Source organism: Pieris brassicae, chromosome 9, assembly GCF_905147105.1.
Source record: "Pieris brassicae chromosome 9, ilPieBrab1.1, whole genome shotgun sequence".
Taxonomy (NCBI): Eukaryota; Metazoa; Arthropoda; class Insecta; order Lepidoptera; family Pieridae; genus Pieris; species Pieris brassicae.
Genome location: NC_059673.1, coordinates 1,631,012 through 1,919,369, shown reverse-complemented (window position 1 = coordinate 1,919,369; position 288,358 = coordinate 1,631,012). Strand labels below are relative to the sequence as shown.

General features: G+C 35.3%; 9 protein-coding genes, 1 long non-coding RNA gene and 2 other non-coding genes across 22 annotated transcripts; 4 read left to right on the top strand and 8 right to left on the bottom strand.

The window, feature by feature from the left end:
• Nucleotides 1-22,945: 22,945 nt before the first annotated feature.
• LOC123714168 (CCAAT/enhancer-binding protein) lies at nt 22,946-39,703 on the bottom strand. The gene is made up of 2 exons (XM_045668340.1): nt 38,711-39,703; nt 22,946-24,590 (listed from the first exon to the last, which is right to left on the bottom strand). Exon 1 carries the CDS (start codon nt 39,569-39,571, stop codon nt 38,717-38,719), a length of 855 nt encoding a protein of 284 aa, XP_045524296.1. The 5' UTR covers nt 39,572-39,703; the 3' UTR covers nt 22,946-24,590; nt 38,711-38,716.
• Nucleotides 39,704-63,707: 24,004 nt separating this feature from the next.
• On the bottom strand, nt 63,708-63,780 carry Trnav-aac. The gene has a single exon. It is a non-coding gene; the product is annotated as a tRNA-Val (tRNA).
• Nucleotides 63,781-64,608: 828 nt separating this feature from the next.
• LOC123714032 (beta-alanine transporter-like) lies at nt 64,609-84,912 on the bottom strand. 4 transcript variants are annotated; one of them, XM_045668046.1, is made up of 12 exons: nt 84,548-84,912; nt 77,523-77,707; nt 76,246-76,291; nt 73,988-74,098; nt 72,974-73,077; nt 72,180-72,373; nt 69,993-70,113; nt 69,110-69,245; nt 67,228-67,750; nt 66,161-66,292; nt 65,409-65,590; nt 64,609-65,046 (listed from the first exon to the last, which is right to left on the bottom strand). In XM_045668046.1, exons 1-12 carry the CDS (start codon nt 84,677-84,679, stop codon nt 64,870-64,872), a joined length of 2,043 nt encoding a protein of 680 aa, XP_045524002.1. In that variant the 5' UTR covers nt 84,680-84,912; the 3' UTR covers nt 64,609-64,869. The 4 variants fall into 4 exon arrangements, with proteins under 4 accessions (XP_045524002.1, XP_045524003.1, XP_045524004.1 ...); XM_045668047.1 differs by having other exon boundaries at nt 77,523-77,689; nt 84,548-84,907; XM_045668048.1 differs by lacking the exon at nt 84,548-84,912 and adding an exon at nt 77,768-78,086 and having other exon boundaries at nt 77,523-77,689.
• A 17,535-nt stretch (nt 84,913-102,447) lies between these two features.
• LOC123714391 lies at nt 102,448-104,837 on the top strand. Its single transcript, XM_045668631.1, has 2 exons — nt 102,448-102,583; nt 104,677-104,837. The coding sequence occupies exons 1-2, from the start codon at nt 102,448-102,450 to the stop codon at nt 104,835-104,837; spliced, it is 297 nt and encodes a 98-aa protein (XP_045524587.1).
• An 8,268-nt stretch (nt 104,838-113,105) lies between these two features.
• Nucleotides 113,106-129,197, bottom strand: LOC123714330 (facilitated trehalose transporter Tret1-like). Its single transcript, XM_045668552.1, has 9 exons — nt 129,129-129,197; nt 124,507-124,616; nt 122,970-123,089; nt 120,966-121,118; nt 116,214-116,381; nt 115,898-116,030; nt 115,195-115,424; nt 114,012-114,206; nt 113,106-113,565 (listed from the first exon to the last, which is right to left on the bottom strand). The coding sequence occupies exons 1-9, from the start codon at nt 129,187-129,189 to the stop codon at nt 113,299-113,301; spliced, it is 1,437 nt and encodes a 478-aa protein (XP_045524508.1). The 5' UTR covers nt 129,190-129,197; the 3' UTR covers nt 113,106-113,298.
• Nucleotides 129,198-138,789: 9,592 nt separating this feature from the next.
• LOC123714053 (facilitated trehalose transporter Tret1-like) lies at nt 138,790-161,661 on the bottom strand. 8 transcript variants are annotated; one of them, XM_045668116.1, is made up of 10 exons: nt 161,604-161,654; nt 148,860-148,933; nt 147,439-147,548; nt 144,929-145,048; nt 142,911-143,066; nt 142,409-142,576; nt 141,481-141,613; nt 140,305-140,537; nt 139,561-139,755; nt 138,790-139,357 (listed from the first exon to the last, which is right to left on the bottom strand). In XM_045668116.1, the coding sequence occupies exons 1-10, from the start codon at nt 161,615-161,617 to the stop codon at nt 139,136-139,138; spliced, it is 1,425 nt and encodes a 474-aa protein (XP_045524072.1). In that variant the 5' UTR covers nt 161,618-161,654; the 3' UTR covers nt 138,790-139,135. The 8 variants fall into 8 exon arrangements, with proteins under 8 accessions (XP_045524072.1, XP_045524079.1, XP_045524075.1 ...); XM_045668123.1 differs by lacking the exon at nt 161,604-161,654 and adding an exon at nt 154,623-154,692; XM_045668119.1 differs by lacking the exon at nt 161,604-161,654 and adding an exon at nt 150,944-150,972.
• A 2,121-nt stretch (nt 161,662-163,782) lies between these two features.
• LOC123714645 lies at nt 163,783-174,107 on the top strand. Its single transcript, XM_045669002.1, has 9 exons — nt 163,783-163,825; nt 164,645-164,738; nt 167,082-167,205; nt 167,874-167,959; nt 169,274-169,325; nt 169,839-170,035; nt 171,822-171,970; nt 172,821-172,952; nt 173,635-174,107. The coding sequence occupies exons 1-9, from the start codon at nt 163,790-163,792 to the stop codon at nt 173,788-173,790; spliced, it is 1,026 nt and encodes a 341-aa protein (XP_045524958.1). The 5' UTR covers nt 163,783-163,789; the 3' UTR covers nt 173,791-174,107.
• Nucleotides 174,108-174,801: 694 nt separating this feature from the next.
• LOC123714689 (facilitated trehalose transporter Tret1-like) lies at nt 174,802-185,623 on the bottom strand. The gene is made up of 9 exons (XM_045669056.1): nt 185,476-185,623; nt 182,798-182,907; nt 181,540-181,659; nt 180,515-180,670; nt 177,898-178,065; nt 177,454-177,586; nt 176,904-177,133; nt 176,393-176,587; nt 174,802-175,125 (listed from the first exon to the last, which is right to left on the bottom strand). Exons 1-9 carry the CDS (start codon nt 185,531-185,533, stop codon nt 174,865-174,867), a joined length of 1,431 nt encoding a protein of 476 aa, XP_045525012.1. The 5' UTR covers nt 185,534-185,623; the 3' UTR covers nt 174,802-174,864.
• Nucleotides 185,624-188,340: 2,717 nt separating this feature from the next.
• Nucleotides 188,341-190,616, top strand: LOC123714493. The gene is made up of 3 exons (XR_006754317.1): nt 188,341-188,568; nt 189,417-189,485; nt 190,442-190,616. It is a non-coding gene; the product is annotated as an uncharacterized LOC123714493 (long non-coding RNA).
• A 1,226-nt stretch (nt 190,617-191,842) lies between these two features.
• LOC123714658 (serine protease inhibitor dipetalogastin) lies at nt 191,843-255,055 on the bottom strand. Its single transcript, XM_045669020.1, has 12 exons — nt 254,936-255,055; nt 222,512-222,620; nt 202,269-202,409; nt 200,650-200,797; nt 199,694-199,855; nt 199,115-199,258; nt 197,411-197,575; nt 196,652-196,813; nt 195,769-195,894; nt 194,935-195,111; nt 193,340-193,498; nt 191,843-193,021 (listed from the first exon to the last, which is right to left on the bottom strand). The coding sequence occupies exons 2-12, from the start codon at nt 222,558-222,560 to the stop codon at nt 192,943-192,945; spliced, it is 1,512 nt and encodes a 503-aa protein (XP_045524976.1). The 5' UTR covers nt 222,561-222,620; nt 254,936-255,055; the 3' UTR covers nt 191,843-192,942.
• Trnai-uau lies at nt 224,600-224,691 on the top strand. The gene is given in 2 exon segments: nt 224,600-224,637; nt 224,656-224,691. It is a non-coding gene; the product is annotated as a tRNA-Ile (tRNA).
• Nucleotides 255,056-274,386: 19,331 nt separating the features above from the next.
• LOC123714189 (facilitated trehalose transporter Tret1-like) lies at nt 274,387-288,157 on the bottom strand. The gene is made up of 10 exons (XM_045668377.1): nt 288,061-288,157; nt 284,083-284,315; nt 283,425-283,578; nt 281,980-282,149; nt 281,577-281,697; nt 280,837-280,923; nt 278,973-279,031; nt 278,278-278,436; nt 276,378-276,560; nt 274,387-274,631 (listed from the first exon to the last, which is right to left on the bottom strand). The coding sequence occupies exons 1-10, from the start codon at nt 288,095-288,097 to the stop codon at nt 274,401-274,403; spliced, it is 1,434 nt and encodes a 477-aa protein (XP_045524333.1). The 5' UTR covers nt 288,098-288,157; the 3' UTR covers nt 274,387-274,400.
• Nucleotides 288,158-288,358: the final 201 nt, after the last annotated feature.

The following is a 288,358-nucleotide window of genomic DNA, read 5'->3' as shown; positions in this document are numbered from 1 at the left end:
TAAAAGGCTCGCTCTTGCGAGCCGTCTAGCAATCTGTCTATGGGCGGTATCAATTAATATGAGGTGAGCCTCCTGCCCTTTTGGCTCCTATTAAATAAAAATATGTCAGTCAGAAAACCAGGCTTTGACTACTTAATTTAGTTAGCCTAGTGGCTTCAGCGTGTGACTATTATCCCTGAGGTCGTAGGTTGAATCCCCGGCTGTGCACCAATGGACTTTCTATGTGCGCATTTAACATTCGCTCGAACGGTGAAGGAAAACATCGTTAGAAAAGTGGATTACCTTAGACTCAAAAAGTAGACAGCGTGTGTCAGGCACAGGAGGCTGATCACATCCTTGCATATTAAATTGACAAATGATCATGGAACAGATAGAGAAATCTGAGGCCCAGACCTAATACGGTTGTAGCGCCCCTGATTTATTTATATTAATTTATCGTGAGAAAAAACACAAGGTTCAAAATAACAGTCAAAAATCTAAACACATCGACGCACGCCCATGTTAAGTTCACAAATCAACAATTGTAGAGAAATGCCCTGAGGCTGTGCGCGGGCGCCGGTGAATTCCACTGTCGCTTTCCGAGCTTTCTTCCGGCGCAGCCTTGAAATTTTGGCGCAGAGTATCCGTGGAGCGTCATTCTCAATTTATTTTTTGTCATAATTGAAAAATATTATCGCTTATAAATTTCTTTATTTATTTACTAATTCAACGTTGAGTGAATGGGGGATTAGAAAACTGATCTATATGATATAATAATAATAATAATCTGCCTTAATATGATGTAATACTTACTTCTAGTTGTTTTTTCACGATTATAAAGGGTTCAACAGTAATTATCCGGAGCTGGTTATATTTGGTAGTGGACTTATCAATTTTAAAAAAAGCATTGTTATGGGCATATCTTGTACCTAACTACTACCTTTTGTTGGTTGTTATTATATGCTTAACAAAAATAGAATGTACATTATTTTTACCAAAATTGTCAATAATTTTAACCATAGAAAATATCCGAGGTAAGATTTTGTTATAAAATAATAAATATAAATAAAATAAATTAGTGGCGCTACAACCTTATCTGGCCTGGGCCTCAGATGTCTGTATCTGTTTCGCATTTAATTTGCAGTCAATCTTATAGACAAGTAGACTTTTCGGGTCCTTTCACCGTTCGAGCAAATGTTAATGGCGCACATATATATAACGTCTATTGGTGCACAGCCGGGGATGGAATCTACGAACTGAGGGATGAGAGTCGCAGTCTGTAGCCACTAGCAACACTCAAATTTAAAGGTGGTTAATTAAAAAATAACTAGAAAATGGTTTTTGACACAACTATCAAATACTTGATGTGCTCCATAGAACCCCTGTTCCAAACAGAGTGAATGAACCAAATGAGAGATGCACCGAACTGGTACTTTCACCGAGGTGAAGGCCCTGCAGGCCCTTACCCTCGGCCAATGCACTTCTGCATAGAAGAATAGGAATTATTTTGAACTCTTTTTGTGCTACGATATTTTGAATTTGGAATACTTGTAATTTGTTCTTTGAATTTTTCACAGAATAAAAAATTCTCAAAAATAATATTGTTGACTACATTAAAACCTTTTTGAGCATAGATTTTATTGTGAAATATTTATTAAATATGGACGTACACAAACCCTTTAGAGTTTGTGATTCCTTTATGGTTAAATAGGTAGTTGCGATACTGAACAAAACAATAATATTTATTTAATTGTACTTAACCACGACGATAATGTCGAAAAAAAATATAAATACATACGCAATACCGCTACTGTGAACTCACTCTGAGAACATATAAATATGCCGATGGTGTCGGACAGCATTCAGTCTTTGTTAACGGGGATCTGTTCAACAGAATGCTTCCGGTATCGCAAACAGCCTTGGCATTTGCCGTCACACATATCCCCTAGGTACAAAGAAACCAAGTTCCTGGAGAACACTTGCGTTGCTCACGACCCCTATCAAGATTTCAAGTAGGCCTACTGTAAGACTCCAAAGTTTTCGAGAACAGGATTTTGATTATGCAAAGGCATACATTTTTTTGTATGACTGAGGTTCCTAACACAGACACAGCGCACGCTTATTACTCTCAGCCACACTCTCAAATATAGTGTTTACACTCACACATTAAAATACATTCACGCGTACTTAAGGTCGTATACGACTTTTGTTTGATTAGTGTAACATTGAAACGACTTTTTCTTCAAAGAATTGTTTTAACTATTCTCCACGTACCCTGTAATTGTAATCTAGTGGACCCACTGCACTCCCAGTAGGGCATTGTAACTATTTTGTCACAACCATATTTCTGTCATGAGTTTAATTATTATTTAATAAAATACTACATAAGTTAAATTGAATCAATAGGGTTTAGTTTGACTTGCTTCAGTAATACTAGCTACTGTGTTCTGCGCTCCTAGTACATCTGACAAAATGTTATGAACAATATTTTTATAAATATTAATAATAATTAAATATGTTACAATGTGTGGGTGGATTGTTTATATTTTTTATATGTGTTTAACGCAAGTATATTATTATTATTTAGTATTTATTTTTCGTCAGCGTGCGACTCTCATCCCTGTGGTTGAAGGTTCGATTCCAGGGCGGGCGACTTTCTATGCGTGAATAACTCTCTCTCGTACGGTGGAGGAAAACATCGTGAGGACACCGCCATGCCATAGACCCGATGCACGATCAGCACAGAAGGCTGATCACCTACTAGCCTATGAGAAAAAATAAATATTGATCACGAAACAGATAAATCTGACGCCCTGACGTTTTCATAGAAATACGGTCAAATGAGCAAGAGGCTCTCACCTGTCAAGCGACACTGCCATCTCCCGAATGAGTTGCCGGCCATCTAATGCTTTAACTGTTTTTTGTACACAACTCTCTTCAGTCGGTTGCTCATGTCTGAGCGTCGTGGTCAGCAAGGAAACACTTGACACTCTGTATCCACCTGTCCAGCGCCAGTTTACAGTGTACAGTTTTGACGATGAGTCCTTCGCTTCATGGGCACTTCTGGTGAAAGGCCGTGTGATTTTCCTTATGTGTCTTGACGATGGGTTTCTCCAAGTTCTCATCGCCTCTGAGCATAAACAATTTAATTTTGGGAAGCCGGTCATTACCTTAGAAACTTTTGAAACATAAATTACGTAAAATATGTAGAAGAAAGTTGTTTAAAACAATAATTCTCCAGACCCTGAAATTTTGGCATTACATAACTGATTTGTCCAACAAAATTTTATGGAGTTATTACATAAACTAAATACTTTTCGTGTTATTTTGTTAACCGTAAGCCATAAACACTGTTTGGTTACATCGGCTACTTTATTTAAAAATACCGAAGGAGGGAAAGACTCCTCCACCCTCCTCACTTAGAGCGGTATTTTTTGTGTATAGCTCCACCATCCGGGGATCTAGATGAATGGTTGGACCAATGGTTTAGGTGTCAATAAAATCGGATTTGCAGCAGAAGCAATATTATTTATTGTCCAAATAACGGGACAACCTCTTCCAGTCGAGTTCTCCAATAAATAATTTGAGACCAAGTCTTTTTTGTGGGTGGCTCTCTCTTTTGTGGAGGCCTAATTATCGCCTAATTAATATCATAACAATTATATATAAAATCTTTATTAATTTTTACAATAACTTGTAAAGTATTTAAGCATGACACAAAATTTTGACTACTTTTAAATATAGTATTGTCTTTTGTTAACATAGCTTTTACACATTAAGAAAACACTTTTTAAACGGATTGAAGATATGTATTAGCCAGCCATAGCTAGTAATATATATATATATATTTATGTGTTTGCGCAAGATACATTGATTTATAATATTTGATTGAATACATAATTTTTAATATTCATTAAACAGTTAAGAAGGAATGCATGTTACGTCTAAAAATCTACGACTCGTAAGAAATTACTTCTAGTTATTTGAATAAGGAACCCATATCTCAAGACTATAGTTTATGGTCTACTTTTATAGTCCGAAAATCACAATTTATAATATGACTAGTAGAGATTGTAGCTTAATTGAATAATTGTGATTACATAATTATTTAATTGTATTTTGATCTGTATTCCGTTGTATTAAGGGTTATTGTAACACACTGAGTATTCGTGGGAGTGTTCCCACACTGAAACTAGAACTCCTAGACAATTATGAGCGCCTAGTACTTGACATTTACGAATATGTTGGCCTGGTATTCCATTTCTGTGTCTGTTCGGTGGTGGGACCAAAGTCTTTTTGTATCCGAAAATGTATCGAACTATCGTCACTATACATACATACTCCTTTTAAACAAATACTCCATCAATTAAATAGATTGGCATGACAGGGTGTTTAATATTTATTGTCTGTCTAGGGAATTCCAGGAAGGCGGACGGACACAGGAAATCCATTTATTTAATGCAAATAATAAGTAATTGCTCCCGTCAGCTCAAATTAAATGTAATATATTGATTTGTAGTCTTATGCCTGCAGGTTTTTTGTTTATGAAATCTATATATATATATTCATTTATATATATATATAAATGAATCCCTATTTCCCTTCCCGCGTGAACGGCTGGACCGATTTCGTTAATTATATTTGTTCTGTTTGTTATTGTCAGGAGAAGGTTCTAATTAAGAAAAGTGCGAGGAAAATTGGTAAATTTAAGATTACTTAACCACCTTAAAGTAATCCTGACTTTTGATACGGATAACAATTTTTCTGGGCTTTTGACACATTGCCAGAATGCGAGCAGCAATATCGTTAAAGAGGACGTAAGAAAAATGAAAACAAATGCTTTGATCGGAATTATTATATTGGTAATCCATATTCATAGTTAAGACAGGACGTCTATCGGATCCGCTAGTATAATATAAATTTACATTATTTTGGTCTTTTTTATATAATAACTTTATGCTTTTAAGTAAAATTTGGGGGGGGGGGTTGGGTGATTACACGCGAGAAAAATAAACAAAGACATCAAAAGGAAACAAAGGGATAGGCTAGTTAAATACAAAATATGTACATAAACATATGAATTACATCTTAATATTATTATTGATAGAAGATAAATACAGATAAAGCAAAAGTAAGGAAAGGAGGTGGGACCCAATATGACCGATATTGGGAACAAGAAAAGTTTACTTTGCTTACTTGTTGGATAACCCAAACATATTGGTAATTTATTATGTAATTTAAATTTGAAATTTAATTCGAGTTTCCTTTCTCTCTTTTCTTTCTTAGATCACCGAATGATGAATACAAAGTACCAGGTACGCATGACACGTACAAAGCTTTCATTTTCATAATCCCTTTGATTATGTGCGGGTCATCAAACGCCAAAATCCGTATTTACATTCTATTCTGCTCAGGCAGCCCCCCTCCGTGAACGAAGCGGACTGCACTTTCACTTTTCATTGTAGGGCAATCTGCTTACAGCAACACCATTGTGTATTGTACAAATTTTCAAATGAATTTGCACTTTCGCTCCTTAACATAGAGCATAAAATTCTTTGATATTTTTCATGCAAATGGAACTTTGTTGAATTAAGTTTTTGAAATGAAAACTGTCCGAAGTTTGAAATGTTTGGCATTAGATTTGAGAACTTATTTACTAGTAATAAAGTCTATAATTCTGTGAGGTGTTTTGGAGATTCTACGTTTGTATATAAATGGAATGGTCTTAGGTTGTTCCGCGGAGAGATTCGGAACCTTATGACGAATGTTATGAAATCTTTGACACGACTCTATGTATTGTTTTTGTGGTTAGAAATCGCAAGAAGTAAATCTAGAGCGAATTTGAAGGGATAATTGCCCATTGTATATATATACATATATTATAAATATTATAGCTATATTCAAACATTTAAAATAATATCGTTTTTATCATATTTTTGCGCCAGAGTTGCAGGAATGGTCGTGAAAATCAATTACTAATCATCTTATAATTAAAATTAATGTTTTTTTGTTATTTAAAATAAAATAAATAAATCAGTGTGCTATAACCATTTTAGGTCTGGGCCTCAGATTTCTGTATGTTTCATTATCATTTGTCATTTGGCAAGTAGTTGATCTGTGCCTGGCTCATGTCGACTTTTTTGAGTCTAAGGCAATCCGGTTTCCTTACGATGTTTTGCTTCACCGCGAATGTTAAATGCGCATGGAAACAAAGTCCATTGGTGCACAGCCGGGTATGGAACGTCAGGGATGAGAGTCGCACGGTGAAGCCACTAGGCCAAGTGCTAAGTGTTAGTTTTCGTAGTAGTGCAGTCTTTAGTTCTTTCTTAATGTTCATTGTAACTAATAAATTCATGATGGAGATGATAGAGCAAAAGCCAAATGGCATCTCCCTCTCCAAGGAACAGCTAAACTATACTTGACATACTTTTTCATACAGGCCGCAAACGGGCAGGATATTACCTGATGTTAAATTATGATGTCCTCTCACAGTGCTCGCAAGTGCGTTGCCGACCTTTTAAGAGTCTGCGTACCTATTTCGACACTTACGATGTTGTTGAGTCTGATACTTTGTTGTCATATGTCTGCTTCTTCTATGGAATAAATGTTTTATTTTGTTCAAAATATCAACCATTTTGAGGCGAGTAGCTCATCAGACATAAAGTGATTAAGACTCTGCTATCAATCTCTTATTTAAAATCTAAAATGTGATGAAACGCTCTAACGTAGTCTCGTCAAGCAGAAATTACACAATGTTTCACAATAAGTTTTACAGATTAATAATAATAATACCCACAACTGACAAGAAAAATCAGCTCTTGAGGACTATTTTAAAAGTAAGATGATGAAGAAGAATAATACCAAAACAGTTTCACGAATTTATCAAATTGTTCTCTCTCTGTCTCCATACAGTTTAGAGGACTGTGATTCTGTCACCTGATCGGTCCATCTGGTTGGTGAACGTGATCTTTTGCCTTCGGTGTTACGATCAGTTTCTCCGAGATCTCATAGCAGATGCCTTGAGATCCGTCTATATCATCCTTCAAAAACCATAAATATTCGATACGGCAAGAATAACCCGCAATCTTCTAGAAGATAACCCATATAAAAACTGTGTTTACTTGGCTTTGACCCAGTGCAACAGTGTACCAGGATTGTTTATTCAATCCTGAAACAAAGGGTAAACAGTTACCAAACATAAGGTGATAATGAAGAGCGTTAATTTCCAATATTTACAAGTTTTCTCTTGTTACTCGATATCCTAACTTCCTACACTATTACTCAGAACCCCGTGACGGGAAAAGTCCTCCCAGCTATTACCGTCCAAGGATTCTTGGATTCTAGGATCGAAGTTCTTTCTTCATTTGCTTTGCTTCTATAATTTTTATTCTTATTTTAGGGCGCTTTCTTCTCTTTCTTCCCCTTGGAATTATTGCAGATTAGCTGAATTAAATTTACGATTTTCTAAAGTACAACGAATACGCAATATTAAGTACACTATTATCAGAATTGCAATATTCTGCTATGTACCTTTTGTTGTACAGTATATTTTAGTTATTATTATTAAAGTTTTATTAATGAAACCATACAGAAATTGGTCAGTTACATATATGAGTATTAATTGTAAAAAAATAAGTTAGTGTCTTCCTATTTGTATGTTCACTTTTGGGCCTTCTCCAGATTTTTCCATTTCTCTTTTTTTATTTATATAATTTTCTCAATGCATTATTGAGATGTAATTGTCTTGTTTTGAATGATAGGGATCTTACGTTGAAAGAGCATATGTAATGGAGGGTGGTGATCGCTTTCCCCACGGGGACCAGCCACATTGGTGAGTATTTTGTTAATGTAATTGCTATTATTGTATTTAATCTTTGTTTTCCGGTATGGTGTGTTTATAGTATATTTTGACGCACGCATTTGAATACCATATAATCCCCATATAATCTAAAATACCTTATCTGTAAATTGCAGATGCCATCAAAAACAAAACTTGTAGTTCTTCCATCGAAAACAGTTAAGATCTATGTTGGTCAATTTATTCAGTCGGTAAGGACTTCTTACGGGCTAAGGACTTAAGGACTTAAGCCTCTCTGTCTGCTAGAAGTGCCTTAAAGTGTTGATGATCAGATTAGAGAGTGAGTGATGTACTTAAGAAATTTGTCTAGTTATATTCTTAAACTGGTTCAACTTAATTGAAATTTAATATATACCATGTCCCGAACTATGCAAGGGTAAAGGTTGATTCGGCCGTGCTGCTTTTTTGCAGATATTTTGTGGATACGAAAACGTTCTTTAATTTGAGGAGGGACATTACCGTATCGACAGGATGGACATCGAGTATTTGACTGTTACAAAACGTTTTGTATTAGAACCTCGTCATTTTAAATATTTCATTTTGACGGAGACAAATACAACAAAAATGGTCCAGTTCTCGAGTTGTAAGTCGAACAAAACCAACATTTTAATATATTAAGATGAATCAGAAAGTTTTGTATTTTTTAAATAAATTATTAACCCAAAATCGTGCAGGCAATATCAGAAACCGAAGATGTCCTACTTTTACAAGGATGACTCAATAAAAATCCGTTACGAAGAGCTGGCAACGTTCACACTGTAGTGTATCTTTATTAACTGCATTCTTAACAATTTAGTATTTCTTTAAAATATTAAATTGTAGTTTGTTTAATGTTTAGGACTGTTGGCTTAGTGGCTTAAGCGTGTGACTCTCATCTGAGGTCGTAGGTTCGATCCCCGGCTGTGCACCAATGGACTTTCTTTATATGTACGCATTTAACATTCTCTCGAATGGTGAAGAAAAATATCGTGAGGAAACCGGCTTGATTTAGACCCAAAAAGTCGACTGCGTGTGTCAGGCCCAGGAGGCTGATAATCTATTTGCCTATTATATTGACAAATGATCATGAAACATATTCAAAAATCTGAGGGCCAGACCTAAAAAGGTTGTAGTGCCACTGATTTATTTTTATTTTATTGTTTAATGTTTCATCTAATGTTTTATCATATATTGTACATTTTGATTATCAATGTAATGAGTTTTGTCTTTGTACATTGTGTAAGTGTTTTCTTTTACAATTTCAAAGTCAAAGTCAAAAATCATTTATTCATATACAACACAATGTACTCTTATGAACGTCAATTAAAAAGAAGTATACATTAAATGCTTCTAATTTTACATTTACTGCCAGTTCTCAAATCAAGAGCGTAGAACGAAAGAGAAGAACTGTCAATGAACTCCCCGCTTCCTCAAAACTTTTTTGTATTACACAACGTTTGTAAGGAGCTGCAACCATCACACCATGTTCCACATGACATCAGCAGGAGTGAAATAGGAGCACGCACTTACATTGTCGTGGGTACGTATGGTAGGTAGGTATGTAAGATTATTTATAAATAAATAAATTTACTGCTTACAGCGTAAATATACATAGTAATTATTATAAATACATATTGATAAATAGAAAATTTGAACAAATCTAATAAGTTTGGTCCCTGTGGCAATGTACCTTTATATCGCTGGATTGCAATTCGTTGAGGTTGGAAAGCACCAGGTCTGGGTTCACCGGTACTAAATACCGCGCGCCAACTTCAACGTAAATTAATTGTTAAACAGCTCAAAATCCACCCGATACAGTTTTGTAGAGTTACACCAATAATAATGTTTCTTGAGAAAGAATTTTTGATAAAACCACAACATAATTATGGTAAAATTAAATTCATCAAACATCCGTTGTTGATGAATGATGATGAATTACAGTTGTGTACCTACCTGGGCCACGTCTGGTGCCATGGACCTCCTTCAATGGATGAAAGGGGAAGCGGCGTCTTGGTAGAAGGAAAAATTTCATGGTAACGGTATTTTGAGTGTGTAAGAGTTGGTGCATCTAGCATACGCTTCAAAGAACTGATGGCCAACCTCCAGTAATGGACCAGTCACTTTTCGGGCGGCTACCGCGTTTACCATGGAGTTTCATCATGGAACCTAGAGGCAGAAATCGAAATTCTAACCGTATCATCTCGTTACGCAGATATATGGAACCTACTGAAGTATTTCCGAAACTATTCGTCTTAGTCTTCAGTAAAAGAGCGTACGGATCCTTAAAAAAACCAGTAACGGCGTACTTTACAGCCCTTTGGCATTGTGTCCGGTGTATCACTTAACATTATAGGTGAGCCTCCTGCCCGTTTGCCTCTCGTTACAGAATAAACAGATTCCTAAGCCACTCTCTTTACTTAAGTAGTTAACTGTTAATGATACGTAAATACACAGTCAAATTGTCATAGTATCTACCTAGTCAATTTTAAGTGGTTATAGAAAAATATAGTGTACGGTGTGATAGTCGGTCATTTTTATACGCGGAGCCGGATTCAGGATGCGTTCCTTTTGCTTTCATTTGCTCACTTTCCTCGAAGCTATTATTAATAATTTCGGATGACCGTGACACCGTTGACGTAAGTATAATAAAAAGTCATTTGGTGTCAAAATTAAAAAAAAACTTAGTAAGCAATGTTAAAAACTGTTTTTTTGTTGAAATAGCGTAGGTTGAATTTCCTTATGAAACGCTTATGATGATGGGGATGGCAACTTGCCTGATGATGATGATAGGCGATTGTCGTTACGCTGGCATTTGAATGACTTCCAAGGTATTACGTATACCATTTGTATTGTTCCAAGTTGGACGCAAAAAGCGTGATATACTTACTCCATTAACTCTGGTACCCAAAAAGTGTCTTGGCCTACAAAATGATACACTTCCACAACTCCCATTCTTACTGCTTCCGCTGCAGTTAGCAAAGCCCTGTTACATAAAAAACATCATATGCCTCTCAATACAGTGGGACCTGTATGGTTGCCTCCGTACATTTCGTGTAATTGAAACCTTTAATATAATGATTATATTTCTGTTAATTGTCAAGAAACCATGATGAATTTACACTTAAACTTTCGTCAAGAATCGGGCCTTTGTATCATTATGGTGTAGCTTATTGTTAAGCAGAAAATTATTAGTTCATTAATTATTTATTCATAGTTACTAATATGAATTAATTAGTTAATTCTATAGTTATTCTATCTTAATGTTTTTAACATAATCATCATATATTTAAGAAAAGATAGCTTGTAACAGATACTATAAATATAGCATTATGCTATGGTGATCTTTAATAAAAATTTAACTAGTGACCAAATTAAGTTTGGTCTTAGTATTACATAATATTGCAAAACGAATGTCGGTCAAGTGGTTTTGTAATAGAGAAAGGTTGCATAAGCCCGCGAGATGGGACTAGCGACCAAAGATTAATAAAACAGACCTACTTAGGTCCACTATTGGGAGGAGTTGGCACTGAGGTAGAAGATTTACTGTTCATTATCACTGGTATCGTGTTACTTTTAATTAACATCACACAATGATTAATAGGATAGACGTGCCTCGACTGCAATACCGACGTTGTTGTATGTAATTTTGATGTAGTTCTCTCTCTTCGTGGCAATCTGTATTGAGACGGCACTGAGGTAGGAGACTTACTACAGACAATAAACCCTGGTATTGTGTTACTTCTAATTAACCTCTCACAATGATTAATATAAGAGACCTGCCTCAATTGCAGTTCTCTCTCCTCGTCATAGAGAGTATTAAGAGGAGACGACGCTGTGGTAGGAGAATTACTACGGACAATTAACAATGTTATTGTGTAAACCATGATGAGTGGAAGTCTTCCACGGTCCGCTTCACAAGATACTTTCTTTTGCGAACTAGTGAGCTATGGAATCGACTCCCAGTGGTTGTTTTCCCTGAGAGGTACGACCTGAAAGTGTTTAAAGAAAGAGTATACTATGTCCAGCAATGCTGGGTGCTAAAATAGGCGCTGATTGGCTGCGACGACTGGCCTTTTTGTGCGTCCAATTGGGTCGTTTGCCCCCCTTTACTATAAAAAATAACTCAACCTGAGACGATTTGGCTCTCAGTTAAGTTTTTATATCGACCTCAAGGTTATGACATCTATCGCTATCGCTATAAAGTACAAAGCCTAAACATAATTTTGATTTCATATTAAAATTATTGAGAGTCTTCTTCTAGAGAAATCGATTCTTGCGTATCAATTTTTTCTTAATGTGCGCACGCGCAAGCACGACTAAAGAAAGCATGGCATGTATGCATATGGCTTTTTGTAATTTAGTTTAGTTTTATTATATCGAAGTGTTAACTTAATAATGGGCATTTGCAAGTTAAAGCTTTAACCGACGTGTGTCAGATTTTCGTGAACCGATATGTGGCCCACCTACGTGGCGCAAAGACCGACAGCGTGTGTCAGACACCCGTGGATCCACACTATGTCAGACATTTATGGCCCTCTTTCCGTCAAAGACCGACAATTGTCAGACATCCGTGAACCGACAATTGTGAGACATACGTGAACCGACAGTTTGTCAGACAACCATGAATTGACAGTGTGTCAGACATCTGTGACAGAAACAGAAATCTAATCCAAGGTTTGGGTGTGTATTGTGTGCTTTCGCTGTCGACAATAAATTATAAAATTATTACAAAACAAATTTCCATAATTACGGCGTATCAATTTCTTCAATTTCTCAAGATTACTATAAATATGATAACACACGTTTGTGTTATCATAACTGAACGTGGCTTTAATAATATCCAATTTATTAATTTCTATTGTTAGTTGAGACTAGTTTTGTTTTTTGACTTTAAACTTCACATTTTAGACAAAGGCCGGCAACGCACGTGCGACCTTTCTGGCGATTTGATTGTCCATGGGCAGCGGTATCACTAATAACATCAGATAAGCCTCCTGCCCGTTTGCCTCCTATTACATACAAATGTCTATTTTGTAAAAGTTTAATTACAGTTAAAACAATGCCGTGGTCTGGCCACCGCCACCACCACTTAAAATATATTTCATCTATATTTTTATTTCAAGCTTATGTAGTATATAATATAAATCAGTGGCGATGCAACCTTTTTAGGTCTGAGCCTCAGATTAATGATCTCTTGTTAATCTAATACGCAAGTAGGATTAGCCTCCTGTTTCTGACTCATGTTGACTTTTTGGGTTTGTTTCCTCACGACGATTTCCTTCACCGTACGAGCAGGTCTTAAATGCATACATAGAAAGTCCATAAGTGCACGTAAACCTACGACCTCAGGACTGAGAGTCACATACTAAAGCCACTAGGCCAACACTGTACCCAACAATTAACCGTAATCATTATTAAGCTTTGAGTGTTTTTATTTATTTCTTAAACTCTGAATAAGGTTAGTAAAAGGTAAGTAGGTACGGAAAAGTAGGTATGTAAAATCATATTTGAGCGAAACGAAGTTCGCAGAGCAGGGACTAATATTGGTAAAAGATGTTTTGGATACATTTCTTAGTAAATTCAAAAAAGGAACCAGGAACTACTAAAAAAACATGTTTAATCTGCATTTAGACTCAGCCTTCAGTAAGATTATTTTTAGCGCCACCTAACGGACTGTCGAATTAAATTTATAGATAATAAATGATATAACACATTTCACGAAAGCAGCTGTCTAAATAAGTTTTTTATTATTGTCTAACAGCTATGCAGGATTGTCAATAAAAAAAATTTGCTAAGCTTTCGCGTTTAACGTATCTATGTGAATAGTCTTTGGTAAGCAAAGAGGGGAGGAATGTAGGTTGCAGCGCCTTTGTCCCCTCCACAGACCACTCGATTTAGTTGAGAATTTATAAGAAAATTGACATTTAACTTGCTTAATTTATGTTTTTATAAACAAAACTGGAAGAGGCGTTTCTAAATTGTTCATGTAACATTTATTTAATTTTACCAATTTCTGTATAACACAAATATTTATTATCTTTCTAGTTATAAGACCCTGGTACATCTTTTGAAAACGAGGAATATAATTTATATTTAAATTGTACGTTCGTTCTCCTTTTAGTAGCCAACAAACAAACATATGGAACATTTGCTGTCTTTAGGTTTTTACATGGAATTTGCTTCATCCTTCTTCAGAGTCCAAGAAATAAATAAAAATATTCGAATTGGTCCAGTCGACGCTTATATTTTGTGTTTTTTTTTAGGGATTCAACGGGCAGCGTTATCGCTAAACTAGCGACCTCTTCCTGGTAAAGAAACGATAAATAAAAGGGTTTATTAGTAGTTCATTAAATATTATAAAAAAAAAAACAAAAGTAGCTATTACCAAACTTAATCTTAATCTTAACACGCCTTATTGACAAATAAATGATTCAAGTATTGTTTTGTTTATGTTTTAATTTTCACTAAGTAATCGACGACTAAAAAAATGTCGGAATAAGTTGCCTAACAAGCAAGAAGTTTGTATGTAGTTTATTTAGTTAATTATTATTTTATTTTACATTGGTTGCATCAGTTGTGTATATTATATAACGAACAGCATGTATTTTGTATATAAAATAAATAAATAACACCGAATGGAATGCAAGTTTTCCATAACAATGTACCAGGAGGTTATAAACGCTAGGTGGAATAAGGACAATCAATGTCTATCTCTTGTTATTTTATAAATTCCTAGTACACTCGGTCTTGGTAGCGGTGCAATTTTATTGTTTAAGAGATTTAAATCAGCCTCCTACGCCTAATCAGCCGTTGATTTGGGCTAAATCTGTGTCCATCTATCTATCTATCTATTCGTTTCTCTGATTCATGCGTTAATTGCGCACAAGAAGTATAATTAGCAAATCCAGAGATCGAACAGACGAACTTAGGTTTTGAAATTGAGAAATATGAGCGTACCCTTTAATCACATTAGATAGCAGCGCTAATGAATATATTCCTGATGCATGAAAAGCTAATTTCCCGCAGAGTTCGGGTGAACGATCTATCCCGCGCGCCCGCGCAGAGCATTTATTACCGAGTAAGGGCTTAGCCGACTGAGAAAAGGACACTTATGTTTTACAAAGAAAAATCATTTTTTTTTACAAAATATCTAATCTATAAATATCAAACTTTTTTATGTATGTACGCTATCGTAACTGACGTATACACATTATGAACATTAAAATATGATTTGAATGAAATTTCTGTATGGCAACTAGTAACGTTAAAATAAGAAATCAAAAAAAGAATTGTGGTTTTTTATGACAGTGTGTCGAACCTTTCGCGAAATATGGCCTAAAATCACAGGTTTCTATAACGAAATAAAAAAAATATCTATGGTAAAGATTATATAACAGCACACTAAAAAAGGGCCAGCCCTCCACGTGTCCCGCCTATCTCTGTGACCTAGTTACACACACATACACATAAGTATGTGCGCGTGGGCATTTTGATATGCATCTACGTGCATTCATTCCCAACGCGTCGATGTGTGCATCATTTAGAACTCTAAACATGTATAAGTATACATGTTTCTTTGTGTGAGTGGAATTTTGGTGAGCCCTACACACTACTTGTGTACGATGAAATTAAATTGTCATTGTATGCGTGGAATTTTTTGGAGATTTCCTACTTAGCGCATGTGTGCGTTGATGTCTAAAATGTGTGTTTCGTTATTTGCATACATGTGATTTTTTGTAAACATAGTTTTATCGTCTGTTATTTATCAAAGGAAATGCTTAGATAGCTTTATACCTTGGTAAAATATGACCTGTTATTGGCATGGTCAGAAGTTACACAGACTATATTACAAATATCAACCATGCCTCTGATATTGAATATTATGAAATAATTCTATGTCTCTCATATTTTTTATATTTATCAACTTTTAGGTTAAGGATATAGTAAACACTGTATGTTGTGTTGTATATAATAATATTAGGTTTCTTATATGGTATATACCGACTTCAAGTTTTCATCAACCGTTGTCTTCGCCGTATTCTGGGTATCTACTGGCCCGAGAAAATCTCCAATGACAAACTTTAGGAGAACTGCCGAAGGACCCCGATTAACCAGCAGACCAAGCGACGCAAGTGGAAATCCATAGGCAAAGAGATTCCACACTCCCCAAGGAGGCGCATGATTGGAACCCGCAAGGACAGCGGAGGCTTGGCCATCCCAAGCAAACCTGGCGTCATAGAATTGCAGATGAGGCTTACTGTGGACGCCCCGTCTAGGGTGACATGACAGGACAAGTAAAGTTATATGATAACAACGCACCTGTTTGCTTTAAATTAATGAATTCTTATTCGACCATTATTTCGTACTGTTTACTCGATTTGTCTAAAGTTTTTATAGGCCTCCCTGTTAATCTTTGTAATCTGTTTACCACAGACTATTCGCATATCGAGTGACAAATTCGCGCGCTATCAAATGTCAAACTTCAGATCGAATAAATGGTTTGACGGATGGTTGAACTAGATTATAACGACTAGACGTCAGACTAGACTGCGAGGTTTACGTAGCTCTTTTTTGCTTGGCCTTATTAACGCGATGAGTGTAAATAAGCGGAGTTTTCCTTATTCTATGAGGGAAATAAATTTTAAACCGATTAATAATAACAACACTGCAATTACGGCGTATAATGTCCATTTTATATAATATTTACAACAGCTTAAATAAATGTTAAGTAATGTAAATGTTCAGTTTAATATAGTGGCGGAGAGTTTATCGCTATATCTTCTCTTCCGTTCTACGCCGTTGATTTGAGAACTGGCAGTAAATGAAAAACTAGAAGCATTTCATATACATTTCTGTTTATGACTTACACTTACCTTGTTACCTATATTAATAAATTAGAATTTTGTAGTCTCTCTCTCAGCCTCTGGTTACAGCTGTTTCTGAATAAGGTGGATTGCAAAAAGCATATGTTGCTAGGCGCTTGCTTATGCCCAATGGCTGGACCAATTTGACTATTTTTTTATTTTTTCCTTAAATTCTGAAGAAGGTTTCAATGGGAAATTGATGAATTAAAAATAAATTTACGGAAATACCTAAAAACATTTGGTTTAATCCGGTGTGAGGTAGCGTAGCAAAATGCTCCATATTGGTATGTAGCAACTAAAAAGGTAGTAAGTAAAATCATACAAAGGCGAAACTAGGTTCACGGGGGCAGGATCGGTCACGAGGTCTGGTGACCTCGGCTGCCAGTCACAATGAGTTTTTCTAAACTTTCTGGTTCTCTGTGTGTTAGATGCCCAAAAAAACCCATGCGTAGGTAACAAAGTGCCGTGTTGTTCCTTTAATTGCTGGACCTTTAATCCGTAAGCCCTTACGGGTAAGCCCGTAAGACAGCAGCAAAGGGACAGTGAAGGAAGTACAGCGCCAACACGACCTTCAGAAATGGAGAGTGCGACTGAAGGAGTCATAGTCAAGAGAAGGAGGACAGTACCACGTTAAAACAAATGAATACCGTCTCGAAATATAATTGCAGTGAGAAATAACCCGGAAGCCTTGCAATCCAATTAAGGGATAAACAATGGATCGTGTTTTTCCGTGATTTGCGCACGCGATGGTGAATTTTTTCTTATTTTGCGTTCATTATTCGCCTCAGAAAATAAATAAATACAATACGAGAAAATTATAATTATTGATTGAATTGATATTGGTCCAACTTGAGCCATGGTATATAGTATTTTTAACTTAAAGGACAGGTATCGTAGCCCATGGTCACCCATAATAGTGGCATTGCTGACTTTTGAGGAAGGAGTGAAGTCTGGACTCTGTTTCTATTAATAAAGCCATTATAAAGGAGTATGGTCTTCTTTAAGTAATTGGATTGTATCTCCCAGGGAAGATCCCCCACCGGAGTTAATTTCATACATACCAAAAAAAAAACTAGTGAAGCGGACCATGGAAGAGCTTTAGGTGATCAGCCTCCTGTGCCTGACTCATATCAACTAATGGGTCGAAGGCGTGCCGGTTTCCTCACAATGATTCCTTCACCGTACGAGCTAGTGTTAATTGCGGACATGGAAAGAAAGTCCCTTGGTGCAAAGCCGGAGATCGAACCTTTGACCTCACAGATGAGAGTCGCATGCTGACGCCACTAGGCCAACACTGCTCTAATTAACTAGTTTTGCCATAAATACATAAAAACTTGTATTTATTTCAACTTTTTAATGATTTGAATTTGGAACACGTATTATTTTAAAAACTTCTTAAGATTTTACGCCATTTCACGTATTTTTTCGTGTTCATTATCAAATTTAAATATGAAATGGCGTGTTAAAGTGAAAAGGGATTGCAGTGATTGCCTTGCACAAAGTGGGTATGGAGCCGTCGGCCATATTCCAGACACTTCAGCTTGGTATCAGCCGTATTTTCATGTATCGTACAATCTTCACTTCGTCTTTCAAAGACCAGAAAAGGGGTCGCGTGCTGTTAAAACTACAAAGGCTGTTATGCTGTTAAAGCCAGATTTCGTCGAATCCCGATTAGGAAGCAAAAATCTCATGGCGAGAAATCAAGATTTCCGCTTGAACTCAGTCGCGTATTATAAAACAAGACCTGAAGCTCAGTGCTTATCGTTGATGTCCACACATGCCCTTAATCAAGCTTTACAATTAAACAGAGTGTATTGATCAAAACGCCTTCTGTCACGATACGCTGATGAAGACCACATAAATCTCCTTTACGGGTGAAAACATTTTTACGATTGAAGAACATTACAACAAGCAAAATGCTAAGTGAACACTCACAGGTCTAAAGAAGCTGCTCAAATGGTAAAAAAGGTACAATGTGGTCATCATCCTGTGTCAGTGATGATTTGGTGGGGTGTCTTTCTGGTGTGTTTGTATCAAGGAGTCACAAAAGTACGTTTTTGTGAAAAAAGAGTGAAAACTTCAGCTAAAGTGTATCAGGATACAGTCTTCTATTATGTTGTGAAACATCCCAGCAATAAACTTTTGAAAATATATCTTCGACTTTCCAGCACGATTCTGCACCTGGTCACAAGGCACAAACCCAAGCCTGGCTTGAAAGCAATATTCTGTACTTTATAAAAGCTGAAGATTGGCCCTCATCTAGCCCAGACCTCAAGCCATTTTGAATAGAACAACTCACCAGAACTTATAGCTGGACTAGGTATATTATATATATATATTATTAAGAGAAGAATATGAACAAAAATGAATAAATAAATGTATGCATGTACTAGTGTACACACGTAAGAAGTGAAACTTCTTTATGACCTTATTTAAAAAAAAATATCTTCTATATCCTTTACAGAAATTAGTTAAATAAAGTTAAATTAGATAAAAATTAACAAAAGGCTTTTATTATCACAGACATGAATACAAATAATACAATTATTTAATTTTACCTTATTACTACTAACATTATTACAGAATTTCATTAATTGTAATAGAATTATTACTATAATTGTTATCGTTATTATATATTTTTGTTATTAATGGCTTCGAATCACTTCGGATCAACCGTGGACATGAAAAAGATGGTGCGTAACGGAAAACTGTTGTTAAAAATGAAGTTTCATTTCAAAAACGTCAATAATTAGGGAAATTCATACGGAATTTCATATTTCTAAAATTCAGGGTTCTGGGAGGTTTAACATCGTATCTACTTCTTATATATTTAGGATTATATAGAAATATAATGTAGAATATTTTGAAGAAGACCAATCAGAACTAATTCGGGGTTCTTGGGAATGAATCAAGTCTAAATAATAAACTTACTTATAATTTTTTTATAGAACAAGGCAGAAGGTGTGCCTGATTAATACCGCCCATGGACACTTAATGCCAGAGGTCTCGCGATTGCGTTGCGGCCTTTCAAGAAAAACGTTTACCATGAAATACATATATGAAAGAGTAAACGTCAGAACGTATGAATGGATTTAGATGAAATTTTATTAGTGGACGAAGTCGCGTGCGTCGGAATTACAAATCCACTCGTATCTATGAGGGCCGATGTAGGGCTGCCCCACAAATCGCATCCCACTTTAGAAATTAGGTCGGTATAAATACACTGCACATGCACCGATTAGGGCTGTGCGAACTACTTTATTTAGAAAGTTTTATTTTAAGATATTCATATTTACTTACAAAATTATAAAATAACTAAAATTAAAAAAATTCAAGATTATAGGCCTGCAACGCACTTAAGTGTCCATGAGAGGTAACACTTAAAATCTGGTGAGCCTACAGCCCGTTTACCCTCATATTAAATAAAATGAATATGTTATATTTATAAAAATACCTACAAGTCCTAAGGGAGCGTTCAAGTATTACGTCACACAATTTTTGGGATATTCTTGACCCCCCACCCCCACCACAAATAAATAATATTCCGATAGATGAATGTAATCAATAAAAGAAGTAGTTAATCATTTGTTGTGTGTGTATTTGTTTTTTTTGCAACCCTATCAGCGGACATTATAGTTATAACGAGGAAACGAAAAGCAGCGTAATTTGAAATAATAAAAATCACTTCTCTCCTTCGGGATTTTTATCCTATCTATCGAAGATAGATACTCTTAATTCACACAATATCTTTGGATAGATATGAGAATCTATCTCCAGCTTAATAAAAAGAACAGTGTGATTTAGGTCAAAGCAGATGTATCCTCTCGAAAACATCTGGTACTCAAAAAGGTACATGAAGATTGAGGCCAAAAGTGACAGCCTACTATAATTCCAAATAAAAAACCCTGAGTCAGCAATGTACTGCCTTGACGTACACCAACGGTTGAAGACCCAAATCTCTTCTTGTTCGCTGCGAATCAGTTACCCACTGACTTGAACCCCACTCATTGTTTAGTATGTAATTCCTCCAGCTTTGGTGTTTTTGGTGTTCCAAGTGCACTCTTAGGGGTTCAAGTGCATAGCTATAGCTTTAAAGATTTAAGATTAAAGTTGGCAATATATAACCGTAGTATCGGCAACCCAGAGCTTTAGCTTTCCTCGCTCAACAAAGCAGGCAACGCACTTGCGAGCCTTCTGGCAATGTGTGTGTCCATGGGCGGCGGTGTCTTAACATCAGGTGAGCTTCCTGCCCGTTTGCCTCCTATTACATAAAAAAAACCAAATATCGCAATTCATCGTGGAAGCAGGTGGCACAGGGATCAATCATTAAATTTGTTTTAATTATTATTATGAAGGTTAAGAAAATTGTAAATTCTGTATATTTGTGTGCTGAATGCAAATATTTTATTAGGTGTAATGCCGTTATAAAAAATATATGAAAAATCAGTTTGAAAACGTTATTTTGTTAATCAGTTAAAACGATGGTCTGGCGTGATTAATCGGACACATAAATGTGTCAAAATAACCCAATCTGCGCTAACAGTTGTCCCACTTAACTGAGCTAGTTAAAAATAACCGGCATTCCGTCAACTTGCCAAGCGTTTAACCCTGGTTGCTTCGGGGTACTGACCTGATATTATATAGTAGCGATCTAACGTAAGACAAAAATATTTATACATTCTTCTTCTGTAAAACCATAGAATTTCTAGCATTTTGTTCTTCCTCCATTGTCGCTTGACGTTCTTTATTTCTCCTTCTCTATTTACAGGCACCATTTATTCATATAATATAATGACCAAATATGGTTATAGATGCTTAGGATTACCTAGACTCGCCGCCAGGTTCTGACGATGAAGTGTTCATAGTGAGAGTCTATTCATTCCGAAGAATCACTTTTGCTACGGAAATTTTTACTTTATATATCCTGTCATGTACCCAATATGTACTAGGGGAAACTATTGACCGGTAAAGGAAAACTCGGATAATACCAGCTGGACCAAATAATTGTATTTATACATTGCAATTTTCCCGAAGGATCACACTGCTCCACTTGCAACAGTTCTGACTTACCATCCAAACTCGTCGGTCATGGATACTTTAGACCTGCCCCTTCTAGTACGTCCTAGCTTTACTCCATGTCCAACGAGGCCTACGCACCCCGACTTCCTAACCCACGGTTGTCTTGTAAATCCTTCTTGTGAACCCGTTCTCATTCGTTCTACATTTTAAGAACAAGGGGAAAATGGAGGCTCACCTGATGTTATATCGCCATCCATACGGTACGCTCGAATTAGTTCGGAAATATTTCAGTGGGCAATTGGTTCCACATAGTGTTGGTGCGCGGCAGAAAGTGCCTGAACGCTCAGTTGTGGAACGACGAATGTTGAGGTGATACATGCCCTACCCACCTAAGCATTTCGTATTGCTCTCAGTACCTCCTCTATTAATCCACAATGCTCCCGTTAATATATTTGTATTATATATAGATGATCTACTTTGTGTTAACAGTGCCAACCCTTGACCGCTTGGCAGAAGTGCGCGTGATTCATTGCAAATTCACTCTGTCAGTGAACGATTTAATTAAATTATTATGTATATTTTCTAAAGTCTAATATTAATAATTTGTATTTGTAATATGTGCCTGGAGAGCGTTCAAAGCTCCAGCAACTCCAATTTTTTTTCTATTGTTCTTTACGACTTGTATGTACCCCATATAAAAAAGTTTGGACACCTAATTTTTTTTTTATACAGATAATAATGTGTGGTACTTAACTTGGATTAGGTTAGGTTAAGGGCCTCAAAGCCCAGCAGTCTTGCAGAGTGATGAAAATATGTAGAAAAAAATTATGAGCTTCTTTTAAGCAAGTGAAACAAACTTCAAGTGGACTAATTTCTGAACAGCGTAATCTATTAAGCATCTATTTTACTTAGATAATATATTTTAATATTTCTCTCTTTATAAAGAATAGCAAAACTATAAAATAAATTGCAAAACTTATTCCTTGAACTCTGAGGAAGGTTTTTATTGAGAGAAAAACCTAAAAACTAGTTTTCTCTTTCTGTAATTGTCAATGCGAATAGTCTCCATGGGGTAGCATAACAAAATGTTCCATATGTTTAGCTACTAATGAGGTAGGCTAAAAAATAATTTTACGTCGAAACGAAGTTTGCGAGCAGCTAGGTTATAAATAAAACCATGTTGTATATTAAATAAATTTATTTTAATTGCACCTATAACATCAATCGCAAATATTGTCAAACATTATCGAGGCCGTCAATATTTCTTAGAAAAAAGATTTCAAGCAAAAATATACAAAACAGAACAAGATGGAAAACAAGTCTTTGGCTCTGAAAAAAGAAAAAAAAACAAACGTAGCACCATTTCGATAAAAGATAGAATAAAAATAACAAATTGCGTCATTATCTGTGTAATTAAATAATATAAATAAAATTGATTTCAACCACAGACTACATTCACAACTGTCAAAGGTATCATGTATGGTTCCCACAGATAATGACGCACGGAAAATGCAAAGGGAGAAACTTTGTTTCTTAAAGGCCTTCTCACACAGCATACCAAAATATTCATTAAAAATAAAAACACGATCGTTTATAAAAATCTATATATACTTAAGTAGTGAAAATATATTCTTAAAAATCCTCTTAGTATATTTTTACAATGAATAAGAATATATAACTCGGGACGGATTTCTTTTACAACTATTTTTTATAAGTAGATTCGTTCACACACTAATTGTTCGAAGCACCATTAGTGCGTGGCGTAAAAACACGTTTTGAAAATAGCGTATGTCTATTCTAATATTTGTAGGATCAGTATGGTAACCATTTGTTTCAAAACCCGTTTATAAATCACCATTTCTTATATTATTTTCACCTTATTGGGATTAGACCAATGTATATAATAGCAGCCTCTAACTTATGTAATATGTACCAAACCCGTGATTTAAATATAGCGTTGATATTGAAGTCCATAGATAAAAACAAGCAAAACAGATTACATGTAAATTTGCAATAGAAAATAAACTATGCTCTGTGTAATGTGTCAACGCTTATATAAAACAATTTCTTGTACTTATCATCCGGGAGTGCCCAGACCGTGTTTTTATTAACCTACGCTAACTAAACGACATTTTAAAGGTACTGTTTAGGAATAAACTTTTTAGTAAACAACATAATATCTTACCCCAAAATTACTCTTACTGTATATTTACATTAAGTCACGTGAAAACGTCAAAATCTTCGATACAATGTCAGTCGTAAGCCGTCACATACAAAATTCACGACATAAATCGTAATTAGGATTTTATTAACAAAGACAAATTATATACAACAAATTTACATAATAATTACAATTATTCTAAGTAACTAATTACAGAAATGTACCAATGTTTGAGCGACGCTAGCGGCATCTAGTTTTTGACAGTCTTTATTCAATTTAAAAGACTGATTTGATGAAATTACTTATGTTTAAGGTTTTTAAGACCGTATTGGCAGTGATCTGTTGGGCTCAATACTATACATTTCGACAAATCTTTAGTTAAACAGAGTATATTGTCAAAATTTGGCAGTTTCAAGACGGTACAATACAGATTAAAAAAGTTAAAACTTTCAAAGTTTAATAATAATTATTGTCGTTTATATTTCTTATGTTCTTAGATATTATATACTTCAATCGGCGATACTTGATATTTGAGATCACTATCGTGTAAGGCCGATTCTCTGCATTTTATGAAAATATAATAAAAGTTTTTTTATGTATATATAGTATAAGCTTTAAGTTCAAAATGGAACGTCGTATTCACAAAATGCAGACAAAGTTAATCACAAAATAAATTTGCTAACTAAAACCTAATAACATCGTGTCACGGAGCCTCTCTGATTTCTTTAATCTGAAACAAAAAAGGATTTATTAATAAAAAATAATATTTATGGTTATTATTTACACAACAAGAATTATATATGTTTATACAAACATTCATTCGTTCTTTCAAAAAAATATATTTCTATAGCTAAACTAGAAACATACTGTATAGTTACTATATACAGTAATATCCCTAAACGGACGATAAGTAAAGAAAATAATTAGAGTCTCTCATACCAGAGTTATAGTTCTCACACATACATATAACGGAAGCTCCGCTAACTAAATTTATGTATAAAAAAATTGCCGAATATATAAAAATTACAGTCTACACCTATGGTTGATTGAGTCTCAAATAAATAAATTCACTCTGCGCCTATGAGTTGAAGAAAGTGTGTCAAAACCAAACGAATCATTGACAACCGGATACGACAAATAAGGATATTAAAGCTCGGATGTTCATGTAACTTATTTGAAAGTATCCATTCAAATTATGACTTTTTTGTTAATACATAAAAACTAACTATGAATTTCTATTGAAGCTTTTTTACACAATAACATAATAATAGCCTACGCGATCAAGCATCTGTGGCTGAAAATCTAGACAAAACTTACTACAGACGTAAGATTAATAATCAAAAACGTATTGGATGTTTTCGTTATTCTGAAAGCACTAAGCGATACGTCAACTTTCTACCTTCACACCACACCATCCTCAACTTGTTTCAGTGCATTAGGGATGTTGAGAGCCTTAACTGTTATCAACCGCGACTTCTCCTGCCATCTCTCCTCCCTACAATTTGGTTCTCTTCAATATGGCCAAAGTAGCTAGGCACCCGGTTCTAAATCACAGTAGACAGTGATTTAAGATCCTTCAATGGACTTATACATCAGTCCAAGGTATTGCCAAAAAAAATTACCTATAGTAAAGTTTTGATAGTGTGTGTTCGTGGTGACCAAAGCACACGGTACTACACATAAATGCAATAACAAATTCAAAATTATAGGCACTGATTCAACGCGGCAGTTGTACATATAATGATTTTGGTATGTTGAAAATTACATTTAGTCGTAAAAAAATATAAAACGAATGATATAATAAACACTGAGTAGTGAAATAGCTCAATATGACATCCTAAACCTTAAGCTGCCGAAGTATTTATCGAACTAACCATTCCATATCTATACCGGCCATTTATTTATATGTAACTGGCCAATTGTTTTTTTCAACTGATCATAATAACTTCTATATATTTAAATACAGCTCAAAAAATTTGTTCCCAAATGGTCAATGCAAATGCATACCTTTTCAAGAACATTCAAAACCTATTTTATAGGGCAAGCACAAACTGTGTTAGTAAGACAAGTTACATAACGCGGAAGAACTTTCACATTTGCGCAATAGTTGCATAAGCCCAGAGACTCAATGTTCATAGTTATGCAACAATTTTTGGCGGTTAAACTCAAATGCTATAGAAAGTGGGACGTGCGAAGCGGCTACTAGTTCAAGTTGATGTAATCACTTTGAAATTGGAATTTTGGGTCCGCATTTGGCGGTATTATGACTGTCAATGTCTAGTTTTGACATATGACACGATCTACAGATTATTACTTTCTTACACTCTGGTTCAGCACCACAAATATTTAGGTCCAATAAAATCTGTTTTAATGGTAACATTTTTAAAGTGTGCTTTTATATATACATTACTGGTAAAATTTGACAGCTATTGTTTGACAATTACAACTTTGTTTATGGTATGGTTGCTTGTACTAATGCAAAGTTTTGCAAAGTAGATGTCAGGTCCGAGGTTGTTCACCAAGTTGTAGGTTAGTTAACAAAAGAAAAAATCGTAAGGAGACATACAGTTACAGTAAAATAAAAGAATTATTGGAAACTAAATATACGGTTTTAATACCGAATAAACAGTTGTTAAGGAAATTACTTGTGTAAAACAGGCGGCAAATTATAAACGTCACTGATATAAATATTTCCTCCAATTTTATTCCCTTTGGAGAAGAGACTCTCGGGCCGCATAGTTGAAACGCACAGGCGCTAATTAAAGATTTAAGTTTACGCCTGGTACCGGTGACCTCCGAGCTGGTGTTTTTTTTCGCTCAACGAATAAATATCTCTATACAGTGAGGAAATGCTGCCAGCGTTAAAGGTTACAGGGACCAAAATTTTTTAAATTTATTTATTTTTCTATTTATCAATTTCAACTATGTAGGATAATAATTTTGTGTGTTGGAAACAAATAATATAGTAATTTGTTTTTATGTACTTATCAAAGCTTGTCTAATTAAATACATTTAGATAATGAGCACTAGTTTTATGGTGAGTGACATTTATCAAAATTTGGTGCAGCGGAGTGCATTGCCTTCTCACAGTGCATTGACCTTAATTCACTTATTTTTTATGGCGCTCTAGCGAACTTTGGGAGATTATTCGTTACGTTTGTGTTAGTATTTATTATTAGTACCTGATTTCATTATAAATATATTTTTATTTGCAGTATAATAATCACAAAAAATCATCATCATCAAATCAAAAAAGTAATATTGGAAATAATTGTTCTATCTCAACGAAACATTTATTTTCAAAATAATAGACGTTATACTAAGTTTACCAGTTATAGGCGGTTTTTATTGTCACGCTGTAACTGGAAAATAGCTAAAGCGACTTGGCTATGATCATGAAATATAATATGTATAATAATAAAAGTAGATAAATTAATTTTCCAATAATTACTTTTTAAGTTTTTTTTTAATGTACACAACATGAGTAAGACGGGTGTAAAGGACGTTACCGCTATTATACTAATAAATTGCGGCATAGATATCCTACTACTGAAATTATAGACCACGCGACTCTATGACAATTCTGTTTTCTATATATTTTAGAGTTTAATTCAGACTTACGCGATAATAATCAAACAAAAAGTGCATTACATCAGTGATGACATTGCACGCGGGATTAACGCGAGTGACGTAAGCACTAAATGTGGAACAAATAAAAAAAGAACGCCACACCTTCACACACACACGCGCGTAGTGAAAGTGCGTGCGCGCATCACACCGTGCGCATTCGGCGCATGTTCGGCGTGTTGATTGAACGTAATATTAGACATTTAACTTTTTGCTACAAAAACACATTTATATTCATATTTTTTATCATATTAACTAGCCCTGCCCTTTAGCCCTGGTACTCAATAAGATGTTCATGTACAGAAACCTGCGGCCAAGATCAAAAGCGTGATTTACGATAATGCTAATTAGAAAAGCATTAACGCTACAATCTTTAGCCCTGGGCGTCAGTTTTATCCTTCCGAAAACTAATCTAATACCCAAAAACATACATGTCAAAGATTATGAAAATACAGAAGACAGACAAAGATCCCGAGTGTAGTTTACTATGATGCCAGTTAAAAAACCTGCGCTTCCTTTTAGGTCTGGGCCTCATATCTTTTCGTAATCGTTTTTCTAATAAGCAAGCAAGTAATGAGTCTGTCTGTGCCTGACACGCCGACTTTTTAGGTCTAAATCATGTGTATGTATAGTCCAAGCACAGCCTTTCGAATCTTCTACCTGAGGAATGACACACAAAGTCGAACACACCACTAGGCCAGCACGGCCTTTATAAAGCCCGTTAAAATTATAAATATTTCCTATTAAATTATAAAACTTCCAAGGTGTCACAACATTGAGGAAAAGGCTTGTTCTTGTTGTTTTTAAGGCTTCGCGGCGGAATCACGTTGTAGCTAACGTGTATATTTGAATTTCCAAGTTGACTCCAATTTTCAATTATGGGTCTCCACATTCATCAAGTGATAGATTCCTCATATTAAGCCCGAAAACAGAAGTGGCAATGGGCGGGACATATAGAAAGATGCACAGATAATAGGACCAAGGGGAAATGGCAGAAGAGGGCGCCCGAAAAAGGTGGGTATCTGAAATAGAAGCAGCAGCAGGGGCGAATGGATAGATGCAGTTGGAAAGCTGGAAGAGGCCTGTACAAAGGATATCAAGAAAGTAAGAAGGAAGAACTATCGTAAGGTAGTTAGGATAAAGGATACAAAGGATATCAAGAAAATATATATATATATATATATAAATGTATTTATTAATATATATATATCAAATGCTTTTATTAATATTATTATTACATCCATGCCACACAAGGTTCCACCAGAGTTAGCAAGTATCGGTTCAAGTAAGTTTATTTGCTGACTGTATCTGTCCCTCTTCATCACAGCTTAGACATTTGATAAAACGGTATGAAAGTATTTTAGTCGAAATTGAACGTAAATATATATTACATTTTTTGTTACAGCTGAAAGCAGGTCATATTGCAAGATGTACTGACAAAAGATGGATAACTAAGACAACTGACAATATTAGTTGAATTATTATTATTAATTTGTTAGCCGTGGGAGTACGTAAGTATGAATAATTAGGAAGATTACGTCTTGATCACTATTATTGAACTTAGAATATTATTTATAAATTATAAATATTATTAATATTACTTTATTTATTTAAAGCCTTCCATCTTCCCTATACAATATCAAATGGCGGCGGTTAATTAGGCATTTCCTGGACAGGCCCTCCTATAGACCACACGCACATACCTTCAGGTGGGATTGTGAACAAACGTCTGTCCAGTTCTGTATTAAAAAAAAAACTCTCCCTATACATCGGGTTATGTAGGGCGCGTGCTGATAGCACTGACACAGTTACCGTATCGATAAACAAACAAACAAACATAGAGATATCGATTGAGAAGAACTCTGGTTATATTGATATCAGGAATCGCGGATATCGTGTAATCTTACAAAGTTTTTGCTAATTTAATAAATTTAGATACAATAATGTACACAGTTGTGTTGGCCTAGTGGCTTCCTCGTGCGACTGTCATCCCTGAGGTCGTAGGTTCGATCTCCGGCTGTGCACCAACGGACTTTCTTTCAATGTGCGTATTTAACATTCGCTCGAATGGGAGGAAGGTTTACCTTAAGACTCAAAAAGTCGACATGAGTCAGCCGCAGGAGCCTTGTCACCTATTTGCCTATTAAATTGTCAAATGCTCATGAAACAGATACAGAAATATGAGGCCCAGAACTAAAGAGGTTGAAGTATAATTGCTTTTTTTGTGTTTATCGCGTTCATACAGAAAGACGCGACCCGGGAACTTTTACTTTTATTCGTCTCTTTCGTCTCTTACTGGCAAATTAATGACAATGGAAAAAGGCAAACTTATTCCATTATTTGAAACATTTCATTTATTTAATATCTAATGAAACAGAGAAATACATTTTTATAAAGTAAGTCAGTCTTTGATAAAAAAAAGATTTTAGAGAAATTGCTCCAGGAGTTTACTTTTGTAATGTTACTTAAATTCTCGAATGGCGTCGAGGTGGGTCTGTTATGTATCACTTGTCAAAAACAAAGCTGTCATACGAGTCATAGTTCGCGTTATCTCGTCTTTGAGCCTTGTCTATGACTTTCTCTTTGGAGGCTACATATCAGTTATATGGCCCTAGTAGATTTCCGTAAAATTAAGTTTTAAAAGCTTTTATTTGAAGCTTTATCTAGTAATTGATACCCCCCTCTCTCCGCGGTGGACATAAAAAATAGCATTAAAATGTCAGTTATTGTATGAATCACTATCCGGTACTTTAGATACAGCGTACTTGAGATAACTGCACGCTGGGAAAATAGTTAAACTATATAGGGCTGTCAGTTTTCTAAGACCAATGTTTTCCTTGTTGACCTTGTTTTAGTATGAATAATAAAAGAGGACTTAACCCTAAAGTCTAAGTGTAAAAAGTGTAATTAAGCTTAGTCAAGGAAAACGTCTTGAGAAAATATGCATTTTTTTATATAACAGAGGGCAAACGGGCAGGAAGCTCACAGAATCTTAAGTGATACTGCTCATGGATACTCTGCCAAAAGGCCCGCAAGTGCGTTTCCGGGCTTTTAGGAATTGGTACCCTCTTTGACGGACCCTAAACCGTTGAATGCGATACGTGTCAAAGACTGTACGTTGCGTAAAAACAAAGTGTAAACTGTATATAACGATACTAAAGGGACTGTATTTTATGGCGTTATAGAGAGTTATCGTTAAGGAAGAGAAGTGGAGAAGAAAAATGAGAAAAGTACATTTCAGACTATTGTTAGTAGTTATGTACATTAAAAAAAATCTTATTTGAATGCTATTGCGTGTAGTCTGTTATTTTCGCCTGACGTATTTTTGCTGGACCAGTCATTTTGTTGTATTTTTTAAATATTTTATTCATATCTTGAGATATGAGGCATCTTGGTGATAAACCATGACTCCTACTTATTAGTCATTGTCAACAACAGTCTACGTGTGCAAGCAATCCCTATTTGTAAACAAAAGAACGAATTTCTTAGGAAGATCATATGCATGATGCTAACAGTCGAGATTATTGCTGGTTATAAGCGACAAAAAAACGTACACAGCTGCGCAGTTTTTACTAATTTTAGCAATTAAAAAGTACTTTATCACTCAATTGTTGTCGTTATTGAGAGTGTGTAATGCTTTGTAGAGTTATCATTGTATTGAAGACAGGATAAACCATCCCAAGCTAATTGATTTCGACGCCATACAGACGAAGTACAGGGAGTACGTCGTTAAATCGAGGGACGTTACATGGAGTTGTCACTGTGTTATTAGCCTCAGAAAAGACATCTTTGCCTCATTTATCAATAGAGTAACGATTCAGACGTCTGTGGAATGACAAAAAACACTATGAAACACTATAAACGATAAAATCATACAGATTTTGCGAATCACAATAGTTATTAATTTAGTTAAATTTGACTGACAATTTGATAAGAAACCGGAAGTATGATTGCCATGAGCGATATACTATTTTAAATAATTAGGGAATTCGTTCGATTCGATTAAATAGAGGATAAATTTAACTAGGATTTATAATAGGACAATTTTATTTTTGACGACCTAGCTCATTAAATTCTTTAGGGATGGGTTTTTTAGTAATAGAAATATGTAGATCAATAAGTATAGAAGCAGCTCAGAATAGATCAGTAGGAATAAAAGGGGCTGAAGAGAGATCGAGTGACGCTCAGAATAGATCAATATCATAATCTATAATACAAATAGATAAGAAAAACAATAGTAAAGCTGTATCAGCAAAGCACAGGACACAGAAGTATCGAGTACTAAGCTGAATCAAGGAGAAAATAATACATGTTTCAATAAGGGCACAGAACGAGTAGAACGACAAAACACTTATTAATTTGCTTATTTACAGTCCACATTATCTCTGTATATAGGCAGCGACTGCAACGGAAGGCCGGCAACGCACTCACGAGCCCATTAGTTATCCCCCGTTAGCCCGTTAGCCCCCGTTCGCCTGAGGTCGTAGGTTCAATTCCCGGCTGTGCACTAATAGACTTTCTGTCATATCTTACCTCTCGTAGAAAAAACCAGCATCATAATCAATTCCCGGCTGTGCACTAATAGACTTTCTGTCATATCTTACCTCTCGTAGAAAAAACCAGCATTATATATCAAATCCAAAAATCGACATCAAACAAAAATTATCAAAGAAATGCTTTCCGAGACGCCAAAGGGTTGTAGGTCGCCACTGAATTATTATTGTAAATCTTAAGTAAGAATCGTCTCGATGAATGAAAATATTCTTTGAAAATAACTCTTTTTGTCACGTTTCGCGGTCTATTGTAAGCGTAGGGCCAGCAACGTGATAACAACACGTGGTCACGTTACAAGCTTTTTTTAAAAGCGTTAATATTTTCATTTGTTTTATTTATAACTAAAACCTCAAACAACATCTTGTCAACCACTCCTATGCTGATAAAGAAAACATTATATTGTCAAATTTAATTATAAATTATGTTATGTAAAAATTACTGTCAGGTACAGTTTCAAATGGAAGGAAAGCTGCCCACGACACAGGGAATACTAGTGCACTTTATTTTACCTAAATAACCTGTTATTGTATATAATAAAGTTCTATCTTTCAATGTATATTCTGAATAATGTTCGCTGGTAATCGGCTTACACTTTAAATTACCTCAACGGTATTGTTAAAACAAAAATTAATTCTTGGCTAATTCTAGGCACTCCACTGAACTAAGTTTAATTGGCCCCTATTGACAAAAAGCGTACAATACTCGGCCGATTTCCCCAAAACTTTCCAACAGCCTACTCGACTCCTGCGCAGACGTTATGCAACACAGCGCCATACACAATTTTATTACTTGGGTTTAAACAGTTTAAAGATTAATTCTCTAAACTCAAAACTTATTAAAAATTGTTTTTAAATTTTATGAAATTGCTGCTTAAATGCAACGATTTCAAGGTTGTGTCGGAACTTGTATGGGGGCGGTGCATTGTTATTACATTAATTTAAAAAAAACCAATGTACTGTATTCTGAGGTAAGTAAAGTCCATGGAAAGTGAAAACCAAGCACGTGATTGATTCTAGCTGGTTCTTGCGTGGCGATCGTTTGACACACATTCCGTACAGGTTGCGAAACGGTGCGCGGGCGCTGTCTGGCACCGCGGTCATTTCTTGTAAGCCAGCGGAAAGGCGCTTTAATGAATCAGATACTATAAGTAGAGAATTTACTTAGAATACTTTTTAAATTTCCAAAAGCGAAGTTATTTTGAATATCTTACTAGCCGTGTGTATATATTATATATTATTTCCAGAAAACATTTTTTTTAGTTAAATTAAAATGGTCTATCTCCTATAATAAAAAATAGGGGTTGATCGTAAAGGGGTGACAATTAAGGGTTTTTTTTTATGATACAATGGTTGATCGTAGAGGGGTGACAATTAAGGGTTGTATGTATTTTTGTATGGTGTATCTATAATATTTTTTTTCTGGTCACCCCTTATCTTTTATTATCCCTTAGTGGTTTAAAAGATATATAGTAGCCGATTCTCAGACTTACTGAATATGCATTAACAAATTTATAAGGATCGGTCGAGCCGTTTCTGAGGAGTATGGGAACGAACATTGTGACACGTTATGTATATTGAGATTAGTGTTGATCTTTTTTTATAATTAATAAACAATTTAGTTGTATAACATTTATATATAATAATTTAATTAATACAAAATTACAATAATTTTAAAAAGTTTGGTCCCTATGTTGGGCAGCATTTCCTCGCTGTATTGCGATACTTATTCGTTGAGCGAGGAAAGCACTAGCTATAGAGTCACTGGTACTATTTATAGCTAACTTAAAGCTTTAATTAGTGCCTGTGCACAGTCTCTACTGCAAAGGAAGGAGGAGGAATTGAATTAATTAGAAACATATTTTCTCTATAACATTACGTATGTTATAGAGACTCTAAACACGGATTTAGCGCTGAAAATGGTATATAATAAAGCGATGGAAGTGCTGCGTTCTACGAATTTATTGCTTGGTTTGTTTGTTTAATTGCTGGAAAAGCATCACTGGCACTTTTTACGTCCATCAAGTGTTACAGATCAATGCCCCGTGAAGGTTCATTTCCTAACGATATAATTGCAGTATTTCATATGTTAGCTGTATTTTAGATACATAGTAATTTACTATATAATGTAAATACAGCGTGTTTGGACTCAAATTGCGGCTTAATCATAAAGTCTGTAACTTCTAAGAGATTACACGATTCGGAATTCAATTGTGTGTTTTTGTTTTCCAATGAATATGAAGAACAAAGACAAAAACGTTGGAGTTTTTTCAGGTTTTTGAGGCACAGAACACCGACAGTCGCGCGTTTATCAAATTTTAAGAAATTATATATTTTCTTTATTGCATACACTCATCCAAAACACAAAAGGTATATATATTCACGAAAAAAAGTGAAAGCTCCACGCATACCTACACAACTCACGCACACAATGACAAGAATTTGGCTGAATCATCAGTTGGCGGGTTAATTTCGAATAATCCAAAATCCTAGATTATTTATTTATTTATTGTTTTCGTATATACTTTTTGTAATATTATGTATTATATTATTATTATTATGTATATAAGTAGTTTTACTTTTCTTACTTGAAAAAACTTTTGACAAACAAAACAATATGGTTAGGTTGATTTCATATCATGTCAAGTACCAGGAACTTATAAGATCAAGTAGGTAATTCAATTCATTTATAAGCCTAAATATAACAAAAGGTTTTTTTTAATAATACACACCATACGTTTTATGAAAAGGTGACTCTGAGAAAACAATTTATAAATGTACTACTACTACTAGCTTTCATTATTAAAATGCCAGCAACATACAAATATTAATATCAAATTATATAATCGTAATATGCATTTACTGCAAACAATTGATTGAAATGCGATATCGAAGACGTGTCATATTTAAAAGGAAGTTTCAATTATGTTGAAAATATCTTATTATGTAAGCTTAATTAGGAATAAGTTACATACAACTATATTACATAGGGTTTATGACCAAACCCATTACATTTTATAATATAGTTTAATACCAGGCTGGATTTTTAAGTATATGACGTAATTTACCTACCTACTTGTTCTTATAAGATCCTGCTATTTGCTATGATATTTTAATATTGTTTTTTTTTAATATTCTATGTTCGAATATCTAGATTTTTAAATTTGATACTAAAAGTAAATAAACTTTCACTTATAAACCTTATTGAACAGAAGCCAAGCGAACTTTTACAGCAACTTATAATTAAACAAATTTCAAAGAAATGTGCGCTAAATCAATCAAAAATATCGAAATTACTTTTCCATCTGTAGATATGTTCGGAAACATATTTATTTTGCTGTTTAGTGCATACATTTACTATTTCCTACGTATTATTGTTTTTGATTACTATTCTCAAATTAATGACATCATTTGACAAATGAGGTGAAGCTTTTAACAGTTTGACTGAATCTATTAATGTTGGTACAGATAATAGATATTTTACCGTAAACCACATTTTTTAAGTATAAGCATACGTATTGCGAAATACAGCGAGTAAATTCTGCCACAAGGTATACTACGGGGATCAAACTTTTTCAATTTATTTAAATTTTCTTTATTTTTTAAATAAACTCATAACTCGGCTGTTAACTGAAGGAAGCCAGGGTAATTAGCCATTTTCAGCACTAGATCAAGGGCTTCCGGTTTCATGAGATTAATTTCTATACAACTTAGAAATCATTTAAGATGAGAGAATTTCAACCAAGGATACACGTTAAAAGTAATGTAGGCATATCAGCTGTATCTAGGACAGGCAGCGAAAATTTTTGACTCACGCAAGCTAATAAGCACCGTGTGTATAGAGCACACGGTTTATTTTTCATTGTGTAATGTGAAGCGAAAATGAAAGTTATATGCCGTTTTGCACGGACAAATTTCAATACGAAATTCACGATTCCTTTGCTTTGTGTGGTAGGTCGGATGTGAATATGGATTGAGTATATTTCGGACGAATTTCGGGTCATTCGAATATATTGGAGTAGAGCACAAACATAAGTTCTCCACAGCTGGTATCATTTTTGTGATTGTTTAGTTAAGCTGAATAAGGACAAATAAGATTCCTTAAGTAGTCTGATTAAGTCATATTAGGTTTTGATGTACAGGAACCATAGTAGGCAATTATTTTTACCTTTTTAGTAAGAAATTGGACGTGAAACGAGCGTCTTCTTTTCCTATTTAGATAGCTTTATTTTACTTTAATTTTCAAACTCTTATTAATTTTTTTATAGAGCGTGTGTCAAACTAGACATGCCCATGGACACTCGATCCCAGGTGGCTCCCGAGTTGCCTTTAAAAAATTGGCACGATTTTCTGTTCTAAGTCGAATTGGTTCGGAATTACAGTGAAAATTATATATAATCATATCATCGGATATCGAATTTATCAACTAAGCACAAATTTCACTTTACGTCAAATATTCCTGAAATTGTAAGCAAATACAAGAAATTTAAAACGAAAAATGGTGTCAAGTTAACAACGTGAATCGAGTCACGTTGCCTTTGCAAAAGTTCGGTGTTAAGTTAGTCACTTTTCCACGCGATTTAATCATTACAAAAAGGTCTAATTATAGAGATGTTTAGGTTAAAAATCAGAAACGAGAATTAGATTTTCACAAATTTATTGTATTTGGACAATTGACATTTTCTTTGGAATTTCAAAATTATTACATAATTCCGAAGAAATTTTGTATGACTATTTTTGTCGTTTTTACTTATATAATTTGATTCATTACTAATAGCTTTATTTTTACCTTTTTACCAGTTCCTAGATTCGACTCCTGACAAAAATTGCCAGACTTTTCACAATGCTTGTCTGTCCCGCGTTGCTTTTTATTTTTTCAGTTACGAGTTGAGTTAGTCACGCTATAATATTTATAATAAACATCTGATACGAACACGTGACCAAAACATTGGAACGTGAGGAAAAATGACTCAAGGTATTCTAAAAATACGGGGAATAAAAGGGTAGCTTCGGCCATTTTTTTACTGTCTTGGAAATACCCCCGAACGAAGCCGGGGTCCACGACATCTTTCAGAGACTGGGTGAGCAATACATACTGGGTGAGGTTACAGAGTCTTAAGAGTTGAATTAGAAACAATCCAAGAAATTCTGTGGCCAGGACCATGAGCGCCATTGGTCTTCTATACTATATAATACAGTTTATTAGTAAATTTCATGGTATTTACATACCAATACAACCTTTTTAGTGTTGAGCCTCAAATGATCACGGTAAAGATACTTAGATACCCGTGATCATTTTTACTAGGCAAGTCGACTATTTGGGTCCGGTTTCCATCCGGGTGATGAATGCGGACATAGAAAGTCCATTGTACAGCCGAGGATCGAACCTACGACCCCAGTGATGAGTCCCACGAAAAGTCTGCTCTGGTTGACTTTACTACTTATAAAAACTTAGTACCTGGGTGAACAGTTGTATGTAATCGTGGTCACGTAATACAATTTTGGGTCTGAGTGAGTTTTGTTGTCTTGTTTTCACCGTAGCTTGAATTTATTGCGCACTTTGTAAGTTAGCTAGAGTTCGATAACACTCCTTTAGGGTTAAAATCATATTCGATCGTAACTGATAAGACACTTGTTATGCATACCGTTTTTAAATAACAATTGTTTTTTTTATTAAAACTTATTTAGATTTTAAATTCGAGCTTTAAACCATGGTCAGCACTTTTTATATACATTAATAAAGACTAGATTATACGTGTTGTTTTGCCCTAATTAACAGTTTCTGATTTATTCTTAATTAATGATAATAAGTTCGTCCATTACTCATTGCGTTTAATTATTTCGTGTCATTTAGTCAAATTGTTGTAATTTGGTTATTATTACTTGGAAGTTTAATGTTACTTTTATTTAGACAGACTCAAACTCAAAATACTTTATTCATATAGGTTAACAAGTAAACTTATGAACGTCAAACGAAATGGTGTTAGATTGATTCTAAACTTACATTTATAACCCGTTCGCAAGTCAAGGGCGTAGGGCGGGCAAGAAGAACTGGGAAGAAACTCTCCGCAACCCTCTTTAATCGCTGATTTGTGTTAAATTGTGTTAATTATAATTAAATAAGGTTTTTATGCATAGAAATTGCTTGAACTGGACCAAATCAATCCCAAGGATTAGGAACATTAAATAATCAACATATTTTTGATTAATTTACGTTTAACGAGAGTTTTGATTTTATTTAGGGATAATTTCTCTACTTTTGCTTATTTGTAAAAATGCATACAATTTCCATATAAGGAGTGGTTTATCTTCTGGAGCCTAGTTGGGCCAAAGTTAAATCAAAATGGAATATTTGTCAAATGTTAATATTTGAATTCTATTTTAGAACGATAATATGTGTATACGCCATTTAGTAAGATTATTATATTGTATTAGATTTTTTTTTAAATTCAATAAATATGTTAACCCGAAAATAAAAATCCGAAAGCAAATTTAAATGTATTGTGTATTGATATATTTCAATACACGAATTTCATACAAATAAATATGTCGCAGTCATAAACATTGCATAACATCCCATAAAATCAAATCCTTTTCCGATTTACGACTTTCACACACATGCGTCCCGCACACATGCACACCTCACTCACACCGACACAACGCACACACTCACCTATGGTCAGAGCGTATGATCCGGCGCATGCGGCGCTCCTAGCTGCAGCATCGACCTGCACAGTTCCGTGATCTCTGGGTGATTCAGATTTATCAGATGAACGTACATTTGTTTGTGCAAACTTAACTCCCCGGTGACGGCTTCTAGCCTCTTTAACAAAGCATCTTTTTCCCTTAATAAGGTTTTAACTTTTTCTTCCACCTCTCTAGAACGCACTTTAGCCTTTTCACGTGATTTTCGCACTGCAATATTATTGCGTTCCCTTCGCCTTCTGTACTCATCTGTACCTTTATCTAACCCTTTTCCAGACGAGCGTCTTGGGGGTGGCGGTTTGTGCTTTAACAAAGGTGGTAGAAGCGGAGCTCCTAGTGGTGGTAATGGAGTAAATCCACCCCCATACGGCCCACTTACACCAACTGGCGGTTGAGGATTGTACTGTCCAGTGTACTGGGCACAAGTAACAGATCTTCTGAAATCGTGTGGTTCCGGGGGCTCCTCCTTAATTGGCGGTGCTTGTTCGTGTGAATTAGGTTGAACTGGGGCAGCGTATGACGCACCGGAATGCACCGGCTGCGGCATATATGCTAAGGTAGTGCGTGCGAAGGGCCTCTGTTGGGGTGATCGTCCTCCCGGAAGTATTTCCTGGAAGAGGGCCATCGTTTCCTCACCGCGGAACTGGTCCTCGATGAGGTGTTGTAGGTCCAAACTGATTTCCTGTTCATTGAGATCGGAGTCTAGGTGCCGGGGGTCTAAGTCTGGTGTTTGGTAGTTGGTACGTTTGTCGTCGTTAGTCTTCTTAAGGTCTGGTTGTGGCGGCGGCGGCGGTGCGCCGGCCGCGTCGTACATTTGCGGTGATTCCATACCGCCCGGGCCGATCGGCCCAGCGGTTCCGTTTCGAGTATCCACTTCAGAGCACTAAAGGATCACTAAAGCACATGCGGGTCGCGTGGCGTATCACTCGCGGTACCGGCTAGTACGTGTGTTCGCTCCGGCGTTCGGGCGCTGACTGAGCGCGCGCGCAAGGTTGTCCGGAAGGAAGCTGTAACTGAAAGTTTACAAGTAAAAGTTTAAGCGTCGCGCACACAGTCAAGCGTTGATTCATGATTTTTCATAAAGGTTTGATAGGCCTTAATTTTACGCGTCATTTTAATATCACGTCAGGAGTTTAAGAAGGATTTTTTACCTTAATTTCATGAACGGTGAGTTATAAAAAATTGCACACAAAAAATTACGTAAATAAAAAACCCAGTTTTAAATTAAAAAATTAAAAAAAATTATCTTCGTAGAAATGCTAATGAAGAATTATTAAAGGCTTATATTAAAAGAAAGTTGTGATTTTTAATTAAGAAAAATAATTTAGCGAAATTTCACGATAATTATACTTTACGATCAAGTTTATGAGCATAAACACAGTTAGTAGATAAGAAGTTAAAATTATTTATAAAAAATAAAATTCTTAAACATTTTACATTTGACGTTTTTATTTATCTAAATAAATATAATAACACAAATTATAAGAGATGCAATGCGGGCCTTAACGCTTACAAGCGATCTCTTCCAGGCGCCCCTAGTAAAGCATATAACATAAAAATACATTATTTAATAATGTGTGTAAAATCGAATTTTAAATTTCTTATTATTAAAAAAAATCTTTAAAATAATAATTAAAATACCTCCAATGACGAAATAATTACGTAAAATAATTCGATCGCTATCAATTCGATTGCACGTGTATTCGTGTTCCATCTCGATTCATCGATTACAAATAACGATGTGGATGATAACGAGTTCGTGCCGATAAAGATAGCTCTTATCGGTTCACCGTAGGGGTGTATGTTTTGATATCAGTCACTGAACGGGGATCTGCAATTTTTTGAACCGGGAACGACTTAAAAATGACGTCCCAAGCTCAGACTGCTGTATCATTTCTGTAATAGGCCAGTAAGTGTCTGGCACGCACGGGTGTGTCCTGTAGGAGGCAATGGCAAAGGCGGGCATGGTTCTATTGGTGATCTCAGGGCTAACAGGTCAAGCACTTTGGTCGGCAACATACCCGCGAGCCCTCTGGCATTTAGAGTGTCCATGGGGATTAGCATCAGGTTACGCCTGCTCGTACCCGTTTGCTTTTCTTTAAAAAAAATGTATGCCTATACTTTTGCACAAGTTCCAGTGCAGCAGTTCTTTATGGTCGGCAGGTCACTAACTAGTACTGCCCTCTATTGGAAGATTATGTAAACTAAAATATTTTTAATAGCAAAAAATATATTTCAAAACTGTATCAATTTAAATATCCCTTAACGCGGTCTATAGAGCAGTGTTGGCCTAGTGGCTTCAGCATACGACTCTCATCGCTAAGGTCGTAGGTTCGATCCCCGGCTGTGCACCAATGGATTTTCTTTCTATGTGCGCATTTAACATTAGCTCGAACGGTGAAGGAAAACATCGTGAGGAAACCGGCTTACCTTAGACACAAAAAGTCGACGGCGTTATTTTTAACGCAGTCTATAAAAAAGATTCGCGTTAGACGAAATTCCGTATCTGCACTTATGAAAACCTGTTTTAAAATGCCAATATTTTTACAACGCCATCTAGGTGAAAAAAACTGCACGAAAATCGATAAATATGCTTTGTTCACATTTTCTTTTAAATCATACATACGTGCAAAATGGCTATATAATGACCCAATTTAAGTTTCCGATGTCTAAGTGATATTTGATTCTTATATCTGGTACTTAAACCAATGAAATACTGGACACAATCATGTTTTATTAATTAAATTACAACGCGGTCTAAATATACTGTTTAAAGTAAAAAGTATAAGGTTTCTAAGTAACTTTTTCTCAATGAAGATCCGCTCTTTTTGATAGTTATGTTGATATCTTGCAGAGGAAGGAACCAATCTTACAATCTGACCAGCGACTGGCCTGAATTCCCCAGTGGAAGTTGTATATATCCTTAGTCGGAATAAATTTCTTAGCGCGTTTCAGAGTCGTCACGGTATCTGTAATAACAAATCTAGTGTTAAGTTTTTCATTATTTCCCTCTGAGCAGAGCTATACCTTCTGTGCCTGACACGCCGTCAACGTCTTGTGTCTTGTGTTGTCACGATGTTTTCCGTTAAAATTTCAATATCTAAGTTACCTAACTTGTCACCTACTAACTTAGATATTGAAAATTTAATTAAGTCTAACAAATGGCGTAATAAAATATTAATAAACGTCTTGTACTGTGTTGAAGCTTTTTCAAAGTGCAACCACGTCTTTGTCGATATTTTTGCTCTTGCTAATAATAATGTTTACTTACTTTATTCTTTTATTTTTATTGTACAGGATGCTTGATGTTAAGTTATGCCGTAGGTACACGTAAGTATATTGGAAAATATTGCGGAAAATATTCTTGATACAACAAGAACAAGGCGCCCTAAGAGAACTAAAGTTTTTAAGTTTCTAAAACTGTAGTGATTAGTGCAAGTCTCGGATACACGGACATATTGTCAAAACATTACAGAACACTTATACTTTTATTGAACATTACCTTAGTTTAAGCTATTCATTAGAGAAAATTAAGCCAACATAATATTACTTATTAGCCATAATTATTCGCTATTATAGTCTATTGTGAACTTTAAAAATAATGCAATTTATATTTTTTATACGTTATACTGCATATAGAATCTTTTGTTGGACCGTATATTTTTCTTGGTCTAAATGTAATAAAATCTCAAAACTGATGTTTTCATGCATTTTCATATTATATACTTTTTTTTAAATAGTTCTTTAATTTAATAGAATCCTAACCTAAACTTAAATAAAGAACTGGCAGTGGTGCTTTTAAGGTCTGGGCTTTTGATATCTGTATCTGTTTCATGACCAATCTTATTGGCAAGTAGGTGATCTCCTATGCCTGACTCATATCGACTTTTTGAGTCTAAAGCAAGCCGGTTTTCTCATGATGTTTTCCTTCACCGTTCGAATGTTAAATGCACACAGACAGAATGTCCATTGATGCTCGAACCTACGACCTCACGTATAAGAGTCGCACGCTGAAGCCACTAGAACACTTTTCATAAGTGAGGTGAACACTTATGAACAGCACTTGCGAGCCTTCTGGCAATGTGTGTGTCCATGGGCAGCAGTATCACTTAACATCAGGTGAGCGTCCTGCCCATTTGCCTCCTATTACATAAACATATTTTGATACGGAATCGCGTGTATAGTAGAAAATACTATATCGAAGTTTAGGATCCAATATTATTTGGCCAGGATCATTGCAGGACAGCAACTTCAAAGAGACTTTGACCATTTTTGTTTTGTTATTTGTTGTCTAGTCTTTTACTGCCATTCATAATTTGAATAAAAACATAGAAAAATATTTTTGGACTATTGGCTAGATTGATCGATTGTATCACGGGGATTATTAGCATGATGAATTCTTTGTTCTAGTAAACCGCTTATAGACGGTGAGACCTAGTAACCACCCGTGGTGGGGGTAGTGAGAGGGTATGATGCAACGCTCTTATTCAAAGGTGAACCTCATTTTGGCACGTTTGTCACAATAATAAAGCCTTTTTAAATGTAAAAAGAGGTAGAAAACTTAGGAGTTGGAAAGACCAAATTAAATAAACAGCAGGTTCGTGGCAAAAAGCGGCATGCAGAGAGGAATGGCTGGAGTTGGAGGAGGCCTTCGATAGGGCACACATAACATAAGAAGGAGATAGGAATATACATGTGTTTGAGTGTAAAAAAACAAAATGTGTGCGTGTACTAGTGTACACACGTATTATGACCTTATTTTCCGGAAAATGATCTACTAATTGCAACTTTACAGAAATTGCTTAAATAAAGTTTAACAAACGCTTTTATTATCATAGACATGAATACAAATAATACAATTATTTCATTTTAGCTTATTACAGAATTTCATTATAGAATTATTACTATCATTGTTATCGTTATTATATATTTTTGTTATTAATGGCTTTGAATCTCTTCGAATCAACCGTGGTAGGGCCAAGAAAAAGTGGGCGCGCAACGGAAAAATGTGACGCGTTACCGAAAAATGTGACGGTATATTTTTTAAGAAAACACTTTTTAAACGGATTGAAGGAAGATATGTATTATTTTTTTTCCAACGCCGATAAAGAAGATTCACTTCAAAAAGTTAAGGTATCAAAAAATTGCCTTAACTTCATAACCATAAGTCACCAGTTAACTTTAAACGTATTGGTTTAATCAAAAGTGCCTATATGAGTTGCGCATACGTTTCAATGAGTGGGTAAGTAGGCAAACGACAGCAGAAAGTTGTTGGTAACAGTGACGCAACGCCCGCGCCGCTAACCCAGTCACCGCAACCGACTGCGAACTAAAATGAGAAGAACTGTTTTCGTTATAACTGAGCGTTATAAGGCAGTCTTTGCCGCGTAATTACCACTATGTGGAACCGGCTACATGAACTATTTTCACTTAGGGTGCCAATACTTACCACGAGAATGTAAGTGCGTGCTCCTATTTCACCATGCCTCCTGCTGATAGAGGATCTTTGACAGTCTGAGAGAAATCTTTGTTTTTAATTTATTTTATTATTATTTATTACTTAAGACGTCATGTGGAACATGGTGTAATGGTTGCAGCTCCTTACAAACGTTGTGTAATAATAAAAAAAACCTTGGCGATTAAAAAGTGTGGCGGAGAGTTTACTGCCAGTTCATCTCTTCCGTTCTACGCCCTTGATTTGAGAACTGGCAGTACATGTAAAATTTGAAGCATTTAATGTATAGTGATAGTAGTTTTTTCGCCTTCATGTACCAATCAGTAGGCCGAGCGTTGGCAATAAAAATAAAATAAAGAACGCGACAATTTTGTCAATTAATGAGTTCACTGGTCAGTAGTCTATGCTTGGACTGATGAGGGATTGGATGAATCGGTGTTTGGTATACAGAATTGGATGCTTAGCGATTTAGAACATTGTGCAGAGAAGCATAGATAATTCCTGTTCTCTTTGTTCAGATAACGATATATCTCATCTTAACGTTGAAGTATCTGCCGATGCTAATAAATGGACTACCTATTTAGTCAAGATGCCTTAACAGTAGTGTATGTAGAAAGTCGAAAACTAAATTTGTATGAAAATGACAGTTCGTGTCGACAAATTTTCATACGAATTTAGTTTTCGAGCCCCTGATCCATCTTAGATAGCTTTAACCCGCAACAAGTTGAAGATTTATTTTTATATGCATTTGTCGGACGCCTGACAAGATGTTTATTGTCACATTAATAACACAATGGTTTTCAAATGTATCATGATTTAGACTATATTATTCAGCAAAATTAATAAATAACAAACTTTGTTCTGAAGTTTTATTTACTGACTTCTTAGGTAGGTGCTAGTGTATGTTTTTATAACTTAATAATAATAGATAAATCGTTTATTTGCAAAGAAAGTAATACATCCAGGTTGATTGTAAAACTGAAACTTTGACTGATATGTCAAAATAAGAAAGTTTTTATAAAGTTTGTTATTATGTCATTATCATAATTAATGACATTTTTCTATTTTTATATCGATATATAAAAATAGAATAGATTATGATAATGTCATAATAACAAACTTTATAAAAACTTTCTTATTTTGACATATCAGTACTCTTTGTATTAGCATATTGTGTGTTATAACATGATACATAATCCCGTTAAATGTTCCGTAAAAATTTAAATAAAATCCGTGAATCAGCCTTTCAACTTTGTAATGTTCGGCTCTCGAATCACGGGTCACCAATCTTCTAAGGGCGCATTTGATACTCGTTCGTACGGCGAATATGTTGAAAAACTGACATTACTCGGCTTTAGACTCAGTCGTCGGATTGTGCCAGAAAAAGGCACCTGCCTATTAAAAATAGAATAAGTAATCTCTGGCCTAGACCTAAAAGGTTGTAGCGTCTTTTTTGCTCAATGCTTAGTAGTCACCTCGCTGAAACGGGGCTGGAACTCTTGACAGGGTCTTCGTCGTCAAGTGGTAATAATAAATTTTGGTCTCCTTCACCACCTGTTATTTATTTATAAAGTGGAATCTTGATAACTCGAATGTCAAGAGGACGGCAAAAAATCGAGTTAACGAGTTTTTGACTTAACAAAAACTTCGAGATACATGTTTTGCTGAAATTTCGACTTACAGAGGGCGCGATTTCTAAATGTATTTTTCGATTTGTAAAGTCGAATTTGAATTTTGTAGAATATAGTTTTTCTTAAAGTATTCATTCATTGCAGGTGTACAATAATACAATACGAATATAACGAATAATAATTCGGGACTTCTAATATATTTTTTTATAAATTATTATTATTAATTTAGGGTATATTCCAAGTAAAATGTCATTATATATTACCAACTACGACTTACGGAGTCTCCTTTTTGAAATTCGAGTTATAGAGTATAAATATGTATCAATACATCGTTTGGAAATAACAGTTCGAGTTACAAATTTGAGATACAGCATATTTAAGCGTTCAGCGGAAGGGAATGCCAATTTTTTTAGACTTACTGAGTATTTCGATTTTTGACTTAACGACGTTCGAGTTATCGAGATTCCACTGTACTTATAATTTTGACCGTTTAGTTAAATTTACTAGGTAACAAATTTCAACCTCCGCTTACAAATTAATCATAGCGTTGTAGGAGTATCATAATATATTATGATGCATTCATGATGTCATTCGCCTGCACTATGATTTTTATATGGAATAAAAGTATAGAATTAAATATTATAATTGAATTCCAACTGTCCAATATATTTTTAATTACTTAAAGATAAATTTAAAAACGGTTTGATACAAGATAGACATAAAAGGTTAAAGTGGAAATGGGCCAGTCACAGTTCCCGCGTTTATAATGATAGATGGGTCAAAATACCTTTACTTAAATGTATCAGTGGGATGAAAAAAGAGATGATGCCCAGCAGAAACCGGGCATGATGGAATAAAAGGAACGGAGGATGGGAGATAAGGAAGAATATCCTGCCTGCACTCCGTTGAAGGTCGTTTACTAATTTTATAATAAACATAACATGGACTAAATGTCATCCTGATTATGTAGTACTCGATTTTTTTAACACTGTACACAGTATAGATTAAATGTATCTGAATAAATTATTTAACGACCTGAATATTATTATTATAAAGTGTACATTAACTGTATTCGCATCTATTTGATTAAATACAGCCTTGAAACGAAAATTTAAAGCCGTGTGAACTTTGACGTATTAAATTAATAACCAAAGCTACGCCTACATACACCTACGACACAAAAACATGCACCAGGACAGCATGAATCGGGCACAAGTGATTGCGTAACGAACTCTCACTTTCACGATTGAGGCCGAGTGGGCTCCATTAGTGTTATGCATACCTGGTACCTGGTGTTTATGTTATTTGTAAAGGTTAAATGGCGATTAACTACAACGGTTGGTTTAACTAACTAACCGTATGATGGATTTAAAATCGTTTATTTGGCGTTAAATGTAGCGAAGTATTCTCGGAATTAAAAGTGCAAACGGAACAGTGAAAGTATCCGCAGGAAAACCAATTTAATAAGATTATGAACAGCCCTACAGCTCACATGGGCAGTTCACGAAGCCCGTTATACAAATGGGAGCTGGTAAAAAACGGTAATCGAATGGACTGGCCCAAAAGGAAAGACCAAAAGAGCGAGATACCTATGAGATTAGCTGGTAAAAACATATTTGCTTAATAAATTTGTATTAATTGTTTTTTAATTGATTTATTAACACTTCGTTGCATTACAATATAAAAATTGAACATAATTAAATGAAAGGCGGCAACTGGCTTATCGCTTTCGAGCGATCTCTTTCAAGCAAAGTAGAAAAGAAATGTATGAAATTAGAGATAAGGTATGCAAGAAATGCAAAAGTACATATTACAAATAGTTATTAAGACAAAACTAAACAGGAACAAAGAACAAACTAAACTACAAAAGTCTACATGAAAAAATAAAAAGTGCTCATGAATCACAATAATTTAAGATTTTGTATATTTTATATATGTGTGTCACGTTATATATGAGAGCAATTTTTGATGAATTTTATAAATGATAGGAATTACTACTGATTTCGAATTACTCACACACAGAAACTTCCTTCACATTTGGCTCAAAACAATGTGTTTCAAATTGGTTCCATGTACGTCTCGTAGCAAAAACCACTAGTATTTTAATAAAGAATCCGGCGTATATCCGCATAAAAAATAACATTTTATGGATAGAAATAATAACAATAATTTATAATTAAACAAATTTTAAATGTTTGGTCCCTGTGGCGGTGTACCTTTACCGATACTTATACGTTGAGACAGGAAAGCACCAGCTCTGGGGTCACCGTTACTAACTACCAGGCGTCAACTTAAATCTTTAATTAGCGACTGTGCATTTGAACCCCACGACCCAAGAGTCTGAACTCCAAAGGGTTCAATAATATCTATGGATATATAGATAGTTGGTTATAAAAGAATGATTCTTTGTTTTGAAAAATAGGCAAATCAATATTAATGAAACCAAATTAAATGCATTTTCGACTTAATTAACTAACGGCCTGACCCAGCATCGTATCTATTAACTAAACAAATACATACAAGTTTGTACCATTTCTTCATGCATACAAATAAGACGGATTATAAAACATTGATAAACAAACATGTACAGTACTTCATTAATATTTTTTCGACGAATATTCACTCCACACAAAATTTTAATTTACATACAATTTTTGCAGTCTTGGCCTAGTAGTTTCAACTAGACTCTCATCCCTGTGGACGTAGCTTCGATCCCCAGCTTTGCACCAATAGATTGTCTATGCGCACTTAACATACGCTCGAACGGTGAAGCAAAACATAGTGAGCAAATCGGCTTGCCTTAGACCCAAAAAGTCGATATGAGTCAGGCACAGGAGGCTGATCACCTACTTGGCTATTAGATTGACAAACGATCATGAAACATATATAGAAATCTGAGAGAGAGTTTTAATAAATCGTCTGAATACGAAAAGGGAACTTCTGTATATAGATTAGACAGCTGGATAGTTCGCGCCTGACAACAGTATGAACATTATTCAAATATTAACTATGAATTAAAAAGTAGGTTAGAAAGTCAGACAAAAGACAAGTTTAGATTCAGAATACATATAGAATGCCCGAAAGAATTCATTACTACAACAAAGGACGGTAATATGCTACCAATTTATTGTGCATGCAAGCTATTAATTTCATAGATGAAAATTTATTAGGTAAGACAAACATATATATATATAACAAAAAAACAATTATACTAAATATCATCATCAATACACAGCCCCTTGTGGGCCTCCTCAAGTACACGTCGCCATCGCAATCTATCCAGAGCTTGGCGTTTCCAATTTCAAACCCCTATTGTTTCGAGGTCCTTCACAACTCCAACGTAGCCTCAGTCTACCGGATTTTCTCTTGCCACCGGGTTGTGAGTTCAGTAAGGACCTTGGGGTTCTGTCGTTCGCCATTCGGTGCACATGTCCCAGCCTTGAGCCTGTTGCACTTTATGAATTGGACGATGTTGGCGTCGTCTAGGATGTTATAAAGTTCCGTCGTCGTAAACAGGACCAAAGACTCTTCGAAGAATCTTCGGCTCTAAAATTAGGAGAGAAGTCTCGTCTTTCTTGCTAAGGGGCCAGGTTTCAGAACCATAAGTGAGCACTGGTCGCAGAAGAGTTTTGTACAGAACAAACTTGGTATTTTTCCTAAGAAGTCGTGATCGAAAATATCTACGAAGGCCAAAGTAGCAGCGATTTGCCATCATGATGCGTCTACTGATCTCTCGGCTGGGATTATTATCACTAGCCACCATTGAGCCTAAGTAAACAAACTCCTCTATACTACTAAATATAGCCAAATATATACAAAAAAGGTTCAAACATTTACGACAGGAAAAATCATTAAAAATTATTTAAAACATTACAACGAAGTAGTACCTAAATCGGATAAATGTTGTGCAATGGTGTGAAAGTGAGTGTGCGCATGTGTGCTCATGATGCAGTTGATTTGCGCTATTCTTAATACTCCTTTTAAGCATATTCTCTTAAACAAGCCATGTCTTTAATAGTGGTCGTTGTAGACCACACAAAATATTTGAAATATATGGCAAGCGGCCGGGTGGGAAGTCGTTGATCCCTTGGAAGATGGAACTGTCTTATGGGATGCTACTTGTGTGGACACGTCTGCGTTGGGGCACAAAGACGACGATGGGGCATTTTGTTCCCTTTGGAGAAGACTCTTGGGCCGTGGGGTTCAAGTGCGCAGGCGCTGATTAAAGATTTAGTTGACGACCGGTAGATTGTACCAGTGAACCCAGAGTTGGTGCTTTCCTCGTACTTTACTGTATATTTGATTGTTATGATTACTAATAAACATTGACACTGTCAAATTAAAAAGTATATGTACGTCATGAATATAAAAAAGATTAATAAATGTAAGCTGAATATCTAATTCAATAATAAATAGAATTCTCTTTTCTTGAAGGACGTTGAAATTGTTTGGAAATATGTCAGTGGGTAGCTGGTTCCACACAGTGGTGGTGCGCGGCAAAAATTGCCTTAAAACAAATGTGGGGAAACAAGGAGACGAACAATTAATATTTGTAAAGGAAGCAGTCTGCAGGAAAAGACCTATTTAGGCTTGTCCAGGCACATCAAACATATCAATAACTAACATTAATGGTAAATTATGAACTTAAATAATGAAAGTCGTTATTTCGCTATAGTCAGATTTATCATTGCGATTACAATCAGTCAAAATTCTCTTGCGTGGGTTCGGCCCACTTTCAGTTCCTACTGTGTCTACTCATACATATCGAATCTTTAAAACGTATATATGTATGATAGGATAAGTCCGTGGTTACCTGGCTCAGGTGTGGGTTTTAGTGAGTAGCTTAGAGTAGTCCCCATATAACTCTGCACACATGCATCGGATATGCAGCCCCACCCTAAAAACTAATGAATATGTCCTAAAAGAAAATCTGTTCAAGGACATTCTCCTGAATCACGATTTTCTCTAGGACATTCTCAAATACCTCAAAATGTTTTCCATTACAGTACGATATTCACTGCGAGGACTTTTCACACCGAGATTCGAACGCCTTAATATTGAATCGAAAAAAAAAACAATCACGCTACAACCTTTTTAGGTTCAGATTTTTGTTAATCTAATAGGCAAGTAGGTGATAAGCCTTCTGTGCCTGACTCATGTCGACTTTTTGGGTCTAAGGCAAGCCGATTTGCTCACTATGTTTGTCACCGTTCGAGCGAATGTTAAATGCACACATAGAAAGAAAGTCTAATGGCGCACAGCCAGTGATCGAACCTACGACCTCAGGGATGAGAGTCGCATGCTGAAACCGCTAGGCCAATACTGCTCTGAATCATTTTATAACTTGATTACGTTTAAGTATATAGACTATCGTGCTGAAATTTCATCGAAATCAGTAAAGCCGTTCACCGAAAAATCTTTTAATTAATCCCAAGGCCAGTAAGGTCAGTGATCCAGTGACCGATTTGTATTTACATACATATTGTGTGTTAATCTTGTGTGTTAATCTTGTGTTTTATATCAATTGTCTTTGAATTGTCATGAATACAGTCGTGTTATATTCTAATTAAATAAAAAAATATTTCCACAATACACTTAAAGTTCTAAAAACTCATTTCATTTATCAATATTACTAGCTACATCATTACTTTATAACCTACATGAAGCTGACATAGGTGGGGCATATACGAATGAGAATTTTTGAAGTACAAAGAAACATATCTAGGAAAATAAACCATGCCTTTCCGGGCTACATTATCTTACAATTTAATTAACAGATAAATTGTTTCTTGTAATACTTGGATAATTTTGCATGTCGATGGTACCTATCACGTTATCGATATGCACCTCAACGATTCTTAGGCACTATACATCTCCACCTGTAAGTGCGAGCGAGATAGAAAAATAAATAAGATTTATGACCCTAAGACTCAGTTCATAATGCGTCGACTATAATCTATATGAGACACTCCGAGAGTTGTGAGCTGCGATATAGCGGGCTGTGATTGTGAGGAAGTTGCATGGATCTGTTCTGGCGCCTTCTTTAGTTCTCATGTCATTTTCTCACGTGTATATCATTACCATATTTTCATAAGTATCTGATTGTCCTTTGCAGTGTGGTTTTCTTTTATAGAACAAGGGGCAATCGGGCAGGACACACTCAATGCCGGCCTCTCAAGAATTGGTACGTTCTTTTCTTGAAGGATGCTAAGTCGAATTGGTTTGGAAATACTTCAGTGGGCAGCTGGTTTCAAATAGAAGTGGTGTGCTGCAAACATTGCCTTGAAAAACGCTCAGTCGTGGAACGTCGGACGTCGAGGTGATACGAAAGGAAGTTTTTTTTTTATTTTTTATAAAATAGGGGGCAAACGGGCAGGAGGCTCACCTGATGTTAAGTGATACCGCCGCCCATGGACACTCTCAATGCCAGAGGGCTCGCGAGTGTGTTGCCGGTTTGTATTCTGCCTCGAAGTCCGATGATGAAACTCAGCAGCAAGTATTAATCCAAACAACTCCTCTGAACACTCTCCATGGTAAATGCGGTAGAAGATGCAGAGTGACCCTACATCTCTAGGCAACGCTAAAGGATCAAGCCGCTCAGAGAGGGATGGTCATCGACGATTCGAAGTGCTCTTCGTTGAATACGGTCAAGTGTAAGTGATGTTTTAGAGTAGAACTATATAATACTATATATCCTGCACGTCATAAATTCTCCGGGATTATAACGGATTTTACAGTACTTCTCCAGAGATGGATATTTGCGGAAGTGTGCCGATCTCGAACCAAATCCGCTGTTTTTTTTTCTGCTGAACAAAAATTGCTAGTGTTTTATCTTGTATTTTTTTCGTAACATTAATTGTCATACATTTAATATAAAAGAGTTTGTTACATATACCGTACTTTTAGTACTATACATAATGTTGTAAACTTTAATAAATAAATAAAAAACTATCAAAACCCTGTGGGACTTATTTGCTGTAAATCATTTGATACCACGATTATCCAGATCGGTACACGGACGAAGGATAATTGAAGTCCTCAAAATATCGACTATGATGAATCACATCGACTTCCGTCGTTCCACAACTGAGCGTTACTTAGGGCAATTTTTTCCGCGCACCACCACTATGTGGACCCACCTGTCCTCTGAAATATTTCCTGACCAATTCGACTTAGAGCCCTTCAAGAAACGTACCAATTGTCCAAAGGCCGGCAGGGCGCTTGCAAGCCTTCTGGCAGTGTGATTGTCCATGGGCGGCGGTATTACTTAACATCAGGTGAGCCTCCTGCCCGTTTGCCTTCGCGATCGCTTGCTCCCGTAATTGATACCAAATCTGACGCATTTATCATGGTGTTCAGAGGAGTTGTTCGGATTAACACCTGCAGCTGAGTTTCGTAATCGAACAGAATGCGATATCACATCAATACTACGATGTCCGTCGTTCCACAACTGAGCGTTTTAAGGCAGTTTTTCAGCTGCCCACTGAAGTATTTCTGAACCAATTCAACTAAGAAAAGTATTTTCTATAGCTTTTCTTGCGGTTATTTCAGTGGCATACATTTGTTTTGTCTACGCTTTATCTATTTTATCAAAAACTATTTTTCTAGCTATCAATATCTCCAAGATAATTCTATTACGCACACATACATTTTGACCTAAAATCGTAACTAAAAGATCCAAGCAGTGTTTTTAACTTTGATACCAGGGGCGGACTTATGACGTACTTATTTTTAATAATTATTTTTTCAAAGAACATGTGGATGAACAGTGTTGGCCTAGTGGCTTCAGCCTGCGAGTCTCATTCCTGAGAGGTGGTCGCCGCCCATGGACACTCTCGATGCCAGAGGCCTCGCGCGTTGGTAAAAATACAATATGTTGCCAAGCGCAAAAGTCGGATGGACCGATTCGAGTATTTATGTCATTCCTTGAACTCAGAGGAAGGGTTTGGAAAAAAAACTAAAAAGCACTTTTTTCTGTAATTGTGGCCGCTATGGGGTGGCAAATCAATGTTCCATATGTTGGTGTTTAGCTATTAAAAGGTAGGTTAAAAACATATTCAGTTGAAACGAAGTTCACAGGGGTAGCTGATTACAAATATAATTAGTAATTTACATTTTTTTTAAATGTAATTGCAGGCACACGGGCAAGAGGCTCACCTTCTCCGGCGTCGGGACATGACGACCCCATCGCCCACTGGTGAAATAACCTGTGACAGAGGTTATTTCACCAGTGCAGTCAGTCAACCCCCTTCCTAGTGGGAGTGCCATGCTGTTGCTTTCGGGCTTCAGCCAAACGGGCAGGCACGACCGGGGTAGTACCACTGTCTCACAGAAAACCGGCGTGAAGTGATGCAATAGGTTCATCTTATTGTACTCGCGTTTCGTGCGGTGAGTGAGACTCCCGTAGCCCATCAATTCCCCCCCCCCCAGAATATGAAGATGTAGTTTAAACAGAGATTACCCCAAGGGGGAAACCACACGTTTCCGCTGTGAAGAATCCCCCTCTGAGCGTCCATCATCGGAACAATCAGTATTCGGTGGTGGATGCACAGGCTGCCCTTCGTATTCTGGGGTGGGCAAAAACTGCGCAAAAAACTATAGGATTCGATCTCGGGGCAAACGGAAGAATTTACCGAAGGCATCCCCTTCCACGCTCTCAGTGGACTTTACCAATGTTAGGGGGCTCAACTCTAATCTTAACGCGGTTCACTTTCACCTCGAAACTGCGAAGCCGGCCTTATTCTTTCTTACTGAGACTCAGATATCCTCCCCGGCTGATACATCCTACCTCTCCTACCCGGGGTACAAATTGGAACATTCATTTGTGCCGCGGGCGGGAGTTTGCGTGTACGTCAGAGAGGATATCTGTTTTCGTTGCCTCGGGTCGCTTGAAGGAAGGGACCTATCTAGCCTCTGGCTGCGCGTAGACTGCGATGACCATCTGCGATTCTACGCATGCCTGTATAGGTCCCATAGCGGAAATATCGAAACTGACAGACTCATTGAGCACATCCAAATGGCTACAGATTCCCTGCTCGAAGGGGTTCCGGTTGGCGATTTTAACGCTCACCATGCCGATTGGCTCGGTTCGGAAATCACCGATCACGCGGGAAGATCCTTTCACGACTTTGCTTTAGGTTACGACCTGTCACAAATGATCCCTGCGATTACGCGAATACCAGATGTGGATGGTCATCAACCCTCTTTGTTGGACCTTCTGCTGACCTCACATCCGGAGACCTATCAAGTCTCTGTTGACCCGCCATTGGGTTCATCGGATCATTGTGTGGTCCGGAGTACTGTGCCTACTACGCGCCCTCCTCGGCCCCGTTTTTCGGGTTGTCGCCGTATTTGGCACTATCGGTCAGCAGATTGGGATGGGATGCGGTCTTTCTTTGCATCCTACCCTTGGGGGCCTATGTGCTTTTCGTCGGAAGCTCCAGATTCCGTCGCTGCCTCTGTCGCCGAAGTGGTTCTGCAGGGAATGGAACTCTTTATTCCATTTTCTGCGGCGCCGATCGGTGGCAAGTCACAGCCCTGGTTTAAGCGTTCTTGCAAGGCAGCATCGCGTTGAAAGCGAGAAGGCGATATCTCGTGATGCCAATACCAGCGAACATAAAAAAGCATATAACTCAGCCTCCAGGTCCTTCAAACGGGAAATAGCTAAAGCAAAGTCAGAGCACATCGTCAGATTTGGCGAGAGATTGGCCAAACTCCCTTCGGGGACTCGAGCCTTCTGGTCTCTCGCCAAAGCTGTACAAGGGAATTTTTGTCAGCCATCCATTCCACCGCTGCACAGGGAGGATGACTCGCTCGCCCACACTGCGAAGGAGAAGGCCGACCTCTTGGGCTGTCTCTTCGCGTCCAACTCGACTTTGAATGACCGAGGGGGATCACCCCCGACCGGATTTTGCAGTGTGATTATTCAATGCCGGAAATCACATTCCGGCAACGTGCTGTTCGCAAGGCAAGATAGTGATCTTCCTTGGACATTCATAAGTCGAGCGGGCCGGATGGTATCCCTCCAATTGTGCTGCGTACTTGTGCTCCTGAGTTGGCTCCGGTCCTGACACGCCTATTCCGGTACTTGTACTCGCTCGGTACTGTCCCGATGTGCTGGAAGACCGATTCGATACATCCGATCCCTAAAAAAGGCGATCGCTCTGATCCGTCCAACTATCGTCCAATAGCTATAACCTCCTTGTTCTCCAAAATAATGGAATCCATTATTAATGGCCAGCTCTTGAGGTATCTCTCTAGATAGGTGGCCCTCTGGCCACCAGCTGATTAGCGATTATCAGTACGGCTTTCGTCGTGGTCGTTCGGCTGGTGACCTTCTAGTATACCTTACACATAGATGGGCAGAGGCAATTGAGTCCAAGGGGGAGGCGCTAGCGGTTAGTTTGGACATAGCGAAATCCTTCGATCGGGTGTGGCAGAAAGCACTGCTCTCGAAGCTTCCAGCCTACGGGCTTCCCGAGAAATTATGCGACTGGATCTCCAGCTTTCTGGCCGATCGGAGCATCAAGGTCGTCATCGACGGAGCATGTTCCGACCTTAAACCCGTGAATGCTGGGGTCCCACAAGGCTGTGTTCTATCCCCGACCCTATTTCTTCTGCATATCAATGACATGTTGCAACTTAGCAACATTCATTGCTATGCGGACGACAGCACTGGGGATACTCTTTACACTGGCCGGGCAGGTATTTCTCGGGCAGTTGTCGATGAGTACCGGAACAAACTTGTGTCTGAAATCGAAACTCTACTACGTGGAGTCTCGGACTGGGGTAGACTAAACCTAGTCCAATTTAACCCCAAGAAGACACAAGTTTGCGCGTTTTCCGCGAAAAAAATACCCTTTGTCGCTACTCCTCTTTTCGAAAACACTCTTCTTGAAGCCACAGCCAGCATCGGAATACTTGGCATTGACATATCGAACGACGTTCAGTTTCGCGGTCATTTGGAGGGAAATGCTAAATTAGCCTCCAAAAAGCTTGGTGTGCTCAGCAAGGCGAGACGGTACTTCACCCCGGGCCACCGCTTGCAACTCTATAAAGCGCAAATACGGCCCCACATGGAATACTGTTCTCACCTCTGGGCGGGGGCTCCCCAGTACCAGCTCCTTCCACTTGACCGTATCCAACGAAGAGCGGTTCGAATCGTCGATGACCAATCCCTCTCCGAGCGGCTCGATCCTTTGGCGTTGCGTAGAGATGTGGGGTCACTCTGCATCTTCTACCGCATTTACCATGGAGAGTGTTCGGAGGAGTTGTTCGGATTAATACCTGCAGCTGAGTTTCATCATCGGACGTCGAGGCAGAATACAAAATTCCACCTGTATCACCTCGACGTCCGCCGTTCGATGACTGAGCGTTTTTCAAGGCAATTTTTGCCGCGCACCACCGCTTCTGTGGAACCAGCTGCCCACTGAAGTATTTCCGAACCAATTCGACTTAGGGTCCTTCAAGAAAAGAGCGTACAAATTCTTAAAAGGCCGGCAACGCACTCGCGAGCCCTCTGGCATTGAGAGTGTCCATGGGCGGCGGTATAACTTAACATCAGGTGAGCCTCCTGCCCGTTTGCCCCTATTTTATATAAAAAAAAGATCGGCCTTCTCTTTTGCAGTATGGGCCAGTGAGTCATCCTCCCTATGCAGTGGTGGAATAGAGGGCTGACAGAAATTCCTTTGGACAGCTTTGGCAAGAGACCAGAAGGCTCGAGTTCCCGAAGGAAGCTGGGCCAATTTCTCACCAAACCTGGCAATATGCTCTGACTTTGCCTTAGCGATTTCCCGTTTGAAAGACCTAGAGGTTGAATTGTATGCTTTTTTACGTTCGCCGATAGCCGCATCACAGGATGTCGCCGCTTCTGCCCAGGCTTTAAAGCATTCACGCTTACGGCGCAAAGCCTCTTTGCACGAACGCCTAAACCAAGGCTGGGACTTGCCACCGACCGGCACCGCAGAGAATGGAATAAAAAGTTCCATGCCCTGCAGGACCACATCAGCGACAGAGTCAGCGACGGCATCCGGAGTACTCAACGAAAAGCAAATGGGCCCCCAAGGGTAGGACGCAAAAAAGACCGCATCCCGTCCCAATCTGCTGACTTATAGTGCCACACACGGCGACAGCCCGCAAAGCTAGGCCGTAAAGGGCGCGTGAGCGGCACAATGACGGAGCAATGATCTGATGAACCCAATGGCGAGTCAACAGAGACTTGGTAGGTCTCCGGATGTGAAGTCAGCAGAAGGTCCAACAAAAAAGGTTTATGACCATCCACATCTGGTATTCGCGTAATCGCAGGGATCATTTGCGTGAATTCATAGGCTAAAGCAAAGTCGTGAAAGGATCTTCCCGCGTGATCGGTGGTTTCAGAGCCGAGCCGATTGGCATGGTGGGCGTTAAAATCGCCAAGTATCACGATTTCAGCGGTAGGAATCCTTTCGAGCCATTTGGATGTCCTCAATGAGTTGGTCAGTTTCGGTATTTCCGCTATGGGACCTATACAGGCATGCGTAGAATCGCGGATGGTCATCGCAGTCTACGCGCAGCCAGAGGTTAGATAGGTCCCTTCCTTCAAGCGTCCCGAGGCGACGAGAACATATATCCTCTCGGACGTACGCGCAAACTCCAGCCCGCGGCACAAATGAATGTTCCAATTTGTACCCCGGGTAGGAGAGGTAAGAAGTATCAGCCGGGGAGGAAATCTGAGTCTCGGTAAGAAAGAGCAAGGCCGGGTTCGCAGTCTCTAAATGATAGTGGACAGCGTGGATGTTGGAATTGAGCCCCCTAATATTTGTGAAATCCACGGCGAGTGTGGATGGGGTGCCTTTTTTGGATTGCTCCGTTTGCCCCGAGACCGATAATTTTTTTTTAAAGAGCGCAGAATTGCCCCCCCCCCCCCCCCCCAGAATACGAAGGGCAGCCTGTGCGTCCACCACCGGGTGCTGAGTGTGCCGGTGGTGGACGCCCAGAGGGGGATTCTCCACCGCAAGCGCGTGTGGTACCCCCCTGGGGTAGATTCTGATTCTTCTGCACCTTCATATTTCTTGTAGAGGGGGGGGATGGGCTCCGGGAATCTTTCTCACCGCACGAAACGCGAGTTCAAGAAGGCGAACCTTTTGTATCACTTTACGCCGGTTTTCTGAAAGACAGTGGTCCTGCCCCGGTCGTGCCTGCCCGTTTGGCTGAAGCCAGGAGGCAACAGCATAGCACTCCCACTAGGAAGGGATTGACTGATTGCGCTGGTGAAATAACCTCTGTCACAGGTTATTTCACCAGTGGGCGATGGGGTCGTCACGTCCCGACGCCAGAAAAAACAGAAACATTACTAGATTTGGTAAATAACGTTAGATTTTAATGTAATATATATTGTAAAACATAGCGTACATCTATTCCTTGTGATTCTTATTATTCTGCAACGCAAGTCTTCTGACAGTGTGTAAAGGTAACTGTCATTTAATATAATGTCACTTTAAACCACGATGCGTATCTCTAGAACGACGCCTGCAGAGCTCTAACAGCATGTTGGTGGTAATAGCGGTATCGCTGTATTGCCCTTACGTGAACTACATGTGCCTATATGGTAAAAAAGAACTGTTTTTGTGGACTCGTTGCGGTCATGTGCCGGGATACTTAAATCTTACCTCAATGGAACAAATTAACCAAAAAAAGACTTTTCTTTCCCTCGCTTTCTTTTTCCTCGTAAAAAGATACATTAGTCTTTTTTTGACGTTCGGGAAGTAAGGACCAATGTCGGTTGATATACTACTTAACAGATCTCTATCTGCAGTTAACTACTTGTCTACTTAAAGAACACTTCTAAAAGAACATGCAAACATAAAATCACACAAGAAAATCTTTTAAAATATGATCACAAATTTTATACATATTCATATCAATTATATTAGCGAGGGAAAAATTGAATAATAAAAGTAAAAATAGTAATCATTAAAATATTACATTTCTTAATTCTTAACACCAGAACAGATTATAAAATTAAAACAAAATAATATCCATTCGGCCTCCTTCATTTTTTTTCTTTCAGGCCTCTTTCATTTCACAAAAGAAATTCGAAATTTTAATTTCAAATTCGAACTTTAAATTAAAATTATCAGAGCTGGCCCTGTATCTTTCTATTAGTGGCAGGGCTCGCCCTATTTAAGAGATTTCAACATAGGGCCACACACACATGTACAATGCATGTGTGCGTTGATAATGTAGACGCGTGCCATTTTTAAATTATATAACTTGATTAACGTTTCTTGTTGTTATATTTTTTTATATTAATTCAAAATCGCCTTGGAGATTAAATTGCGTGTAATTCGGTTTGTTGCCCGGCGAAATCAAAACTCAAATAATGACTAAATATCCTAATTAGTAAATTAGGTTAGACTTTAATTACTTATTAGTCTTAATTTAGGCTAGATCGTAATGTTAAATGTCTTTATGTAATGCAATTAAATAAAATATATGTCGGCGCAATGGCGCTGGTATCAGCTGTCATTGTCATTATAATTTAACAACATCAAAGTCCATTAGTTCAAATCTGTTCTATGGTTTATTTGATTTTCCAATATTATCTACAAAGTATGTAGTAATTTCATAGTATATATGATTAATGTTGGAGCAATGGTGTTAAACCAGCGTTAGAACTAATTTGGACAATGGCAGCCTAAAGATTAAATTGCCTCGACTTTGAGACGTATGTCAAAAATTTATTGGATTTTCACAGTTGACGATTAATTTCATTTCTGAAACTCATCTTTAGACTTACGTACGTGTGCGTAAGTGATACTTGCAGCATGCAATGAAAATGATGATGATGGATAGAAGATAAGCGTTTGAAGCGAATGGAGAAAGAAAGCTATGGATAGAGATATTTGGAGAAAGCTAGAGGAGGCCTTTACGCCTGGAGGAGTTCCAATGGTACTGAAGAAATTAGAATATCACAAATAATGTGTATAACAAATATAAACTATCAATCGTAGCAATATTTTAAAAGTAATCAACTATATAATTAGCTAAAAATATTAACCCTTGGAGGGACCAGAGACAATGTTCCCTTTTATTAACTTAATAATAATTGTAACTTAAAAACCGGCTGAATACGAAACCCTGTGTCTAAACTCAGCTATTTTTTAACAACAATGTTTACACACGTTTTTTCTGATGAGAACTGGCGTGATTAGAAACTGAAAAAGCTGAAGACTCCAACACGAAAAACATTTGCTTCGCCCAACGCAATTTCTCCTTAGCCATCATCATAAAAACAAAAACATTCACAAACAATCTTAAGCTACATTTTCTCAACCTGTCTTACGCTGAAAAGGGAAAGATTTCTCCTTATGCAACAACTTATTACATACTTAATCCTAAACCTAAATTTATTTATATGTCAAATGGAAGAGACTAGCCCACCATACAAAGAATCCGTGCTGAGTGCAACAATGTTTTTAAAAATATTATTACGTCACTTTGACACTTATGAGCAGTGTTGGCCTAGTGGCTTTAGCGTGCGACACTCATCCCTGAGGTCGTAGGTTCGATCCCCCGCTGTGCACCAATGGATTTTATTTCTATGTGCGCATTTACCATTAGCTCGAACGGTGAAGGAAAACATCGTAAGGAAACCGGCTTGCCTTAGACCCAAAAAGTCGCCGGCGTGCATCAGGCACAGAAGGCTGATCACCTACTTGCCTATTCAATTTACAAATGTTTATGAAACTGATACAGAAATCTGAGGCCCAGATTTAAAAAGGTTGTAGCGCCATTGATTTATTTTATCTTATGGGTTGGAGTCAATCAAATTCTAACGGCTAACGTCTAACTCGACAAATAGTGTTTTGTCTAAAATGTCAAAATTTTCCTGCCTGGAATCAACGTTATTTATTGACAGACCGTATGATCAGAAATGACGAACAATTATATCGTAATTTTAAATAAATACAACCAATAAGAGCCATGAGAATTACTCACAATGATTACGCAACAGACAGTAATTCTAATTATCGTGTGATATGTCATAAGATTGCATTCTCTTGTGCTTTACCGACAGGTTTATTGTTCTTTCGCATTGACGATCCAATTTTTTATTGACATGTAATATATGTGTAGCGACATCTATAATCTATGCTTAAAAATCATGATGACGTCACACCTTAAAACACGTTAACGAAGTATTATTTATAATAATAAATCTTTTATTTGCCAAGATAGTGTAGCAGTGGTTAGATCGATCAATTAGAAATATCCACACAATCAGCCATATATAAATGGGCATGCAAATGTCATATCAATTTTTACAATGTCATATATAAGGATATAAAATAATGTCAAAGTTAAGTTATTTACAATTGGTGTCAAATCTTTGGTCCAAATACTCGACTACGATAAAGGTAGCTTGCCTTTAAAAATTTAATCACCTTTCTTAAGGTGATTAAATAGTTTTATAGCCATGGTGTAACAATTTTTTGAATACATCGTAGTTGAGCATGCAGGAACCCACAACTTTCCAACATTTCCAACTAAGCATAATATATATCTACAACTACTCGACTTTATCAACTCCTAGAACACATTCGTTAAAGACTTCCTTCATCAGGGAAGGCGTGGACCATTATTTCGTACTGCCAATTTTCATTCCATAAAAGAAACCATAACTAATGATGTCCAGTGGTTGGACTGATCGAAGATCCTTCTTCGATCTTCCTTTAGGTGGAACAGTACACCAATCCTCCTCAAGAGTAAGCGAGAGTATATTTCGTAGCAAAGGTCTCTGCTGAAAGATAAATATAACTCTAAGGGTGAGGTTCGATTATATTATATAAATGGTTGTCAAAAATTAATGGCATTTACCAATGGCATAACCAATAAATTTGCAATGTTTTATATTATGCAAGTGTAAACGATACTTAATTCAAGATGTGATTTTTTACTTATCTTCAAACGTGTCAGGTAAAATAAATATAACAAATACCAATGGAAAGCCAATAGAAAAACTTATTGGTAACCAGGGTAACAACGAAAGCACAACAAAAACGGCTGGAGGTATCGTGTTGGAAATTAGTCTCAAGGAGTTGATTCAAAACATAGCTTTATAGCAATCATAACAAATGTAGGTGATGGTTATGTCTAACATTAATATGTCTAAAGTTAACCAAGACCATCCAAAAGTGTTAAATATTCACGTTAAGAAAAATTGATGTTGAGTATTTTATAGTTCAAAACTTTATTTTAAGACTATTGTCGCCATCTTTTAATTGCCTTTCATAAACTACAAAAAATTAGTAATACAAATATATTTTTGTAGATGTCACTTATCACAAAAACAGTTTTACAATAGTGCTACTACTTGAAGGTAGATCACGCTTTTATATTACAAGGCTCCCTTAAGAGCATATTTCAAAATTAAAATAAAGTCAGGGCAAGATATTAAAGTAATATTAACAATAGAGTTACGTTTCTCTACTAGACAGCACGTTTTCTCGTGTATCAAGATTAACAGTAGATGCCATTTACTAGCTAAAAGTATTAGTAGTACTGCTATTTTGTGATAGGTGGAGCTATTAACACTTTATGCTAAAGATATAAGTTCCAAGTCCAAATCTAAAATAATATTAACTATATGGATAAGAAATTATGGGTGTATTAGTAATAATAAAAAATATTAAAGAAAATAATAATTTGTTTTAACGTAAACAAAAAAATATTTATGTTTACTAATCCCACAAATTGTATAGTTTCGATATAAATGTTTATGCTAGTAATGCCTATTATATATATAGAATAATTTTTAAAATATATTTAATCCTACTAAATTATATTGAACTTTAAGATTATTTGTAGTTTTAAATTTTAAAACAAAAATAACAAAACTTTGTTTCCGCCCGGGATCGAACCGGGGGCCTTCTGCGTGTTAGGCAGATGTGATAACCGCTACACCACGGAAACCGATATTAATTGGACCAAATTTTAAAATCATAATGTAACTACTATGAAATTCCCATAAATCAATTTATGTTTGTTTATATGAAAAACTTATTTCTTGGTTAAGTAAAAAATATTTTTTTATTTTGAACTAAATGAATGTTAAGTTAATATATACACAACTGTTTTGTTTTACCTTTTGGCAAGTAGGAGAAGTTTTATTTAATACTATGTATGTAAATTTTTGTTTAAGTGCATCTTTTTATTAATCTTAATATTTATAATTATTCTCTCAAACTGAAAATAACTTTATTCATATAGGTAACCAAGTATACCTATGAATGTTAAAAGAAAAGGTGTTCAATTTACATTTACTACCAGTTCGCAAGACGTCAAAGGTGTAAAATGGGCAAGATCCTCCTATAACGCGAAGATTTCTCATGTTATATTTCTGTAGTGAGAAATTTTAATGATTTGTCAAGTCCATAATTAGATAGTCGTTTGCACCTGTTTTAATTGTGTTGTTACAAAATTAAAATAAATAACTTATAAATTGAAATTAAACAATTTTTTAACTGGATTAAAGCTATTTGTATTATTATAAACTTATAATTATTTTACATAATTTTAAATTAGCTTTAAATAGCTTTAATCCAGATAAAAAATTGTTTCCTTTCAATGTGTAAAAGCTATGTTTACCAAAGACAAAACTTATAAATTTGTTGTCATAGTTTATGAACTGTTAAAAAAACGGTTTTAAAGAGAATACTCCTACCATGCGTTTTCCTATAAAGCGCTCCGGTCTACCACATCATAGGACGAGACTGTATACACCAAATAAAAAGCATTTAAACATTTTAATAAATTATTTTTTATAATAAAATTTTTGGATACCTTAATGTGACCAGTTCGACTAACAATTCTGTGAATCTCTATCGCTATTTAACGCATAGAACCACCTAGTATTTAATAATATTAGTATTTAAAATAACATAAGTAAAATGGCCTCTGCACACTAAAACTGGACCAGTGGCACTAAATCATTCAAGTAACTGTTAACTATTAATAAACAACTCTGATTGACATAATTTGACTGATTTAGTTTCAAAATCATCATTCCTCTTCTTGTACGCAGCTGAGTATCTTGAAGTCACTTCCAAAAAGCTCTCCATCACCCAGGGTTTGAGGTAATGGCTGGTTCAAGGTCTCAGGTAGAAATAGTGATGTGAAACCAGCGGCTATACTTAGTACACCAATGATGAGCAATGGTAAAGCCTTGAAGATCACTGCCTGAAAATTTAAAAAATTTTCCAAGTAGCCAAAAGACCATAACACATAATAAATATTAAATTTGCTTTATTATTATTTAAATCAATAAAAAAAAGAGAGGGCTCTCTAGAAAATTGAGGATAGAAGATATAGATGGGTTAGCAGGATGCAAACAGAGAAAGAAAGCTATGATAGAGAAATTTGGATAAAGGAAAAGGCCTATACCAGTGAAGGGGTTCTGATCAACGGTACTGAAGGAAATTAAGATAATGAATAAGATGAAAACAAAGTATATATCAAATTAAAATTTTTTTGTAAAGATTTGAAGTAAATAATTGCCTTCATTATTATTTTTATAAATTAATGAAATCTTTAGAACTTACCAAGTATACAATATACGGGCAGGCCAGTAGACCAACACCAGCAATGAAAGACGAGGCACCCATTGCTTGAGCTCTCAAAACAGTGGGCAAAAGCTCCCCAATTTGAACATAGAATACAGCAAAGCATGCCGCAGCAGATAGTCTACCCAGCATCGCAAGGGACACCGTTACCCATGGTAAATCTATAAAAAAACTTAGAGTCATAACTTCTTCAGATATAATACAAGTTATATCTTTCTCGGCTATCATTTGATTGAGATTCAAACTTTTAGGTACTAATACTATTTAATGAATGTTAGCATATATTTTGTATTTACATTACCCCACATTACAAAACAAAAACACCAAACATAAAAGTCCCCAAGTACATACCCTCGCTTGCTATATCATCACACATCATAGCCGAATTAGGTATCACGTATTTGTTAATTTGTATTGATATTTTCTTTTCGTAATTGTTTAAACTTTTTTGTATAAAGTATTATGTTTTCCATCTTTGTGTATATGATTAGCATAATTGATTCTGTTGTGTATTGTTATGGTAATTTATGTTAGCTGATTGATTTCGATATAAATAAATAAACCGAATCGGAAAATTTCTCTGTTAGAGAACTTGTCAACTTCAAATTGTTTATGAAGTGTCAACGTCAATTTGTTGTTTCATTCCAATGTATTTGATCTACGTTCTATGATCACACTTCTTCAAATCATATGTTGTATCTTTAATTAAATTAGAAGAAATAGAAATATACCTTCAGGAACTAATCCGCAGCAAACGCAAGCGATTCCTCCAATTGTAGCGAAACTAAAAAATACCCATCGTCTTCCATACCTTTCGATACAACGCCAAGCTATAAAATATGATGGTAGCTCTACTGCACCACCTGAAATTATTTAGTTTTATAAGATATGCTTAAATCATGAGTTTATTTATCATTACAATGAATGTATTTTATTTACATGAGAAACTTAATATGTATATACGAGCTTTTACACATTGAAAGAAAACCCTTTTTTTCAATTATATAAAATAATTATAATTTTATAATAATACGTAGCTTCAATCCGGTAAAAAGAGTTTTCTTTTAATACACGTCGCCATATATAAATATTTATTATTAACAAAAATACACTTCACCTCTACTGAAGTCTACATTTTAGATTCCCGAATACTACAGACGACTTGTTACTTTAAGATTGATTTTGGTTTTTGTCTAAATTCTTATTTTTACCTCGTAAAAGTCTTGTCAGTGGTTAGAGCAGTGGTGCCCTAGTGGCGAAGCGTGCTTCAGCGTGCGACTCTCATCCCTGAGGTCGTAGGTTCGATCCCAGCTGTGCACCAATGGACTTTCTATGTGCGCATTTAACATTCGCTCGAACGGTAAAGATAAACATCGCGAGGAAACCCGCTTGCCCTAGACCCAAAAAGTGGACGGCCTGTGTTAAGCACAGGAGGCTTATTCTAAACTTCCCTATTATATTGACAAATGATCACGAAATAGATAAAAATGTAATAAAAAGTTGTAGCGTTTTTGTTTATGTTATTTTTTCATTATTAAGAGTGTGGTCGCCCACTATACAAAAATGTCCTGATGTGGGGACCAGCGTCTGTAAAATAATGCAAATGCAGGGTTTAATTAATAAAATATGCATTACTTTATTTATTTAAGCAAGCAAGCCTATACGCACGGGCCCACTGATTTGGCAGACTTGAATAATGCTAGCGAAACAGTAAAAAATGATTCTAGCTCTAGTTTCAACGCAATAATAAATAATGAATAGTTATAATACTTTAAAAATCAGAACCTTCAGTACTCACCAATAAAAAATGCTAAGTAGTCATCAACACCCAAATTCGGAGTATTATAGCTTAAGCTATTATAAGCTACACCAACAGCTACCCAATTGAAGGTAAGAATCAAGAATTTCTTCCTTATATTCGGATATCTGAATATATCCAAAAGCGAGGCTTCACAATCCCCTTCGGAATTCTGATCGTCCATTTTCTCATCATGAGTCTCAAAATCGTCATCTTCTATACTTATTAGTCTGTTTACTATTTGTATAGATTTTCGTCTTAAAGTATGCATTTGTAATATTATGCTATTTTCATTATTTGATGTTTGAGATTCACTTCCGTCGTCATTTTTACTATCGTTGGTATTTAATAATGAATTTTCGTTTAGTTCTTCATTGATTTCGGCTATTCTTCTTAAATCTGGTTTGAATGATGGCATATTGCTAATTCTTCTTTCAATGTATTCATCTCGGAGTGATGTTCTTCTGATTTTCGGTATTCGACCGTTGGATAGTTCGAGATCATCTTCTTCTTTTATTGTTTTCTAAAATTAAAAGTTATATAGTTGACAGTGATAAAGCGTTTTATAAGGTTACACAAAATTTGCCCTATACTAACTTAAACGGTTATTGGATTTTTCGATTACGATGAATTTTGGTAATGAGGTACTAGATAAATTAATTAAATAAGATTGTAATAAATAAATTAAATGTTATTGCTTGTTGTGGGACTGTCCCAAAAATATGGTGAGGGGGTCGATGGCTGGCCATGCGTCATATTCGTAAACGGGTGCTACTTGGGGTGACTGGTCGTATTTGAATTCATGTATGCGGTGATGTTAGTTATTTCGACTATGTATTTGCGTGTTGTTCCCACGAGAATGTGAGAGCGTGCTCCTATTTCACCGCTCCTCCTGCTGATAGTGGAAAATCTTTGTTTTTAATTTATTGTATAATTATTAATTACTAGAGATGTCATGTAGAACATGGTGTAATTATTGCAGCTGACAAACATTGTGTAAAATAAAAAACTTGGCAATTAAAAAGATTGTCGAACAGTTTTTTGCCATTCTCTTTCGTTCTACGCTTAATTTAGAAAATAGCAGTAAATGTAAAATTAGAAGCATTTTATATGCAGGTATATCTTTGATAATATTCTTTTTGACGGTCATAAGTGTACATAGTGAATGAATGAATGAATGTTTAATTTGATTTGATAAATTAAAAAAAAAACAATTATTTGGGCTTCGCCTCTAAGTGTATGGTGTTTTGTACATGGCCTTTTCGCTTGATTCATACTGAGATTAGAGATGAGCAACTTCGCTATATCTTCGCTGTATGTTCAATTTAAATAGTTGGATTTTTATTTACTACTAGCTGACTCGTCAAACGCAGTTTTGCCATGTATATTATTTCCAGAAAACATGTTTTTGGTCAATAAAAATAACCTATCTACTATAATAATAAAAAAGGGGTAGATCTTAGAGGGGTTACATTGGATGTATGTATCCAAAAAAAAATTTTCATCACTTCCCCATCCATTCCCCAATCACTTAGGGGTTTAAAAGATAGATAGTGGCCGATTCTCAGACTTACTGAATATGCATAAAAAATTCATAAGCATCGGTTGAGCTGTTTCGGAGTAGTATGGGAACGACATTAGACAAGCTATTGTATATATTTTATTCATGCTCCAAGTGTTAATTACGCAACTCACGGCCTATCGACGTGTTATTCCATACCCAATATATGCTAATAGTTAGATTTGTGAAGTACGTCAGGAGGCAAAACGGTCAAACGAAGACTTCTCACGTACACTGTCTCAAGAAGTTTATGATTGTGTTTTAGAGATTTTTTTTAAATGCTAGTTTATAAATAAAACATAATCGTAGTAATGGTCTTACGTGTAACTCCAATAAGAAACCTCTAGGCAGAGTGATTCCGTTTCTCTTAGCAATTCTGATTAAGACCTTCTCAGCATCAGCGATTCTTCCTCTTCCAACCAACCATCTAGGTGATTCTGGCAGAATAAATACGTATCTGAAACATCAGTTTCATCTACTTTTTACGGCTTACACGAACCAACTTGAGAAGGGACTAATTTGCATTAATATAAAACAAAATTTTAGTAGGGTGTCTAATAAAATAAACTTAAAACCTGTACCTCCACATCTGGCACAGGCGTCGATGACAGGTGCTTAGTGTCGGAATTTATTTAATTTTCGCATTAGACATGTTAAAATGAGGAAAATCAGATACTTATGTAAATATGTTAAGGATTCGAGTCATTTACACGTGTGAGAATGACACGAGAACTTTAGAAGGCGCAGCACACAACTCACGAGGTGATTCTGTATTGAGGAAGTCGCATGTCTCCACCAAGCATCCGCGGATGTACAATGTAAATACGTAATTATGTAGGAATAAAGAAAATAATAATAATAGCAGATAATTAAAACAGCAAGGTCTGAAACGTCTTGAAAGGTCCCGCTCCGCGGTCGAAGTTGGTGAAAATGTCCAGAGTTATTTTTCATCACACTTAGAATTTCACTTTGTACCTATCACCTTAACATTGTAAACTAATTATAATATTATCGTAATGAATGTCGACGATTCAGTGGACGGAGTGTTTTCATATAAAAAGCTTTTACAATTTATTAGATAATTTTGAAAATTCAACGTTGCGAGTGTTTTAATCAGTGGAGGTCATTGTGAGACTTATGAGGAGCTTAAATCCGTTAAAGAATATTTAATAGTAATAATTAATTTTATTTTAAAATAACATACCCGAATAATAGTAGAAATGGTAGGCTCGTAGCTAGTGATAAGTAGAACCAGTCACGAAGTACAAACGCTAGAAGAGCAAGCAAGCACATACCACTTGCAAACAGCATGCCGACAACGATTCCTGAAAAACATAGGCTTTCATAAATAATATAAGAGAAAGATGCTAATCTTTCTCTTATATTATTTATAGAAGGCGCTCAAGAAGAAAAGATAAAACTTTATTATACATATATAATAAAAAAGACGATATTTATCTAAAAGGATTCACTGTGTCGTAGCCAATCTAAAACTACTGTTGCACCGTTTCAGCATAGGAGAGGTTGAGAAGATGTTGTTTTATAAAGAATAAAGTTTTGAATCGGTAGTAAAAGTTTTGTTTTTAAGAAATTGGTCAAGGAAAGGGCGTCTGAAAGAGAAAAAGCGTTGGGCGAAGAAAGCGAATTTTTTGGTAGCTTATATGTAGGTTTGCGTTGTGTGTTTGTTTTCACAATCTCCATTTGTATCTTTTTACACGGGGAAATGCTTTGGGCGCTACCGCGGCGCGACTGCTTAGTGCGGGAGGGTTATGTGGGACTCGCTATTGTGCATACCCACTAAAACCCCAAGCTGCCACCAAAAATCGCCTTAGGCGGGATGCCGTAACAGCAGACCCTTATCCGCTTCCCGACAGGTGATGCGGCGGTTGCGTCCGCCTCACCACGCCCATTGTTGGTTTGTGAAGACACTTTTTTTTTTTTTTTTTATAAAATAGGGGGCAAACGGGCAGGAGGCTCACCTGATGTTAAGTGATACCGCCGCCCATGGACACTCTCAATGCCAGAGGGCTCGCGAGTGCGTTGCCGGCCTTTTAAGAATTTGTACGCTCTTTTCTTGAAGGACCCTAAGTCGAATTGGTTCGGAAATACTTCAGTGGGCAGCTGGTTCCACATAGCGGTGGTGCGCGGCAAAAATTGCCTTGAGAAACGCTCAGTCGTGGAACGTCGGACGTCGAGGTGATACGGGTGGAATTGGTACTTGGTACTTGGTACAGATACTTGAAGTATCCTTTACAGACGATACGAAGCGATACGCTTTTATTTAAATAGCTAGGGGAGATCCAGTCCAGTACTTGCAGTGATGGAAGGAACCCCATCCCTTAAGTCTACAAATTTCCATTATCGATTGTCTATGTGTTAAAAGTTTTGTTTCATTGAACAATTTTGATGTTATGTAACGAAAAGGTTTCATATAGGATATTTTACGAAAGTGCGCAATTTTCAGTTGTGGCAGCCACTTTTTTCGTCAGTAACTTATTACAGAGCTTTTTAACTTTTGACAGTAATGTGAAGTGGTGCAGACCCAATTAGAGACTTACACAGGTTGTGCCTAATAAACCACATTAACCCCTTCCGTGGACTACATTGACCACATCATTATAAACTGACAAAATAGTTATTAAAAACAATAGAAGTTGAGTCGACTTTGTACTCACAAAGTATAAAGAGATTTCACTACCTTCAAAAGTTGAGAATATTTAGTTATTCAAAATCAAATACAGCAATTGATTCTATATACATAATCGTAATAATAAATATTATAAAATATTTTATATAATATAATTTCGTTTAAAGATGGATGGGTATATTGGTGAAAGTTTTTAGTTTCAGTTTTATAAATATATGTAAACTTATTCTTACATAGTATATTGAATTGTATGTCCTACAGTTTCAGCTATCTCTAATAATAATGTATATAATAATAATCTATTAGTAACTATCCCCAGTTGGCACTATTTTTAAGGTCATTAAGAAAATATACATATCAGAAAATTTTATGTTATGATTGAGTCAAGTGACCGAGGATATTGATTGTCGCTTTAGTTAATCGAAATTCTTCTTAAACTTTTAAGAATTTAATTTGTTTATTTATTATTTAATAGTTTTATAATTTGGACAAATAAAAGTTATATTATTACGACCAATCAGAGCAGAGCAAATGACTTGAGTGGGTTGAGTCCATCTTGACTTTTCTCGTACGGAGAACGCGGGACAGTTACTATTCAGAACATTGTAGTGATGAGACGTTAGATTATAGAGAGATAGAAGTTCTCGTTATAAACTGATGCCCACTAAAGCTAGCTGACCACGATGGCATCTGACATACTAATATTATGCAGTAAATTTTGAAATATGTTCATATACAACTTACCAGCATTTGTTCTTTGTGCTGGCGGCATTAATTCTAAAGCAAGTATGAATGGTAACTGGTATAACGCTGGAAAGAATAATCCACAGAATATCCTCAACACAACATAGATCCAGTAATTTCCAGGGAATGAAGTGGAGATTGATAGAGGCACTTGGAGAAGAATCATTAGCAGGATTGTGGGGCGTCTGCCATATCTGAAAAATTTAATAGTCTCTTGAGAAACCAGTGGTGCTACAACCCTTGGTGGCCTTTCGTGATATCTTTTTATCTTATAGGCAAGTGGATCAGCCCTTCGTCCTCGACAATTTGCACAGCCTGGGGTTCCAAGCAACCACTGCTGTGAGCCAGTGACGAGAGCGCTCTTGCCATTAGACTAACACTGTTCTTGTTTGTCTTTTAAGAAAAGAGCGTACAAATTTTAAAAAAAAAGTGAAAGATCTTTATATAGGGCAGTGTTGGCCTAGTGTTTTCAGCGTGTGCGACCACGACCTCAGCTGGATGAGAGTCATCAGTATGAGATCGTAGGTACGAACCCTGGCTGCACCTATGAACTTTCCGTCTCCATGCGCATTAACAGTCGCACGTACGTTGAACGAAAACATTGTGAGGAAACCTAGACCTACCTTAACCATAACTTGCATATTAGAAAAGCTGTATGATTTCGAAACAGATATTGTTTATTTTTACTTTATTTCAGAGCAGCGATCTTAGGCCTCTTTCAATAGAATTCTTGTATATAACTTAGTACAGTCGTTATGGACACATTAATGATATAAAGTATATAAAACTACTACCTGTCCGACATCCATCCAAAAAATAGATTTCCGAAGATAGATCCGACCCAAAATAAAGCATTGCTGGTGCGTGGTAACCAGTCAGCATCGCACACCAATAAGTACTGAAAATTTAAGACAATATATCAAGTGAAGTTTTAAATTGGATAGCCCAGTTTTGTTCGAGTAATCTAACATTAGTTTACTACTATATGTTAGTTAATAATGAAAAGCGCAAATGTTAGCAATCATCGCAAACTTGAAGCCAAAATGAGCCCATGACATTCTCGTTTCCAATAATGTCCAATAGGTCGACTACACTTAGATTGTTTACAGGTAACATCAGTGTCACTTACGAAGTAGCAGATTTTATGATTGTTTGTAATATCTGCAGCCTGTCTATCAAATAATGGAACAGTTACCTGATATATTTTTTGCAGCCTAAAGTTTTTTTTAAGATTACGTTTCTTCACCTACATTAACAAAAGATCAAGTTTGTTTGGGGCCGAATACCACATAGATTTTCTTTCTGATTTGTCTTGGACTTTCTTTCATAGGATATATTTATTAAAAAAACCGGAACGTGGCAACACATCGGAAGAAGACAAGATAACAGCAACCATTTGTAAGATGGTGAAACAATACAGTTTGTGGCATCGCTAAGGAGTTTCATATCTCGTTTAATAGACGAATAAAAAGACCTAAAAGGAAACTGTTACCGTGTTTACACCAGGTACAGCGTGATAATTCAGAACAAAATGGTAATATCTGAAGTAATATTTTTGACTGGAGCAAACGTTGGAACCTTTTAGGAAAATATCTGGAATGACAGTATAAGTATATATTACTTACAAACAATTTGTATTACGTATTAATAAGGGTATGAACTTTGTTTTTGGTTGGTTTGGTTTTGTTTTGAAACCTAATTTTTGGAAAAGATTTTGAATCAAGTCATCAGACATTTCCATCATCCAGAAATTAGAACCTGTTTAGAATTAGAATTAGAAATATGAACCTGGAGGACCCAGTCAGTACCTTGGTAACCAAAGTCCGTTTGTAAAGCTCTGTGCTGAAACTCCATTCGTTCTCGCATTTCTTTGCTTCATTGCTACGAACAGCTAGTATGCCTTCCGTTATAACTGAAGTCTGAAATTTGAAAAAATATTACTAAATTATTTATTTTTCACTGACAACAAATTAAAAAAATATAAACTCTAAAGTTTGCTGTCCCTTGGAAAGGGACATTTGCTTCATCGTCATCAAATTATAGGCCGCTGGTATACCCTAGAAACATCGTTGGAGAATAGAATTGGTATTGACTCTTGGGTTCAAGTCCACAAGCGCTAATTAAAGATTTACGTTGGCACCTGGTACTACTGGCGATCCCAGATCTGGTGCTTTTCTTGCTCAATGAATAAGTATATATTATAATACAGCGAAGAAATGCCAGCATTAAAGGTACATTGACATGGTGACCAATATTAGTTATTTATCAATATTTAGTTATACGTAGGTTTATTAATATATAATAATATTGTAAATTTATTAATATATAATATTGTAAATATTGTATATACTTTTTCGTTTATAATATTTTTTATAAATCTATATTTTTTGCTACTAATTTTTAATTAGTTCTATAAAAAAGTAAGAAAAAAAATATTCTACTGGCAATAACTTATAGTCCGTAAAAATATGTAATTTATGTATAAACTTTAGGATAATATAAATTATTCTTTTATTTATTTTACTAATATAGTAAAATTATAATATGTTACATTAGAAAACCACTGTGGTTTGTAAAACTGTAACCATAGCAATCAACCTTTGTTAAGGACGCAATAAGCATATAAAAGTAGTTTTGGCTATTTATATATCGTTAAGCTACATAATAACTAAAGTTATCTTTCATCTCTTTTTGACAAATCGTGCTTATGAAAGACCTCTGAATTTGGTGTATTGTGTTTATGGCGACCCCCGACAGAGCCTGTGTGGTAAACCTATCATGCGCGTCTTTCTTTACGCATCTTCATATTTTTACGTATTTATTTTATTATTTGTTTATTTTGACCGAATACAATGTTCATATACGTAGATTATATTTTCATGATTCGGTAATATCAGTTCAATTGAATTAAAGACAGATAAACAAAGTAAAATGAAACAGGACGTGTACAATAAGCGAATATACTTATAGATATTTCGCTAATGTAACAAAAATTATTTAGGTGGCTTCCACCTTTATCAGGGCTGTCTTAATCGAGGCCCTTGGGCACGCACATAATTTGGGGCCTATTTGGAAAGTAAAAAAGCTAATTATAATAAAAAAAACTGTACTAAGTATGACCATTTTTTAACAGATAATAATCAATTGTAATAAAATGAAGTATGATACCATAATGATATAAGTATGCTGCTACCTTTTTTTTCGGGGATACCCCCAGCCATAGACATTGTTGAAATGTGTGTTAGGCATTGTTTAAAGTGATTGAATGAGATCGCTTCCGAATACCTTCTGATAAGATTACTGGTTTGTGAAAAAAGTGTAATGTGCCCGAGAAAAATGTTTTGAGAATAAATGTGTGAGGGAAATTGTCGGTCCTTCGGGGCCCCCTGAGAACGGGTCCCTGGGCACGGGCTCCGTGTGCCCATGGACGGTATTGACCTTAATGTTTTGGCGCCTGTTTACGGGGCATACTTCGCATAGGGGCTGCGTGGCCCTGCCTCTGGAGGAGGAAGCGTTGGCCGAAGACAGTGCGTCTTTTGGGTAGCTTATATGTTTGTGTTGTATATGTGGTGTGATCAGAACCATCTATGTCTTGCTTGTCATTTTTATTCGTATTTTTAATACTTACGTAGAAATGAGCGAGCCACACAGCTCGCATGAGCAATGGCAGATGGACAAAGTGATAAGAAAGGAAAGGACCACCAGGAAAAGTAAAAAGTGATCGCATTCTTGCACGCAAACAACTTCGTTTTTGATGTTAAGTGATACTGAGGCAGTATCATAGAAACTTTCAATGCCAGTGGGCTCGCGAATGTGTTGCCGGCCTTTTAATAATTGGTACGCTCTTTTCTTGAAGATTAGGAGGCCCAAGATAGACAGAGACCGATCCAGTGGGAGGAGGCCTATACTCTGTAAGATTTTATTGGAAAAATAATATCAATTATAATTTATGTACGAAATTGTATGTGTGTGTATCTTTTGTAAATATTGATGATTGTTTCAAGGAATAAGTGATGCTTAATTATTATTATCAATTATATTATAAAATATAGTTCAAAACCCTTACAGATACGTTGAATTGAAAACTTTCGTTCGTGTTAACTTGCTGGGACCTGAAACAACATCTCAAAATTAATCAAGTACTACAATTAGATTCATAACTACTTTAATAGTATCTATGCCTTCCAGACAAAACAATTTTCCTCAAATCGAACCCTAAACTTCCGTAGTAGACTAACAAAACATTTATGAATAACCACTGGTTTTTAAACAAAAATATAACATTCCTTATTTACAGTATCCTAAAAATAAATTAACTGATTTTTGTTTATCGTTCTGTAATTAAGGCCAAAAAGTTCAAAACAATGTTTTGGTAATCTGCCAAATAACATTAATTGTGGAAATAATTGATTTTACTGATCATATGCTAATAAATAATCCAGACTTAGTAGTACTGTCTTAATTTGTATAGCAATATATCAGAAATTATCGTTTAACGTGACTCGTGGACACATTGAAAAACATCGGAATACATAGAAAAAAAAATCTAAAACGTTCATTGGTCCTTTTACAAATTCTAGCATTATAATGTCACATGGCAGAACAATGTTGGCCTAAGACTTCAGCGTGCGACAATTATCCTTGAGGTCGCAAGTACGATCCCCGGCTGTGCACCAATGGACTTTCTATGTGCGCATATAACATTCGCTCGAACGGTGAAGGGAAACTTCGTGAGGAAACTGAAAAATCGGAAAAATCGGTGGCGTGTAAGGCACAGGAGGCAGATCACCTACTTGCTTTGATTGACAAATGTCAATGTCATTGATGACATCATTAAACAGATGCAGAGATCTCAGGCTCGGCCCTACTTTATTTTGTAAAATGATACTTGAAGGATCTACACGACCTCCAGGTGTCCGATTGTCAAGCGCTTACAAAGAGTGCTTTCTCTAATTTCGGAGACCAAAGGTCATTTTGGGTTACAGTTAAGATTTCTACTTTTTATATACTGTAAGCTTCAATAAATAAAATAATAATATGTCAAACTTATTAGAAACATTAGAACTGTTGTAGTCTGAACGTCTTGTAATATTAATTATGTGATATATTTAGATTTATTAAAAGCAGGAATCACTATAATTGAAATCTTTCAATTAAACTCTGCCTGACAAATTGTGACAAACTCTGTTAAAAAGAGACAAATACATAAGTCAAAAAGGCGCAAATAGACTTATAAATTTGCGTAAATTGAGTTATTTGATAGTTAAAAAATGCAATGTATTAACCGTAAAAGTTAAACAATAAACTTATATAATAAATAAAACTAGAAAATATCTATTAAACCTTTCTAAATAGTCAAAGAACTGTCTCGAATCGACGCTGTGAGCTCTGCAGCTGTCAAAGATACCGTCCACTTCTGGTACGGTCAAGTTTCGGTAGAGCTCATCGTCCAGAAATCTCAACTCCGGAGGAGGAGCGCACCAGTGTCCAGGAGTCGCGTTTGTAAATACCTGTAATATATGATTGACCTTTGATTGACATTAAATATATTCTATATCTTTTTTTAAACTCAATGAAAATGCGCTTACGCAGGCCCTAGGTCCTGCTGCATGGCTAGCCATGGATGTCGAGCTTGTCGCGGGGACTGTGGGACTGGGTTTACACTCAAAGCTCTCTACTATTCAGAGGGGCTAGCGAGACCCCACCAACTAAAAAAACACCTCAAACCTTCACACGCCCTTAGATGGACCCTCGGGTTTCACCAGGCATTCTACTCTAGGATCTCAATCACGACCTTCGGTTCCGACTTCCGAGCTACTCGAGACTGAGACCCCAGTCTTGAACCTTCTTATATATTCTTAACCTAGCGTTAGTTGACTTGTCTGGCTGTCTAAGTCGTCTGCTTGGGCACATGATGTTAAATACTGTCTTATGTTGAAACGCATACAGAAGAAGATTATACCTTTATTATAGACCATATGGCTGTACCCCTACTATCCCTGAATGTACCAAAAAAATGATGGTGGGGTACTAAAAACAGAAACAAGATGGATCTCACAGTTGGCACATCGACTTGAAGTCTTGCGAGGGGTGCTAAGCAACCCAAATGTTCTCCAAGAACTCGGTTTCTTTGTACCTTGGGGATATGTGAGATGGCGAAGGCCAAGGTTATTTGCAATACCAAGGACCAGAGCTAGTGTGTTGCACAGATCCCCGAAAGAATAAACAAAAGACGATGCACTTACTAAATGCGGACACTATCGACATTTCTATATTTGCTTGCCAGCCCTGTGCCAGCAAAGTCGTAAATCACTATTACGACTGTTTTAATGTTTTCTCATTTGAGTTCCTTCGGTGATGTATTGTAACTGTATTTATTTACAGAATGCAGCCTAATAATCATAAAAGTTATTCTAGGCTATTCGTCAGTAAATACGTTTAAACAGTGAAACAATTGTGAACGCTATTGCTCTTCAGTCTAATTAGATAAATTATTGTAATGAAGTTTAACGCATTAACTATTAACATTAAATACATAACAAAAATGTTAAAATTGTCGAATAGGAAAAAAAATATTAATTTGATAGTAATAATCCCTTATTTTATTTTTCCCAGGCTTAGTACGATAAAAATCCTATATGTATTTCGTAAATAAATTAGTATTATTTATTTAATATAATTCATTAATAATTGGCTGCACATTAAGGCATAAGCAACGACTTATCGGTCTTCGTTTTAAAATAAAATAACTTTTAGACATGATATTTTTTTTTCAAAAGTACAAAAAAGGCTGGCAACACACTCGCGAGCCCACTGGCATTGAGAGTTTTCATGGGCGGCGGTATCACTTAACATCAGGCGAGCCTCCTGCCCGTTTGCCTTCTGTTCTATAAAAACAAAAAATATATATCGAAATATTGTATATACATTTTCAAATACTTAGGACCTCTGCATAGTAGCCTATCAGGCATGTGATAAGGCAGGTCTGTGGCCGAGAAGCTAGATAGCAGGGGAGTCTCAAATTCTGTTCCTAAAAAGGAACTTTATTTGTATAAAAGACTCCGGAAATTATCATGATATTTATGATCTCGTCGGAGCCTGCTACCCCTTGTGCTAATTGGAAGCTAGCGTCATAGTATTACTATCAAAATCGATCTTAGAATAACAACAAGTGTTATCTATTAACCATATTACTTTGTATGAAAATGCAAAATATTAATTAACATAAACCGGTCATGCACGTACTAGTTCAACTAATGTTATGCAAATTTTTATTCTACGCGCTCGAACCTGATTATATTTTCATGATTTATTAGCTATTTGACAATTTCCACGGTACAGGTTTAATAATAATAATAAGTACCGTTTTTCACTAAACAAATACATAAAAAATAAATAAATCACTGGCTCTACAACCTTTTTAGGTGTGGGCCTCAGATTTTACAGAAATCATGGTTCATGATCATTCGTCACTCTAATAGGCGAGAAGGTGATCGGCCTCCTGTGACACTCCGTCGACTTTGGGTCTAAGACAAGCCGGTTTTCTGACGATGTCATCTTTAGAGCGTATGTTAAATGCGCACATAGATAGAAAGTCCATTGGTCGCCGCGGATCGAATCTACGACCTCAAGGATGAGAGTCTCACGATGAAGCCACAAGGCCAACACCGCTCTTGCATGTCCCATGTACATGATTACATTACATACATTACATATACATAATTTTAACCTACGTGACATAATTTTGACATATATTTAAACTATATTTTTATAGCACACTACATATCAGCTGCCAGTTGGTCAGGTAGTCTTCCAACAAAGGCCACCCACCTCCTCCCTTGTTTCCACCCTCGTCTCCCCATCTCTTTATTTGACGGCTTCTTTCCAGCTCTCTGGAATACCATTCTATGCCGGCTTTCGTCATTTTTCTGTCTTCGACCTCATGATATGCCCAATTTGAGTCCATTTAACTTTCCTAATTTTCTTAATACATCCCATTCCTTACTTTTGTGGTCTTCCTGTCCCGCCTCCGTACGTTCAACATACTCCGTTCCAGGTCCAGTTGACGAACTGTAATTCCAGATTGTTTTTGCTAGTATATAGGTAGCTTACATGATTCTTTAAATAACTATAATATTATTAACAAATATAGCTATTCGTTACGCCTGTATTACATACGTCTCCGGTCTCGCGCGGGCAACCGTGACTCGTAATCCTTGGAGATATACCTAAACGTTCTTCATGAATCATTCTATGTTTATTTTTAAAGAACAGGGCAAAAGGGTGGGAGGCTCACCTGATGTAAAGTGATACCTCCGCCCATGGTCACTAAATGCCAGAGGCCTGGCGACTGCGTTGCCAGCCTTTTAGTAATTGGTACACTCTTTTCTTGAAGGACCCTAAGATGGTTCGGAAATACTTTAAGGGGCTGCTGCACCACATCGTGGTGGTAGCTGGTTTTTTCTTGAACTGCAAATCCGACACGAAGAATTTATTTTATATGTTAATAAATATATCACAAATTACATGGCTTTTAGGACCAACGGGAAGCAGGAGAAGAGGGCCCCAAAAAGGTTGATAGAAGAAATAGAAGCGGTTCTAGCGGTTCGCCGGAAGCGAAAGAAGAAAACAAAAGCAATGGACAAAGATATTTGGAAAAGGCTGGAGAAGGCCTTTACCCGTAAAGGGTTTCCGATCTATGGTACTAAACGATGCTAGGATATTAGGATAACAAGAAAAAAAATTGTATATAACAAATCTAAGCTATATTCTACTTTTGTTATCATTGAATATTAAACGGGATTTTATTATATTGGTGAAAGAATTTTCTATCGGTTCGTAAATCCAGATAGAACCCCTCTACAACAAATTTTAAGTCTTTATAATATTAATATAGATACACAAATGTACAGTATTTACAATATACTTATCTAACACAGTAATAATAGTAATTAAAAATTGATGAATAGAAAATTTAAACAAATTTATCTTTGATCCCTGTAGCAGTGTACCCTTAATGATGGAATTTCCTGGTGTATTACGATACGTATTCGTTGAGCGAGGAAAATATATTATACACTACAGGACCCGACAGACGTTGTCCCGTCTAACCAATGAATATTAATTTCGTATTGCTGTAACTAACTACAAAAATATATCAGAAACAAAGTGTATATTATTCTAATGCTTTATGATATACAACATTCTTCATTTGTTTTTCTTGCCGCATTCTGTCAATGTTATGTCAAACGCCATAAGGTTACATCAAGAAAGTTTCTTGAATTACAAAAGGGCTATGCACTGAAAAAACTAATTTGCTATCGTACCAAAAGTCAGGATTACTTAATATCCACTATATTAGTAAGTTAGTTAGTTAAGTATTCTTAAATATTCTAATTTACCGCGCACTTTTTTTTTATTTCATAAGAACCTTTTCATCACAATAACAAAACTTAACAAAAAAAAATCGCAAAATCGGTCCAGCCGTGACCAAGGGATATAGGGATTCATATTTATATAAATAGATTAGTAATTCGTGTAAGTATATTGTTTTATATTTATTTGTTTCCTCTAATTACATTTGGAGACACACTGATTTGCACACAGCTTATATGTGCCGAGCTTTGTTACGTCTTTTATTAAGAATTTAAGTTAAGAATAATTAACTCATTTATATCGCTGTAATAATATTTCTTACCTACAGCAAAATTCTCAAAACAAAGTGTGACGTTACATGAATTACAATCTAGCATATACAATAATTCTGGCTCATAAGTAATATTATGTTTACTTAATTTTCTACACGTTCTATAAGTGTACATTGTGTTACCTATATGAATAAATGATTTTTGACATTGACTTTACAATACTAATAAATAGCTAAAACTAAGGTATTGTTCATTAACAGTCTTCATGTTCATTAACTGTTTCACAATGTACGTATAAGTTCTAGATAAGTTATGACATAATACTTATTGGTAGGATAAACAATATTGCGTTTGCGACCGTCAGACCAAGCCAATGATAAGTTATGAGTCCGGTGAAACGCGAAGTTTCTTATTCGGAACTTTTATCTTACAAACAATGTATGTGTTGCATAGCTATTTGGTACTAAAATGTTTAGACACTATTCGTGTGTCCGAGATAGCGCAGTTGCACTTAACACTTCATTTTATTAATTAGGTTTAGTTCTCTTTACGCGTATTATTCCAGTTGTGGTAAGAAGTTGGATTGTTTCAACATCAAACTTTTAAAAATAAGTTTACTGGGTGCTAATGAGGCGGCCATTTTGATGACTTATATTTATTAATGTCCTTAATAACAAGACGAACATTTACAATGCGACATCTGACCAAATGGGTGTCCAGAACGGCGTAGTAACGTATAGCAAGCTCCCAAGTTTATAACAAAAGAAATTATTGTTTACTCGACAAAATTAATAAAAATTTTGAAAATGTTTTATTACGATGATGACGTCATTAAAGTAGGTACCGCAATACCAATACTAAGAGAAACACTTTTTGAACGGATTGAAGCTATGTATTATTATTAAAAACTTATAATTATTTACACAATTCTAAATTTTAAATTTTTTCCGACGTTTCGCGTGCTTTTCAGCGTGCGCAAAAATAGATTCAACCCGTTCAAAATGTGTTTTTCTTAATGTGTAAAAGCTATGTTAACAAAAGACAATGCTAAATACTAATACTAATTTAATAGTATTTTATAAATAAGATCAACTTTAATTTTAATTTGTACCAGACCTACTGTTATAGGAGTTACACTATCTTAGGAAAATATCCTATTTCACAAATAAACTAATGCCCATGAGCGACTGCATTTTATTCAAAGTGACCCGCTTGCTCGTTTGTTCTTGACCCTTGAAGAACAACTATCAAGTCTCTGGTAAGCGGGTTTCATTTATTAAAAAAATATTTGTCAGTTACCCCGCGAATTCAGCGAGCCGCGATCAAAAATATTGATATTATAAGTTCGACTGCGTATTTGTCTGTGGTATCGTAGCTACTGAACAAATAGACTGTTTATTAACAAATATATTGTTAACAAATTAGTGTGTCATTATATCAAACGTTACGTATTATTTTCAAACACTTGGAACAACTATGTATGCTGGTGTCATTGAAACGCTCTGATGGGTGGATTTAATTTACTTACTTAAATTTTTAAAGTGAAACTTCTTTATCGGCGTGGGAAAAAATACCGTCACATTTTTCGGTTACGCGTCACATTTTCCGTTACGCGTCACATTTTCCGTTACGTGCCATAGTTTTCTTGCCCCTACCTGGTTGATTCGAAGCCATTAATAACAAAAATATATACGCTAATAATGATAGTAATAATTCTATTACAATTAATGAAATTCTGTAATAATCTTAGTAGTATAAGGTAAAATGAAATAATTGTATTATCTGTATTCATGTCTATGATAATAAAAGCCTTTTGTTAAACTTTATCTTATTTTACCAATTTCTGTAAAGTTGCGATTGTTAGATCAGTTTTTGGAAAAATAAGGTCATAAAGAACTTTGATAAATTGATACTTTTCCACTGGACGTGTATTGTACCCAGAACATGATTATTATAAATCATCAAAGCGTCGAATAATAACTGAATAGATAAAAAAACATTTGTTGGACTAAGTTCTTGTCTATTCAGTTTTCTATAAATTATAAGGATAAAAATATAGTTGCAACCATTCCTGAGAGCCCAATTATAACTAGACACAAGTTATTGTCTTTGATAGAAATGAGTTTATTGTCTTTGATAGAAATGAGTTTATTGTCTTTGATAGAAATTAGTTCCTAAATAAATGCTTCAGTGATTTTTTTAAATAACGAACTTGCCATATATTTTACTATTTGCTCAACAAAATGAGCATATAACCTCCTAAGCTAAAATAGTGCGTTTGTATCCTACACTAAGGATTTTCATTTGAAAAATTTATACTGGCTTCAATATCTTGTAAAAATAAATAATTCACAAAAATATTTCCTGCCAGTTCTTCACTTTCGAATCACGCCCATTGTTTGAGAACTGGCAGTAAATGTACACTGCAGTAATTGTGTACGAAATGCGGTAAGTAAATTTTCAAAACACAATGAAAAACTGTTATTCGAATTCCAAATAATATGAAAAAAGATTTTTCTTTATTAATGCTTGCAGCACAGATATATTCTGTCTCAAGTCTTCACGTTGTGCTTTATCCAGCTAATTTCGATTTCCCCCCTTAATAATCAAATTGCCCAATGTAGCGACGGCCCCAAATTGGGAAACACTGGCCTAGATAATGGTGAAAATTGTGTAGATCTCCAGATCTGGATGAGTCTCCATTACAAACAATTGTAATACCTGAGAAAACACCAAAAATGATGTTGGTATAGCTGCCAATCCACATAGCAAATAAAACAGCAAGACGTGCCACCATCCTCGCTTTGTTGCTAAGATGGAAGCCTCATCCAGCTCCCTGGTCCATGATGACATTGTCACCTATTCTGTCTCCACAGTCGCATTTTATCACTTCCACAGACAATTACGAAATAGAAGATTTCGAACACTTTTTTATCGGTTCAGGCCAAGATTTAAAAACTTTTTAAAATAAACACTCAGTTTTTGCGGTCACAATTGGTAAGCGAATTGTGAGAGCGGGTGCGTCGTTACGCTTGTCGTTAAACACTAAAATAGCACGCAATCATGCGCAGATTAATTTAGGCTGACTGTAGCAAAGCCACTAGTCACTTGGTGAATTGCCATATTGATAAGTGACACTTCAAAAGGCCTAAAAATTCTAGCAATTGTTATATAGCTATCATTATAAGTCTCTTGTATACTAAAACAAATGTCACTGTGAATTGTTGTAGTTTTAAACGTAAGAAATTATCAACTAGGTCAAATAACCTTTACAGAGCACTGTTGGGTTGGTCTTGTGTCTTCAGCGTGCGACTTTCATACCTAAGGTTCGATCCATGGCTAACGGAGTTTCTATTTAACATTCGCTCGAACGGCGAAGAAAAACATCGAGAGGAAACCGGCTTAACTCAGACTAAAAAGTCAAGGGCGTGTTACAGGCGGTAATTATTAGGCCTATTAGCTTGACAAATGACAATGACGTGTAGACGTACGTACGTACGTACGTTTATATAACGTTTTTAAATTGCGGGTATTTACATTTTTTTATACTGATATAATTAAATATATGTACTAGCACTCCTTAGAAAGTCATCTCAGTCGTTGATATCATGAAAGAACGATCCGCCAATCAATGACCTTCTCATCATGGACTGCTGCCTTTCTTGATATCTTGTGCTTAATGCAATAGGTCACCGAGATAAGCCTATAGCATAATAAACTACTATGACGAAGAACGCACGAAGCGCACTAATACATCGATCCTGACCCAACCCCGTATACGAACTCGCCTGTCTACCATATGACTATAGTGAATCGTATCTTATTTCGGCCATACAATGCGCAAAGGCGATGAGGGACTTGGAGAAACTGATTGTGATTGCTAACGAAGAAGGCATAAGAACACCGACTACATACACACTGTAAGAGAGGCGCTTTACAAAAACCCGTGGAAACAGATTGTCAGCTCCAGATGTTTCGTTGTTAACCACAACGCCCAGACATGAACTACCCACTGCAGAGAGTAGAATAGACTAAGAACACAGCGTAGAATATTTTATTAAGTTTTTTTACATTTCTACACAATGTAACTGGGCATACTGTTTTTATAAATACCTTTTATCATTATATCTGTCGGAGTGTTACTGTCAGCTGCCACTATCATACGTCACAGAGATTATAGATTAACAACGTCAAAGTCAATTCAGTTCAAAACCGTAATATTTAGTAGTTTAGCAGTTAGTTTTCTCCTACATTTTTTATGGCTCTCCAGGTTGCTATTCAGATCTAACCATAACTAAAGTGCTTGGAAATACAGTATCTTCATGAAACCATAAAACCACAGAACATGATACTACAAGAAGAGTGTGCCTTTTTTCTTGGGGGAAGACTAATTTTATATAATAGGACCTGCAACTGTTTAAGAAAAGAGTATACCCACCATGAACTAGAACAAAAAGATATCCATGGGTTGCGATAACTGCCCTTAATGGTCGTCCTGTTCGTTTTCCTATCCAATAAAAATACATATATTTTTGTATTAGATTTCTCCAGTAGTTCGGTAGTAAGCAGCCTAACCAGAAACATGCTCGTACAAAATTGTTATTTATCATAATTTATCAGACGGTAAACAACAAATCAATAGTTATTAGTATGAATTTGAAAATCAAAATAGTCGTTTTGTGATAATGAATTGGTACTATCATTAACGATACTTTTTTAGATTGTATTTGTCCTGTCTGTCAATTAGTTTGTATTCGTATGTCGTAGGTTCGTCAAGATCCTGGTTTAACTTAGTTTTATTATTACCCGTTTTATAAGTGTACAAAGAGTAGTAGAGCAGTTTTAGCGTAGTGGCTCCAGCGTGCGACTGTCATCGCTACGGATCCCCGACTGCATGAACCATGCACCAATGGACTTTCATTCTAAATGGGCATTTAACATTCGCTCGAACGGTGAAGGAAAACATCGTGACGAAACCGACTTGCCTCAGACCTAAAAAGTCGAGAACATGCAGAGGTACGGAAGGCTGATCACTATCTTGCCTATTATGACAAATGATCGATAAAGGTATTCTGAAATATGAGGCCCAGGCCTAAAAAGATTGTAAAAAATATGTATTTTTTTATTTTCTTAGTTAAAGAACATATGTGTATTTCAAAGATTTTCTATGATTCGTTGCGTTTATAATAGGTTGAGGATAGGCAGAGAACGAGAGGCAAGGGCGGTGATTGCTGTGTTTTCGACGCTTTAAAGACGTAAATTTTTCTAATTATTATTTTAAGATCTGGTTTTATTTTGCTGTGAAGCTAACTGAAATGTTTTCTTCCTTTTTAGCTTTGGGAAACGCCCTTCAATTAGATGTTCATTTATTTTATTCAGTTAAGTTAATGATAAGATCTAGTTTAATATATTTAAGTTTTGTATTTTTCTAGTTTAATTGTTTGAGGTTCCTTTTATAAATATCCTAATATGTGCTAATTTGTCTTATTTAATGTTAAAAACCCATAACCCGTTATTCCCTCCGACGTTAGGTAAGTTCTAAAGACCAAGCTCGTGTTGATGCATTCGAGTTTAAACTGGATAGTGTTGGCGAATACTGGTGGGTAAAAGGCACAGGTCAAAGTAAGTTCATCATAGATCAAGTGGAAGCTTGATAAAACGGTCTGCAATATGCACATTTATGTGCTTAGAGAATTATTATGTAAATGACCATGGATCTGAATTTTTAAGCAATTGCAGTGAACATTATAATAATTAATGCATATCTTAAATTTGGCGCTGTCGCAGAGCCGGCGGAAAATGATAAAAGGAGTCGAAACAAAATCAAGGTTCTTTCTACGTGTAGAGACTTATGGGCTGCGGTATCAAGTGCAACAACGTTGATTAAATGTTAAAGTTTGGCGTCTGTTTATTACCCGTGTCACAAACTGGTGCTCGCTCAACGAATACGTATCGCAATAGCGCGAGGAAATGCTGGCCACAGGGACCAAACTTTTTAAATATTCTATTAATCCATTTGTAATTATTATTATTACTATGAAGATTATGAATATTTTAAATAATCTAAATAAAAAGAACATTGTAAATTGATTGGAACTGAAGTATTTCAAAACCTATTCGACTTAGTGTCCTTCAAGAAAAGAACGTACTAATTCTTAAAAGGCTGGCAACGCACTCGTGAGTCCTCTGGCATTGAGAGTGTCCATTGGCAGTGGTATCACTTCATATCAGGTTAGCCTCCTACCCGTTTGCGTGTTCCATAAAAAAATTACATGGGTACTATAAGTATGATCTATAAACTAATACTGAATAGTTGAATTAACAATTCGCTTAACACTTTAATCTAAGATAATTGTCTTTCAAAAGTTGAGTAATAAGTCTGAGGCAGTGTTGGCCTAGTGGCGTACAGCGTGCGACTCTCATCCCTGAGGTCGTAGGTTCGATCCCCGGCTGTGCACCAATGGATTTTCTTTCTCGCTCGATCGGTGAAGGAAAACATCGTGAGGAAACCGACCTGCCTTAGATCCAAGTCCTGGCGTGCGCCAGGTTAAGCTGATCATCTACTTGCCTATTAGTTTAACAAATGATCTTGAAACAGATACAGAAATCTGAGGCCAAGACCTAAAAAGGTTTGTGATTGATTTGTTTTTTTTTTAAAGTAAGTATGTGTTAGTGAAAGCATTAAATGTATGTTTATCGATTGAACTCCATTTAGTGCAATCTAGTTTTACTTTAAGTATATCTGGAGTTGAAATGGCGAATGGAGGTCGTAGAGTCGTTCATTCAAAGTTAATACATTTAGTTATCAAGTATGTTTTGGAGTAATCTTTGTTAATGTATTAAGGATATAAGGATAATGGAGAAAATGGTATATGAGATACTGACCTAATACTTTTGGTTTTAGTTACAATTTACTATACTAACATATATGACAATTTCGTTAAACAAAATTTGCATAATATTACAGTTAGGTACAGGTTATAAGAAAGAATGTTAACAAAATTTGAATTACGTGTAGTAGTGTAGCCTCCATAGTTCCCTCAGACTTTGTAATAATTTTTTTTTAGTTTTTATAATTCCTGTATCAGTGTGCCGAGCGTTGGCAAGCTTTTGTAACACATACATAAGTTACTGAGGCGATAATTACAACCGATATTTGTTTTAAACGAATTAAGCGTTAAGACTTTAAACAAATGTCAAAATAAAAATATCCGAGGATAAAAAAATTGCGGAAGTTTATATAATAATCTGTAGAGTTATGCGAATTAAAATGTAACTGACAATTATTATTTTAGGAGATTGTGGCCAGTTATATTGAACGAATATTTTTATAGCCTGTAAACAATGTGTAATAATAAACTTCAAAACTTTAATTACTTTAATTATATTTACCGATTTCATATAATATAACATCATATTATGTACAGACATTGCATATAGAATGTAAAATATTCCTTGTCACATTTAAACATTCTAGATCTTACCAATCCTTCGTCTTAGTTGACTTTAAAATGAAGTCATTTGTATATAAAAACGACAGTTTACTAAAGCGAAAACAATTTCCCTTATCAAATGAATTTTTGATAGGATTATTTTTTCGTTTATCGTTTTTATCAGCCTACTCACGCATTCTGATAGAAAAACGATAAATCTTAATATATATTTGTAATCTTTATACTATTTTTAACTAGCTGCCCAAACTTCATTAATATTAATAATATTTTAGACAGCCTTTTGTAAATTTTTCCATAAAAGCCTTCCTCAGTTAAGGAATTTATGAATGATACTCTAATTGGTCCAGCCGATGCTTCGGCCTACAGCATTTGGGATCCTTATTTCATAAAGGATGTATGCTTGAAAGGGTTTAAAGGAAAGTCATGAAAATGATAAGGTTAATTAAGAACAACTCTTATAATGAGCGTCTGAAAGCATTAGACCTTAGTGATTTAGGATGTAGGCGATTATGAGGAAATCTCATTGAAACCTATAAAATCCTCACTGGTCACTATAATGTTCCAGGAATTGAAAAGCTCTTTATTTTAAGTGAAAATACATATTTGAGGGGTAGTTCTTTAAAACTGAAGACAATATAACACCAATTCCCTAAAGAACTTTCTTCCAAACCGAGTAGTGGCCGACTGGAATAGGCTTCCGCTAAGTGTAATTAGTGCACCGTCTTTGAACTCTTTTAAAAATAGGTTGGATAGTTTCTCCAAATGTCCAAATACGCGCGAATCGGCTTATTAAGCTGCTAATGTGTTTATGTACATAATAATAATTCGTTTATATAGATATGTTTTCCTTTAGTAGAAACTGAGAGCAATATGGTATGCTAGTTAGAAAGACGTTGAGCGAGGTGAAAGGCGAGGCCGATGATCGATAAGGATAAATATGGCCGTCCTATGCCACATTCAAGGACATAGGACATTAGGATAACTTGATTAAGTTAATTCCTATATTTGTACGGCAGGTATTTGGATACGTATTAACACAATAAGATTTCGAGTATGACTGCACATTTATTATACAAAACATATATTAACTATAATAATAAAATAGGTTACACGTGCAATACAGAAACACACTTATACTCTACATATTAAAGACCAAATATATGTTGTCGAAGTATGAAGAATATATTTTTAATAAACGTATTAACGGATTGTGTCAGATTTAGAATAAAACGGTAGACATTTTCCCCAGGAACTTTCGTTTTAGCATCCTTGCTGTGTTAATTATTTGCTCTTCTTCTTATTCGGTACACTCTTGACAGAGCGGTTGTGATCACTATGTAGTAGGGCATAAGAAGGGGCAGGTGTGATGCACTTAACGACGTTTCGCCATCGTTGCCTATTAGAGGTAATCCTGCTACACTCATGTGTATGAGTGTGTGTGAGTGAATCTCCTACGGCTTGATTTGGTCAGTCCAACGCGTAGCTGACCTCCCACGCGGTCTAGTTCCTTCCACCTTCCCCTGGACGACAAGGCGTGCTATGGACCAGTCACCATGCCGAGATACGTGACCGAAGAATGTAAGGATGCAAGATTGTAATGTTGAAAGCAGACACTGCCTTATATCGAGTTCTTGATTACGTTTGTAGGTACTTTTGTAATTATTTGCTATTATTATTATTTTCTTTATTCCTATATAATTATTTATTTAGATTGTATAATTGCGGATGCTGGGTGATGAGAATTGTTCAATACAGATGAAATTGCATTGTTAGCCTTCTAAAATTTTCAATCACTCGTGAATATCTTTTCTATGAGATATTTTCACATAATTTTTTCCATATAACCTGTGTAATGAATGCCAAACTAAAATAATGTATTAATATAACTTTTCGATGTAAGGAAGTACAGATAAACAAAATAAAATAACGCGAATGAAGCCGCAGTCGGAAGTTATTTGACCTATATAAGCGGGCCCTTCATACTTCCTCGTTTCAAAATATAGCAGTAAATATCAATTGCAGACAATCAATTCAAATAGTGCGGTTACAGTTAGCTTTTGGACTTCGATCAGCGCTAGGAATAATGAAGGAACTAAAAATGGGTTTCCCTAATGACTTAGAAAAGAAGATAATAAATTGTGTATTTTTCGAAGAGCGGTTCGAATCTTCGACGACCAATCCCTTTCTGAGCGGCTTGATCTGTTGGCGTTGTGTCACTCTCCATCTTTTATGAAGAATGTTTAGAGGAGTTGTTCGGATTAATCACGTATTAATCTCAACTACCCCTCTGAGAGCTTACTTTCATCATCTGACATCGAGGTAAAATCCAAAATTCCAGCCGTATCACCTCGACTTCCGTCATTCCACTGTGCGATTTTAAGGCACTTTTTGGCGCGCACCACCACTATGTGGAACCAGCTGCCCACTGAAGAATATCCGAACCAATTCGACTTAGTGTCCTTCAAGAAAGGAGCGTGCCAATTCTTAAAAGGCCGGCAACGAGCATTGAGAGTGTCCAAGGGCGGCGGTATCACTTAACATCAGGTGAGCCTCCTGCTCGTTTGCCCCCAGTTCCATAAAAAAATCTGTAATCTGTTTTAGTGGTGCTTGATATACAACTTGTTTTCATAGCGTCGTTATTTGAAAAAACATTAGTTCTTTTTCTTTTCAATCTTCACTGCACCAGATCATCACGAATGTTCTGTCTAGGACGCTGTAAAGTTGTTCTTCAACATCGCCATTATATAGTAATTGCTGAGCTGTCTCCAAGGGACCGCTAATCTTCAGAGTACATAATTAAATTTATGTTTTTTTAGTCAAACTTTACCCCTGCGTAGGTAAATACTATGCTAACTCCTAGGAAATACAATTGACCTTACCCTGTATCGTAGTAAAAAGTTATGGTTTCCGATAATCAGCGATGTTAGAATGTATAGAGATTTGTTTGTGTTAAAAAAAATTGTAAATGCCAATGTTTTAGTAAAATATTCCGAAATAAGGGCCTCTTTCCTATTGTAATCAATTAATTTATAGATAATCGTTCAATTAGATGATAAATGATAAGTACAATACATTAAAATTGTCCAAAAACTTATAATTAAATCAGAGCGATAAAGGTATCGATATAGTAGTATTATGATTGATTAAAAATAGTTTTTATCATGCCCTAAATTATTATTATTAATACTAAGAGTTAACTACGCTGTAAGGTGTACTTGCGACATATTTTTAAATACCTGGAGTTATGTAACCTAGCATTAGTTAATTTACATATTAAAGGGAAATAGTTTCATTGCATTTTTTAAGAAAATTCACAACATTTTTAATAAAGTTTATTTACATTTAACTAAAGTACCATTTTGTTCCATAACTGTTTGCCATCTTGTAGGTAGGGATATGATCCCATTACTATAAAAATTTTGGGGCATCTGAGTGAAATACCGCGCAAATTGGTTTTGGCAGTCCTCTCGTGAGGTTAACCTAACACTACCTAAATAATTCTGAAGAGACCGAAACAGGTGGAAATCTGTAGGTGCAGGTTCAGGACTATACGGCGGATGCATTAACACCTTCCCAAGCTCTCTTAATGTTTTCGGAGTGGCTAAAGATGTGTGAGGTCTAGTGTTGTCATGATGAAAAACCACACTCCTTTTGTTAATTAAATCCGGCCGCTTTCTCCCAACTTGCTTGCTTTAATCTCATCAGTTGTTCACAGTAGAGTTCAGAATCGATGGTGCTGTCTAGTGGTAACATCATAATGAATAATGCCCTTCCAATACCACCACACACACAGCATCACCTAGTTTCGAGTTAACCCGGGTTTCGCCGCAGTCATACGTACTATAATGCGAAAGAATCTCGTTTTGTAATTCGTTATTTGTCGTAAAGTGTCACATTAGTTTTTGTTAGCGTCGCAACGCCACTACCCATAATATAATGTTAGTTATGGGCTCATATTTTAAACGATTAAAGTCAGTTGCTAACCGAAATGTATCATTTAACATATTAGGTCCTTACATATAAAATTGGCGTTTTGTCGTACTGGCCACTTTGACCTCAACCTCAACCTCCTCTTTGGTTAGAAATTTCAAATTCAAATTTGTACAGCTATTTACTCATGTATTTGTGCGTCGATGACCGTCATTCATTTGTTTTTTTCTTCTGTTTTTTTTCTGTTTGCGTCACTCAAGCGAAAATTAACCACAAAAAAGTTACTTGTAAGCGTTTGGTGGACTAGTGCCGGTATTGTTCGTTGTAGTTTTCTCAAATCTGGCCAAAAAAAGCTAGCGGAAGAGCGGAAGCTGGAAAAGCTAGCGGCTAAACAATGTAGGCTGGTCAATCGCTCCACGCCACTGCTACTTCACGACAACGCTAGATCACACACTGCACAATAGACGGCTACCAAATTAGAAGAGCTTCAATTTAAATTTCTAAGACATCCTCCGTACTCCCCGGACCTTGCTCCAAAAGATTACCATTATTTTCGAAATTTTGACAACTTCTTGCACGGGAAAAAATTTAACTCTGATGGGGCAGTCCAAATCGCCTTCACAGATTTTATTGATTCCCGTCCGACTGGTTTTTTTAGTAAAGGGATCCATGAACTACCTATGAGAGGGCAAAAGTGCATAGAAAACAATGGTTCATACTTTGATTAATTAAATATATTATATTTAAAAATATTCAACTTTTTGTTCCTCCCATACAAAACGCCAATTTCATATATAAGGACCTAATATATCTGAACATGTCCATACAACAACCGAACTTAATATTCATCGAAATATAAATTCACATGAACGAACAATAATATCGGCTGTCATTCTCGAGTCCGACAGTCGACAGATTGACAGCTGATGTTATTGAAGTTTGGAATGACATTGCAATTTTTTATAATTATTAATATAGTAAATCTACAACACATACGGTATGTATGTAAAGATAGTGTAGATTATGTAGAGTAGACTCACTTTCACACCATCACGCAACCCAGCCGAATGAGGTATTAGTTTATTTTATTTATTTATTTATTTATTTATTTACACTTCGTTACACTACAAAATAAAAATAAAAATTAACATAATTAAATCAAAAGGAGGGCAACTGGCGGCCTTATCGCTTACGAGCGATCTCTTCCAGGCAACCACTGTGAGTAAAGAAAAAAATAAATGTATTAAATAAGATAGGCAAGTAGTGCAAAATACATGTAATACACAGTTATTAAACAAAACTAAACAGGAATAAAATATTAAAGATACATTAAAGAGTAAAAAGACACATAAATCACGATAATTTAAGATAAGTCTCACGTCAGTTAGTAGTTAGTAAGAAAGTTCGGGATACGATGTGGACAGGTAATGTTTGTACAGAAGAAATTTAAAGGAAGATAAAGAAGGAGCTAAGCGAATAGGGACGGGAAGTGAATTCCATAGCCTAACTGCGGAGACCTTAAAGGAATCGCCAAGAAAGGAGGAGTTATGAGATGGGATTTCAAGGGTATAATTTTCGGAAGAGCGTAAGCTATAGTTATGGGCTCCCAAAAAATTGAAATCATTTTTGAGATAGGAAGGAGTTTTAGGGTTGAACAGGATGGAATATAGGAGATGAAGAACATGAGCATCGCGTCGCTGACGAATTGGCAACCAGCCTAGCCGCTTACGGAACGCAGAGATATGATCGTACTTTCTTAGACCGAATATAAATCTGATACAGAAATTTTGGAGACGATCCAGTCTATTTAGCAATTCCTCGTTAAGATCGGAGGAGCAGGAATCGGCGTAGTCCAGTAAAGGCAGGAGGAGAGATTGCGCCAGTGAGGTTTTGGTACTAAAGGGAAGAAAATTACTAAGACGTCGAAGGATACTGGAGGCACCGTATAATTTTCGGCTAACTTCTTTAACATGCTGCTCCCAGGATAAATTTTGATCAAATAAAACCCCCAAATTTTTTACTGTACGGCTAAAATTTAAAATTACACCATCGATATGGATAGGGGATATCCTGGCCCAATCAATTCTCGTCGTGAAATAGGGGCTGCCAATAATTAATACCTTACTCTTTTTGGGATTGATTAGAAGACCAAATTTTTTACTCCAGTCAACTATCTTTGCCAGCTCATTGTTGGTAGATTGTATGGCTTGCGGGAGATCATCGAGACTTGATTGTACGTAGATTTGAAGATCGTCAGCGTATAAATGAAAATTAGTTGAAAGTCGGAAAGTTAAGGAGTTAATATATATAGCAAAAAGAAGAGGAGAAAGTACGCCACCTTGCGGAACGCCAGATTCAATCAAACTCCACTGAGATATGCAATCGCTTGTCTTAATACACTGGCGGCGCCCATTAAGATAGTTAGAGAACCAGTTAACAGCATGAGAAGAAATATTAATAGATCTAAGCAACCCCATTAGAATTTTAAAATTAATAGTATTAAAAGCGTTGCTGAAATCTAGCAGTGTGAGAATTGTGAGTTGTTTGTGGTCCATGCCTTCGCGAATATCATCGGCTACTCTGACCAGAGCAGTAGTAGTGCTATGTCCAGGTCGAAACCCAGACTGAAGTGGATTCAGTATGGAATTTTTGTTTAGGAAATTATTTAATTGCTCATGTATGAGGCGTTCAAGTACCTTGGATAGAAATGGCAGAATCGAGATGGGTCGAAAATCTGAAAAAGTACTAGGATTAGCCTTTTTGGGGATAGGGATGATAAGTCCATCCTTCCAGCAAGAAGGAAATTCACCTATAGAAATGGAAAAATTAAAAATATGTGTGATTACAGGAAGTATAAGAGAGAGAATAGGTAGGATCATAGCACGACTAATCAGGTCAGAACCAACAGCGTTGGAATGAATAGAAGAAATACTCGATTCAACTTTCTGACTAGAGAATTCATCGAAAGAGAAAGATGGAAAACTAGGACGAGGGAGAGATGATATATACTCAAGTGTTAAGTCCAGATCGATATTACTTGAAGTGGAGTGAGAGGTAAAATGGGCGTTTAGGCTGTTTACGTCGATATCGGGAGTCATGGCAGTACGTGGTGGCTTACCGATACCCAGAGATTTTAAAAATTTCCATATTTTTGAGGGATCCCCATTAGACACTGAGTCGTGAATGTGTCGTCTCTGCGCATCGCGACAACGCGTGTTGCAACGGTTGCGCAAGGTTTTGTAAAATACATGTTCCTTATCCGTTTTGGCTGTTCTCATCTTGGCAATTTAGTTAAATGTATTTAATAATTTTTATAGATTTTTTCCTTTTGTAAATGTTTGAACCTTTTTGTATATTATGTATCTTCTATCTCTATCTTTGACTGTATATTTAGTATAATTGTTTTTCGTTAGCTTTGAAAAAAAATAATAAATCTTGGCACTCTATTAGCATCTTTGAAGTAGTCGTTATACACGACTGATCCAGATGAAGGTTGTGCTTGACAGAACAATGTAAATTGTAATAAATTAGTGCAACGACTCAATTTGAATCTAAAATAATTAAATAAATCAGTGGCTCTACGACCTGTTTAGGTCTAGGCCTCAGATTTCGGAATCTGTTTCATGATTATTTGTCAATCTATAGACTAGTAGGTGATTAGCCTCCTGCGCCTGTCTCATGTCGACTTTTTGGATATAATACAAACTGGTTTCCTCACGATGTTACGTTCGTTCTTCATTTCTGAAAGTAAATGAAAATTGATTTCCAAAGTGTGAGCTATCCAGACGTTGCTCGTTTATCAGAATGCTTAATCAGGTTATCGGTGGGTTTTGGCCAAAACGCGCTTTTGGTAGGGACGAATGGGATGGCCTGGGGTATCTACACGAAATATAAATGTAGCTTAAATGTGGACCAAACAACCGGATACTTAAATACGTTAAACCCAATCAATATATTTTCGTTAGCATATTAATATCGCACATATATAGAAAATTTCATTAATCAACCAGGAAACTACAAAATCACGATTGAAAAGAGTGTGCCGAACAAAACAAAGATGTCTCAGAATTACTAGAAATGGACGATATAAAATAAACAATTGACCTTAATTGAACGCGCAAATCAGTTGACCCATAGACTGGGGTCAACCCAGGGAACGTGATACCCGGTTTATGGATAATAAACGTTCACAATAGGTTTTGAGGGAACTAATATATATCTGCAATTCAGTCAGTTCAGTCTCAATTAAAGTAACTAAATAGCCATTGTAGACACAATATATTTAAATAGGGATGCATCCGATACAGATATATCGACATATGCGATATATAATAATAATAAAATATGTGTTTATTCATTTTAAGTACAATTGCATCACAATGTGTAAGATTTGGGAACCCTTTTAAGTAAAAAATATCTGTGTCAGGTATTCCAGCTCTTTCATAACAAACTTAGTTATACATTCCTTAAAATATTTAATTTATGTATAATTTAGTTACATCTTTTATTTTATTTATTGATTTTAACTGTTATCAACACGCTTGAGTGCATAAGTGAGTGAGTGAATGCATAAGTGAGTGAGTGAGTCGGTGAGTGAATGCATAAAATCTGTAACTACATACTAGGCCTCAGAAGCTCTAACTCTGCGTAGGGTATGTTCATGAGCCAGTCCTTTAGTCGTATTTTTAGATTGTAAACGGTGAGCGGGTAGATGTTAAGCAGCGTATTTAAAACGATGCAAAGATACATTTAACAATTTCGCGCTTAATAAAGTAATGTAAACGTGCATATTGTTTGATCTAGTTCGTTGCCAACGAGGCACGGGGAATCCCGGCGTTTTATTCAGTTTGTTTTCTCTCTCACCCGCTTTGTCCCCGAGCATTTCATTTCGCTAGACACTTTTGTTGGCTATCATGCGTTTTTTTTGATATGAAATTAAATACAATATAGAATTACAAAAATCGTATCAATATACTTACAATTTTAATTATTAACAGTTATTTATTTTAATTATGACTCTTAATTTTAATAACTAAACCAGTAATCTTATTCAAAGTTTGTGACTGTTCATATTTTTTAATAAAAATTATAAAGCCAAACTTGATATATTTTACCTTAATTTAATTTTATTTCAATAAGCGTTGGTATCTTTATCGATATGGATGGTATTTCTATAAGTTTCGACAAGAAGGCTAATCGATGCATCCCTAAATTCAATTATCATTCAATTTGAACAAGTACTTAAGGGTTTAAATCTAGCATCGGCTGTGGAGTGACCTCTTGTAAAATCATACTGTTGGCTATGCATAACTTTATTATTATTAAAGTGTATCAATAATTGATCAAGATCTCTCATATAGCCCGCTTCTGCATTACAAATATCGATTGAATGTAAGCTGCATTACCCCACAAAATAACACCATATGATATGATGAAAATATCTAAAATATTAACTCATTGTTACTCCTTACAGCAGAAGAACTGCGTTGTGAGACTTGGTCAGACGATATAAAAAATGTTTAAACATATTGAAGAGTTGTGACGCGTCTTGGTTCTGAATCCTTAGATCCTCACTTCAAAAGTTTTATTATTTTATTTAGCAAAACCTACGTACACAAGCATTGCTTTTACTTCTTTAAAAGGCGCTTAATTTTTGATGTGTCATAAACAAATGTTTGGAATTGAAACAAGTGTTGTTAAGGTTATCTTTTGGTTTATATAATATAAATTGTGACATAATATCTCTAAAAAATATCTGTGTTAAGTATTAAGTAACAGCAAATATAAAATTAAATGTTTAGAAAATTACAATCCCATTACACTTTCAGACAGGTTTGTTAGTTAGATTCAGAAACGTCGTTTTACCATATGTTAGTTTTCTAATTATATCTTTGGGTACAACAGTATACAATTTACTTAAATAATATAATTTGAATTCAAATTGTATAAGAACTATTGTATAGATAGCAACTAGGGCGAATAACCTTTTAGGCAAAACCTAGCAAATTATAGGCCTGCAGCATTCTTAAATACATATTAGATAGTCGTAATACATTCTTCGCTGTGCTTTTCTGAAAACAGAAAAGTAACTTATTGTAACAATAACTACAGTTTCCGACTTTACAAATTGTCAAAACGATTTTATTATAACATACTTTGTAGACTAAATAAATTAATAAAAATTAAAACAATGTTAAACAGCCATCAACATCTACTTATGTGCCATCAAAATCTACTGTAACAAATTCAATGAAACTTCGACTGATCCTTAATTGGCATATAAATGATTTAAATAAGTAGTATTCTTAATAACAAGATAGTATTTTAATAATTAAATAAGGAATATGTATAATATTCATAACCTACATAGAAATAAACATAGGAAATGGATACATTGTACACTAAAATAAATTTTAAGTTAACAAATAAAAACTTACTTATTCGAACTTAATTATACATAGAATAAGCTAAGAATAAGGAGATCATAATTTCTTACTTATAAACCCGTTACGACGTTGGTATAACTATTCCCACGTTATGCCAAAGTCACAAGACGACAACGTCGCATTTCATTGATAAACTTAAGAAAAAAAACAGAAATTTGTCTCTGATAACCGTATTTCTGTCAGTTTGACGTTTCCAGTAGCTGTGATTTTGATCCAAACAACCTCTGTTTATTTTGATTATAATAACCAGTTTTAAAATGCCCAATAATAAAAGAGAACGCTGAATTAATTGGAAGAAAGAAGAAAAGGTATGTAGAATTGTGAATGTCGACAAAAACTGAAACATGAATGTTGCTATTGTTGAATTTTTTAAGCTTTGGAAAATGAGCACCTTCAAAAATAACACTAATAGAATATAAATTTAAAATGACAGACAGACATTCTAGTGAAGACTTTAGTAATCACTTAAAAATCAATAGAATAATCTAATAAAAATGTTTTATTTCTTAAAATAACTCAATTGTTCAAAAACTATAAAACCTTTTTTTTTTTTAAATAAATATGGCCCTCACTGCTGATTCACGCAGCAAGCATCATCAGAGATAGGTTCCTCTTTCAATTCAATGGCTATTATGTGCAAGACTGCCATTGATACTATATACATCTTGACTCTGTTGATGCTCTGAATCCCTTGATCAGTTGTTCCATACGCCAAAACATCTCTCTACACTATTGCGAGTTCTAATGTGGGCATAATTGTATGCTTCTTCTAAATGAGTAATCAAGAAAAAACAAATATACATTAAATGCTTCTAATTTTATATTTACTGCCAGTTCTCAAATCAAGGGCGTAAAACGGAAGAGAAGAACTTGCAATAAACTCTCCGCAACTTTTTTTTGTATTACACAACGTTTGTAAGGAGCTGCAACCATCACACCATGTTCCAATTGACATCAGCAGGAGACATGGTGAAATAGGAGCACGCAATTACATTCTCGTGGGAACAACACGCAAATACTAGATGAACGTGATCACTGATCATGACTAACAAAATTTTACCAATGTCAATATAACATAATACAATACAATACAATACAATAAAGAAGATATGACAGTGTGGATGTTTAAAATAGTATCCATCTCTTTAAACACTTTAATATAATACAAAATAATACTAATTGTAACTAATAATAAACTCAATATAGTCACAGAAATATCTCTTCCTTAGGCGTAAAGAAACCATTATTTACGCGTATAAACTCTACAAAGCTTGGCTATAGGATGTAATAAAATCTTTGTCTAAAACGTTGTATAACAGTTCTTCTTTCATATTCGATGACATTTTAAAATTAAAATGCATGGTTTAAATGTCATTAGATTAGAGTAAGTTTTCGATAAATTCATTATAGTAAGTGTCAATATTGGTAATTGGTAAAACACATTATCTAATTAAATTTATTGTTGATAAGAGCTTATGTCCGTGACATCATCGGCCTCAAGTATATGTTGCCAACAAAGATTATAAAACTAGACTTATATGTTTGTACCTTGACTGAGTTAATATATAAAATTTGCGACGGTATTTTTACTATACAAGGCTCATAGCACAACACAACACTCGCTCTTATGCTAATGAAAAACATTATGAGGAAAGGCATGCCAAAGACCCAAGCATAGCGTAGACGTGAATCAGGCAGAGATTGCTGATCACCTACCAGCATACTTTAGAAATAAAAATGATCACACAACAGATCCAAAATGTGAAAGAAAAAATATATGTGTTTTTTTTTGTTTTTATAATAAACACAATTGGCTTTGGTTGGTTTAGCTTGTCTTCCAGACAATGATAACCATTGACCAATGATAACCACTGACCAATGACAACAAATTTAGTAATAAACTACTTTTTAAGTTGTTAAAATAAGTAAAAACTGCGTGGTGCACATTCTTTTGTCGCTTAATAAATAATAATAATCCTAGCCTGCAATAAACTCGACTGTCTGCGTGTAGTCTGTTGTTGGCCATGACTAATTAGTAGGAGTTTTCTTCTCTCGATTTCACGGCAACTCTCTATAATTCATTTTATAGCGATATAGAGAGTTTACTCTTGATTGAAACAGGGCCTATAATATATAGCTAAACTGTACACCTCCAATAGCTTAGAATTTTCTATTTTGAATAATTGCATTCAAGCGGTAACTGTTCATCTATTACCGCATTTACCATTCGAGAGTTCAGAAGTGTTATTCGGATTTATAACTGCAGCTGAGTTTCATAACCAAACGTCAAACCAGAATACGAAGTTCCTACCGTATCATCTCGACGTCCGAAGACTTCTCTGGCATTGTCCATGGGCGTAGTATTGGCTTCAGGTGAGCCTCCTGCCCGTTCTATAAAAAAATGCAAACATATTTATGTATTTATTTAATAAGATTTACTGCACAATACAGATGTATATATATAATCTTGGGCCAATTAAAAATCTTCACATAAAGGTTATTTTTAAAAAAGAAGTGAAACATACCAATTATTTTGGTTGTTGAAAAAAAGAGATAAAAAAACTAAATTTAATTAGTTGACAATTAACTGTTATAAATGTATTTAATTCATCAAGATTTAAAATAAGATAAAAGATAAAGATTAAAGATATAAAACATCTCATGATATGGACGCCCTAGATCAATCAGTCAAAGTACTGAGTTTCAACAATATTACTAAATAAATTATCTTTAAGTAATTGAAGTATTCACTTCAGTCTTTAATAGTCTATCAACATAGGTTGTCGTAAACATGTTGGACAAAAATGAATTGCTGTCAAATTTCATCAATAAAGATCTTCAATTAGCTTTATTGCCCATGCGCTTTCTAGAGAATGTGTTTCTTCTTTCTACGTATTCCATCTCCAACAATTACATTAACCGGCGTGGTTACATTTACTATATCTTTTCCTTTTTTCTCGTTAGCTTCGTCATTGGCTTGCAAATATATGTCAACATTATCAGTGTTCACATTGAGCTGTTTTACCTTCTCGTCGCAAATGTTTGTATCAGCTGCGTCACGATGATCCTTACTCTCACCAGTACTACATACTATAGCAATAAATATATTATTCTCATTATGAGGCTGCAGAAGATTGTCAATAACATCCCGAACTTCACATTAACCAAATTTATTAAATGGAATTTAATTCAATACTCTTGTCTCATTGTAACCATTATTGGTTTTGTATCTGCTTATATGTATGCCACTCGAATGTATGCAACTTTCAGTTCTTGTGTGTATTTAATTTCTACAATGTATTCGGACGTCAGTGTGTACAGTTCGGTCAAAATTTTGAAGTTAATCAACAGTGTGATATGTTTTTGGTCTAAGCGATTGTTGAAGCATCCTAAGTCAATCAAATTATTTGATTCCACTCGTTTGACATATTCTGTATACATCGACATTTTGAAGATATATGAAGCATTTACAAATGTGTTTAAAATGCCGGTACGTAAACAGTAAAGAATGCATGTGTAAAATTTAAAAGTAAGTTAGTTAAGTAGTTATTTAATACCTGTTTCAGTTCCCAGATGTTGCTTTCGTCCTTATTTAGAGCTGTAGTATTAGTAACATATGGAATATAATAATAACAATCGTTTTCAGATATTTTTACAAGTCACAGACTATTTTATAAGAACTCTTATTTACATTCAAATATATATTGAAATTGATAATATACATAGCAATAATCCTATTATGAAGGTAAGTTTACGTGTTTCATATACCTCACCTTTTATTAACGATAGGAAATCTATCTAAAGATCCCCTCTAGTGCATTTACGTCCTAATACTAACTTAGAATATTTGTTTATTGTTCAAATTATTTTAATGGCGTTATGTTATTTAAGAAATCAAAATAATTCAATTGTAGCCTATCTTATTAATAACACAAGTATTTTTTGCCACAGGACTTGGTGTTATCTTACGAAATTTTCTTCATCGCGTGGAACATCAAAAACTTGCTGAACATTGTCAGCTTTGTCAAGGAATGTGAAACAATGTATCAAAATATTCTAGATATTGACAACTTTTGCACGAATAGATTGTCTCAGGAATTATCAATGGGTAATTATTATTGCTTTTTAAAATAAAATCTACCAATCTTCGTTTCTATAAACTGATGATATAAGCCTTTAATAAGTCTTTATATTTTTTACTGTCACCGGTTAAAATATGAAATATAAATTTTCCACAACTTGATATGTTTATTTGTCGGCAAACATTCTGCGTAACGATAATCCAGGAGGCCGGGTATTTGGCCGAGCCATTAATATATTCTAGAACTTCAAAATATCGAATTACCAAGTCGAAATTTACACAAGAACGCAAGCCGTAAGCACATGTATGTGCGCAAGGTTTTCAAAATTCTGAAATAAGTTATTTTTATGGCAACGGTCAATCGACTCTCATCCCTGAGGTCGTTCGCTCCCCGGCTGTGCACTAATGGATTTTCTTTCTATGTGCACATTTAACATTCGCTCTCACTGTGAAGGAAAACATCGTGAGGAAACCGGCTTGCCTTAGACCCAAAAAGTCCTATTCGATGAATAAATGATCATGAAACGGATAGAGAAATATGAGGTCCAGACCTAAAAAGGTTGTAGCGTAATTGATTTATTTAGTTTAGTTTTTAACCGACAAAGATGTTGTAAAAGCAGATCAGAAGGAGTATTGATGAACAGCCTCTGTCAGCAGTACGAATAGTAAAATAGGAGCATGTGGTTTTAGTGGAATGAAATACCACATACTCCCTGATTGCACATTAAATATAGTACCCTCTTTTCTCTATTCTTTGTCTCCATCTCACACATTGGGTTTACACTGTGATGAAGAGAGACAGATGTATACCTTAGCTAGAACAGTGCAATCAGATAAATTGTATAATATAAAAAAAACAAAAATGTTTCATATGTTACAATGTAGCTACTAAAAAGGTAGGCTTAGGTAAAACGAATTTACGGGTTTAAATTATTTCAGAAGAATACAAATTGTACAATAACATTAAGCGATTAAACCAAACACAATTCAAGAAGATGTCAGTATACGGTGTGTTCGTTATGGATGCTGGACTCCCCGTTGGACTGGTGCAATTGCTTACCACTTATGTCATTGTATTACTACAGTTTGCGCTGACTTAAACCATCGCTGTGGGATGCGTCAATTGCTTCGCCACTTTATGAACATAGCAGAGCATTTCTTCTGAATTCCAATAATTAAGGTCAATCAAACAACACATATATACTTGGGTAACACTGAAAATGTTTAGAACGGGCCAGTTGGAAACATTGCTAATGAAAACTTTTTTAGAATTACAATTTAATAACTATTTGGTAACCTAATGTAGTATATTGAATTCATTTGTTTTTGTGAATTGGCGGCAAATCTAATACTCTTGATACACGTGAAAATTAACCTGAGGCGAGAAAATTTCCGGTCAATGATTTATTATGACTTCCGTTGTGGCCTACTCAACAACAAAGCTATGATAGGCTGCTATTAGCGTTTCCTAATGAAACCCCATCTCGTGCCAATATTTAATATTGGTTTAACGAGTTAAAGCGTAAACGTAGCAATCTTTTTTTTTTTTTATAAAATAGGGGGCAAACGGGCAGGAGGCTCACCTGATGTTAAGTGATACCGCCGCCCATGGACACTCTCAATGCCAGAGGGCTCGCGAGTACGTTGCCAGCCTTTTAAGAATTTGTACGCTCTTTTCTTGAAGGACCCTAAGTCGAATTGGTTCGGAAATACTTCAGTGGGCAGCTGGTTCCACATAGCGGTGGTGCGCGGCAAAAATTGCCTTGAAAAACGCTCAGTCGTGGAACGTCGGACGTCGAGGTGATACGGGTGGAATTTTGTATTTTGCCTCGACGTCCGATGCTGAAACTCAGCTGCAGGTATTAATCCGAACAACTCCTCTGAACACTCTCCATGGTAAATGCGGTTGAAAGATGCAGAGTGACCCCACATCTCTACGCAACGCCAAAGGATCGAGCCGCTCGGAGAGGGATTGGTCATCGACGATTCGAACCGCTCTTCGTGTCAAACTTGTGTCTTCTTGGGGTTAAATTGGACTAGGTTTAGTCTACCCCAGTCCGAGACTCCACGTAAAAGAGTTTCGACTTCAGACACAAGTTTGTTCCAGTACTCATCGACAACTGCCCGAGAAATACCTGCCCGGCCAGTGTAAAGAGTATCCCCAGTGCTGTCGTCCGCATAGCAATGAATGTTGCTAAGTTGCAACATGTCATTGATATGCAGAAGAAACAGGGTCGGGGACAGAACACAGCCTTGTGGGACCCCAGCATTCACGGGTTTAAGGTCGGAACATGCTCCGTCGACGACGACCTTGATGCTCCGATCGGCTAGAAAGCTGGAGATCCAGTCGCATAATTTCTCAGGAAGCCCGTAGGCTGGAAGCTTCGAGAGCAGTGCTTTGTGCCACACCCGATCGAAGGCTTTCGCTATGTCCAAACTAACCGCTAGTGCCTCCCCCTCCCTCCCACGATGAAAGCCGTACTGATAATCGCTAATCAGCTGGTGGCCCTCTAGATAACTAGATAATATTGGAGGGATACCATCCGGCCCGCTCGACTTATGAATGTCCAAGGAAGATAGTGCTCTGCGAACAGCACGTTGCGGGAATGTGATTTCCGGCATTGAGTTATAACACCGCGAAATCGCCGGTGGTGATCTCCCCCGGTCATCCAAAGTCGAGTTGGACGCGAAGAGACAGCCCAAGAGGTCGGCCTTCTCCTTCGCAGTGTGGGCGAGCGAGTCATCCTCTCTGTGCAGCGGTGGTATCGATGGCTGACAAAAATTCCCTTGTACAGCTTTGGCGAGAGACCAGAAGGCTCGGGTCCCAGAAGGGAGTTGGGCCAATCTCTCGCCAAATCTGGCGATGTGCTCTGACTTTGCTTTAGCGATTTCCCGTTTGATGGACCTGGAGGCTGAGTTATATGCTTTTTTATGTTCGCTGGTATTGGCATCACGAGATATCGCCGCTTCCGCCCATACATTAAAGCATTCTCACTTTCGACGCGATGAACGCCTTGCAAGAACGCTTAAACCAGGGCTGTGACTTGCCACCGATCGGCACCGCAGAGAATGGAATAAAAAGTTCCATGCCCTGTAGAACCACTTCGGCGACAGAGGCAGCGACGGAATCTGGAGCTTCCGACGAAAAGCACATAGGCCCCCAAGGGTAGGACGCAATGAAAGACCGCTTCCCATCCCAATCTGCTGACCGATTGTGCCAAATACGACGACAACCCCAAAAACGGGGCCGAGGAGGGCGCGTAGTAGGCACAGTACTCCGGACCACCCAATGATCCGATGAACCCAATGGCGGGTCAACAGAGACTTTATAGGTCTCCGGATGTGAGGTCAGCAGAAGGTCCAACAAAGAGGGTTTATGACAATCCACATCTGGTATTCGCGTAATCGCAGGGACCATTTGTGACAGGTCGTAAGCTAAAGCAAAGTCGTGAAAGGATCTTCCCGCGTGATCGGTGGTTTCCGAACCAAGCCAATCGGCATGGTGAGCGTTAAAATCGCCAAGTATCACGATTTCAGCGGTAGGAACCCCTTCGAGCAGGGAGCTCGCATTACATCTATAGCCATTTGGATGTGCTCAATGAGTCGCTCAGTTTCGGTATTTCCGCTATGGGACCTATACAGGCATGCGTAGAATCGCGGATGGTCATCGCAGTCTACGCGCAGCCAGAGGCTAGATAGGTCCCTTTCTTCAAGCGACCCGAGGCGACGAGAACAGATATCCTCTCTGACGTACACGCAAACTCCCGCCCGCGGCACAAATGAATGTTCCAATTTGTACCCCGGGTAGGAGAGGTAGGAAGTATCAGCCGGGGAGGATATCTGAGTCTCAGTAAGGAAGAATAAGGCCGGCTTCGCAGTTTCGAGGTGAAAGTGAACCGCGTTAAGATTAGAGTTGAGCCCCCTAACATTGGTAAAATCCACTGAGAGCGTGGAAGGGGATGCCTTCGGTAAATTCTTCCGTTTGCCCCGAGATCGAATCCTATAGTTTTTTGCGCAGTTTTTGCCCACCCCAGAATACGAAGGGCAGCCTGTGCATCCACCACCGAATACTGATTGTTCCGATGATGGACGCTTAGAGGGGGATTCTCCACAGTGGAAACGTGTGGTACCCCCCTGGGGTAATTTCTGTTTAAACTGCATCTTCATATTCTGGGGGGGGGGGGGGAATTGATGGGCTCCGGGAGTCTCACTCACCGCACAAATCTTAATGAAGATCCCCGTGAGTGACGTCCTCTAATTGTGACTACTGAAGATAACATCAGTGCTGTATGGCGCACGATAGAGGAAGATAAGAGAGTGATCTATCAGCAGATACGGGCAAGAGTAGGCGTTGGTATGAGTCAAGTTCAAAAAATATTAAACGAACATTTAGGTGTCAGGAAGCTTTGTACCAGATGGATTCCCCATACTTTAACTGACAACCAGAAACACCTTCGCAAGGACTGGCGTCGCCGAATGTTAGATAAGTTCAACGGCGGTGACTCAAATGCTGTATTTGACACCGTCACAGGTGATGAAAGCTGGATATATTGCTACGAACCCGAAACCAAAAGACAATCAGCTCAGTGGGTGTTTCCTTTCGAGGATCGGCCAACTGAGGAAAGGAAAGGAAGAAGTCAATGAAAAAGGATGATTGCCTCATTCCCACCAAATAAAGAAAGATCATTTCGTGACAATTGTGCTGTGCCAAGATGGAAGGACAGTTACTGCAGACTGGTATAGCAATCGCTGTTTGCCTGTTGTCTTGGAAAAAATTCGACAGCAGCGCCCTAGAAGCAGGAAGCCCTCCTTCAGGACGAAATTTTTCACTATATAATAATAATAATCTTTATTTCTTCTCTCACATATACATACATAGCAGGTTATTATGATTAAACTAAGATGATAACATTTGGAAGTGTATGTGAGAGACTGGTCTCTGTAACAGGAGACCTGAGTGACAGATAGCCAGCCTCTCCACCACCGGACCGGAACACGTACAATCAGGTCATTGTCATAAGATACAATAGAAGAAAATAAGCAAGTGCTAAAGGAAAAAAAAAATGGAAACGGAGTCGTAAAAATAAATTTGGTGTGTGTTTGTGTCTGTGTGTGTGCGCGTGTGTGTGTGTGTGTGCGCGTGCGTGCGTGTGTGTATGTGTGGGCGAGTGGGTGTGTTACAGAGTAACAGTTATTAAATCTCCTGTTTCATCATAACTCAACGTCTTCAGCCAATTAGTAACCATTTTTTTACATTCATATTTCGATAGTGGGTAAATGTTAATTTTTTCATTTAATTTATTATACAGGTAACAGCCTAGGAAACCAAAGAATCTTTGCGAGAAAGAAGTTGTCCATCGTGTAATACGACAGCAAACTTTATGTTTAATCCGCTTGTTTATATTTAATTCGGGGTCGTAACTAGTTTTATAATGTTGTTTTAAAACTGTGTTGAGAATAAATAATTGACGAATTGTTAACACATCGGCTAGGGCATAAAGCTCTTTAGTGGGAAAAAGAAACGGTAAGGAATGACTTACTTTTAACACTGCTCGTTGGGCTCTTTCAAGTTTTAGTAGATTGGCAGGTGTCGAGATAATGAGACGTTCAATTATTACCAAGGACTAAAGATAAAATTCGAGGTATTCGCTTTACGAGCCCTGAAGACGCTGCGCTGCTGTGAAAGCGTACATAATACATACACATACAGAAAAAATACCATAGAAGAGATGCCTAAGGTAAAATAGGCCCACTGCTTTTCTCAGTGGTTCCATCGAATAAGACGATGTGTAGAGAGGAACGGAGATTACTTCGAAAAACAATAAAAAGTATTGGCAACTTTCTACATTAAGCCGTTTTTCATTTTCTAAACACGTTCAGTGTTACCCAGGTACATATGTGATATGGTTTCTTATAATACTTATAAAAAAATAATAAGTTTTATTTAAAATAAATAAAAGAAGTGATAAAACAGCAAAATAATGAGCATTTTTATTACATTTTAGTAATTAAAAAAAACTCTATATTTATATTAAAATATTATATAATAATGATCTTAATATATATTCTAATACATTAAAATCTCGTGTCATGGTGTTTGTAATTAAACTCCTCCGAATTGGCTTTACCGATTTTCGAGAAATTTGGTGTGCATATCGTAGGGCTGCGAATCGGATATTTTATATATATGTGAGTTATCCCCCTACATGTTAAGGGTGGTCCGGTCCATCCCTAAATTTATTACAGCATACGAAAAACCTATATATAATATATTTTTCATTTGTTAAATGAAAAATTGGCAGTGACTTGAGATCCATCTAGTATTAGTTAATTAATTTATTCAATGGTCACTTAATGGACCTTCCGTCCGTCCGTCGTTCGGGCCAGAATAAAAATCTTCTAAGGTTTACATAAATACATAGATTGACTTGGCCATCGCACGGAAACACAATGTATCTCACAAGTAATACATGTTAAATTAGATTAGATTGTTATTTAAAAATGTACTTAGAATATATTAATGGATAGCAAATTTAGTCATTTTATGTAAAGTTTAATAATATTTTTGGTTGAAATTTGGGAATAAATATTTATGTATAGATTATGCTGTTGAGAAAATTAAGTTTCACCGTTCAGTTCGAACCCTTAATTCCACGGTGTCAAATTGTGCAAACTCGTCGTAATGACGACCGCTGGACGCTAGTATAAGTTGCTTAGAGTTTAGATATAATTTATTTATTTATTTACACTTCGTTACCATAATATACAAAATTACACATATAAAGAAACAAAAAAAAGGTTATATAAGTCATTAGGCAACGGGCGGCCTTATCGCTAACAAGCAATTTCTTCCAGGCAACCCTAATATGGAACAACAAAGAAAAAGAAACACATACATAGGGTAAAGTACAACAAGTGTATAATTAATTAACAAAAATACTCAAAATAACATGTAACTATAACTAAAATATAATAAAGTAAAACATCTAGATTTGTAGGAAAGCAAGCGTGTGCAGCATCGAGCTGCCACACCTTGTAATTAAATAAAAAGTTTTCAGACTTCCGGCGGCAACTAATTAATTATAAACGAGGGACAAACTAAACACTCTATAGACTTTTATTGACTATTAAGTTCTTTAGGCAAATAAGGGTAAAATTTTTATGGCTGAAAGAAGCCACGTCACGATGATGTGCAGCGTTTTTGTCGAAGAAACGGAAGAGACCGACGGAGAGAGTAAGAAAGGCAGATCCAGAAAAATACATGCTATAGGCTGATGTATTCGTTTAGTAGTCTTGTGCAGTAAACGCAGATTTTTTATTTATTTATATCATCATTACTACGAATACAGTGTGTAAACAGTGTGAATATACAAATACATGGAGTGATCATATATATAATGGTACATAATCCTCTATTGGGTCTTCTACCTTAGTAATAATTAATTTACAAAGAAGTTTCACTTCTGACATGTGTACGCATGGACTTTTTTTAACATTAGTTCTTTAATTAGAGGAGACTAATTATTATTATAATAATTTACATATTAATTATTTTTAATGCACGTTTTGTTGTGGTTAATAACATATTAAAATGTAAGCTAATTAATTTTATCAGTTTGATAAGTTTATGTAATTTATAATGTTTGACATTGTGAGTATAATTATTACCAGAATTAAATTAAATTTTCACATAAATCTGTCGTATATAAATAATATACTTGTATGCTTTTCCAAGGCAATGGTAATGTTTATTCTTCATCAACTTCAACGCATTAAAAGCCTTATTTTAATTATCAGCCTCACCCGATAATTAAACCTGTGACCTCTGTACTGGAAAATGTTCAATGTTTAAAGTGTAAAGTTAGCTAAAGTTTATACTGTGTTTAAAAGCTACCAGGGAGTAGATACTTCATGCTAGATAGCTTTTAAATTGTATGATAATTTTTGTAAAAATGCTTGAAAATTATACGTGAATCTACAGGGGAGACCCTACACTGTAAGACTAGTCGCCTTGGTCTAGTCTAGTCATACAACTTCTCGACATGTGCTACCTGGGTGGTCTCAGTAGCTAAGGTCGAGAAGTCGTATATATCTTTAGCTACCGATTCAAGGTAAATTTTATCGTATTGGCAACGATATAATATTACGTGGCAAGTTTTATAATAAAAAAAATAATCAAACTTACTAATTTTCAACTTTAATTTTGTATAGTAGTACATTTTTATGTATTTTTTATTATTAAAATTATAATTTAATAATATTAACTATACTATAACATAAGATTAGAGAACATATTAAGGAAAACTACTAATTAAAAATTAACTTAGTCAATTTACGTTAAAAATATGCCGTTGTGTTCATCCTTCAATTATCGAAAGGTCCCTCTCACTCACCCAGTATCCCAAATACACAAATCCCTCCTAATACGTGGTAGATTGGTCCCGCGTTATAAGAAACGTGTTGTAGGTGTATTCTCGCATAACACGCTTGTATTACCCCATATGACGGGATGTGTACAAATGACTCACGTTTAACTTTTCTCGTCAAAGGGGATTTTAATCAAATACATATTATGGAAAAATATTATGAATGAAATAACTGCTTTCTCATTATAATAAAGAAAACATGTGAATTACCCGAATTATACCAGGGATTGGAATTGCGTAATATGAAAACGCGTTATAAGAGTGCATTTCACATTTGTAATTTTGTTTGATGTTCTATGTAGGTTTTATTTAGGCATGCATCCGATATCAAAGCAAACCCAAAGTGTCACCGTTATATCGTATTTTAATTGCAGCAACAACGGTACTTTTGAAACTTATTTGATATTATTTGATATTCATTTCGCTAGACAGGACACTTTAGTTGGCTTTGAACAGCGTAGTTGTATTTTTTCAATAATAAACAAATCAATGGCACTACAACCTTTTTAGGTCTTGGCCTACTGTATCTGTTTTATGATCATTTGTTAAACTAATAGGCAAGTAGGTGATCATACTTCTGTGCCTGACGCAAGCCGTCGACTTTTTGGGTTTAAGGCAAGCCTTCCTCACGATGTTTTCTTTCACCGTTCAAGCTAATGTTAAATGCGCACATAGAAAATAAATCCATTGGTGCACAGCCGGGGCTCGAACCGGGGATCAGGGATGAGAGACGCACGATGAAGCCATTAGGACAACACTGCTCAAATCAATACCAAATTAAATAAAATAGAGAAGAGAGGAATAGAGTTACAAAAATCTTATCAATTTTAATTTTAATTTTATCTTATACAAAGTGACTGTTTACGTTTTTAATAAAAATTAAAAACTTTAACTAAGTTTGATATATTTTAATATAAGAGATATCGGTATCGTATTGGCAAAAATGCGTATCGATGCATCCCTAGGTTTATTATTATTGCTAGGCCATGTATGTAGCAATAAACCTCTGCAAGAATAAACAATACTTGTCTATTGTCATTAGAAAACAATTTGAAAGTATCTCTCATTTATAACTATTCAAGCGTGATGTATTATTAAAATTGGTTTAGTATTTTAGAGACAAACACACATATTTTTAAAACCTAGTTATGACATCCGATTTCTGAAGATCTTTCTTCTTTTTATTCGTTCTCAAGTCATCATAGATTTCTTCTAAGGGCCTTGTCCGCGTTTCCGGTACCTTAGCGTAAATATATAATGCCATCAAGAGGCACATGGCAGCAAAGGTGTAGAAGGCTACGTGAACACCAATTGCCGCTGATACCATCTTAAAGAATAATACTTGTAGGAAGTCGAGGAAAGATGCAATCGCCATGCTTGTTCCTAAAACGGTAGCGCGATACTGAAAAATAATATTTTAATGTTATAATTCTCATTATACTACATTTAATAAGAAACTTAGAAGCATATACTTTAATTGATTTTAAATTTGTTTATGCATTGCCAGTTTACCAAGTCATTATATGTTTGATATATATTATTTTCTTAAGCTTACGTCTAAATACATTTTATCATCTATTCGATTAGCTAATAGCATGTAACACTTTATTCCCTAAAACAGAAGTAACAATGGGCGGGACATATAGGAAGATGTACTGGTTAAAGGTGGAATTAAAAGTCAACTATATGGATAGGACTAAAGGGAAAAAGCAAAAGAGGGCATCCTAAATCTAAATAGAAGCGTAAACAGGAAGTGAATGGAAAAAGAAAGCCATTTATTGGTTTGGAAAAAACAACATCTTAACAAATGTTGGATTATTATTATACATACCATAATAAATTTGTTACCTTAAAGGAGAAAATCTCCCCTATTAGGACAGTTCCAACTGGCAAGAGGCCTGCTGAATCACAAAAGATACAAATGCAGAGGGTGAAAACAGGTATCCAGGCGGGAGGATTGAAGCCGTAATCTTTGAAGAGGAACCAAGTCGCCAGCGAGCACATGCTTATTCCAGATATAAGACATGTGATGAACAGGAGAGGCTGAAAATGATATAGTGTGGTTTTTTATAAACAAAATAGTGATCTCCAAACTCAAAATACTTTATAGATATATGTAACCGAGTACACTTTTGAACGTCAAGAAAAAAGTTGTTAAATTGATTCTAAATTTACATTTACTATCAGTTCCCAAGGGCGGAGAGCGGGCAAGAACTGGCAAGACACTCTCACTACTTTTTTTAATCGCCTAGTTTTGAATCATATCAATTGTTTATAATTCAGAGCAGCCATAAATTTTTGATCTCAAGAATTAGGATCATTTAAATAATCGTCAAATTAATAAACAGTTTCATTGATTAATTTACGTTTAACGACAGTTTCGAAGTTGTTTGTAAAAACGAAAACAATTTCCATATACAAGCGGTACCGCCAGATGTAGATACTAAGAATTATATATTAGATATACCTAATATATCATTCTTAGATAGATATACCTTATGAAGGACTTTTCAGAGAGGTCAGTGATATCTATATCTACCAAACGGCGGACTGTCTCGCCGAAAATTTAATTCATGACCGGATCAGTGGCATTTACAAATAAGTAGGCTTTGAAGTTTTGGCTACCCTCGTCTCTACTATTGTCAAGTCCTAGACTATTTTTACTATCCAACAATTTCCTTGAAAGTTGAATTTTGATTTTTGAGCACAAAAAAGTACACAAACCAGTGAACTAGCTGGTTTCTTACGCCAAATGTACAATGACAAGTGAGAGGGGGAGAGAGAGGTAGAGAAAATACTATCTTCAAAACGTCAAAATCTGTTTGATTTCTAAAAGGTAGCAAAACTAAATTCGGGTCCCAAATGTCCGCTACAGTCTGCTGGTGAATGCGCCACTGGACCGGATTACACATACAGAGCGTTTTAAGTAAAGCTGGATATTGGATAATTTCCATCATAGACATGTATAAATAAAACAACGAAGGAAAAAAGCGAAGACCAAACTATAAAATTATTTTTTAAAGCCATTTACCCGCCTTCCAGATTTCTCAACTATATTAGAAGCGATGATAGTTGCGGCAGTTTGGACTGCACCCATGACCATTGCCTGCTGGTTAGGATTTAGCACAACACGAGTTCCATCAGATGCTCTTAGGAAAATATCTCCCGCAAAATTTCCCACCGGTATAGCACCACATAGTTCACGAGCGAATGCGGCCATTAACGCTATTTGAAATGCTTTGAAGAGGATTTTGTCAGCAACTGCAACAATTTTAAAAGTGATAAGCAAGGGCGTGGCTGTAGATTTAAATCTCGTATATTAACAAACGAAGAGCAGTGTTGGCCTAGTGGCTTCAACGTGTGACTCTCATCACTGTGGTCATAGGCTTGATCCCCACTGGGCACCAATGACTATTGACTTGTGCGTATTTAACATTCGATGACGAATGATCATGAAAGAGATGCAGAAACCTGGACCTAAAAAAGTTGTTGCACCATTGATTTATTTATATCAATAGACCATGAAACGAGACATTAATATTCGCCTTTTTATTTTGGACACCTACATGAAGATTAAGGGTGATCATTTAGACTAATCTATTATACTTTCCCATACAGGAAAACATTCAAAAGAATATCGGTATCCGGTATATCTAAGTCCCAAAAATCGAAAACGTGTGATACGGACACAGACCGCCAGGAAAACAATGGTGAGAGTCCACGACATAACTTACAAATGGCTTTAATTATGGATGAATCATTGACTTCGTCGTTCTTCTGTTCTGCTTTAATTGTTTCAATTTCTTGACTTATTTCACAATCAATTTCAGTTTTACGACGTAACCATAATAATACCTTTTCTGCTTCCTGTAACAACAAATACATTTGTAAGAAGAGCTTTGACATCTGAATTCTTTAGGAAATACATATGTCCACCAGTTCACCTAAATTTAAATGATTGATGAAGTTTTAATGGCGTACAAAGTTATATAAAGTATATTTAGTACATAATTAGGTTACAAGCTTCTTAATAAAAAAAATAAACCTTACCTCGATTTTCCCGATTTGTACCAGGTACGAAGGAGATTCAGGCATGGCAAGGAACAGAAGAAAACTTATTATGGGCACACTAAGACAGATAAAAATTATCGTTCTGTAACCCAACATATCACCTATGACGTAGGTGAAAAAGCATCCAGAGGTATAGAAGACTGATGTCTGAAAGGAAATGCGCAATTCAGTACACACGTTGCAGGCTTTTTAGGAACTACATCGCGGACAGAGAGTTCGCGGCGGAAATATGCAAGATTCAGTTATGAGACAGAAATAATTCCGTTTTTAGTTTGGTTCGCATACTTTCTATTATTACATATTATAGATTTGCCCACGTTCTCAAGATAAGGTGAGAATGCTATTTACTGTTACAAAAGCTTTCAGTTAAAGTAGTTCTGACGTGACAGAGTCTCATAAATCGATGAACGTCGGCTGCACGCACGAAAAAGCACGACATATTGTCCCGTTACGCTCATTGTACGCTTTTGCCGTATCTATCTCTCTTTCACTCGATTGTCCTATTCGTCCAAGGATTCACTCATTCTTTGTGTCCAATCAATATAGTGATACATATAAAAATGACTCAATATTATTCATAGAAGTATGCAATCTACCTTTCTATAAATAAAGTTAAACTTTCGTCCGTAAACCCACTTTACAGACAACCAATTTTTATATACCGAAAACCATGTGAGTAAGCTCCAACTCCTTGTTAGTGTTTATTGTGTTATATTTAATTAAAATTGTATAAAAAAATATTACGTCATATAGTTAATACATTATAACATTGAATTTGAAAAACCACAGTTTTTTAAAACAACATTTTAACTGTATATGTTTCGTTTTGTGCTTCGCAAAAAATATGACAATAAAAACAAGGCACTGTAATTACTAGCAATTCATGCGATAACACTGCATTAAGCGATTTACACTGCGGGCTAAAATTTAAAAATAATTATGTGCATTATTGTTACCGCGAAACCATTATTGAAATGAAACTTCTTTATCGGCGCTGTAAATAAATTTACCGTCACATTTTTCGATTACGCGTCACATTATTCCGTTACACGTCACATTTTTCTTGTCCCTACCACGATTGATTCGAAGAGATTCAAAGCCATTAATCACAAAAATATATAATAACGATAACAATGACGGTAATAATCCTATTACAATAAATTAAATTATGTTTGTCTATGATAATAAACGCCTTTTGTTAAACTTTATCTATTAAGAAAACACTTTTTAAACGGATTGAAGCTATGTATTATTATTATAAACTTTATAATAAAATATATTTTAAAAATTAAAATTATGTAAATAATTATAAGTTTATAATAATAATACATAGCTTCAATCCGTTTAAAAAGTGTTTTCTTAATGTGTAAAAGCTATGTTAACAAAAGACAAAACTTTATCTAATTCTATTTTATTTAACCAACTTCTGTAAAGTTGCATATAGTAGGTCATTTTTCGAAAAATAAGGTCATAAAGAAGTTTCACTCCTTACGTGTGTACACTAGTACATGCTCACATTTGTATTACAATAAAGTCTGTTAATATGCGTTAGTGTATATTTTGGTACCTTAAAACAGCCAATTAACAAGTTAAAATAAAATAAATAAATCTGTTGCCCAACCACTTTAGGTCTGGGCCTCAGATTTCTGTATCTGTTTGATGATGAATCTAATAGACAAATAGGTGATAATACTTCTATAAGTCAGGCACTTACTATGTTTCCCTACACCTTCATTCACCTTCGAGCGAATGCTAAGTGAAATTAAGTCCATTGAAGCACAGCTAGGGTTCGACCTCAGCGATGAGAGTCGCACGTTGAAGCCTAGGCCAACACTAAAAAAACTAGCTACTCCTATTAGAATAGTTTTTTTTTATGTTAGAGCAGATTGCGTTACCGCTTGCATCTTAACGTCATACTCAACTCGTTTTATCAAGTCATCCCGAAACAATCGCCAGATGATGTTATTGTTACGAGCTAGGGGATTGGATAGAAAATGCCGTAGATTTCTTCAAAGGTTTATTTCTTGATAAATCAATGAGGAATTTATGGGCACAAATTAATTGCAGAGATTCACTAATTACACACACAAAACAATCACTTATTACTTCACTTATGCACACTTCACACAGTACTTTATCACTTGTATTCACTTTATCGCTTCGGTGTTCCTCTCGTGTTATCGCATTCAAAACTAAAGGTGACTAGTCGCGTTTCGGCTCGCTTATATATCCCTGGGAATAATTCTAAACAATATTCGAGAACTCTCTAGGCGGGCTTGCTACTGAGTAGCGATTGCACAATTCTAGAACGTACGCACTCTTTGTCTCTTTCGCACGTTGCTCCGTCCTTGTCGTACTGCGTTCTAGAGTGCTCAGTCTAGTTTCGAGAAAGTTCTGATCTTCTCTCTCTCTCTCGTATCATTTCGTCCTTGTCTCACACCTAGAAAGTTTGGTCTAGAATATTCCTTCATCAAAGGGGTATACCTAGGCCTGAAAACTGCACCACTCTACTACACATGTTCTGAAACCGACTGAAAAAGGTTTCAGCTTCCTGAAAACTAGGGTAACATTATGGAAATTACAATTTTCTAATATGTGATTGACCCTCTCCTGAAACGGTCAGAAATCATATTACAGCCTGCTGAAAAGTTCTCTAACTAGTGGAAAAATCTAGAAACTTTGCAGTCGACCCGTCTTCGTAACATTATTATCATTTTGTTACCGAAAACAAAGTAATTGTAATATATTATATGGTTTAATTTGAACACAATTTTCAAGACTGTGTTGTACGATAACCTTTTATGGAAATTAATGCAAAGTATATAGCCGATTGCAATGTGTTATTTGTTAATGTTTAATTAGTGATTATTTAATCTAAATAAACTGTTATTTTTAGCCACTAAATTCAAGTGAATCATAAGTTTTGACAACAATTATTTATTTATATATTTACAGCCCACGCATGGTCAAATAAAATACACTTAAGCTATTTTTAAAAATTTACAGTAATGCTCCTGCTATACTCTAATCTTTTCTAAGTACATTTTTAAATCACAGTATATTACCCCCCCCCCCCCCCATACGCTTCACAAATAGGTCACTCTCCGGCGAGGAGTCAAGAAACCCATTAAGCAGCGAGAGTAACCGAGGTATGGGAGCTTGTTGACGCTGGACAGTGCGAGCCAAACGCACAGCAAAAAGGATTTGTTTCCGGCAGCGGTAATAATTGTCCGGAACGTACAGTCTCATGATTACTCCCAGCAAGTATGCGCTTTCCGTCTCGTTTTTAATTACGCTTAAACCAAATTTGATTATAGCTAAATCTCTACGAAGTTCTAATGAATTGTACCTTAAAACCCCCATCAAGAACTTATTAGGGTAGACGTAAGGAAAAAAATGTACCTTATTTTATACAAATTTCTAAGGAACTTCTTCTGCACCCTTTCAATGTTATCCCCATAATATCTTTCATAAGGGAACCAGATGGTTCCAAGAATTGGCCTTAAGATTATTAATATGACATTTGCGTGCCTATTTTTATATTTTATTCTGTATGTACTTTTTTCTTCTTCTTTTAGTGCCTCTCCACTACTGGAGGTTGGCGCTCAGCTCATCACACTTATTCTTACTTTCAGTACCACTTTCTTTTTTTTTCAAAACTTCGTTAAAACTTCTGGGTAAAATGGCCTCGCACCGTACGTGTCATGCCAATGAATACGATAACAAAATTCAAGGATTTACGTGGAGGAGTAAGAGGAGGTAACACAAATATAATAGTTGGAGCAAGAGGTTCATCTGTTGTTACAAACAAAAACGTGATTGTTTCCTCAACCTACACAAAATATGAATTTTTTTTTGAATCCTTATAAAACATAGTTACGAAGTAGTCTTCGTCTTCTAGTTCTAATACTACTCGTATTGATCAATGTCACACTATCACAATGATCTGTTGCGACTTAGCAACATTTATTGATATGGGGACGATAGCACTGGGGATACGCTAAACAGTATATAAGCAGTAGTATCGAAACAAACTTGTGTCTGAAGTTTCTTCTTCTTCTACATGGCGTCTCAAACTGGGCTCGGCAAGAAGACACAATTTAGCGTATGATGTTTTCCGCTATTATTGTACCATCGGTGATATATCACCGAAACATTTTGACTTTAAGCCCTTCAAGAAAATAGTGTGCCAATTATTAAGAAGCCGACAATGCGCTTGCGAGCCCTCTGGCAATGTGAGTGTCTATAGGCGGCGGTATCAACAGCAGGTGAGCCTCCTCAGTATGTTATGTAATTGTTGAGAATAATGAACAATAAAACATTGTATTTAGCCATTATACTCGTAAATAATAATGTTTTTTCATACTCATTATGGGGCAGAAACGTGGGGCCTTATTTAAAGTAAGTTTGTTGATGATCTATTGTGTCCCATACCTTGATTTTGGGATCTCAGTCCTGCAAGTGACCAGAACGCTTTGAATGCTTAAAGGTGAGATAAGGGTTGACGAAGTATGTGTCGTCTACGACAATAACGTAATTGAAGTCACTTTTTAAGTTTAATGAATGATAATAATAATCAATCAATCAATAATCCGGAAACTATCCCTTAGCTGTTCTATCACTGCTAACTACTATAACATATTATTAAAGACTTCTTACCCAACAACCTAACTATCCCTTAGCTATTCTATCACTGCTAACTACTATAACATATTATTAAAGACTTCTTACCCAACAACCTAAACGTCCTCTTATACTGTTTTCACTTATTTCCTTTATGAAAACCGGACATGTGACAAAACTGCACGACATTAATATGCCGACCATGCATCTGGATACGAACAAAGTCCAAAATTGAGGAAACAATTTCAGAATCCATATAGTCTGAAAATATAAAATTGTTATTGTTTAGACGTTTATTTATTAAAGTACATCACATGATGGATTTATAGTATTACTATCGATTCATTCTAGATTCTAGATTCTTCAATTACGGCCATCATAGTGAACATAAAGCATCGCATGCTTGATCGATCGCGATCATGTACGAAATAAGAATAAATCGCGATATTACTGGCATGAGCAATGCAGTAAAGCTGTCGAAACGATTATTGGAACGACGTTATTGGAAGTTCTCAGTTCAAACATTAAAGCGCAAATGTAGAACGTGGAGGAACACAAACCCCTTATGTTGCTCTTAAGTCAAAGCCATTTCGAGCTCCCAACGAAGGCGTGCATATAACATTCATGCATACGACCTTTTTGGAGTTATTTTAAAACTATTTCCGATAATATTTCTTCGACTTGACTACTTTGTTCAAAATAAATCATTGGTGCTGCAACCTTTTTAGATCTGGGCCTCAGACTTCTGTATATCTTTTTCATGATCATTTGTCAGCCTCCTGTGTTTAACTAACGCTGCCAACGCTTTGGGTCTCAGGCAAGCCGGTTTCCTCACGATGTTTTCTTCACCATTCGAACGAATGTCAAATGCGCACATAGACAGACAGTCCATGGGAGCACAGACGGGGATCGATCCGACGACCTCAAAGATGAGAGTGGAACGTTGAAGTCACAAGACCACACTTCTCTTAATTAACTACTTGCAATGAATACAATTTGAATTAATATATATAAATATATATATATAATTTCATCAATATAATTTATTTATCATTTTATAGGATAAATAATCCTAAAGGACGCCCATGCAGGCCAGTCATCGCAGCCCATGGACACGTGCGTTGCCGGCCTTGTAGAAAGCTCTTTTTAAACAATTACATGTTGTACCTCCTAGGGAAGTCTGGAGTCGATTTCATAGCTCGCTAGTTTGGAAAAACTTTGTGAATTGTATAGTAGTAAGTAGTATTTACGTGTAATTTATTCAATAATTTTTAGATGCAAAAATATAAAACGTTTATTATGACCACTAAAACTGCGTGGTTTTTATGTTAGAATAAAATGGTCGGATCTGTTCACTTGAAAACACTGACATTCGACGAATGCGCAATGGCTTAAAAGCGTCGCACAGCCGTCAATCGCTGTCCTTTTCTGACACATGATGTACGCGTTAACTCACTTTCACTATACCTTAAATATTTATTATCTTTAACAGCCAGCAACCCTTATTTGTGGCCAAATTTAATTAGGCAACCATTCATAATAATAATTAACACCTTTGACACATTTAACGCTGGCAGCATTGCGATACTCATTCGTTGAGCGAAGAAAGCACCAGCTCTGGAGTCACCGGTATCTACCGAGCCCAAGAGTCTCTATTCTATTACTTTGTTGACATTTAATAGTTTCATGGAGATCTGAGCTGGATTTGATCTGATGATGATGATTATCTGATCTGATCTGAGCGCAATGATTCCCTTATGAATTTTTAATACATTGTAGTCCTTTTAAGAGTCGGCTTGGCGATTTGTATATACATTACTTTTATTCACCCGTAGCAACAATTTTTTTTTGGAATGTAATCTTTGCAACAATATTTTCAAAACAACTCCAACTACCCGGAAGGCCAACAAGCTATAGATATGTTAAACAAAGGCAAAAATCCTCGGTCCCTCTTTTTCTCAAAAAATATGACTGGGTTATCAATCGTTAAAACTAAATTCGCATTTTGAGATTTTTGTGTTACTCAGAAACTGTTAAGCTGGCGCTCTCTCTAGGATAGCTCTTGGAGACGCCAGCTCTAGTCTTAATTACACAAATTAATAAAGCACATACAGAACCCAGTGCTGTGGAGAGAAGGAGTGTATTTTTTCTGCCATATCTGTCACTAATATACGCCAAGAGAAAGTAAAAGGGGATTCCAGCTAAGTATGATATAGCTGCCAACCAGGATATCTGTAACATACAAGAAAGAAAACAATGCTTTAACCGGATTAAAGCTATTTGTATTATTATAAATTTATAATTACTTTACATAATTTTAAACTTAAATTTTCCGACGTTTCGCGTCCTTTACAGCGTGCATGGTCACGGTGACTGAAGACAAAAGGTGTTGAATGTCAAAAGTATCACAGCTGTAGAGAAAGTTGTGTTATCTGTATTTATTTCCCCGGAGTTGGTATCGACTAAAAGATGACGGGTTTTTGCAGAAATGACTCACGGTGTCCTCTATTCAATTATATCTTATTATACGAATAAATACTCCAAGAAGACCGTACCAATTATTTCACGCACTTGCGAGCCCTCTAGCAATGTGTCTATGGGCGGCAGTATCAGATCAGTTGAGCCTTTCTGCCCGTTCCCTATATGTATAAAAACCCTTGTATTTAGGACAATACACAGTAAAGCCGAAAGGTGGAGGGAAGGTTTAATGGGTATATTTTGCCTCGTATTCTGACGCGGGAATGGCTTCACACACCCATTTGTCATCCCGGGCTCTTTACCTAATCAGGCTGCGTACCTCCATCATGACAATAAAAAGTAAATCAATGGCGCTACAACCTTTTTTAGGTCTGGGCCTCAGATTTCTGTATCTGTTCCATGATCATCAGTTAATCTAATAGGCAAGTAGGTGATCAGCCTTCTGTGCAAGCTGGTTTCCTCACGATGTTTTCCTTCACCGTTCGAGTGAGTTGTAAATGAGTACATAGAAAGAAAATCTATTGGTACACTGCCGGGGATCGAACTTACAACCTCAGAGATGAAAGTCGAACGTTGAAGCCACTAGGCCAACACAGCTGCCATCAGGACAATAGCTTATGAAAAAAGAAGCCGCGCGACTTCCTTGAAGCTGGCTTGTAAGTGGTATTACAAGTCTTGCCTATGTTTCAATATATTTTCTACTAGCTACCAAGACTGGCTTCCTTTTTATATTAGTAATATAAGCATGCAAATCTTTTCGCCTTATTGATGTTTAAATAATTCTAATGACTTCGTGCTCCAGGCAACTTAAAATTTTAGCGCGTTTTAAGATGTCATTGGAGAATCGTAGAAAATTAATTAATATATAATTTACCCCAACCTATTAACTAACTTCGTGTACCCTCTGAGTGATAGGATACCTGGGGTAGGCGTCCCATCATTCCATTTGTTCCTGCTTTTATAAGAACAGGTTTTGGCCAACGCTCACCGATATCCAGATTGAGAATTTTGATAAACGAGCTAGGTCTGGATATCCATAGCTGCTTGCCTCACTCTTTGTAATCGATTTTACTAAACTATAAAAATTTATTTTTTATCTCTTCGAGTTAATGTTTGCCTCTAATATCAGTGTGTTGGGATACTTTTATAAATAAATAAAATGTTAACGTACCTCTACATCTGTCAGCGGTTTTTCAGATGGTGAATGATTTGATTGGAGAAGTAAAGACATCGGAGACATCCAACCGAGAGTGTTGCCATAGTTGAATACTGGGAGACAAACTGTAAGAAATATATGTATATATACTTTGCAATGCGGTGATGTAACTGATTGCTGGTGTACTATATTAAAGAAAACATTTTTTTTCTCGTCATCGAACAGGAGGATCCTCTGATGTTAAGTCATACCGCAGCCCTTGGACACTCACAATGCCTGAGGGCTCGCAAATGTGTCGCCGCGAAAAGAATACAATAAGTAAAAAGCGAAAAAATAAGATGAAAATAAAAGTTATACATGACGCTTTAAGTCCGCAATGGGCGGGTCATATATTCAGGCGACAGACAAAATATGGATTTTAAAGACAGATAGACATGGAAAGGACCAAGGGGAAGCCGTAGAAGAGGGCGCCCCAAAAATATATGGATAGAAGAAATAGAAGCTGGAGTCTTTACCCGTGAAGGGGTTCCGATCAATGGTACTGAAGGAAGTCTGTATACTGTAAAAAACTGTAATGGACACATGCATGGTTCTATGTCCATCATATGGATGCCAAACGTGAATTTTCAACATGGCGCTAATAAAAAACATTGGAGTATGCCAAAAGGCTATGAAGCGATTCTTCGATTGAAAGTTTAAAACAAAGTAAAAACCGGTCTGATACGGTACAAAAGAGATAAATTGGAAATTCGCCGGTCAAATTTCCCGCATTTGTTATGGCAGATGGGTCAAGAAGAACCACACTTGGATGGCCCAGAGGGACGAAGACAGAGAGGACGCCACCAAAAACTTGGAGAGATGGAATAAAAGTGATAGCGGGGCAGTTATGGAAAACTGCCGCGAGGAATAGAGACAAGAGGAAGAATTTGGAGTAGGTTGGAGGTCGAGTTCTAGTCAAAAATAATGGCATGGACGTGAATAAAGGCTATTTTATTTATTTGCAAAGCAATAGCAAGGACCTAGTCCCTAGTACACAAGCGAAAATGAGGGAGAGAGATGCATCAACGTTACCTTCAGTAATGCAGACTGCGACTGAACAAGACTTGCGTCAACACATGATATTGGGTACATTCAACACCTAATTTTAACCGTAACCCACTAAAAAAACTATGAGAGTAAATAACGATTTGTTAGAACAACTCTCGTTTATCTTAACAAATATAAAAATCTCCTGTCACGATGTTTGTCCGCGATGGACTCCTAAAGTACTTAACCGATTTGAAATTAAATTGGCATACCGTGAGCAGTCTGATCCGACTTAAGAGATAGCTTAGATCTTTAATTATAGTCGCAATTTTATTTTATTGCAAATTATTTGTCTATAATTAATTGACAGTCACAATTATCTGTTAACTCCAAAAGATTCTAACAGATGTCGATACTTTTCGACTGGATTGAGTAAGTAATCAATAGACGGCACTGCTATGGTAAACCGACAAACGTGTCATATAAGCTACAATTCAATATCATGATTACCACGTGTTATTGAGGCTAAAGTATAAATTAAATTTATTGTGTAGTAATCGAAATAGCGTGAAATTCAATTAATTCTAATTTTTTTTTTGGTGTTAGCATAGCCAACCACGTGTTACTTAGACCGAAGTGTAAATCAAATTCAAATTATAGTGACGTATATTATAATTATTATAATCCTTAATACAGTGAAATTATTCTTTCGTGTCACGGTATTAAGGCTAACTAAAACCACATTAAGGAGAAACGAAGTTCGCGGGGGCAGCTAGTACATACATATATTTCTTTGTAACCAAGTATTTTTTCTTAGAAATAAAGAGAAGTAAAATAATATTTGAAAAAATACTGAACAATGAATGAGCTTAAAACATTTAAAGTTTTATTATAACGCATCATCTAGTTAAATAAAGTTTATTTAAATATCACAAAAAAAATTCTACATAATTAAAGAATGCATGCTATTGGTAAGTAGAAAAGCCGCACTCAGTCTCGAAAATAAACTTCTCATATACAAAACTGTAATAAAACCAATATGGTCCTATGGAATACAGCTCTGGGGGTCAGCAAGCTGCTCTAGCCGCTCAAGCCGTCAGAAATCCTGCAGCGGCTACAAAATAAATCACTGGGAAATATGAGGGGTGCGCCGTGGTTAACACGAAATGGTGAAGTCCATACATATTTGGGAATTGCCACTGTCGAGGAAGACATTAAAAGATCAACCGTACGATACAAAAGTAAACTTCAGCAACACGTCAACCCAACAAGCTTAGGGCCTCGGGGAAACGACGGACTATGTGTATCGGCTGAAGAGGGCGAAACTTGCTGCAGTCTGATAGCTTATGAATTGCGTTCCCTAATTGCCATTATTTAATAAAATCTGATAAAAGCCAAAAGGCTGAATGCAGATGGACAAACGTTTAAAAAAAGAAAAAAAAAAACAATTTTTTATTTTAAAATGTTGACTTTTGTGACGGTGTGCGGGTGTCGGTTTTTTTGTGACGGTGTGCGCGCGCATCGTAAAAATTTACTCTCACCATTATTCCCGCTAAAAGAAGAAGTATAACTTCAAAAACATTAAATTGTATCTTGAAACTATTTTTTTGCCAATCTTAACCTAGACCGATATTTTTTATGCTTTTTCGATCGCACGTTATTATCTTTAAAAAAAAAACAACTAATTGAGTTTTTTAAAAACATTTTAATGCGTTTAAGCATATTAAAAACATTAGGTGTGTTTACCCGCTATTGGATTACAGAATCTTCAAGGTCAAATAAATTAGGTAACACGATACAGTGTTATATTAGTAATAATAACATATGCTCTCATATTAAAATTAACTTATTAATAAAATATATATCAATGGTAACTAACTGTACTTTGTAACTATAATTGGATCTGGCTTAGTGGCTTCAGCGTGCGACTTTCATCTTTACGGTATGCTATCCCTTGTGCATCAATAGACTAGACTGTTTAACATTCGCTCGAATGGTGAAAGAATACATCAAGGAAACCGGCTTGCATTAGAAGGCTGATAACTCGCCTATTAGATTGACAAATGAAATTATACAGATACAGAAATCTGCAGAATAATAGAACAGACTCCAAAAATGTCCTAAAGAGCCTTTTTCTTACTGGTATTGTAGCTTATCGAGAAGCTGTATTTAACAGATTTTTTTAAGGAGGAATAAAAAAAAATATTCACCTTTAATCTGCTTGATAATATCTTAAAATTATTGCCGAAATAGGAAGGGTCGCTTGCATCAAAAGCATTACATTTTACTTTTTTTTAAACGGGCAGAAGGATCATCTGGTGTAAGTGATACCGCCACCCACAGACACTGCCAGAGACTCGGAATAATTCGTATTTAATATCGTAATTGATTCGGAAATCACGTTCCACATGTGATGCGCACAAGAACTGCATTAAGAAATGCTCAGAAAGTTTGTGATGCTTATCAAATATCTTAATCCAAATTAGATATTGAAAATTTAGTTTTATTAAATCATAATATGTAACATTATAAAACCGCTGTCTGTTGTTTGTACAAATGTAACCATAGCAGTCTTGTTTAGGACGCGACAAATATAAAAGTTAGCGTTTTTATATACGTAATAACTGGGTAGTCAACTTGTAGCAAATTATTCACTCTCGACGCACAGAGCTGATTGTGTACGTCATGTTCAACATGTTTTTTTAAGTCGTCTCGAAAAAAGTATAGTAATTAAAATTGCTTATGTTAACGACTGTTTTGTCATCAACAACATTACTAATCGGCTCTATAGATTTTGTAGAATTTACAGTTTGTTAAACACGGACAACTATATGGTGGGGACCAAGGGTAAGAAGAAGGGGGCACGCCCACAAAAAAAGCAAGCAGGAAACGAATGGAGAAAGAAAGCATTGGATAGAGATATTTGGAAAAAGCTGGAGGAGGGGTTTACCTGTGAAAGAGTTCTGTTCAACGGTACTGAAGAAATATAGGATTTGAGGATAACACAGAAAAACATATAACAAATCTAAGCTGTATATTATAAATTTGTGATGATTGGAAATTAAACGCGCCATTATTATTATAACAGTCTGAACGTTGCCATTGGTTCAATTTTGAACTTAGAAGGCATCAGTTATAGGATTATAAATTAATTAATGTATTTATTTATAAATTATAAAATAACGTATATATATTATTCTAAAATATGGCATAACAAACTTTACACAAATACACATATGTATCAATTGTATTTAAATAAATAACTGAAACTAAATGGAAACTTAGACCCTATTAAGAGCATTATAAAAAAGGCAAATTGGCAGATTCTTAAAAAAATATAACAGTATTTTCATGTTATTAGTTAAGTTGTAAGACCGAGGAAGCCTATTGGCCTATTAAAAGTAGCAGATAACCTAGCTGTAGATCCGAATAGAAGACTTTTAGTTACTTTAGGATTAGAAAGGAAAAAAGGTTTAGTGTAGGGCAGGATTGTAAATTAAGTTTGAGATAATCAGCGCTTGAGCAAAATTCTGAATAACACTATATAATGTTCCTAATACTTCCTTAACCCAAAACACCGCAAATATCATATAAAAATAACAAAAACTCACTTGTGAGAGCACACAATATTTGGTTCCATTTTCTCTTGTCGAATAAAAAAAACTTATTCATTTCTACGTACGTCCAAAACGGAATGTACTCGTTCACTGAAAGGTTTTATTTGTGTAATGTAATGTCTTTTTCTTTTAGTCTTTTGTTATTTCAGTTAAGTGTCAAAATTGTTTTGATAATATTGGGAACACGGCTTGTCTAGAATAATAAAGTAATTCCCAAGTTCCATTTATAAAAAGGAATATTTTTTTTATTATTTAGCTCAACAGCTATGGCTATTGGCTGAACGTGAGACGTTGGGACGAGACCTAAGGCCTTTGAGCCCGTCAGCTTTTTTGATGTTGCGTTGCTTTTTAACACAACTACATGCAAGTATGTCTTAGAACAAAGAATCAAAGTCGCAGACAAACGCAACAAGGTTCTTTGCGAAAAGTGCGTACCAATTGTTTTTTTTTTATGTAATAGAAGAAAAACGGGCAGGAGACTCCAAGGACCTATCGTTATACCGCCTATATACCGCTGCCGAGTGTCCATCTCACATTGCCAGAAGGCTCGGAAGTGCCGGCCTTAAAGGAATTGGTACGCTCTTTTTTGAAAGACCCTAAGTCAAATTGGTTCAGGAATACTTCAATGTGCAGCTGGTTCCACATAGTGATGGTGCGCGGCAAAAATGGCCTTAAAATCGCTCAGTTATGGAACGACGGACGTCGAGGTGATACGGATGGTATTTTGTATTCTGCCTTGACGTTTGGTAATTAATTTCATTGAAGGCAATGCACTCGCGAGCCGGCTGTCATTGTGTATCCATGGCGGTATCACTATAAGAAATAACTTAACTTCTTTACAATTCGACATGTAAAGAAAAATTATCAATGTTGAGTAAGTCGAAATGTGTCTGCCCATTGGCCATTCTTCATTTTCTTATTTCTGTAATGTAACAAATTCAGTTGCGTTTCGTAGGTTAAGAAAATTTTAAATACGTATATTTTAATTGTTACGCTTGATGAAAAACATAATATTTTTATTAAGTACTTTAATTATATAATATATATTGTATGTTATGAATATGCTAATATGTAAATAATTATTTGTAATCCTTTTAAACGTAGATGGGCAAGGTTGCGGCTAAAAACATTACAGTGAAAAGTAATTATGATATATATTTAAGTATTCATGATCGTAACAGAAAACATAGAATCTATACGTATTCAATATTTTCTTTGGCAAATTAATTGTTTTGTTAGACTCATTTTCAGCATTTGCGTCATGAGATAATTATTATTGTAAAAAAAATAAAAATAACGGTGTTTTATAAGTGTTGATAGGCCACGTGTTAAGAGTTTTCAGAATCAAGTCGGGCCTAACATTAGTTAAGTTACATATTTTAATTAATAATTAAATGCGTAAACAAAATGTTAACAATCAACGCACACTTGAAAATATATATGATACTAGTAACTACACTTAAAAATTGTAATTGTCTCGTTACCGATAATGTCCAATAACATAAGTGTCTATTAGATTTACGAACTCTTCAATAAGTGAAGTTAGTTTTTTGTTAATTCAGCTTCGCAACCCCACTACTACACCTATATCTCGTGTTTTATCAATTAAAACCCATTTTTACCCAGCTTCAAATAAAGTTTTTCATTTAACATATACCTGAACATATACAACAACCGCCACCAAAGCCTCGGGACTGAGTCGAAATCCAATTGGATAGGGAAGTTCCCGCGTCAGCATTTGTGAAACTAATCAATCTAATCGTTCTAGATCATCAAGCAAGCTTTAGGGTAGATGTTGATTGGTCCTTATTTGGTTAAAATAAAACTTCCTAATAATTCGTTGAGAAGAGGTGAAGATGGAATGTGGAATGTGTTTAATTTTTAAAAACTGTAGATTTATATACAAAAATTATCCTACCTGGCCACTAGTGGTAACATGTGGTACCAAGATGCGAAGGGTGCGTAGACAATAAAATCGAGGCGCGGCAAAAAGTTGTCCTAACGGTAACGCAATTAACTGTTCTTTTCAGAACGAATTATTGTTTCATGACGACACGTACTAATCACCTACAAAGCTTTTAAAGCGGTATTATTTGATAATGTGATTGTAAGCTAAGGCCCAAGAGTCTCTACTCCAAACAAAATCAAAGTTGAAGGAAAGACTCTTATAAGCCGTTTATTATTTGTACGAATTCGAATAAGCGATTCTAAGAAAGTTACTTTCTGTTCAACTTTTTTGTATCGAACGTGTGGAAAATAATAGTTTAGACTTTAGAACATACTTAATTCTATATTTTAATAAAACTTGTTAATAAAGTTAAAATAAAAAATGTGAGCCGTCACGGGACACCTGGCAGATGTGAAACATCGACATTATTTTGTAAAAGTAATATGCAGAAAAGACCATATTGTGATAGGAACTAAATACGTCATAATGATAAAATAAAATATTACGATATTTTTCCAGATATGTTGTTATTGTTTGAATAAACATTTATTTTCATTAAATACAAAAAAATTACGAATTTATTTCATATCGTGACTACTTAATTCGTTTTATCAGTGACTTCATATAGACTGTATATATATACCATCGTATAGAACCAGATATCGGTTTTAGGTGCGGCTATAGATGTTCACATTGGCACATCAATAAGATATACCTACTATCTAATTTAGAAAAAAACATATAATTTATATATTTCGAATATTTTGGTGTATTTTGAGTTTAGAAAGTGTAATAAATAAATTATTAAAATATCGACGGAGACAAGGAACAAGACGGCAATTCCTCTCTATTAACATCGTAGATGTCGGGTTCAGAATTGGCTATAGATCAACTTTGATTCTTTGAAGATTCAGTGTAACTACAAATAATTGCACAAACTATGTTCAATAATATTTATTTAATTAATTGGGCAGGTTTAACAAAATCATAATTCCCCAATATAAAATATTTTAAACCGCGTTTGTTTCGTGTTACCTCTTGCAACTTCATCAACGATTATTCCGTGTATTAAAATATAGCATAATTATTGACACACCCTCATAAGGATTCTATATTATAGATAAATACTGCAAAATTAGGTGTACAATGCTATCACGAAATTTTATTATAATTAAAATTTTCCTCCTCCAGAACATAATGTTCATGAATCGTTCTCAAATCCGAATCCAAAATCTACTCTGCTTTTTGTTGTTTAAATAAACATAGGTATTTTTCAAATTTATACATAATAGGTAAATAATAAGATGTCTTCAAGCAATGTTCAATTCAGCGAGTTTGGAGGTTAAGCTGTAATGAAAATATAATTAGTTATATTATATGAATTAGTTATCGTATAAACTAATTTTATACAATTTGAAGGAATTAATTTTTATTATAGTTTATTGAAAATACTTATGATTTTCCAGTTATAAGATGACTTGTAATAATAAACTGGTATATAAATATATATTGACATAGAAACCTCAAACAAAATTATCGTTCTTTCATTTGGTCTTGCGATGCAAATATGTTTTATAGAAGCTGATAGTACTGCAATTTCAACTGCATCGCAACTTAATTGTTTTAAGATAGTGCATAGTAGGCCCCTGCACTCTTTTGGCAATAACGGACGGTGAAAGAGTTCCAGCCATCGAGGCGATGTTGATGAAATGTTGCATTGATACGGCTCGTACGAGGGATCAACACAAACAATTTTCAGAACACTTTAATCTCCATAGCCCTTTCTACCTCCCTTGCCTATTATTAATGAACAAAAAACACCAATTCTATGGCTGAGATGATTTATTAAAAATACCTTGAACTATTTATACTATTCTTAAAACAAAACAATACCGCAATTCAAGGTTCCACAGCAACATCTATTAGTTAAACATAAAATAATAATTATTATTAATAAGTCTACTACAGAAAAATGTAAGACAAATCAACAAAAACTCATGAAGCAGACATATTTAATTGATAACTTATAAGGCAATTCGATCAATGTCTACTCGAAAAAAATATTTCGCCGGAAATCGATTCTTCGATATATATGGGTTAATTGTACGACAATTTTCATTATAATTTATTGTAAAAAATATATATTATTTTGTTAGAACTACACAATCCTATAAAATTCGTAAAACAATTGTTGTTTGTGTTTTTTATTAGTCCCACATGCGTGTTTAATATTATTGTATCGCTGTGTAAGTATAATTGCTAAATAAATTGTAAAACTGATTCCCTGAGTGTCACTGAATTAGTGACATAAACGACCACAAATGAAGCGGTGATTTATTAGGTTTTAAAACAAAAAATGTGTTTTTTCGTTTTAAAATACTTCACTTTTAGGTTTACCTTAGATTTCTTAATATGAATTTAATATTAATCTGAGTTCGATCTGAGTTCGAGCGTACCAATTTCAATTGAAAGGCCAGCAACGCACTTGCCTTCTGGCAGTGTGAGTGTCCATGGGCGGCGGTCTCATGTAACATCAGGTGAGCCTCCTTTCGCTTGCCTCATATTACATAAAAAATAATAATGATAGCAATTTAGCTATATTTTTTTTTATCTTTTGCCAGTTTTTGTTGAGCCCTGAGCGTTCGGTCTCATCACTAAGGTCTTAGGTTTGAAACAGCATTTCACCAATGTTTGTGTGCATTTAAGAAAGAGAGGCTGATCACCTACTTGCCTATTATAAATAAGAAATAATCACGAAATATATACAGAAATCTGTTTTTATTTTTCCACTGCTATTCAAGTAAGGACTTGAATTAAGAGACGAATGAAGTACGTAGCCCAACATTCACATTTAAACTATTATTTAAAAAATTGAAGAACCAAAAACAGTGCGAAACAGACTATTATCAATATTTTAATTGTATTTTGTATTTGGGGTATGAACTAGATTTTTAATGTAATTCACGATAAAACGAACGTTTTTCGCCGATATAACGCCAATTTTATCGTTCCAAGATGTATAAATAGCCCTAGAAATCTATAAATGGCCCTGATACAATACCTGGTATAACACCAACTTGTTGCCGGAACATTAAAGATAGGCACTGTACGCAGAGGCCAAAGAACAGGTATAAACAAATGAAAGGGGTATACGATATGAAAGCCAAATAAAAAATAAGGCCAAAATATGCCAAATTAACGCGTACATTATACATCGTGAGGAAATTTCTTGACATATAATAAAATCTATGAAAGAATGAAGCCAATAAGTAATGCATTGAAAGTTTTATCATCAGTCGTCGAGGCAGAACACGAAATTCCACCCGTACTACCCAGAACTGAGCGTTTTTAAGGCAGCTTTTGCTGCACACTACCTTGCCCTCTGGAGTTATTCGAATCAATTGGAATTAGGGTCCTCTTTAAACAGCGTACTAAATTTTAAAAGGCACAAGGCGAGCCCTTAAGCATTGAGCCTTCTTGTCACATGTTCAATAAAATAAAATAAAACTCGTTTAAAAACTCTAAAATTTCTTTGACAAAGTGTTAAAGAATAACAAATGTTATTTTAAACCTATTTACCATATAATAAAACAAAACGATGTGTACCTTGAAATAAGAGATTAGTTGAAAAATCCTTTCGTTAATTTGTACGGCCATCAAAATCAATTTTTTTAGTTAATTTTTATAAATACATATGTATGTATGCTTTTGTCCTCTGTAAGAACCTTTGTTAGTGGCGTTGTTGTTATATTCTACGGCAGGCAATCCACTCCATCGTCGGACGTCGAGGCAGAATTAAAAAGTCCATCCTCTCCAACTCGACTCCTGATGATCTACAACAAAGCGCTCTTTAAGGCACTTTCCGCCGACCACCTCTTTGTGGAACTAGCTGTCAGGAGAGGTATTTCCAAACTGATAAGACCTTGCACCTTCAAGAAAGGAGCGTACCCTGAAAGGTCGGCAACGCACCCGCTAACGGGCGTTGCAGGAGTGCATGGTTATAGCTTTATTTATATATTAACACTCCATTACATTACAATATATAAAACAAAATTAACATAATTAAATCAAAAGAAGTACAACTGGCGGCCTTATCGCTTTCGAGCAATCTCTTTTAGGCAACCACTGTGAGTAAAGAAAAAGAATTTAAATTAAATAAGATAGGCAAGAAATGCAAAAATACCTGTTATACACAGTTATTAAGACAAAACTAAACAGAAACAAAAAAAAAACAAACTAAACCAAAAAGATACATAAAAAATTACAAAGAAATCTTACTAACGAACAATCCAGAACTGAATATCGTCTATATTCTTCGAAACTATTAAGTTCTTTATTGGAATCGCCATCGCTAATGTAACAGATAACTTTCATGTAGTCCATATAAAGAGGGCCCTAAGCTAATCGATAGTATTTTTGCAGCCACGTTTTACACAAAGACAGCGGATGAAAGGCGTGGCTAGAAACAAATGAAGACTTATTTACACTTTTAGCAGAAAGCGTGACGTACTTAATTACGTGGCATTTTGTTTAATTATCGTGTTCAGAGAGTAAAAATTTATTAATAAAAGCCTGTTCGTTCACATACTTTTACACTTAATAACATTTATATTTATATAATTCTTTTTCTGTCTGCACTGTGCCATGTACCTGTTGTTTCCTTAATCTGGTATATTTTTCTTTTCTTGTTGTTATGTTATTTTGAATATTTATAACAGTTTCAATAGAGGCTTGTCACTCGGCCTCATGAATTACGATAGTTTACTATGCTATTACTGAAAAATAATGAATGCCACCTATTGGGTAATTAAAATGTTATCGTTATGAACATACATAGTTGGCCTAGTGGCTTCAGCGTGCTACTCTCATCCCTGAGGCCGTAGGTTCGAGCCCCGGCTTCTGATATGATTTCTTTCTTTCGAACGGTGAAGGACAACATCGTGAGGAAACTAGCTTAGACCCAAAACCTTGCAAAGTATCTTGATTTGGAAATTCTTATCTCTTGATATCAGACGACCTAAGTCTTTAAATTTATTAAAAGTCTTCTAAACTAAAAATTGTCTAAAGCAACGACCACTTTCGTGTTATTCAAGTTATTATGTTCGACGTCCTGGTGGATAGAAAAACTGTGTACAGTTTGTGTTTCCACCACACCAACTTCCTTTATATTAAGAACACTTATACAATAAATAAATAAATAAATAAGTGAAGCCTGATATTTTAAAACTTTGCAAAAAAAAAACTCCTGTTAGTTTTTTATAGCAATTTTGCAGTGACATCTTAATAAGTAATTCCTTAGAAATCCAAAAGCCAGAAATTAGATCTTTGAGAACTCCGACTTAATGATAAAATGATACACACAGGCTCTATTCTTTGATACGTTTACTTTCAAGTAGGTCCAAATTAGTATTACTTACTACTACTACTACTCACTTATTAAGCTACGTTCAAAATTTTCAACGACGGGAGTGCGTTGACAAACAATGTCATAACTTTTGCCTTTTGTACTATCAATTCTGAATGTAACCTACTGGAGTTGTAAAATTATATTTGATTAGATTTCACTTGGACGACACACTGCTGACATGGCTCACGTGGTTATTCCAAATTTTAAAAGCTGAAGATGCGATACACCGACGGCTCACAAAAATAACATTATGTATGTGTGAACAGGTTGTAAGTAGTATTTAAGATGTTATTTCAGATTTGAATATAGCTGTCTTATTTGTTACTCGCATCCTCTCAAAGAGGCGAAAACTTACAAGCCCATAAACAACTGCTGAGTCTGCCTGATATAATTGACATTATCCAACCACTTCGAATCTTTGATCCTACCTCCGGGCTCCGTCTGTTATTTTGGTGCATACCGCAATTATTTATATATTCACTATATTTGTGTTAGGTTACATCTGTAGGGCCCTCCCATATATCTAGTGCAGTTATACACCACATATATACAGAGACTCCTGACATTTATTACATATAAATTTAAACATACAGTTTACTGGCCGCTTTAGACGAATGACGTCTCAATAAAACTATATACGTACAAGTAGATTTAACATTTGACTCATTAACTTCGTGGTTTCATGAGCAGTATTGGCCTAGTGGCTCCAGCGTGCGACTATCATCCCTGAGGTCTTAGACTCGATCCCCGGCTGGGCGCCAAAGGACTTTGTTTCTATACGCATTTAACATTAAGTTAAGGATTCCCGTTAGGAAACTGGCTTGACTTAGACCGGCGTGTGTCAGGCGCAGGTGGCTGATCATCTGCTTGTCTATTAGATTCATAAATTATAATGAAACTATGGCCCAGACCAGACCAGGCCTTAAAAGGTTGTTGTTGTAGGCCACAGATTTTATCTATTTTATTCGTACACCTGGTCATTTTCAATAATAACGATAATAATAATATTAATAAATAATAATTCTATAACAATTCATGAACTTCTGTAATAATCTTAGTAGTAATAGTATTATTTGTGTATATAGATCATTTTTCGAAAAATAAGGTCGTAAAGTTTCATTTCTTACGTGTGTACACTTGTACACGCACACATTTTTTAATTGCAACTTGTCTTGTAATTGTTCATTTAAAAATAATCACAAGCAATGACGTCATCCATCAAAAGATATCTTTGTAACATAAATAAATACTTATCCAAAGACAATTTTTATAGAACACTAGCAATAACCCGTGTTTTAACACATTTAGATACCGATCTCGTGGTAGTGAAAAGTCTACTAAGTCGGCCTATAGATATATTTTTGTTAACATAAAAGTTTTATTTTATTTAGTTTTTAATTGTTTTGTTTGATGTGTGTGATTTACTTTACAACGAATATATATCTAACGTATTTTTAAATTCGTAACATCATTTACGTAGAATATTCGACATTAGTAGATAGATTTAACATTTAAAGATATTCTAGAAAGATCTCGATTTCAAGTAGGTACCGAACTTAAGGTAATGAAATACAATATTTAAAGAGTCCAGAAGGTTCACAAGTGCGTTCGTGGATTTTTATTTACATTTCCAATGTGACAATAACTAATTACGTAATTTATTTAATAATATAATCGTAACATTCTCAATACAGTTTTACAATACAAGTCTAAAGTCCAAAGTATATTTGTCGATTCCGACATAAAGAGTGAAACAAAGCTTGAATGCTGACCAATCTTCAAACGAAATGCGTCAACATTTCGTCTATTTAAATTTGCTTGTTAGGAATTAATACACTTAACAATTATTAAAATTTTATACAATAGCAATAAGAATGATAATTTACGTTATATTTACATATAAAATAAAAATGTTGTGACCGAAATTTGTCTTAAAATTACGAATGACATTCTTAAAAAAGATCTCGTTTACAATTCAAAAAGTGTGTGTATGATCATATTCTGAATGAAAAAAAAACTCAACTTATTACACTAATTTAAACATCATCTCAAATTCTTCCACGTTAAATCTCATGAATTCTGTCTTTTTATGTCGGTTTTTCATTTCGACTTAAAAAATTTAATTATCAAAATTAAAAATTTATATTAATGTTAATTTATTTATTATTATTATCTTTTTAATTTTAATGGAAGCGTTCTTGCAAAATAATTAGGAAATAGATAAAAAAAAGTATGAAAAATAATTAGTTTAATTTAATTCTTTGCAATAAATAAATAGGCTTTTTTATTTTTATTTATTTTATTAATGTACAAAATTCAAATTATCTTAAAAAGAAGTCTAATTCATTTAGATAGTGAAAAAGTCCCAACACATTAAATATTATGAAAACTTTTTTAATTATTGTAGTTTTTATTAAAAATGATAAATAATATTAAAATTACATTCGTCTCATTATCTTGAAACCAAATTTTTTGAAGGTTTCACTTCTACCACGTGTGATTTGTACACGTTTTTATTGTCCTAACATTATACGTCACTATTAAAGTTAAAATAATCAGACCTAGTGGTCAGATGTCAGTCAGATGCACTAATTTTGTCTTTTGTTATGTCTTTGCGGTAAATATACATGTTCGTTTAGCAATAAATTACATTCTTTTCAATTCTTCATATATCTCTTCTAATGATCTGTTCTTTGTTTCCGGCAGCTTGATGATCACGTAAACAACGGTTAGAAGGCACATGACTCCAAAAAAGTAGAACGCGTAAAACACGCCGATAGTATTTGCGAGAGGTTTGAAGAATAAAAGCTGTAAGAAGTCTGCCACTGAGGCGATCGCCATGGTTGTTGCTAAGACGCTTCCTCGGTACTAAAATATAAATATAGCATTTATTCTGATGTAGATAAAATAAATGATGGCTTTAGCGTGTGACTCTCTGAGGCCGTAAGTTCGATCCCCGGCTGTACACCAATTCTGCCTATGTGCGCATTGAACATTCGCTCGAACGGTGAAGGAAAACAACGTGTAAACCGTGAGAGGCCAACACTGCTTAGTAAAATGAAATAACCAACCTTAAATGAGAATATTTCTCCTGTTATGACGATGGTTATTGGCATCAGTCCAGCTGCATCACAGAATATACACAGGCACAAAGTGATTACTGGTATCCAAGCGGTGCTGATAATGTTGTAATCTCTGATCAGGAACCAAGACGCAAGCACGCACATACTCAGCCCTGATACCAGGCAGGTGATAACCATTAACCACTGGAATTAAATAAAGCAGTTGTAACATGGTTTCTGGGAAATTTTAAATATTACGTAGTCCATGAAATTGAGCGAACATTCTTTTAGGTCATAAACGAAATGAAAATACTTCAAATAGTTTTAAAAAATAATAATAAAAGTTCCACTAAAGTCTACATTTATAAGCGAAGCCTCAATCATATACTACTGAAGCCCACGAACAGGCTGCACCATCACGTGAATGTTAAGGCTATTCAACTCCTTGACACCACGGGCCTAGTGAGAAGATTGAAAAGGACAAAACCATGTGAACTGGTGTATTAGTGTAAGTGCAAATTAGTATTAAGTGTTAAACAGTGGTAAATAGAACAGAGTGTCTTTTCATAGAGACTGTAAGTAGTGTTATTGGATCTTATGTTAAAAATCCTTATTAGTTAATTAGGATAGACATAAAATACTTATTAGTCCTGTTAGTATTATTTAGGTATGAAAAACTTACAAATTAATAACATTTCGAAATATTTTTGTTTGACCGTCTCCTACTATGTTATCAATTAAATTTAAACATACCTTTCTACCACATTTCTCAACAACATTAGATGCTAACAAAGATCCACCCAGCTGTACGACTCCCAACATCATGGCTTGCTTGTTTGGGCTAAGAGCAAAGGACGAGTTGTCCTCTGAAGCCAGGTTGAAGATGTCTCCTGCGAAGTTTTGGATTGGCACGGCACCACAGACCTCTCTAGAAACTGCTGCTACCAAGGCTATGAGAAAAGCCTTGAAGAGTATTCTGTCTGTCGCTAAAAATGGATATTGGTTGTCAAATTATAAATATAAGGGCCCAAAATGACGATATCTAGACTAATCTTTTGATTTATGTAAAGTATTAGTATGCTTTAACATGGTAGATCGGTCCCGCGTTATAGGAAGGCGCTGTAGGAGTATTTTCGCATAACGCGCTTGTATGACCTCATATAACGCGTTATGTACTTATGATTTACGTTTTACTTTTCTCGTTAAAGGGGATTCAAAGGCATTTATTTCAATTGGGTCTATTAAAAAGGAACTTTTGTAAGTCAAAATTACAACTTTACATATTAAAAAAATACTAGATGACAAAAACGTAGTTACATATAGTTTAAAATAGCTTTTACAATATTTTGTATACATTGATTTGATATGATATTTGAAGACCATGTAGAACTAAAAAACTACTATACTAAAATAACATTAGCGCATGGTGTTATAAAGCACACTGCAGCAGATAACTATATTACGATAGATACATGGCGCGCATACTAACATCGATTTAAATCTCATATTAAGAAAAAACTACGTTATCAATATAAGTATATACACAGAAATATAACCTGTGAAATCCTGAAGGGCAGGGAACTGGAATCGCGTTATATGAAAATGCGTTAATGGGAGCGTTCAAGTGTTACGTCACGCAATTTTTGGAGATTCTTGACCTCCATGAAAAGCGTCGTAACGTTTCTGTATCCAATAGTAAATCGTTTCGTGACCGACCCCCAGTGACTCTTTATACCTAAAACTTACCATTATGTGGTGTAAGGTCCTGGAAAGTGGAAAATAATATTACCAATAATACGTAATTCAGTCCTCGCCCCGCATCGTAACGTTTTACAAGAGGACTCCCCCCCCCCATTCGTTACGTAATACTGGAACGCTCCCAATGGAGTAGCGTGTTATAAGAGTACTGTACTATTCATAGACACTTACCAATAGATTTTAACATAAATTGTTTATTCTCATCGTCCTCCTTGTGTTCCTTCATTAGCCGTTCCAGTTCCAGTTGTATAGAGGTATCCGGACTGTCCTTGCATCGTAGCCACGTTAGTGCTTTCACTGCCTCCTACAAGAAACTCCAAGAAAGTCAACTCCAGAAAACCAAATAATACTACTCCTTTTTACCACCGCGTCGGTGATTTTATCATCATTGTCATACTAAAGACTCGAAGAAGTTGCCTTTGTTTCCCTACTGCCTAGCCTAGGAATTATTATTATATGGTGCTCGCCTCACGCGCACCTATCACCTTCCGTCTGAGAGGTAAGAACAAGAAAAGTTGGGAACAAGTAAGTAACGCAATTAAAATTATATTATGTGTATGTATGTTTACATTAATTTTGTTTAATTATATGTATGTCACTGAACTTCTCTTAAACGGCTGGACCGATTTGAATTATTATTTTTGTATGCGTTAAGTTGGCGACCTGGATGATTTAGATTCACAAATTAGCCCGGCAGATGGCGCTGCAATCTGTAGGTTATTTATCTACGCAACAAATAGATCTTCTGTGCAAGAATGTAATTAAAGTCCCTAAACGACTTGACAAATTTTGATGAAATTTTTCAAGTGTTTTTATAGAACTGAGGGCAAACAGGTAGGAGGCTCACCTGATATTAAGTGCCCGTCGCCCATTCACACTCTCATTGACAGAGGACTCGCGAGTGCGTTGGCGGCCTTTTATAGATTTAAAATATTAGATTTTCTTGTAGATAACACATGTGTACAGTTCTCTTATATAATTCGAATAAGAACTTTATTCATAAGGAGTTTATTCGTAAATAAAGCTCAAACAAAATAAAATGTTTTGTCACTATTTCACTTATGTTAGTATATGTAGTCGACCTATAGGTGGAGAATACCTTTAGCTTTCCTTCCTTTACGAGATAAGATGGCGAATCGGGCATAATGAGAAACACAATAAAGTGAATCATGGGAAACGCCACCAACACATAAAGGATCTGATGATAGCCAAGTAAGTCTCCTATGATATAGGAAAAGAGAGACCCGGTAGCTGTGAATAATGCACCCTGGGAAAATATAAGAGTTATTTTATTAGTATTAGCATCTGAAACGTAGTTTTGAGTACCAATTAATAATGATATTACAGCTAGGTTTAACCACGCAAGAGCCGTGTTGGCCAAGCAGGGACCTGCAAGAGCAAATCGTGTTTTCACGATTGTATATGCATTTAATACTCGCTAGTTCGGTAATGAAAAATAACATGAGGAAATGCCTTACCTAATTGTCGATGGTGTCTCTTTGTTACAGAACACCGATCATCTACTTGCAAATAAGGAAAAATATCATAAAACAGATATAAAAATCTCAGGACAATATTAAATTACAGATTATATCACTCACCCAGCATCCCAGAGCTCCTCTTATACTATCTTCACTTATCTCTTTGATATAAGTAGGGCCTGTGACGCAGGCACCGGCCATGGTGATTCCAACCAGTATACGAGCAATAATAAAAACCCAGATATTCATTGAACAGATCTTTAATGTCCAGATTGTCTGAAAAATGAGATTCAGGATGATAACAAATTAGTTCTCTTTCTCTCTCTTGTTTTTCTTCCTGTACAAGATTTACTAGATTTTCGTATAGATATTGAGACATGAACAAATTTGTTACGCCTACAGAATTTTATATAGCAATGTCACGTTATCATAACCATACAAATTGTTTTAGCGTTTTTTCATTCAATGGAGCCAGTGTCATTATCAAATTTAAAAACAGGCATTATTTTTCAATATTCCGACCAATTACTGATATTTCCAACTAAGACATTACCTCCACACTTATTACTATTTATACTATAACCGAATCATCTCTAACCTCTCATGGTTTGGTTTTAAAAATAATCGATTTAAAACTTATTTATTACTAGGGCCTTTAGTTAAATTATTGATGATGGAACATTTTCTATGTTAACTAATCTTTAAGGGTATAAATTATTTCAATTATTACGTAACGAATTTGGGGGGGGGGGTCCTCTTGTAAAACGTTACGATGCGGGGCGGGGATCGAATTACGCGTTATTGTTGATACTATGTTCCACTTTCCAGGACCTTACACAGACAAAGAGTCACTGGGGGTCGGTCACGAAACGATTTACTATTGGATACAGAAACGTTACGACGCTTTTCATGGAGGTCAAGAATCTCCAAAAATTGCGTGACGTAATACTTGAACGCTCCCATTAACGCATTTTCATATAACGCGATTTCAGTTCCCTGCCCTTCAGGATTTCACAGGTTGTATTTCTGTGTATATACTTATATTGATAACGTAGTTTTTTCTTAATATGAGATTTAAATCGATGTTAGTATGCGCGCCATGTATCTATCGTAATATAGTTATCTGCTGCAGTGTGCTTTATAACACCATGCGCTAATGTTATTTTAGTATAGTAGTTTTTTAGTTCTACATGGTCTTCAAATATCATATCAAATCAATGTATACAAAATATTGTAAAAGCTATTTTAGAACCGTTTTTGTCATCTAGTATTTTTTTAATATGTAAAGTTGTAATTTTGACTTACAAAAGTTCCGTTTTAGACCTAATTGAAATAAATAATTTGACTTTGCCTTTGAATCCCCTTTAACGAGAAAAGTAAAACGTAAATCATTTGTACATAACGCGTTATATGAGGTCATACAAGCACGTTATGCGAAAATACTCCTACAGCGCTTTCCTATAACTATAATAATTAGGACAAATACGTGATATAAATTGACATAGATACAAAAAAAATATATAAAAAGCGGTGCGGTGCGGTGGACACGACATTTATATTTGTTGAGTTACGTAAGACATGATAAAACATGTAACATAACTTATCACTACTCTGAATCATGTAAAAGAAAGTCTTAGTAGGAAATTTAAAACGGCTGATCGGTGAAGTAACTCGCCCTAGTCTTCTCGCCTGCTCTATGCCCTTGACTTGCGAACTGGTAGAAAATGTAAATTTAGAATCAATTTAACACCTTTTCTGTTGACGTTCATAAGTGTTGTCTTTTTTACCTATATCAATAAAGATATTTTGAATTTCAGTAAAAAGCTGTAAGTAGACTGTAGCTAAGAAATTAAGTACTCGCTGCATATTTGGTAAATTATGGCGCGGGTAGACATTGCGTCCGTTTAACTATAGATATCTTAAAAGTCCGGCAACTGACTAACGAGCTTTCTGGCAGTGTGATTGTTTGTGGCCACAGGTAGCGTTTGACCTTTTAAACGTAGTCTTTGACAAATTTATACATATGTTTCATTGATTATTTTATATTATATGATTTTTTTATTTACCAGTAATGCATTCTGTAATTAACTGGAATCGAGGGTTTAGTAGTACATTTGAATGTATAAGTTATCACTTACAAAACAAATAGCAGACATGAACAGGAGCGTTGATTTTCTTCCCAATCTATCTCCCATATATGCCATTAGGTATGTTGCAGGAACACATGATAAATATGGTAATGCTGCCATCCATGATACCTTAAAATCAAAACATATAAATCATTGCAGATTGGGAAATTTTTCTAATACATGCTAGTATGTGTAATGTGGAACTAAATAGTTTTAATGCGATAAAAATATTGACTGCGAACCTTCACGGCTTGTGGATCTAATATGATAACACACTCCACATTTTATTTGGTTCATTCTAGCAATATTCCAAATATTGTATTGGAATTTTGGTTTGATATAAGAAAACATAGAACACAAAAGTCTTCCTTTTTATACTATAAGTGGTATTGCACACTGTCTTATGTCAAATATCCTTATTAGTACATAAGGTTAGACAAACATTACTTATTAGTCTTAAGTTAGCCTAGATCGTAATGTTCCATGTCTCAGTAAATACACATTATATTAAAATATATACCTACATAACATTAGTTTAGTTATATATATATATACATATTAGTTAATAATTAAAAGTGTAAATAAAATGTAGACAATCATCGTACACTTGAAGCCAATATGAGCCCTTTAGTTTTTACGACAGTCACAAATTGTTATTTAACATTCTCGTTTCCGATAATGTCTAATAACATAAGTGTCACTTATATTAACGAACTCTTCAATAGGTCGAGTTAGTTTTTAGTTAATTCAGCTTCGCAACCCCTCTACACTTATTTTGTGTGAGTTATAAGCCCATCTTGTTACCAACCCAGCTTCAAACAAAGTTTTTCATTTAACATATATTTGTACATAGACAACAACAACCTCCACCGAATTTAAATTGTATATGTCGCAGTAAAGTAGTTAAATCAGAGAGTTAATTGAATCTCTAGACAGTTAATTAAAGATCGATATTTAATCAAGTCGCTAGTCGCAATCATTATGCATACCTAGTCCAGCCATAAGTTCTGTTACAAATTTGAATGGAAGTTTTTTAATGAAGTAATGTAACATAATTAAAATGTATACCTACATATTTATTAAAGTCTCAGCAAATAATAACACAATATTCTATTTGAAATGGCCCTTTTATTTTATACAGGCCTTTAATCTGTTTGGATTTCTTGGATATCTATGAATTTACGCACAGTTTCCAAGGGAAATTTTGCCACTGCTTGCTCCATAGAATCTTTAAGAGAGTCAGTGTAGTATTATTAATGCAATAAAACTAAAATTATTAAAATTTATACCTACATATTTATTAGTCTCAGAAAATAATAAAACACTATTCTATTTGAAATGGCCTTTTGATTTTATACAGGCCTTTAATCTGTTTGGATTTCTTGGATATCTATGAATTTACGCACAGTTTCCAAGGGAAATTTTGCCACTGCTTGCTCCATAGAATCTTTAAGAGAGTCAGTGTAGTATTATTAATGCAATAAAACTAAAATTATTAAAATTTATACCTACATATTTATTAGTCTCAGAAAATAATAAAACACTATTCTATTTGAAATGGCCTTTTGATTTTATACAGGCCTTTAATCTGTTTGGATTTCTGGGATATCTATGAATTTACGCACAGTTTCCAAGGGAAATTTTGCCACTGCTTGCTCCATAGAATCTTTAAGAGAGTCAGTGTAGTATTATTAATGCAATAAAACTAAAATTATTAAAATTTATACCTACATATTTATTAGTCTCAGAAAATAATAAAACACTATTCTATTTGAAATGGCCTTTTGATTTTATACAGGCCTTTAATCTGTTTGGATTTCTTGGATATCTATGAATTTACGCACAGTTTCCAAGGGAAATTTTGCCACTGCTTGCTCCATAGAATCTTTAAGAGAGTCAGTGTAGTATTATTAATGCAATAAAACTAAAATTATTAAAATTTATACCTACATATTTATAAGTCTCAGAAAATAATAAAACACTATTCTATTTGAAATGGCCTTTTGATTTTATACAGGCCTTTAATCTGTTTAGATTTCTTGGATCTCTATGAATTTACGCACAGTTTCCAAGGGACATTTTGCCACTGCTTGCTCCATAGAATCTTTAAGAGAGTCAATGTAGCCGTGTTGTTTAGAGCAGGTCCAGGCCATGTCCTCTAACACTGACCATAATTTGAAGTCTAAAGGGTTGATGAGGGCCAGTCTTCAGCTCTTATAAAGTCCAGAACGTTGGTTTCAAGCCAGGCTTGGGTAGTTCGTGTCTAGTGACCAGGTGCAGAACCCTTCTGGAAACTACAAGGTATATTCTTAAAAAGTGTATTGCTGAGAGGTTTCACAACATGATCCAAGACTGTATAGTTGATACACTAATTAACACAATTAAAAAATAAATAATATACGTGTTCCAAATTCAAAGCAATGAAACAGTTGGAAACTGCATTTTCTTTTGTAACAGAACTTATGGCCGGACTAGTTATAAACTGCAATTGTTTATGGTCGATATAACTTGTTTAATACCTCTAAATCAGTCAGAGGAACGCCTTTCGGTGAGTTTTTTGATTGTAAAAGTAATGTCATTGGAGACATCCATCCAATACAGGTACCATAGCTGAAGTTGGGAAGACATACTGAAAATCAAAACAAAAAATATTTATTTTGTATTTTGATTATAAGTAAACATTGTGAGCAGTATTGGTAAAAGTGGCTTTAGACTCGGAAATTTGAGGGACCTGGTAGATGATGCCGGTAGATGGTACCAGTAACCTCTGAGCTGGTGCTTTCTTCGTTCAATAAGTTAGAGCGAGGAAATGCCAGTATTAAACAGTAACACTGTCAAAGGGAGTAAACTTTTTAAAATTGTTTCAATTATCTATTTATTAATTTTTTTTTAATAATATTACATTTAGTATTGTCTTTGGTTAACATAGCCTTTACGTTTTCCGACGTTTCGCGTGCTTTACAGCGTGCGTGGTCACGGTGACTGAAGACAAAAGGTGTTGAATGTCAAAAGTATCACAGCTATAGAGAAAGTTGTGTTATCTGTATTTATTGCTCCGGATTTTGTATCGACTAAAAATGACGGGTTTTTGTAGAAATTACTCACGGTGTCCTCTATTTCGCGGAAAAAAATCGTTTCACGACCACGCACGCTGTAAAGCACGCGAAAAGTCGGAAAAATTTAAATTTAAAATTATGTAAATAATTATAAGTTTATAATAATACAAATAGCTTAAATCCGATTATAAAATTGTTTTCTTAAAATTAAATTTTATAATGAACGCTTCATATTTATTGGTACGATATTATGACATATGTTTTAATAGATATCTTTTTATAATTTTTGTATTCAATCAATCTTAGTTGTATTATATTCAAGTTTGTATTATATGGGTAAATATGGGCACACACGTCAAACTTTTCACAATGCCAAAAGTATTATGAAATAATTAAAGGCGACACGGCAACACATAAAGAAGGTAGGAATAAAATATCATAGTATTTGTCGTATTCTAGGGATGAGAATTTAATGAAAAGATTTTTTTTTAATGTAACAGAGGGCAAACGGGCAACAGGCCCAACTGATGTTTAGTGATACCGCTGCCCAAAGACACTCGCAAGAGCATTGCCGGCCTTTTAACAAGGCCTTTACAAGGTAGGACGTTTGTAAAATAAAAAATATTTTACATTAATTTTGTGTTTTTGAACATTAAAGTTCAGTTCCAATTGAAGCCAATATTGAGCTCTTAGTTTGTATTACACTCATAAATTATATTTTTGTAATAATTTATCACTCCCGTCCGAATTGTTTTTTAGTAAAAAGATCTATAAACACTATAAACTTAACGTACATACTTTGATTAATTAATTAAATTCATTTAAAAGAATGTCAATCAAAACAATTAAATATAACTAAACTTAGAAATATAAAATGTACTTACTTAGTACGGCGCAGATGATTTGATTAATTTTACTCCCCGGAGTAAATAACTTTCCCTCAGACATGCTGGAGTACCTATAACATGTTATCACCTTAGCAAATGTAATGAAAAATGTTTCACTTTGAAATTAGTTAATTGCGAGCAATAATGATCTCAGAAGGTTCCGTACGACTTCAATTTAAAACAATTTAATTTTCAATTTAATTTGATTGGTCAAGGAAGGTTTAAACGGTGGGAAACATAATTGTTAAAGGAAAATACTAAAAACTACTATTGAATATTTCAATAACACTGTTCTTAAGTGGGATCAATTTGATGTCTTTTAAATATAGAAAATTGTCTCTTATACAAGTTATGTCTTTGATAGCATACGTTTGTCCCGCTATAACTCGAGAATTGATTTACCGATTTGGCTTATTATGGTCTTGAAATGTAGATATTTTTTTATATATTATATAGTGGTGAGGCAACTGCCATAAATTACGCTCAGTTGTGGAACGATAGACGTCGAGCTGATACGGATGGTATTTTGTATTCTGCCTTGACGTTTGATAATGAAACTCAGTCCGTATGTAGTATTCTTAATTCTATTCGAAAATTTATCAAAAATATTTGGAATTTAGTATTTCATGTTGTTTTGAAAATGTACTAACTGTGTTTCGTTGACAATTTTCTAGTAATTTCATATTTCTTTTATATTAAAAATTATATACATGGTTATACATAATAAAAATGTAGAAAGGCTAAGGCGTTCTAGCAAATAAAAATATGTAATATGACAGGAAAAATAAATTAATGGCGCTACAACCGTTTTTTTAGGTCTGGGCCTCAGACTTCTGTGTCTGTTTCATGATATTTGAATAGGCAAGTAGGTGATCAGCCTTCTGTGCCCGACACACGCCGTCGACTTTTTCGATGTTTTCCTTCACCGTTCGAGATAATGTTAAATGCGCATAAATCAAAGAAAATCCATTGGTGCACAGCCGGGGATCGAACCTACGACCTCAGGGATTAGAGTCGCACGCTGAAGCCACTTGGCCAACACTGCTCTAATATGACAAAAAGGTTTATACATTTTAACCGCGGCATTCTGAAACGGTAATTGTTTTTCCCATTAAATATTAAATTGTAATTAATGTATTTGTGTGTTAACAGCTAAATCATTAAAATTATCTTAGTATCGTCATAGAATAATTTATTTTAAATAACAAAATTAATAAGATAAAATTTACGCTTTAAAAATTTCAAAGAGAATTTATCCCGCTCACAGTGTAGAAAAATTCGTATGGACTTATGGTTGCCAGCTGTGGGGCTCTACCAGTAATAGCCAAAGTACTCAGGGGATAGTATATGCTCCCTTAATGTAGAGGATAATAAAAAAGAATGCTGGAGCCCACGTACAGAGGCTCCACCATCACGTAAATGTCGAGGCTATTCAACCCTTGACACCACGTGACGTAGTGAGAAGATAGAAAAGGACAAAACCATTTGAACTAGTGAATTAGTGTTAGTGCTAAACAGTAAGTGAAAAAAAAGTGCTAAAATAGAAGAACTGAGTGTCTTCCGTTCATTAGAGACTAAGTTGTGTTATTGCACACTATGGATTGTTAATTATCCTTATTAGTAAATTAGATTACACATTAATTACTTATTAGTCTCAAGTTAGGCGAGATCGTGTTTTCCATGTAAAGACAAATGTATTTAAAAAAAATTAGCAAATTCATTTAATAAATTTTTCTCATAATACTTCTGTTTGTAAATTAAACAAATCAGTTGGGATTTCTGTATTTGTTCCCTCGTTTGTCAATCTAAGAGGCTAGTAAGCAGCTTCCTACACACGCCGCGGAAAGCCTCCCGATTTTTTGCGCACAAAGACAGTCCATGGGTGAACAGCCGGGGATCGAACAACCTCAGGGATGAGAGTCGCATACTGAAGCCACTAGCCAAACACTGCTCCTCATTAGCCACAGCAAATGATGTTCGAGATAATGCTTTTTTGTCCCACGTGGTTCTGTCAGTGCCACTTACACTTGCATAGAAAACTGTAAGTACAGGTCACTGTTAGTGAAAGATAGAGTACGTACTTTTTAATTCTGGGGAACGTCCCGAAGTGTATGTATGTATCTACAACCAGCCATCCCACAAGGTAATCTATAATTTTATCCTCTCCAAACCCTGGCTCATTAAATAAATAAATTTGCCAAGGGAGTGGTACAATTAGATCGATCAACTACAGGAATCCGCATAATCAGCCGTATATAAATAAACATGAAAATGTCATATCAATTTTTACAATGTCATATACCAAGAAGATTAACATACTGTCAAATTGTGCTCATTTTAGTATCCGTGTACATTTATATGAGTAATCATCACCTTTCGATAACAATATGCAAAGTAGTTTTTGTTCATTTACATAACTAATTTCGTAATGTATTATTTGTTAGTGTTTTGTAGTTTCTCGTACTAAATTCAATTGTAACATTAAAGTAGAATTTGTATTTTAAAACAACCTGATTAAATATGTACACTTCAATATTTCAATTGTCGATCTATGAAGCACCTTAGAACTATTGTTGAGCTATTTCCAGCCATTAATGCAGAATATCGTTTTAAATGAGATAACGATGGATTTGGTAAAAATGAGAGCGTTATTATGTAACGAATTGGGGGGGGGGGGGTCCTCTTGTAAAACATTACAAATTATGTTCGACTTTCAAGGACTTAACACCGCATTATGATAACTTTTAGGTAAAAAAAAAATCACTGGGTGGTCAAGTAACGCTTTACTATAGGGTTCAGAAAACGTTACGGTGCAATTCATGGGGGGAGGGTTCCAGAATCTTCAAAAATGGCGTTACGTAATAAATGAACGATCCCTATTCTATATTTGCAAACTTATTAATACTTAACATATAATAAATAGTTTTGTAGCAATCTTCCGCCACTCTTACTTGAATCTCGGACTTACCGACGCGGTACCATAGCCCGCGCTTGGTTTTTCCGCCCTTAGCCTTCAGCCTTAACATTAGAAAAATTAAGAAGATAAGACACTCAAAAATAAGAAGCGTTACTAAAGCTACTGATGTGCTAAACTACGCCCTAAAGCTTAAATGGAGATGGGCAGGGCATGTAGCAAGACTCTCTGATGATCGATGGACCATTAGGGTGACCCGGTAGGGTGGCCATTGGGGAACGAAACAGAGGACGACCACGAGATGGGCGGACGACATTGCAAAAACGGCTGGCTCGAGCTGGATGCAAATCACTATAAAACCTAAACTATCTTGGTTTTTAAAACACAAAAAACACATTAAATATACATTAATTTTATCTATTTTAGGTACTCATAATTTAAGATTAATACCTAATACAAATCATCTATTTATTAAATTACCTAATTTATAATAAACTTGTATTCATTGTAAAAATTACATGTAATAATTGTTGTTTATAGTATAAATTATCACAGTCCAAGGGGTTTCTGTGATTGACAAGCATCTTCGTGGGAAATATTGAGGGCAATCGTGAAGCTTTCAATATAAGGGTTATTTATATTTTAATTATTAAATACAATACGTTTATATCAACTATAACGATATAAAATAGCCATACATATAAATATTAATTACGGTAGATATAGTAAAGTATTCGTTATACAATTTAAGAAAACCTAACACTATTATATTAAACCAAATTTTGAATCTACCCTCTTTTTCGAACACACTAAAAAAACTAAGAACCCGACCTACGTCAGATAATTTTATAACTATTCGGCCAACAACGCAAAATACGGGTCACTTATATAATAAAACTAATTATCAATATACGCTCTTTTTTCGAACACCTCGAACACGTTTTAGGAATAGTTTATCTAATTACGTGACAGATATCACGTTTTAGAATCGAGCCGTTTTTGCGTTTCCCGATTACCTAAAGATACAATGACTTATTAAAATCAACAATAATTACGCAATGTCCCTACAACCATAAATTTCGATATTTAGAAATATAGGGAATTTTGAATTACAGCCAGTAGTGTAAATCTTTGTAGGTATATATTTTTATAGGCCCACATAATATACCTATAATGCTATATCTACAGTATCATGAATAGAAACGTAACTTTTAAATCCTGTGTCAATAAAGTTTTTTTTACTTTAAGTCTGTTACAAGCTATCAATTCTAAAATATACGACAATACATACGACGATACATTTACCATAATTATTATGGTAAATGTATCTCGGCGTGGTGTTCAGTCCATACCAGACCAGACAGACCGCCTTGTCGTCCAGGGGAAGGTGGAAGGCACTAGACCGCGCGGAAGGTCATCTACGCGTTGGACTGACCAGATCAAGTCTACCGTAGGAGGTTCAATCCAGGGTGTAGCAGGATGACCTCTAATAGGCAACGCTGGTGAAACGTCGTGAAGCGCATCACATCTGCACCTTCTAATACTACATAGTGATCACGACCGCACTGTCAAGAGTGTACCGGATAAGAAGATAAACAAAAATGGATCAAAAAGTTAAAAAAATTACACTTCTTACTTAAGATTTTACTAGTAATGTTTTATTTACTGCTTAGCAACTACTAACAATATAGTAGGTATTTCATGGGCAATTAACATTGTTTTTTTTTTTTGAAGTTGATCAGCAGTATATAAGCAGTGTTCATTCTATATTCGCGTAGTAGAATGAGTTCGATTTTGAACCTTGGAATCGAATAACGGTCGACAATGTTCATTTCTGTTAGAGGTTATTGTTTTGTATTTGGCCATTTAGCAATTTGTATCGTAACACCGGCTGGAGATCCTCGCTCGTATAATGACATTATTTAAAAAACGTCGCTGATTTTACAGAGAAAATCCTGTAATTAATGCAAGGTGTGCAGTAAATAGTCTTTAAATACTTTAAATCCGTTGCGAATGGACTGCATACATTATATCAAACACGATGGGTTTGTGAAATATTTTAGGGAAATTTGAATTGTAACCCTTATAAAAATGTGTGGACTAAAATTGGGACGTGTATCGCTCATATATACATAATATTAAGTTTCTCATGTAAATAAAATATAATTTTACAATGAGAAATAAAGTACTTTTACACCGATTAATTTTTTTAAAGTCTTGTGTACATTACTGTAAGTTTTATATTGGATTATTGTGCTGTGGTATAAACACTTTATTTATTAATTTAATTATAAGCGAACGAAATATTAAATAACAATAGTATTTATCGAGTTAACGATGATATATGAACTACGAGGTGAATATTCCCATTCATACGTTATCTTTATGGGTTAAAAACCTGTTTGAACTATAATAAAGAAACAATAACCTATCAAAATAAATAATAATAAGTAATCAACCTTTAGGTCTGGGCCACAGATGGCCTTCTATGCCTGACTCATGTTGACTTTTTGTGTCTAAGGCAAGCCAGACTCTCATCCCTGGCTGTGAACCAATGAACTTTCTATGTGCGCATTTTACATTGGCTCGAACGGTGAAGGAAAACGTCGTAAGGAAACCTTAGACCCAAAATGTCGAAAAGTCAGGTACAGGAGGTAGATCACCTACTTGCCTATTAGATTGAAAAATAGATCACGAATCATATACCTAAAAACTGAATTTTTTAATCTATTAATATACCTAATTGACTTATGTTTTCTGTTTCGTATATTTTGTTTACCAATGTCATCTATTTTGGCTTTGTTTATAATATAGCGTTATTACATATAAATAAATGAATTACTCACTGAAACACTACACACTTGAACACTTCTACACCATATCCAAAGGAATAAATATTAACAAATGTATCATTAACACGTTACTTTTACTCTTGACGTCTCATCTTTAACCATTGTGTTAGACTTGCTTTAAAGATCACGTTGTTGTCGCGGATAAAATATTAATTGAGTCATACTATAAATTTCACCTTTTACCCACTATTTTACTAGCTGGAAAAAGAAGATATTTAGACATTAAAGTGTTAGCAGAAAGAACGGAGAAAGGGTTCCGTACCGTGAAGGGGTTCCAATGGTACTAAAGGAAGTGTATTAGGAAAATAAGAAGAAAAAAGCTGTACATTTGTAACGATTGGAAATAAACGAACATTATTAATATTGTTATTATTAGCAGGAGTATATTGTTCAGCCATCGAATACTATTATAATAATACTAATAGATAGAAAAAATTGGACTTGGTTGTTGAACGGTGAATATTAATTGTTTCAGAGGTATTTTCAAATTTCCGTTTCTGAACATGTCTATTTTTTTTAAATTTGTGTTTAAAAACACACAAGGTTTCCATTGATACAGAAATATGTCTGTCCCATTAGACAACTAATTACAACTCTTTTGTCTGCATGACTGAAATCATTACTTTAGACTCTCAACGAACATAATATAATTATAACAATAATTATAACGTTCTTTCTGCTAACACTATAACAAGTGGGTAGTGCAACGTGTATTGGTGTGTCTTGTGATTTGTACTAAAATAAAATAGTATTTGGGTTTAAACTTTGTTACTTACAGTTCCATTGATGAATTAATGTTCCACTACACATTAATCGCAATTTTTCCTTAATAATATCCTTTATTTAACTAAAATTAACTTAAAGTTTGATAATCACTTCTTCAAGTACCTTCATTTGAACTATTAATTTTTCACTTGCACCTTATTATGGAGGATCTTAAAAAGTCTTTAAGGGATGTATCCGAAATGGTGTCTACCAGAATGGAGGAGTTCCAGCAGCGCCTTATTGCAGCTCAGAATAGGTCCCCATCGCTGGAACAAACTCCACTTGCTAGGGAGTTTGAAACATTTAAAAGTTCTGTTCTATTCTGCCTAGAGAATCTCCAGTCTCAGATGGCGATTCTGTTTAGAGTGCAGGATGAGCAAGAGATGCGTAGTAGGCGAAAGTGTCTGTTGCTGCATGGAGTAAATGAAGCGAAGGATGAAAGCCCGGCCTCCATTGCAAATATGATATCCATCCTTTTAAAGTGTCCAAATGTCACGGAGCAGTGCCTTACCCGTTGCCATCGAGTAGGATTAAGATCCAATGAAAAGCCTAGGCCTATATTATTAAAGTTTCGTGAACATGCCGATAAGTTAAGGATCTGGGCTGCCAAGACTAGCCTTAAAGGCACTGGTATAACCTTGTCTGAGTTCCTAACAAAAACAAGGCACTCACTATTTATGGAGGCGAGAAAGCGGTTTGGTGTCTCAAAATGTTGGACCCAGGATGGACGTGTACACGTGATTGGGGCTGATGGGAAACTTCGCCGCATCTCTTCGTTGAAGGAACTTGGTTCAGTCCCGGGCAGCATCCCGTCATCGTCCGCAGCTGATGATGCAAAGCGAACAAGAGACATGACCCGTAATAAGAAGGTTCCAAGAAAGGGTCATTAACTTCAGTGTCGGTGTTCCATGGTTCCGGGGTTATAATCAACTTTGTTGTCAACTGGTTTGATGTCATTAATTTTAAGTGTTAAACAGTTCTTTTTTGTTTTCCTTTTGTTTTAAAATATTATTATTTAGTATCTCATAACCTTAACTTTTGTTTACTTAATGTTTTTAAAGACCTCACTGACAGATTATAACTAATAACTAGCAAGTGATGTGACACTGTCAAAAGTTGTGATTGTCAATTAATGATAGATTGTATCTATTTCCACAGTTCATAAAATTATTCTCTTATAATAAGCTTTTACAGTAATTTATCACTGCAAACTATATATAAATTCCCTTGTTAAATTGTTTTTTTTTTTTTTTTGGAAATAGTTACAATTAGTTTATTGAACCCCTTTAAGTTAATTTGTTTTCTTAAAGTGTGTGACTATATTTTCTGTTCACTAATATTAGCGATTGAGTGTGAACACAGGATCATTTTTGTAGATAAATTAAAAATTTATATACTTAGTAGACTTATACATAAATATTATTGGCTAACACATGAATCACGATAGTGAAGCTCTTGAATTTGAATCGGTCTCTTCGTCGGATTTCGAATCATTCCATAGCGCTGAGATATCTCCCCCTCCCTTGCATAGTATCCTCACAGCTTTATTTAAAGACCAATCGCGACACTTGAATGTCATCCATATTAATGCTCAAAGCGTTCCTGCTCACCATTTGGACTTGTTGACAACATTTGTATCCAACGAAATTCACGCTATCCTTATATCAGAATCTTGGCTGTGTCCAACCCTGTCCTCCCTCAGCTATTCTATCCCCGGCTTCAACCTAATAAGAAATGATCGAGTTGGAATGCGTGGAGGTGGCGTCGCTATTTACCTACGATCGCACATCCCTTACACTATTATCAGTATGTCTCCTCAACCACCACCACCTAATGAATGCGAGCATCTTCTGGTCGAGGTCATGCTCAGTAAGACTAAAATTCTCCTTGGAGTGTTTTACTCTCCTTCTCTTTTAGTCGATTATTTCGCAGGCTTTGATAACACTCTTGAAAAATTTTCGCCTCTCTATAAAAACATAATAGTTATGGGTGATTTCAATACCTGCTTAATCAAAGACGACTGCCGATCGAAAAAGTTGCTCTCCATCACCGAATCTTATAATCTTCATAACCTGCCACTTAATGCCACACACAAAGTCCCAGGCTCCACTCCTTCCTTATTGGACCTTATATTTACCTCTTCTCCTGACCTAGTTACCAACCATGGCCAACTTCCTGCTGTTGCTTTTTCTCATCACGACCTCATTTATTTGTCTCTCAATCTTAAACCTCCTAAACTAAAACCCACCGTAGACCTTAGGCGTAATTTTGCTGCGATCGACACCGAGCGTCTGCTTATAGATGCGGCCAGAATTGACTTTAGCACGATTTACGAGTGTCCCACCCTCAATGGTAAAGTTGATTTACTAAATGCCTCCATCACTAATCTTTATGATATACATGCTCCTTTGAGGCCCGTTAAACTCAAGCATTTACCTGCTCCTTGGCTCAACGATGAAATCAAATCTTTGATTAAACAAAAAAACCGTGCTAAGGCCAAGATGAGAACAGCCAAAACGGATAAGGAACATGTATTTTACAAAACCTTGCGCAACCGTTGCAACACGCGTTGTCGCGATGCGCAGAGACGACACATTCACGACTCAGTGTCTAATGGGGATCCCTCAAAAATATGGAAATTTTTAAAATCTCTGGGTATCGGTAAGCCACCACGTACTGCCATGACTCCCGATATCGACGTAAACAGCCTAAACGCCCATTTTACCTCTCACTCCACTTCAAGTAATATCGATCTGGACTTAACACTTGAGTATATATCATCTCTCCCTCGTCCTAGTTTTCCATCTTTCTCTTTCGATGAATTCTCTAGTCAGAAAGTTGAATCGAGTATTTCTTCTATTCATTCCAACGCTGTTGGTTCTGACCTGATTAGTCGTGCTATGATCATACCTATTCTCTCTCTTCTACTTCCTGTCATCACACATATTTTTAATTTTTCCATTTCTATAGGTGAATTTCCTTCTTGCTGGAAGGATGGACTTATCATCCCTATCCCCAAAAAGGCTAATCCTAGTACTTTTTCTGATTTTCGACCCATCTCGATTCTGCCATTTCTATCCAAGGTACTTGAACGCCTCATACATGAGCAATTAAATAATTTCCTAAACAAAAATTCCATACTGAATCCACTTCAGTCTGGGTTTCGACCTGGACATAGCACTACTACTGCTCTGGTCAGAGTAGCCGATGATATTCGCGAAGGCATGGACCACAAACAACTCACAATTCTCACACTGCTAGATTTCAGCAACGCTTTTAATACTATTAATTTTAAAATTCTAATGGGGTTGCTTAGATCTATTAATATTTCTTCTCATGCTGTTAACTGGTTCTCTAACTATGTTAATGGGCGCCGCCAGTGTATTAAGACAAGCGATTGCATATCTCAGTGGAGTTTGATTGAATCTGGCGTTCCGCAAGGTGGCGTACTTTCTCCTCTTCTTTTTGCTATATATATTAACTCCTTAACTTTCCGACTTTCAACTAATTTTCATTTATACGCTGACGATCTTCAAATCTACGTACAATCAAGTCTCGATGATCTCCCGCAAGCCATACAATCTACCAACAATGAGCTGGCAAAGATAGTTGACTGGAGTAAAAAATTTGGTCTTCTAATCAATCCCAAAAAGAGTAAGGTATTAATTATTGGCAGCCCCTATTTCACGACGAGAATTGATTGGGCCAGGATATCCCCTATCCATATCGATGGTGTAATTTTAAATTTTAGCCGTACAGTAAAAAATTTGGGGGTTTTATTTGATCAAAATTTATCCTGGGAGCAGCATGTTAAAGAAGTTAGCCGAAAATTATACGGTGCCTCCAGTATCCTTCGACGTCTTAGTAATTTTCTTCCCTTTAGTACCAAAACCTCACTGGCGCAATCTCTCCTCCTGCCTTTACTGGACTACGCCGATTCCTGCTCCTCCGATCTTAACGAGGAATTGCTAAATAGACTGGATCGTCTCCAAAATTTCTGTATCAGATTTATATTCGGTCTAAGAAAGTACGATCATATCTCTGCGTTCCGTAAGCGGCTAGGCTGGTTGCCAATTCGTCAGCGACGCGATGCTCATGTTCTTCATCTCCTATATTCCATCCTGTTCAACCCTAAAACTCCTTCCTATCTCAAAAATGATTTCAATTTTTTGGGAGCCCATAACTATAGCTTACGCTCTTCCGAAAATTATACCCTTGAAATCCCATCTCATAACTCCTCCTTTCTTGGCGATTCCTTTAAGGTCTCCGCAGTTAGGCTATGGAATTCACTTCCCGTCCCTATTCGCTTAGCTCCTTCTTTATCTTCCTTTAAATTTCTTCTGTACAAACATTACCTGTCCACATCGTATCCCGAACTTTCTTACTAACTACTAACTGACGTGAGACTTATCTTAAATTATCGTGATTTATGTGTCTTTTTACTCTTTAATGTATCTTTAATATTTTATTCCTGTTTAGTTTTGTTTAATAACTGTGTATTACATGTATTTTGCACTACTTGCCTATCTTATTTAATACATTTATTTTTTTTCTTTACTCACAGTGGTTGCCTGGAAGAGATCGCTCGGAAGCGATAAGGCCGCCAGTTGCCCTCCTTTTGATTTAATTATGTTAATTTTTATTTTTATTTTGTAGTGTAACGAAGTGTAAATAAATAAATAAATAAATAATTTATTGTTACCACATTAAATTATATCAAATAAAATGAAATGCAGTTCCCTACTAGAATAATTGTACTTCTATATACCTGCCTACCGGATTCGTAATTATGCTTTGTTCCACATAACAACACCAACTATGCGAAAAACTCAGTTTTGTATCGCACAGCCTAGACTTACGACCACTATTAAAGCCTTGACATGATGAAGCTATTGAGGATTATTCTTCAAAGGAGTTTTAAGATTTTCTATAGCGCTGGAACACCTGCATCATTTTTTTTTTAAATTTATAACCCTCTACTCCCCTGCCATATTGTCCAGGGACTTTTTATACCACATTTTTTCCAAAAATAAAAACAATATACATTTAATTAATTCGACTAGTTCGCGTATCGCGTTCGCGACGCGTAGCCTGCCACGCGTCGCGAAATACGCCCCGGCTGCATCGGTAATATTAAAAAAAAAAAAAGTAACTTTTATTGATTCCTTTTATATATATTAGAATTTGTTGTATATTATGTATTCCATCTTGTGCTATATGTACTTAGTAAAATTGATTTGTGGTGTATATGTATATAATTTATTTTAGCTGTGTAAGTAAACTGTAATGAATAAATCTAAAATATATATAAAATTCTCGTGTCAAAATGTTCGTTCCCATACTTCTCCGAAACGGCTCGACCGATGTTAATTAATTTTTTATGCATATTCAGTAAGTCTGAGAATCGGGTACTATCTATCTTTCAAACCCCTAAGTGATAAGGGGAGTCCGCTCCAAAAAAACTTTTTTTTAATTTTTTTGTGATACAGCATACAAAAATACATACAACCCTTAATTGAAAGAGTAATCTACGATCAACCTATGTTTTATTATAGTAGATAGGTTTTTTTTATTAAACTAAAAAAATGTTTCCTGAACTAAAACTAAAAAATTTAGAATAATGTTTCGTTTTGGTGCCAATGTACATATTTAAATGGAATATTAACCTGCACTAATTTTGAAGTTTAACATTTCCTATATGAATCTGAACAAAAGTTCGTTATAATAAAAATAACATTTGAATTTGGAATTATTCTTATTAAATAATTATTCTTTTTTACCTAAATATATCTGAACATAAATCTGATACAATAAAAAGTTTTATTTGAATTTGGAATCTATTATTCTTAATAAATACTTTGTTTTGTAGGATATTATTTGAATTTAGAATCTGTAATAATTCGTTTGGGCCCCAATCTAGATACTTTTAATGGAATTTTGCCCTTAATTAATTTCCTATATACAATAACAAAAGTCTGTTAAAATAAAAAATAACATTTGAATTTGTAATCTATAATTCTTATTGTTATTTTGACGCCAAACGTTATAAATTTTAGAACTGAGAATAATGTTTCGTTTAGGCGTCAATGTAAATACTTCAAATGTAATTTTGACCTTTGTTAAATTTGTTAATATTTACTCTATTCTAAAATTAGGTAAATTATATTACTTAAATTGTTTTCCCAACCACAAAAACGTAAATATTGTTACCCGTACAAGCACATCCTTTTGCGACCGTTATTAAGAAGGGGAATGCGTACATGTTCACTTCCCATTTTAAACTGACATCCGTGTTATACATTGTTTACTTATAACGCGAAAGTGTTAAGAGGAAGATCAAATCAAAGATATTTAAGCTTCAAATTGCATCTATTTTAAATCATTTTTATTTAATTTTAATTGTGTGTTTTACTAAAATTCAAGCCGGCCCGAAGGCCCCAACTATCGTGAGTATATCACGTCAGTGCTCCACCACCAAAAACCTGCCGCACCATCCGCTTCTTGAAGTAGTTCAGACAATTCGAACCCCTTATATACCAAGCAGGGATTGTATAGATACGGTATACTGGATACGTGATATAAAGGAGAAACTGAGTCTACGGGTACCAAGTAGAAACCTGACGCTTCCGTTTAAACTTTTGGATGGCTCCAACTTGGTCAGCGAACCGCCTCTCACGCGAGCAATACAAATAAAAAAAATTCTATTGAGGTAGACCTATTTGTTTGTACACTGGGTGAGTTCACCAGAGTTGCTTTCTATATTGTTAATTATAAGATTTTGGCATATAAATGTTTTTTTAGGATAATCGGTGTATGTATTATTTTGTTCGTTCTATCGAATCAGTAGTAACTGTTAAGGTAGAATAATGATGTGGAATAAATAAATAAAACATTTTTTTTAAATTTCATTCAATTTGATTAAGTAGTTTAAGAATTATAACTAGTCAGATTTCATAATTTTATCACTGACTGGCCGTTCATCGAAACTAAAGCATATTTAATATGTATTACTTGTGAGATACATTGTGTCTTCGATGACCAAGGTATTAACAGATTTCTAATCATATCCAGTATAAAATGTTGTTAGGATAGCTAATTACGTAATTAATTAAGACATAAGATCCCTAAAGATGGGACTGAATTAGCCGACTTTGTACAACTTATTTTAGTACAACTGCGTTGAAAGGCTTTGTCAATGTTTTTGACGGCTGATACTTAGCGGTAAACTGTAAATCTTTAATTTACTCACATATTGGAGTATAAAAGAATTACAATATATTAATAAAATTATACAGTATTTACAATTACCCATGTGACAGTGTACCTTTAACGCTGGCAGCATTTCCTCGCTGTATTGCGATACTTATTCGTTGAGCGAGGAAAGCACCAGCTCTGAGGTCACCGGTACCTAACCAGGCGTCAACTTAAATCTTCAATTAGCGCCTGTTTACTTGAACCCCAAGAGTCTCTACTCCAAAGGGAACAAAAGCGAAGTTAGTGGAAAGACTTTTATATTTGCGCCCTATTAATAAACTGTATTTGTAATTGTAACTGTTGAATTGTATTCTCCTTAAACCGTTATCTAAGGTCTTGACACTATGACATATATACAATAAACGTAGCATACAAAGTTGCCACGATTTTGTGAGATATTTTGTTTATTACATTTTGTATTGGTGTATGTTTATAGTATTTTGTAGAGCAGTGTTGGCCTAGAGGCTTCAGCATACAACTCTCAGCCCTGAGGTATGCTCGATCCCTGGACCGATAGACTTTGATTATAATGCCATGTGATGGCCAAGTTATCGTATTTATTTAAAACATTAGGTTTGGAATAGTGATATAGTCAATATAAGTTGTTAGGTTAGCTAATTACGTCATAACTTAAAACATAAGGACCCTTAACCGATTTGTATCATATTACATGGATCACACAACTTTTAACGGTAGAACTGCGTTGCGAGACTTGGTTTTACTTCTTTTGGCGCGTTCGGGAAAAATGATGACAGTCAATTTATACTATGCGCGCGCACACCGTCAAAAAAATCGACACCCGTACACAGTCACAAAAAGCGACACCCGTATACCGACACAAAAAAGCGACACCTTGAAGTTAGCATATCAACATTTTTGTTTTTGTGATATAATATATTTTTTATGGCATAATATCTGACGTTAAGGGACAAGATAGTACTTTTGTTACATGATTTAGTTTCTATGTATTAATTAATGATTTTGTAAATAATATACATAATTAGTCATGCCGTTATTATTGGCTAAATATGTAACAGCGAATAGGGAAAAATAATATTTGATTATTAAAATAAATCATTATGAGGAAACAATGTTGATAAACAATCGTGCGCATCGTTTTGCCAACCTGAAATACCAGTTTTATGGGAGATGTGTTCCGAATAAGCCGCGTTAATATGGTAAGAGAATTTTTATATTAAATTTCAACAGTTTTTTTGCGGTGGAGTAATACAATGTTTTGTAATGTTTGTTTACACTGCCACACCAATTTATTTCCAATTTATTTTAATGTTCCATTTATTAATTTAAAATTATTTTTGTTATTACTATGTAGGTTAAGAAAATTGTTAATAATGTATTAAAATGAGTTTGGTAATAAAAATTAAAAAACTAAAATATGTAGATTGTGGAGTGTCAGATTTAAAAAAAAACACTCCGTAACTAAATAGTGTTAGAGTAAAATCGAGATTTGGCTTAAAATCCTAATTATTGAATAGGCACTTAGTGACCAAATATATGAATGAAACTCCAATGTCTTGCTAAAATATATCTTTGATTGAAGGCTAGAATATTTATAAACATTTAGAGGTTTTAATCAAATTCTTAATTAAATATTCGAACAAAATGCTTCTTTTTTTAAAATTTAAGTATCAAGCCAAAAATCGTCTCTTTCCACAGACTAACAAACACTCAAACTAAAACGTCAGTTACGACAGAATTAACAAATTAGACATATAATCGTTTCTTATTTGGAGTAGAGACTCTTACGCCGTAGGGTGTGCATACGTTAATATATAAGGCTAATAAAAGATTTAAGGCGCCTGATAGACAGTACCGGTAATCCCAGAGCTGGTGCTTTGCTCGTCAACGACAATACAGCTCTGTGTACCGTCACAGAGTACAAGTACTGAATTGGTTTTAATTTTTTTATATATCGACATTTAATTATTATTATTATTACAATGTAAGAATATTGTAAATACTATTTTATTTTTCAGATAATGGCGTTTTCCGAAAATTTGACGGTTTTAATTCTAATATCAGCTGTGGTAGCTCAATCGTCTTGTCTGAATCTGTCGCCAAATTTAAATGGTGTGGATCACATAATTTATACCAATTCGTATTTCAGTCAGGATAGGCTATAGATATTATTTTATGTAACAGTACATATGTAATGTGATCCAAGTCGGTTAAGGGACCTACTGTCTTAAGTTATGACGTAAATAATTACGTTAGTTAGCTATACTCTGATTTTTAATTCCGTTGAATTCTGACAGCTGTCATTTTCTGACATGTAAGAGATTATAAACCTTTTTGGCACATTTTTCAATTTCAGTACGAGTCTGAACATTTAGTAAATGTATCCATTGTATTTAGTGCGGTGCTCCAAAAGTAGTTTTACGGCGAGTTATAATTACGCATTACAAACAGTAAAAATCGCGACGTGATAGCTAACATTTTTTTTTAAAGTTTACTAAACCTGGAATTAGTAGGCAGAGATGGCAGCTAAAGAATAAAATAACGTAATTGAAGTTTATTCAATATATTGTTCGTGATATTGCAATATTTGTGATTTTTGTATTGTACACTTGAGTGAGTAAATATTAAGATTTACCTTTTTGTACGTACAACATAAAAAATACGTAGGATTTCGTTTTATATTGCCGTCAAATAGGTCAAATTTCCTCTTTTTCAGTCGAGAACTTTTTTTAGTAGCAACACTTATTAAATGTCAGAATTCTACGGAATGAAAAATTATAGTATAGCCTAACAAAATCTTATTACACTGAGCTATCTTTTGTTTTAAATAAATACATTGAATTGGCATCACAAGGTATTATATTAAATTAGATTGTTTAGTGCGACTGTCAATCTATTTATATAAAAGATTTGTAATATTGTTTTATGTAACTGGCAGGAGTCTCACCTGATGTTAAGTGATACTGCCGCCCATAGACAGTCACATACCTCTTAAGAATTGGTACCTCGCTCGATAAACGCTCTTTTCTTGAAGGAACTTAAGTCGAATTGGTTGGCTAATGAATTTTACTGGTCAAATGTAAGAGATTTTATCTTCCTACCATCGCTATTCTTTTATTATACTACGATAGGATGATATGATACAACTAAAGTATGTACAGGACATGCATGGGGTTGTTCATATACTAACAAACTGCTATCACTAAAGTTACATTGAGGAATAGCGTATTTCCCGGGCAAGGGTAGGTGGCAACACCTAGAAATCGATCCCTAGAAGGAAGCCCCTAGAATAAGACCTAAGACAGTTAATATGATGAAAAACAAATGACGCATTACGAATGGTTGCGTTCGTATGTGATGCCATTAGAATGTCAATAATACGTAAAAAAATAAATCGGTGCCGCTGACCTTTTTAGGTCTGGGCCTCAGATTTTTTTATCTGTTCTATGATTTGTCAATCTAATAGGTGATGAGACTCCTGTGCCTGACACACGCCGTCGACTTTTTGGGTCTAAGGCAAGCCGGTTTCCTCACTATGTTTTCTTTCGTTAAATGCACATAGAAAGAAAGTCCATTGGTGCACAGCCGGTGATCGAACCTACGAACCTACCACTAGGCCAACACTGTTCTACCTATATCTACTAGCATATAGATTATTTTGCGAACTCTAACAGTAATAATAATTTAACTTCATAAAATAGAAATAAATCTGAATAATCCAAATTCCAAGAAACCGTGCGAGCAAGTGTTACTCTCTGACATAAATCTATAGTCCAAACTTTAGGTTTGAGCCCACGACTTCAGGGATAAATATTGACCCAGCGGTTTGGCAACCGCAGGTCCACTCTGGCTGTGGACTAGACTATACTACTAAGAACGTAGTTAAGAGCGGGGACTTACAAAATAACTCATTGTAGAATTGTTTTTAGCTACGTATGTGATGCTTGAGTTTAAAACAATAAATATCTATTGAGCCTTATTCTATATCTTCTTAAATATAAAATATAAATTCACCATGAAAAAAAACACAAGGTCACCAACTTTTGCCTAATTTCGGTTTAATTCAATCATGGCTAGTATTATGGAGCCAAAAAATAATTTAATCTCATCACAGTACTTCGACCGAGAGCTGTTACTAGCGATTTTATTATATTTTACGAGTTATTAAAAAAAATCATTCGGCGCTTACTTCATTTTAGTTCCGCGAAACACTGCATACGTTTGTATCACTAGTCACTAGCAAGCGGAGAGAGGCGCGCGGTTGAAATCATGAATATTGCTAGAATAATGCGCGCTCCAACGTAGGAACGAATATTCCTGGAGGAAGGCATGCCTTAGACCTAAATATCGATGGCATGTGTCAGGCAGATTGCTGCATACAAAATAACGTAACAGATAGTTTTGATGGTCGTAAAGGCTTTTGTTATTTCACGATTGAATCTTTTGAATTTTCAGCAAGGTTTAATAAAGATTGCACAATGGCAGATGGGAGAACTGGGATATGTGTGGATTATTCAAACTGTAAGAAGGAGGGAGGAGTTATCGAGCGTGGAGGAATTATTGATTTCAGTGAACTTAGGTAAAACCAAGATATCAAAAACATAACCTCGTAACGCAGTTCTACTGTAAGTTATGAGATCTTTGCACTATTTTAATTAATTATAGGGTATGGCTTTTGACACCTAAAAGCCTAAAAAATATGCATGGTGTAAACGATATGGTCTCAGTTAGGTTAGGATTTTTTTTGATCCTGGCCTTTGTGATCAGGTTAGGTAAGGTTGAAGCCAAAAAGTCTTCTTTCATTCGTGTCACAAATCATGATGTTTCAATTAATTTGTCTAGGGTTGAGCATGCGCAACCAGAGCACTGAAGCAGTTTTAAAGAGCCGTGGTTCTATAAATCAATAGTCCAAAGTCATTTATTCATATGGGTAACACAATGTACACTATTTATGTCAAAAAAAAGAGATATACATTAAATGCTTCTAATTTAACATTTACTGCCAGTTCTCAAATCAAGGGCGTAGAACGGAAGAGAAGAACTGGCAATAAACTGTCCGCCACTCTTTTTAATCGCCAAGTTTTTTTTGTTTTCCACAATGTTTGTAAGGAGTTGCAACAATTACACCATGTTCCACATGACATCTTAAGTAATTAATAACAAGAAGAACTGGCAAAAGTTAATCAATGCCAGACTTTTCTTTACTTTCCTGTGTTTATAAGTTACAATAGCTTTTTCGAGTTTCAGATCAGGCGATTCTTGTAAGAATGGCTTAAACTGGTGTTGTTCCGAAAGTAATATTACGACACCCCCGGAAGTCACAAATAAGGAAGGTTAAAACTTTTTATTATATCTAATTAAATCGATGCCATATGCAGTAAACCCCTTGTAACACGGTACTCTCATAACGCATTTTCACACTACCCGATTACATTCCTTCGTATAATACAGTGGGAATACCACGCGGAGGTTTCACACGTTATATTTCTGTACTGTGACACTTATTTTGTTCATATAAATGTTTTTTATCATTTGATTTCAATCCCAACGAGAAAAGTTAAACGTGAATCATTTGTACACAACTCGTAATATGCTGACATACATTTACATTTTTGGTCAGTATCAAAATTTTCAAAGTTTACGTAAGTTTAATTGCAGTCCGTTACAGCTTTGCAAAAACAAAATTTCTATGGAAATCTACACTGTTTAGGTACAATTTAACACACATCTACCAAAATTATGACAATTGCACAACTTTGTTTAAAGCTCCTGTTGATTTTATGTAACCGTCTCTACGGTACCTATTATCATTACTACACAAATAACACAGTACACGCAAAACTCGTCGAGTTTCCTTATCTTGCTGAAGCCGCGTACAAACTATTTAAAAAGATCCTTCTAGAATGAGGGCATGAGTGGATCGTGAATTTGTGGGGCCCAGGGCTCCTCCTATTACGGGGAAGTACACGCGAAAAAATACCAATCGAAATCAAGCGACGGGGAATTCCCCGTTCCGTTCTATAGTCACGCATTGCACATGAGTTGATTGATCTTAGAGATTCCAACATTATGATTGGATTTTTACAAATTAAAATATCGCCTATTAAATTAGGTCGTTATTTAAAAAAATATCGTTGGGTAATGAGAAAAAATAATACTTTAAACATGTAAAAAATTAATTTATTTTAGTTTAAACTTTATTGTAGTGGCTTATTATTGGAGTTTTTTTTTGTTCTTCTTTCTAGTATGAATTACAATCTAGGCTAGATTAATTATGGCTAATAAGTAATATTAGGTTGACTTAATTTTCTACAATACTAGTGAAAAGCTAAATAAAGTAACGTTCGTCAACAGTCTTAGTGTTCTATAATGTTTTGACACTGTGTTCCTGTGTCCGATATACCGCATTTACACTAATCACTACACTAGTTTCAGTAACTCAAAAGATTTAGTTCTAGTATTGTCTTTTTTTAACATAGCCTTTACACATTGAAAGAAAACACTTTTTTAACGCTTTGGTTACGGTGACCACGCACGCTGTATTTGTCGACTAATTATTGATCAGAAGTAATCTTTCGAAATCCCTTCTAATTGAACTAAAAATAGATTTTAAGCAAGACATTTTATTCAGTTTTTTTTAATTCCAGAATGTTTTGCTCGCGATGGCGATTACTGCCCATGGTGCGTTTCATTATATCGGTAAGATCTGGTGAATTTCATTACTTTCTCCGTTAGTCGCACTCTTCATTTCTGAAGGTCGTGTTAGCGCCGCACAACTTCCTCCACACTCCCGTGTTAGTCAAACCTCAGCGCCTGGGTGATGATAAGACCTGTAAAGTCTCAAATTACATCACGTGTCAGTAGTGAACGGCCTTGCATTGGTATCAGATCGTAATAGAATAAATAAAAATAAATCAGCAGTGATACAACCATCTTTGCCTCACATTTCTCTCTCTGTTTCATGACTATTTGTCAATATTATAGGCAAGTAGGCGTACCTGTGCCTGAAACGCCGTTGACGTTTACGGTCTAAGGCTGGCCGGTTTCCTCACGATATTTTCTGTCACCATTCGAGTGTATGCTATATGCGCACATAGACAGAAAGTCCATAGGTGCACAGCAGAGGATCGAACCTACGACTCCAGGAATGCTGGGGCTGAAGCCCAAGTATGATAGAAATTACTAACTTGTCTCATTTTTATTATCTTTTAGAAGTGTCGCAATGAATGGAAACGCGGCCGAGCTTTTCTGCGCGGGAGTACTTATAGGATCTAAAATTGTTTTAACCACTGCTACTTGTCACATTGTGTCTGTCTACCAAAATGTTTGGGCTCAAATACCAGATTCGACAGAACCAGGAAAAATGTTTCCGGTTATACGCAGAAAACAGCACGATAATTATAACTCAGGTCAGTACATGTGGACCATGAAAGGGGGGACAGTTCCTCTGGACCCAGTCCAAACCCAAATTCAGCTACAGTATATTTTAAGAGCATCTTCTTTCATCAATAAGTTCGCAGACCATCCACCATAGTTAAGATTGTTAAGGAATTATTAGTTTTACACACACAAATATGTGATTTATACAGTTTTAGTCACGAAGTCAGAAGTTGCTGTCACTAGCAACACTCATTTTCATGCTTGGATTGACAGCTACAAATGAAACAATAATTTTATCGACATAAAAATAAAGTTATAAAAAAATTAAAAAACAAAGAAACAAACATGGAACATAGAATATGAGACAACAAATAAATTTCTGAGAATTCCTTTCTTTTCTTTCCACAAGAAGACAAACATTTAATTTTGAAAGAGCCTTCGATGTCGCGGCAGGCAAAGGTATTTTTTTTGTATTTTATTCTTGAAAAGCAACGTTCACGATTTATTCATAGCGATCATGACATATTACAATATGATATAAACATAAAAAACAATACAACGGTAATAGTTAAGACGAGAAGAGAAGAAGAGAGTTAGTTTACAAAAGGGCTAAATATTTATTACAATAACGGAACTGACATGAAGCCTTGAGTGAGTTCACTCAACGGACCTTTTATTTCCATACATTGTGCCCTTTTCGAGAGGTTAGTCTTCGCTGAGTGTATGATTAGTCTGAATGTCAATTTATGTCGCCTCCTCATCATCAGGTATCCTAGTCTAGGCAGTGGAGCACGGCCGGATTATTTCCTATCCACGAGTTAAGTTTGGTTGCGGTGGTTGGAGGGATGTTAGATAAATGAATCTGTGTTTGATGCTGTTAAATTACTAACAAAAAACTGTAACATGTACTAACTATGCGTTCCTAAAACAAGTGTTACCAATAAAGCATGTCCGATATCGACCTATTGTACATTAACGGAAACGAGAATGTTATATTATACTAACGAGGATATAAAACATAAAGACCTCATTCGTTACAGCAAAACTCACAGTTTATAATTTTGTCTTCAAGTGTAGGATTGTTTACATTTGCGATTCTAATTATTAACTAATATATAAATGTAATTTAACTAATGTTAGGTTATATAACTCACGTACAGATACCGGCATCTTTTAATGTCCTTGCCTGCGCAGAAGCAATTTTTAGGTATCACTGGGAGGAGGTGAGAGTGACGTGTCGATCGCGTGGTTGGTAAATCAGTTGACGTTTGTGTCCCGCGCTGTGTACGATGCATTTTTTTCCCCTACTCAATTATTTAATGCTCAATCCGAGGACACCGTGAGTAATTTCTGCAAAAATTCGTCATCTTTTAGTCGATATCAACTGCGGCGAAATAAATACAGATAATACAACTTTATCTACAGCTGTGATACTTTTTGACATTCAACACCTTTTGTCTTCAGTCACCGTGACCACGCACGCTGTAAAGCATGCGAAACGTCGGGAGAAATTTAAAATTTAATTAAATTTAAAGTGTTTTCTTTAAATGTGTAAAAGCTATGTTAACAAAATACAATACTAATGCTTAAGAAGTTTGCCGGTATCTGTAACAACTTTATCAGAGTGGTATATGTTAAGCGCAAATTCTCGGCCTACTTTATGTTCGTTGTAGTCCACATAATTATGGATAAAGCTGGATTATATGTCAAGCAAATTGACATTGATTGAGGTGATTTATCGAGAGAGAGAGAGAGAGATCTAATAATGATAATTGAATCGGAATATCAATCGAATCTTTGTATTAATAATTTCAGGCTCACACGAGTTCGACCTGGCAATATATACATTAGACCAGGAAGTAAAATGGAACGATAAACGAAAAGATGCCTGTTTAGCACTGACGTCACCCTTTAAGCCTTTGTGTTTCTCGTTTGGATATGACGCAAATGATAAATTTGTTTCGGTGAGTTCAAAATATTTTAAGAGTTTATATGAGAAAATACCCCCAGGTCTTTCTGTTTTCGGGATTTGTCTTTGTATGGCTTCCTGTGTAGATATATATATGTCGGAGAAACACCTTCCCCAGTGACATCATCAACAGTGGTTGCAGATTTGGTGGGCGTCATGAGGGTAAAGCGCGAGCACAAAACACGACGATTGTAGTTTTCACAATATTTTATTTACACTGATGATACACTGATATTTTATGGTAGTTATTAGTAATAAATTATAAGACCGAGCAGTGAGTTCAATGCACCAATCTAGCGACCAAAACTCAGGGATCCAACTCGATCCGTCTCCACTTCAAAAAAGGCCCAGTAACAACCAACGGACTGGCCTATATATAGATGTAGCTTCGACCCCACTCGAGCAGAGTGCTCTGCTCTCATTGGTCGTTTGTTTAATAACGATTACAATCTTATAAATTAGAAAAACGTAACTAATTTTAACTAAAATCACTAATTTGTTAACAGAAATATGTTTTATGTTTTATAATATCGTAAAATCGCGTATTAAGTTAAATTAAGATTAATGCAACGTGTTTAAATGATAAAGAGAATTTAATGTGTTATTGTAGAATCAACAAGCAACTCGTTGAATGGCTTCCTCCGACATATATATCAACTTTGATTTTATCACAAACAATATTAATTAGCCTTCGTCATTATGGTTTAACTTAGTTTAATAAAAATAGTCAAGCAGACAAATATGTTGGATGCGCTAGCCTGCCATAATTTTTTGGTTCTCCATGCGTTTCCATTTAAATTGCAGCAGAATTATCTTCTATACTTTATTTTCTTTAAATTTTTTAGACATTACTTACAATTACTAAAGGCAGTTGTACACCGGGAGCTGGTGAAACCGTCGACGTCTCCTGTGGTAAAACTTTTGATGATGAACCATGTTTTGTGGCCACAGGGGCCCCTGTGATCTGTGACGAGGAGGTAATAGATTTGTTTAATAATAATAATAATCTATATTACCCAAGATAGTGGAACAGTGGTTAGATCGATCAACTACAAATATCTATATAAATTTTTACAATGTCTTAATAAGAACATAAAATAATGTCAAAGTTAAATTATTTACAATCGGTGTCAATTCTTTTTAGGTCTGGGCATCAGGTTTCTGTATCTGTTTCATGATCATTTCTCAATCTAATAGGCAAGTAGGTGATCATCCTCCTGTGCCTGACACACCAATGACTTTTTGGTTCTAAAGCATGCCGGTTTCCTCACGCTGATTTCGTTCACGATCGAGCAAATGTTAAATGCGCACATAGAAAGAAAGTCCATTGGCACAGCCAGGGATCGAACTTACGACCTCAGGTATTAGAGTCGCACGCTAAAGCCAATAGGCCAGCTGCATGATAGATGTAAGCATTACCACCATATTTGTTTGTTCTACTATAAAGCCGACCAATCACGGACAGCCTTAAGACAGTTGGACAATTTTAAGATTGTAACTTGACGGTTTCACATCGATACATTACAATCTCCCAAATACGGTAAATTGTAAGCAGTACATTGAGGTTTACAATCTTTCGACAGTTCACAATCTCGCGAGATAGATGACAAACATATTTACAATTTTACAGCGACATATCTATCAATGTCTTCCTTTCAGCCTAACAAAATGACAGTGTACGGCATCGCCCGAAGCCCGTGTAGAAATTCTGCAGCTCAATTAGGCGCTATTAATTTGTCCTCACAGTGGCTTGCAGATGAACTTAAGGCGTTTGGCCTTACTGAAGCGCATTTTTTGCTTAAAAAGTCAACCTAAGCTATAAATCATGTTCACCGATAATTCAATGCTTTGAAAATTTCACAATTCATACGGTATTGTTAAAAAGTCTGATACATAATATTTTTTCTATTTATTTTTAAAAGTAACTCCCAAAACATCCATTTTTTATAATATAAACTATGTCCACTAATGCTTCGATTAAAAGTGTGCGTGTACCAGTGTACAGACGTAAGAAGTGAAACTTTTTTATGACCTTATTTTTCGAAAAATTATCTACTATATGCAACTTTACAGAAATTGGTTAAACAAAGTTAAATTAGATAAAGTTTAACAAAAGGCTTTTATTATCATAGACATGAATACAAATAATACAATTATTTCATTTTACCTTATTACTACTAAGATTATTACAGAATTTCATTAATTTTAATAGAATTATTACAATCATTGTTATCGTTATTATATATTTTTGTTATTAATTAATGGCTTCGAATCTCTTCGGATCAACCGTGGTTGATGGCACGTAACGGAAAAATGTGACGGTAATTTTTTTTCCAACGCCGTTAAAGAAGTTTCACTTCAATAATATAATACTCTTAATATTGCTAATTATAATTACAGTCATATGACTTTTTAGTGAACTTTTCTTTTACGTTAAAATTAATGTTAATTCTATTTCTTCTAAAGCTTCCATTACTGGAAGGTCTTTTACGATTCATTATCGCTTGATATTATAGTTATTTCACCATATTACCCGGGTTTTGGTGTGAATTTTTTTTAGATAAATTATCTTATTTTAATTTTGATATGTAGTTCTATTTTTAAACTTATGATAAACCTTTTAGATTGACAGATATGGTTTTGATTATTTTTGCTATTTGTTGTTGAATAACTTAAACAACATCAATGATTGTTAAGAGATAGTAACATATCTTACTCATAAGAGGTATTTTTATTGATTGATATTAAATACAAACTAATTTATTCATAAATATTTTATTAAAAAATCCAGTCGTTTAAATTACATTTCTTAAATTTTAGATTGTAGTTTCTTTTGTTTCTTTATAAAAACATTTTGTTATTCACACCTAAGTTCCGATATTTTATAAATTAAATATCAGTTGCTTCTTTCTCTCTTATTTCTCTTTTCTCCTTTTTCCTTAAATCCCCATAAATATCTTCCAATGTTCGCGCTCTCGTCTCTGGTATACAAAGTATAACATAAATGGAAATAAAGAAGCAGACGGCGGCAAAGAAGTAGAACGCAGCAAATATCCCAATTTCATTGGTCAATGGTTTAAAGAAGAGGAGTTGCAGAAAGTCCGAGAAGGCAGCAATAGACATTGTTACCCCCATAACTGTGCCACGGTACTAAAACAAAAGAAAATTAAATAAAAAATTCAGTTGAAGCACGTAAATTGTTCGTTACCCATTGTTCATTTTGTTCCCTTCGAAGTAGAGGCTGTTAGGCCATGGGGTACAAGTGGGGGCGCTAATTAAAGTTGGCACCTGGTTTGTACGAGTGACTCCTGGACGGGTGACACGAGGAAATTCATCAAACCTTTTAAATTTGTTTTTATTGTTATATCCATTTTTTACATTATTATTAAGTGACTGAGTTATCTAGGTTAAGAATATAATAAACATTTGTTGTTCTAATTAATACCTCTAAGTGATTAAATGTATATTATGTATATGTTTTAAACTATCTGCTAACTCCTGTATTCCAAAACGCGTCAAAAGGCCCACCTAACAAGTATTAAACATCACTGCATCTCAACCTCATACTTTGATTCTGTTTTTAAAGGATATCCATTTTAAAAAAGATGGTACAGATACCGGCAAACATCCTGAACAAATGTCCTTGCCTAGCAGCGATTTTAAGTTATCACTTCAGTGGTGAGCGGCAGGAAGGTGACGTATCGATCGCGTGATTGGTAAATCGTTTAACCTTAATGCTCAAGAAGTTTGTCGGTATCTGTATGTAAAGTGATCAACAAAATATACAAATGTTTTCACAGTTTATAAAGCTTTTTTAAGCTGTCTCGTCACTGAGACTTCATAGAATATTAAAATATATTTTCATTATAGAACAGGGGGCAAACGGGCAGGAGGCTTACAGAATATGACATATGTGATACCGCCCCCATGGACACTATCAATGTCAGAGGGCCGCGAATGCGTTGCTGGCCCTTTAAGAATTCATACGTTCTTCTCTTTAAGGACCCTATTTGGTTCGGTTTAATTAGTTCAGAAATACTTCAGTGGGAAGATGGTTCGACAAAGTGGTGGTGTGCGGAAAAAATATCTTTAAATACTCAGTTGTGGAACGAAGGACTTCGTATTACGGGTGGAAGTCCGTATACTGCCTCGACGTCCAATGATAAAACTCAGCTGCAGGTATTAATCCGAACAACTCCCCTAAACACTCTCCATGGTACATGCGGTAGAAGTTGCAGAAGGAACCGTCGATCTAGCCTTAAGTCTAATTAGTAATTCAGGTCCAACCTAATTAACTCATAACGATATTTAACATAAGTGTCCAATAAGACTCACAGTCTCTATTGGGATGACACTCTGTTCTTGTGTTATATTTTTTCACTTACGAAGTTTATACCGTATAATTTTAAATACTTGCCTTAAATGAGAAAATCTCTCCAGCAAGAACCATAGAAACTGGTTGTAGACCAGCAGAGTCACAGAAAATGCACAAGCATAGAGTTGCCAATGGCAGCCAAGAGGTAGCACTGATTTCAAGATCTTGGAGTAAGAACCATGTTGCTAAGGCGCCCATACTTAGTGCTGAGAGGAGTGAAGTGAAGAACAGAAGATTCTGGAAACAAATACCTTAGTTTTATTTCAGGGAAATGGATCCTCCATGTAAATAGGTGAACTTCGGATTATGGAAAATATTGTACCAAGTTATTTAGAGAAATAAACCTTGTTGTATATACATCGCAGCTAACTAGCTTAGCCGTTGAATCAACAGCCAAGCCTCTTTACTAAACAGCGCCTAGAGGCCTGAATCATATTCAGCCATTGATCAAACGACTAGGCAAATATTAACTAACTTGAATCGATACCGTTTGAGCCCGATATTTCTGTTTGTTTCATTTTATCCTCGTATCAAGTTTTCCGAAAAATGTTACCTTTCTTCCGGATTTCTCCACAATGCTTGAAGCGAACACTGAGCCAACAACTTGCACAGATCCAAGCAAAATAGCTTGTTGATTTGGTGACAGTAACAGTTCTTTTCCTCCAGATGCCATTGTGAAGATCTCACCAGCAAAATTGAGAACTGGTACTGCACCACACACTTCTCTTGCGAGTACTGCCACTAGAGCGATTCTGAAGGCTTTGAAGAGGATCTTGTTATTGTCTAGAAAATACAAATAGATAATGTTGACTAGTTGGACGGTAACGGTGTATGCTGTAAATTCAGAAACATATGTAGTATCAAAAGTAAAGGACGTCTTCAGAGGTTAAAATTGTTTCATGGTCATCAATGTAATAGGGAAGTAGGTGGTGCCTTCTATGCCTGACACACGCCGTCGACTTTTTGAGACGTTTCCCGTTCGAGTTTACGCTAGATGTGCACATGGAAAGAAAGTCCACTAGAACACAGCTGGGAGAGCGTTGATGGACCTCAGGGATGGAAGTCACACGCTAAAGCTAACTTCTATATAATATAGATCTTACATATTTCTTTAAGCAGGAACTTATTGGACTGAGCATCATTTTCCTGCTCTCGCCTCGTATGTTCCAACTCTTTTATCACCTCCACATCATCTTCTGATCGACATCGAAGCCATGCTAAAGCTTTAAGGGCTCTCTGAAACGAATAACGTTTAGCAGATGGCCATTAATCAAATGAATGCAAACTATCTTAAATATTTTCGAGCTATTAAAAACATATTCCGCTACGTCATGGACATTTTTTTATTTGTCATCCCTAACTCGTGAAGAGTCTCACGTGTTTTAGGGATGACTTCCAGCCGAGCTGCTTGCGGCCTAGGCCATTGTTATAGACAAGTTTTCTAATGAAACAGCCAAGACGTTTACTCCATTTTAAATTACCTATAATGTATGGTCCTCCAACTTCGGTTCCTGAAGTTGGTTAAAAAAGAGAAGCATGAAACATACCTCATCTTCTCCTTTCTTCAAGAGGAATGATGGTGTTTCCGGCATCATTGATAATAGTATGAGGTGGGAGATAGGGAGTGACAAGCAAATCCATAATACTGTATAGTAATCTAACATATCTCCAATGACGTATAGGAACAAATTTCCGCCGGTATGGAATACGCCAATCTATAGAAAGAAAAGTTTTTTTTGTTAAATTCTTTATCAAATTAGAGTATGGTTTCAACGCTTTAACTTTAATAAGAGTGATAAATGATTGTGATCAACACAACCACATATATATTTATTTATTTACACTTCGTTATACTATACAAAACGAAACATATAAAAAAAGGAGGTTACATAAGTAGGCAAAGGGCGGCCTTATTGCTAACAAGCGATTTCTTCCAGGCAACCCTAGTTTGGAACAATAAGAAAAGATACACCGACGAAAGTACATATAGTAACATATAACAGTAATTAAAACTAAAAGTAAAATGCAACGAAAGCAATTTATAATATGTATAAACAAAAATCTAAAAGCTAATCCAATGGTTAAACGGTTCCTTTTCTAATCTATCTATATTTTTAAAGGGTCTTTTTTTAGAAAATAAATCAATCAAAATTAAAAAAAAAGTCATAAAATATATTGCTAAGCGCAAATCTCGAAAACCAATTCGTGTAATTTTTTATGTACCTGGAAGGGTTTTATGGAAAAAAAAATTGGAAAAACTTTGTTTTATTTAGTTCTTATGTTGTTATTTCGGAAAAGCGAACAGTCCCTATAAGGTAGCATATATGTTGTATGTAGCTACTAAAAAGACGGTTGAGTAAAAAAGTCAGAACCACGCACGTGGTCACCGTGACCACGCACACTGAAAAGTACGCGAAACGTGGGAAAAAAATTAAAATTTAGAATTATGTAAATAACTATAAGTTTTAAAAATAATACAAAGCTTTAATCCGTTCAAAAAGTGTTTTTCTTAATGTTAAAAGCTATTTTAACAAAAGACAATAATAAAGTCATACTATTTAAACGAAATTTGCGGGGCATGAACTACAATAAATATTTTTAATGAAGGTGCTCGCCCTTAAAAACTATATTTCTTGAAACTTTAATTGCTATCTAAATACCTTAAATAATTAAAAAAAACATTATCCAGAATATACATATTCATAAGTCTTTGCAGTTTATATGTAGACATATGTTCTGTGTATTTGAATAAAATTTGTACATAGTTTTTTTTCGACTGCTAATCAACGATACTCATGGCCAAGCATCAATATTCTCACAACCAACAAATGAGCCTTTTATATTGTATTTATCTTGACACCTAAACCCCGAAGGGGTAGGCGAAGACGACGACGACGAATCTTCACTTGCTAAATACCTGACATAGATCTCTCACTTAATGCACTCACAAATTTCAAGATTGAAATGACAATCACGATTCTCGTCGGTCATTAACTTACGCTTACCGTGCATCTTATATAGTTCTTACACGGAAAAGAAAACAATCCAGTGCCTAAGTCTTAGGATGCCTGATGGTAAGATTAGGAGGCGAGAATCACTGTTACTATTCATACCCTCGGCGAAAACTATCCTCTCGAAATGTGCACACATAATAATTAATAAACTGCATATTAACAGACGTTTCCATTGTCCCTCGAGTGAACTGACAAAAGGTCTGTTTCATGTCACTTCCAATACTGTAAGAAATAACGACGAACGAAAGAACTGTCTCTTTTGTAAATATTTTAATCTATTACTGTTAAGTATGTTATAAATGTAGATATATCCCGCATTGAAGAAATGTGTAATGGTAGCTTATTTTGTTTAAAAAAAATAAGAATGTGCGTGGACTAGTGTTTACACGTAAGAAGTAACTTTGACCTTATTCTTCGAAAAATGATCTACTATATGCAACTTTACAGAAATTTGTTAAATAAAGTTAAATTAGATAAAGATTAACAAAAGCCTATTATTATCATAGGCATGAATACAAGTAATACAAATATTTAATTTTACCTTATTACTACAAAGATTATTACAGAATTTCATTAATTGTAATATAATTGTTATCGTTATTATATGGTTTTGTTATTTAATGGCTTCGAATCTCTTGGAATCAACCGTGTTAGGAACAAGAAAAAGATGGCGCGTAACCATGAACAATCCAGCGCGTAAAATGTGACGGTAATTTTTTTTCCAATGCTGTTAAAGAAGTTTCACTTTAATTAAAAGTTGTTCCTTCTCTAGTACGTCCTGGATTTGGTCTAGGTACGAACGATAAGGCCTGCCCGACCCGACTTCACCATCCACGGTTTCCTTGTATAGGCGACTAGTAAGCTTCTCATTTATCCGGTACATGGCCAAAATATCATCTAAGCATTTCCTTTCGCATCTTTGGCATCACGTCCTCTTTTAACACACACTTCTTTGTTACACCACACATACTTCTTAACGCTCTCAATTCCACAGCAAATATTCTACTTTCATTCTTTCTCTGCCACACTCAACAATCACTACCGCAAGTCACCGATCCGATTTTTATTTCCACTGATAAATCAACATAATCGTTTCCTTTTCTGTAATGACTTTGAATATTGCATAACACAAAGAAAAATAGCAACTTACCAAGCATCCAAGACTTCCTCTAATACTGTCTTCACCGATTTCTTTAATGTATATTGGAAAAACTACATAGCTCCCGGAAGCGCTGATTCCAACCAGTGCTCTCGCTGTGATGAGGGCCCACGTTTCTAATGATGATAGAAGGATAGCCCAGGTGCCCTGTAAATATTACTTCCGGTTACAAAACTACCGCATTTAAAGACGATGTGTTTTTGTTCTTCTCTTCTTTTAATGGAGACGTCCATTATTGGCCGTCAGTCAACTAAGCGTTGACTCTGATGGTAACATTCAGAAACAAGGTTTATCGCTAAGCTTGACCTTCCGTACGTCAAAACTACTTTTTTGACGTGCACATATGGACATATATATAGCATAGTTCGAGCTAAGTATTGTCTCTGAATAAAAATAAATCAATGGCGCCACAACCTTTTTAGGTCTGGGCCTCAGATTTCTGTATCTGTTTCATGATCATTTGTATATAGGCAAGTAGGTGATCAGCCTTCTGTTCTGCCTGACACACTTTTTTGGGGCAAATGCTTTTGGGTTTCCCCACGATGTTTTCCTTCACCGTTCGAGCGGATGTAAAATGCGCACATATAAATAAAATCCATGTTTGCTTGTTTCTGAATATCACCCTGTAAACTCACACTGACTTTCAAGTTAGTGTCAATTGGCTAGTGTTAATAGGAGGCAAACGGACAGTACGCTCACCTGATTCTAAGTGACCACCGCCCATTTTTTGAAAGAATGATGAGAGTTTTTACGATACGCCCGCACGCCGTCACATAAAACCGACACCCTGAAGTAAGCTATAGTCACCATTTTAGTGTTTTCTATTGTTAGTGTCGTTATTTCTACGTAGAATTATTTTTTTCAAAAGATTTTTTATCTTGTTAACGCATGCATTTTATGTAATAAGAGGCAGATGGGCAGGAAGCTCACCTAAAGTTAAGAGATACAGCCGCCCATGGAAGGCTCGCCGGAAGCATCGCCGGCCTATTAAGAATAACATTTAAAAACATACTCACTAGACCCGATAGTGAGACTAGAAGTATGGCGTACTTTCGTCCGATCTTATCAGCGATAAGTACTAGCAACCAAGCACTAGGCAGTGTTATCAAATATGGGATAGAGGCCATCCATGATATCTGGAAGAATAATTTTAATGGTTATAATAGATAGGTAACCATGCGTCTGAAGCCTGGCTTCTCAGACACTTAATTTCTCCATACAGCTTGATAGTTTTAAGGAAGCTCCTAAGTGAGATAGCGCACAGGCACTTATAAAGATTTAAGTAGGCTAAGCTAAGTAGGCTAGGTAGGCCAACTTTTTTAAATTGTTTTACAGGGAGGTAATTACTCACGCATTAAAGGTACTGCCACAGGTACCAACTTTTTTAAATTGTTTTACAGCGAGGTAATTACTCACGCATTAAAGGTACTGCCACAGGTACCAACTTTTTTAAATTGTTTTACAGCGAGGTAATTAATCACGCATTAAAGGTACTGCCACAGGTACCAACTTTTTTAAATTGTTTTACAGCGAGGTAATTACACACGCATTAAAGGTACTGCCACAGGTACCAACTTTTTTAAATAGTTTTACAGCGAGGTAATTACACACGCATTAAAGGTACTGCCACAGGTACCAACTTTTTTAAATTGTTTAAGTTATCCATTTATCAATTTTTTATTATTATTATTACTATGTTGGTTAATATTGTAATAACTGTATATTTGTATATTAAAAATAATATAAGAATAACATCATTATCTTTCCAATTTATTTGAAGAAAATTACTAATTTATCGAACAATTTAGTCTTAACAAAGGAATTACAAAAAACAGTACTTTATTTACTGATAATAAAAATAACCTTTAAAAAAACACTACTTATTACGAAGGCAAACTTTGTTACTCCTTTAATTATTAAATAAATATAGCACCGCAAGCTAGTCGCAATAAAAAAACCAGAATCACTAGATATTGCAGTCTTCCAGTTGCACTCTATAGATAATGGATATACAGACTTAGCTCGTTTATCAGAATGCTAAATCTGGATATCGGTGCGTTTGGGCCAAGACGCGTTCTTCTGAAAGGAGGGATAAATGAGAAGCCTGGGATCTAGAGGTTACACGAAATTAAAATTAAGACAAAAGGTTGCGGCAATAATCCTGATTATTAAATATCTTAAATACAAACTATATCAATCAGTATTCTACGATTCTCCAATGAAATCTTAAAGTGGGGTAGCCTGGTTTCGTAGAAGAAAGGAATACCTGCCTACCTCTATATCTGTAAGAGGTTCACTTCTTGGGGAATTTTCTGATTGAAGGAGTAAGGTCATCGGTGACATCCAGCCGACAGCAGCTCCATATGAGAAAACCGGTATTAGAGCTGCAAAAAGATTTAGTATATAAAATGATTAGCCATAACATTCACGTGTCGAACTACCCTCTTATTAATCGAAAATCAATCCAAAAACACCGTTTTACCTTTGTCTTCGGAAGCTCGTCACAAGTTTCCAAGTTCCATTGTGGGGTTTCTCCCCTCTTCTCATAGCTTCGGCCTTCCGTCAATACTCTTCTCTAAGGGCATTTGCATCGATATTCCAGGGTGCGGTACCGGCTATGCCACACACTGCGTAATAAGACACAGAGCGGTACGCCCGCGTAAACCTGACAGCGACTGGCTGAGAATTGCGCGACTGTGCCGTTTAAGTTTGTCGCCCTAGATTGGCGTATTAGCGGCGACATCCCCCACTCGGCTTACATACATTCTGACTGACAGCATATTTGCCGTGGCCAGTTTTGGGGTGAATTGTAGTGAGAAAGTCAATTGAGGTTCTAGAACCAGCCCAGGGTATGATGTTGTGTAGCGTCGTAAGTGACCATGTTGAGCCTGGTTCTGACGAATCGATAGTGCGGTAACGGATATACCGGTCCGAGAGAGTCTCGAACTCTAGTAGGACTTCTCAGTGGACTGGACTGGACACAACATGAAAGATAGGGGCTCAATAATGGAATACCCACAATTGATTCTCCATTTGCTCAAACCCACGTAGCTTCAAAGCCCCTGTTAGCCCAACAGTGCGCTACTTTCCACTCTACTAACGCTTTTCCCTATGGCTTGTACACCGGCAAACCCTAAGTTACAGACTTGCGTTCTAATCCCCAGTGAAGATTTAATGTCTCGGATGATGGACTCATCCGCACCAAACTTCCAAGTTCATTTAGAAAGGCCTCAAATATCACTAATTATCTTTCCTGCTACAGGCCTTTTCGGACTGGGCCGATGCAGGGCGAGCCGTCTGCCCGTGTGATGATGATCGCGGACAGACCATCCAAGTCGCCAAGCCAGCTTTCTGTATATAAGGCAGGGCAGTTATAAAAAACTCAATGAGGCCTTCCCGTAAGAACCAACTGATTCCACTTCCATCCAGACTGAAATTACATCAATCAGGGCCATTGACCTTCTCAATAAAAGTATATAATACATTACCGGAAAATTTGAAGAATGTAACAAATAACTTGAGGTTTACCAAATTGCTAGAGGAATTATTGTATAAAAAATGTTACACCGTAACAGAGTATCTGACTGATAGACTTAAATTTCATTATAAAAGTTTACAAATAATGTTAAGTACATGTACATTTCGCAACGTGAAGCTAAAGCAAATCTAACAAATAAAGAATGTATCTTATAAGAATAAAAATGTATATGAATAGAATTAAGTATAATAAAGCATGCCTCTCACATGTGCCTAACCAAGGTCCTTATTGTAATAAATTATAACGTGTCATGTGTAAAATATAAACATAAGGAATCCAATTAAGATTTGACTTTAGCTCTGAAATTATACCAGAGGCTAACGAATTCACCAGAAACTTTTTTTCAATAAGGTGATAATTCCGATACGCAGGCCCGCGCCTTGGAAGTTCAGCTTGAGGTGGGAACTGTGGGGCTGGATCTTCACTTAAATCCCTCTGCTATTCAGTCGGGTAGCAGGATCCTACCCACTAAAAACACGTGCTTCACACGCCTTTAAGATGGGCCTTCAGGGTTCACCAGACACTCTACTCTCTAAGGGAGTACCAGAAACTAGACTAACTCTGATCACACTAGCCTTACCCTAATGGGCAGCAAAATGGTAATGGTGAAAATGGCCCTAAAGTTTTTAAATTTGTATGACAAAAATCAAAATCAAAAAAAATATATATAAAGAAGACGATCTTTACATATTTAGGTTTTATTTGTCGCGGGGATCTCCTGGATGCTATGTTTCTTTTTAAGCTGTGTAACATTCTGAATGCTGGATCCACCTCCTATCTTATCTAGATCATCTCCGTTCCCAAAAGTTTGAGACATTGCAAGCGAGCGGACACATTTTTTATCTCCACCAATTGCTCCATTAAACAGAATGGCTAGACTGTGCAATTGGCTGCAGGACCCAATAAAACTCGAAATTTTCTCAGACCGCCCCGCCCATCCGATTACAGAAAGCGAATTCTGTTATCACTCTGTTAGGTTTAGCGTTATGTTTGTAATTTGAAATCTTCTGTTTTGTGACCATATAATAATGTTTATAAGTGTAAGCTTAGTGATTGACGTACAACATTGGTATAAGCGTTGTTTGTGCACGCCGTTCTATTCTGTATTTAGTTGTTTGGTCTCATTCGCGTGGCTTTTCATAAATAATTTCAATATAATCGTCTTTTTCATGTGACCTTTTAATTAAATTTTGTCCTGTTCACTGTATACATGTTTTGTTTGTTTTGTATATATGTCTTATGTATTTTGCATTTACTTTGCCTTATCTGATTTTTTATTTTTTCTCAGAATGGTTGCCTGGAAGGGATCAACTCGAAAGCGATAATGCCGCCAGTGGTCCTTCATTTCATTTAACTCAACTATTTGATATTTCTGTATGCAACGAAGTGTTCATAAATAAATAAAAATACTTACTTAAGAGAGAGCATATCAACTGCGTAATCTGGCTTCCTTCGCTAATGATTGATTTCATTTTTACTTCTTCACAGAAAGTATTTATTTATTTCATGAGTACAGAACAGGTGTTTAACACATAATTGTTAATATTTAAACAGACAGTTGTAGACTGAGTTTCTGTAACTAAATGTAACTTTTTATAAACTAATCTTTTATATTTGTTGAGTCTTATTTGAATGGTGATAATATTGTTACCTATAAAATATGTAAATGATGCAACTCAACCTCACTTGTATATAGCCATTATGTAAAAGTTAATAAAAAAATAAATATTTAACAGGCAAACGGACAGCACCTGATGCTAAATGATACCGCCATCACTCACAAGTGGGTTCGCAAGTGGCTTGCCTAAATTAAATAATAATTATTTATTAATATTAATGTTTAATGTTGAATGCAAGCTTTCAATGTGGCCATTGCCTGTGGCAACCATTAAAATTGGGCCTATTTTAGGTTACAGATTTTGTTCTTCTTCTTGTTCTCGTTCTTCTACGTCTTTTTAGCGTGATTTCAGGGACTAATATGTCAATAAAAGTCGGCTTATGGGCGATAGTTTAACGAGAATATTATTATAATATCATATTAAATTGTATTACTATTTTGTATGGATACAAAGAAGGAATGAATCCTCGGAGGCATAGGCCAATCAAGTGGAAGAGAGAGGGATGCGGTGCAAGCGTACAATGAGCGTAACGGGACAACAAGTCATGCTTTTTCGTGCGTGCAGCCGGCGTTCATCTATTAGACGTTGTCACGTCAAATACTCAAGGTAATACAAAGAAAATATACTCCAGTTGATCGCCCTAACGAACAAAAAAAACAACACCTCAGTCAGACCGTTTCCGTTTATGCTACTATATTTATTATTTGATTATTTAAAATCATTTATTTACCAGCGTATCACATTATTACGCAATTATAAGTTGTTTATCTAATAATTGTTTAGTTATTTTAGACTTAGCAATATCGTGACAGTATGACATATTTATAAGCCTATATAAGCATTTGTAACATGATTTTTAAGTGTCCTTACCATGCACTGAACAAACAGGAATGCTCTACAGTGGATTTCTCGGCAATGATGAGTTTGAAGGATAGATTCCGGAATATTGCCGGCCAGTACCTGCACCTTACGTTGCCCAGCTTGCGAATGCAAACCTGGATTCGCCAATGATCCACAGATGGATAATCATCGATGGATACTACTACTGGAACTGCAGAATGTCTTAAATGGCACTGTCACCAGAAAACTTCTAAGCTTCAACAGAATTAATCTCAAAATAATGATAGGGATCACCACTGTCTCATTAATATATATATCTTTGTCATTCGCGCGACACACAGTCCCTTGTGCAGAGGATGTTTCAGTGCAGTCACCCACGCAGTCGAAGTCATTGGGTTTTATTAGATTTTTAATGGTTGTTTATATACAATTCTTATAAGTTTTAGTCCCGCCTTCATTTTTGTATGCCTATAAGCACAATATCCACATTATACAGACTATATTAACTTTTAATACACGGATAACCCTGAAAATGTTTAGAACGGGCCAGTTAGAAACATTGCATTAGAAACTTTTTTGAATTTCAATTTTAGAACTCTTTGGTAACCTAATATAGTGTATTGCATTCATTTGTCATTTGTTTTTGTGAATTGGCGGCAAATCCAGAAGTCTTGTTACACGTGAAAATTAACCTAACGCTAGAAAATTTTTGGTCAATAACTTATTATGGCTTTCGTTGTGGGCTTACTCAACAACAAAGCTATGATAGGCTACGATTAGAATTTCTTAATGAAGCCCGATCTCTTGCCACTATTTACAATTGGTTTAATGAGTTTAATCGTGGACTGCTCCATTCTCAATGATGATCCGCGTGAGGGACGTCCTTTAACAGCTACTACTGAAGATAAAATCAGTGCTGTGCGACGCATGATAGAGGAAGATAAGAGAGTGACCTATCAGCAGATACGGACAAGCCTAGGCATTGATATGAGTCAAGTTCAAAAAATATTACACGAACATTTAGCCGCCAGGAAGCTTTGTACCAGATGGATTCCCCATACTTTAACCGACGACCAGAAACACCTTCGCATGGACTGGTAAACTTTTGACTATGGCACGTGTCGAGATAATGAGTCATCCGCCATACCGTCCTGACCTGGCGCCTTATGACTTTCTTTAATTCAAGGTATTTGCTCTACGAGCCCTGAAAATGCGGTGAAAGCGTACAAAAATGCCATAGAAGAGGTGGTGCAGTAGGTAGGGTAGGTAGGAGGTGGTAGTGGTTCCATCGAATGTGACGATGTGTAGAGAGGAACGGAGATTACTTCGAAAAACAACAAAAGTAATTGGCAACTTTCTACATTAAGCCGTTTTTCATTTTCTAAACATTTGCAGTGTTACCTAGGTTCTTTATATTTTTTTATGTAACAGGCAACAGGGAGAAAACGGGCAGGAGTTTCATCTGATGTTTCTGCCGCCCTTAGACCTTCACAAAGCCAGAGGTTTTGCTGCCTTTTAAGAATTGGTACTCTCTTTTTCCGAGGGACCCTAAGACGAATTGGTTCGGAAATACTTTAGTGTGCAGATGGCTCAGTATTCTTTCCGATGATAAAACTTATATGTATGCAGCTAGGCTTTTAATCCTACAAGATTTAATTGTAATATATTTAAATATAACTAGTGATAAAATATTCTATCATTGTCAGTTTGTTCTACTAATATTAGCAAGGTGAACAACCCACATCGTCTTCTAACGTAACTTTAATATTTTATGTACAACTGACCGTTTTTGAAGGCAGTTTTTGCCGCGAACCACCACTATGTGGAACCAGTTGCCCGCTGAAGTATCAGTTACGTATAAGAACCTAAAATTTTATCTTTATCATTAGCATTATCTGTAGCTTAAATTAATTGCCAATTGACAGTTTGTCATGTCAATGAATGAAAGCCAATGTCATGAATTTGACGTAATTTTCCATATTTTCTTTCACGTTTTTCATTTCCAAATTAAAGAGTAATAGATAGGTAACTTAATAAATACGTAAAAGGTAAGATTAACTCTTGTAATATATATTTGTATATCTTTCTCAATTATTTATTAGTAATCATAACAATCGAGTATATAGTATTTACAATTTTCTTAACCTATATAGTAATAATAAAAATAATTAAAAATTAATTAACAGAAAATTAAAACAAATTTAAAATGTTTCATTCCTGTGACAGTGTAGAATTTCCTCGCTGTATTGAGATACTTATTCTTTGGGGAGGAAATCACCAGCTCTGGGGTCACTGGTACTATCTACCAGGCGCCAACTTAAATCTTTCATCAGGTCCCGTGCACTTTATCGGGTTCAAGAGTCTTAATCATATGTTTTTAATTATATGTTGAAACGGCTAATAACAGCAATTGGACACGATAATATCCTCCTTCAAGGAATTACCATTTTTTTTCTTTTGTTGTCACCTTTCGTCGTCATCACAATTTTGGCATCTGCCAACCTACCAAGCTGCTATTAAAAATTAAATAGCATAACATAATCTTCAAATTCGTCTCCCTTCAGTGAATAATATTTCCGTCTATGTTAAATGGAATTAGAAGTCAGAACAAGTAATTACCAAGCACTACGTTGTGATATTATTTATAATAAATTATTGTTATAATAATTTAGATGGCATTGTAAAAGCGAGTAGTGTTATCTTCATATGCTATTATAGAAACTAGGGTTTTTTTTTTTAAATAAATAATTCGACTTAGACTCCTTCAAGAACAGAGCGTAGTAATTCTTAATAGCCCTCGAGCCTGAGTGTCTATGGGCGGCGCAATCACTGTTCACAGAATTTGATTTTTTAATTCGACCAGCCTACTTACTTTTTCTATGTATTATATTGACAGGTACACTCCAGTAACTACAATACAATTGTATGATTTGGGCGTGGCTATTAGCATACGTAACTGTTGTAGGTGAGTTTGATTTGATTAAGTCGATTTCCGAGTCTTAACCCCTTGCAGTTGCGTAGAGATGTGTGTTGTGGAGTGTTCAGAGTTATTCCGATTAGATTCATCGAGCGTACCAATTCATAAAAGGCCAGCAACGCATTCGCCCTATGGCATTGAGTGTCCATGTCCATCACTTAACATCGGCTCCTGCCCGTTTGCCCCCCAGTTCTATATTTTTTTTAAACACAGTACAGTAGCCTTTCTCTGTAATTCTTAATAATGAAACCAATCTTGTTTTGGTCTGGGGTTGGCAATAATTTGAAACAACGCTGATATGTCAAGTTACCTAATGATATACATAGATGGCGCTTTTTTAAACAAAAAAGTAATTTTGTCGTATGGTTATAGCAATTATTAAGAATTAATACGTACTTACAACATCTATTGTATTGTTATATTATTAATTACGTTATATATGTAATAGTATATTCTTTAACAAATTTGTTTGAACGTCATCTATAATTAGATTGAGTTAAACTGAAATTTGTCGGCGTCAGCAACTATTGTAAGCGGTTTCATATTTTACAAATTGTTCACTTCATTATTCCTGCTCGTGTAGACAAGTGTTTGTCGAAGGTTCGATCCCTGGCCCACCAATGGACTTTATGAGTATGTGTACATTTAACCTATATTTTCTGTTTCGTATATTTTGTTTATCAAAGTAATACGTTTTGGCTTTGTATATTGCCTAAGTGTTTTCATAGTGTTAAACTCTCTCGTACGGTTAACATCGTGACGAAACCGTCATGTTTTAGTCGGTGGTATGTGGCACAGAAGGCTGATCACCTGTGAATAATAGATCACGAAACAGATACAAAAATTTGAGGCCCAGGCAGAAGGTTGAATAAAACCAATTTTATTGGTCATTGGTTTTATTATTAGAATTTGTTTAGCACTGCTATTATAAATATTGTTTTCAGGTGGAATTTTATTTTGGCATAACGCAGTAAATATTACAACACTGGAAGAATTCACAAATAACTTCAAAGTCTTGGTGGATGAGATGTCAACATCCTTTCAGCCTTACGGATATCCAATAGAGCTTCTCATTAGAAACAAATTGTTTTTGAATAATATTAAAGTGTTTTACTAATATTAATTGTAATTACACTTACGTAATTTTTTAATTAATTTAGTTTTTTCGTTAAATAATAATGAAATCGTTTACTTGATAAGATATTGGTACAATTACATATAACAGAGCCATATATAAATATGTATGCAAATGTCATAGAGCAGTTTTAGCCTAGTGGCTTCAGCATGCGACTCTCATCCCTGAGATCGTAGGTTCGATCCCAGGCTGTGCACTAATGGTGCGCACTTTTTCTTTCTATGTGCGTATTTATATTAACATCAGCTCGAACGGTGAAGGAAAAGCATCGTGTGGAAACCGGCTTGTCTTAGACCCAAAAAAGTCGACGGCGTGCGTCAGGCACAGAAGGCTGATCGCCTACTTGCCTATTCGATTAACAAACATCATGAAACAGATACAGGATCTGAGGCCCAGACCTAAAAAGGTTGTAGCGCCATTGATATTTTATGCAAATGTCATACTAATTTTAATAATGTCTTATGATAACAATATACGCCTACGCTATAAAGGCACCTTGCATTAAAAAAAAAACACCTTCCCCTTGAAAGAATTACACGTGACTTCTGGAAAGGTGATTAAATAGTTTGATAGCTACATACATATATATATATATATACTTTCTTTTGCGAACTAGCAAACTGTGGAGTTGACTCCCGGTGACTTCACTGATACAAGCTCCACTTGTTTAATGGACTCCTCTAAAATGGGTATCCATGGGCTGCGATGACTGCCCTTTTTGGGCGTTACGTAGACTCATTTGCCCCTATCCAATAAAAAAAAATATTTTACCTGGAAAGTTCATATGTGTAAGATATAATGTAATGTATATGATATAAGTAAAGGCTAGTGCGTGTGCGCAAGCTTTACGATAACGTTTCTTAATTCCACTGTTCAGTCACTGATCCAGTCAGAAAATTACCTATAATTGACTGGATTATATATCACCATTGCCTTATCTATTTTCTTTTTACTTATGTACACGCGTTAGTACGTTAGTAAGTTATACTTCTTTGGCTTAACAGGATAAAAGTCGTACGTTTGTAGAAAAACGACACTAGCTGATTATATATATATAGCTAGTTTCAGAAGAAGAAGAGAAGAGAAGAAGTAAGAAATATAACTTTAAAAATAAATATATATAATAATCTTCCTACCATTATGCGAAAATGGTATTTGCTTATTCAGGTTAAAGTAAAAAAGGCAATTTAGTTTAACATTTTATTTGTCTATAAAACATCGTTACACAGACTATAACTATTAGAATTTGCTAAAGTACTTAAGAGGCATGCGTTTATTAAATGCAACCGTGCAGGTTTAGTTATAAACAACGAACTGTATTTGGTCTCAATTGAAACTCAAGCCATTCGTTATTTATAACGGAATACCAGACAAATCGATTAATCGAACAAGCAGTTATGTTGTCGGGTACATATTTAATCCTAAAAGTATTTACAAATTACGTAATAAATAAGAACAATAAATAAACAGTCAGAAATCTTAATCTATATGCCAACGGCGCTCTTAAAAAATTAATTCCAAAAAACTTTGAGTCTCTTTAAGCTTTGTGTCGAAAAAGCTTTTAGAAATAGGCTTTTGGGCTCAAGTTTTTAAGAAAACCCTATAATAATTATGCGACGATATTTGAATAAGCTAACTACTTAGAACTTACGTAGAGAGTAAAGGAGATTATAATTTTGTACTTAATAATAAAGACGAATGGAAGACGACAATTATGAAGGGACTGGCATGATATATCTCTCTATTTGTCAAATATCTTAACAAATAGAGAGATTCGTAATGTCCGTGTAACGGATTGTTATATGTGTTGTAAACAGTGCGTCACAATACAATCCGAACAGAAACGCTATCGTTTCGATAACCAACACGATGGAGTTCAAGCTTGCGAGAACGTTTTAAATTTAACCTGGAAATGGATTCGTCCGTCGATCTTTTGTTGAATTATGCTGTATTCTTAGTTTTCTAAAGCTTTTTAACTGATACCAGAAATTAGAAACTTTCTTCTGTCGCATATTTCGAATTCTTTGTCAGATATTTGTTTAATATTTGAACCTCAGGTTTTCCCAGTCAGAAGAATATTGTTAATATTGTAACTGCAAGAAGGTGAAACTTTCATTATGTCTATTTTTTTTAATGTTTTATTCCCAGAGTATCTCTGGTTATTGTTATTAATTTTATCCCACGAAATAGTTGTAAATAAGAAATCGAAGTTGCCAGGTGCAAATACCTAATCTATAGCATAAAAATCATTCCTAAAAGAATTGGCACTAATTGAAAATGGTGTTACCATAAGCGATTATGAACACTGAATTATCGATACAAATAGTTTTTAGGCTCCTCTGCGATTGGCTCTGTGCACGTTCCTAAATGTTTTAGCTGCATGAAACTCCTGAAAAGAAAAAAATATATAAATATACTTAAAATAGCATCAAGTAAATAACATAAATCAGTGCCGTTAGAACTTTTCTGGATTTCTGTATCTGTTTCATGTTCATCTTTAAATCTAATAGGCAAGAGACTTGTCCATGAAGAAGAGAAGAGAAGAGTTACATGTCCATTGCTGCAGCCGGATGGAACACACGGCATCAGAGATGAGAGCAGCACGCTAAAGCCACTAGACTGACATTGCTACCGGAATGCACAACCGAGAATTCTTGACTCTATCATCGAGGACACTAGCAAGGCTTTGATTAATAAAATAAAATACCTTGATCGGCAGTTCTCCATCTCCAAGAAGCATTTATTGGAGTAAGTCTTGTTATCAGTGCCACATACAGGGTCGTATTCGGGTGGGCAGACTCGTGCGCAGCCCGCGTATTTGAACCGAGAGAGGCAGCGCTTCAATGGGACGACATAAACGTGTTTTCTGGGAATATACTCATTAATTAATTATTGCATATAAACGGATTTATTTATGTCGCAATCCAACAGATAAGATAAATTTATTACCAAAAACAATACTAAAGATATAGCCAAACCTGGAATACATACAAATAAGAAAAACACTTTTTGAACGGATTAAAGCTATGTATTATTATTAAAACTTATAGCTATTTACATAATAACTATAAGTTTTAATAATAATACTAATAGTAATAGGCCTAATCCTTACATACGCTTTGACCAACCGAAAGTACTTGCGAAAATAAAAAGATTCTTCCCAAGATTGGTACGCGAAGCCATTGAAATAAAAAACACCCCAATTTCAATAGAGAAGACGGCCTAAAATTATCAAACACCTGGGATCCAATAATATCCAAATTAAAACCCCAAGACAAACAATCCGCGAAAATAGAGGCCGCCGTGAGTCATTTCTGCAAAAACCCGTCATCTTTTAGTCGATACCAACTCCGGGGAAATAAATACAGATAACACAACTTTCTCTACAGCTGTGATACTTTTGACATTTAAAATTTTTTGTCTTCAGTCACCGTGACCACGCACGCTGAAAAGCACGCGAAACGTCGGAAAATTTTAGAATTATGTAAATAACTATAAGTTTTAATAATAATACATAGCTTTAATCCGTTCAAAAAGTGTTTTTCTTAATGTGTAAAAGCTAATTTAACAAAAGACATACAAATAGTTCAAACATTTCCGAAAAGAAAAAAAAACAGTAAAATTATTAATTTAACTAAGTAATACTAATTCGTGTGTGTATGTAATGTGTGCTCATGATGCATTATCTAGTTTAGAGTATTATAATTTAAATAACTAAAACATTATTTTACCTAATGAACTCTTTTGTATTTACTAAGTCTAATTTATAAAAAAAAACAGAGCTCTTCCCGAAAAGTAAACTGGCTCCGCACGACGCAAGCAGAGTCTCAATATATAAGTTAGGTTAAACACTTATAACTCTAGACGGTTGGACCGATTTTGATGATTTCTGGTTTGTTCCGTCTTCCCTGAGACGCTTACCTACTTATAAGCAACGTTAAACTTAAAATAGTCTGCGCAAATGTATGAGAACAGACTAGCTCACTGTTCCGCGTTCTATATCTCATTTTTTTTACAATTAAATATACAATTATAAAATACAAATATTTTAAATCACAAAATAATGCTTGAAATTTACACGTAAAATGTATTTTTCGAACAAACATTTAAACTAGTTATGTATATAGTTTAAAATCTGTATGTTTTAAGCGTGAAGACAAGGCTAGACTTTGTCAGTGTTATAAGGCGTGGACTAGAGATGATGTCGTATTTGTTGCCATCGGTAAAAATCATTTGGCCACTAGAAGGTAACTTACATCCAAGTTTTGAATAAGCGAGGCTTAGCTTTAATCATTTCCTTACCCACAATTCTCCTTCTTCATAATACACTCGTTCTTATAGAATCGGTTGTCAGATCCGCAGACGAAGGAGGGTGTGTCGGGGCAGTCTTCGTGGCAAAGGGCTGTGGTGCGACAGTGAGACGCCGAAACGGCGACCACGTGCTGCCCACACGTGAGACGGCGGAGTTCACATTGTGACCTGTGATACAAAATATTTTAAAAATATGGGAAAGAACGTATGATGATACGTACGATAGTACGGGACGCCCACAAAGGGCCGTCATCGCAGCACATGATCTTGTTAGTGGGTGCGTAGCCAGTCTTTGTGACAGTACGCTCTTTTTTAAACTATTGGACGTTCCAGGGAAGGGGTTCATTTCCCCATGGGGGGGGGGGGAATCATTTCCACAGTTTATTTATTTATTGAAGTCAATCATCATACATAATACTATATCTACGCGTTATGTTTCACGCTCTTTTAAAATATATGACAGTTTTGGTAAAGATATGTTACAAAAACAAAAATGTCAAGCAGAAAAACATTACCATCAAAACAACGGATTAGGTATGACAAAGGCACTTAACAATGCATTCTTTAAAATTGATCGCTAGTTTTCAAAAGTTAAAGTAAAAATAACTAGAAAAAATTAACATATAGAATATGCAGTGTGAATGAGGTATGAGTAGCTGAAATTACCAAATCTTTTTCAATTAATTAATTGATATAATGTTTTAACGATAACAAAAATTATAAAAATAGTACAGGCCAAGTATTATATATATATATATATATATAAATAAATAAAATAGCACAGCTAAGGTAAGCTATATATTTTAAAAGTTATATAGAACTTACTTGTAAACATTTCCATCTGATCCACAAACAGGTTGTTCGACAACGTTGTCACAATTTTCTGGACAATCAGTCTCGAGCCGCGGCAGTAGAGTACAGTTACCGAAGTGTGCTAACTGGACTCCTTTGCTGAAAATATCATAGTTATTAATATGTGATGTAAATAATATATAGAAGTAGTATATTTATAGTTTGAATAAGTTTATACGAGAAATGAGACCACTTTCTTATATATATGTCGGAGAATGAATATTTTAAAATTCCCGCCACTCTGAAGTTAGTCGTAGAATGCGGTGTGGTATGGTAAGGTAGACTGTCAACGTTGACAATTGACAATACCTAGTCTGTGTGATCTACCAAATGTCAGTGGCGCGACTGTTTCGTGGCAGTAAGTGAATTCTTTAGTCACTTGAGTTTCGAACGTTGCCTGCGCCGGACGTGCGCACTGACTGTGTTATAATGTCGGACGACGGTAGTAACACCAATTTTGCAATTATTAATTGCGTTGAATCTGCGACATATATACTGTAGATAGATAGACTGTCTCAAGAAGGAATGAAAATAATATTTTTATGGAGATGCGTAGAACTCGTTTGTCAGGTACACGTACGTTGTTGGTATACGTATCCGTATGTACGCATTATTACTAGATTTTTTACCTTTAACAAGATTTTACCCAAGCTATCAGACCTAGACTATATTTATAAGGTGATACAGTACAAAAAAATTGTTATAGCTGAAATCACAACAAACGCGCATTCAAAACTTATTTTTTATCAAGGGCGTAGAGCGGTCAAGAAGCACTGGCATTAAACTTTCCTCTACTCTTTTTAATCGCTAAGTTTCGAGTCAATAATGTGATATATAACAAATTAAAGTAACTCACAGGCAAGTAGCGACTTTCAGTTGACAGGGGTTGTAGTACACGTTGGCATCAGTTCCGCAAACAGGGTCACCCTCACTCGGACACTTCACTTTGAGACACTTGCTCATCTTCGACTTACATTTCTCCATGTCCACCTTCTTTACTATTTTTCTGCTGTTCACGCTGGAATGGAATAGAGTTTATAATACAAACAGATTATTAATCAATAAAAAGAGTTAATGCGGGAGACATGTGTTTTGTTATGGTTGGGAATTTCAAATTGTTTAACTTATTTTACTGATTTTATAAAAAAAAACTAATACCTAAGTTACGAAGATTTACTAAAATATCAAAAGTTAAGAGCAGGTTTGGCCTAGCGGCTTCAGCGTGCGACTCTCATCCACTCATCCTCTCATCTCGTGCACCGATTGACTGTCTTGTGCGCTTGAACATTAGTTGAACGGTGAAGGAAGACATCGTCAGGAAATAAACCCATAAAGTCGACATGAATCAGGCACAGGAGGCTGATCACCTACTTGGCTTTTAGACAAATGATCATGAAACGTACCAAAGTCTGAAGCCTAGAACTAAAAAGGTTGTAATGTGATATATTTTATTTAACAGTATGATATACTACGGGATGATGATGATGATGATGTATCAGGATCAGAAGGGTTAGGTCGGTCATCAGGTTGTAAGATAACAGAAATAATAACTAAGCAAAACATGAGCAATGAAATTGAAATTACTTTACAGGACTTATTACATGGTGATACATACCCACAATTAAGCATCTTCATCTCACACTCATTCCTGTAGATACTCTCGTCGGAGCCACACACCAGCTTCTCTTTCTGATCGGAGCAGTCGGTGGGACAGTATTCACCGCCAGAGGTCCGCTCTTGGGACACACAGAACGCCATGGGCACTTCGAACACGTGCTTACTGAAAATAGTTAAGAATTGAGTGAGGAGATTGTAATGGTGAAACTGGAATGTTTTCTAGAATCTACAGAGGATTTGGAATACAGAGATCAGCGCCTTTTATGTATGCAAGGTGCAAGAGATGTGGTGTTTTCACCACGGTAAATGCGGTAGAAGATGCAAGGCAGTGTTCAGAGGAGTTGTTTGGATTAATACCGGCAGCTGAGTTTCATTCCTATGAAACTCAGCTGCCGGTATTAATCTAAAGCACTATACGATATTCATAATTCATCTTCGATGTCCGTCGTTCCACAACTGTTTTAAGGCAGTTTTTCGCACTATATGTGGAACCAGCAGTATTTCCGAACCATTTTGACTGAGGGTCCTTCAAGAAAAGAGCGTACCAATTCTTAAAAGACCGGCAGACTGTTTGATCGATATAAAAATAAAAAGTCCGATTTAGTTTTTACAATAATATAATGTGTCTTCTTATAATGTTTTGAATTGTTATTGTCTTTATGTTTTAATTATACAGTTTATTATTTAGTTATATATTCCTATTCGCTTAGCTCCTTCTTTATCTTCCTTTAAATCTCTTCTTTACAAACATTACCTGTCCACATCGTATCCCTAACTTTCTTACTAACTACTAACTGACGTGAGACTTATCTTAAATTATCGTGATTTGTGTCTTTTACTTTATACTTTCTATTTTTAATGTATCATCTTTTTAGTTTAGTTTGTTTTTTTTTTGTTCCTGTTTAGTTTTTGTCTTAATAACTGTGTATAACATGTATTTTTGCACTACTTGCCTATCTTATGTAATTTAATACATTTTTTTCTTTACTCACAGTGGTTGCCTGGAAGAGATCGCTCGTAAGCGATAAGGCCGCCAGTTGCCCTCCTTTTCATTTAATTATGTTTAATTTTTTGTGTAACGAAGTGTTAATAAATAAAATATATAGGTATTATACGTCATGTATGCGGCTTGAAAGAGATCACTCCATAGAAGCCAGGCCGCCCGTATATATTGAAATTAAAACTAGTATTAGTAAATCTAATTCATCAAATAAATACGGTTGTGACCAAATTCACCTATCTCTAGTCCCCAGACTGGGCCTCTGAGTTGTGGGGAACTAGATTACAATTATTCCATGGTACATGTTTTTTTTTAATATTATGGTATAATAGTTTTGACTTTATGCCAGTTTCAAGTAAAAGGTTGGGAAACTACACGCGAGATGTTACATGGTTACTGTTTAAAATATAAAAAAAAACGTGGTCTTAGTGTTACACAAGTCGTATTAGTATGTGTGAATGTGTGTGCGCTATGTCTGTCTTAGTGTTAGGAACCACACAGCCATGCCAAGATACGTAGGAAGGCGTAGATTCGAAATCTAATTGGCTAACGTAATTACGTTTTTGTGGATCTGGATAGTTTGAATTCAGAATCAAAGATTGGAAGATTTCATAAATGCAATGAAGCGTTGACCTTCGTATAGCGTAATGATTACGTGTAAGGATTTTCGAAAGTATTTTGAACTCGAATAAGTTTACTTACCCACAGTTGGTCGCCTTCATTCTGCACGCGTTGGCATACAATACGCCGTCCGAGCCGCAGGTGGGTCTGGCAACACGCCAACAGGACTCACGACAGTGGCGCGTCGTTTGACAATGCTTCTTATTAGTCCGGACGACACCTTGCCTGTTCATAATCATTAGTTTTCCTTAACTTGGAATTGCTTAGGTGGAATTTTGTATAAATAACTTGTGGACTATACTATATACCCACTGAAGTATTTCCGAAGCTATTCGACTTAAGGTCCTTCAAGAGCGTACCAATTCTTAATATGATAACTTAATGAGCGGTATCAGTTGTCAGGTTTGGCCCCTATTGTAAAAAAAAGTATCGCCGCTATGACTCCCAACTTTAACTTTAACTTCGGTCTATTATGAGTCTGTTGGGTTTGCACGAGTTATATGGCTGCAGAGGACGCACCAGTAAAATACTTTTTTGTATAGATATTCTTTTGGGAGACAAAAAAGTTACCCATGATGATCTTACAAAAATCCTAAACATTTTCCCAATCCCAAACACTAGTGACTCTCTTCTCCTACCCTTTGACGTCAGCCAACTTACCCACAAGTGAACAGCTTCATCTGACAGGTATTCTTATAGACGTTCCCATCTGATCCACAAATGGGACCGTCGAGTGGGGCTTGGGAACAATCGACGGGGCAGTTTTCACGATGTGCACTTATATTGTTGCACGCACCCAAATGTGAGAGACCGATGCCAACTCTGAAAGATAATGTCCTGATTATTGAGCTGTCCACTAAGAGTTGGTGTAGGACTTTCAAACTCCGGTTAGACTTAACTATGTGCCCCTTTAATACTTGCTCTATGAAGGAAAACATCGTGGGGAAACCGGTATGCCTTAGATCCAAAAATTTGACCGCATCAGGTACAAAAGTATCATCTAGTGTTTTCATTGGTGCTTTTCAGATTCAAAAACACAGCTACCAGTTTTGTAAATATATTTTTTACGGGATTTGAAAAACAGAAAAGACTTTTATTTATATTGAATTGATTGATTATTTACAGCCTATGCATGGCCAAATTCCAACTAAAGATAACATAAAAATAAAATACAATTGATCTATTTGACAGTAAACCTCCTGCTATTGCTCTAACCAATGCTCCGTCATTGGTTTTTTATTATTGCAGCTTTTTTATGATAAAATATTTTTTGAATCGGTTCAAATGTTTTTGATATTACTACTAGCATATTTTTATTCTTTATATCATATATATATATAAAAATACATGTTCTCGCATAACATATAAATGTATAATAATAATAAATCATTTATTTGCAAGATAGTGGTACAATTAGATCGATCAATTGTAAAAATTCACACAATCAGCCATTTGTTTATTCTCATCAAGACATATTATAAGAACATCCACACAATGTTGATCATATATACCCCAATTTTGTAGGGGTACATTTAGCTAATGCTTGGTATGGAAAAGCAATGGTAATAAACATATAATCTTTGTTTAAACGCCATCTAGTGTTAAAAAATAAATACCTGCAAATTTCGACTTGCAGCATACATCTGTTCAGGTACGTGCGACCATTAGTTCCACACACAGGGTCTCTTTCTGAAGTGCAGCGGTGCTCGCATTTAGACCCTTGGGCTCTCGAACAGCTGCCTTGGTCTGGGGCCAGTCTTACTCCTGGAATAAATTGTTTAAAAATCATTTCTTAACTCGAATATAAAATGTTTCATAAGCAATCCACGCAATAAGTATCGAGCGTAAAAATTATGTTTTACGCTTGTACTCGAAAACCATAAAACTACCATAAAATTTTTGACTATCTATATATGTTTTAGTACATTCTTTATGGGTATGGTAATTTAACTTTTTGCTTACTTTTAACTCGAAAGCAATAAGGCCTCCCGCTACCCTCATTATTTTAATTGTATATTTCTTGCATAGTTTACATAATTCAAAATAATTAACTTTATATCAATACATAACATTTTAAACAAACAAAAGTTCCTTCACTCAAAATTCTATATCTCATAAACTTTGACAGTTGTCAAATTTATACACGTGTCTTTTGAATTATATTAATTACATTAGGTTAAGCCAGAAATTTATATCTTCTTTCATTCAAAGGTTAAAGAGCATGCATAATAATGTGGTGGCATTATTGCATGGTACATTGCCGAGTGATGAATTATATGTAAAAAAAATTGGAGCTGTTTCAAGATGGAGCCGTGAATTATGTTCGGTAGCGGATGATAATATATGGATAAATAAAACACTTAATAATAACTAAAGGGCTCACTATTGGCTAGGAGTATGCGATGATTGTTTACATTTTGTTTAAGCTCCTAATTATTAACTTTATGTACTAAAGTTAGGTTACATAACTCGTGATTCAACAACATTAACAAATATAAATTTGCTAAGCGCGCCATCTATGTGTCAGCCTACGAACTTTTCAGCCCATGTAATATTAGAATCTGATCGCGCACGTACAAATAACAAATCTCACGAATTAAACTAATAAACATTGCTCTAGCTATTTTATTGTTTCATCTATTCCTGTCATAACATAGACTTAGTACAATTTATTCCATTTCTAAGCTATAAATTATGTTACTGGAATACATTAACAAAGTCTAAATACATGTGGGTGTGTACAAAGGAACCATTTGTCCCGCGAAACTAGTTTATGATTTATTTATGTTCTGTTATAGTTATCAAAACTTTATGTAGTTAATTTATCTTCTTGATGAGGTATGTATACAGACAGTGATATATACAAATGCACTCGAAGGAACCGGCTTTAGCCAGTCACCTTTGTAAATTATTTAGGTAGTGTCACCCATCAACATTCTGCCATCACAACTGTTGCTTAACGATCTAACTAATCGATCGTTGTTTTTTGCATATTTTTTTAAATACATTGATTTATTTATTGAAGTGAAACTTCTTTATTCTTGTCCCTACCACGGTTGATTCACAGAGAATAGAAGCCATTAGTGTTCATGTCCATGAGAAATGTACCATTGTAATGCATTGGAAGGAATAAATAATTGCTTTCTCGTTTCGTTTGCTTCAGCTAGTTTGACCCATCACAATTCTGGCCATCACAAGTAATGCTTAACGTTAATGATAGATAATTTTGACTAACCTTTTCCACAAGTCTTCTTCCTCATCTCACATAACGACGGGTATATGTATCCATCAGTCGCACAAACCGGTTCACCTTGAAGTGCTGGACCACAAATTCTTGGACATGTTGCGTCTCTTGCGCCTTCACACCAGAATACAGCTGGAAAAAAAATTGAATAAATAAACATCGATATTGAAATATCATGATAAAAATGATAAAAAAAACAAATAAGCAACCACTTTAAATATATTTCCTACCCGGGATTCGAACCAAGACTGAAAAGTCTTTTATTTACGCAATACTAAGCTGACTAGACCGTTGTTGGCTTCAGCGTTCGAATCTCATCCCTGAGAACGTAGATTCGATCCCTGGCTATGCACCAATAGACTTTAAGAAAACACTTTTTAAACGGATTGAAGCTATGTATTACATAATTTTAAATTTTTTTCCGACGTTTCGCGTGCTTTCCAGCGTGCGTGGTCACGGTGACTCACCTGGTGGTGAGTCTCTACTGGTGTGGTCACCTGTAGACTTTTTTTGTACTATTTAACATTTGCTCAAACGGTGAAGGAATCCATCGTGAGGGCCAAAAACTACGGAGTGTCAGTCAGAAGGTTGATCACCTACTTGCCTATAATATTGACAAATGATGATAATTACTTATTTTTTAAAGCTAATAATATAAACTTTATATTATTTTAAACAAATTATTGTAATATTTGAATTAATAAGGGTCTTAGTCTGATACGTACATCCATTAATATTTTTTATATATTTCTGATTGCCTACCTACGTAATTTTAGTACAGAGAGCAAATGGTTACCAGGTTCAACCGATGTTGAGTCATTGTGCCCATGGACACTTACATTACCAGACAATTGCGTTGCTAAGCGTTAAGAACATAATTTTTTTTTATCATTGCTATCAAAATACCGAATTGAATTAAACACTACCATAAATAGATATTCTATAAATGGCTTTCAATATAAAATAAATAGAATAATTGCATGGAGACACGCAAACCCTTAGCGAGGTATCTAAGTTTGAGATAAAAATCTCGGAAGGCACGCATTGTCCACCGCGTGGCTGCTAACAGGGCGTCCCGAATATAAAAAAGAAATTTTGCACGAAATTTAACACCAGTGGTGCTTGAATTCTTTTTGGCCTGTTTATCATTCAATAATTCTTTAGCAGCAAGATTATGGTGTAGATAGATAGTACAATTTAATTTTCTTCACAAATTCTAGTCATATGGCGTGGAAATTTGTCTTATAAAATTGTTATTTTTAATAAGGTACTTGATACTATCACATAATTGCCGCGCACCACCGCTATGTGGAACCAGCTGCCCACTGAAGTATTTCCGAACCAATTCAACTTAGGGTCCTTCAAGAAAAGAGCGTACAAATTCTTAAAAGGCCGGCAACGCACTCGCGAGCCCTCTGGCATTGAGAGTGTCCATGGGCGGCGGTATCACTTAACATCAGGTGAGCCTCCTGCCCGTTTGCCCCCTATTTTATAAAAAAAAAATATATTATTTTGACCTATTAATTAGACCATCCTTCAGGTGGACAATAAGAGCAATAAAGCAAAATTTCAAGTTTTTTTTTTTAGGTAGAAGATATCCGGATGAAAACCTGCAGGTGAGTTTCATCATCGGACGTCGAGGCAGAATACGAAATCCACTCGTATCACCTCGACATCTGTCGTACCACCACTATGTGGAACAAGCTACCCAGGGATTACTACGCTAGAGACGTTCAAGAACCGAACCAATTCTGTAAAGGCCAGCAACGCAGTTCCGTGCCTTCTGGAACCATGGGCGACTGTATCACTTAACATCGGATGAATGATGTGGGGTGTGTAACCTAGCCTGCCTGCTTAGTTAAATGCTTTCGTAAATTATAAGTGTGTCATTATCGTTTCTTTAAAATATATATGCTAGGTTTCCCCGACTATGTTGTCATGTTAAATAACTTAAGGAAATTTTAATCAGGATGTTTTTAATCTTATATATTTAACCTGTAACGATAACGAACTGTTTAAATAGAACACCTTCAGTATTGTAACTATCCGCGGATTTCGTGGCCAGACTTCGACAGACTTTGCAGACGAGGAAAATCCATTAGCACCCAGACCACTTTTATCTCGTGAAACTTTTTAGTTTATAAACATTTATATCAAAATTATTATCCATTCAATTTTGCTTTTAGCTAGTGTAAACCGTATCAGTAATCATGTAGACGCTTTATAGATAGATTTTTTATAGAACCACCTGTCCATATACCACTGCAGATTGCTAGATAAGAATTCATAGACCTTTTTATTGAAAGTTTTAACTATTTGTATTAGTCGATACCAACTCCGGGCTAATAAATACAGATAACACAACTTTCTCTACAGCTGTGATACTTTTGACATTCAACAACTTTTGTCTTTAGTCATCGTAACCACGCACGCTGTAAAGCACGCGAAACGTCAAATTTAAATTTATGTAAATAATTATAATTTTATAATAATACAAATAGCTTTAATCCGGTTAAAAAAATGTTTTCTTTCAATGTGTAATAGCTATGTTAACCAAAGACAAGACCTTTTCATAATAATAATAAGTTTTTAGCAAGAATATGTTGCTAAATTATACGTTTAGCATGTTCTGTCACATTTAAGATTACATTATCATAGTCAATTATTATATTTATGACTACGTAATCACATTATTAAAATATATTAAACCATTTACAGCCAAACGATTTTTATAATAGATGAATTAGGCTGCTTAATATTAACTACACACCGGACATACAACGACCAATATTTAAGCATTGACATGTTTAAGCTATCGAGGAATATGGTAAGAACATCCATAGCGCTTATCACCTGCATCAAGAGCATACCCCACATACACACCTTCACACCTCACTTTAACACCATCACACATCACAGCCAAATTGGGTATTACTTAGATGTATAGAACAACTTTGTGTTTACCCTTTTGTAATTTTTAAATTGAAATTTCGCGCTTTAGAAAAGTAATGTAAATCTTGTTTGATCTAGTTCCTTGCAAACGAGGCACGGACTATCTATGCCCGCGTTTTATTCGTTTGTTTTGTCTTTGTCCCGTATTCCATTTCGCTAAACACTACTTGGCTTTTAACTGCTATCGCGCGTAGTACTTTTACAATAACAAAATAAATAAAATAAAGAATTACAATAATCTTATCAATGTTAGTTTATATTATCAAGTTATTTATTTTATTTTATTTTAATTTCATTATTACTCTCAATTCTTAATTTGAATAAAACCTTTAATCTTATTCAAAGTTTGTGATTGTTTAAATATATTTTAATGGAAAATAAAAACATTAACCAGTCTTGATATATTTTTATATAATTGAATTTTCAGTCAAGCGTTGGTATTGGTATGATATTTCTAAAACAGTATCGGCATCGGTATCGTATCAGCAAAAATGCGTAACGATGCATCCCAAATTTTAAGTGTATTTTTTTTGGTTTGTATATATATTTTTTTTAGTAGAATAACTAAAGAAATTACTTTACTTGCGCAGTGTTGAGATGCTCCTGACGCCTAATATGAGGTTACATAGTACACTCACTCACATGCACCCACACACTTACTCATGCACTCAGGCTTGTTGGAAAAGTTAAAAAATGTAACTAATAAACATGACATCAGAATGTCGTAGATCCCTTGGAAGATGGGACGGGATTTGGTATGGGATGTGAAGACACGTTTGCCCTGTGACAAGCAAAAACACTGGGGCAACCGCAGAACAGGCGGAGATTAATAAACGGCTTTAATAAGTCTTTCCTCCAACTTCAATTTTGTTCCCTTTGGAGTAGAGACGCTGATGAAAGATTTAAGTTGGCACCTGGTAGATAGTACCGGAGACCTCAGAGCTGGTGTCTTCCTCGCCCAACGAATAAGTTTCGTAATACAGCGAGGAAATGCCGCCAGCGTTTAAGGGACTGCCACAAGGACCAAACTTGTAATAATTTTTTTTAAATTTCGTATTTTTAATTATTTTTATTATTAGTAAATACTTGATTGTTCAATACGGCAATAAGTTAATTAACAAATTGTTTATTTATTATTATTATAGTTGACTTTAGTAAGAAATTGTATTCAAGATGTAAACCTGGTCATATATATGGCCATAAATCTTGGCTACTATTACCGTTATAAACAATTGTGAATGCCGTTCCCGGTTCACGTAAAATGATAAAGGGTCTGATTATATCTTTTGATGGGGGAGCTGTTTCCGTATGGTCGCATCTGATCGTTATCATAGGGAATTCAATCGCTACTGTCATTTTCAAATATACTATGGTCTATTAAGATTTCTATAGATGTTGATAAAATATTTAATTTTACACATCTTGAAAACAATTTTCTATTAGTTTTTATTTATTAATCGATGTATTTTTCTCTTCGTGTATGTTGGCGTAAAAGAGCTTGTTCTTGAGCGCATGGGCTAAGATTGAGAGGTGAAGAAGTCAATTGGTGGGAGATGGCACAGGAGGGCAGGAAGCGATGGAAGAGTCTCATTTAGAAACACAGTGACAAGGACTTATCCTTGTTAAAATGTTTAAATCTTATATTTTCCTTATATACCAGTGTGCCGAGCGTTGGCAAGCTTTTGTAAATAAATAAACAGAAAACGGAGTACAAGACAAGAAATAATGAGTTATTTTTTGTATATTTTTTGTACAAAAATTTTGTACCAACCAGTTGTATTGGTTTCGTCCCTAAATTTTTGTTTATTTACTTACTCTGTTTACTAGATTACCATTATATTATGGCAATGAAGAAAGTCTTTTAATAACAAAGTAAATTTCTAGCTGATAAAAACACTACAGGATAATTGTAGCTGTGTCTTGTTTGTCGCCGTAAATAAATTGAATGTAAGAAAATACTTGAGCCGAATTTTTTATCAAGATTAAATTTCAAAGATTTAATGATAAAAAATGAAGACTTATCTTTGCACCAAATTTAATTAAATATACAGAAAATATTTTGAAATATATTTCGTACGATTTTAACGACAAAACTTCCGTTAAAAGCGGCATTATAAACAAAAACAAAGGAAAAGCATTTGCCCCCTTTATATGATCATAATAATATTTTCATAATATTTAGGACAATAATATTGTAACTAACACAATAATAACCATATGAGGTTACGGTTGTTTGGTTACGGGAATAGACATCTGAAAATCTGAAAATTAATCTACAATTGTATAGGAAAAACACCTTTTGTATGATAATCAAAGTTTATAATAATTAACCAAAAACATTCAAAAGTCTTCCTACAAATTTTTAAAAAAATGACTTTTGGAAATAAAAATCTATTTATCATATTTTTACGTGAAACATTATCATTAATATAAATTAGATAAATAATGTGATAAAATAATATAAGAATTGACCATAATTATATGACTCATAATAAATGTAACTCCCATATCATTTTTTTAAGACAAATTTGTACGCCATTATGTGTGGCAGAATATGCGAAATTTAGTATCACCATAACATTTTTGTCCGATATTCTTGTAAAAAGATTATTATTATTAAATAAATAAATTATTATAAGAAATTAATTATGGTTTATCTTAGCTGCCGGAAGTTCTATTTCATAAAAGTCCAAATACATGTTTCTACCTTCAGAAGTTTAATCAGACCAGAGTTTTAACCCACCCTATTGAACCAAACCTTGAATGAAGAATGCGGTCACATCCTAATCGGGCCTGTTAGGTGTTAAGAAAATGTGTCAAGGGCCAGGAAAATCTTCAACATTATAACTTCGCTAAATTTTCTAAGGCACTTTTATAGTAAAATCGTAAAGACATAATGAATGTATGTAAATATAATTTTTAATCTAAATAGACGTCAAACAATTCTACAACGTAGAAAAAATGTTACGGCATTTTTATTATAAAGGTCAAAAATCTTTGCTACAAAGAATTGAGAAAAAAATTGTTGATAAATACAATTGCCATTGCAAATCCACGGTGAAAAACGGCAACACCACAATAGTTCGGTAGGACTTAAATACCTACGACCATAGCTAAGTTCACTTGTGTCGGAATCATAATAAATTAAGATTAATAGGATACGAGATGATTTTTAAATGTTCAGAAGTGTTGTATGAATATTTCAATAAATCTCAACAATACCTAATTAATGTATGCCGTAAAAGTATCTTTGTAACAAATCCAATAGGTTCACGTTTTAAAACGTAATGTAAAAACCATATGTAGAATCATATTTCAATGATCTTAAGACAAAAGAGTTACGTTCCTAGGTGTAAAGAGGAAGGCACGAATGAATTGTTTAAAATTTGTTTGATAACAAATTATACGATCTATTTTATGTTCCATCAATATTTAGCTAGATTTTTTTATTAACAAAAAAAACACAACTACAACAAAAGTACCTTTAACATAATTACTTCAACAACAAGGTTTCGTTTACTGTAAAAAATATTAATTAAAAATATTATTTATAGACCACCTCTCAATACAAAACAATAAGTTAGTTTTACTTAAAGCAACTTAATTGAAAACAGGTTTAAAATACCAGGCGAGCATAAATTACGAGGGTGATCATTATTTGCTATCCACGGTCCAGGATTACTGTATATTTGCATGCAAAACGTATCGTCACTTTCTCATGAACGAAATAGAAATCGCTAGGTCAATGGTATTTGTGAAGTTCTTGAGATGACTTCTTGTGAATTAAAATTGCATTCTCAGAAGTTTGAAAAAAGAGGCCAACGATTATTTTCGATTAAAAATACGTTAATATCAGACCTAGATCAGAAAATTTGCCAAAATAGGCGATATTCAAATACAAACAAAATAGTGTGTTCAGAGGAGTTGTTCGGATTAATACCAGCAACTGAGTTTCATTATTGGACGTCGAGGCGGAATACGAATAAGTCCGTCGTTCAACAACTGAGTGATGCGGCCCACTGAGTATTTCCAAACCAATTCGACTTAGGGTGCTTCAAGAAAAGAGCGTACCAATTCTAAAGATCTGGTAATGGAATCGCATCGTCATTGAGAGTGTCCATGGGCGGAGGGAAAATTTTTGTAATGTAATCAAAATTGAAATTTTATTGTATTTAATTACGTAGATTAGGCGGCAAACAATTATATGAAGTTATTCAATATAATTCATTTATTTTATTAATTATTTAAGATCACCAGAAGTAATGTTTGAATAAATGTACGTAACAAAAGATGGCGTTCGTTAATGCAATTAAAATATATATTATAATACAATTTTAGAATAAAATCTGCATATTTATTTATGGTAAGTTTCATACGTATCTTATCGAATGAATTAAACAGTATTTATTAAAAGACAATAAGGTAACGAATGGCGCCAAAAGCGGGAGCGGATACATACTAAATATAAAATTTACCATAGACCACGCATTAAAAAATTTGACGTCCGTAATTCAAATATTAAAATACGTTTTTTTAAATCGAGAATGAAAAAGGAGTTTAACTATGAGGGCTTAAAATACTCTGAGCTAGTTTATAAATACCATCCACCTGACTGATATCAATTACAATAAAAAGTAAAAGATTTAGGCCTAGTCTAGACAGCTTTAGGGTGTGCTTTCGAACTATAAAGATAATTCAATAAATTACTATTGTGTACACCCAGCTTTACGTTAGGGCTATCGCAAGGTCTTTAATAGTTATCAATTATATAATGAAGAATTTAGGAACCTAAACTCATCAGTGTCCCAAAAGGGGTGTTTAAAGAAAGCTCATGGTAGGCCTTCAGATCGCTTTAACTAAACGGTGCATTAATTTATTAATTAAGGTAAGGTAAGGTAGGGTGGACTCAATTTCCGCACTTAGACGCGTAGTCGGTCCGTTGTGCGTAGAAGCCCTGGCTAATTTAGCCAGCCCAACTCCTTCCAGAAGCACAGAAGTCTCCCGGGCACTTCACAGCCTTCGCGGAGCGACCTCACTGTTCCGAGGATTTTTGTACGTTGATTAGCCACAGCCTCGCATTCCAGGACTACGTGGGTGACTGATTCCTCTGCGCTGAAACAGCCTCTGTCTTTCGCGTTGTGTCTAGAAATGTCTTTAAGAAAACGTCTGGCTCCAGCCGGATGCACTTTTCTCATGACAGAGATACTTAGAGAAACTTGTAGATTGCCTTTAACTGGGGAAGAGTTCTTGCAAACTAACAAAAAAAATGAATTAGTGAGAAAAAATTTACACAAATTTTTGGTATTTTTTATCCGAATAATGACTCCACCTTAAAATAGCTCCAATTTTTTCTTTACGACCTGTATGTAGTAGGTACGCCAAGTCATATGAAGGAGGTGCATACTTTAGACCCCTTACAATATTTAAAAATATTACATGTTAGATATTGTCTCAGTTTCCAGTGGGTCCCAGTGTACATTAGGCGAGCTTAAGTGGCGTTTGTGATCAGGTTAGGTTAGGTTAAGGCCATAAATGTGTACCTTCTTTCATTCATTTCACAAATCATGATATTTTAATGAATTTCTATGGGATTAAAGAGCATACGTCACCACATTATATGGTATACCATTGCCGAGTAATGAAAATATGTAGGAAAAATTTGGAGCTGTCGTCATCGTGCTGCCGTGAGATTCGACAAAAATACCATATATTTGTGTAATTTACTTTCTTTAGAAAATAAATAAAAGAATCCTTATTTATTAATTTAATTAATTATAATATCTTAACCGGTGAGAACCCTAAAGAACTATCAAGTTTACCGTGGGCGAAGACAAGCGTTACAGCTCGGAGCATTTATATCGTTTGCACGATTTGTGCATTGTCACTACAATATTTTTTTAATACGAAAATCTGTCCCTATATGAAATTTTGCAAAATAACAATTATAGTTACGATAATGATTGAAACGTTTAGTGTTAATTGAGAGGATTTTTTTAATGCTGGATCAAATTATTTTTAAAATTGTACATATTTACAATTAATACAGGTGTGTTCGTCGCTTTATATATATATATATATGTAAATAGAGCAGTGCTGACCTAGTGGCTTCAGCGTGCGACGCTCATCCATGAGATCGTGGGTAAATCCCCGCCATTAATTTTTATGTGCGCATTCAACATTCGCTCGAACGATGAAGGAAGACTAAAAAAGTCGACGACGTGCGTCACGCATAGGAAGCTCATGAAACATATACAGAAATCTGAAGCCTAGACCTAAAAAGGTTGTAGCGCCATTGATTGATTTATTTCAATATAAAGAAAAAAATATCGAGGCTTTGTTAAATGGTTTTTACATTACTCTCTACGGGAGTCTTTAGAGTTCATTGGATATGCAATATATATATATATAGCCATATTTTGTCTATGTAGAGAAATGTTTACTCTAAGATAGAAATCAAAAGATAAACTTTCGAGGGTAAAATAGAAAGTTATGACACGAATGGCGTACACAATGAAGGAAAATTTCACAAGGAAAGCTTCGTGCTTATTATAATTTGACCTAATATAATTGCGAAAGTACGTAAACAAAATTGACTATATAAACACATACACACACACAAACCTGTAGGTTAGACAGTGATTTTTGCAGCTTACGAACATTTTTTAAACAAAAAACTTGGCGATTAAAAAGAGTGGCGGAGAGTTTATTGCCAGTTCTTCTCGTCCGTTTTACGCCCTTGATTTGAGAACTGGCTTAAATGAATAAATCATTTTGAATTGAATTGAATTGAAAAGTCGAGACTAACCATTTATACAGAACTCGACAGACGTTTGGCCACAATCCCATCTGATGTTACGTGAGATGTGGTCTACTAACCACCGCTTAAATGAAGGCGTGAAACTCTTGCGAGCTTTTAGGTGAGCGTTGTTTGAATCGTCAATTCTTTTTCTCTTATTCTTCTTTTGATGCGTTTTCTTGTGTCGAGTACACAATTATGTCTACATATTAAAACATATTCTTAACGAAAACAACAAAAACTTCACACAACAAACATTTAACGGATTACATCTCGATTTATGTGGCAAAGTCAAAACTGACAATTGCCGCCCTTTTGACTGTCAAAAATTTGCGTCAAAGATTTATATTGTCTATATTAATAAATGATTGCTAATCTGTGTCGAGTCTCCAAAGACTATAAAATAAAATCCAGTAAACCTTTTTTAAATGTACATAATTTGTACCCTTGAATGCCCGCAAATGTTCAATGTTATTTATTAGTAATTACGAGTCGTAAATAAAATCTATTTCGGAGCAAGACTTTACAGCTTGCTTCCTAAGATACGGGAAATAGTAGCAGCTTTATTAGATTGTCTTTTTAAATAACAGCGTAGTGTGACGTGATTTTACTTTTTATGTTTTTAAACTTATTTCACATGTAAGGTATGTTTTTAATGTTTGGAAATCCTGCTCCATAAGACAATTAAAGTAGACTAAATCACCAGGTTGCTATTCTAGCCATACAGGTTTATATTTACTTTTGATGTAGCTCACACACTGTTGGACCGTATGTTATTGATTACATTTTTTTAAAAGAGTATTTTAATATCTATGGTTGCAATATTTCTAAATATGAGAGCGTATTGCATCTACATAATAATTTAGTTATCTGCTGCATTGTGTTTTATAACACGCGCCTATTTTATTTTAGTATAGTAGTTTTTATATTCTAGGTAATGGTTTTCTCATGTAATTATCAAATCAATGTTTACAAAATATTGTTAAAACTGTTTAATTATAAATATGGAGTTTCATGCCCATTCTTGACCATTAATCAATCATATTAATCAATTAGTAATTTTTGTTTTTGAAAATATACAAGTAAAAATGAAACTACGCTAAATGAAAGTTTTTTTTCCAATGTAATGCGAGGCAAATGGGCTGGAGGCTCTTCTGATGATAAGTGATACATACCATGAACTGACACATTGCCAGAATGCTCGCATGTGCTGGCTTTTAACGAATTGCTACGCTCTTTTCTAGAAGGACTTTAAGTCGGATTGGTTCGGAAATACTTCAGTGCTGTGGAGTTAATCTTATTCTGAGTTTAGTACACAGTTAGTTACACAATACTTTCCCAAACCCCAATACCTTAATGGTCAATAAATATTGACATCGTTATAACGCCCTTGCGCTGGTTTCTCTTCGCGTAATTAATGAGCGCTTGTGAAAGTAAAATTACCCCATTTACTGTATCTCAAGCCTCAAGCCTCAAGCCTCCAAGCTCAAGCAGCCTCAAGCTGTATCTCAAGATTTATTTTACAGGTATTAAAAAAATATCTTCCATAAACGGCTTTAAATTTGACACAACGAAAGAAACATTTGTAATGCTTGGTTGGACGCGGAGTAAATAGGAGAAGATTGGCTCATTTCCTACCTCCTCTGAAGTTTGTACAGCACTGGAGGTCTTTAAATATGCCGTTGAAATAGAACAAGGGCAACCCCAGAGCCTGTTTAACGCGAGTAACTACTCGAGGTGGTTTTAGTGGATATTGCTCACCCAGTCTCTGAATAGCAGAGATTCTGGTGTGGGTCAACTTTCGAGGGCAGAGGATTCGAAAATGCATTTCCACCTCGGATATAAAAAAGCCCTCATTTGTGAGGTTATTTTAAAAATCAATTAAAAAGACTTGTTAAGCGCCTTTCAGGTACCTAATCAGCATTGCTAAGAGAATAAGTAACTTTAAATGCCTAATATAAACTAAAATTTGTAGGTGGCTCCTACTTCCGGGAAAATATTCACTTCCAAAAGTGTAACATTTTTTGTAAAATGTATATTCACCGTAATTGTTTTATATTTTACGAGCAGTGTTGGCCTAGTGGCTTCAGAGTGCGACTCTAATCCCTAAGGTCGTAGGTTCGATCCCCGGCTGTGCACCAATGGATTTTCTTTCTATGTGCGCATTTAACAAACGCTCGAACGGTGAAGGAAATCATCGTGAGGCTAAACCGGCTTGCCTTAGACCCAAAAAGTCGACAGCGTGCGTCAGGCACAGAAGGCTGAACACCCACTGCCTATTCGAATAAAAAATGATCATTAAACAGATACAGAAATCTGAGGCACAGACCTAAAAAAAGGTTGGAGTGCCATTGATTTATTTATATTTAAGAACCCATATACTGTAGAAAATGAATTACGTATGTGTTGTACTTTAATAAATAAATAGATATAGTTATATGTATGACAGCCATCAAACTGTACTGTGCAAGGTGTATCAACTTGCCTGAAGCCGATTTTTTTTAATGTTTAAGAAGAGGATCTTAGGATTCCATTAAGGATAATAGATTGTGTCTACCACACCCCACATACACCAACATATAACTACAATCACTTGCACACCATCACACAACACAGATAAATTACGTATTACTAAGTGCATTTAGTAATTTTTGTGTTTTCTTCTCGTAAATGTTTGAACATTTTTATTTATGTCTTTTGTATAATATATTTATTTAAATAAAACCTAAACATAACCTCAATATACATATTTACAATTTTCATAACCTACATGGTAATAATATAAATAATTTAAAAGTTAATGAAAAGAAAATTAAAACAAATACAAAAAGTTGGTTCCTGTGGCCTTATACGTTTAAAGCTGGCAGCATTTCCTCGCTATATTGTGATAAATAAGTATAATTGTTTATATTATCTATAACTTATGTTAGCTGTAACAACGAAATATATAATCTTAATGATTTTAAGCAAAAGCATGTACCCAAATATATTTTCAGTAATTTTGTTGCTCACGGAATCGAATACTTGTAATAGATCACGGATCCTAACATTTCGTATGTAATTTACTTTCTAGCTCATTAGTATCCAATTTAGATGTTATTACTAGTATTTTCACTTTAACTGCATTTAGTTATAATTAACCGTCTCGTTGTTTATTGGTTAGATTTCGAAATCAGTGTTCTATACGAGCAGAATTAGCCTAGATACCTCCTGGGGTCACAAGCTCGATCAGCTGTGCACCAATGGACTTTCTATGAGCGTATTCAACACTTACACAGAAAACATTGTGAGGTAAGCTCACCTACTTGTATTTTAAAAAAAACTAATGGTTACGAAACAGATATCTGAGGCCTAGACCTAGAACATTGCAGACCTTCTTTTGTTTTATTGTTGTAAAACAAAAATATCATGGTGACCAAACTAGACTCGCAAGATATTGGCGCTTTTACCTTAGTAATAATTAATTTACAAAGAATTTTCACTTCTGACATGTATTCTTTGTACACATGCCCTTTTTTTAAATTCTATTATCTTATCTTTGCTTTGGTGGCAAATAAAGGTTTTCAGAGACTTGACAATAATTTATTTGTATGACTACCTACTACTTATATTAATTGTGAGTCAATTAACCTTTGATAGAGCTTTTACTTGTCTATACATATTATTATAAATATTTATTCTTTGGTATTTATTTTATTTAATTTTAGTTATAGTTGCATGTTATTTTGAGTTTTTTTTTGTTAATTAATTATGCACTTCTTTTACTTTACCCTCTGTACGTGTTTCATTTTTATTCTCCCATATTAGGGTTGCCTGGAAGAAATCGCTTGTTGGCGATAAGGCCGCCTGTTGCTTAATAACATGTAACCTACTTACTTTTTGTTTTTTTGTTTGAATAATTATGTATATTATGTGAACAAAGTATAAATGAATAAGATTCACATGATGCCTTCACCGGGATAACTTTTCATTACGCGCTATTTTGTTAAAAAATTAACATCATGTAGGCATACTACTGTACATTATAAATTATTTATTTACCAATACCAGAAAGCGTTAGCTACGATTATAAACAAATATGTCCGGCGAAGCGGGAAATGGGAATTTGTTGCTGGACTGTTGCGAGTCGACACAGTAAAAAGGTTATGTTTCCGGCAACGGTGGTACCAATCCGGTCCAATCGCTCCCAGCAAGGACGCTTTGCGTTTCGTTATTTTTCGAACCAAATTTGATCCATACGAATACGATTTGATAAATCCCTACGAAGTTCTGGTGAGTCTCTTAAATCAAGATTGTGATGCTTCTGAATTGGCTATAGAGTGACGTATGTACGTGTTGTAACTGCACTTTTTATTTCATGTACGTACTTGAATGTGTAATTCGTACGAATTCCACGAAAGCTGGAGCTTAATACAGTTAAGCTTTTACCGTAATCTCAAGCCAATATTTAGTGCAATTAAATTGATTTTCTTCGCTGATAACAAACGCGTTTAAATGAAAAATAACTTGACTTATTAAAAACCTTGTTTAATTTATACTTGTAGTACTCTCCTTTGACGTCTTATTAAGAACTTTGTTTAAATTATAGTACTAAAACTATATTTTTAGTTTTTCCCTTCCCCGCTTAGTCGCGCACTTTAATAGGGTATACTGGGATTTAATAATGTACTTTGAGATGGTTTACTGGTAATTTAATAAAAAAAATCAATTGAATAGATAAATTATTTTAACCACTCTTAACCTATATGATAATAATAAAAATTATTAAAGATTATTTTCCCTGTGGCCACTGGCTATCTACCAGGCGCCAACTTAAATCTTTAATTAGCGCCTGTGCACTTGAACCCCATGGCCCAAGAGTCTACTCCAAAGGGAACAATATCGAAGGAGGATATTTCAGCCGACATTGCATAATAATTGTATAACATTTTTAGTTAAAATATGGACGTACCTAAGCTGTAAATATATATCTTATGTGCACGTAATTACATTTTTACACAGTTGGACCGATTTTAACATTTGTTTTTGGATTCAATAATGATTAAGTTTTTTTTTTGTATTTAAGATGTGTGTACAGGACAGGACGACTGTTACGTTCATTAGTTATGACTATAAATATTAGAAATACATACACACTAATAATAATAATCCAGTGAAGCTACAATAAATGATTCTCAACTATGTGTGTAGAAAAGCTTAAATGACAGCTGACTTGTGTCAAAACGGACGTTTCATTCGCAACAGTGGTCATACATTATTATGATAGTCAAGATCTAAGATAAATGAACCTGCTTAGACTGATTAGACATTAAAATAATTTATATTCAAGCGATATCAATCGACCGACTGGTTTGACAACACGTTGATAGATTTATCTTTAGCGAAACAGATAAATCTCATGCATATTTTGATGTATAGATAAACATCAAAATATGCATGGATTTTACATTTATCTAAATGTTAAAAAGATGTCGTGATATCTTACGTGTTATCAAACGAATGTTCGATTGATTTCCGGGATATTTTTTTTCCAGATTTGAGGACTGTGTGTGGTGATGTGACCCCACTGATATGGGGACCCACTGAAAGCTAAAAGCCCCATCTGCTGCTGCTATAAACGGAAGGCACGGAACAGTTTCTCTTAATCCGTGTCTCTGGCAAGAGTTTATGCTGCGCTACTGCGAGCTCAACTTCTAAGCTGCGCAATCTGGAGCTGAAGCTGGAATTCGAGTATAATCATGTCGCCGCAGGCCTGTTTCGCGTTGAGGGTCGGCTTCTGGATGCCCCAAATCCTCTCCGCGTTCCCTTTAAGTACGACGGCCTCACAGAATGCTTCAAGGTTACATTGGCCCTCAATATCAGCCTCCATCATAGCTATCACTATGGTGGGAAGCGACTGATACAATTCGAAGGAAAGACCAAGCCAATTTCTAATTAACCTTTATGACGTAATTATAGTTTTATCTTTAGTTAATTAGCCACAAAAAAGACATATAATGAAAGTCTTGCGGGTGAGGGTGAGTAACCCAAGTGTTCTCCAAGAACTCGGTTTATTTGTACCTTGGGGATATGTGAGATGGCGAAGACCAAGGTTGTTGGCGATACCAAGGGCCAGAATCAGTTGAACAGATCCCGTTAACAAAGACGTTGCCTACTGAATGCTGTCTCAGACTCTCTATCAACATTAGCGACACTATCGACTTATCGACATTTCTCGAGAATATCTTATTGCCATCGGACAGTAAGGATAATGTATGTAGTTCTGTAAATAAATAAAAATGCTATGAAGCAAAAGGAATTCTCAGAGTCGTTAAAAAATTACGAAAATAATTTGTTAGTAAAATAAAAACTTTCGTTATTTTTACGTATCGTATCGTAATTGTGGAGTATTTATTTAACCATTTGCGTGTACAGTAAGGATAAACCAATGTAGGCCAGCGTTAAGATAATGATGTTACGAGTTTTTGTTTATATACAGGGTGTTCCAAAAATATTTCACATGTATTCACACAAACCGCAATTTATCCCGAAATATAAATATTATTGAAAATAGCTAATTGCAGTGATAGCAATATTTTAAGTGCTTACCCAAGTCCACTCGCGGGTCTTCTTAAACTTCCATTAAAACATTTATAATAACAAAATGTCCAACATGACAATTAATACCAGGGCAATATTATTTCCGTTCAGTTGCCTTTCAGTCTTCTACAGATTTCATTCGAATACTACATGGAACTACGCTCATCTAGAAGCACGCTGCAGCTTCACCACTTAGTCGACATCTTCAAGTTCCGCACAATTTGGATCGTCTTTCTCGTAACAGCAAAAGAGTGAAACGCCTTACCCCCATTTTCCCTAGACAGTTTAATATGGTTGCATTGAAGCAGTGGTGAAATATGCATGTCCAGGACAGCCGTCAGGTGGAATTGCACCAAAAAACATCTGAAGTTTAATCACCCTGTACACACATGCCGCTAACCGAGCAAAAACGGGCCCAATGTTTCACACACTCGCGCACGTGTTACTATGTTAAGTGTAAAAATATTAACAGTATGCTTTGACAGGTTTATTGAATACCTTCGAATCTGGGTTAATTAATGGAAAATGTTCATTTATTTTCATGTTTTTAATTGCTAACTAAAGAACTGTTATACGATTACCGACTGTATCTAAGGCGTTACTCGAATTTATTTGTTACGCTTTAATCTTTCGTTCTAAATTTTTCAAATATGTTGCACAGAAAAGTCTAATCAAGTTTATCATTAATTATTGTTTCGGAATGTACGCTGTGCTGAAAAAGTTCGTGTACTTTGCAGGCATCTGGGTGCTTTGAATAATACTTATACTTTAAATAAATTACTCGCGTACAACGCGTAATAATAATAATAATAATCAATGGCGCTACAGCCTTTTAGGTCTGGGCCTCAGATTTCTGTATCTGTTTCATGATCGTTTGTGAATTGAATAGGCAAGTAGGTGATCAGCATTCTGTGCCTGACACGCACCGTCGACTTTTGGGTCTAAGGCAAGCAGGTTTCCTCACGATGTTTTCCTTCATCGTTCGAGCTAATGTTAAATGCGCACATAGAAAGGAAATCCATTAGTGCACAGCCGGGGATCGAACCTACGACCTCAGGGATGAGAGTCGCACGCTGAAGCCACTAGGCCAACACTGCTCTATAATGTAATGTACAACATAAAAGCGCAATGATGTATTGTTGATTGCTATGTAAAGAATAAATGAAATGTAACACTTCAAGAAAGTGCCTACATCTAGCCATACTCTCGGTGTGTAACTCCCATGATTTAGGAAATCGCCATGCTTATATAAATAAGAAAACCTGAGTGAGCAAAATGATGCCTTGAGCTCGTACAGTTCGCAAAATCTAATATTTATCTTGACAGTAATAAATATATGTATGAAAAGCTCAAAACCCACTCGGTGGACGTGTCTGGAAGTAAATAATGTAATCATTTCATGTTAAAACTGATATGGCATTTTTAAAATTGATTTTGGCACGACAGCTATGTGGAACCAGTTGCCCGCCACAACTCACGTACTAATTCTGAAACGGCCGGCAACGCACTTCTGGCAATGTGAGTGTGGTCTTACTAAACCGTGGTGATTCTTTCCGTTTAATGTTACAAAATTTAGTAAATTCACAAAACAACACTCTCAAATACAAAGTATATTATACGCTCATACACATACTCATACATGCGCATAATAAAGATCTTATACGACTTTTATTTTATTAGTTGTAAAACTAAGACTTATGCTTTTAAAAAAATGTTTTAAACATACTCCATGTACCACAGAATTGTAATCTAGTTGCACAAAACACAGAATCACGTTGTATCACGTCACAAACATATTTCTGTCATGAATAAAGTTTTATTATTATTATTCGAGACACAAGTGAGTGACCTATAATTAATGATTCACTATTCGAAGGTCAAATTTAACAAGGATCAATAGTATCCATTAATCGAATTGTCATATTAACGGCTATTGGCATCGCACCATCGTGATCGACGATCCATAGTTGATGTTTTTTTTTTTTTTTTTTTTTATAAAATAGGGGGCAAACGGGCAGGAGGCTCACCTGATGTTAATCGTGTTTATTGAATTTTGATTGTGTATAGATAAAATAATTAAATTGGATATATGGCTTAATTTAAACATGAAAAGTCTATGAGGTTCTCAAATTTCTAGTTCTCTGTCAGTAGAGGCTCTTAATTTATATAGTTCTGTGGAGGCTCTCTAATTCATTGTTTCTGGCATTAGTTTAATCATAAAAATGTGTCAAGGAAAATCTTGTCGGCATTTAAATATAGTTAACAATTTCCCGCTCGGCTAAATATTTCCATATTAAATCTAGCTTCCAATTAACAGATTATTTTTTGCCACCATTATATGAATATTTTAATTATATTTTTCTATTGATCCAGTTCATTTAGTATTATTATTAGTTAAATGCGTTTAATTTGTTTTTATTAACTAAATAGTACTAGCTTTTAATCTCATCAAATAACATAATAATATCCTCAATATGGTCAAAATCAGCGACATTTTTGATAGTAGTCTAAATCCCTTAAATCTTTTCTCTTTCTTTCTTCTTAAATCCCTAAACTACGCTTTTAGCGAACGTCGAGTCGACTTTACAAGTATTTATTGAATAAAATAATAATTTGCATATAGTCGTGTTTCAGAATTGGGTTATCACGTTTCGCAATCATTTTATAAAATTACATTCATTAAAATAATTCAATTGTAGTTTGTTTTATAGTATCGAAAGTAGGAAGTTGTTCTTTTAATTGTTATGTATGTTAGAACACGGTCGCTACTGTCAACTGTTATTGTCATTAAATGTCACAGAGCCCATAAATCAACGTCAAAGGAAATTCAGTTAAAATCGACGAATCGCGAATCTGACATTGACATCCACGCGGTGGGAGAGCGTGGCGTTGTTCCGACGACCTGGTGCAGCTGGACCCGGCATGACATGAAAGGGAACTTTGGAAGGGGTAACCTGAGGCCTGGGCCTCTCGTGAGGTTTTTATACTTAAAGAGTTAAGAATTCGTTCTATAGTTCTATCTATAATTATTTTAATGTAAATTTTTTGCATATAAAAAGGCTTATTAATAGTTAATGCCAAATTAAATGTTATGCTATGTTTATAATGCTGAAGAGAGCTGTAGTCTCCCAGTGTAACTCTGGCGATAATCACGCTTATAAAATTAAGAAAGACTAATTGAGCAAAATATACAGCCTTGACTCGTAAACGATATAACATGTACCTTCCGAGAAATGACCTAAAAAACTGACTCTTCGAACACGTGCTTGAAAGCCTAAAAAGAAACTGAAATATCCAATTCTAACTCGTCATACTCATTAATCTGTCGGTTAAAAATGATGTCTGTCTTTATTAACAATAGCCATAGGCATACACAACCTCCACCACCCTTCCGAGCGGTGGCTTAATCCCTTGGCCTTGGGTAGAGATGTGGGGTCAATCGGTATTTTCTACTGCAATAATCATAGGAGTTATTCGGATCAATACCTGCAGCTGAGTTTCATTATTGGACGTTAAGGCAAAATACGAAGGCCCACCTATATCAGTTAGTCGTACGTAGTCCACAACTGAGCTTTTCTTAAGTCAATTGTTGCCACGCACCACCACTATATGGAGCCAATAACCCACTGAAGTATTTCTGAACCTATATGACTTAGAGTGATGACTTTTTTAAGAAAAGAGCATACGAAACCGGAAACGCATTTGCAAGCCTTCCAGTACCTATGGCCAACGGTATGACTTATTTTGATGACATTTTATGTGTTTAAGTGGAGTCGAAAATGATTTACATTATTAGATTTTTTGTATGTAAGACGTGAGTACAGGACAACGTTTGTCGGTTCCGCTAGTATTTATATTTTCATGTGAGCGTCCTGCCCATTTAAGGACTGTTTGCTAAAACACTTACCGCTTAAAAACACGCCAGCCACTAACAGGAGATGAGATTTGACATCCATTTTGAAGCACTTAACAAATTCTCAATTTTTTTTCAACAATCAATGGTCCATTGTGTTCTTCTGTAACAAGAGAAACAATAACATAAATAATTGAAAAAACAAATGTACTAATTAAATTAGTAGGCATCCGGTATCAAATTAACATAAATGTGATTAGATGTAAAATTAAACATAATTTGCATAAAATATATATAGTTAATATAACTAAGCATTATTATATATTATTACTATTCAGTAATAATATATAATTATATTCATAATATTCATAAAATATACAGCATTTACAATTTTCTTAATCTATATTGTTATAATAAATTTGTATTGGTTTATTGGTTGGTATTGAATCCCTTGAATGTAGACGTAAACAATACGACCTAATGTTTTTACACGCTATTTGCAACGGTTTAATTGACTGCCCTGACTTATTGTCGCTTTTACTTTTTCACACCCCTTTATCATACTATACAAGGCAAACCCAACTATTCCAGATTCCTCGGTCTAATAAAAACTATTTACGTAAGTCAGCCATGTATCGTATACCTAGATTATAACACAAATTGCCAGCAAATATATATTTAATGTGACTAAATAATGATTTAAAAAATATTTAAAAAACTCTGGTATATTTTATTTGCTTTGTTGTTTTTCCTTTATATTAAATATTTATTATAATGATCAATGAATCTTAGAACTAAGAACTTATAATCTAGAATTTAGTATTAATTTGTACTTTGTTATGTTTTATGTATAAATAGGTAAAACTGTGCTTTATGTTTATGTTTGAATGTGTATTCCGTTTTTGGCTTTTGTGTATAATGTTATTGTTTGAATATTGTTTAATGAGAATGTAGGAATACTTTAATAAAATAAAAATTTAATTTAATTTAAAAAAAAGAGTTTGGTATCTGTGGCAGTACCTTTAACGCTGGTAGCATTTCCTCGCTGTATTGCGATACTTATTTGTTGAGCAAGCAAAGCATCAGGTCTGAGGTCACCGGTACTATCTACCAGGCACCAACTTAAATCTTTAATTGGCGCCTGTGGACTTGAACCCCACGGCCCAAGAGTCTCTACTCCAAAGGGTACAAAATCAAATTTGTAGGAAAGACTCTGAGCCGTTTATTATTTCCCGCCTGCTCTGCGGCCTTAGCTTTCGTGCTTGTTTGAGGTGAGACTGGGCTAATGTGTCCAACAAGCATCCCATAACAAAGCCCGTCCTGTCTTCCAAGGCAAAAAACATCAACATTTAATCCAGCCGCTTGCCATCATCTCTAGCGATGCCTGTTGGCTCCAAAATGGTTGGAAAATAGACGGAGGCAAGAGTGCGGCGTATCCATATTTATAACAAATTGAAAAAAACGTAGTAGTCTTCAATAAAAGTCTCGAATTAGTTGAATAAACATATAATGTATATGAAAGTTATTATTAAACTTATTCAACGGAACCCAGTTTCTGGTGCAAAAGTTTTAGTAACTAAACTCATCTTAAACGGCTGGATCGATTTAATTGAATTTTTTTGATGCGTTTGGGTGGCCCCTAGATGGTTTAGATTCACAAATATCAGCCCGGCAGATGCTGCAGTTGGTAACTAGGTTATTTATCTATACAGCTAACAAACAGTTTTGAGCTGAATGAGCAAATGCATGTTTTCGTAATTTAACCTTAATTTTCCTGACATTTTATGTGTTTAAGTGGAGTTGAGAATGATTTACATTATTAGATTTTTTGTATGTAAAACGTGAGTACAGGACAACGTTTGTCGGTTCCGCTAGTATTTATATAGAAAATGAATTAAAAAGCTAAAATAAATTAAAAAGTTTGGTCCCTGTGTGTACCTTTAAGGCGTTTCGATGTATTATATTTGTTGAGCGAGGAAAGCAGGTTTTATTTGTGAGTAGTACAATATCATTATGTTTTTATTTATTCATCTTTAAAATATTTTTACAATAAAGTTTTTTTTATAAGCAAAATTTTTTTTAGCAATGGACGGTAGTTATCTAACATTGATTACCATGTCAAAATTTGGTATGCTCATCATCGCTCCAGTGGCGCAATTGGTTAGCGCACGGTACTTATAAGGCAGTGGCCGTGAGCGATGCCGGGGTTGTGAGTTCGAGCCTCACCTGGAGCAAATTTTTGGAGACCATTCGATTCGATTATACGACAATACGTTCTGTTGATCTCTGTTCAGATAAATTACTCAGCAATATATTAATAACAAATTATCGCCAGTTTTTGAGAGAGCAATAGTGAATCTGGAAGACGATTCTATAACAAAAGGAGATGGTATATGTTTAACTTTAACTGAACCAAACACGATCACAAACCGCAGTCAATACTTAGTTAAATGTATTTAATATTTTTTTCTTTCGTAAATGTTTGAACATGTATTTCAACTTGTGTATATCTTTAGTATAATCTATTAAATAAAATTCTAGTGTCACAATGTTCGTTCCCATACTTCTCCGAAATGACTCGACCCATTCTTATGAAATGTTTTATGCATATTCAGTAAGTCTCGGCTACTATCTATCTTTCAAACCCCTTAGTGACAAAGGGTATCCCAAACAATTTGTGATAAGTAAAAATTGGTGATAGCTAGAGCTATCTTATATATATTTTTTCTACACTAGATATTCTCTAGAAACTATTTACATGGCAAAACGTTTGCCTGGTCAGCTAGTTGTTTATATTAACGCGGCAACGAATAGTCAACAATCATCTTACACTTGTAGCCAATAGATTGTAAAACGTCAGTTTTGCTAATAACGAATGAGCCCTCAAATTCTTCATACATTGATAAATTGTAATATAACATTCTCGTTTCCGTAAACAATGGGCCATCAATTATATTATTTATAGGTAAAAGTTGTGTCAACTTAAAGATTCAATAAATAAGTCGAGTTACAGTTTTTGTTAGTCCAGCATCGCAACACTATAGAATTTAACGTTTCCCTTTATTTTAATCGATTAACAATAGTTATTTGAACATAACTCCACTACTTCACGCTCATATACTTTTTAAAATCCTTACAAGAGTAATTCAAGCAAGAACATCTAGTCTAGGGAGACCTGTCCCCTCGCACCGTCTTAACGGTTTAATGAAATTGTAACTTAACAATTGTCACCAAAATACATATAAAGAAAAATTTAAAGCTGACACTTATTACTAAAACAAAGATTTACGTGGTTGAGACGTTTGCACATACCATAAGTGAATGATTGTGATCATGTAATAAAGGATGGATGGGATGACAAATGCTAGTCTATAGCAAAAATTAAAAATGTTTTCATTATTCTTGGACTAGTAATTTAGTTTCTTCCTACTTTAGTGGACAAAGCCTCTTGGTAATTATTGTTTTAATTTCGTTTAATAACTTAGGCTAAATATTGATCTATTAATTGCTAAGTCTACATAGAATAAACATGATCAAAGCAGCATAGACGAACCTTACAGAATCTAGACTTCGTAAGTTCCACATTGTTTTCTCCGACCTGGATAGATTTAAATTTACCGTTTTCGATATTAACCCGAATGGCTCTCATTCTCATTATAGGCTTTCTATATGTGAAAGGTGTTACTCTTCAGTAAATAGGTGTGTTATTGCAGTTTACTGTAATATAACATACATTAAATTTGTTCGTAACATTTTTGTGCAACGCGAAAAACAAAACAGCACCGTTACAATATTTTTATCTCTTTCATGATTAGCCACATACATTTCTTGGCCAGTAAGAGCGTTGCTCGTTGCTTGAGAGTGAATAAAAATTAACCATTATAACGGGAATAATTTGAAGTGTGTAAAACAATGTATACTAGTATCTAGAAGATGCAGTCTGAAATTTGCCCATACACACAAAGAATTTTACACCACACGCGAAGACATACAGACAAGATATACACTTCGACACAAAAAACGCCTAAACCTACCATCTTCCCGATTACAAATACATGCATCAAGCCCACTAGTCATGTCAATCAAAATTTATAATAAACTACCGGAGACACTAAGAAATGAAAAAAAGATACATATATTTACAAACAAACTAAAAAAACTTCTTATACGTAAATGTTATTATAGCGTTAATGAGTACCTAGAAGATAAAAATATAGCTTAATTTCATGATTATTAATTCCTAAATATACAAAATTCAATAAATAAAAAAATGTTATTCTATGTAATTGGTACTAGCCGGGAGTGTGAAGTTTTATGTGCTATTTTTTTATTGTGTTGCTATTAGCTATGTTATATAGGTTTCGTAATGCCTTCTTTTGCTGTGCCCTAACAGGGTCCATAATATTGTACTTAGCTTTAAGCCTCATAAACATCTTTTGTAACGTTATAGAATGCAAATAAATACATGAATACATGAATACAGTTCTAGGCTAAAATGAATGTAACATAAACTTAGGAAGAACTGGTATGAAAGGTTTTGTTACCTGTACTATCTTTATAGAAACCTAGTAATCAAGACCGTTCGATTATAAAAACATTTCCATTGTTACTACTGCACAGAACATAAATAAAAATAAATTTAGAAGGATTTTTGGTAGATGTAGTAGTAAAATTATTTATTGTACGCAACAAGAAATTACATTACATTTCAAAATGGCGACGGTAGTACCAATTTTAGCCGCTGGCCAAGAAATGTATGTGGCACTGGATAGTCAGTGATCAAGCTTTTAATTAGATTTATGTCGATTTTTTGGGTCTAAAGCCAGATGATTTTCTCACTATGTTTTCCTTCATCGTTCGAGCGATGTTAAACGCGCACATATTTGTTTTTTTATTTATTTATTGCAAGAATATGGTACAAAAATAATATGGTGGAACAATCGCAAGTTCGCATATTGCCACACATAATGGCGTGAAATTTGTCTCAATAGTAATTTTTCATTTTACATTAAGAGTCATATCAATTCTTAAATTATTTGTATCATACATATTTATTATTATACGTTATCAAATTAATATTAATTATAATGTTTCACGCATGTAATCATTTACTGGGTAATACATTTTTTTTAAATAGTATCTTAAGTCGATTTTTTAACTCTCATCGGAAGATATTTTAATGATTTTGGTAAATTATTGTAATCGGAAAGTCCATAGCTACCGGGATCGAACTTACGGCGATGGATGAGAGGCACTGAAGAAATTAGCCCAGCAATGCTCTTAATATTAAAAAGCCTCTATAAATAATTTTCTTTACAACATTATTTAGTAAAAATAACGTTAAACCTCGAAACCAGTAGCAATTCACACCCATACTTGATCCGTTAAAAATCATTTAAAACCCCAATCTCGCCAATATCTTATTTCACCTCTTTCTCAGAATATACCTTGGACCTTTTTATTTTTAAATCCGTGGAATGCCGACTGAAATATGCCAATTTTAATTGAAGATGCAATAATAACTTTGATGGGATTAATTTACAATATTTGTGTCGGATAATATACTTATTATATATAATTTATTATCATTATATAGCGAGGATCAAAAGTGGAAGAATTTGGAGGATTTTCGAGGCCTTCACTTCGTCGAGGGTCGTGTTGTTAAACACCAAATTCTTTTTGAAAGTTATAAAAACGTAGTCATACAATTTAAAAGTCGCTTCGAACGTCTTTGTTAGGCTAGACTATAAACATTTGTAGAAATAATTTTAAACGACGAAAAGGGTTAATGAAAAATGTAATCTTGGTAAACTTGATAAAGTTTTTTTGTATATACATAGTTGAAATAGCGTGCTGGGATACGTCCATACTTGCGAAGATCCTATAACAATACACTCGGTGAAGCGTTAGTATTTATGTTTACCAGTTTCTCTCTGTGTTGGGGGTAATATCATATATTTTACGCAACACAATGGTTTCGGAATAACTGTTTCGGTTGATCGCTGTACCGTTGAACGTACACTGCTTTACATTTTAACAGTCGAGATGGAACGGAACAGGAAATACTGTTGTGAAAATGTCAAATAAAATACTATTCATTACTAGTTAGTGTTTTATTTACAGCAAAACAAACATATCTTACTATAAATATATTAGACGGTAACCAACGAAGTTGTTCACAAAAAAACATGTGAACGCAACGAAGTGACCTATTTTAAATTAAGAACGCGTAAAGGTTATTGACCTCTAGGTTAAGTACGTTGTAAATAACACCCTTGACCAGTTTATTGTCCATAAGCGATATAATGAGTAGTTTTTAAAGGGGCCTTAAAGAATCTTGTAATTTCTCTAGTGTGGATTTTATTGGTTATTTATTAGGGATTACCGTTTTCCTCCTATTGCAAAGAGAAAAACGGACTTGTTAAGTTGACATTAACTATAATTTAGTTTCATATAGATAGATAAATTCTCTCAACTTTCGCTTCATATATAAAAAAAGTATTGAAGAAAGATTTTAATGACTCGATTTAAAAATATATATTAATTATTAAGGCATTTTGAAATTTAATGAGATATATATGTATTATGTATAAAGAAATAAAACTATATCTATCTATGGTTATGATGAGGAAAATTCTAGAATCTGAAAAAAAAAACATTTTGAAGCAATTTAAATCCATTATGTCCGACCTACAACTTGAACCGTACCAGGGTCGCATGACAAAAAAGAAGGTCATCTGATAGCCTTGAGCTTGACCTGAACCTCAATAAGGAAAGTTATAATGGTCAATATTGCACGACTTTTGTCGTACATCGTTAAAGCGATCTTTATCTTAAGATTAATTAATGGGCGTAATTTTAGCTGTTTTAGCTACGAATTATTTAAAAAAAAAAGTTTTAAAAATATTTACGATTTTTCATTTCCCGATATTATTTTATTGTCATATGTTTATTTGTTTTAAATAAACAGATTTAGACTCTGTTTACATTTTTGACGTGGCGGGGCAAATTTCGTGACAACAGATCACAGATTATAAAATGTTTAACGTACATGTTATGAATTTTTGATTTCCAAAGAACAGACAATTTACTAATAGATAAAAGTTTACTCTTAAATACGCACATACAAGCAGTTTCATTTTGAAATCGATGTAAAATTCGGGTTACGAATAAAAACATTCATACAACACACATTGACAAATAACCACACCAGTTCAATACAATACGAGGCATACATAAGGTGACCATTTATTATTTGACTCAAAACGGGACATTGGTTTAATATAGGTCGAATAAAAAAAATCGCTTTGTCAAAATCAAGTTGGCTTAAAAGTTACGAATTGCAATATGGACCCAAAATGTTATGTTAGTTGAACAGAAGAAAACATTTGTTTTTATATAGCTGGTGACGATTTCAAATAAACTCTCAGCTTTTTTTTACATTCTGCTGCTCAAATTTTGCGTCTAACAGTTCACTTCGGGGACACCGGGACGTCGTAATTGGAAAAAAGGAAAGTTCAAAACGGCATGTCTGGTCACGTTAAGCATACATCATTTTATCGCTAAGATTACTATTAATCATAAAAAATCGTAATAAAAGGTTAGGATTTTTTAGTCTTTATATGTTAAGTTTCGTAATAATACTTAAATGGTATAACCGAATAGCTTGAGGCCTAGTAGGTATGCTATTATTGTTGCACTCTTTAAAAATAAATATCATTCATCACGTATCAATCCCGTATGAATGATGTAATAATTATAATTCATGTCAAATTAATTACCTTGAAACAGTGGACTACATCAAAGTCAAAATCATTTATTCAAATAGGTACATAATGTACACTTATGAATGTAAAAAAAAAGATATATACATTAAATGCTACTAATTTTACATTTACTGCCAGTTCTCAAATCAAGGGCGTAGAACGGCAGAACTGGCAATAAACTCTCCGCCACTCTTTTTAATAGCCAAGTTTTTTGTATTACACAACGTTTGTAAGGAGCTGCAACAATTACACCATGTTCCACATGACATCTTAAGTAAAAAACAATAATAAAATAAATTAAAAAGATTTGTTTCAGATTGTCAAGGCATGGTGAAATAGGAGCACGCACTTACAACTGCTTCAGAGCGTAAACTTTTAGAATTAGGTTGTAGCTAGTGGATAAATACCTTCTGAATACAAATTATATAAAGCAAATAAAATAAATAAGTTTTAATGAAACTTAAAATTTTAGTCATCTCTTGTCAGAAAACAATAATTCACATTTGCACAAAGATTTTGTATGTATTAATTTTAACAGACACTTATCTCAATTAATTAACTTATCGCTATATATTTTTTTTTGAAGGCTTAGGATTAATGAATTATATTACAAATTGACTGAGAGGTAAGTGGAGAATGGCGCCCGCGCCACATCTGGCTTAAGATACCTATTAATATTATGAAATTTCTTTTAATTACCCACAAAACTTTACCCCCTATCCATATCGATGGTGTAATTTTAAATTTTAGCCGTACAGTAAAAAATTTGGGGGTTTTATTTGATCAAAATTTATCCTGGGAGCAGCATGTTAAAGAAGTTAGCCGAAAATTATACGGTGCCTCCAGTATCCTTCGACGTCTTAGTAATTTTCTTCCCTTTAGTACCAAAACCTCACTGGCGCAATCTCTCCTCCTGCCTTTACTGGACTACGCCGATTCCTGCTCCTCCGATCTTAACGAGGAATTGCTAAATAGACTGGATCGTCTCCAAAATTTCTGTATCAGATTTATATTCGGTCTAAGAAAGTACGATCATATCTCTGCGTTCCGTAAGCGGCTAGGCTGGTTGCCAATTCGTCAGCGACGCGATGCTCATGTTCTTCATCTCCTATATTCCATCCTGTTCAACCCTAAAACTCCTTCCTATCTCAAAAATGATTTCAATTTTTTGGGAGCCCATAACTATAGCTTACGCTCTTCCGAAAATTATACCCTTGAAATCCCATCTCATAACTCCTCCTTTCTTGGCGATTCCTTTAAGGTCTCCGCAGTTAGGCTATGGAATTCACTTCCCGTCCCTATTCGCTTAGCTCCTTCTTTATCTTCCTTTAAATTTCTTCTGTACAAACATTACCTGTCCACATCGTATCCCGAACTTTCTTACTAACTACTAACTGACGTGAGACTTATCTTAAATTATCGTGATTTATGTGTCTTTTTACTCTTTAATGTATCTTTAATATTTTATTCCTGTTTAGTTTTGTTTAATAACTGTGTATTACATGTATTTTGCACTACTTGCCTATCTTATTTAATACATTTTTTTTTTTTCTTTACTCACAGTGGTTGCCTGGAAGAGATCGCTCGTAAGCGATAAGGCCGCCAGTTGCCCTCCTTTTGATTTAATTATGTTAATTTTTATTTTTATTTTGTAGTGTAACGAAGTGTAAATAAATAAATAAATAAAAACTGTAAACCAAGACGGCAACGTCTACATCACGCATTAAAATATTGTTAGTGGAAACTGTTTATAATCTATTGTGTTTTTCACTTCAGTCCATTTATCCTGAATCTAATTAGACTCATAGCATCCAAGTTCCTGATACGTATACAAAAGCGTGTGCTTAGTGATAAAATCGTGATTTCTAAGGTTCTTTTTTCCGATGATTTCTGATGCTGACCCAACTCCGCATAGGGACTCGCATGTCTATCATATGCCTACAGCGAATCCTATCTTATTTCGGCCATACAATGCGCAATGGCGATGAGAAATTGAAGAAACTGATTCTGGTTACTAGCACAGAAGGCAAAAGATCAAGTCCTCATAACTGTACACTGTCGTAAGAGAGCCGCTGGAGAGAAACCGATGGAAGCTGATAGTCCGCTTTAGATATTTTGACCACGACGCTCAGACATAAGCTGCCGATTAAAGGGAGAGAGAGTTTTGATTTAAACCAAATTAGAAAACATGGACTGTACGTACAAGTTGTTCAGATTGTTTAAGGTCGTTGAACCCTACGTATTTATCAAGGAAAGGGCATTGCCTAAGACAAAGATTGTTTAAAAACTAACTAGTTTCAAATTTTAAAGTTCAATTTCGACAATAATTCATGTGAATTATCTAGGCCCATTGACATTATCTCTGTACGTATTACGTGAAACCGCTGTAATCCTACAATAATCTTAACAACGTAGAGCCGTGCACGTAAGACAAAAAACGGTATACAGCAGTGTAAGAAGCAGAAAATCTCGTAATCTAAATCTTACATTAGCCATACTGTATAGTAAAAACGTTATATTTTTTTATCATAATACCTTATCTTGTTTTTGTTGTTTAAAAAAATATAATTGCCGGTGGAGCGTGTCTGATAACGTTAGCGATAGGTTTCGTGTCCACTGTATGCTTTATTCTATATAATATTAATTATACATTCAAATATTAGCTATCGTATTTTTAAAGAGCTCATAGTATAGTAGTTTTCATCATTGGACGTCGAGGTAGAATACGAAATTCTAATCGACGATTCTTCCTAGTTTTTTAAGGTAGTTTTTGCCGAGCACCAACACTATATACCAAAATATTATACCGTAATTTGTATATTTCGTTACATACATATTTATTTACTAAAATAGATACAATATCCTTACATTATTAAGCCAAACGATAATGTCGAAAAATCAATAAAAATCTTATCTTATCTTAACGTTTAGTTAACAATAATAAATAAAATAAAAGATGTAACTAAATTATATATAATTAAATATTTTAAGGAATTTATAATTAAGTTTGTTACGAAAGAGCTGGAAACCCTGACACAGGTATTTTTTACTTAAAAGGGTTCCCAAATCTTACACATTGTAATGCGATTGTACTTAAAATGAATAAACACATATTTAATAATTTAATAATAAAGTTACATTAGTAGCAATTACTCCATGATATTATTTGTCTTGGTCGTGGTGATTAATAGAAAATTAGTAACAAGAGGGGATTTGTTGGCTTACTATCCACTTTCGGGCTAAAGTCTTAAGATGGCTCAACCCAAATGCTCTCCAATCCGATTCTTTGTACCTAGGGGATATGTGCACGGTGAAGGCCAAGGTTCTTGTGATATCAAGGGCCAGAACCCTTCGATAGCTTCATGTGTTCACATAGTTCACAGTAGCGATATTGTGTATCTTGTGTATTTTTCGACTTTATCGTTTTAGTTTAACAAGGAAACTCAAAAACAACTTTATTCATATAGGTAACCATGTACACTTTTAAACGTCAACAGAAAATATATTAAATAGCTTCTAAATTTACATTTACTACCAGTTTACAAGTCAATTGTCATTGTTTGTGAGGCAGGGCAGCCATAAATATATGAACTAGTCCCAATCATCAAAGGATAAGAAACATTTAAATAATCGTTAAAAATTATAAACAAGCTTTATTGATTAGGGGGCGTTGAAGTATTACGTAACGAATTGGGGGGGGGGGGTCCTCTTGTAAAACATTCCGATGTGGGACGGGGATTGAATTACGCGTTATTGATAATATTATTTTCGACTTTCCAGTACTTTACGCTAAATAATGGTAAGTTTTAGGTATAAAGAATCACTGGGGGTGGTCACGAAACGTTTTACTATTGGTTACAGAAAAAGTTACGGTACGTTTAATAGGGGGGGGGGACAAGAATCTCAAAACATTGCGTGACGTAATACTTGAACGCTCCCTAATCAATAAAGCCTATTTATAATTTTTACAGAATTCTCTAATTTCGCTTGGGATATTTTTGTAAATTGTTAAATAATATAACAATTTTCATAAAAGATTATAAATTTTATATTGAGTAAAAATTACTTATAGCGAATCCTTTACTGTGCGAGCAGCTTAGCTTGCGGTACTGTGCTTATTGAGGTACCGTTCCAACAGCTGTGTCTAGACTACGTTAAATGCTACAATATCTTATTGTACTTTATAGCTAAACACTTTGTATGTATATTATGCAAATGCTAAGTTATAACACAAATTCTAGGACGTCCATTCTCTGCGTAAAAGATTTCCGAAGACAGCTTATTGCTGTATTTACTTAGCATTGTTAACGAAACGTTTACTTCGATGTCAAAATCGCAAGGAGCGGAACTTTTATTTGTGGTAAGAAGGTGGTAGAAATGGGTGGGTCATACCGGAGGGATCCAAGTCACCCAAGCCCTCAACTGAAACCCTCAAGATGGCCGCCTAAATCAGACACATAAGAAGAATAATTGCAGAGGCAAAGTAAGCTGGAATTACGTAAAGTGAAATCAAAAGAGCTGCCCAAAACCAATTACGCTGGTTTTCTACACTAGTGGCGCTCTGCCTCGCATGTGGGATATAGGACTTTAAAGCTAGTAAGTGTACAAGGTATGAAAACAATAAAAGATGAAAATGTAAAATAGGCGGTAAGTGTGCAAAGTTTAAGAAAAAAAACAGCAAATAATTATCTTCAGAGACATGATCCTCACTCATCGATATCCAGATTGAGCATCTGATAAACGAGCAAGGTCTGAAAATCCACAATTTGAAATAATTTTTCTTTGTTTTTATAATATTTTATTTTATTTCGTTATGTTTATAAGCCGATTGTTGATAAGCTGTTTATAAACAAATAAATATGATTGAAGAATTGGACTTTGAACCCGTTATGTACCCGTCTCCTTGTGCACATATATTTAATTATACATCATTAAAATTTAATCTCTGAGGCCATACTTAAGTTAACGTGTCTTTGTTTATAACCAGTAAAATTACGCTTCCTCATACCTTAAGCTCATAGTAAAAGCTCGCAAAACATTTTACGAAGAATTCTCATTACTGTTATTAACAATTTGATCTACTTTTACAACTGGCTTTTATTCTTTAAGCGAAAAACAATCGTGGCAGATGCCAAGACGAATAATAATAGTTTAGTAAAAATTGTATCTATAATAAAAACTTATACATTTAATAGTAATATAGTAACTGTATAAAAATATGTTTTAGCATACAATTTATGCATGATAATGACGTGCAACAAACAAAAGAAGTGCAAGGTATGCATATTTTATACTATTTTCAATCAATTTATATCTGATTTCAACAGAGTTTTTATTCATTTATAAGACTGGTCGAACTTGAATTCGAGTATGCGGTGATGTTAGTTATTTCGACTATGTATTTGCGTGTTCCCACGAGAATGTAAGTGCGTGCTCCTATTTCACCATGCCTCCTGCTGATGTCATGTGGAACATGGTGTGATGGTTGCAGCTCCTTACAAACGTTGTGTAATACAAAAAAAATCTTGGAGATTTAAGAGTGGCGGAGAGTTTATTGCCAGTTCTTCTCTTCCGTTCTACGCCCTTAATTTGATAACTGGCAGTAAATGTAAAATTAGAAGCATTTAATGTATACTATTTTTCTATTGAGGTTCATAAGTGTCATTGTGTTACCTATATGAATAAATGATTTTTATCTTTGACCTTGACTTTGAAGTAACATAGTATATAGTAAGTGTATAATGATATGTAATTAGCATACCACTTTATGCATGATAATGACACGGAATAAACAAAAGGAGTTAAACGAAGCGAAGGAGGTACTACAATACATATTATTAGCCCTCGACCGTAGCTTCGCCCGCGAATTATTCGTGTATTAGAAAATGAACTCCCTCGCATTTTAAGCAAGGAAATTGAACTAGCTAAAAGCTATTCAGAAACTTTTTTATAAGCTTCAATGGCTCTTGAACGTTCTCTCCTTCTCACTACGTTCATATAATTTTGAAGGTTTGGTTGAAGCTGATAGACCTGTATGTCCTGTGCAATAATCACAGGATATTATAATTATTAAACAGAGACAAAGTAAAATATCGTTCTATGTTAATAAAACATGACATTTATATATCCTGGTAGATAGTACCGATGACTGCAGAGTTGGTGCTTCCCGCGCTCAACGAATAAATATCACAATACAGCGAAGAATTGCTGCCAGCATCAAAAGTACCAAAATTATTAAAAAGATTAATCAAACAAATTTAAAAGTTTGGTGCGTGTGGTAGTGTACCTTTAAGGCTGGCAGCATTTACTCGCTGTATAGAGATACTTATTTGTTGAGCCAGGAAAGCACCAGCTCTGGCGTCACCGGTACTATCTACCAGACGCCAACTTAAATCTTTAATTAGCACCTGTGCACTTGAACCCCACGGCCCAAGAGTCTACTCCAAAGGGAACAAAGTTGAAGGAAATACTCCTATATTTGAGCCGTTTATTATTTCTTGCCTGCTCTGCGGCCGCCCCAGCTTTCTTGTTTGTCCGAAGGTGAGACGAATATGAATTGTTAGTTTCTGTTCTAAATTCAAATAACTTTGTCAGTTTCGATTCAAAGACATCCGAGTACCGTTAGAAAAATATTATATTCAACGATAGTCCTGTTTGAGGTCTCTATGTCAAGAATGACTAGACGAAAACTGTTAGCAAAAAAAGTTGACCCATAATCTTATTAAAACTCTTTTACAGCCAATTAAAGCTGTCATGTTTTTGCTGTCAGCGTGTAATGGACAATGACTTTTTTGCTGGCGTAAATTGGCACGTACGTTGTAACCGAGCGACTTTTTCGTCGCAAGTAAAATATCGCGGCAGACACATTTTTAGTTCTAAAGATCTAGGAACAGCTATGGAACATTTAATTATATTATGGTTTAATATCATATCTATGAGCCTAAAATATTTGTTTTAAACATAATATCAGCGAAACGTATAGGACGCTCACCTAATTTAGTGATACCGCCCATGGATACTCAATGACCTTGAGCCTTAGTCGAATAGGTTCGTAAACACTTCAGTGGGCAGCTGGTTCTACGTAGTGGTGGTGCTTGGCAAATCCTGTTTTGCTCAGTATTAGAACGACGGACGTCGAGGTTATAAAATAAGTTCACGCTTAAAGAGAAAGACACGGACAGCAATACACTTCTAACGTATTATTATTAACAAAAGACTTAATCTTTACAGCCTTTACTAACCATAGACAATCTTCAGTTTAAAACTTAGGTAAATAAAAATCTTCTAGGACTTCGGATATTCTGTTCTGTACATATCACGCATAGTTAATAAGCGTTCTGTATTTTAGTGTAATGTTTACGGAGAGTATTTGTATGTATATTAATCTAGAATAAATTAAATAAATAATAGTATATTTCACATAATAATACACTATATTTGAAAACCACTTAGTTATCAATGTAACTATAGCATTTAGGAGCGCAAAAGCTAAAAATAATTCTACAATTTATTTTTATTAACGTTAAGCTATCCAATAACTGACCGGGTTTTTACCTCGTCGTTCTCCATAAACGTTGTTTGCTCTCCGATTCAAGTGTTTTACAGCGTCTGTATCAACTCGAAAAACGTGCTTGAATAGAAAACATTAACTTTTCTATTATAGGCAGTATGATACAGCTACAAGCTATCAGCCAGCACACAAGAAAATTAAATTAAAAACGCAGTCGCTCGTTTACAAAACAACTCTCACATCATCAAATAAGCATTAAATGATAATGATTATAGTATGATTTGAAAGTGAACACGGCCATGGAAACAAAATAAAATCATGATTGTTCCGCCGGTTCACAATGACATTGCTTTCATTGCAATTTGGAAGCTTTTTATGAGCTTAATATGTATATAATGCTGTGAAATTCTAAGATTTAAGTGATTTACTTAAAAAACGCTTTGGTGTGCTGAATTTATAAGGAAGTCACAAAGTTATGGAAATTTACGCATGTATTTTACGCCGGCTTTTTCTCTCGGCCTTCACCCTCTGTCTACTTTGCCGACATCTACTGAAACTGTATAATGTAATGACGTGGGTATATTGTTTAATAGGTGATATTTTTATCTTAGATTACTTAAGAAACATATCTATCTATCTTGTAATTAAAAAGGCTTTAATATAGAAATATTTGTTTGTTTTCTGGCTGCATGCACTGGCTAGTTTACTAGTTAAAAGATATAAATAAATATATGTTATTTTACGTATATAGTTCGGATTGGTAATAACTGTAGAGGAAAATTTATGAAATGGTTTAGGCACCACAAGCTGGCACAGTTAAAAGCGAGAAAAACATTTATCATGCCAGAGGATATACTTAAATGAAGGTCCCTAAATCGAATTTGTTCGGGAATACTTCAGTGGGCAGCTGCTTTCACATAGTGGTGGTGAAACTGCCTTAAAAAGGCTCAGTTGTGGAACGACAGACGTCGAACAAATACTATATATACAATTATTCTGATTATATTTCATATATATTTATAATAAATGGGTTATAATATATTCAAAAAGATGCAACGCATGGGCCAGGTATCACAAAACCTGAGCACAAAGCTGGGGATCGTCAGAGGTGGAACGGGGGTCGCCACAACGGGGTCGAGAGCCATTTGCCATCACGACATATAGCAAACAAACTATTGTTAGCTAATTTTAGTTAAAAAGTTAATAAAATAATAACAATAAAAATAAAAATGTATCTTTTAGAATATTCGTGTTTAATCATAAACATTTTGACATTAAAAATACTAATTAGTTTTTCTCCTCATGTTAAAAAACCGTAGACAACTTTCTCAATAACAATAGTCATATTGTTATAAAAATGAAAGTGACGTGTATAATTTATATGTCATCTTGATGATCGATAATGATCTATAGATCTCAACGTAATCATAAATTGAATGAATACTACGCTCACTATCATTTTAAATGTTGCTTTTATTAATGTATTTGATAATAATATTTACAAGAAAGTTCAAATCAAAATCGATTTAATACATTAATTTAATTATTTTTTAATAACCTACTAGCTTTTGCATTCTGCAATCCTCGAGTGGATTTCGTATGGAATCCGTACTACTAGTAGACTTGGTCCTGTTCATATATACAGATGCGGCCTTTTTAATATTTAAGGATTATTTTATAATATTAGGAATTTGCTTTAAAATTAATTTTAAAGCAAATTCTACTGGATATATCTAGTCTGAACTGATCATTTGATTAATTGAGGAATGCAGACAGCGGATGTTACGTTTATCTAGTGCGATCAATGTGGATTTTGTTGACTAATAAAAAGTGTACGCAAAAACTTTTTTCCGCATGGTAAAATGAGAGCAGTATCGCCGTAGCGGCTTCGGCGTGCGACTCTCTTCCAAGAGGTCATAGGTTCGATCACCGCCGCAGCAATGGTGTTACTACGTGCGCATAACAATCGCTCGAGTGGTGAAAGAAAACTTCGTGAGGAAACCGGCAAGCCTTAGACCCAAAAAGTCGAGATGAGTCACGCACAGCAGGCTGATCATACTTGTCTATTGCATTGATAACTTATCATAAAACAGATTCAGACCTACAAATGTTGTAGTACCACTAATTTTTATGTATTTAAAGTCACGTCAAATATATTATTTTGATTAGTATAAGTTTCTTTAAAAAAAGGTTTTTAATGTAAAAAACAGCTGTTTGGTCTCCGTCTACAGATTAAGATTGCTTAAAAACTTTCAAAAACTCTAAACGTATCTCACAAAGATATAAAAGCTGACCAAAAAAACGTATAAAGGGAGATATTAAGAGCTTTAATGACGACGGAGTAATCAAGGTCTAACAAAGGGACAATGCCACTGGCAGACCGTAAATGTTTCTTTTATTTTATTAAAAGCACCTGCGAGGTGGTGTCAGCTTGGAACTATTTTAAGAAAAAATTAAAATAAAATAGACATCCTGTTATAAGGGTGAATAACCTTTCTTCCCAAATCTACCATAATACCTAGTATTGTCTTTTAATAATATAACTTTTACACATTTAAAGAAAACATTTTTTTAACGAATTAAAACTATATGTATTATTTTACATAATTTTGAATTTTTTCCGACGTTTCGCGTGCTTTACAGTGTGTGTGGTCACGGTGACTGAAGACACCTGGGATCCAATAATATCCAAATTAAAATATCAAGACAAACAATCCGCAAAAATAGAGGACACCGTGAGTCATTTTTGCAAAAACCCGTCATCTTTTAGTCGATATCAACTCCGGGGAAATAAATACAGAAAATACAACTTTCTCTACAACTGTGATACTTTTTGACATTCAACACCTTTTGTCTTCAGTCACCGTGACTACGCACGCTGTAAAGCACGCGAAACGTCTTGAGAAATTCAAAAGTATGTAAAATAAATATAGGTTTATAAAAATACATAGCTTCAATCCGTTAAAAGTGTTTTCTTTATACCATAATACCTGTCTGTTTAATCGAGGTTTCGGAGGAAAAATAACTTCTACAATCGCACAATCGCTTGCCTTCTTTGGAACTCCAGAATTGTATTGTTTTGTTTTTTGTTTAATAAACATTACTTTAACTAAAACTACAAATTGATATAATCTGAAATAATAACTTATCATTATTCGGACAAATCCTACTTTAACACCGAATCGTGAAAAACTTAGGGTCCTTCAAAAAAAGAACGTAGCAATTCTTAAAAGGTCTGCAACGCACTTGCGACCCTTCTGGCAATCTCAGTGTAAATGTATCACTGAATATCAGATGAGCCACCTGCACGTTTGCCACATAAAGAAACTAATTATATGCGATGTTGTCTGTAGTCAAATATTTTTTCATCTGTTGTTGTATTATCTTTTGTATGTATAATATTTATGATTACGATCTATCAAATTTACAAGCATTTACATTACTCCTTAATACATTCCATGAATCATAAGCTCACACAAATCCAGAGACATTCTTTGATAGCCAGTTATAAAACGAAGAAAGGAAAGGTCAACATAAATTGGACGACACTTAATGCAACTAGTTTCAATGGCACAAGCAAAAGACCAACTCGGCTTTATTATGAAGGAGGTTGAAGGGATCAAGTTAAAGTGGTCTCCTTTATGATGACAATTGGAATTCTCAGATTAGATATTGTGCTCGGTAATTGATATTTAATTGGCAGATACCTGTCAAGTTGTTTATAGTTAAGGAATAAATCGAATTTTATTTGTACAGGTATCATGAGAAAAGCAACCAGCTTAAGGTGACGTGAATTGAATTAAATGTTGTATATAGATACGCACATGGACTCGCCTGTCTACCATATACCGACAGCGGTGACACGTTTAGGCAACATCTGGAAGAAAAGAAGATTTGGTATCGAAACCAAAATAATACTGATGCACTAGTGTTCCTTCTATCTTCCTGTTTGGAGTAGAAAAGTGGACCATATTGACTCGAGGAAGGCAAAGGTTCGATGCCATTGAGATGTGATGGTAGCGGTGAATGCTCAGAATACTGTGGACTACGAAGCATACTGTATGAGAACTTGGAAATAGTGGTTGGTAACACAGAAAGCAATCACATGGCCGTTCACCGACTAGATGGACTGATCAATTGAAAGACTTATCCTCCTCAATACTTTCAGAGACACACTATAAGAAAGGCGAGGGACAGACACTCGTGGCAACAGATACTCCACTCTAGATTCTTCATTGATGACCACGAAGCTCAGACATGAGCTGCCGACTGAACAGAAAGAATATAGATTGTCGACTATCAATCACATTAGGGTTAGATACTTTCACTATATTGACAGGAGAGAATAGTCTTAAATTAAAATATATTTTTTCTTAAACACTGCAACAAATTTGAAAAAATAATTTTCGAATATATTTTGCCATTAACAAAAGCCATACAATGAATGAGTTTCAGTATATCCTCTTGTTACATGGACCACAAATAGTAAGTCCACTAACTGGTCTTTGTATTTTACACTAACTAGCTTTGGATAAGAGGAGACACTTATCTCAAATCTTTTTGTACTGGACATGCTGCTTCAGTATATATAAACCTTATTTTGTATAAAACAAAATATGGAATTTCTCAATGATTTTATTGTATAAATATTTACCCGGTATACGGAAAGTGTGTTAGACAATTTTGGTAGTTACAAAAATAGCGAACATTTTAAGTGTTTCCTATTAAAATTTTAAGTAAAATTTCAGGCAAAGGACTTGAAAACTTGGGCTATATCAATGAACAATTGTTTGTAATCCCAGTTCAGTTAATAAAAACGTATAATTCGTCTCGTAATTTATTAGACAATTTTCTTTCATTATATTCATACAGAGTAGTGGTTGCCTAGTGGCTTCAGCGTGTGACTCTCATTTCTGAGTTCGTAGGTACAGCTGTACACCAATGGACTTTCTATCTGCGCATTTAATATCCGCTCGAACGGTGAAGGAAAGCATCGTAAGGAAACCTTTCGTGAGGCTTTCCTTAGACCCAAAAAGACGACAGTAAGGCACAGGACGCTGATCTTGCCTATTAGATTGAAAAATCATGGAACAGATACAGAAATCTGAGACCCAGACCTAAAAAGGTTGTAGCGCCACTGATGAATTTATTTCACTAGAACCAACAGATGGAGGCAATTGATTTACTAAACATATTTAGGTAACATTACGTATTGCCATTATGCAAATAACATACATTTGTCGAAAGGCTTTATTGGTCGCCATGCAGCGAATTCAATGGTAATTCAGAACCGAAAATGGAATTACTAAACATTCCACGAATGATATACTGTAATTATAATTTTACATTCACATTGTTTAGGCTTTAGGCCTTGCTGGAATATTTTGATTATTTTCCGTTTTTGTATGTACTTGACACGCCGTCGAATTTTGTACAGGTACCGGCAAACATCTTGAACAAATGTCCTTGCCTGCGCAGAAGCGATAGAGGGCGGTGGTGCGCGGCGGCGGGAATGTGACGTCGATCGCGTGATTAGTAAATCAGTTGATGTTTGTGTCCCGCGCTGTGTACGATGCGCAAGCTTTCCCCCACTCCCTAGTGTAATGCTCAAGAAGTTTGCTGGTATCTATAAAAGTATTTAAGTTACGATACCCAACCAACTTTTTCGTAATTCTTGTGTGTATCGATCTGTGTTTCACAACGTAGGACCTGCGCTCGACAAGGAGGCTATTTGATCGATAAGGGGGTAATTCCAAAAACTTATTAAAATTATTTGAATTTCAGCTATACATTATGTTTTGAAAATGATGATGATGAAATGAACTGTTCGTTACAACTTTCTAGTGATTTCCTTAAACCTATCACTAAAGTTTTTAGTTTAATAGTTTAATTGAACAACTCTTTTTTAAAATATTAAAATCATGAATATATAAGAATTTTAGATAGGCGCTAAAAACGTTAGCACTGGTAGACAGTTCTGTACCTAACACATGTTTGGTTGGTTTTAACAACTGAACCTGAACTGAACTTTATAATAAATGTATGGAGTATGAGAGCGTCATATGAAGTCGTCAAGTGAAATGCCTATGACAACTATTCAGTTAAGCATTCGACGTTTTAGAATTATAAATTAACCGTTGAGTTATTAATATAATCACTGTTGTCGTAGCGTTCGTATTTTTTCGGGCTAACAGATACCCAGAATACCGCGTTTGACACATGATGAGAGCCGCATAATTTACTTAAGATTAGTGGAGCGCTCTCAATAGTAACAATAAAAATCGACTTGATTATTAATTTAACTTCCAGCGATAGTCCTATATGTGTCTTGAACTCAGATTGGGTATGTTTCTTCAATAACTTCAGAGACAAGTACGTTGACATGACACAGAAGGCAAACAATGATTTGTTTGACAGATGTCAAGATGGTGGCTTTACCGTAGGGGTAAGTGCGTAAGAAAGACAATTCCATTAGTGCAGAGTCGTGATTCGTCCTCAGGGATAAGGGTTCGTTTAAGCCACTAGGCAAACACAGCTTTTTATAATAATATCTGATATATTTGACAATTGATATATTTTACATATATCAATTAGTTCCACGACGTGGACAGTAAATAAAACAGGTTTAAATCTAGATATTATACATTGATCCGGTCAGACAAGCACTTTTGCTAATTGCAAAAAAACGAATTAAATAATTTATAAATAATAAATGATTCGATACTCAAGATATAAATTGAAAATCGTCAAATCTAATTCATAAAGTGGCACGTTTCAATTATAATTCGTAGTTTATATTGATCTGATTCAGAGCGCGGGATAAAGGATGGTACACAACAAAATGGAGGAAACCTACTGGAAGGAGATTGACAAAAGAGAAGTGGAAAAATATGGAGGAGGCTTTTACCCTAAGGCACTATACACCAACAAAACTTGCCTTAATTTGTAGAACTTACTAACACAACTAATACCTATATTAAGATTTTTTATTGGATTGCGAACATAGTGAGTGCGATACCGGCCTTTGAAAGCTTTCAAAGCTGTTTCATATACTTTAAGGCCTATTCTCGTACCAAAACACATTCCAATTCAAATATCTAGACTCAACAAGCAATCCGTTCAAAAAATGTTTTCTTAACATTAATTTATTTAAACCCTCGTTCTATTTAGATAAGACTTATAAGAAGATTTTGCTTTGTAAGAATATTGCTCAGATGATGGAAATGTTGCGTTGTCAAAATAATAAACAGTAAGTTCACACACTGTTAGTACTAAAAACTATCATTTGTTTCGACTAAATTGTTTGTCTCTTTCCCTCACATAGTGTTTACAGTTTGAGAAAAAGAGGTGATGCAAGATTACAAAGTTTCCAAGTATTTAAAAATTTGGGAAATTGCACAGATTCAAACTGCACATTCTAATTTGAAAGGATTCAAAAATGGAATGTGCAAAGATCAAAACGGATACACATGATAATTACTAAGAAAATTTCAAAAATGGAATTTGCACAGACTGAAACGTATGCACATTTCTAAGAACATTTAAAAATAGAACTTCTCTTATGTATTCAGATCAACAAGTGAAACCTGTTACACTTGACATTTGCGGAAAAAGTTTTATTTAGCTAACACAGCACGCAGTACCGGTTCGATGAAAGTTAAAAAATCCGCTGGCAGACAGGTTAATTCGCTTGACGACAGATGGGAAGGTGAACAGAAGAGTATATGGTATGCATTTTAAGTTTATTTATGAAAGTTCACCACATATAATGCTATATCTACAGTATATATTACAAGCTACCTTTTCTAATATACACATACGTAAACCTAAAAGTTACAATTAACAATAATTTTTGTTTAAATTGATCAATTAAATAATTTTTTTGGATTCTATGTTAAAAATCTAACAGTCCACTAATAACAGTATAATAAGGAAAGATTTTAATTTTCTTATCTTATTATAATGTCAATAGACTGATCTCAAAAATTCTTTCATTCAGAACGCTCCATTAACCGGCTGTATATTATTTGTCTCCAAGTCTTGGTCTACCGCGACCGTCAATATTTTGGCCCGCGAAAACCTCTAGAAAACTTGGAAGCTTGGAAGTTTAGCCAGCAGCTCAAACAGCACAAATGAATAGGCCATACTATTGTACTCAAACTACTACGTAAACTGCTAGTATATACCTTATCTGTATTCTGCTATATCAGAGTTTAATGCCTTCAAGTCGTTATGTCGTAGACGGTAAAATTTTAATCCAGATCATAAAATTCCCTTTAATAACATAACTTAAATTTATTTTAATACCACATGTCTACGGATCAAGTATTTTTATTATAAAGGATTAATTTAAATGTATTTTTACGTACGGTAGATAGCATAAGGTATTCAACTTTCTGACTTGGCCATTATCGTAAAATCATCTTTTAAAGTTGAGAACAGGCCAAGAAGTAATGTAAAGAAGCATGGTGGGTAACACTGAGACATCGCAAAAGAGCAGAAGATATAAGATTAACGACCAAAGTAGAGAACATTATAAAGAAGATAAGGCGGTTGAAATTGCGCTGGACCGGGTACATGACGAGAGAAAGCAGGATGAAATGGACAAAAATTATTACAGTATGGCAACCACGAGATTTTAAAAAAAAGAGGAAGGCAGAACATGAGATGAGCAGACTATAGAAAGTAAAGAGGAGGCACTACTTGGACAAGCAGAGCCTACATTAGAAAATAATAGAAGCAGCTAAAAGGCGCCTGTTTCACAGGACACACTCACCAAAACCGGCGCATCTGATGTATTAAGGTTAAGTGAGATTTAATTTTTTTTATATATTATACTATAAGGCTTCTGAAAGGCCGTCAACGCATTGCGAGCCTTCTGGCAATGTGAGTATCGATAGGGGGGCGGTATCACTTAACATCAGGTGAGCCTCCTATTACATAAAAAGAAGGTACTCCAGGCATCCCATCATTCCACTTCTCCTTCCTTTTACGATGAACGCGTATTAGCCTAAACTACAGATCCAGATTGAGCATACTCATAAAATAGCTAGGTCTGGATATCCATAGCTCCCCTTCATATATTTATACTTTGCTCACAATGACCAGATTTTCCTTTACTTGCCGAACTCCAGTCGGGGTTCACGTAAGATTGAGACTTACACAATATTTCTACAAGCACAGTTTACGATTGTCTTAACGAGAGATGTAATCGAGCCTATTAAGTTCATATATTTGTAGACTGGTCTAGCCTTATTGGTCTTCTATAAATATCGTACGCGCGTTTTATACTCGCTGATTATTGTTTCTCATACATTATAAGATATCTCTTTACTGCTCCGGTACTTTAAGTAGTGTGACTACTGGTGTTTCGTTCGTTAACTACTTTTAAAAATCAATTGAAGTGAAACTTCTTCAGGGGCATGAGGGTTTTTTTATGGATGAAACGTCACGAGGATGTGCAGCGTTGTCGTCGAAGAAAAGAGAGAGAGAGTGATTGAGACCGACTGAGCGAGAGTGAGAAAGGGAGGTCGAGAAAAAATACTTGCTATTGGTTGATGTATTCGTTTAGTTGTTACATATCAGAACTTTAGATGGCCATTCAGTCGTATAAAGTCTTTTGCGGTAAATAAAATTAACGCAGATTTTTTATTTATTTATGTTATAATTAGGACCTATCTATATACGTGCTAGGTGTGAATATACATGTACAAATACATGGAGTAATCATATACTGGTACATAATCATCTATAAGGGCTTTTACCTCTGTAATAATTAATTTACAAAGAAGTTTCACTTCTGACTGTACTGTGACCCATAACTCCACTGGATTACTATTATTAACGGAAGTTTTATACATACAATGCATTCTCAATGCAACTCAGTAGTAGAGAAATGTCAGTAAATATTATTAAGACTAAAACCAAATATTTGCCATCAGCGCAAAATAAATGTCAATTTAACGTTAATACTTTACTTCTGTAAATTATTGGTCATTACTTAAGCTACCTGAAAATTAAGATTCCAAACGTAATGGAGCTATTAAATTGCAATTTTACAGCCAGAGATACCAATCAGTAAACTTGCTAATAGTGTATTTATGTTAAGAGTCTAATACGATATATAATAATATAATAAGAGTTAAATTACGTATTTTTTTTAGAAAGTTTCGTGTTTAGTTACGACGTCATCAGTGCTGTTTCGCTGTATGAAAGACTCTTCTTACAGCGTACACAGAGAAGAAGAGTCTTCAAAAAAACTTTGTATCTGTATGAACGTCAAAAACGAAATATATATTAAATGCTTCTAATTTTACATTTACTTTGCACAACTGGACAGTTTTTAGAAAGTAATTTGGTAATTCCTGTCATGTAGCTTTGTGAACGACTTTTCGAAATGGTTTAAAAATAAAGGGCCGCTACAAACAACCTTTTTAGGTCTGGGCCTCAGATTGCTATGTTTCATGATCATTTATCAATCTGATAGGTGACCAGCCTATACCTGAAACACGCTGTCTACTTTTCGGGTCTAAGACAGGTCGGATCCCTCACGATGTTTTCCTTCACCGTTCGAGTGGTAAATGCGAACAATGAAAGTTCGCTGGGGTTCGAAGCTACGACCTCAGGGATGAGAGTCGCATACTAAAACTGTAGACGAATACTACTCTGCATTTGAAATGGTTTATCATAACAAATATTCAAAAATAAAATCTTTATTTGTAAAGTCAAGTCAAAAATATAATATCATCAAGATAGCTTGCACAATAAATAACAATTGAATTATTCATTGATAAATTTTCCGTTATTCAAATATCTGTTTCATAGATCGTTGCACGGAACGATTGAACATTCATGTATTCATACTTCTATGAAATATGCACTGATTTGATTTCCCTCTTTTATTTGAATTTGTCGATTCATATTAAATATTTGTCAATAATATTCTTGTATGTTTAGTTTCCATTTCATACCACCATTTTAAGTGTCTGCTTATCATAGTTTGTGACGGCGACATCTCTGTAGAAGGTTATACGAAGATATTTTGGTTCAAAAGTATGCGCAGTGTTGTCTCGTTCCTCATAACTAATTTCCGGGGCATCGCCATAACCTAGCCCAATGGGCGGATGTATTGCGAGAACTGCTTTATGCAGTTGTCCGAGGCACGGAAGTATTTATATTTGGCCAACTTAGTTGTTAGAGTTATTAACAAGCTATAATATTTTTCTATAATGAATTAATTATAAAAAAACAACGCATAATAAGTCACATAAAATTTGATAGCCACGTCGTCACAATTTTGTAAATACGTGGTGCACAGGCACACAGCCTTGGTGGATCCCTTGGTAGACACATGCAAGTTTCTTTAATTTTTTTAAATAAATAAATGAAATAAAGAAAGAAAACATTTTATAATAAAAAATAATAGGCCCCACATCGGGTTTACCTATGTTGTGGGCTCGTCTCGCATAAGTGGTAGACGAACACAAGTTACTTGACAATAATTTCTACATAACACATTTTATTAAACTAGAATTATCACTGAATAAGTTTAAAACACTCGGTAAACATAAATTAATCAATACAGCTTATTATAAATTTGACGATTATATAAATGATCCTAATCTTGGGATTGATTTACTCCAGTTCAAACAATTTGTATGACTCAAAACTTGATTAAAAAGAGTGGCGGAGAGTTTCTTGCCAGTTCTTGCGAACTGATAGTCAATCTAAATTCAGAATCAATTTAACATATTTTCTGTTGGCATTCATAAGTGTGCTCAGTTTTACATTTAAAGTTATTTTAGGTTGGAGTAAGACGTACAGGTATAAAATTTTGAATCGTTAGTGAATGTTTTGTTTTCAAAAAAGTGTTGTTAAAATTAAAAGCATCCAAAGCCAGAAACCGTTCTATTATACTATAATGTTAATGTAAATATTATCAACTGATGCGTAAACTAACAGTAAATATAGCGTAAATATTGCATAACATTCTTATGTTTATTCATTTAATAATTAATATACAGTTTGCACTATTGCACGAGCGAATTTCGAATATGTAAAATTATAATGTAATATTCAAACTCAATTCAACAACTATCTCAGAGTTTATGGAAACGTTTTAATTTAGAATATATCCATTTATTGCAGCAGCGTGTATATGTATGTAATATACCACCGTTGACTTGGAGACGTGGCCGCATTATTGAACTATTCCCTGGTTCGGATGTCCCCGCGAGTCCCCAAAGAGCCGTGGCGGGCTTGTCAAGTCTTCCAGTGACATAAAATTTTGCTACTAGTCTCCGGTTTTGGACTCAGTCATGTTGTGCCCGACTGGTACGTGAGACTGTTCGAAATACATAATTTAAATTTAATAATTTTTGATGAGGGTGATCCCAAATATTTTTTCTCGGCCGATCGTCACATTTATTAGTTGAGTCACTGTTGAGATTTACTCGGGTTACGTTAGACACATATTTATTTTGATATATACATTTGTTAATTATAATTGATAATAGTTACGTCAACTATTGAGAATTTTATAGTGAGTGTTTAGTGCGTTTTTGAGAACTATCGTGAGGCAAGGTATTAGCATCAGTCTACCCTCTCTTTGTTCCGAAACTAATAGAATTTCTTCAAATCCTTACGGCTGATAATATTGTGTGCCTTTCTTGTCTTGTGGTAAGAAGATATTGTAACGAATTATGTACTCAGGACTTATTATTCTAGTATAAGATTGTGTATCGACGGCCGCCGAACCGTTCTTTGTGGTACATTTGTGTTGTGTTACAGGTGTGATTTTGTATACATTATGTTATGATTCAGGGCGGTTTGGTCTAGAGACTTAACGTGCGACTATCATCCCTGTAGTCATACGTTCGACCCCGGCTGTGTACATTTGATTTTCTTTCGATGTGCATTTAACATTTCCTCTAATGGTGAAGGAGGACACCGGCTTGCCTTAGACCCGAATTTTCCGAAGTCTCTATTGTGCCCCCCTTTTATGGAGCCCCAGTTGCCCTCCCCTAAATCCGGCCCTAATATTTTAAACGGCCTTAAATAGAGCGAAACAGCCGTACGGAATCGACCCGAAACTACTATAATTATACCATGGTTCTCACCGTTATTCAATAACCGTTTAGGTCCGAAACCACTGAATGCGATGTTAGGGATTCTGAGTCGATCCTCTTAATCAAGAACCACAGATATCGCCTATTGCATTTCTGTTCCATCTCTAGCTTTTGAAAGAATATTAAAAGGACTAAATTTTGGTGTGGTTGCTGTCGCTAGGTATCTGTCTATATTGTTTTTAATCAAAACTTGAAGCAGACAAGGAGTTAAATCTTAAATCTCCAGTTTCCAGCAGTTAAATCGTTTGGTTGGAAAAAATATAAAGCTATTTAATGACACCAAGTGTTAATGGTAAAAATAATTCTTGATTTCCTAAATTATTATGGCAAATGAAAAATATATTATTCGTTGGTTCGACAACTTTGTTTGTAGTAAATAAAATATTATCACTAACGGACTCCACGAAAATTGCCTTGGCCTAGTTTTATACTTAGCCTACCTTTTTAGTAGCGACATACCAACATATTGCTATGCTACCCAAAAGAGAGTGTTCTCTTTTCCGGGATAAACACCTAAGAACTTAGTTCAACTGGTTAGTTTTTTGTAAATTTTTCTTTCTATTAAAACCTTCCCCAGAATTCAAGGTACAAAAAAATACTCTAATCGTCCAGTCCGTAAATCACCTCCGAGATTTGCAAAGCAACATATTTTGTGATATTTAGTTGTATCTTAAAAACATTAAAAGCCATATCCTGCTAAGCAAATTAACGTCCAAGTCAAATTCAAAAAAGTAATGCAAATGTATGTATGTAAAATAACCATAAAAAACCTAATCACAAAAAGAATATCTATAATTGGATAGCTTCCTTATCTAGTTTCTTATTTTGACAAGATTCCTTTCAACTCTGATTAGCATAAACTTGTAACGAATTCATTAGTTGATGAGTAAATTTATACAATTTACTAGAACATTGACCTTATGTAATAAATAAAATATTCTAAAGGGCCAATTTTAATTTGTACTTTACCGAATTCTGTGATGATATTGCTGGTAATAATAAACTTTTGAGTTATTTTTAGTCCATAAAAACAAATATTTCATTCAATGGGAATGAACTTCCGAAGTAATATAGAGAGAAATTGGGGTAAGTTTGTCCAAAGATGGCTCCACTTTTAAACAGCAAAAAAAAAAAATTCTAACGTTATTTATGTAGTAGTACCCCGCAGTTGCGAGGGTTCTGGCAAAATCCACATATCATAAACATCAGGCGAGCTTGTCCGTTTGTTACATACAAAATTTTAAAAAAAGATAAGTGCAATTATTGTACGGTTAAGGAAAAGGTCTTTAAATGTCCAAACCTTAACAGCGTTGACACACGCTTAAGAAATAATGATGGAGACAGTAATTCAAGATGACTAACGGTCCAAGTGTCGCTCTTATTATGGGACAAATATCGCAAGGATACCGGTGTATAAAAATCGCTGTGTATATGTGAGACCACAACTTACCTATAAAGAATTCTATGATAATGAAACAGAATTCTTAAGGCGTAACAAGCAGGCATAATTCTTAAAAGCAGTATGAAGAATATCCATAGCGCTAAATCACCTGCATCATGAGCACACCCCACAAACACACCCACATACACATCCTCACATTCACACCATCACAGCCGAATTAGTTATTACTGAGTAGGTATTGTATATTTTTTATTGATCTTTTTCCATTTGTAAATGCTTTTGTTTTATAATATTATATTATGTACGAGTCATGGCTGTCATTTTGCTAACTTAGGCTTTCTTAGTTTTATAAGCGTGATGATTTCCTATGTACATGCCATGACTATAAATTTTGCTTATTTATAAACGTGACGATTTCCTAAATCATCAGAGTTATTCCCCGAGAGTATAGCCAGCCGCAGGAACTCTCCACACTCTACATTACACTCATTCGTTTCATAGCAATTAACTAAATCATGGGAGTTACACCCTGAGAGCATAGCCAGTCGTAGACACTCTCTTTGACTGTTTGCCGCAGGAACTCTCCTCTACATTACATTCATTCGTTACATAGCAATTAACATTTAATTATTTCGCTTATATTCTATTGTAATACGCCAGTGGTTAATATAGAGTAAAGCAAGAAACCTCTATCATTTAAAGCACCCCGAAACCGTACATATTATATAATTTGTTTCAAAATAAATTTCTAAGAGCAGAAAGATCACTGCTTTTATTGCAAAGTGTCAATTGTCTTGTCTCATTGGTTAGCTTAACTACTTGTCTTAGTATTTCTAGTCTTGACCGGACACGAATCGAACTTACACACTTTCGTTCCGTGACCTTAATCTCGCCATTGAACAAAACGGGGTCATTGTACTAGTCATTGATGTATTGAATTAATTTAAATATGTACTACTTTTATGTGATAATTGCAATTGATTTTAGTGACATCTATTGAGGGGAAATTCGATTGAGTTTCACAATTTTTTTGTGTTGTTTGTTAAATTACACTTCTTTTGTTGTCTCTTTTATTATGTTTTCTTTTTATGTTGTGTAAGTTAATTGTCGACGGAAAGAGATTAATTGTAGGCTTACAATTCAGTGTAATTTTTTTAAAAGTATACATCAAAAATAAAGATTCTGTAATTAATAAAAGATCGCTGTCCGGTAATTTTTAACTAATTAATTAGTTGTATTCTAAGATTAAACTTTATATTATATATTATTTAGCTAATTCTTCGTATAGATATAGTTTTTATATTTATTTATTACGTTACATTAAAAGAAAAAAACAATATAATTTATAACTACTATGATAGTATATGTTACATCAAATTTTAGAAAAGAATTTCTATATGTATTACTCGTCGTGATGCTTGATCAGTGTGGCCTAGTGGTTTTAACGTACGTCATCCCTGGGATCGTAGGTTCGAGACCGGCTGTGAACCAATGGACTTTCTATGTGCGCATTTTAGACACGCCCGTACGGTGAAGGAAAACATCGCGTGGCATGCCTTTGACGGTGTCAGGCACAGAAGATTGAACACCTATTAGAAATGATCACGGGAGAGAAATTTGAAGCCCATACCTAAAAGGTTGTAGCGCCACTGGTTTATAAATCACTCGATGTCATTTTAAACGTAAAGCAGTTTTTCGAACATCGATGTATGTGTCTCTAAACCAATTGGACAGGACCCTTTAAGAAAATAACGAATACTAAAAGGCTAGTAACGCACGCGCAAGCCTTTAGTGAGTGTCAGGTGAGCCTGATTGCACCTTGTTTAAATAAATTGTGGCCTTTAAGTTAGTCAAAGTTTTAAAATCCGACCAGAATTTTCAAAGAGGCTAGTAAAAACTACCAAACATGCAAATTTCAAGGTAATTATGCTGTCCGTCAATCTCACGTAATAATCCGAAAATGGTATAAATGGGTCAATGCGCTTACAGGGGTCAGTGACCTTTTTAATTAAAAGATTTTTAGCTTTTGCATTTTTTTTATGTTCAGTACTGATGTTTCATACTTGTAAGGAAATTTATTAATCATTTAAATAACTATCACACTAATGGCTTAATGTTATGTATAAAATTTACAATAATTAGGTCGTATAATATGAAATTAAATTTAAATTAATTTTTATTTCATTTTTTTAAATTGCAGTGAAAAAGATAAATTTGTTTTTTTTCCATAAAATAGTATTAGAAATCTTTCTAGTAAAAACATCGATTTAACTTCTTTAACCAAAAAATATATCATTAACTCAAGCATTCCTTTTGCAAAATTTGTCATTAAATTGTTTTCAATTGTATTTATTGTAATTCCAAAAATAGAAAAATACAATTAAAAAAACTGATTTACTATTATCAGCCCTTTCAATAAAATAAAATATTTAATATAAGTGCTTTGTAAAGCCAAATCTCCAGAAACTAAACAAAACTGAAGTAGAACTCATCCAGTCTCTTTGACTTGATCAATGAATGCTAATTAATCATTTTTTGCCAACCGAAATGCTCCAAAGCATTTAAAAGTTTAAAGTTTCCTCAAACATATTTCTGCGAAAGCTTCACCATTATGTTCTAAATTCAAAAACGATAAACAGTTCTAAATTTAAAAATTCAAAGTGCACTACTTACTCAAAAATTATATCGCACCACACTGCACTACACACACACGTTGTTACTCGGCCACGCCACTCTGCGAACTGGACCCGAGGCAGCCACTACCAACATTATTATAGTTGCCATCCATCTTTCACTGACCAGCATCTGGGTTAATGTATAAACCATGTAGAAGTAGAAGAACAGTTTCTAAGCGTTTTCAAATGACAAACACAGTTTTCCTTGATTTTTTGACACGAACTTCGGACATAAATACCAGATGACAATATTTAAACGCCAACCTGATGCTTCAATGAACCTAAACTGATTCGGACATACACCTACTTAGAATAAATCATGCTACAAAAATATATATGCTTGCCCCGCATTTAAAAACGTATAAAGAAAAAAATAACGTTAAAATACTCAAGTCAAAGACTTTTCCTTATAATCTCAAAACAAATCGTAGCTTTTAACGCACCAGCGGCCGTGGATAATTAAGTGATTAGCCTGTTAATATTTTTTCTAAATTAGATACTTTGAGAATCGAACCCGAAGATTCTCCAGTCTCGGTTGGTTAAGCCCAATTAAGTCACAAAGGCGAGTACATAATGGTTCAAAACTTCTATTTTAAATAACAATAATGTTACTTTTTAAAGATTTCATAAAAATCATTGCTAAATTATGAAAAAAATTATCGTTTTAACAGGAGGCACTCTAACGAAATAGTTCCAATACAAACATAATATAGTATTAATAAATACGATTCAGAGAGATATATAAAAATAAGAGGAAAAAAAACCACCTGTTGCCGAACTTAGAGATAATAAGCTTGAAGGATCCTTCAACATACTAACACTATACGTGTAACGAAACATGCTAACATAGGTTTGATATATAACGTACTGAATCACAAGTCGTATTTTACAAATCTTAACCTTTGAACATTACTGATATTAAAATCTTTCGCGTTTAAAATCGCAAGGCCACATAATATAACACGAAAAGAGATCGTATCTTCTATCCTATCTCCTATTTTCCAGGGAAGACCCCCTCCACCGGGAGTCGATTTCACAGTTCGTACCTAAGTATCCTAACTATATACAGTAAAGCGTATAAACCTAAAAATAGCTAATCAAAGCTTTGTTCATGAAACCTCCTGTCAATTTCTAAGTTACGTTACTGTTTGATAAGGGAGCATTCAAATTAATTATATTTATAATACTAACTATTTAAAGAAAAAAGAAACCGCAAGCGTAATATTTTAGATTAATTAGCTCATGTACATAGTCGCTGATTAAATATTAAAGACTTCTGTGAAACAAGACGGAAGGAAATAATAAAATAAAGAGAGGAAACACAGCTAGTATTAAACTTCTATAGGTTTCTATACACAGTTACTTTAAGTGTAGTTTATGATTATAGAAAAATAATTTGATTTATTATATATCATGAATAGTGTTGGCCTAGTGGCTTCAGCGTGCGACTCTCATTCCTGAGGTCGTAGGTTCGATCACCGGCTGTGCACCGATGGACTTTCTACATATGTGCGTCTTTAACATTTACTGGAACGGTAAAGGAAAACATCGCGAGGTAACCGGCTTGCCTTAGACCCAAAAAGTCGACAGCGTGCGTCAGGTACAGAAATCTGAGGCCCAGACCTAAAAAGGTTGTAGCGTTATTGATTTATTATATTTTATATATCATGAATGAAACTCATATGTGTTGCTGAAATATATTTATAGAAACAACATTTAGAGTTTGTGATATTACTTGAAAACAATTACTTTAAAATCCGAAATGTTCCAACAAAAAAAACAACGAATAAAAATTTAAATCACAAACCAAAACTAGCGTCTTTTCCACAGACTAACAAACAAATTAAATGCAACGTCAGTTAACACATAATAGGCAATTAATAATCTAAAGAATCTCAGAAATATAATTACCTGTTTACATATATGTTGTTTTGAAGAAAATATAGCAAGCGTTCATATAAATTACTATGAGAAGCGATAAATTACTGTATTTAAAAATAACGAATAGTTGTTGACACACATTTATGCAAAGGTACACTGGTTTTGTGACCCCAATTACAGGGAAAAGATATGAGTGGGCGTACGAAGTTCCAAAAATTTTTGCTTATTAAGCTGTAATAGATAAACGTATACTGTAAACGTCAACATAACCTTGATTGATGATTAGACTAGTAAGTGGATGAAGCCAGGCCTCGAATGAAAAGAAAGCCAGAAAAATCTGTCCTTAGTAAGGCTTTAAGAGAAAAGGGTTTGAAAGCGGTGGTATACGAATTGATTCAGAATAGAGAATTACATATTTTGAGATATGGTGCTTAAAATGGTATTTATAGATACATGCTAATATGCCAACACTTTGTCTTGGACAAACGGGCAGGAGGCTCACCTGATATTAAGATACAGCCGCCCATGGACACTCTCAAAGTCTGATGGCGCAGGTCCTGGCTTCTCAAGAATTTATACGCTTTTTTCGTGATGGACGCTAAGTATAATTGGTTCGGAAATACTTCAGTGGACAGCTGGTTCCACATAATGGTGGTGCGTAGCAAAAGCTCCCTTAAAAACGATCAGTTGGGGCACTACCAACGTCCGATTATGAAATAATAACTCCTCTAAACAATTTCCATGGTATGTATGATTTGACAGGCCTCCAGTGTAGATTAGAATTTGTCCTTTAGTAGCTGATAGAAATTTAGCCGAAAACCAAAAGATCGGTTACACAGAGTATTAACAATAATTGAAAGCATTCATTCTAGTTTTATATCAGGTCTGAATCAAGACAATCTTGGAAGCTTTATAAAAATGTTTTAACAGTACTTGAAACTAGATTTCTATCATTAATAGAGATTGATCGATCGTAATTAATATAGTTGTGAGGCTTTTGAATAAGACTTGTCTTTCAATTATTACAAATGATTGCAATTCCTCTCCTCTCTCTCCGGCTACTTGATACATTCTTTGAACAAAAATTGTTTAGTTGACACGGAAATCCTTAAAAAAATACCTTCATTCGTTGAAAGGGATAAAGCTGGCCAGCTCAATAGATAATAGGGTAAATACTTTAAAAATAATCCAAACGAGAGTTATGTAACCTAACTTTTTTATACAGGCCAAACGGGCTGGAGGCTCAAATGTCAAGTAATACCGCCGCCCATGGACACTCTCAATGCCAAAGGTATCGCCAGTGCCTTGCCGGCTTCTTAAAATTACAGAATATATAATAATGATTAGAAGCGGAAACTAAATGTTAGCAATTATCGCACAATGAGCCCTTTGAAGAATGTCCAATATCACATATATTCTTTATAGGTAACGTACGCAACTCTACTACATCTAATTTTATCTTAGTTTAACTGGCTTTAATGTTTTATAACATAAAAGATTAAAGCCAGTTGACACCCAGCTACAAACAAAGCGTTACATTTGACATATATTTCAACATCCACCACCACAGCAATCGCCACCGAAGTTAACTCGAAATAGTATCGCAAAGATTGTCGTAAAATAATATTTATACTATAATATCTCACAAACTAATTTATAAACGTGTCTTTTGAAGGTTAGGTATAACTAACAATCATATTAATGTAATATATGCAGCGCCATCTATGTGTCAATGTAAAGATTAATGGCCGAAGAAAAAAGTGACGGATTGGCTTCCAAAAAGAAAAGAAGGAAGACGATTAAAAAGAGGGGAAGATGATATAAGCAGCAATGTGGCTACGTAAAGCTAGAGACCGAGAAGAGTGGAAGCTCTTATTGGATGCCTATGTCCAAAGACAAGCTGTACAACAGAAATTAATTAATTATTAGTGTTTATAGTACTTCACATTACTATAAGTATTTTACATGAATAAAGGCTATTATTATTATTATATTGTTTAAGGACCTAACAATAAACCCGGTCCCAGTTATTTCATATAATAACGAAAGTTCCTGACAACATACAAATAACATTGATTATAAAGACGGTAATTGCCTTTTTCGTATGTTTGGAGAGAGTGAGACCATAAACTAACATCATTAGATGCGCCCGAGCAATGAAAGTCGCATAACGAACTTTCGGATCAATCGTTAACCGAGTCATGCGCGGGAGACGCGTAGTTTAATTGTATCTGTGATGTGAATCTAATCTAATTATTTGCGGATATTTTAAGTTTCTGCCGGATTAGAATGGTCTATAATGTGTCACGTCAGAGCTCATCTGCTATTTAAAACCAATAATACTGTTTAATAATTTTAAAACCAGTTAACATTCAAGATATTAAAGGCCGGCAACGCATATACAATTCATGTAAATGCGTTGTATTTAAACAATTGTTACGCCATGGCTATTAAACTACTTAATCAAACTCAAAATACCTTTATTCATATAAAGGTACACTTATGAACGTCAAAATAAATATTCAATTGATTCTAACTTAAAGTTAATGTATACTACCAGTTCGCAAATCAAGGGAATGGAGCGGGAAAGAAGAACTGGCAAGAAACTTTCCGCCACTCTTTTTAATCTCCAACTATTGAGTCATACAAATTGTTTGAACTGGAGCAAATCAATCCCAATGATTAGGATAATTTAAATATTCGTCAAATGTATAAAAAGCTATGTCGATTAATTAACAAGAGTTTTGAATTTATTTACTGATAATTCTCTTATTTAGCTTGGGAGTTTTTGTAAACGAATATAATTTAAGATTTCTTTCATTCTTGAATAAGATTATCAATATAAGAAGTGGTTTATTATCTGGTGCCTGGTAGGTCGTACGGTTAAACTAGTTCTGTATCGAGTATTTTACTGGTGAAAGCCACCATTTGTCTTAAAATCGTTTTTGTTTTTTTATACATACAAGTACGCAAGAATAAATTAACCACATAGTGTCACAATATTTAATAACTTTTACTTATTTCGTTCCAACTCCCTTGGGGAAACAAATGGATTGAACGTCCCCACTCACCTACAAGTTATACATCACTGCCGTGTAATTCTTTCAAGAGAAAGGTGATTAGATGTTTACAAGGAAATTGTCTTTATTGAGTGATTATTTACATCAAAATGTTTGACAACAATTATAAATATCTTAACTATTATTTTTATGTAAATTCATCTGACATTTGCATACTGATTTTGTATGGCTGATTGTGCGGCTTTTATAATTAATCAATCTCAATGTACAACTTTCTTTGCACACAAATTTATTATTATCATGTATTCCGTGTTGATAGACAATTGTTTCCAAATTCCAAAAATTGGTCTGAGCGACGGGGTGGAAGAAAAAGAAAATTTCCTTTTTCGGTACACCCACTAGTAATTGCTCGTTTTGGGTTTTAATTTCAATAATATCTGGAGATTGCAATATAAATTTAATACAATAATTACATTTATAAAGACAAAAACCTCGTCTAAATTCATTCAGAAATACTCAACGAATCATCGTAACTCGACTGCGGCGCTGCGTCAGCGCGTTGCACTTTTTCGATGACAATAATTATTACGCGACGTTTCTAACCGAAATGAAAACAGGAGATAAGGTAAAGTTAACTACTTCTCTATACGTTACGAACAACTTAAATACAGGCGGTAAGCAAAGAGATAACGCGTAACCAAAAGGCCTTTTTAGGTCTCAGATTTCATAATCATTTATCTATCTAATCGGCGAGTAGGTAATCAGCCTGTTGTGCCTGACAAGTCGACTTTTTGGGCCCTAAGTCAAGCCGGTTTCCTCACGATGTTTTCCTTCACCGTTCGAAGTCCAATGGTGCGCAGCCCGGGATAGAACCTACAAACTCGGGGCTTAGAGTCGCACGCTGAAGCCACACTAATAAACCTTTACCAAGACAATATAATTAGCAATTTTAAAATAACTCTATTACAAAAGTATCTACCGCTGGTCACATCTACTCGTAGTATTATATATAACTAGGTTGTAGTATATCTGAGTCATTATCTGTATAAACAATACCTTCCAATATTGATATTCGGTCCCGATACAGTAATTCTCCAACAGGCAATGTACATTGAACGGTTTTCTTAGATCTCTTCATATAGACTTTTAAGTTAAAACATATAATGATTTTACACTTTCCACATTCATATAACAATATTATGTATGTATACAAAAATATTGAAAAGTTTACTAGAATAGAACAAACGCATATGTTAATACTTCCAACAAACGCAGGCTGCAATTTCCGCGTAAATATATAATATAAAAATTTAAGAAATGTATTTAAAAAAAGCTGTGTAAAAAGGCTTATTATACAGTTAACGCTTATCTAGTTGATAAAAGGACATCCCACCCAGCCGCTTGCCATCATCTCTAGCGATGTCTGTTGGCTCCAAAACTACTGGAACAATGTCAGAGGCAAGACAGAGGTGTATAATGTCGTTGAGGGCGTGGCGAGATAACGACCTGCAATCTGTGCGACCTAGCTTCACTGGACGCCGTCATGTCCAAGACTACTTAAAAGCCACAGGGACACATATGGGGAGTACATATTATGAACGCTCCAAGAGAATGATGGCAATGCGAAGTGATTCAAAGACCAAAAGGCTGGGAGTGTTTGGCGAAGGATGCATCCAATGCCAGGCTTTTAAAAGATTACATATGGTCTTAGGAATGATATTTTGTTATAATTTCCTGAGATCACTATATTTACTGTAACAAAATATCAGCTAAGGTAACCTATGTAAATAGGTCATCTTAAAAAATCTAGTCTCTTTGAAATTCTGGTCGAAAGAACGTCAGACCGGACTGCAATCTTCGTCCATTACATGGACTCGACGGAAGCGATGCCGTCATAAATCTTGCGCCTTCTCAAATCAGCTTCCGTACTAATAACCGATAAATAAATTACCGATTTTATGTGATTTATTTATTACGCTCAGATTAGAATCTATAGATAGATAGATATAAATATATATCTTAGTGACCTCCGGGTTGGTCCTTTCCTCACTTAACGAATAAGTATCACAATACAGCGAGGATATGCTGCCAGCGTTAAAGATACACTGCCACAGGGACCAAACTTTTTAAATTTGTTTTAATTTTTAAATCTAAGAAATATAAATATCTTAGTAATATCTAAGGTAATTGTAAATTCTGTATATTTCATTGTTTTGTTTAGGTTTTAATTAACGATAAAATACATTATCATAATAAATGCAACAACATCTAATTTTGAAATTGATTTAATAAATGTTGTATTTCATATGAAATAACTAAAATTTAATCAAAAAACCGCAGGTTGTCTGTGAAAGCTCTACGTTTAAACCTCACACAATTAGTTTGGTTAAGTTTAATCGAATTTAGCTGAACCGTCAACAAGTTGGTTTAACTGAATAGTTCAAACAGCTGCGATCAGCTTGCGGTTAACTAATCTTTGTTCTCTAACTTAAACAATAAACATACCGCTCTGCAAATTACTAAGTTTATTACATAAACATATAGGTACAATACTGGTTGATATTTCATAAATATTTAAGAAGGAAGTACGTACGGAGAGTGTTGGCCTAGTGGCATCAGCGTGCGACTCTCATCCCTGAGTTCGATCCCCGGCTATTGCACCAATGGATTTTCTTTCTGTGTGCGCATTAAACTCGAACGATGAAGGAAAACATCGTGAGGAAACCGGTTGCTAAGACTCAAAAAGTCGACGGCGTGTGTCAGGCACAGATGGCTGATTTATTTTATTTTACGTACGGAGAGTATACATATATACATTTATTAAATAAATACCTACTGGTGAAATCGGTTTATATCGGCCTTGTCGTACCAGGAACAAATTCAGGTGGTACTAAAAAAGGGACAAGTTAGAACTACCATTAACCGACGAGCATGTATGGCGAATGAAAGTGGATGTAGCGAGAGAGACATGCCAGGACCGTAGCAAGTGAAGATCTGTGGTCTCTGTATATCCATTCGGGATAGGGCGTAATAATATAAAATTTAACTACTAACGACTTTTTAGATCTGAGGCTCTGTCAGAGTTTAGTAAGTTTTCTGCTGTATTTGACACACGCCGTCGAAAGCTTGCCGATTGCCTCAGAAAGTTTCCCTTCACCGTACGAGCGAGTGTTGTGCACATAGAAAGGAAAGTCCATTGGGGCGCTGTAATTCGAATCTACAACCTCTGAGATGAGAGCCGCTTTTGGTCACACATCTAACAGTGTCATACGAGGTAAAAATCACCGTTCCCACCAGGGTTTTAGGAATAGAATTCGTAATTTTCTCCACGCTTACCTCCATACTTTACTGAAGACTGTAGATTTAGCCAAACACCGTTTCACTTGCCACCATGTCTGTTTGCAGCATCTTTTGACACCCTACGTAGAACCTTCCAGCAGATACGGACTCCTTTCTGGTAAGAGTGAGATGTGGTGTTTTCTGTTCTATATCTACTTGTCCACTTTCCACCAATCCATCGCTTCCGCTATTTCAGTAGCTCTAAGTCAATATTTAGATAATTATACCTGTTAAGAATGTGTTAACGTCGCATGCAGAACATATATTTATTTCAATATCATTATTCTACAGCTACTACTAATGCGATAACGACAAAACAATATTGTAGGTTTGTTTTTTGTTATTATCGCATCGATTATCCACAATAAAACAACATTATGAAAATATATACCTACCTAGATCTTATAACTAACAATATAGCAATTCATGAGAACTCGGCCAGTGTATAAACAAATAGGTCTACCTCAATAGAAATTCTGTTTATTATTTGTATTATTAATATATTATGTTTTAACATACACACAGAAATTGACTGACTAACAGACCCGATAGACATTGTCCTGTCTTAACTATGAATATGGATTTAGAATTGGTATAATTAATTAAAAATGTTTTATGATATACAACAATTTTTGTTTGTTTCTCTGGCGCGTTTAGTTTTCTTAGTATACCGTATACATGGGTACAGGCGACATATAATTGGCCATGTGAAACACATGGATTTTCAAGATTAATGCCACAAACAATAATTACCGATTGTAATTATTTTATATGTATTTTATCAATATAATAACTCCGATCGAAGCATTTGTTTTAAACGATATTCATCTTTCTTACGTCCTCTTTGACGATATTTGCAGCATGCATTCTGTCAATGTTATGTCAAACGCCATAAGGTTTCAAGGGAAATAGGGATTCATTTTTAATATATTGATAGATGAAGGCGTAATCACCGAAACTATTTTTAGCTGAATGGCTTTCGTAGGAATTATGTATTAATCATAATATAAAAACTCAAAAAAAATGATATTTTCTGTGTTAGCCTACGAATTATGCCCCCAAATAGATAAACAAAACCCGAGTGTACTTACCAACACTAGGTTAAATATTTTATAACCTCACAGATTTACTGTTAACATAAGTTTATATGATTTTGCGTGTATTTGTGATGTTTAAGGTGAAAGGCTTCCATTGTGTGTACAAGAATTCGGAACGATTTTGACTTTACGGCTTGTGTCAGCTCAAACATAAAAATCATTTGTAAGATTCATTTCCAACTCAACGGACTGCAGAGTACACGTATTAACATTTTATTCCCTTAGCAAATTCATGAATACTATCAAAATTTGTTACCTCAATTCCTATAAAAATGTGTAGCTGTTTCGTACGTCGGTCAGACAAAATGGCCGATGCAACAATAAAATAATACGACACAAGAACAGCAAAAGCATGCAGAAGTCATGCAAAATAAGAATTCGAGCATGGTGATTAAAAGGAAGCTTTTCAACACTTGCATACAGGTAGTACTGACATATGGATCTCAAACTTGGGCTCCCACTAAACGCCCGCTCCAGGTCGCTAACGAAGCTTAATCTATGATAAGCGATAAAGAGGAAGACAACTTAGAAGGTGGATAGACTTTATTAAGGAAACAGAGGTACATGGCAGAGACTGGCACAGTGAAGACAGAAATGGCGGGATTTGGAGAAAGCCTCTGCCATAAAAGTACATACAGATATTTTTAGAATGAGGTGTTATAAGAGAATGTTATTATTATTATTACTACAATTCCTATTCTGAGCTTTACCTAGATATTGCATTGTGATAAGCTGCCATTGTTGTCTAAAGATTTTTTACCTGTGTAACCTAGTTGTTAAGACATTTGTTTATATTCTTGTCTAGAATAAATAATCTATTTATCTATCTAGTACGTACGGGGCATGAATTTTTAGCTATTTATTAGGATAAATAAGGTTTGAGCCGGTTCCGGCTGAGTATTTGAAAAATATTTTGGCAATATCAAACCTGTACTTTTATGAACAATGATGGACACATACTTCCATCATTCATATGAATGCCAAACGTGGATTTTCCATAAGGCGTTAATAACGAAGATTGGAGTATGTCAAAGGGTTATGGAGTACAAAGTTGAAAACGATGTGACACGAAGCCATAAAAGGCGTCGTAACAAATACAAAAGAGTTAAAGGTGGAAATGGGCCAGTCACAATTCCCGCATTTGTGATTGACCCTTACTTGGAATGGTCCAATGGATAAAAGAAAGAGAGGACGCTCACCAGATAGTTGGGAAGGAATTAAAGGGATAGTAGGGCAGAATTGGAAAATTGTCGCTAGTGTAAGTCGGAGGTCGAGTACTAGTGTAAAGCTTAAATGACATGGACGTAGTGTAGTGAATTTATGAACTCGAATAAGGGCTATTTATATTTTATTTATTTAAAAGCCTATGCTTATAAGGATTATGTAGTATTCTCATGGTAAAAGTTTATTTAAATCGGTCCAGTACTTTTTGAAATGAAACTTTCGTTACGCGTCACATTTCTCCGTTACGCGCCATCTTTTTCTTGTCCTTACCACGGTTGATTCGAAGAGATTCGAAGCCATTAATAACAAAAATATACCATTACCATATAGCCTTAATAACAATTAATGAAATTCTTTAGTAATCTTAGTAGTAAAAAGGTAAAATGAAATGATTGTATCCATGTCTATGATAATAAAAGCCTTTTGTTAAAATTTATCTTATTTAACTTTATTTAACCAATTTCTGTAAAGTTGTATATAGTAGATAATTTTACAAAGAATCGCGTCATAAGAAAGTTTCACTTCTTACGTGTGTACACTAGTACACGCACACATTTTTTTCTATAAACATACACACATCATCTTTTCTAATATTAGTCTCAATAATGTAATAATATATGTCAAATTTCATCCAGATCTTTTCCTTCCTAGCCAGTAAATGTGCATAGGTAAAACTAATGTATTAACTCAAAAGCACAGGCGCTAATTAAAGATTTAAGTTGGTGGTGGTAGTACCAGTGACCCTCAGAGCTGGTACTTTCCTGTTACCAGCGTTAAAGGTATACTGCCACAGTGACCAAACTATTAAATTTTTGTTTTAATTAACTTATGTATAACAATGATTAACTTCGACTATTACTTAATTTTTCGATAAACATTTTAGATATTTTTTAGTAATGAAATTAAGTACGTCGTTACGTACGTCACTCAATGGCAGAAGGCTCGTGCGTAGTTTGCCTTTCAGAATCCGTACGCTCTTTTCTTGAAGGACCTTAAGGCTCGATTTACACTATGATGCTCTTCGCGTACCGATCTCGCTCCGGTCTCGGTTCGACCAAATGTTGCTGTGTCTACACTATTTGTTCCACAATCAGTCTGTCGTGACGTGATCCGCAGCACTGATCATTCTGCCAGAGACCACAACAGTTAGTTTGCACCTTAGACGCACAAAACAAGGAAATAATGTAATAGTAGAAAAATAATAATAGTAAAAATTAACACTGCAAAGTAAAGAGATCTTGGACGATCTATGAGTAATTATTATTCATAACCATTTTTTTTAATGCCACGATTGATTACTAGCCATGACTAGAAAAAAAGCAACATCACAACCATCACAACCGAAGAGAGACTGGAGTTAAAACTAAAACGTATTCACACTGTCGGTACAAGTTATGACAGGTCCGATCAGGCTCCAGTCAAATATTCTTTTCGACCAACCGATACTAGCCCAATATCGAATCCGAACTGGAGCGATACGATAGTGAGAATGGCATCATAGTGTGTCATCACCTAACTCGAATTTGTTCGGACATACTTCAGTGGTGTGCGGCAAAAACTGCCTTAAACGCTCAGTTGTGGAATGACGGACTTCGTATTCAGCCTCGACGTCTGATGATGAAACTCAGCTTATTAAAAGAACTCTTTATTTTTCATACTTTTCAAATTTATATTCTTACTACAGCTATTAAAAAACCATTCCTGCAAAATCTTGTAATACAATAGGACTTATCACAAGACCAAAAGAGCATTTGTTACTATAGTTATCATTATTTTTTAAATTAATACATAAAGACTACCCTCTATTAAAACTTCGTCATACTACGTCATACTGTCATTTAAAACACTCGTATTAAATGATAACGCCTGCATAAAATATTTGCAAAATTTGTGCGAAACCTGTAGCAAAATAGCTACTTCGAGTTCAAAGTCATATGATACAGCAATATACTCTTGGAAACAAGTTCTCAGCTCAATTAGGTCTTTGCCGAATCTCTCCATGGATTTCGAATAATTTTCTTTCCCTCAATACGTCTAAAACCAAATATATATGCTTTGACAGATTGAATTCCAGTAAACCAAACCCCATCCCGCCTATGTAAGCTGTATGAACTTACACAGACCAGGAACTCACTATGTTCAGACTCAACGCCTGCGCAAATATTACGCCAAAACAACATCGTGGGAACATTGCCGTCACCCGCATCAGGCGCTTGAACATTCTTCATACAAATCTGTCTACTCATGTGACTTGACTTACGATCATTGTACAATTCACATCCTTTTTTGAATTATATTAATTTATTTCCTGTGGATGGAGCCTTGCAGTGGATATTTTTAAAATCACGGGCTGTATTGGAAAGCAGAAAAACAAAAGTTAAAGTAAAGTTTCACATCGAGCAGTTACGAGTTCGTCCGCTAAGATAAGTGTCCTTTTTTTTTTTCGTCAGGAAATGCTTTTACGCATATCCCTACGGTATTTTACACCAGCAGGGATTATGTGGGACTCAGACTTAATAAACCCTACCCACTAAAACCTGACGAATGACTTCAGCTCGCCAAAGGGCGACGGCAGGTAACAGCTGCGCCCTATCCTTAACCCCGCCAAACGCGATGCACAATGCCACATGACTCCTCTCACACACAAATCTTCCAAATCTTAACTTAGGGCAGACGTGCGAAAACACGGCGTCGCTGCCCCGGTCGTCGTTTCCTTACTGGCGGAGCATCTGAATCATTTTCACGCTGACGCTCCGCATTCTCTTTCTGACTCATGACGGCCTCACAAAAAGCGTTGAAGGCATTCCAAGGAGCGTCATTGTCAGCTTCCACCATTCTTTGAATAATTAGTGGAAGCGACAGATTGCCATCAATGCTATCAGCAAGCACCGAGCGAAAGTAGTCCCAAGCCGGACACTCCTCCACTGTATGCCTCACCGTATCATCTATACAGTCACAATGATGACAAGCGGATGTCGCCTCTCTTCCAACGATTCAATGCAGATAACTTCCGAAGCATCCATGGCCAGAGAGAACCTGCACGAGCCGATAGGAAAGCGATCCCCACCGTCGGTCCACCCAGAGTTTCAAAAAGGGACGAATAAGATCAACGATATATAAACCAAACCGACATTCACTTAACTCTTCCCTCCATTCTTGCAAAATTAAGCGGCGATACTCCTCCTTCCACACCTTGACTACCTCCAGAGGTGGGTCAAAACCTATGTCTCATAAAAAAATGTCTCCCAAAGCCAGAGCTTCCAAGTGCCAAGGTGGAGTGGCGGCTATGACACATGCTGCATCACAGGATACGGTATGCCCTCGCAATTCTAATGGCAACTTTACGCAGTGACCGCCTCAGTATACCTTTGTTGTAAAATGTCAACTTATCCGCCCATATCGGACAACCATAAAGAGCTTTCGCACGTACTACACCAGCATAAAGAAGCCTACAGCCCTCGCCTGGCCCACCGATATTTTGCATTATACGACCCAAAGCTATTGCAGTTGACTCAAGCTTGGGTGCCAGGGCTACAAAATGAGCTTTGAAAGTCCAACGGGCATCGAGAACCAACCCGAGGTATTTCAAAGTCGACTTTACTGCCATATGAACGCCATCTACAATTATTTCAGCGCCTCTAGGTGGAGACCTCCTAGCAAAACAAATGACTTCAGATTTTTGTAAAGCCACTCGAAGACCAAGTCGCCTTATACGAGTCACTACTTGTTCTACTCCAGCAGCAGCTAACAAACTCGCCTCTTGATAATTACATCCCTTGGCCGTCACAAGGGTATCGTCAGCATAACATATTAAGCCTACTCCTGGCATCAGTCTACCTCGAAGGACTGCATCAAATCCAATGTTCCACAAAAGGAGCCCAAGAACCGACCCTTGGGGAACTCCACATCGAACCTGATAACATCTCCAACCTTCCCAACTTGGATATATGATCGATCGTTCAGAGAGATAAGCTCCTACTACATGTCGTAAGTAAACAGGCACACCATGCTAAAAGAGACCGTCCATAATCGCTCTCCAGGGAATAGTATTGAATGCATTCGCAATATCTAGCGAAACCGCCAACACAACCCCACCACCAGAGACAGTTTCTTCGCACAAGTCCCTTAACCTAGCTAAGGCGTCAATTGTAGAGCGAGCACGCCGAAAACTGAATTGAGAATCAGACAAATTTGGACCAACGATCAGAAGATGATTCTCGAGGCGCGAGACAATTATTCGCTCAAACAGTTTTCCCACCTCAGGAAGTAAAACAATAGGTCGATACGCCGAAGGTGAATCTACCAGTTTACCGAACTTCCTAAGATGAAGCAATTGACCGACGAATATGCCGTTCCTCAAAAGATCAGAAAGGAGATCTCGAAATCTGTTAGATAAACCATTATTAAGAGATTGCCCCAAAACCGTTCCATGCAATCCATCAGGACCAGGAGCGGTTCTTTTGTTTTGAATTTTAAAAATACCTGCCCCTAACTCACCCTCTGACACCTCAGGAATATCCTCTGAACGATCAAAGTCGACATTAATAAAAGGAATAGAATCACAAGGAAACATCCATGTAACAACCATCTCAAGAAACGTTGGCTCCATTGTGGATGTTAGCGGCGGCCTCCAGGGACGGAGTTTACTCATGACAATATTATATGGTCGCCCCCACATATCACGATCCAAGGAGTTCAGGAGCTCCTTCCATGCCCTATCCTTTGCTTCAGCTATTTCCATCCGTAGAGCCCTTTTTGCTGCTTGATAAGAAGAATATAAACTTGCCTCTTCGTCCTGATCACGGTAACTGAGATGCCTTCTTCTAAAACGCGTGTACCGGCGACGTGCCTTAACACACTCCGCTCGTAGTTGGGCTAGTTCGGATGACCACCAATAGACGCTTTGCTTAGGTGAGATGGGACCGATCCGGGGCATAGCAACGTCACTGATACGAGTGAGTGAGTTCCTAAACCATTCCACCTCAGAATCAATTGTAATATTTGAAGGTTTGGGATTCCAAGCTTCTACTAACGATACCTCGAAAAGCGCATCTTTGTCTAGATTTTTTCGGGACCATCTAGGACCTATCTCAGATGGAGCAGGACCCGGAATACTTACAGAAGAATCATTGATGTCAAAGCGAATGTACTTGTGGTCTGATAAAGTTTCAACATCTGACAACACCCTCCATCTATAAACATAACTTGCAAGTGCAGGACTTGAAAAAGTAACGTCCACAATAGAGCCACCATTCACACGTACGCAAGTCTGAACATTACCCCGATTCAGAGACACCAAATTTTGAGCAGCTAGCAAATCCAACAAAGCGTCACCACGTTCATCAGTTACTGGAGACCCCCACACTGTAGATTTAGCATTGAAGTCTCCAGCGACAATAAGATCGAGCGGTCGACACCATGAAATAAGACAGCCCAGTTCGGACAAAAACGTTTCAAATGCAGCAAGCGTTAGGGGAAAAATAAGCACCGACAACTGCAATTCTTCCAATTTTTAAAGCAACACAACCTCTACCCTGCATTGTTGAAGCAACTGACAGCAAGTTGACATCATTTATAAAAATCGCAACAAGACCATCACGGTCACCGACCCAGTTGTTTTTATCTGGAACCATGTATGGTTCTAAAACAATCCCTATATTAACGATCCACTGTGTCAAACTCTGAATTAAACTGAACTGAAGGTCTTGAGCACTTGCACAGTGGTTCAGGTTAGATTGAATAAAACGTAGATCCATACTAACTAATTACAATTTCTTGGGTCTCCATTATGTTACTGCACAAAGATGGTTCTACTGAAACCTTCGTGTTGAATCTTCTCGGCAACTTTTGACTGGGAGCAGTACAAGCTTTCCCCCCCAGTCGATGATCCGCTGTTTTACCTGCTGCAATACACAGAGGACATTGCGGTTTGGATGAACAAACAGACGCACGATGACCTGGCTGGCCACACCGGTAACAAGACTAACTACGGTCTATTTCCGCCGTACAACGAGCTGCAACATGACCAGCTTGCAAACAGCGGAAGCACCTTAGTTCTCGTTGTTGCAGCACCGTCACCCTAGCTGAAGACCAGCCTACAAGCAGACGACCTTCAGACAGTTTCTTTGCAGCTTCCACCGGGCATTTCACCCACACCGCAAAGAGACCCGTCTTATCTTGACGAACTTCACCAACTCTAACATGATCGGATGAGCACTCCCCTTTCTTACACACAGCGTATTTTACTTCGTCAGCAGTAACAGAATCGTCTAAGCTTGATACTCTTACTTCAACAGATTTAACAGGTCTCGACACAAGGATACCCTTCGTACCATAGCACTCCCTTATTTTTTTAGCCAGAACATCTGCTTTCTCTCCTCCACCTTCACCAGTGACTTGTATAATGGCAGCACCAGTTGCAGCACGTCTAAACCTAACTGCTTCAATTCCCAACTCCTCTAGCCTAATCTGTCCTTTCGCTTCTTTAATAGCCTCCGCATATGTTACGCCTTTTTTCATAATTTCCGCCGGAACAGTTACAACAACAGCAGCTGTACGGAGCGTACGCAGTCTTGGCTTTTTAACTGGTGCCTGAAAACCTGTTACTATTGGTTGAGCTAACACAGCACCCGACCTTTCCCTTTTCTTCTTTTTTCTTTTCTTTCCTTTCCCAACAATCAACCAATGCTCTTTAGAAAGGTTGGAAGCCAATTGCAGAGGCGAGGGCTGAGCAATAGCAGATACCTTTTTAATGGCCATTATTTCATCTCCTGCAATTCTTCTATTTTTCTTCTTTTTTGAAATAGAGGATGGTACTTGGGGCAAATCAGTAGATGCTGCTTGCACCAAGCCTCTGCTATTCACCTGCCTATTATTCTGGGATTGATCTGGCTCAAATTTAGGCGGCCTAACGATCTTGCATCGGTCCGCAGCTAGAGAAGGGCTTAAGGCCTTAAGGCCAGGTGCAGGATTAAGCCTAGGCTCAAGACTCTCAATCCGCGCATTTAATCTATCCCCGATACGGCGCATCAGATTCGCCTCAAATTCCTCGAGGAGAGAAGGAGTAAGCAATGGCTCCTTTGAATTAACTCCAATATGTTTCCGAAGATCCGTCATATCGACCCGACGAATTAGGTTTGAAACTCCCTCAAATTCAAATAGCCAAATTTGATAGCGCATATTTCCGTTGGTTGGAGTTTTGGGCTACTTTTGAAAATCTGATACAAAGGAATGATCGCGAATCAGAGCGACCTCTACGATTTTTGGTTGAACACGCGACCATAAAATTTGCGCGCCTTAACAAGCCTAGGACAACCCACTGACAAATGGGATGTACTAATATTATTTATGTTATCATCTAAGTTAGATATCAATACGTTGTTAAAATGGGAGAAATATCGCAACAATTTGGAAGGTGACGTACCTACCCTCGAACAATTTTATACATTTACGACAGACCGTGCTGATGTGCTCGAGTCATTGAATCGTAATAATCGGTCTGACGTGACTAGCGTGTCAAAGGTGACCAGTACACCTGTGCATTATATAGCTAATAATAATTATATTCATAGGCAAGGTCAAAATCAAAACAATGTCGTAAAATCGTTTGCGAGCACCAGCAATAATTATAGCAAGAAATCAAATACTACATTTATGTGTAGAGGGTTGACGAGCGTATGATGGACGTGACGAAGTATATAATGTGTGGTAATTGTTTGAGACAAGGTCACCCCGAAAGTGAGTGTCGCATGGGTCCATGCCGTGAGCGCGGCTGCACCTAGCGTCACAATAGTCTGCTCCAGCCACCTCGCTCTCATTGATGAACAAGATGAAAATGAAATTATCTTTAACTATTCTAATCACAACAAATCAGGTGTTATTATCTACTGCTATCATTGAAGTATCGAATCCAGTTCATCATCAAAAGGTCAAAGTTCATGCTCTTTTAGACTGCGGAAGCCAATCGTCATTTATATCTGAGTCTCTAAAGACCAGACTGTCGTTAAAGTCTCGCCACATTGGCACACTAAAGGTCATTGGTATAGGCAACACTTCTTCAATGAATGTAATTGAAAGTTGTGATATTCAATTGAAAGCAACAAATAGTAATTTCAGTACAATGTTATCGTGTTTTGTGTTAAATGAGCTCACCGGTCGTTAAATTACCAGAAAATATTCAGTTGGCTGACCCCATGTTTTATCATCCAGCTCCCATAGATGTACTAATAGGTGTTGATCTCTTCTGGGACATTTTAGGCAACTCTCGTCTAATCTCTGGCCCTATAAATTCAGCAGCAAAATCAAAACCCTCTATTTGATTTTGCAAGTCAAAATTCTATCCAGTTTATGATCTTGGTACATTTCACATCCTTTTTTGAATGATATTAATTTATTAAGTATCTGGGCATTTAATTTACAACATCTATCCGCTAAAGATAAAACACACTAAAAAAACAAATACCTTGGATCATTTTTTTTATTATTATTTTGTGTGTATGTGTTTCGTTAGTTATAAATGTTATATTTATAATTAATTATTGATTCAAGGATTTGTCGGGTGTCAAAGAAACTACCTCTGTTCTCGAGTTCTTAAACTTATTAACGCCTTATAATTTGCCTGGATCGGAAGGTCCACATACAATCAAGATAGTTTATATTATCTTATATGTACTATTATAGGATAGCTAGTCGATATTATCTTATCGGTATGGGTTGGACTGGCATCGTCTTACACGTACCATTCTATAAAAAAAATATATAAATTCACGAGTCCATAGCTTTCTATGTAATTCTCTCGAGATACTTAGCTTTGCTGTCGCAAACTTGGAATCGCCATTGTTATTACGGTATTACGTGTTAAAATATAATTTAGAATAAATAAACACAAATTGTCTTAATATATTTATTTTTTCCGCCTCTCCAAAAACGCTTCCTGTATCTGTTCCTTCGTCAGTCCCTTTGTCTCTGGTACCATGAAGATAGCAATCAGCACATCCACCACAGCGAACACAGCAAAGCAATAGAAAGATCCGTGCACGCCAAAGAATTGCACCATGTACGGGAATATTGCCAGAAGCAAAAAGTTGAGCAGCCACACCCACTCCATTAGTATCATTGATGCTAAGCTTTGAACCTGAAATAAACATTTTAATTATGTTAAATATTTACAATTATTCATATTAACTGCAAGAATTTTTTGAAGTCAAACTTCTTTACCGGCGTTGTAAAAAAAATTACTGTCACATTTTTCGTTTACGGGTCACATTATTCCGTTACGCGTCACATTTTTCTGTTACGCGCCATATTTTTCTTGTCCCTACCACGGTTGATTCGAAGAGATTCGAAGCCATTAATAACAAACATATATAATAACGATAACAATGATAGTAATCATTCTATTAAAATTAATAAAATTATGTTATAATCTTAGTAGTACTAAGGTAAAATGAAATAATTGTATTATTTGTATTCATGTCTATGATAATAAAAGCCTTTTATTAAACTTTATTTAATGTAACCAATAAATAAACAAATTTATTTAACCAATTTCTGTGAAGTTGCAAATAGTAGATCATTTTTCGACGGCTAGTACACGCACACATTTTTTATTTTGGCTAAACTTTAATATGTAGTCAGTCAGTCAGTCTACTTTCAATGAATTGCCTCTGCTACTCAGACGGCAAACTTTGATTTAGACAAAGTTGTTGAATGGAGTCAATCTATGGTATTCAGATAAACCCTTATAAGAGCCATTCAATTATCATTGGGAGTGCATCGAATATAATGAGAATCGGTCAACTTTACCCCAGACAACTTTAGATAGTACTGTCGTTCTATTTTGCTCCACTGTTAGGAACCCCGGCATTAGTATTGTCGATCATCTTTTAGTCGATATCAACTTAGGGGCAATAAATATAGATAAAACAACTTTCTCTGCAGCGGTGATACTTTTGACATTTAACACCTTTTGTCTTCGTGACCACGCACGTTGAAAAGCACGCGAAACGTCGGAAAAAATTTAAAATTTAGAATTATGTAAATAATTATAAGTTTTAATAATAATACAAAGATTACAATTTACCGAATAATAATACGTTAAATTGTAAGCAGCACGATGAGATTCACAATCTTTCGACAGTACACCATCTCGCGAGATTGATTACAAACTTACGGTATTTACAATTTTACGGTGACATCCACAGCGAAGTTATAGTGGACAATGAACTGCTTCGATAAAATGATGATACGGCTGTGCTGTGTGTTATTTGCTCGACTTTGCGAGCGTACTAACAGCAGTGTTGGCCTAGTGGCTTCAGCGTGCGACTCTCATCCCTGGGGTCGTAGGTTCGATCCCTGGCTGTGCACCAATGGACTTTCTTTCAATGTGCGCATTTTACATTCGATCGAGCGGTGAAGGAAAACATCCTGAGGAAAGCGGCTTGCCTTAGACCCAAAAAGTTGACGGCGTCCGTCAGGCACAGACCAGGCTGATCACTATCGATCCTATTCGATTAACAGATGATCATGTAACAGTTACAGAAATCCGAGGCCTAAAAATCTAAAAAGATTGTAGCGCCAATGTTTTTTTTTTTGGCGAGCGTACTGCCGCGCCCCCATATTATAAATATTGACGTTCATAAGTGTACATTACGAATATGATATATTGTGATTTGATTTTATTAACTGTTGGTTTTATGGTGGGGTTTTTTTAGACTTCGCAATTTTTAATCGTTACCAAGAGCTCTGTAAATTCCAATAACGACCATTTCGTATGCAAGTTCTTTATATCTGAAACGCTGAACAACTACTTTGCTGTGGTCACTATCACTATTGGGTGTTACAGAGGTCTCTGTTATATAAAATGTTATTAACACTCTACCTCTGCTACAAAACCTTCGGCCAACAATATATAAGGTACTGTGCCTGCTCCGAGCATGAAAGCAAAACAGTAGAACAAAATGAGAATCGCTGTAACAGCTGGTGGTGCGACATTCGTCTGCATGAAGAAGCCCATTGCCACCAGGCAGATTCCCACTGTGATAGCTGATGCTAAAAGTAGGGGCTGAAACACAAACAACAAAAATTCTATTGGTTTCCAGGCTGTGTTAGCACAACCTCGGGTTGTAAAGGTTTCTACTCGTTATAATACAGATACCCACGGCACGATTCAGCAACTCTATTCAATTATTTCATTTTAAATAATATTGAGGGAGGAAACGATAGGAGGAAACGATAGGTTGTAAAAAATAGCTACCTATAAATAATTATCGAATAATTAATTTGCAATAACACATAATAAACTGTAAATAAGTCTTTTAAATAAGATTTACATTTCAAGAAAACACTTTTTCATCGAAGCTTGAAGCTATGTATTATTATAACAACCCGGTAAAAAAGTGTTTTCTTTAAATGTGTAAAAGACAATACTAAGATTTAAGTTCTTTTTTTTGTTATAAGTGACAAATGAGCAAGAGTTCAAATGCTGAAAAATGTTCAGTGAAACCGCCCATAGACACTCACACAGACACAGACATTGCCAGAAGGCTCGCAAGTGCGTTGCCCTTTAATACTTGGTACGCTCTGTTATTAAAGGACCCCGGAGAAGAAGTTGTAAGGAAATCATGTGAATAATTTATAAAATGCATGCCAGCTCTGTCTGTCGTACGAGTAAACGAGCAAATTAATTATTAATATTATAGTTTTATATAAAATCTCCCAATCTATGGATGCCCAAATAGTTAAACTATCCAGATACAAAACACATAATTACGCTAGTCGAATCAGATTTCGAATATATAGAAGCCTTCCTACGTATCTTGGCATGGCTCTGATGTTAAAATTGCTAAGGCAGACGCACGCTTATAGCAACTCACAAATACATACACACATTTACGCATACTGAATGTCTTATAAGACTTGTGTTTGATTAGTTGTAACACCAAGAGTTCTGTTTCTTAAAAAACTGTTTTAAACATATATCACGGAATAATTTTTCATCTACCCACAACGCAGGTTAGGAAGTAGCTCTTGGTAGAATGCTTACGAGACGCCAACAGAGACGTGAGTGAGTGGGAGGGGCTTAGTGGGTAGGGCTTTTATAACGAGGCACTCAGTGCGAAAATACATTCCCTTCATAAAAAAAACAAAAAGGCTGGGAACTAGACATAGATGAAACTTATGTCATGAATAAAGTTTTTATTATTATATTTACGATAATCCATGGAAAGCTTATTAATTATATGTATTGCTAATGCATTGTTAACTTCCTCATCATTTATTTAACAGTTGCAGAATCGTGCAGTGGGATCTTACAGTATTAATATTCAACAGTCAGAAAAGCAATTTACATCAACAGTTATTTCAATATTCTGCTTATCTCTGAAATTAAATCTGTTTTCGCGTGAAACAGAACATTAACAGCAAACAAAAGTTTTACGCTCTAAAAGTGTATTTTTAAATTTATGTTAATGAAATGAGAATTTTTTAATATATACCATATTAAAATTAGTCCAGAAACTTATCAACTTAGCAAATCTATATCTCTCTTTTCAGGCTTATATCTGATCATCGTGGTCAGCAAGGATACACTGGAGCAGATAATCTAAATTCATTGCAGTGTACAGTTTTGAGGATGATTAGTCTTTCACTTGACCGGTCTATCTAGTTGGTGAACGGCCACGTGATTTTCCTTCTGTGTCACCAACCACGATTAGTTTCTCCAAGTTCTCATAGTCTCATTGTGCTATTATATCTAATGAGTAACTAATAAAAATGCATACCTTTCTCCCCAATCTATCAGAGAATAACGCACTGGACATACTTCCTACCATCAGGACAAGCGCAAAAAGAACAGAACAGAGGTGAGACGAAAGGCTTGGAGCTGCTTGGGTGAAGATATCCTTTGCATACACCTGCACTGGGACCATACCCATCATAACCTAGAAAAGAGTGGAGTAAGAAAAAAATCATTACAATTAACTGAAATTGAAATGAGGGAGACAGCTAATCAATAAACCATTTATAACAAAGGTATATAATAACGATAACAATGATAGTAATAAGTCTAACACAATTAATGAAATTCTGTAATAATCTTAGTAGTAATAAGGTAAAATGAATTATTTGTATTCATGTCTATGATAATAAAAGCCTTTTGTTAAAGTTTACCTTATTTAACTTTATTTAACCAATTTCTGTAAAGTTGCATATAGTAGATAATTTTTCGAAAAATAAGGTCATAAAGTTTCACTTCTTACGTGTTGTACACACACACATTTTCCTACACCGTTCGAGCGAATGTTAAATGCGCATATAGAAAGAAAGTCAATTTGTGCACACCCGGATATCGAACTTACGACTTCAGGGATGAGCTGAGCACTCATTTTTAACAAGAAGAAAGATAAAGAATAAAGATAAGATAATAAACTTAAATACAGTGAGAAAAATGGACAGCCTTGAATCGTTCAGTACATACCTGGGTGGATATTACAGCACCAACTACGGTGAATGCGCGCCGCGATGATGGTGATACCACTGGAAGCAAATTATATAAAAGAGAGTACTATTTACTTCCTTTTCTTGGTGTTTGAAACATATAGCATGTACCACGGAATAATTTTTATGTAGTTCAACCATTTATGCCAAAAATATAGAAAAAACACCTTTTGTATGGCAATCAAGGTTTATAACAATTTACCAAAAACATACAAAAATCTTCCTAGTAGAGTTTTTAAAAATCGTCTTAAAATACTATTTTTTAGAAAAACATATTGTTCTATTTATAATTATTTCAATAATGTAATGTTGTAGTGATACAATATTATAAAAATTTACTATGATGACATGACTCTGATATGATATGATAATGTAATTGTAACTTTTATATTTTATAACTTTACATTGTACCACCATAACATTTTTGTATCATATTCTTGCAAATAAATTATTATCGAGTTAACACCACCTCCCAAGCATTAGATCTATTTTTTCACAACCATATTTCTGTCATAAATAAAGTTTTTATTATTAATATTTCTATTTCCATTAAGTAGACTCAGTAGTCTGGAGATTTAAAGGTCTGTTCTTCAATCTCTGACTACGTAATACATACTAGTGTTATTAAATTGAATTGTTTGTTTTATATGACAAGAATACGGAGGTTTTCAAAATATCATATTTTTGGAATTACTTTTTGTATTTGACGGCGCCACTATCAATGTTTTATAAAACTGATGGCGACACTATCACTGTTTTGTAAAACAACGTGCAACGGGCGATTAGTCGAACGATCGTACGATGTGTCACTCGATCCCCACTACAAAACCTATATAAAGCAGCGTGCGCGCACAACTCGCGCACCCCCCTCCTATATTCACCGGCTACAGGTGCTTCAGTCGCGATTCATGAGAATCGCGACAGGTGCGCCCTTCTATGTGAGAAACGTCGATCTCCACCACGACCTGGAGCTCCCTACCATAGCCCAATGGATGAAGTTGGCGTCCACACGCCACTTTGACAAGGCTAAACACCATCCCAATCCGCTGGTGCGTAATAGCATCAACTATTACCCCTTCCCGACAAAAAAGGCTCGTAGGAGGCCCCGACACATAATAACGGATCCGGATGATCCAATTACCGTAGCAAAAGATAAATTAAAAGCCGCCCGCGCGGCCAAAACTAATAAAAATAGCCAATCACAGATTAGGGTAAAAAACCGCCTTCACCGGGGAAGGCGAGGACCTTTACTTCGCACTTCGCTCACTCCAGTGAGCTTCCGTCCTGCCTTTCAGGCGATTGACCACCCCGCGACGGCCCAAGCCGAGGTTCGAGTCTCACAGGAGACGCCCTTGCGCTAGCCGCGGGGCAAAACGCCATTCTGGTCGAGCTACGCTCGCCAAAACAGCCCGAGCTGAGCTGTAAAGGCCCTTAAGGCCAACAGCGGGAATTCCTTCAAAAAAAAAAAAAAAAACAACTCGCGCAGTCGTTCATCGACCATTGCCCGGTGCACACGTTACGTAATTACCGAGTAGCCTTTGAAATATTTACCTATTGAATTTGTTTATTGAAATAGTATTGAATTAAGAGACTGAAATTAGAATTGGAATAAATCAAGTGATTGGGAGAAAACTTTGTGTTTGTTATCTTAACAATGTCGGGGCCTGACGCTACGTATTCATAAGTGTACATTAATTACTGTGAGAAATGGCGCCGCCGTAGAGGTTTTATAAATAAAATAATTTTATTTATAAATTTCATTGATTTATGATAAAATATGCAGTCCTGTAAAGTAAAGATATTTTTCTAAATTTTTTATTTTGTTAGTTGTTATATATACTTACTTAACATTTTGTATGATGGCATGTTCTTATTTCCATCTATATCTTGGTTGTTTAACATTTCCTTCTCTGCTTTTTCCACTTCAGTGTCTGAAAACCAAAGTTATTCCGAATAATTTTAATTATAAAAAGCTAGAATCCTTTAGATTATTAAACCAAAATATGTCCTGCAATCTTTTTCACGTAATTTTATGCGACATTTAGAGAGATTTTTTTTTTTGGTGATTCTTCAAATTATATGTTTTTATACTGAGTAGTTTAGTGTAGTCTTAAGTTATGGTTGGGTTGTCTGGAAGAAACTGCTTTTAGTAAGAGCACCTATATACATCGCTTGACTCATTGATCATTTAATTGTGTGTTTCTACTGTTTTGTGTTATTATGATGTAAATAATACGGCCACACGTTTCACAATGCATAAAGGCGATGAGAACTTGGACTAACGGATCGTGGTTGGTAACACAGAAGGCAAAGGATTACGTGGCCCTTTGCCAACCAAATGGACCGATCAAGCGAAAGACTCATCGTCATCAAAACTATACTGTCATACGAGAGGAGCTGGAAAGAAACCGGTGGCAACAGATAGTATACAAATGCGTTTTTGCTGACCAATTTTATATTCTCTTAGGAATAGACCTAATTTCCATTATCTGTTATTACAACATCCTAAACATTTCCATTTTATCCTATGGTTTTAGGTATATGCGTTTTTGATTGTAATAATAAAACATTATTTTTTACTCACCATTAATAGGTAACATCTCGCGGGCCGGCTGCACTCGCTGCTTAAGCAGAGAAAGCTCTTCCATCACAGCCTTTGAATCAGCAGAGCCTCCTCTGTAGTGAGCTATGGCTTGACGGGCATCCTGATGATTTAAAACGTATTAGCAATTGGCGGACAGATGGCGCCACCAAATTTATCAAATTTATATACGTGAGACATATAAAAGGGATATTTGATTCGAGTCTAAGCGAGAGTCGTGGGAAGAAAAATTATTAAATGCGTTTTAATATTTTATGAGCGATCGAAATACACGACCTAAGTTTGGTTAACACATAAATCTGTGTTTTAATTGATAGTTTTACGCTGCTATGTAATAAATTAGGTTTTTATTGAGACAAAGCCTCCAATTAAATAAAGAACTAACCTCTTCTCTATTCTTCCTCATCAGATACACAGGACTCTCCCTCACAGAAGCCAAAAGAATAATATACGTAATACATAACGCCATATTGCACCAGTTAATATACTGATACGTCAATGTCCAGCCCATCACATACGAAAACATGGCACCGATACAATAAGCTGCAATAGGACCTGGAAAAAAAATAGAGTATTAGGCAGTGTTCACCTAATGGCATATATATTCAAGCAATCATTCAACGTGTGACTCTCGTCCCTCAGGTCGTAGGTTCGATCTCCACATGGGCTGATTTCTATGTGCTCATTTAACATTCGCTCGAACGGTGGAAAACATCGTCAATAAATGGCCATAATATCCAAGAATACGACGGCGTTGGCGCACAGGAGGTTGATCACCTATTTGCCTATTAGATTGACAGATGAAATGAAACAGATACTTGAATCTGAGGCCCTGATTTAAAAAAAATATACTGCCATTGATTATATAATTGTTTTAGTTGAATCGAGGTTGATTTAAATGTTAGAAGTCAAATTGAGTTTGGTTATAGTTACGTACGTAATATGTACATAAGCAAATTGAATAGCAAATTCGACAATGTCTAAAATACCCACAAAAATTGTACAACAATTTTAAATAATTGCAAACGGCTATAGTCGCCCATAGACAGTCACATCACACGGCTCGTAAGTGCGTTGCCTTTTAAGAATTGGTATGCTCTTCCCTTGACGTCCTGGCTCCATATAACAGTGCCTTAGAAATGAATGAGTTTAGAAATCTTTCAGACTAAAATCCAAGTACCTCCAGACTATTCAAGTGAAGATATATACAGAAGTCAGGTGTTTCTGTGGCTTAGATTTGAAATTTGATTTTATGCGTAACTAATACTAAAATTTTACTTTTAAACGCAAGCCGCGAAAAAAATTGCGATGTTTAAAGCCTCAAAATTTCTATAGCAATGGGATCATGTGCCTAACTACAAGATGGCAAAAAGTTATCGAACAAAATGGTACCTACATACTTTAGTTAAATGTAAATAAACTATATCAAAAAATGTTGTGAATTTTCTTAAAAAAAATGCGAAGACACTTTTCCCCCAACCTATTATAACGGGGCAAACGGGCAGGACGCTCACTTGATGTGTTACTGCCGTCAATCGACACTCAATACCAGAGGACTCGGGAGTGCGTTGCCGGCTCTTTATAAGCTTTAATAATCTGCATACCCTGAACCGCGTGTTTTCTGACCGCTATACAACGACATTACGACCTCAACTACTGACGCCTTCTGATCTTGCAAACAGTGGTTAGGCTAGTTAAGGATCCTTCCTAAGGTGTAAGGTGTAAGGAACATCATGCAAACAAACCAAGCTATTTAACTATCCAACATCCATCACGAATAGACCGGTGTAGGTGTAGACAAAACATAAAACGGTTTCTTTAGATCTCTACCTGAGCTTAACATCCCTCTAATAGACTCCTCAGCGACTTCAGATATAAAAATAGGTGCATGAACTGATGAAGCACCGATGGAGATGCCCGCAACGAACCGGCAGATCAATACCACCAGGGAAGATGACGTCAAATCTATTACAAGCCAGGAGAGCTAAAAGGTTTTTATACTGTATTAAAATATGTGTGCTATAAACATAGTTTTTTTTATGTGACAGAAGGCAATTGGGCAGGAGAGTCATCTGATGTCAATTTTGTGATGGCAAAGTGTGTCCTTTAAAGAACAGGAACACCTAATTCTTGAAGCCCCAAGTAGCTTTGGATGGTTTTATTCTTGTCTCTAACTATATTAATACTAGTAGTGCCACTGGCTTCATTTAAGTGTATGATTATCAGTTAAAGAAGATTTTTTTTACTTTGGAATTTAAAGGTTCACTTCTACCAGCTAATAAAATATGAGCGGACAAGATATCTGTGTGATACTATTATTATTACATCAACTTTTCTTTTTTTTCAAGTCTGAGACGCAAACTAAGTGTTATGGGCTCTGGTATTATGACCAGTACTGTGGACCACGTCTGCTGCACGGCATAATACTGACCCAGGGCCAGTTACAGTTGATGAATGTGTTTGCTTCTCATAATTTAAAATAACTCACCAAATACGGCATAGCTATAACAAGCCCACCATTCTTTCTTCCAAGTCCGTCAATGATCATGCCGGCCATCATCGTTCCTACCATAGCTCCTAGGGCGGGCAGACTGCCCAAGAGGGAGGCTTCAAAGGTGGACATAGGCGCTGACAGAACTGTCGTGCTGTTTGAGGTGAATTCCGCTAGAGTGTACGATGGCCATACTGATAATGAAGCTGATAGTATCGAACCGAAGACACCTGTAACAGTTTTATAGATTATTAAGGACCGTGCATCATTAAAAATTATATAGGGAAGTTTTGTCGAAAAATAAGCCCAAATAGTCATTTATCCCTAATAAGCTGACTAGCTTATTATGGGATATGCTATAATACGTGGTTTATTATTAAAACCTTAATTAATTATAGTATTGTCTTTGGTTAACATAGATTTTACACATTGAAAGAAAACAATTTTTTAACCGGATTAAAGCTATTTAAATTAATTAGTTAAATTACTCTTCGGAAGTGAGGTTCAAGTTCAGATACGCTAATTAAAGATTTAAGTATGTTGGTATATAGTACCAGTGACCCTAGAGCTGGTGATTTCCTCACTCAACGTATAAATCGGAATACAGCAAATGCCAACATTAAATGTACACTGTCTAAGGGACCAATGTTTTTAATTTGTTTTCATTTTTTATTCATGACTTTTTTTACATTAAGAATATTGTAAATACTGTATATTTGTGTGTTAATTACATTACACAAAACTTATATTTTATCCTTATGCCCTTGTCAAAAACAGTGGAGTGGAATAGTGGAGTTTGTTTAATGTTGTGATTGTGAGGATCCTGGGGTAATATTCAATCTATAAAATATTTAATTCCTTTTTGAAAAAAGGCAATACAGTTGTTCGGGACCCATTTATGTAAAAAAATGAGGTCCCAGCTTCGATATAACAGCGTACTGGCGGTGATAGCGGGAAGACTGGATTGCCCTAACATGGGTCATTACAATGTACCGCATATGCCCCGTTCAATTGTATGATTTAATATACTTTAAATCTACTAATATAATATAGAACAATATTTGATTAAGACAATAATAAACATATGGACTTAAGAGTGTCTGCTCGAATAAATCAATTGTAAACAAATTGAATACGACAAATCCTAAAATTATAGTGCTGTTTTGAGACACTGGGTTCATATACATGCCTATGTACCTGGTGCCTCGAATCAAGGGAGATTTAATGTTTGAATTGAAATTGAATTAAATGTTTAAATGTTTTAATAATTTTGCTAACATAGTTATAAGTGTCTCCACTAACAATATATGGATTTATAATGGTCTGAAATAAATGATTTTTATTTTATTAATTTATTTATATTTTACGAATATTTTTATTTGGACAACAAAATTAGGAAACATGGTACATAAGGTATATATAAAAAATACAGAATATATACTATATATATTTACAGATTTCCAAACTTCAAGCCATGACTAAGTACGACTCCCGTATTACAAATCCTTTTTTTTAATTCCTATATTAATTTATTAACCAAGAGTCGACTCGTCACAACTTTGCTATTTTCCATGTTTTTGTACAAAGCTCTGGTAAATTCGTGCAGCAGACCGAAAAGAGAGGCAGTGGTGGAGGAAAATGTTGCGAATGCTATGGAAAGCAAAAAGAACCAATAAGTTCATTCTCAACCAACTAAAAATCATCACAAGACTGTCGACTACCATTTACCAATGGATAAGCTTAGCTTAGCTAAGCTATCCTGGGATAGAATGGGATAGGATAGAACCAAACAGTCTTGACGAGTCGGGTAGACAGAAGTGATGGCAGTAGAAGTAGACCAGGTAAAGACAAGTATGGGTACTGACATAAGCTGAGGATTGAGTGGTGTGGAGGCAGCATGTATAGGGTTTCGCTTAGGGTTTTTCAATAGTAGCACGACCTTCACTAATGAAGTTTGCCAAGAAGATAAGAGTACTCATCAGTCTATTACTATGCTAATCTATCCTTTGATAAAATATAATGTAAACCACATTTGCATACATAATACATATCTAATATATAGGCTTCAAGGTGTCGAGAAAAAATTGATAAAGTTATTTTCGTTACACAATAGTATTTATTTTGCCATAATATTATGATAATAATGTTTCGTATTGTTCACATTGTAAATTATTCCTTATCACTGATAACAATGTATGAATATTGATTCCCTTTGAGTCTGATGAAACTTTTCTAATCCCGTGGTGTATTGAACCTAATAAAATAAATCAAACAATGTGGAGGCTTTAACGTCAAATTCGAAATTTGAATTGTGTTTCATATAAATAAAAACGCTTGCGCATTTCACATTCGCTCGAACGGTGAAAGAAATTGATGATTGAATTGATGAACTGATCACGTAATTGCCTGTTAGATTGAGAAATGATCATGGAACAGATACAGAAATCTGAGGCCCAGAACTAAGAATGCTGTAGCGCCCCTGATTTATTTATTAAAACTGCACTTATTACAATACTGATTCCTGTAACTTGTAAATGTATATGGACAATGGACACGTATACAATAATGGCGATTAAAAAAGTGGCGAATATTTTATTGCCAGTTCTTCTCTTTCGTTATTGTAAAATTCTGTTTTTGACGTTCGTAATTGATATGTCATTATGTCAGTCATAATTGTTAATAATAATAGTCCAGTGACGCTACAACCCTATAAACGTCAAGCTCTCAAATTGAATCCGTTTTTGAACATTTAATTTTATAGACTTATCAACCTGGACTTAGACATCTGGATGACAGACGCAGGCTGAAACCACTAAACAAATAATTCAACTAAAATTTTAAATCAAATAAGTAAGTTATTATACTGAAAACTATTTACTCACCGGGTTAGAAATAAAAAGAACCCAGTAATCAATATAAATCAAAAGTCTTGGACTTGTCACTGAGTCATGCAAGTCCTAAACCAATAGTTTGTTTAAGTGTCAGACAAAATGCAGCCTGTCTTTCTAAACTAAAGATAAAGATATAATAATCTATCTGATTTTTTTTCAAATATAGCAAATTATTTTTTTAGGAATTATTTACTATGTGTTGCGAACAGGGACAAACGGGCAGGAGGCTCACCTAATGTCATATCATACCGCCTCCCACGAACACTATGGGGCGGGCGAGTGCGTTGCCAGCCTTTAAGGAATTGGTGTCCTTTTTCTTGAAAGACCCAAAGTCGAATTGCTTCAGAAATACTTAAGTGGGCTGCTGGTTCCGCATAGTGAGCGGCAAAAACTGCCTTAAAAAACGCTCAGTTGTGGAACGACGGACATCGAGGTGATACGGGTGGAATTCCGTATTTTATCTCAACGTTGAATGATGAAACTCAGCTGCAGGTATGAATCCGAACAACTCCTCTGAACACTCTCCATGGTAAATGCGGCAGAAGATGCATACTGACAAAACATCCTACGCAACGTCAAGTTATCAAGCTGCCCGGATAAGAGACAATTAAACTAATATATTATGTTTATATATAAAAACCAATATTTAAGCCTTTATTTATTAAAGCTAACGTGGAATATGCTTAAAAGGCAAAAATCCTCGGAACAGTGAGGTCACTCCGTGAAACCTGTGAAGTGCCCAGAAGACTTCTGTGCTTCTGGAAGGAGTTAAGCTGGCTAAATTAGCCAGGACTTAACGCAAAACGGACCAATTACGAGTCTAAGTGCGGAAAATGAGTCCACTAACCATATCATATCATACATTCTTAAAAGGTATATCCATCACCTAGCTCAGGATCACACCCCACGTACATGCCCCTTCTTTCAAACTATCACACACTGCCAAATTAGGTATGACTTAGACTAATATTTTTCCTTTCTTAAATGAACCTTTTGTATATATATGGTATTCCATCTATGCCTATATATTTAGTATAATTGGTTTTTGTTATATATGTATATTGTAAACGAAATAAATACATACACGCTAACGTTGTATAACACTGATGTAGTTTTCCCATTTTTAAAGTCACTAAATAATTTTGTTAATTATGAACACTACTGCCCATAGCCAACTACTGTCTTCTTAAATCTAATTTATACATTCACCAAGATGTAATATTTATTTAATGATAATACTCTGCACATAACAGTAGCAAATACTAAATAAACTCGACGTTATTTTGAAGGTTAACAATCACATATTTTTTATGATATTTACTAAATCACAAATTAGGTTTTTTTTATTATTGCCAATAATAATAATAATAAAAGCCTTTTAA

Bases quoted from the DNA above. Each gene is read 5' to 3' on its own strand.
- LOC123714053 (XM_045668116.1), bottom strand. The intron at 145,049-147,438 runs GTATTAAACAAG...TTTGATTTTAAG, and splicing joins TTCCTCTGACTGATTTAGAG to GTATCATGGATGGCAGCATT. The intron at 140,538-141,480 runs GTAAGTGTCTAT...ATCCATTTTTAG, and splicing joins ATTTATGTTAAAATCTATTG to CGACAGACAGAATACTCTTC.
- LOC123714032 (XM_045668046.1), bottom strand. From the start codon at position 84,679: ATGTCATCATGGACCAGGGAGCTGGATGAGGCTTCCATCTTAGCAACA. The intron at 76,292-77,522 runs GTTTAATAGATA...ATGTTGTTTCAG, and splicing joins TTCTTTGACTATTTAGAAAG to GTCCCAGCAAGTTAACACGA. The intron at 65,591-66,160 runs GTATATTTCTAT...GTTTTTTTATAG, and splicing joins CTGCGGATTAGTTCCTGAAG to ATTTACCATGGGTAACGGTG.
- LOC123714658 (XM_045669020.1), bottom strand. From the start codon at position 222,560: ATGGATGTCAAATCTCATCTCCTGTTAGTGGCTGGCGTGTTTTTAAGC. The intron at 197,576-199,114 runs GTAAGTAAACTT...AACTATTTTCAG, and splicing joins ATGAAGGCGACCAACTGTGG to TAAGCACGTGTTCGAAGTGC. The intron at 196,814-197,410 runs GTATGTATCACC...ATTCCATTCCAG, and splicing joins ATGAAGATGCTTAATTGTGG to CGTGAACAGCAGAAAAATAG.
- LOC123714689 (XM_045669056.1), bottom strand. From the start codon at position 185,533: ATGAAATCAATCATTAGCGAAGGAAGCCAGATTACGCAGTTGATATGC. The intron at 177,587-177,897 runs GTATGTTTCATG...TATTCGTTTCAG, and splicing joins TGAAGAAAGGAGAAGATGAG to AGAGCCCTTAAAGCTTTAGC. The intron at 177,134-177,453 runs GTAAGATCTATA...TGTATTTTCTAG, and splicing joins GTTCCTGCTTAAAGAAATAT to ACAATAACAAGATCCTCTTC.
- LOC123714168 (XM_045668340.1), bottom strand. From the start codon at position 39,571: ATGGAATCACCGCAAATGTACGACGCGGCCGGCGCACCGCCGCCGCCG.
- LOC123714391 (XM_045668631.1), top strand. From the start codon at position 102,448: ATGTTGGACAAAAATGAATTGCTGTCAAATTTCATCAATAAAGATCTT. The intron at 102,584-104,676 runs GTTACATTTACT...AAATTATTTCAG, and splicing joins CAATTACATTAACCGGCGTG to AAGAATACAAATTGTACAAT.
- LOC123714645 (XM_045669002.1), top strand. From the start codon at position 163,790: ATGGGAGATGTGTTCCGAATAAGCCGCGTTAATATG. The intron at 169,326-169,838 runs GTAAGATCTGGT...ATTATCTTTTAG, and splicing joins TGGTGCGTTTCATTATATCG to AAGTGTCGCAATGAATGGAA. The intron at 170,036-171,821 runs GTCAGTACATGT...TAATAATTTCAG, and splicing joins GCACGATAATTATAACTCAG to GCTCACACGAGTTCGACCTG.
- LOC123714330 (XM_045668552.1), bottom strand. From the start codon at position 129,189: ATGAATAAGTTTTTTTTATTCGACAAGAGAAAATGGAACCAAATATTG. The intron at 121,119-122,969 runs GTATGTGCTTTA...TTATATTTTCAG, and splicing joins TCTCCACAGCACTGGGTTCT to ACTATATGGATTCTGAAATT. The intron at 116,031-116,213 runs GTAAGGTTTATT...TTGTTGTTACAG, and splicing joins TACAAATCGGGAAAATCGAG to GAAGCAGAAAAGGTATTATT.
- LOC123714189 (XM_045668377.1), bottom strand. From the start codon at position 288,097: ATGGGAAAACTACATCAGTGTTATACAACGTTAGCGT. The intron at 278,437-278,972 runs GTATGTACTGAA...ACTCTTTTCTAG, and splicing joins GTGCTGTAATATCCACCCAG to GTTATGATGGGTATGGTCCC. The intron at 276,561-278,277 runs GTATGCATTTTT...TTTGTGTTTCAG, and splicing joins CTGATAGATTGGGGAGAAAG to CCCCTACTTTTAGCATCAGC.